This window comes from Ochlerotatus camptorhynchus, unplaced genomic scaffold (assembly GCF_037179485.1).
Source record: "Ochlerotatus camptorhynchus isolate MF236.1 unplaced genomic scaffold, CSIRO-AGI_Acam_v1.1 ptg000085l, whole genome shotgun sequence".
Classification (NCBI taxonomy): domain Eukaryota; kingdom Metazoa; phylum Arthropoda; class Insecta; order Diptera; family Culicidae; genus Ochlerotatus; species Ochlerotatus camptorhynchus.
The window spans coordinates 3,715,316-4,003,673 of NW_027040575.1; positions in this window are offsets into that span (position 1 = coordinate 3,715,316).

Consider the following 288,358-nt stretch of genomic DNA (forward strand, 5'->3'; position numbering starts at 1 on the left):
ATGCAGCGAGTGGCGGACGAGAACTGCACACATTGTGACAATCAAACGGCGGAAACTCTCCTCCATAAATTGTGCACCTGCACTCGTGTTGGCCCGGCTTGGACGGTCCTGCAGCAGAGGATAACAGGCATTTTGGATGGATGGAGACGACTCACATTTGAAGACCTGGTGAGACCTGCCTTAATAGGAATAGGAAATACGAAACGTGTGGAAATTCTTAAACTTTTTATTAATTACATCTGCTTTGTTAATGGAAGTAACGGTAGAATTGATGTAGCTGAGTTGAATTTTCATCTAGATATAGAAAACTAATTGTAAAAACACTGACAATAAAAACTAAACTTTTTATATAAATAAAAAAAACAATACCATAAACGAACGGTACCCCGAATGGTAGAATTATCCCCCAAATGGTTTGGATGATACCCCGATTACGTCGTTAAGCTAATTCTTATGGTTATTTTAGTAGGGCATGGACTTCAAATTATTTAAAATGATAAACGGTGTGATTTTCTGAGTAAACAGTAAACTGACGCACAGAAACACAAAGATTTTTTTTTAGATTAAAGTATTTCGAGGTAAAATGGGCTTTATTTTGAATAACCTCACATGTTCAAATGGATCTACTTCTTTCCATCTTCCAAGCATTTTTGTTTTGTTTTGGCTATATGCATGCAACTTAAGTCTACTTGGACAATCTTTATCATTGAACCCATAATAGAGAATTTTTGTCTCAAGTTTTGTCCCCCAAAAATTTGTCTCAAATTTCAGGTCAATTTTTGTCTCACAATTTCCCACTAGGGAACAATATGTAACAAAGAATCTTGAACATTGAGACACATGTTTCAATATGGTTCAAATCATAAAAATGTTGTTCGACTACAGCTTAACTGATATTTGATAGGTCGTATGGTTTATCGAGTATGAAAACGATCATAAATTATGTCACGTTATTAGGGGGAGGGGGTTAACTCCAGTTTAAATTTAAAAAATGTATAGTAACGTCTATATTACTCAGCAATTCTTTAGAAAAGTTTTGTAATTGTAAATGGAAATGTCAACAATGCAGCGTCAATATAAGAATTCATGTAGGGTTCAGAACGAATTCCCTGCCTACTTAGCACAATCCGCACTTTACTTCTATGTATCGAATCTAGCTATAGGTACGGAAATTTGTTCAACTGACAGCAATCTATTTGATTACTCAAAACATTTATTAATTTGGTATTGTAATACATTAAAAAGTCCATGACACATTTCACCCCATATTCTCCTATATTTTCAGCTTAAAATTCTCTATTATATATGCATGGGTTCAATGAGAAAGATTGTCCAGCAATTTTAATGTGTAAGTAGATTTCAGCTGCATGCATTTAGCCAAAACAAAACGAAATTGCTTGGAAGATGGTAGAAGTCGATCCATTTGAACATGAGAGGTTATTGAAAAAAAGGCCCATTTTACCTGAATATACCTTAATCTTTAAAAAACTCTTTGTGTTTCTGTGCGTCTATCTACTTGTTTACTCAGAAAATCATACCATTCAGCAATGTTATACATTATTTACCCAATTTTGTCAGCCCCCTTTTTGAAAATCTTATCTAATGTTTAACGAAATCCATACGCTTTTCCAGTGGTCTTATTGTATAAAAGTATACCTTGAACATCCATCTTGAAGATGACAGAGGAAGATTTGTAATAACGATTATGTGAAATTATAGAAAAACAAAAGTCTGATGCGCGGAGGGGCTAATAAAATCGGGTCATTACTGTATCAATATTGTTCTGAAATTATAATGTGAATTAAAGGTCACTAAATATACAGAAATCAGAACTATTTAGTAGTAAAATTAAAGCTAATTAAACCCCAATTTTGAAAAAAAAATCTTATTATTGCAGGCAACCTTTGGGGTCATTAAAAAAATCACATCACTCAACATTTTTAAGAATTAAATTAAATATAGCTCCACTTTTACCCCATACTTTCCTATATAGTATACCTCGTATTCCCCTCATATCTCATGAACTGTTGTTTAAAGACATACTATTCTAAAACCATACATAAAGTGCTTATGTTTTACGAAAAATAGAGCTGTGAAAAAACATTTCCTCCAAAAAGTAGGGGAAAATGGGGTAAAATGGTCCAAAACACATACCTACAAGGCTCTCATACTTACTTGCTTTCATTATATAAAGTTCATCAATACTTTCATTATATAAAGTTGAAAAAGTAATTGGACCAAGTTTTGGATATTTGATTTGAAATTAAAAAAAAAAAGTTGGGTAAGGTTTTTTAGAGTGCATATTTTTTTCGAATAGTCTCATCCATTATCTGCAATATTGCTCAAGACACCAAACCAATCGGGCAAACAGTTTTCGAGTAACAATTTTTTGAAGATAAGCTTGATATTTTTATATTTTATATAATATGTTTCTATAGGCCCTTTTCAAAAATAAGGCTGGATTCAAATTGCCGATATGAAGATGCAACATGGCAAAGTTGGTCATAAGAAACGTTTCAGAAAATTTTCAACCAAATCAAAAAATACAAAAATAAACCGATTTGCGAATTCGTAGGGAATTGCTCATTAGTAAACATTGCCCCGCTCTCCTGTCATATTTTCATTAGTGCATGAACTTAAATCCATCGGTGCCCTCGTCCATATTCTCCGGAGGGGCTAACTTTTTGATTCCACACATTAGCACACACAAAATCCACTTACTTGTAATTAACGCAGTGATCTCACGAAAACTAGCCTTTCACGAAAACAAAATGAAAATAAAGAAACAAATGATAAAAATAAACTCCAATTTTCACAATTTTACCCACGCAAACTAAAATAACATTTCTCACAATCACACAATCATGACCTATCAGCTGGGTGGCATGCCGCCATGTTATTGAAACCAACATCTGAAACGTCACAATTCCAGTGTGAACTGCAAAAATGGCGTGACTGAATTGTCTTATTTTTATCAAATGAAATTATTTTCCCTTTTATGCCATATAAATGGTTGACTTCGTGGTAGAAAATCAGAAAATAATATTTTATGAGTCCTAAGTTTATTTTTCACAAAATGTAAGCAAAAATATTAAGAATATCCATAATATCAGTTACGCCTTTTTTGAAATTCTGGATTGAATCTTCTATTTGTTTACAAATTATGAGCTGTCAGTGGGGCCCACGATTCGCGGGCCCGCAGCGATGTTAGCTCTTTTCAAGGCAAGGCAAACAAGATAGGGATGCCATCCAGTTGTGACCTATACGTTACCAGTTTATTGGAATGAATCAATGAATCAGGTTTGTGCTATGATATCCCTAATAGCGAATTCGTTTATTATTCAGTTCCAACCTGAATTGAGTATCAAGATTGGGTCGGCTTGTTTTCTGACAAACGTCAGTTAGGTCGTTTGCTTATAAAACATACCTCAGGTTGAGGTTCGACCTGACAAAAAGTTCGGGTTCACACGGGTTGGAACTGGTTCCAACCCCGATAATAAAAGAATGCGCGTGAAGAAGAGTGATATCAAGCTGAACATTGCATTAAGTCCTAAGTAACATTGATCGATTCTCTTCGTCGACTTTCTCTATCGTTAATAACTTGTGCACATTATCGTTTCTTGTTGTGTTTGTAGTATTAGATGCTAGATAATAGCTTCTTTTATCGATCTGTGTGCCGAAAATACCTGAGAATGTCTTTTCATGACCATGGGGATACAAAGAGAAAGTCGACGAAGATAATCTGTCAATGTTACTTAGGACCTAATGCAATGTTCAGCTTGAGTTTTTACAGCGAACACAAAATTTCTCGCAGCTAACAAAAAAATTCATCTCACTAACACAAGCAACACCTACACTGAACCAAAAATACATATTCCTGTTATGTGGAAGACTGATAAATTTGAGTTATAAGAAAATCCAATGAAAAAGCTATGCTTGAAAATGTACATCTAGTTTTCACTGGAAATCCTATCTATGAGTGCTCGTTGCAAGGCAGCCTATAATACATGAAATAGGTTGTAGTGTGAACGGGGTATAAGCTTTACTTTTCACTTCAATATCATATACATGTCATAAATAATCTAATTAAAATTTATATCAAAATCACATGAAATTTAATTCTTCGATCGATTCTAAAAATAAACCGAAAAATAAACATTAAGCAGTGGAAGCTTTCACAGTTGCGTCGTTTTTTTATTATAGCTGATTTGCGATTCGATCCAGGATTGTTGAGGTGTGATGCTGTCGGTGTCTTCGCTCGGTTCCACTGGGCCACGGCTGACTTCGAGATTGAGCTCGTTCAATTACCATGAAGTAATAACAGCTCTCCCGACATGGAATATAGTGCAACGTTATGCTCGTTTTCCTAGAGTGAAGAAAAAAGCACTGACAAATTTATGTTCCGCTTCTGTGGTGTACTGTGTGTAAATCTTTCATGATGCCCCTGTGTTCAATAAAACAACCTTTACATTATACCAATTCATGAAACTGGTTCATGAAATTCCAGTACTAGTGCTGGAATCTGGATAAGCCGTGAAGAAGGCTTTCAATTATTATTTTAGCAAAGTAAATATTACAGTAGAATCATTATTTTTTTAATCTCAATACATGTTTTTCGGGAACCCCTTATCTTATGGGACAGTAACAAATAAAGATCATTCAATACATTTTGATTAATTTTTGCGATATTTAGTTGGACTAGCAATCACGTTCAATGAGTTTACGATAGTATAATTTAAAATTTAAAATGCACTGGAATTTTTTTTCTGAAAGACTCATTATTTTCTCAAAGTTATATCGGTTACGTATTGAAAAAAAAAAATGTTCAGAACATGAAAACATCTCCCTACCAAACTTTCAGCATTATGAATCCAACTACTGAGGATGATGTTGGCATACTTGATATGTTCCAATACCCCGGCAATAATGCACTGGATGTTTTTTTCTGAAAGACTCATTATTTTCTCAAAGTTATTTGGACGCTGAAAGTTCGGTGAGATCATGCTTTGAGAAGTCAATAGTGTATGTTGGTTACAATTTAAAACATAACAATTCAGTTGGACCTGCTCGCCTAGTCTGTGCGCCAGCTGCTTGTCCGCGTACTACGCTCGTAATGTGCGGGCAAGCAGCTGACGCGCAGGTTCAACTGGGAAACCGCTGTAAACAGTCATTTTGCTCGCGCGATACAGCGGTACCTTTTTCATTATCCGCTGTAAGTAAATATTCTGCTCGCGCGATACAGCGGTACCTCTGTATCTTTTCGTCAACCGCTGTAATACAATATTTTGCTCGCGCGATACAGCGGTACCACATCGTGAATGTGCCCTATCGGCTGCTCGCGCAAAACATTGCTCGCGCATTTAATTGCAGTGTGAAATTAATCATATACTTTGTTTTATTGGTGAAGTTTTCGGTGATATATGTGAAGAAAAATTTTGAAAGCATTCATCATGAGACTCCAAAGCTTGCCTTGATTAGTTTCTTATACACTCCCGGAAATAAATATAAAGACACATAAAAAAGCATGGCGCCTACCAAATATAAGAATCAGAGGAATTCTAAACCATGTATTTTTGGAAGCCACATTATCATGCTACAATATCACCCATAGAAATAACCAATTGCATCATGTACGCAGGGGAAATAAATGGAAATGTGATTTTCTCCTTCGGAAATAAATATAAGGACGCCATACAAAAATGTATGGGAAATTGGTCATTTTCGAAACATTACTAAGCATGTCAACAATTCTTGTAGCACCAAAATTACCAAAGAGTTAGTTAAAGTAATAATCAAACTTAATTCCTGAAACGTTTTAAGCAGATCCAATCGCTAGAAGATATCGAAAATTACAAAAAATCATTGGTTGATCAGCGATGATTAATTATGTATGTATCACACATTTAGGCGTTTTCCGAGTTAGAATGTGTCTTGAGATTTTCAAACAAATTAATAGGAAGATGACCTGTGTTTATTTAGTTACACTAAAACTGATATCTAGTAAAAGTGAGGGGGTGACGGGCCTACGCGCTCTTCCCATCTTCCTATTAATTTGTTTGAAAATCTCAAGACACATTCTAACTCGGAAAACGCCTAAATGTATGTAGCTCCTAATTAATCATCGCTGATCAACCAATGATTTTTTGTAATTTTCGATAACTTCTAGCGATTGGATCTGCTTAAAACGTTTCAGAAATTAAGTTTAATTATTACTTTAACTAACTCTTTGATTATTTTGGTGCTACAAGAATTGTTGACATGCTTAGTAATGTTTCGAAAATGACCAATTTCCCATACATTTTTGTATGGCGTCCTTATATTTATTTCCGAAGGAGAAAATCACATTTCCATTTATTTCCCCTGCGTACATGATGCAATTGGTTATTTCTATGGGTGATATTGTAGCATGATAATGTGGCTTCCAAAAATACATGGTTTAGAATTCCTCTGATTCTTATATTTGGTAGGCGCCATGCTTTTTTATGTGTCTTTATATTTATTTCCGGGAGTTGGTAAGCATGTCAACAATTCTTGTAGCACCAAAATAACCAAAGAGTTAGTTAAAATAATAATTAAACTTAATTTCTGAAACATTCGAAGCAGATCCAATCGCTAGAAGTTCTCGAAAATCACAAAAATCATTGGTTGATCAGCGATGATCAATTAGGAGCTACATACATTTAGGCGTTTTCCGAGTTAGAATTTGTCTTGAAATGTTCAAACAAATTAATAGGAAGATGGGAAGAGCGCGTAGGCCCGTCACCCCCTCACTTTTACTAGATATCAGTTTTAGTGTAACTAAATAAACACAGGTCATCTTCCTATTAATTTGTTTGAACATCTCAAGACACATTCTAACTCGGAAAACGCCTAAATGTATGTATCACCTAATTAATCATCGCTGATCAACCAATGATTTTGACGTAGGACTACGTCTTTAGTTTCTATACTGGGGGACACATTAAAAAAATCAAACCTCAGAAATGTAACGAAAAATCCCAAACACGGACGCAACGATAGAGCACAAATCGAACACACGACACATTGACCATGCTCACATGAGCGAGCTTAATGCTCGGTTGATCGCTCATATTTTCACCGATGAAATGAAGGGAGGAGAAAAGCAGCGATAATAAAAACGCTTGCCAGTTTTTTCTTCTTTCGTCACTTGCTTTCGAGCAACGGACGGATAAGCGTCGAACATGACGTATGAGTGTAACAGCACGCATCGCACCAATACGAAGACGACGGACGACGACGAAAACACCCACATCGACCGGAGGAAAGGCTTCCCGCAAAAGGCAGCATGACATGACCGCCGTCATCAGGTCGGCATCGACTTGCGCTGGTGTGGCCACCATTTGTAAAGCAACCGGCATTTTTCAGGGTCACCAATTCAAAAACGGAAAGAGTTAAGAGTTAAATGATCAACATATTTGTTCCGTCCACTAGCGGTCCTACGTCAACCTTCCGTTCGTGCCCCTAGGCACAGACCCTTCTACTTTTTTGAAATTTTCGATAACTTCTAGCGATTGGATCTGCTTAAAACGTTTCAGAAATTAAGTTTAATTATTACTTCAACTAACTCTTTGGTTATTTTGGTGCTACATTTATTTCCGAAGGAGAAAATCACATTTCCATTTATTTCCCCTGCGTACATGATGCAATTGGTAATTTCTATGGGTGATATTGTAGCATGGTAATGTGGCTTCCAAAAATACATCGTTTAAAATTCCTCTGATTCTTATAGTTGGTAGGCGCCATGCTTTTTTATGTGTCTTTATATTTATTTCCACTAGTGTATATAGTAATTAAATTATTTTTAGGAAATTTTTGAAATCTCAATTTTGAAAACATGGGTTAAAACTGATCAAACCCTCAAATCAATGGCAACTAAATTTATAGTTACTATTCTTACTAAATTTGGGTTCCCTGGATCCAAATCGGATGTTAAAATCCATGTGCGAAGTCTAATGTTAGCAGAAATTACATAAATATGTTCTTAAAATGCTTAGTTACGCCTAAATGTAGGCAATATCATTACGTCTAAATGTAGGCAATATCAATGTTAATTTCACAGAAAATCATTGACTTCTCCATGTTGAAAACATTTTATGTGCCCCCGGATTACGGTAGCCATATAAATATATATTTCTAACACGGATTTTTGCATCTTATTTGAAATCAGAACCCAGGAATGTTTGAGAGGGTACCCAATTTGAAAAATTACCTAAGCGAGGGTTAAAACATCGAGATAGCCAAGTAATGAAATTGGGTTGTTAGCAGAATGCTTAAATAAAACAGCAAAAAAGGTTATTTTCCATTTAATGCTTAATACATTTTGGTATCCATCCACGAATTTCGACTACAATTTGCAGTCTTCATCAGTGTTATTCCCAATAAGGACTTATGAAAATCGAAACCCCTTAAGTACCATTCTCTAGGTAAAAATGTCGACATTACAGGTATGAAATGGAACTACAACCTGTAGAAACGGAACCTATCGAACTAACAATAATTAAAAGATTTAAGTAAAGTGAAGAAGAAAAATCTATACAACTCTCTTATTTGAAAAATCTCCAAAGGCATGGTAGCCATAATAATGAAGTAATGAAATTAGGTTGTTTGGATGGAATGTTAAGATAAAAAAGTAAAAAAGGTTAATCGAGATAGTGTTAAGAAGTGTTCTTGAATAAAAAAAATTTAAAAATTTTTAATTTGTGCAAATAACAATTATCATTATAGCATCTCATAATTCCAATATGGTTTTGTCTGTAATGAGCAATTGCAAGCCTGGTTCTAAGAAAACGATCCTACAATCATCTCATCAATAGTAACAACGCCATGGTTCGGCAGTTCGTATACACTAGTGGAAATTAATATAAAGACACTTTAAAAAGCATGACTCCTCCTTAATTTTTAATAATTAAGAATCAGATAAATTCTAAATCATGTACGTTTGGAAACCACATTATGATATTATACAATATGAGTCTAAGAAATAACCAATTGTATCATGCACGTAAGAGAAATAAATAGATTTGTAATGTTCTACGTCGGAAATAAATATAAGGACACCATACAAAATTGTATGGGGAATTGGTCATTGTCGAAACATTATTTAGCATATCAACAATTATTGTGCCTCCAAAATAATCAAAGAGTTAGTTCAAATAATCATTAAACCTAATTTCTGAAAAGTTTTAGGCAGATTCAATTGCTAGAAGTTTTCAAAAATCACAACAACTATTGCATGATCAGCGATGATCACATAAGACATACATACATTTTGGCGTTTTGCGAACTATTTTCTTTATATTCATGTCGATTGCAAACTATTTTCTTTATATTCATGTCGATTAAATTCGAATGTTCTTTGTTATGTCGGTTGGAACTCCATATACCTTTTCAAAAGTCGTGTTCAATGATTATTTGAACTACGTTATTGGTTATTTCGATGCCACAATAAGCTTAGACATGTTTAAACATGACTCCGAATGACTGATCCATATATGGGTTATTTTCTAATAATGATTAAGCTTGTCTATATTTATTCGGGCACCAAAATAGCCAATAACCAAAAAAATAATTATTGAATTTGATTTTTACAAAGTTTGGCGGGAATCCAACCAGCTGAAATTATTTGATAATTGTTTTTTAACTGACATTGATACACAGAAGCTAACTCGGAAAACCCCTAAATGTATGTATCTCATATTTGATCAACGCTGATCAACGAATGATTTTTGTGAAGTTCGAGAACTTCTAGCGATTGGATCTGCTTATAACTTTTCGGAAATTAAGTTTAATGATTACTTGAACTAACTCTTTGATTATTTTGGTGTCACAATAATTGTTGACATGCTGAATAATTTTTCTAAAATGAATAATTTCCCATACATTTTTGTATGGCGTCCTTATATTTAAATCCGAAGGAGATAATCACAATTCCATTTATTTCTCCTACGTGCAATTGTTTCTTTCGTAGGCTCATATTGTAGCATTGTAATGTGGCTCACAGTGTAACCAGTCTCACATACTAAGTTTGCTTGGGGCATCTGGGGCTGTATCATTTTCTGAAAATTAAATCGAATGTTAAAAGTATAATTTAAGTGAATTACTTTTACGAACCCACTTTTGCGAAAGGCTCAATAAATAGTTCATTATTAGATCAACCTTAATCCAATAGAACACCGTATAAGGCATCCCCTTTTCAACTGTGCTCCACGCGCACATTTTCGGCAGCCAGAGTAATTAACTGTAATGCCTATGTAAACGACACGAAAAAGTAGGCGTCCACTCCCCAGTTTATGTACAGATGTATGCCGAAGTTGGATGTTGCGCAACACATAATTCTTTCCCATTGCTTTACTGTCGCTTGTGGCTGCCGTCGGTCGTTTACTCGTTCGTACACCACCCAATGGTGATGGATGCTTTTTTTCTGTACAGGGTTGGGGATTGGTTGGAGGGTTGTTTGTCCCGCTCGGCCTCGATGGAGACTGCAGAACAGGAACAACAACAAGTAGCGATACATAATAAAATGTGGGCTCCAAAACGAGATGCGTGCAGTATAGGGAATATTTTACTCGTTTTTCTCACTCTCGCTTTTCGAATTCTAACGTTACTACTGGCAACGACCGTCAGCTTCCGTTAGGCTCCCCTGCGTAAATGGGACCGACAATCCAATGACAGGTCACGTGGAGCAAGCGTCGATGGAAATTGATGTGTGTTGAAATGATTATTCTCGAATTTGGGAAAGTGATTTCGTTTGCACGAGTCTTGTTGGAAGATGTGAGGCCAAGAAAGAGACGAATCTAATTCACGAATGAAAAATACAGATATTCCTCGTTATAACGAAACTGACACGTTTCTCATCCACCGTTGATTTCTTGCAAAGGATAATTCAATCACACAAATCCAAATTACCAAAACACGGAGGAATTGTCTGCTCTGTCAAATGCTGTTGTTACTTTGTGTGATTGAATGATCGTTTGCGAGAAATCAGCGATGGAAGTGAGTTGTGTCCTGTACAGTAACGATATATCGAGGAATGCCTGTAATATATTTTGTATTTTCAATTCGTTCTCCGATGTAATATAAATGCAAAGCCACAAATTCCTTCTTGATTAGTTGTATTATATGTTATTCAATGCCATCGAATGTGCTTTATCACCATGCAGTTATGTTAAGGCTTGGGGGATTGCCGGGAAACTGGTTCAACTTTTTGTGTGTAGAAGCCACGCTAAACATACAATTCACTAAAAATGACCACGCTACACAGAATCTTCAGGGGGGTAAAATTGATGGTTGCGGTTTTAGTTGACACGTAGAAAATTTTCGGTGATAGATATCAAGAGAAATCGTGATAGCATTTCATCATGAGACTTCAATGATTGCTTTGACAAGTTTCGCACACCAAAAAGTAGATTTTACTGCATAAATTTAGATTTTATTTTACTGCAGTCCAATATCATTCAATGTCAGTATTCAAACAAACGGTCTTAGGATTGTAACGACTGAATGTGAAAGTGATTTTTTGCTATTGCAAACTTCGTTTGCACGGAATATTGTACATTTTTACAACTTTTCTATGTACATCGTTAGCATGTAATGCTGCATATGAAATGTAGGCTATCTTCTACATCGTTCATTAATTGGCTACAGGCACAGCATAATGAGTAACCTAAGAAACTACTCTTTAGCTAGCCAATATAATTTTTGGGTTAAACAGTTCCGTTAATTCTACTGATTTTGACGTAGAACTACGTCTTTGTCGACTATACTGGGGTGCAAGTCAAAAAATATGTGTGGTGAAGGAGTGTTAGGTTTTGAACGCTTGTAACTTTGTCATTTATAGATGAAATTAAAATCCAAATACGCCAATCGATAGGATATTACATTACGAACCTGTTGAAATAAATATTTTTCAATTTTTCTGTAATTAAACGTTTGAAAATGTACAAATGATAATTTTATCACTGATTTCATGAAATAAGCCTTTTTCCCAAACCCAGTCATCATAAACGAATACCACTTGGTTGCACATCATTCTGCTTGAACCTGAAAAGATATAAATCAGCGCTGCTCTCATGCCACTGCTCATTACCGCTTCGGACGGCGTGGCGCTAGGTCCTGCATCAAGCAGGACTAGGTTAGCGGCTAAAGGTGGATCACGGCGTGTCCACCACAATGATGAATGATACTTGTAAAAACGTGCATGAAAAACTCCCTCCCGCTTAACAACCCCCTCCCCTCCCCCTTAACAATAACCCGAAAAAGACATGGACTATGTATGACTATCATTTTTTTCGAGAAATAAATTTTAAGCAAAACCCCAATAATGTATGAACAATCAATTTTTTACATGCAGAGCCAACATTTTCAAAAAAAAAAAAAAAAAATGCTTAATAGGAGACATACACTCGATGAATTACCAACAACTGACTGTAAAACATATCTGGTACCTCTATATATGCAATTATATTAACATACAAAGTCCATCCTTTATTACATATTCTGCACAAAAGAAACTTTTTGCTCCGCCCCATTCATAAAAAACTGCGGGAAATCCTATCAGGTTCTGAACCTGAAAAGATATAAAACAGCGCTGCTGACATGCTTTTGCTAATTGTCGCTTCGGACGGCGTGGCACTTGGTCCTAGCAGCAGTAAGCAGGTCTTAATCAGCGGCTTAAGGTGGATCACGACGTGACCACAATGAGGAAAAGCAATACATGTACCCCCTCCTCCCTTCATAACAATCCCTCGCCCCCCCCTCAACAACCTCTCGCCTCTCACTCAACAATCGCTCACCCCCCCCTCCCCTCAACAACCTCTCCCCCCCACCATCAACCTCTCCTACCCCCCCACCTTCAAATGTGTAAATTGTTTTGAGTCAACCATAACCGAAACATTGAAATACTTGAAAATTTTAAGATAAAGTATAATAGTCAAAAATGCATGAAAAACATCAATTTTGTGTGGTTCTACGTCATACTGCGGTCGTGTCTAGGACACAACCCTTTAATTTTTTTTTTTTTTGTGTTCTCTTTTCAGTATTGTCACAGGTGTGGAGCATTGCAGTTTGAGAGCTTTGTGCCAGGGATGTACCAGTCCCCGCTTCATCCGACCCCTCCCCGTCGAAAAAACCGGTGGTATCGTCCTAGAGGAAGAGGTGTTGCTGCAGGAGTAGCCGGTGGCACTGGAGCGGCTGGAGGCATGACCACATTGATCACACTCGGACATTTTCCAGATACCTCCGGGGAAGTGGCCAAAATCTGACTTGGATTAAAACCCAACATAAAATTACATTAGAATGCGATAATAAGGTCATTGGAAACCTCACTGCCTTACTAACACACCCGGATATGTTCCGGCTACCCCAGAGGAAGTGTCGTGCGGAGGCCAGGAAGGCGCGCACGGTGACAAGGAAAGGCAATGACGTGGAGCAACAGAACGGCGAGCGGGGCCACCAAGACAGAGAGGTCCAAAAGGCTGAGGAAAAGGAGCAGCATAGTGGCGAGGGGGGGCACCAAGTCGAGGAGACCCATCAGGCCAACGTGGAGACCATGAAGCGTCACACGGAGGCCTTGGAAGGGCAACGACGAGGTGCAACAGAGCGGTATCGAAGAGGTCCAGCAGATCAGGAATGAGGGCGGCGAGGATGAGGTGCTGCAGAGTGGCGAGGAGACCGAAAAGGTCAAGAAGGGTAACCACGCGACCCAGCAGGGTGCCGAAGAGACCTAGCAGGATGATACTGCGGTAAGTATGTCACCGGAGGTGGAGGTAATTGAGAAGATGTCCTTGGACTGCGAAAGTGGTTCCTTGGAGACATCAGATGCCATGTTGAACATGGCATGGGATCTGGAGGAGGGTAATTTGAAGGTAACAGGAAAAAAACCTGCTTCACTTAAGTCCACTAATTTGGACATGTATCGGAACCTAGCCAATAATGAGTTCTTCAAGATACCGTGCAACGATAAAGAGCTTGAAATCTGCGGTCTCGATTTCAAATTTCTTTATGATCGCGAGTTGTTATATGCGAGTGCTGTTGAAATTAGCCTTAAAATCTTTTTGTGAGAGTTTATCGATATCAATTACGTAGTTCTCACCGAATTTGAAACGAAAACGCTGTTTAGAGAAATATTTGGTGAAGATGCTAAAAACATTGTTTCTAGCATCTTAAAGCATGATGTAATTTTTTGTCCCATCCATACACCGAACCATTGTTTTCTGCTTATAATTTACAGCCGTGCTCATTATTTGGATTCCCAAAATTTGAGCGGCAACCAGTTAAAGAATCTGAAAACGGACTACTTGAGTTGTTTCCTAAAATCGCTGAAACATTTTGGTAGCATGGGGGTTGATTGGTAATCTCAATAGCGAGAAGCAAACAGATGGATACAATTGTGGTGTAATTGTTGCTTTCAACGCTCAACGGTTCATGAAACTGCTTAAGAGTGAGGGAGATCAAGACATTATAAGCGCAGATTTCTGGAGACGCTCAATTCAAAAAGTAATTGTTGAACACATGATTTTTGAAAATCGTGTTAATAGAATTTGTTCGTTTTATGACAAAACAGTGCACGTTTTGGACAATGGCGAAATTGATCTGGCTGAGTTTAAGTGCGATGAGTGTTTGAAAGCCTGGAAACCAAACATTCAAAATGCAGACATAAAGTACGAAGAATTTGAAAACGAGCTCCCTACCGATATGATAAAGAAGAAGTATCCAAAGTCATATATGGGTGGAGTTAGTTGGGATTCGATTTCCAATAACTGGACACGCTTCACTACAATACATTTTAGTGAAGAAGATATCAAAATGTGTTTTATTGATCAACATGCGCACAGCATCAAAAAGAAGAAGCCTCAAAGAGGTGGTCTTTTTGATAAACTGATACACCCAGTTCTGTCGAGAGATAAAATGAACGTATTTGAGAGGAACTGCATTTACTGTGTGGCAAATCAATCCCACAGTAAAGGGTCGATCATTATTTATGGTTACTGCAAGCATCATACCATGTAAAGCCATGCAGGCTCTTTAAGTAAGTTTCCACTCTTCCGCAAGCAAATGGCCTTACTTTTGATGTACTGTTTAATCAGAACCAAATAAACCATGAGAAAAAAAAATGACTCCACCTTGCAAAGGATTGGCCATGAAGCGTTTGAAAAAACAAACACTCCAAGAGCTTCCGAAACAAATTCGTCAACAACAGGTAGTTAAAGTTGATGATTCAGTGGAAGATACAAAAAATTGCACCGAAACCCAATCTTCCAACATCATTAAATATGCCAGACATAAGGCATTAACTGAAATTGATGACCATGAAGACCTCATTAAAGCCCTTGAAACTAAATATGACGAATCAATCCAAGATTCGTCCCTTTGGAGTCAGAATGTATTCCGATGCAGGACATTACGTTGTGCACAGAGATAAAACGAAACAAACGAAAACCTCTGGCACACATGGATGAAACTGCAAGCGTGTTCAAGTATTTGAAGCATGCGCCAAACACTGACCTACAATTACTGTTGCTAGTAATTAGAGCTAAAAATTGCTCCCAGGATAGTATGAAGAGTTCTGTTATTCCGCTGTACTACCACATAACATCTGATACTCATGCTATTACTTTACAAGCTGGGCTAGGGTATTATTTGGCCTCATACATGAAGCGCCATAAACATGACGGACTACCGTTTAGTGGAATTGTTACCAACAACTCGAGAGAAAATTCATGCTCTGTGTATGAAAAGTTCAATAAAATGAACTTGCCAGAATACATTAAAAAATGTTATGAATGGTTATCTTTCACCCTAGAGGAACAACGCAACACTCTAAAAGACGTCGGTGTAATTTATCTTTACGATGCTCATCTAACCAAAAAGCAATATAAATTGGTAGATGAATCATTTGTTGGTGTAGAGTGTAAGTTGAGGACAACAGCCAAAATTATTGCTGCAATACAAACAAATTCCATTCTACCAGGATGATTTGACAATATTGCATAAAGTTATTGATGAAGTTCAAATAAAATGTCAGAACTTCTCTGACCGCATGACATTTTTAGAGACTTTCATGAAAAGATACTTGGATCTCCTTCCATTTTGGATACTCATTTTCACCGAAGCTGTTGGTATTGATCCTGAGCTAGAAAAAAAACAGTCAGGAAAAGCAATGCCGCCATTGAGGGAAAATTTTCGGAGATTAAGCTATAACTTGAAACAATGAGCTTGAAACTAGGCCACGGTAGAAAAAGTAAGAAGTTGTATACAAGATGCGACCGTAGATTTGACGTAGGATTACGTAAGGTAGTTATGATGTCGTAGCCAAAGTATAGTAAACATTAAATTGATTTCTGAATTCGATTTCAGTGAAAAATTTCGATCGGTTGAAATTCGGAAGCAATTTGACAGTTCTGTCTGTGAGGTGCTCTGTCGATGTTCATTATTATTATATTAGTCATTTGTGGTCTTGAAAATTACCGATGGGTTGAGAGCTAGTTAAGAACAATAATGTGGAAATTTTTCCTCGATGTTTTAGGAAATGATAGCAGTGCGGAAATATTATGTGTAGGGGAAAATGAATGTAATGTCGGCCTAAATGGCCATACATAAATTCAGCAATCGACTAGATTTTCAATGGCGACCAAAAATATCCATAAGTACCGTCCCACGTTTATCTAGATACAATTGAAAATAGCAGATTTTTAGTGATGGGTCTTAGATCCGTAGGCCAACATTAGAACTATTTCCCCTCTAATAGGGAAAACACATCAATCACAGAATATGAGCCTACCGGACTATACGCCTACGTTTATGCTTTTTGATTATTATTAAGAGGCAAGGTTATTTATTGGCATGATGCTCTTATTAGAAGGGGCTTTAAATTTGCATCAATAGGCTTAAAGATCGGTACCATCTGGCATGCTCAGTGCTAGGTATTAATATTCGGCGACTGTGTTAGGGAAACATCTTTTCCCATCCCGGAAACGCCTCGTTTTCTGATGACAAAATTACGCATTTACGTGCCAAAACGCAAATATTTTTTGCTTTATTCAATAGATAATAAAAAAGCGATTATGATAGGAGGAATTTCTTCCGATTCTGAGTAATTTGCAGATAGTTGTAGCAATTGCCATCAATTGTGGCCTTTTAATTATTTCGTTGTTGATTTGTTGGCCAACTTACTAAGTCATTGCGAGGACTGCTTATTACAAAAAAAAAATAGTTGTATTTCAATCTCCGATCAGTGTTAATTCAATAATACATGCCAAAGTGTGTATGGATGTACTATGCAGAACGCTGACAATTTATTTGGTAGAGGTTTACAATAATAAGCAGCAATTTAGTAACAGAAGGCCACTTCATATATCTTGTTCGTATGTATGTATTTCTACCTGTAAGTCGAGTAGTCACAATCAATTCTAACGCATTAAGAATAGTGTCAAATTGTTTGCTTATTTATTATATGCCATACAAATTATCATAATAGATAACCATTTAACACGCGATACACTCATTTTTGTAGGTTCATGTACAGCTAAACACAATTGTATTAAATCATAAATGTGCAACAAAAGTACAGTTTCTTCCAGCAGAAGGTATAATTCTCAACATATCTGATTTGTCATCGATCTACAATCGGAAATGTGTACATATCACTAATACAGCTTCTTCGAATTCTTTGCAGTATATGAACAACTATTAATTTTAGTACCGACACTTTTATCAAGGCTATCAATAGTTTACCGCTGTGATTAAAGTTACAGACAGCTTCAAATTCTATGCAACCCACTTAAAATTTTGTTAGAAGAGCATGGCATTTGAATCAGCTATGACTAAAAGTCCAGTTCATTTGAGTAAAAGTTAAGCTTTGAGCAGCAATTTAATAAAGTGGGAATTCTGCCGTTAACTTTCATGTAAAATGTCACCGTTAAAAATTGTATAATTCTCACATAACATGATCACAAAAAAGCGCTTTATTTCGCTTTTCTTTTTTGAAAAAAATTAGTAGACAAATTTACCATAAAGAAGAAAAATATAATGGTCATATTTGTTACAAAAGTTACGCTGGTCACAAGCCCGGATTAAGGAAGAGTGACACTATATTTGACAGGGGGTAGGTCATTCCGCACACCAATCTTGCCGATTGTACCGGCAGTGCCTGCCATAGCAAGCAAGCTGGGATTTTTTGAAAAAAAAAAACTACAAGGGACAGCAGATCGGTTTAGTTACCCGGCGCCATACCACCCTTCAGGGCATTCCAAGCAACATTGCATATATTCAGGCGTGAAGGAATGTACCGCTGTAAAAAGACACTATTTTGCAAATTAAAACGCAAAAAGTCATGCCAAATAACAAAACGAATCAAGATTAAAGGTAACTAACTTTAATTTGAACTCAGCATCCCATTCTTCATTTATCATCTAAACAAGGAAGACACAAAACGTTCCTTCAAGTTCTAGGAAATAAAAAATTCCAATGAACTTAAATGCAAACCCTGGTGGAAAATACCATTTCTTTCGACTCAAACGCAAAGGGTGGTAGTTTTGAAGTATCCTTTGACCTGAATATCATTCAGGATCATTCTCAAGGACCCATTTGATAATTCCTGTAACATGGAAGTGATGCCATGAATATTTGAAGCTGACTATGGGAGATGGAAAATATGAAAATTGCAATTCCTAAGAAAATTCAATTTCTTTCGACTCAAACGCAAAGGGTGGTAGTTTTGAAGTATCCTTTGACCTGCATATCATTCAGGATCATTCTCAAGGACCCAATTGATAATTCCTGTAACATGGAAGTGATGCCATGAATATTTGAAGCTGACTATGGGAGATGGAAAATATGAAAATTGAAAGTCCTAACAAAATTCCATTTCTTTCAACTCAAACGCAAAGGGTGGTAGTTTTGACGTATCCTTTGACCTGAATATCATTCAGGATCATTTTCAAGAATCCATTGGACAATTCCTGGAACATGGAAGTGATGCCATGAATATTTGAAGCTGACTATGGGAGATGGAAAATATGAAAATTACAATTCCTAAGAAAATTCAATTTCTTTCGACTCAAACGCAAAGGGTGGTAGTTTTGAAGTATCCTTTGACATGAATATCGTTCGGATTCATTCTCAAGGACCCATTAGGCAATTCCTGGAACATGGAAGTGATGCCATGAATATTTGAAGCTGACTATGGGAGATGGAAAATATGAAAATTGAAATTCATAAGAAAATTCCATTTTTTTCGACTCAAACGTAAACGTTGGTAGTTTTGAAGTATCCTTTGACCTGATTAACATTGAGAATGATTCTTAAGGCCCCATTCGACAATTCCTGTAACATGGAAGTGATGCCATGAATATTTGAAGCTGACTTTGACATGAATATCGTTCAGATTCATTCTCAAGGACTCATTTCATGTAACATGGAAGTGATGCCATGAATATTTAAAGTTGACTTCGTTATATAAAAACCCGAATTTATCCACCTATGGTGTGATCAGACCCTTCTTACTTATTCAAGTTTATTTATTTTATTGTGATTATCAGTGACCAAGCCCCCCACCCCCGTGTCATCCAGTGACGCTACGCCACTGCCTGGGGGTACCCGGAATATATCCGGGTGTAGTCTATTTGGTGAGGCTACCAATCACCTTATCATCGTATTTTAATGTGATTTAATGGGTTTTCATTCAATTCATATTCAAGCAACTTCCCCGGGGTACCCGGAACATGTCCAAGTGTGTCCAATGTGGTCTGGAACACTTAACACGACTTGCATTGATCTTATTTTTGAATTCTGTAGTAATTTGATGTGTCGCTTGATGGTTTTGATACGTTTTCCGTTAAATCCAGCGTGAAGGCCCATATTCACCGGATCTTATTCCGGCCATATCTCCGGAACCGGTTCACCGATTCTATAACCTTTCAATAGCGTTCAATGGGACCCCAAGACCTATCATTTGGCGCCGAGTTTGTCCAAATCGGTTGAGCGGTTGCTGAGAAACGCGAGCGCATTCATTTCGTTAAATACACACACACATACACACATACACACACACACAGACATGTTCCGATCTCGTCGAGCTGAGTCGAATGGTATATGACACTCGGCCCTCCGGGCCTCGGATCGATAGTCGGTTTTTCAAGTGATATCTATACCCTTCTTTGTAAGAAGGGTAAAAATATGAAATTTGAAATTCATTAAAAATAATAATTTATTTCGAATGCATCATTTCAGACCTCGTTACAGGCAATGCACCGAAGAGCTATTTCACCATGGATGTAATATTTTTCACCACAGTTATTGTTTGTAAAACAGGAAATATGAACACATCCGTTGCACGTTATGCACGTTTCTTTTTCGTCATCTTCATTTATCTCCATGCCACAATTGTAGCATACTTCACCATTTTTGTAGCTTAGAAGCGCTTTTAATGATTCGTTACGTTTGCGGTCCGCGTTAAACTTTACCGTGAATGTATTCCGACCTGTAAATATAAAATAGTATGAATTATTGAGTTTTGTTTTAAAGTTTTTTCGTGCTTTCGTGTTGTCGCACTTTTTCTCGTTTGAATATTCATAATTTTTTAGTTTCAATTTTTTTTTTTGTTAACCTTACCGTTGAAGATTTTCTCCGCAAAACTTTGTGCAAATAAAGAACAGTTGTAGCCGTCGCTTTGTTGGCAACATGGTTTGTCGACCAGAAACCATTTTTTTTTTTGGCTGGCTTGCTTACACCTCTTCCTATAGTTTTAGCAATCAGCTTGAACTGGTTGGAAAACATTTTAAAAAAATCTGCAGTGCTCATCGTTGTATGTTTGCGAAAAGAATCGTTGTTTGCGTCAGATTTATCGTTGTATTCCGCAAAATTAGTGACGAGAAACTCATCATGCGTTTTAGGCGTCATAGTTGAGGAATCCTTTAGCGCCTCATTTCTGGCCTCACCTCTTATTTGTGGGACTCGGTAGATTTTCTCACAATGTCGTCAAGGCATGTTCGTGGCCTTCGCGACAAACAGTTTTCGCCCATCTCCAGGGTTACATTTTGGGAGTTCAGGGAAATATTCGAGGAGCATTAAATTACACGGATGATCATTAGACTGATGCAAAATTTGAAATTTTCGCTCCACAGTGTTCAAATGGTTTCAAATCGGGTCCTGATTAGCCTCCAAAAGTTTAAACTCAGTATCGGCGAATTCCGGTCCATAACCGACTTCTTTGACAATGTTCGCATTGGCATTGCTCTGTATCACATTTATCGTTTATTTCACCAATTTCTTCAACTTTGTCCGTACCTTTCAATAATGCATTCCACTGTTGATGATTAACCCGGTAGTTAGCCAGCAGTAAGTTTAAATTTATTATATTTACAAACTTTCGCTTTTTCACTGCTCGTGGAGCGATTTTCAATAATCCGCACAACTCTTTGTACTCAACCATATCCAGGGTGAACCCTTGGATTTCTTCATGGTCTACCATGAATTTTGCAAAAACAATTTTTTCATTCTGTGAATTTCCTGCTCATGGTTGGATGATTCAGTATTAAATATAAAGTCATGTGTTATGTAAAAACGAAGCCAACATATTAAAATAAATATGCATAATATACATTGCATTTAAGATACGATTAATGATATGTTCATCTTTCTTACAAAGAAAGGTATCGATATTGCTTGGAAAACCGATTTTCGATCCGAGTCGGCACGATATTACCAATCTGGAGGCAGCGGGTTTGATTCCCGGTCCGGGCGAGGGAATCTTTCGAGTTGGAAATTTTCTCTACTTCTCTGGGCATAGTTTATCATTGTGCTTGCCACACAATGATCTAACTAACAAGTTCATGTATTGGTTGGCATGGATAGCACTCAATAAACAATTGTAGAAGTGCATGTACAACACTAAGTTGAGTGCATACGAAAGCTTCTTTAAAGAACGTCAAAGCCAGATAGTAGTAGATAATAGAAAAAAATATGCTGAAACTAATGCTGCTAGAAAATGAAAGTGTTTGTTTTAAAACTTGATTTACAGTGGTTTTTCTCTCACTGTACTGTTCATTATGTTCTCAAAGATCTTTTTTTTTACCTTCAACTTCTTCTCATACCTCATAATTAGGGACAGTGGAATATTGGGATTGGAAGTTTCCTTGAAAATCCTGACATGGCTGATCATTATAATAGCATCTGGCATTATAATAGCATTTGTTGGATTGTGCTTGGACCCTTGATAGCTGGGTATATTTGTGAATATTTCAGGTGGACGCCTATAACTTTTTCACTCTTATATCGCTGTTAAGCAACTGTAACCTTAGAGGGAATTTATATCTTTTGTAGAAACCAGTTTGATTTTGTTAGCTAATCTGGTTAAATTGTATAGATACTCAGTTCTTTTTTTAATCGGTTATTATTTATACAGCTTCACAATCATCTTGAAATGTTAGGTTACTTCAAAACTACCACCCTTTGCGTTTGAATCGAAAGAAACTGATTTTTATTAGGAATTGAAATTTTCATATTTTCCATCTCCCATAGTCAGCTTCAAATATTCATGGCATCGCTTGCATGTTCCAGGAATTGCCAAATGGGGCCTTGAGAATGAATCCGAACGATATTCATGTCAAAGGATACTTCAAAACTACCACCCTTTGCGTTTGAGTCGAAAGAAATTGAATTTTCTTAGGAATTGTAATTTTCATATTTTCCATCTCCCATAGTCAGCTTCAAATATTCATGGCATCACTTCCATGTTCCAGGAATTGTCCAATGGGTTCTTGAAAATGATCCTGAATGATATTCAGGTCAAAGGATACGTCAAAACTACCACCCTTTGCGTTTGAGTTGAAAGAAATGGAATTTTGTTAGGACTTTCAATTTTCATATTTTCCATCTCCCATAGTCAGCTTCAAATATTCATGGCATCACTTCACATCACGTTTTTGGGTTCGCTAACCGCATCCACCGAGTTGACGCAGCAGGACATTCATGTTTCTCGACGAATTGAACCATAAACGAACCAAACTCAAATTGGTTTTCTCACCACACTCGTACATTTTCCTGGTCAATGGAGTTTTTTTCCGAAATTGTCTGTTCCTGCTGCTGTGATGTTGTTGATAGTTACACAGTTTAACGAGTCGCTTTTGTTTTTCTCGGTTGGTTCATACTAAGTTTTGTGATAGTCTCACAATAGATTAATATTCAGCATGATCGTAAGACTGTTGGTATTGGAGAAAATCATCCGAAATATGCAGGTTCAGGTAATCCGGATCGATAAAAATCCTGGAATGAACAAAACAAAATCCTAAATTAAGTATTGGAAACTGAAAATGTCAAACAAGCAAGCTATACAGTTTCAATAGACCTTTACAAGCAGACTGTTGAAAACTGTTTAAATTAATAAGAAATGTTTGTCTAAAATCTAAAACAAAGTTCGAAAATTACTGCGAGCTTACTAATGGGCCGATACTTTATGCTACACAAAAAAGGCTAATCATAAATGCATAATGCATTTCGGAAGCAGCCGTAATTTCAGCAAGTAGAAACTCGATCGATGATTAACATAGTTAAGCTTTGATTGGTTATCAGAGTCTTACAAAAACATCCCCCCTTTGAATAAATATAAAAAATCGAAAACGAAATTTATGAAATAGGTGACGGTTGCCTGATGATTGGTGACGGTGACGGTGACCGGTTCCGGCGGCGTATGACAAGTTGACGGGACGACCCAGGCTGCGGGGTTGATTCCCGGCTAGGCGACGGCTGCCTGATGCTTGGCGACGATGACGATGACGGTGACGGTGATCAGTTCCGGCGGCGTCGTTTCGCGGTCCTAATCGGAACAGGTGATGGACCCTGAGCTTTCCATTGAGAGCGTGTTGTCGGTATCTCGTTCGGGCTGGACTGTCAAAAAAAAATAGAGGTTACTTTGATTAGCAACGCATACTGCTGCACTGAATCAAATATACCTCATATAAAAATGAAGCAGTGGTGAAGCTCCACTCACTCTCAATACCACCACTATTACACATGCTAGCTTACTTTCGTTTACTGACATGTATCTAGTTTTAGCTATATGCCCAGTAAACGAAAGTCAGTGTCCGATTTGACTTTAATGCGATTTGACTTTAACGAAGCATGTAATAGTAATAGTGGTGGTCGAGGCAGAAGGCTTCGGCTAGATACCAGTTGACTTATGTCCCCAACCCCGAGCCCGATCCCGTTGAGCACAAGACGACCACGGTGATTATTAACATAGTTAAGCTTTGATTGGTTATCAGAGTCTTACAGAAACATCCCCCCTTTGAATAAATATAAAAAATCGAAAACGAAATTTATGAAATATTTTTTTTAATTTTGACATTGCTCAATAGTGCAAACATTATCACGCATACGGTTTCTACGATTTTACGGATAATACGGTTTATTTTCATCGTTTTTTTTCGGGAGGGCTACCCAAAATTCACAATGGACACAAGGGCGTAGCCAAGTTTCGAGCAAGGAGGAGCGAAAAAAAAATTAATAGGAAAATTTGGCCTAATGCCATTTCACCGAACGCCATTTCACCGAACGCCATTTCACCGAAAGCCTTTGTGCTGCTGAGGTTTGGGGCCCTCCCCTGCGCCCCTCTGGCTACGCCTATGAATTGACAACATCTACTATTTCATTACTTCATTATGATAGCTACCAAGCCTTCGGGAATTTTCTTTATTAAAGATTGGTATAGATTTTTTTCCTTTAGCTTACTTAAATCATTGGTTTTTTGGTAAGGTAGGTTCCGATTCTACACATTTTAGTATTTTTATACATGTGATCTTGACATTTCTACCTAGGGCTGACTACTTAAGGGGGTAAGATTTTGATAAGTTCTTTAGAGAGAATGACACTGATGAAGACTGCACATTGTAGTTGAAATACGTATCCGTCATGGATACCAAAATTAATTAAGTGTAATTAAATGGAAGATAACATTTTTTATTCTGAATAATGATAATTGATCCTTTGTTGATTTTGAAGTTAAATGTTTAAGTAATTAATTATATAATTATTATTGAATTGAGCAACAAAAACAGCCCTACGTCAATATATTGTGGACGTGATTAGGACAGAGCCCTTAAATTCAACAAATCCAAAAAGTGCATGCTTATTCATGCATCAATTGGATTTTTGTTTGCCTCCTTATTTTCTGTACTTTCAGCCGAAGGCTGATTTGACTCCCTCAATAGGAAAATTACCCAACTATTTCCCATTTCATACCAAAACCAAACGCTTTTCCTCTACCAATGTCCATAAGCATTTGCGATCCCACGCCGATACATAGGGGCTTGTCATGTCATCAATAATCCAACTGTTCCTCAGTTCTCAGCCTATTAATTGCTCTAGTGATAAATCCAATTATGACCAGCCTTGCCACTTGATTTAAGACCTAAACACCATCCTGCCACTCTGGGATTAATGTCGCTTAGTTAAGACTGCAACACAGCCAGCGAGTGGACCAAGATCTCAGAGTATAGTTCATCTTTATAGAGAGCCAGCTAAATTGATTAGTGACACCGACCGAAGCACAACGCATAAATCAAATCCCATACATGTAACACATACATAAGAAGCTAATTTAAGAAGATGTTCGTCGTCCACGTCCGAAGAAAAGCACTCGATCAAATGCTTCCGTCTGGAGGACAGCTCTATCATTTCGACCTCCTTCTTTCGGTTGTGTGTTCAAACTTACCGAATGTTCGAGGTTTTTCCTCATCGGCAAACTGACAAACAGCTTAATTGAACGTTTCTGAACCGCAACTGGGAAAAACGCAACGACAAAGTTCCTGCTGATTACGATGCTGGCGCTACTACTGAGAAAAGATACCTACCTACCTACATACTTCCCATGTCTCATACCGTATTGTTGGCTGCCAGTGCCTACGCTTCTCCAGTTCGGTCTAAAGGAATGGAGCAACACGTTTTTCATCTGACGAACATCACGAACCGGACGGATAGCGCCAAACTGGTGGAAGCATGTAATTTAATAAGTTACGCAATTTGTTTTCCCTGCAAACGTTTCGATGAGGGGGAAGCTGGAAGAAAGTCCTGTATTATCGAAAATTCTGATGGTGCATCTGGTTGGAGGGATTCTTTATGTTTGATTTAGAAATATGATACAGTTTTTTAAAATATGATTTCAAATTTTCAACCGCACATCTTCATTTGATTGGAATTTTAAAATACAAAGTTGGGGACTCACTAATTACTGATCATCACAGTGGCGCCGGTGGTGTAGCGGTAAGCGTTATTGCCTCTCATCCCAAAGGGCCTGGGTTCAATCCTAGTCGGCGCCGCCGGGATTTTCTGAGGCATAAAATCTCTGATTACGTCTTCCTTCGGAAGGGAAGTGAAGCCGTTAGTCCATGAGTCGATAGGTAGGGTCCAGGGGTGGCTTTGCGTATCTCGATTCGCCCATCATTTTGTTCTTCCGCTTCCATGGGTTCGCCGTCTAAATCTTCAAGGTACTCACGAAAACTTCATTTCCTTCTTCAGCCAAGGTTTCCATGGGCGGTTCGAACGTTCCATCATCCGGAGAGTGGCTTCTCTAGGAGGGCTTCCGGCAACCATACGATTTTTCCGAAGCTATGCTAAAAACGGCGGCATTCAACCCGGCAGATCTCACCACACTTTCTTCATACGAATTTAAATGTTTGGTCATTTTGGGACCTCCTCCCGTTTTTTTCATGCTGTTGATGTTATGGCGTAATTTATTTTAACATTATGTTTATAGTCCGCCCACACCTAAAATTAATGATAAATAAAAAATAAAAATTCTAAACAACTATTCTTAATTGAACTTACGTTTTTCCACTCTGGAACATTCCACAAAGGAGGACCTCGCTCGTTAAGTGCATGTTTCAAACTGTCCCATAATCTGTGGGAATTTCTCTTGGCAACGGGGGTTTTTAATAGACCCCGAGCGAGATCTGGATTATCCTCCATGAATCCCGTTAGAAATGCCACTTGCGAGGAGTTAATGCTCAATGCATGTCGTGGCAATTCTGTAATCCTAAAATAAAACGTGATTAATTATTGAGTTTATTAAAAAAAAAAACTTTATGTTTATACTTACATATTGGTTCGTCCACGGTAGAAATGAAATAAAAGCAATTAAATTCGTTTTACGTATTTCACGTTTATCTCGCACTCGCGGCGAACAACTCCAACTTGTCGAGATATTTGTTTTCGATTCGTGCTCAAAATTGCTCGAACATAATGTTACGCAATACCGAATTATGCTCGAAGATCTAGTACTACCTTGTGCATTTCACTCGTTTCGAGCTCGATTCGAAATCGGTAATGTCAAATGTGGTCGAAACGAAAAACAAATACTCGAATCGAGATGCGCAATGCCACCCCAGGTGTGGGAGCTGCTTCCCTGACGCCGGTAGCATTGGTACTAAGTACGGAAAACAAATCAAGGAAAAAAAAACTACTGATCATATTGCAGATTGCAAAAAGCTATCGTCATATTGGAGTCATTGTGCGGAGTATCGTGGAGTCAGATCACATTTTTATGATTCCCTTCGGGCTCGAGGTAGACAACCTAATGTTCCAGTTCGGGATATTTTGGCTAGACGCGATCTGGAGTTTATGAAACTCATATATGTTTACTTTAAGGATATTAACCTTAAATTGAAAGTTTGATTAACCTTGTGTTTAGTTTGTATTTTGTACATGTGGGGGGTTTTTTCAATGTTTGTTTTCAAGATGAATAGAAATAATTTCATGCTTTAGGATTAATTAAATAGTTGTATCGTAAACCACATTTCAAACCTCCTTCTTCCCTTTTCCCATCCAAAAAATTGTAAGTCTCCACTAACCTCGAGACAACCACGAGTAGTCGGTCCAGTTCCTTTAATTTTAAATTTAAGACAGTAATAATGTATAACGCAAAGGATAACTCGGCTCTGTAAAGTTTATTCGATTGAGCCTGTACAAATAAAGTAATTATAAAAAATATATATTGGAGTCTGTTCATAAAGCATGTAGACACCTTTAAGGAGAGATAGGGATTTGGCGTAGGGAAGTGGCACGCCTATCCCTACTAATAAAAAGTATTCATAGCGAAAACGCTACGCTTGGGCCTAGCTTTGATTGGTTTTTCACTTTGTTATGCTGCTTATGAAAAGATCAGTGTCATCCTGATTTGGCGAGTGTCAAAAATTTCCAAAAACTTGGTTTGGCGATTGCCTACACTAGGGAGAAGGGGATCTATAAGGTGTATTCCGTCTTGAGCAATATTTCACGCGCGGGGCTAGATTGTGCGAAGGTACGAGAGAGAGAGAGAGAGAGAGAGAGAAAAAAAATGCTAGCTGTCTCTCTCATGCCAACGCAAATTTTGCTCCGCTCCGCTAATGCACGCTCTGATGTGAATACCCCAATAAACTCTCAAAAATTGTATACGTAGTATATTTGTTTATTTGTCGTCAATCAGTGTAGACCGTTTTACAATAGTGCTGTGCCTTACATCGAAGACAACAAATCAAGAAGACTGGCAACTTTGCCAGAATCCAAGCGACAGATACAGTGGCGCTGCGCTTGAGTGAAGATGGAAGCAACGCATAGACAAATTAGCAAATACACAAACCCTTCTTCTGAGGATGTAATCTTTGCTATCAAATTCGTTCGAAGCATTTACCTTTGAGCGGCAGATGACGCGATTGTACCTGTCTCATAGCGTTCGTATGAGAAAATGGTAGAGTTGCCAGTCTTCTTGATTTGTTGTCTTCGCTGACATGCTATTTAAAAAAAATCCGTTTTATTTGAAATTGTCAATAAATGTAGACCACATATACAAATATCTCAGAAATAAAAATTGTTTTAAACTCTACGAGATGAAAGCCTAGCAGTTAGTGTTCTCCTTACTGTACCTTTAGACATCGTTAGATCTATACGCTTACAATAATTATTATAATCTCCCATCATTCTATTGATTACACCATTTTTACCATAATTCGTTCTGTGAGGTGACAGTGAGAGTGCGCAGTAGGCTCTGCCCGCAAACGGTTGGTTTTAATTTCGCTGTCACAAATTCCGTGTTTTCCGCGTGCTGTTTGGCTTGTACCAATGAAAAAAGTAATTCGTTTTCATTATTATCATGTGAGTATAGATTCATCATGATTAATTTATCGGTGTTTTAATATTGTAAATTATTGTGAAAATTCCCGGGTTAGAATTTTTTTGAATAGTTGTGTTGCTGTAGCGTCGTGCTAGTGTGTTTCGGTGCTACGCCTCCACTCCCGGAAGCAACGTTTGCCGTGTCTTTTTTACGTATTTGGTATTGGCGTTCTTTTTTTTTTTAATTCTTTATTAAAGAGATTTTTAGCCTTAGGCTAGTTCATCTCTAGTATTGGCGTTCTGCCCCCTGGACAATAACCGGGAAAGATGATTTTGCAGATTAGACTACGATCCTTCCACGTCGAGGACACAATACATAAGCGGTGAGATCTAACTGATTACAACTAGATATAAAAATATGAAATGCATCCTACTAAATACGTGCCATCTACAAAGCAGGAATTGCTTTGATGATGGAAGTGTACACGCAGTACCAATATACATTTTATATCGGTACTACGTGTATGCGGGGCTTGTTGTAAGTGAAAGTAACCTCGGAATGGACGTGAGTGACCAGGCATTCTGAAATGGGTTACTGAATCTCAACAGAGCTATCGCCTTTCAACTTCCGGGCTAAAATTGTTTGCAATGAGACCAGTATAATAATAATAGATTATATTGCAAACATTTTTCTTCCATAAAAACACTGCCGGACAGTGGAAGTTGGATTGTATATACATACATACATACAATTCGTTCTGTGAGGTGACAGTTGATATAAATTTCGAGTTCTTAACATGCGTGATGGTACGTACAAATTTAAGCTTGATAATATTTTTTTTCTGAATTAACGCGTTGTGAGATAATATCATTAACAAAGGAAATCATGGAAATTTCTCTTCGTTTCTTAAGTTTTTATCAACATGCAGCGGGACTCATAAGAAGGAAGGGTAAAAGAGGTCCAGCCTAGTTTCCTAAGAGCAAATAACAAAACCTGTTTTCAACTGATTCTATACGATTTATATAAGGTTCATAGTATAGAGCCCAAATCACACTGCAATACTCAAGAATTGATCTCACGTAAGCTATATAAAGTATTTTGGGTATATATATATGGGTCTTTAAAATAATAACTAAATCTTTTTATAAATCCCAACATATTATTTGATTTGTGAATTGTGGTTTTGACATGATCCACAAACGTCAACTTCGAGTCAATAATTACTCCTAAGTCCCTAATTTTATCGTACCTTACTACCAGCTGGTTTTCTAGAGTACATGTAAAATCTAGAGTAGTGTGTTTTCTGGAATAAGATATCATATTGCATTTCTTAACATTAATATCCAGCAGACTTTTAACGCACCAATTGTAGAAAACATCCATTTCATTTTTTAAATGCAGCAAATCAGAATTGTTAAAGATTTCCATGTACAGTTTCATATCGTCAGCATATATGAGCACATTTATGCGATTTGACACAAATTTCACGTCATCTACAAATAAAATAAATAATAAAGGACCTAAATGAGATCCCTGTGGAACTCCCGAGGTAACATTAACTGGCGATGACAATTTTTCTTTAAAGCGGACCATCTGTATTTTTTTGTGTCAAGTATGCATTACGAGAACATTACTGGATTTCTTATACATATATGCTTAAGAAAAAGCGAGCAAATTGGTTACAAATATCCTCACTATCAGTGCTATCAAACTCTTCAAACTGCATGCGTGATGCGAATGTACATGACTTCATTTTTTCAATCCTTTAAATATGTCGAACCTCTTAACGGAATCCCTTTATGAAGAGCTTTGAGTGGGTTGGTTTATTTCGTTTAAATTCCGTTGTAATTGCTTATCTTTTGACAGATACGCGTATTTCGTCTACTACTTGCAGACTTCATCAGTTCCAAGTACTCAACGGAAGCCCTAAGTATGCACCTTTAGTAATGATAAAACGATCCATAAAATATTGAAAAAACGTTCCATTAAAAAGTAGAAGGGTCTGTGTCTAGGGGCACGAACGGAAGCTTGACGTAGGACCGCTAGTGGGCGGAACAAATGCGAACATTTAGTTCTTTTAATTGATCAATCATCAATTATCTTAACTCTTTCCGTTTTTTATTTGTAAGCGTATCTAATTTGTAGTATTTATTTCAAAGAGAAAGTTGATGAAGAGAATCCAAGGGACTGTCAACTTGAGTATTTTTGATTCATGTACCCGACTTTAAAAGGTGTATTTTTTTTTTGTTATTTATGAATTTTTAAGTTTTGTGCATTTTGGTATTAAAGTGTATTCAATTCACCCCTCACAGGATTTCCTTCCGAATTATATGAATGGGGCGGGGCGGAAAGTATCGTTTGTGCAGAATATATAAAAAAGGAGGGACTTCGAGAGATTGAACTCGTGACAGCTAATTTTCTCACAAATTTGATTTTATTGGCTTTCTGGGGACTGAATATACACCCACAGCGAATTATTCCCACTTCTCTAAAATTCTATATGGATTTTTAATACTTCCTACCAGCGTGTTCTGGAAAATGGTCGGACGATGATTAATCTCACCAATACGTTCGGGCCTACAATTCCACACCTTATATACAGACCAGGTTGAGTCTTGATAGCTAGCTGCTTACGGGAACTAATGACCTTGACAAATGTCCAAATAATACTCTTAACAAATTTATGGTGGTCCTGAAAAGGAACATTTTGTAGTGATGGTTGAGTAATTCTGAGCTGGGTGTTCAACACGAATGACCGACCCGCAGCGACTCACGAAGAGCTACTGATTCCGATCCATAGCATAGCGGTGCAGCTTCTTCCTCCTTTGATGGTTGCTTATGTGGGCTCTGCAGCTTGTTGTTACTGGAGAACAATTTTCAACGCCACACATCGAAAACACTGCTACTGCTGCTACTAATTAAGACGACCGAACACCACCACACAGTGGTGTGGTCGTTGGGAGCGTGTGGTTCTGAGTATGGCAATGAGTGTGCAAAATAGTACGCAATTCCATCCTCCCCATTCGCACGCGCCCGAGGATCGGAGGCGAATGCCACTTCGACTTGTTTCGTCTACTTACTACTCTCTGACGACTGTGCTGGTGAAGCAGCATATGCATGTAGGTAATTGGTGGATTTGTTAGTTAATTCGATGCTTTTGGACAATGCTGGACATTTAACAATTTTTCAATAGCTTCTTGTTAAAAACCAACATTCGGAAGTATTTATATCAATGCGTAGCCTTATTTCTGATCGATTGTTGATAAAATTTTTGAAATTGCACCAGGGGCAGCTGAGTTATTAACGTTCAAAATCTTTCTTAATTTGTTACATGTTCCATTTTCGGTTTTCACAAAGTGTACCCCCATATAGAAATCAAAGACGTAGTCCTACGTCAAAACATTCAATTGATCCATAAAACATCGGAGAAAATCCCTTAAAAAGTGTGGATGATCCATAAAAAATATCAATATTATCAATATTTTATGTGAAATTTAGCAACACAATTGTAAAAATGTTATGCTAAATTTCTAAATAGTGAGCTACGCATAAACATATTGCAATTGATCCATAAAACATTGAGCAATGAACCTTAAACTAAAGAAAGTGATCCATAAAAAACAAGTTTGCTCACTTAAAAATATAGGTATGAGCCATAAATTAGACGTATATTATTCATGTTTATTACATTATTTATTGATCCATAAACCTTAAAAAATTGCACTGCTTATCTGCTTAAATTTACTGTCCTGTCTGTGTATTTTACGAGGTATTTTAGGTAAAGGTGCGAAGCGACGGGCAAGCGTCTAGAATTAGCTTCCAAAAGAAGATTCTATAATAATATTCTTAAGAAGAAACCTATGGAAGCTTTCTTTAGAAACTTCTTTAAGCTTATTATAGACGCTCGACCATCGTTCCACTCTTCGGACAAAAAAAAACACGGGCAGAAGAGTAACCCTGAGTAGCTTCGCAGTAATGTAGCAATTTTCCAAGGTTTATTGATCAAATTAAAAAAGGGTCCAAAACACGAAAAACAAAGGTATATCTCATAGAATATAATTGGAACACACCATAATAAGAACGTAGATTCGGAGAGCTACGGTAACGGTCGCTGTCAGAAATGGCAGACGTCAGGTTTGTTTCAACGGACTGTGAGTTTAGATAGGTTGGAGTAAGAACAAGAAAAAAGGGGCTGAACAGCGCCGGTGGTGTAGTGGTAAGCGTGATTACCTCTCACCCCAGCAGGCCTGGGTTCAATCCCAGTCGGCGCCGTCGGGATGTTCTGAGGCATAACATCTCTGATCACGCCTTCCTTCGGATGGAAAGTAAAGCCGTTGGTCCCCGGTTCATGAGTTGATGGGTCCATAGGTAGGGTCCAGGTGTGGGAGCTGTCTTCCTGGCACGTCGGTAGCATTGGTGCTCGACGGAAAAAACAAACCAAAGGAAAAAAAAAGAAAAAAGAGGATAAGAAAGTACAATTCCAAACCATCTACAACACGTTTTACAGCTAAATTAAGATAATTGCCTAAGTCGAGTACAAGACACTGAAGAAGTCTGCACATTGTAGACGAAATACGCGTATTTGTCAAGGATAAGCAAATAAAGTAGTGGAATTAAATGGAAAATACTAATCCTTCTCTCTCTCATTATACAGGTATTCCACTAAGACGCCAACATTCATCAGGATGCCTAAATTTGACATTTTGAGATTATATCCGATGTTGTTCTTCAAGAATGTTCGGATTAATGAAAGCAACTTCCTTAGAGCAGTCTCGTTTTGGACAGCTTGAAGCTGAAATAGGTTTTATTATAAGCATTAAGATTGGTTTAGACTTCATATTAGCTTAATCCAAACATGGCTATATTTTTAAGTGTGCAAACTTTCTATGGATCAATTTCTTTAGTTTAAGGTTTACTGCTGAATGTGTTATGGATCAATTGCAATATGTTTATGGGTAATTCGTACAATTTCAATGCTCATTCTTAAGAAATTTAGCGGTACATTGTTACAATTGCGTTGCTAAATTTTACATAAAATATGGATGATATTTTTATGGCTCATTCACACTTTTTTAAGGATTTTCTCCGAAGTTTTATGGATCATTTGGATGTTTTTTATGGAACGTTTTCCAATATTTTATGGATCATTTATTGGTTTTTATATTCGAAAGTATGTTTGCCTCCTTTGATACAAAAGCTAAAGCTTAGTAAACAAACTTTTATTAAAATTCCACAAAGGTGCAGACATTATTTTATTGGCTATTAGGAATACCTACAGCCAAATTCAAACTTTCATTAATAGTAGGCTCGAATAAGGTACAAATCTGATAAGATTTAAAACTGTTGGCAAAATAACGTGGCAAATAACATAGAAATTGTAAAGTTGATTGCAACACTATTGCCTCAGTTTGAAGGTGCAGCAGACAAGTTAGAGAGCGCCATAGCCTCATTAAATGCAATAAACACTCTAATCAATGACAACAATAAGACTATCGCAATCCAAGTGATATTATCACGCTTGGAGGGGAAAGCACGTTCCGCTGTGAACGATGCCCCCGAAACAGTTAATCAAATCATTATCAGCTTAAAGGAGAGGTGTAAAAGAGTACAATCTCCTGAAGCTATTGTTGCAAAATTAAATGCAACTAAACAAACAACGACATTAATAGATTTTACAGAAAAAATCGAAAAATTGTCAGTAGAACTCGAGAAAACTTATCTAGCGGAAAATTTTCGACTAGATACCCGGAAAAAAATAACCATACAATTACCATACAATAAACTACAATTACAACGAAATCTATTGCCAACAATCGATCTTATTGTGCGTATATAGTACACGAAATTTCAACAGATTGTTATTAAAATAGATGTACAATACGTCCCATATAGTAAGAGTTTTCAGCAATAGAACAACAATACAATTAGTGGTAAACGGCTCAAGTTTGTTCGGGAAAAAGTGATATTTCGTATGGTTAAGATACATAAAGACCCCCTTGTTCTATTGTGTATTCCCCCATTTACCATATATTCTATTGTAAAATCAATACATTCTTTTGTAATTTTATCGTTGTGGAGAATACGATTTATTGTAAATACAGTAAACTCTATTGTATGGTTACAATACATTTAATTGTACCTCTACGGTTCTTTTTTTACGGGTTCGGCTTCCAGATTGTCAGCAAAAACAGCAATTAAAGCTTAAGCAAAAGGGGTAAGAAATCCAGCTGGACAGTTTGAAAACCTTGCCTCTGCAGTTAGCTACAGAACTTGAAGCTGACCAAAACCAACAAAAACAAATGTTTTGGACAAATTTAAGCCAACCTCGGTTTGCAAATCCACCCCGATTTACAACCTCAAATTATCGAGGAAGAGGATCAAATTATAGAGGCAGGAGTTATTCAGCTCACCACTTTAGCCAAAATCATTTTCATCTCGCAATGGAACATATCGTTTTCAAAATGTAACAGATCGGTTCCGAAATCAAAGCAATAGAGGAAATCAACAACAAAATAGTCGACTTCAATATCCTCATTATCGTGGACGTGGAAGTGCGAACAAAAACATGTATGTTGCTCGACAAGAAAATCATGAACAGCAACAGCAAGCCCAACAACAACTACAACAATCTCATTCATCAGACAATTCTTTTTTAGGAATGTCGTACGGGCAGCGTCTTACTCAATGAGAGTATCTGCCTCTAATTTTGTCTTGCTTAAAACTGATCTAACAGATTCACAGTGTTCTTTTATCGTAGATTGTGGGTCTGATATATCAGTAATTAAATCAAAATGTATAAAACCTAGTAAAATATATTTTCCAAATCATAAGCGTAATATAATTGGTATAGGTAAAGGTATGCTAACTACAATAGGGAGTACCAATAGTGAAATTACGATAAGTGAACATATGATTAAACAAATGTTTCGCATAGTTGAAGATGATTTTCCTTTTCCGACAGATGTAATAATAGGAAGAGATTTTTTTGTAAATTATCGTTGTACGATAGATTATGAGCTATGGTTATTAAATATAAATATAAATAATGAAATTATAACCATTCCAATAGAAGATAATATAAAGGGTGACTTCGTTTTACCAAGTCGATGCGAAGTGATTAGACGAATTAAAAACATAGATATCGAAGATGCTGAACTTCTTGTTTGTTCACAAGAAATTCAGAAGCGAGTATTTATAGGAAATGCTATTATAAATAAAAAAAATTCCTTATGTTAAATTTATTAATACTTTAAATGAATATGTAGTGGTTAAAATTTTTAAACCAATTGTAGAACCCTTAAGTTGTTACAATATTATGAAGATTACGCAACCAAGAAGTAAATATTGAATGGAAGAGTTGATTCCAAAACTTAATGTTGAAGAAGTATCAAGTGATGCTAAGAAAAATCTTTATAATTTTGTCATGATGATGTATTTCATCTCTCAAATGACAATTTAACAACTAATAATTTCTATAAACAATCGATGGAGTTGACTGATAATACGTCCGTATACATTCCAAATTATAAACAAATATATTCACAACAACCCGAAATAAATAAACCGGTTATAAAAATGCTTGAGGAAGGAATAATTAAACCATCCGTATCGCATTTCAACTCACCTTATATTATTAGTCCCGAAAAAATCTGACAATGGAAAGAAATGGCGTTTAGTCATAGACTTCCGTCAGTTAAATAAAAAAATACTACCCGACAAATTTCCGCTACCAAGAATTGATTCAATTCTTGATCAACTTGGTAGAGCACGATATTTCACTACATTAGACTTTATGTCTGGTTTTCACCAGATACCTTAGGAAAATAATTCAAAAAAAATTTACCGCATTTTCTACTCCTGATGGCCATTACCAATATACAAGATTACCTTTTGGTTTGAATATATCACCAAACAGTTTCAACGGATCGCAATGGCAGTATTATCACCGGAATGTGCATTTGTTTATGTAGATGACATTGTGGTGATGGCTGTTCAGAGAATCATCATCTCAAAAATTTTCGACGTGTTTTAGAACGACTTAGAAAATATAATTTAAAATTAAATCCCGAAAATGTGTCTTTTTAAGAAAGGAAGCCACATACTTAGGCCATAAAATATCAGATAAAGGACTAACACCAGATGATTCAAAATTTGCAACTATTGAACATTATAAAATACATCAAAATGCCGATGAAGTTAGACGATTCGTTGCATTTTGTAATTATTATACAAAGTTTTGCCTTAATAGCTCGACTACTTAACAAACTTTTACGAAAAAATGAAATATTTTCATGGACATCAGAGTGTCAGGAATCATTTGAAAATTTAAAAATTAATTTACTGTCACCGCAGATATTACAATTTCCGGATTTTTCAAAAAAAAATTTTTTTTTTGACAACTGACGCTTCATCTTTTGCATGTGGTGCAGTTTTGTCACAAAATATCAATGGAAAAGATTTACCAATAGTCTTTGCAAGCAGAACCTTCACCAAAGGTGAAGCTAACAAAGCCGTCATTTAAAAGGAATTGGCCGCAATACATTGGTCAATACATTATTTTAAACCTTATTTATATGGACAGAAATTTCAAATTAGAACAGATCACAGACCACTAGTTTACTTGTTTGGGATGAAAAATCCGACATCCAAGTTAACGAGAATGCGAGTAGATCTGGAAGAATTTGATTTTGAAGTTGAATATATGGCAGGTAAAGAAAATGTAGTTGCAGGCGCTTTATCACGTATAACGCTTAACTCTGATGGTTTAAAATCCATGTTCGTTTTAACAAGAAACATGGTAAAACAAAACAAGCCTTCAAACACCAATCCCCTTGCAGGCTGATCAACTCAAGATGTATGACAGCATATCGAACGAAGAAGTAAGAAATATTCCAAAACTTGAAATTGATATCATAAAAATTACAAAGAAAAAGGAAATACTATGCGCAATATATATTATGAGAAAATATTACAGAATTAACCCACAAGAAACTGTAGCTTTAGAGCACATGTTTCGGGATATAGAAATGGCAACCAGAAAAATCCAGATAAAAATAATAGGCCTTGATATGAATACGCAGCTCATAAAACAATTGGACCTCAACAAATTAAAGAAAATCGCGAAAAAATGGGACATCTCTGATTTGGGTGTGATTGTTTTGATAAAAATGAGCGCAAAATGTCATCTCTACCGAGGGGGCACACGCTAACTTCTGCTTACTCACCAGGTGAGTCGACCGTACTCACTTTCGTCCGATGTATCGAGTTGTCAAAAATTGAGTAAACGAGAAATGTCAAACTGAGTAAAAACCACTCAGTCAGCAAAATCCTGGATTTGGAAAAAAAATGCCAGTCATTTCGGAGGTAACCTCAGAGAAAATGTTACTTAAAACCGCCTGAAATGCCTTCAGGTAAGTACGATTTGTTTAGGGAAACGGTGTTGAACCATTTTCTGCTCCGGTAGAATGAATCCGTAGCAGGCAATTTCCATTTCCTTGAATAAAAATCAAAACAAAAACCCAAACAAGAACGTCGTTTACTCAAAAGTGAGTCAACATAAGGCAACTCAATTTTGAGTAGCTCTACTTGCCATTGAGATGAGTACATTCGCCTCAATTTTGAGTTGACCAGAATAAGCGTGCAGCAAAACCACAAAAAAACCTTGAATACGGGGGGTATTCATTGGATGAAAGAGACCTTGAAAGAGGACACTAAAATAAAAAGTTTTTCTTCCGACAGTTTCATATTAGTATTCATCTTTGACTTAGATGCCTTCTACCATATTCCTTCATTTTTTGAGTACTTTATTTGAAATCGTGTGTGGCGTGTAATTCAGTAAGACATAGTGGATCCCAATGGTTGGGATAAATCGTAGTGGATCCCAATGGTTGGGACAAAACATGGCGACCGTTATTTAAATCTGCAATCTACGGGAAGTTGCAAGTAACATCGCAGTGAGTAACAATTGCGCGACAGACACCCAAACGCCACGGGTAGTGTAGAGTACAGTACAGTGCAGTATGAAAAATCAGCAGTAAAAAAAAACAAAAAAAAACGTCAATACAGCGCTAATAAAAAGGTTGTTCTGCAGTGGTAAAGAACAGTATCCCTTAAATCCAGTGTGATAACGAACGATACAAAATGGGTTCGTCCGAATCTAAAGAACAAGTTCAAGACGTCGAACAATTGGAGGACCAACAAGTGACAGTGATAGAAAATCAGCAAATCCATACAGAATACGTAGGAACGTTGCTAATTATGAAAATTTTAAAATTAGCAGTTGAAGACCCGAATAAACCATAATAAAAAAAACGAAAAAAAAAAATAGCAGTTGCGCATTGCAAAAAGCAAGCGCTGAAAACGGCACGTTCCATAGCCGTCATTCAGAATTTGTGAGAGGAGACGAAACATTTGAAAGCGAAACAGTTGTGAAGAAAAATGAAGAAACAACGTGTGTCAAATGTACAGGTGTATCACAGTGTCATCTTAAATGACCTTAAACAAAAACAAATAAAATTTAAGTCCCAATTTTGTACACAAAGTCTCAACGATGTACCGGCGCCGGTGGTGTAGTGGTAAGCGTGACTGCTTTCTAACACCCCAATGGGTCTGGGTTCAATCCCCAGCCGAGGTAGGTGAGATTTTTCTGAGGCATAAAAATCTCTGGTCACGTCTTCCTTCGGAAGGGAAGTAAAGCCGTTGGTCCCGGCCCATGTGTATGTGTGTTGAATGGGTGCGATATCCTACGCAGGTGTGGAAGCTGCCTTCCTGCACATTCGATTGCCGTCAATGGATGGCAATCGATGTCCGTCGGTGATTGGCACTAGATTGCGGAACAGAGACCGACGTTAAAATAAAGGAAAGGAAAAGTCTCAACGATAAACAGACAGAGAAGAAAGCAGTCGTGACAATTAAAAATTCAAAAACACAGAAAACGGTAGCGATTTAACAAAATCAGTGCATCGTAACCTATGCAGCACCAAGAAATAAAATAGAAGATCACCAATGTCTGGAAGAACGCGCCAAGGAGAACGTGAGGCAGTGGGGAGTACGTTGCAAATTTGACGTTGAGAAAATCCAAGCCTTGGCCGCTCGACTTAAAGTGGAATGCGGAATGAAAACACCTAGGAAACATTAAACCCAGCAATGCAGAGGGAGCAACGCCAACAGGAACGGTGACGCGAGACAACGAGAACGACAACGCGGCGAAAACCATACCAGCTAATTAGGACGACAAAAAAAAAAGGCTCAGCAAACCAGCTGATAGAGTAAGTGATTATATATTTCGTATTTAATGGACACAGAAGTAGATGCGTTAGTTCACAGTCTCACCAATATATCTTGAAACATACTTTAATGGCAGCCCTAAGTATGCACCTTTAGTAATGATAAAACGATCCATAAAATATTGAAAAACGTTCCATTAAAAACATTCAATTGATCCATAAAACATCGGAGAAAATCCCTTAAAAAGTGTGGATGATCCATAAAAAATATCAATATTATCAATATTTTATGTGAAATTTAGCAACACAATTGTAAAAATGTTATGCTAAATTTCTAAATAGTGAGCTACGCATAAACATATTGCAATTGATCCATAAAACATTGAGCAATGCACCTTAAACTAAAGAAAGTGATCCATAAAAAATCAAGTTTGTACACTTAAAATTATAAGTATGAGCCATAAATTAGACGTATATTATTCATGTTTATTACATTATTTATTGATCCATAAACCTTGAAAAATTGCACTGCTTATCTGCTTAGATTTACTGTCCTGTCTGTGTATTTTACGAGGTATTTTAGGTAAAGGTGCGAAGCGACGGGCAAGCGTCTAGAATTAGCTTCCAAAAGAAGATTCTATAATAATATTCTTAAGAAGAAACCTATGGAAGCTTCCTTTAGAAACTTCTTTATGCTTATTATAGACGCTCGACCATCGTTCCACTCTTCGGACAAAAAAAAACACGGGGAGAAGAGTAAACCTGAGTAGCTTCGCAGTAATGTAGCAATTTTCCAAGGTTTATTGATCAAATTAAAAAAAGGGTCCAAAACATGAAAAACATAGGTATATCCCATAGAATATAATTGGAACACACCATAATAAGAACGTAGATTCGGAGAGCTACGGTAACGGTCGCTGTCAGAAATGGCAGACGTCAGGTTTGTTTCAACGGACTGTGAGTTTAGATAGGTTGGAGTAAGAACAAGAAAAAAGAGGATAAGAAAGTACAATTCCAAACCATCTACAACACGTTTTACAGCTAAATTAAGATAATTGCCTAAGTCGAGTACAAGACACTGTAGAAGTCTGCACATTGTAGACGGAATACGCGTATCTGTCAAGGATAAGCAAATAAAGTAGTTGAATTAAATGGAAAATACTAATCCTTCTCTCTTTCATTATACAGGTATTCCACTAAGACGCCAACATTCATCAGGATGCCTAAATTTGTTACTATACCTATAGTTTAATTTAATTGTAGTGATTTGTAGTGAACAAGCTACTGAAGTAGGTTCGTTGGAAAGAGAATTCGTGAAAATATTAAATTAATAACCCTTTATTTGCTTAATCTTGATACTATAATATGATACTAAAATCTGGTAACCTACAATTTGTTCCTAAACGCTATATTTATACTTGATTTACCCTAAGTAACTTGTAAATAGCTCATTCTACATCGTTTGCGAGCTTAACTAAAATAATAAATGAATTCATCAATCCAAAAGCTAGCTAAATCTTTGTTGAAACAGTGACGGAAAATAACTCTCGGTTTGAAATATCTCCCGCTCAGCCGCCTATCGCTTTCCATTGAGGATTCTCTTCCTCCAGCGCTTTTCTCCTGCTTTAACTGGTCTAGGGATTCCTCCAGGCTGACCTCATTGGTACTTCCTTTTCCAGATTCAGATCCGGCATCACTCCTCGCACTATTCTTTCTTCTAGGTGGTTTCTTTGGAGCACGTCTACGGAACCTCTTTTACAGCTGTTGTCTTATCAGCACAACTATAATGGGTCCAAAAATCGCACACATCACACTGGATCATATCATCTACGTGGTCATGGCCTTCAAAAAGCGTACAGTTTCGATCGCTGTTCTGTTCTTCACTCAACGATGGTGTTGATCCCTCTGACATTTTGAGATTATATCCGATGTTGTTCTTCAAGAATGTTCGGATTAATGAAAGCAACTTCCTTAGAGCAGTTTCGTTTTGGACAGCTTGAAGCTGAAATAGGTTTTATTATAAGCATTAAGATTGGTTTAGACTTTATATTAGCTTAATCCAAACATGGCTATATTTTTAAGTGTGCAAACTTTCTATGGATCACTTTCTTTAGTTTAAGGTTTACTGCTGAATGTGTTATGGATCAATTGCAATATGTTTATGGGTAATTTGTACAATTTCAATGCTCATTCTTAAGAAATTTAGCGGTACATTTTTACAATTGCGTTGCTAAATTTTACATAAAATATGGATCATATTGATATTTTTTGGCTCATTCACACTTTTTTAAGGATTTTCTCCGAAGTTTTATGGATCATTTGGATGTTTTTTAAGGAACGTTTTCCAATATTTTATGGATCATTTATTGGTTTTTATATTCGAAAGTATGTTTGCCGTACTCAACACCACTTGGCACTGATGAAGTCTGCAATGACATAATTGAGGAAAAAGATAAAGTCTTATGTAATTTGAAGCATCGCATGATGGGTTTTGATCCAAGTCTGAAAGTGGCCACTTCCCTGGGGTTTCCCGAAAATTGACTGATTTAAAGCATAAAGACACTGAATGAACTGATGCATTGAACGCCAAGGGATTCTCCATATTTGCGATTGCTTCCCTCTGCGAGGATCAGCATTGAAGGGAAAAGGCATGTTAAAACGTTTCCTGTCAAACTTCTACAGGTAAGCAACGCAAAACATCATGACCACCAAACCGGGAAGTTCTGCACGGTGACGATTACAGCACTTGAGGAGGTTAAATCAGTCGCTTTTCTAAGTCAGGACGATAAAGCGCGGGTGGCTATTAGCTTAGCAACTGCCACTAAACAAGAACCAACATTAATACATGTGGAATATAAAGTAACACTCCCTGACCACTACGGCGTGGTAACAAAATAATGTTTTTTTTCCTTTACGCAGGAATTGATATAAGGAGAAACGGTCTCGGAAAACCAGATACAGATGAATATTCTGGTCCAACATACGTCGCCCATAGATCAGGAAGGCATGCTTCTTCAGACATCAGCCGTTTTGATGGAAATAAATGCGTTTGAAGAAATTTTGAGGTGTGGGGGATTCATCAAATCCATTGTGATTATTATTGCGCATTAAACTGATGCAAAATTTGAAATTTTCGCTCCACAGTGTTCAAACGGTTTCAAATCGGGTCCTGATTAGCCTCCGAAAGTTAAAACTCATTTGATAAGAAGCTTACTTGGCACAAACCATTTGAAGTTTATATGGAAATTACTATGGGAAAATAAAACTTTTTGTCCATTGTCTTCTAGCCTTTTTGCATATTATACTGTTAACATGTTCTATTGCTATTTTTATGGAAATTTTTATCAGCTACAACTTTGCAGCAAATCATTTTTCATCCAAACGTCAAATTAAATAGTTATTAATTGTTTAAGAGATTGATAGTCTTATGGCAAGATTAAGCAACTGTATTGTGGGCAACACTGTATTCTGCAGTGTGACATAGTAGCCATGATTAGAGTCGGTGTATAATGAGTCACGCCAAGAGTGAAGCCAAGTCTACCTATTGAACTGTCAAACCGGCTACCTATCCTGCAAAGTAAACAAGCATTACGATGCTATGAAAGGTCCACGAAAGGTATTGCAATTAAATATTAAATATAACCGAAGAAATGATCATATACATGCAGTGAGCATTACATTTGTCATGCGATACGTTTTGTAATGATCAGTAATGACAATTTCTACTATTTTTCCTTAAGATAATTCGACAAAATCACTGATATAATGATTTACTACTGCCGTTAATTTTTTTCCTCGCTAGAAGTCATTTGAAGTTGATGCAGAAGTCCTCTGTTGCCAAGTTAAAAGAAAGGGAATCCTTCGAAAACCGTGATGCGAGTTCAACTGTTTTTCTCTTGGCGTGACTCATTATACACCGACTCTAGCCATGATTTTTGTCCTCTATTCTACGCGCCATAAACACCAATGTTGCCTGCTGAACAGTTGATTGAGCATAATCATAAGACATCAGTGACTTGAATCATTAATAATTTTTGTTGCTTACTTTTGATCGAAAAGTGGTCTTCAACAAAGTTATAGCTGAAAAAAATTCAACAAGCTTAGCTATCGTTTTCTAAAGTAGAGTGAACTGATGATTTTTGAGATAGAAATGAACCGAAATTATGGTTTTTCCATAGTAATTCCCATATAAACTTCAAATGGTTTGTGTCAAGTCAGTTTCTAACTAAATGAGTTCAAATTTTGGGAGGCTAATCAGGGCCCAATTTGGAACCGTTTGAGCACTGTGGAGCGAAAATTTCAAATGTTGCATCAGTCTATTGCGCATGCTGAGAATCCACGACACATGAAGTTAATCAATTGCATGCTGTCTTTCTAATAAAGCGATTATTTGCAGTCGAAATCAATCAATATAACGATTAATTGTGTTGACGGTCAATCAAAAAGTGGTCTCCAGTAAAGTTGTAGCTAAAAAAATATCTTATGAATACAGATAGCATCGCAACCAAATGAGTTTAACTGTGGGGGAATTCGATCGGAACCAGATTTGGAATCAATTAAGCTGTGTGGAGCAAAGCCATAATTTTAACCTTTTTAACAACCCTTCTATGCATAGGTACTATTTTAATACAATTTTGTTTTGTCATGATTTTTCAGTCAATTGATTAGGACTGTCATCCCGCGTGACTACCTTGTTCATTGTTAAAAAAAAAGCGAAAAATCTCCAACACTTCCATTGAGTTATTCCGCTGATTTGTTGGAGGAAAGCTTCTTCGCAAACTAGCTCACACAAATTGTGAAACTTTGTCAGTTTGGATCCATTTCTTGAAGGTATAATTTCATGTCTCCAAGCAGAAGACACTTTACTCGAACCGGACATGCAAAACATGACACGCTCTGCATACACAGCGATTGCGACAACGACGACCACTGTAAAAGTTTTCCAAAGTCCTCGGAAATGTGCGAACCAATAAACCCTCTTAATTTATTCCAAGCACATTTGTAGCAATAGTGCGGTTTTCTGACACCCACCCCGGTGAGTGTCGGTCTTGGCAGAAATTTGCATGCAGGACATGTGTTCTAATGTTGATGGCGTTTCTAGGTGTATAGAATGCACTGCATGTGTGAACAAAGTTGGAGAGTCCGCTGCTCAAAGTGTGAACGAGTTAGTGTAACGTCTTCACTGCCATATACATAGTTCCCCTATAAGGTTTAGAGAACTTACCTTTTGGAATTCTTCAGTGTGTGAAATTGAAGGTGCGGTTACAAATAAATACTTTGTATTTCTGTCACTTAAATACTATATGAATACATTAAATTTCTTAGTACAAAAACCTACTACACATGGAAACAACTTTAACACTATCACTGTATGAGTAAAGCAAGCAGTAATAGATGTTTTCAAATGTGAATCGTATCGCGGTGGGTTCATCTGTTTTTAGGTCATTTCAAAATTTTAAATTGTTACAGCCCGCCGCATAGTGATCAGAGATGGCAAAATTACTACCTTAATTGAATTGTGTATAAGATATTGACTTAATCAAAAAAGTGTCTTCAGTGGAATTGTTAACTAAAACAATACAATTCTACAATTTAAAAAAAATATCATACCTTCTTCGCAAAAGTTGTAAAACTACTCAAAATATGAAACTTCGTTGAAGACACATGTTTTCTATGCCTAATAGTTTTGGATAAATTGACCATTTTCTATAGTTACCCCTTTATATTGAGTTTTTAATTATTAATTTTTTTCATAATAATTTCTCAACCAAATAATGTTCCAGATAAATGTAAACCCAAGTAAAACTACATGTTTTTGCTAAAAACAGTATGTGGTAGAGTATTCCTTGAAAAGTGGGTGTCCCACATCTAATTGCATCACGGAAAAAAACGCTGTTGAAAATTACCCATTGGGTATTTTCTCTTGAAAATTTAGGTAAAAGTAGTTGAGAGTGTATTGTTTACACTGTATTTTTATCGCGAATTGATTTTGCACAAGCACCTGGAAAATCCTTAACTCTCTCATTGGGACATCGGAAAACAACTCGGAATCGGGCAGTCAACGGTGAGTCGTGTGATTAAACGTTACTACGAAACTCTGAGCATCGAACGGAAGGAGAAATGCGGTCAGAATGGATGTTCTATTAGTGATCAAGATCACAAGCGTATCGTGAAAGCGAATCCCAATGCTTCGGTCAGGGATGTGGCCAAAAAGTTGAATCTGTCCAAGTTTTTCGTTCAGAGAGTCAAGGATCGGGAGGGACTACATCCGTATAAAGTGGAGAAGGCTCCAAATCGTGACGAACGGCAAAATACGGTGGGGAAGTCACGGGCCCGGAGCCTCATTGTCTCATCATGGATGATGAGACTTACGTCAAGGCGGACTTCCGGCAGCTTTCGGGGCTACTGTTCATTACCGCCCAGCACAAGTTTAATGTGCAGAAACTTTCAAAGTTTGCCAAGAAATACATGATTTGGCAAGCGATCTGCTCATGTGGCAAATGGAGTACGCCGTTCGTGACTACCGGGACTGTAAACGGGGAAATCCACCTAAAGGAGTGTCTACAGAAGCGTCTGATTTCTCTGTTAAAGCAACACGAGAGCCCTACAATCTTCTGGCCGGATCTAGCTTCGTGCCACTATTCAAATGTTGTCCTGGAGTGGTACGAAGCCAACGGGGCTACTTTCGTACCCAAGGACATGAACCAACGCAACGCATCGGAACTAAGGCTTATCAAAAAATACTGGGCTATTATGAAGCAGGCACTACGGAAGCACCCAAGAAGGTCAAATCTGAGGAAGACATGAAGAAAAAGTGGGTTTCCGTACATAAGAAGCTGCAGCCAGATGTTGTACAGAACCTAATGTGTGGAGTTAAGCGTAAGATGCGAGCGTACGGTTATGGTATTGAAGTTGAATGAAATAGATATTCAAAAGCTTACTAATGGGTTATATTTTATTACTTGAAAGTTTTGAAAAAAATCGGCCAACTAGGTAATTTTAAGCGGTGCCGGTGGTGTAGTGGTAAGCGTGATTACCTCTCACCCCAGCAGGCCTGGGTTCAATCCCAGTCGGCGCCGCCGGGATGTTCTGAGGCATAACATCTCTGATCACGTCTTCCTTCGGATGGGAAGTAAAGCCGTTGGTCCCCGGTTCATGAGTTGATGGGTCGATAGGTAGGGTCCAGGTGTGGGAGCTGCCTTCCTGGCGTCGGTAGCATTGGTGCTCAGCACGGAAAACAAGATCGACGGAAAACAAACCAAAGAAAAAAAAAAAAAAACTAGGTAATTTTCAACAGTTTGTTTTTCGTGATGCAATTTGATGTGACACCCTGTACAAACAGTGTACCATAGCGTACCTTCAAGGATTTTGAACGTACCTAGCTAATTCCTTGTTTTAGAGTGTCCTGCTGAATAAACGTTTGATTTTTCGAAAATCTTCATAAAACCTTCTAAAACCTTCGCCAAAGTAGTGTACCAATAGCGTACCTTCCGAATCTGAGGTTCATTTTAACGTATCTCAAAATTTACTATACTTACTTAAAACCACCTTAAAACAAGTATATTGAAATACCCTTGAATACCTACATCCAGCTAAACATTCTGTTTATCCCTGAAAGAAGATAACCAACAAACATGGGAGAAGGCATTTTTAAATATATTTAAGCAAACATTATCAATCTGTATAGGTACAGGTTGAACGTACCTCAAGGCAACTCATGTTTGAATTTTTATGATTATTTTAGAAATTTCGTAGTTTTGTGAATATTTTGGGGCATCTATATTAACATGAGTTGCCTTGTTCAACCTGTATCCATGCACATTTTTTCTAGAACTTGTGAGAATATTTTTAGGAGATTTAATTCTCAGAATTCTGCGAAATATTCACAAAACTACGAATTTTCTAAAATAATCCTAAAAATTCAATTTTTCTTAGAAAAGCATCCATCCTATCCATAAAAACATGAGTTGCCTTGAGGTACGTTCAACCTGTACCCATACAGATTGATAATGTTTGTAGATATTTAAAAATGCCTTCTCTCATGTTTGTTGGCTATCTACTTTCAGGGGTAAACAGAATGTTTAGCTGGATGTAGGTATTCAAGGGTATTTCGATATAACTTGTTTTGAAATCACGTTTTTGGTCATTCAGTAGCGTATAATAAGTGTATTGACGCATTTCGCGCCAAATCGTATTCGGAGCTGGCAGCACCCTCTCAGATTTCAATGAAACTTTCTGGATGTGTGGACCTTGACTAAATATGCCACTATAACTTTTTCCGCCGATTTTTTTTTAAAAATATTATGGAAAAATGACGACTCCTACAAAAATGTGTTGTATGGATGACTTTTAGGAAATTGTCCAAGTTATCGAAAAAAATACTGAAAAAAATATGATTTGAGACCTACACTGAAAAAAATCGATTTTTTAAATTTAAAGTCGATTTAAAAAAAATGGCCATGTTTGATTTGGATGAAACTTTGCCTCAAGATAGGTAATTATGTTTACTACCATCCGTCCATACATCTCGAGATGGGCATTTATAAGGAAAAAAAGTTTTTCTAACAAAAACTTTTTCATGTATGAACTAATTTTTTTTTTATTTGCCATTTTCACACAAAATTAAACCAGTGAAGCTCAAAATCATCTCAGAATCCATGAAGCTCAATTTGCGATTCAATTTTGTCTAATCAGCACTTAAGTTCACTTTGATTAATCGAGAATTTCATATGAAAAGGGCTCATGATGCATTTCTCGCCAAATCGTATTTGGAATTGGCAGCACCCTCTCGGAGTGCAATAAAACTATTTGGACATGTAGACCTTGTCAAAAAATATCATTCCCTTATTCTGTTGTCTACTGCTGATGCAAAATTTGATAATATGTGAGAGAAAAAAGACAAGATTTTTCATATATCATTTATTTATATATTTTCAATGTTTTAAACCTATTTTCATGCTATTTTTTCCTTTTTTCCAATCAAGTTAAATATTTTTGGTCCATCTTCTGAATTAGAATACCTTTTTGCCGCTACTTTGTCACCGGTTATAGGCACAGAACTGTGGAATTTCTGGGTGCCAGATATTGTCTTTGTGCTGTTATATAGTTCTTCGAGTTCTTCTGACATTTCGATGTACTGTTCAGTGGATATGTACTCGAAACGTAGTTTTGTGATATTTTTATCAGTTTGTTCAACTGCCCAGTTATATAATTCTCGTGGAGTTGTTATGGTGTTTCCATAATCTCGAGCAAGACTAGCTCTCTTTGCCATTCGCTTGAGAGTGCCACCAATCGCATCACAGGGACCTTTTCCATGAGACGTTGCAAAAAAATGCCATTCTGCTTCTAATCCATGCTTTGACTGAAATCTACACAGACTGGCAAAGTTTTATTTTTTATTTTTGTTTTGTGACGCTGCCCATAAAAGTAATTTTAGAAAAATCTATCGATTGTTTAATAAAATCTATAATTTTTGAGATGAACAACTGAACTGCAACTGTATCGTGAGTCATTACTTCTGATATGATAATGAAGCTAACATTTTCAAGTTTATTGTCTTTCTTATAATAAACTTCAAATGGATGTATTGTTGCTTGAGAATTATTCCAGTGATATCCTTGAGCAGCGTTTTGGATAATGAATGAATAATTTTCAGAAAAATCACAAATTGCTAGAATTTCGCCTTCTTTTAATGATTCTTTTTTATTTCTTAGAAAATATGACTGTTGTTTGTAAATAGAGTCATGAGTCATAAGTTTGTTAATTTTATCAATGAGATACGGAACAAATTCATCAACAAGCTTGATAATCGTTTCCAAATTACAACGATCAGTATTTAGCCACTGTTGAAACACAACATCTTGTTTGTCATTTGATTCTAATAGCAAAGTAAGTTCCTCTTCAATAGTTCATTGGAAGCACACTTTTCGCAAGCACGGAAAAAGCAATCAGGTGTTCTAGTAGAAATACTACATAGCATTTTTTCTATTATTGCATCTAGTGACATAAACTGTTGATCATTAATTTTACATTTTCATGAATTGTACAAATACATACATTATGTATACACTATGCTGCTGCCCACTAGTTGACGGTTGGATATTTACTTCATTTCCAACCGATCGGCGTTTTTTCATAACTGGACTTCTATTATGAGATATCACGCTACGGCATGACTCACAAATGCTCATCGTTTCATCAATTTCGTGGTTATATCCCATAGAATGTATTTTTTCTACCATCGTTGACGATATGGCCCGTAACTTATTTCGGTTGCATCTCGGATTATTTATATTTGCACAACATTTCAATCCTTTGAGCCTTAATTTACTACTTTGGTCCATGATAATAATTTTACTACAACTTGTCTTGACAACTTTCGTTATCAGATTGACTGCTGCTTGTATGAAATCAACCTTAGTTTTATAGTGCTCATAGGTAGAATGAAGTGGTAGGTATATAATGTTAATGGTTTAGGTATAAATAACAGAAGGGCATATAGAATTATGATGCGATACGTTGACTTCACAAATCGTTGTTGATTCGAAAGATGATCTCAATTTAAATTTTATGCATACCTAATTCTTAATGGATAATTTGAGCTAAGAATTCTAAGATGCTATAGGAGTATCGGATTTTGCCTCAGTAGTAAACAATATAATCAATTATATTATTTTCTAATGATATAAGCCCTTTTCATATGGAATTCTCGATTAATCCAAGTGATTAGTTGCTGATTAGACAAAATTGAATCACAAATGGAGCTTCATTTGGTTCTGAGATGATTTTGAGCTTCACTGGTTTAGTTTTGTGTAAAAATGGTACGTTAAAAAAATCAGTTCAGACATGAAAAAGTTTTTGTAAGAAAAACTTTTTTTTCCTTACAAGTGCCCATCTCGCAATGTATGGACGGTTGGTAGTAAACATAATTATCTATCTTGAGGCAAAGTTTCATCCAAATCAAACATGGCCATTTTTTTTAAATCGACTTTAAATTTAAAAAATCGATTTTTTTCAGTGTAGGTCTCAAATGATATTTTTTTCAGTATTTTTTTTTTCGATAATTTGGTCAATTTCCTAAAAGTCATCCATACATCATATTTTTGTTGTAGTTGTCATTTTTCCATGATATTTTTTTGAAAAAAATCGGCTGAAAAAGTTTGGCCCTTCTCAAATGTTAGTCTAGATAAATTTTGGAAAAACTGAGTATGCAAAAGTCCTTATTTAATCAAAGTCTACACATCCAGAAAATTTTATTGAAATCTGAGAGGGTGCTGCCAGCTTCGATTCGATTTGGCGCGAAATGCGTCAACATCGCTTTAGCCTGATTGGTAAGTTAAGGTAAGTATTCAAATTGATGATGATGATGATGATGATGATGAAAACTTTTTGCGAGTTCATAACGTGCATACCGCCGTTGTAACTGAAACGCTCCTTAAACCTGACCGGTGCTGCAAAATCTCGACAATACACGGTGATAATGACAATTCTGCTCTGGTCACTCATTTGAGCTAACAGTCACAGTCAAAGCAAACCATGTAATTTGTCAATGTCTGCGACGAATATGTAGATTTTTATATTAACTAAATTTGTAATGAAATGAAATGCCTTGAGCAACACAATTACATGGCGCCGTTAATGTGAACAATCATCTACGTCCTGAACTGCTTGGATAACAATCATGTGAAACAGAATGCACGAGATTACACTTTTTCCTACCAGGCAAATCTTTGTCATTGGCAAAAAAATGAAAGAGATTTTGACAAAAAGTTTTTTTGAGGATCAAGTCTATGTGACGCACAATTTTGTCAATATCGTGCGAATGTCTGTCAATGACAATGGCAAATCTTAGCAGTAAACCTGGCCATAAGGTTAAAATGGACGCAAACTATTTCATTTATCAAAATGACCACCTTGATGGAGCCTCCTGCTCTTGGTGGAGATGTTGCCATAACAAATGACGATATACAATTTGGACAACTTACTTTTATCGCTGTTTATTTGCCATTCCAATGCGTAGGTCATCAATACACTCCCGGAAATAAATATAAAGACACATAAAAAAGCATGGCGCCTACCAAATATAAGAATCAGAGGAATTCTAAACCATGTATTTTTGGAAGCCACATTATCATGCTACAATATCACCCATAGAAATAACCAATTGCATCATGTACGCAGGGGAAATAAATGGAAATGTGATTTTCTCCTTCGGAAATAAATATAAGGACGCCATACAAAAATGTATGGGAAATTGGTCATTTTCGAAACATTACTAAGCATGTCAACAATTCTTGTAGCACCAAAATTACCAAAGAGTTAGTTAAAGTAATAATTAAACTTAATTTTTGAAACGTTTTAAGCAGATCCAATCGCTAGAAGTTATCGAAAATTACAAAAAGTCATACATACATACATTTAGGCGTTTTCCGAGTTAGAATGTGTCTTGAGATGTTCAAACAAATTAATAGGAAGATGACCTGTGTTTATTTAGTTACACTAAAACTGATATCTAGTAAAAGTGAGGGGGTGACGGGCCTACGCGCTCTTCCCATCTTCCTATTAATTTGTTTGAAAATCTCAAGACACATTCTAACTCGGAAAACGCCTAAATGTATGTATCACCTAATTAATCATCGCTGATCAACCAATGATTTTTTGTAATTTTCGATAACTTCTAGCGATTGGATCTGCTTAAAACGTTTCAGAAATTAAGTTTAATTATTACTTTAACTAACTCTTTGGTTATTTTGGTGCTACAAGAACTGTTGACATGCTTAGTAATGTTTCGAAAATGACCAATTTCCCATACATTTTTGTATGACGTCCTTATATTTATTTCCGAAGGAGAAAATCACATTTCCATTTATTTCCCCTGCGTACATGATGCAATTGGTTATTTCTATGGGTGATATTGTAGCATGATAATGTGGCTTCCAAAAATACATGGTTTAGAATTCCTCTGATTCTTATATTTGGTAGGCGCCATGCTTTTTTATGAGTCTTTATATTTATTTCCGGGAGTGTATAATTTTCTTAAGGGTGACGTACAGAAACTTTCCCTTTGTAGGTCTAAATTCTTCATTATTGGTAATTTAAATGCAAAACACCACTCATTAATAATTCTCAAAGCGATTCCAATGGCAATACTCTGTTTTATGATCCTTTTTTTCCTTTTGGTTTGTTTTTTCCGTCGATCTTGTTTTCCGTGCTGAGCACCAATGCTACCGACGTGCCAGGAAGGCAGCTCCCACACCTGGACCCTACCTATCGACCCATCAACTCATGAACCGGGGACCAACGGCTTTACTTCCCATCCGAAGGAAAGCGTGATCAGAGATGTTATGCCTCAGAACATCCCGGCGGCGCCGACTGGGATTGAACCCAGGCCGGTTGGGGTGAGAGGAAATCACGCTTACCACTACACCACCGGCGCCGTTAGCTGTTTTATGATGGTTATGCAGGTTATTACACTATTCAATATCCAAACAGCCCAACATGCTTTTCTTCAGCAAGAAATCTCTCAACTATTGATTTGGTCTTAACTGATTCATGTCACCCTTGTAGCCAATGCTGACTTCGGTTCTGATCACCTTCCAGTAACTTTCTAAATATCCCAAGAAATAATTTTTAATCCCAACAGCTCTACTTTCAATTACCATAGAGCTCATTGGGAGCAATATCGAACATTTATGGAATATACTGCCGTTATACGCATAAGAGTCCCACTGTGCATTAGGATTGCATAGAACATGGGACAGTTATGCGTATAACGGCAGCATAGCTTTGATCCAAATATTCCTTTGCAAACCAAAGATGATGTTAATTATGCTCTTGAATCTTTGACTACTTCTAAAGTTGTAGCAAGACCTGCCTCAGTACCAAAATGCGAGGTTTAATATGATTCAATTATAATAGACGACGATCTTTAGCTCTTTATCCGTCTTAAAAACGTCCGTAGGAGGTAATATCAAAGTAAACACAATCCTGGCATGAAATTCATGTGGAGGGATTTGCAAAAACAAATTAAAAAGTGATCTCCGCCCTGAGGAACAAAAATTTTGAAAATAATGTGTCGAAATTAGACCCAAGTTCCAAACACTTTTGAAAACTCCCAAATTTTTTGAAAAAAACCTTTAAAACCTATTCCAGCGCTAATACTAAGATTTTGTTTCTTTAGTTTTCTACTGTACGTTATAAGATTACATTTTTTTAATATTTAAATTCAATAAACTTTTATTACACCATCTGTGAAACATATGTATTTCATAGTTGAATATGGTAATTTCAAATAACAGACTAGAGTGATCATTTTTATATGATAAATAAGGAGATGATAGTATAGATTTGATCAACTCTATTCTATTATCTCCCCATCTATCGTATACAAATGACCACTCTTGTCTGTTATTTGAAATTAGCATCTTCAACTATGTAAACCGTTAACTTCACGCAGAAGTAATACAAACAAAATATTTAAAGGGTGTCCACGATGAAATTGCCACACACAAAATTGATTCGCAAAATTCGAGTTTTCATCCGATTGCCATCAAATGTTCAGGGATTGAGAAATAACTATTAAACTTCATTTTACCATTTTACTCGTATTTTATTTACAGTCCATACGCAAATGCCCGCACCTTGGCCTTAACCCCGGCCATAAGATTCTGCACAACCTGTGAATCAACCGTTTTTTGCATGTAAACCCATACTTTCTTCAGTTCCTCGACTGTCTTCACTACCTTAGGTCGTTTAAGAAGGTGCTGCTTCATAATCGCCCAGTACTTCTCGATGGGGCGGAGCTCCGGAGTGTTGGGAGGGTTGAACATTTTCGGCACGAAATTGACCTTATTGTCCGCATACCACTTCAGCACGTCCTTGGAGTAGTGGCATGAGGCCAAATCCGGCCAGAGGATTGTTGGGACGTTGTGGGCCTTCAGGAGAGGAAGCAGCCGCTTCTGGAGGCACTCTTTTATGTACACCTGTTCCTTCATCGTGTCACGAAAGGTGCACTCCGCTTCCCGCACGTGCAGATGGCTTGCCAAACCAGGAATTTCTTCGCAAATTTGGACATCTTCTGAGTGCGGACATGCTCCGGAACGCTGAACTTATCCTTGGCCGTGAAAAACAGGTTGCCGGGGATCTGTTTGAAGTCGGCCTTCACATATGTTTCGTCGTCCATGATGCAGCATTCAACTTTCGTCAGCATGTTGAGGTACAACTTCCTGGCACGGGTTTTGGCGGACTTGTTCTGCTTCTCGTCGCGATTAGGGGCCTTTTGTACCTTGAACGTTCGAAGCCCAGCCTTAGTTTTGGCCTTCTGGACAAAACTTCGGCTTAGGTGCAGCTTCTTAGCCACATCCCTAACGGAGGCGTTCGGATTTCGGTTGAAGGCCCCAACTACGCGGTTGTGATTTTTGGTGTTGTACGGAATACTTTTTCCTTCACTTCTGGGCTTCCGATCGGTGGTCAACCGTTCCTCGAACCGCTTAATCACTCGCGACACCGTGGAATTCGCGATTCCCAACGTTTTAGCGATGGAACGATGCGAGAGATCCTTGTTCTCCTGATGAATGCGCAAGATTTTATCACGCACGAGCTGTTCTTTCGACTCCATTTCCGCGAGTTTTGATCACAGGACTTTAAAACTTGCAGGATGTAAATAATGCACTATGAACTAAATCCACCCAAATTTTCATTAAATTCTACCCAACGGTTAAAAAGTTAGAGCAATTTCATAGTGTGGCAATTTCATCGTGGACACCCTTTAAAGTAGGGAAAATGGATGAAATGTCAGCCTAAATGCTCCTAATTTGGGCCCATACATAAATTCAGCAATCGACTAAAATTTCAATAGTAACCAAAAATATCCATTAGTACCGTCCCAATGACGCGTCCATCACAATTGATAAATAGCAGATTTTTAGCGATGGGCCCAATCTTAGATCCATAGACCAACATTAGAGCCATTTCCCCTATGTATTTCATTCTGAACCACATTCATGTCGTTATCGCTTCCTATTTCTAAAGATAGCTTCATGTCATCAGCGTATATAAGTACTCTGATATTTTTTAAAATAAGATAGATGTCATTAATGTACAAAATTAAAAGAAGAGAACCTAGGTGTGAGCCCTGGGGAACCCCTGACGTGACTTGTCCAGAATTGACTTAGATGTTTTCTCGTTGAATCTTGCAATTTGCTGGCGATCAACTAAATACGACTTAATCATTTTCCAGCATGCTTTCTCGTACTGAAATTCGATATTCGATTATTTCTACCAATCGAACGATTTACCGACATCCCTATTTGTTTGGTTAAATTAACTTAGGCTCGATTTTTAGATTCAATAGAAGTTTCTTCTACCTGCCTAGGAGTCACTTGACTAACACTTTTCAGGAAAGACGTAGACATTTGTCCTTCGCCAATAGTGGAGCGCACCCTTTAGTGCTGTCTCAGCTGCAAAATTGCTGCCGGTTATGGGATTTTTTATATCCTCCATATAGCATACACGCGGTCCAAAATACAGAAAGAGCCACAGGAATAAATGTGAGAAGACGGCCACGTAAATTCACCTTTACTACCGTCGTCCCTCGAAGAGAAGCCCCACATTCGAAGTTGGGACATGATGTCCTGGCTGGGTTGACTCCTGTACCAGCAGCAGCAGCAGAGCCTTTCACTTCATTTCGCTGTGAACCTGATGTGGCACGGGCCGTCTCTTTGTCGTTCGTCCGTCCATCACGTTGGAATATCCACCTACTCACATTGTGCTCTGGGCACAGTCAGGAATAAACTCACAAATTCTTCGACTTTAGTATCGAGGACCAGGCACTGGAAGAAGCGCTATATTCTGGTGAATTTTATATCCCAACAACAACCAAAGGGAATGGGTTCGCTTTCTGAAGCACATTTTTGTTTCACGATATTATTTATGCCCCGACTGTCACACGCCGCCTGTTTCCTTCTCCGTCGTGGACACCGGAAAGGGGAAGTTTAGATTTGCATATATTGCATGTTTATTAATTCAAAGCGGGTTTTTCTTCCTGTTTAGGTGTGTTGGTGTGTTTTGCGATGTCAGAGTGGGAACGGCATGAATTATAGCTGTTCAGAATTTAGGAATGTGTTTAGCTGGTCGTGTGGTTATTATAATATTTTACTAGAAACCACAGTCTTATATACAACTCTGGGTCCTCTTTCGATTGTAGGCACGCATCCTGAAGTATAGCATCTTTTGCATTAATTGCATGGTCAAATAATTGGAAGAAAAATAGTAGGAAACTGCTGAATCCTCGAGGGAAGCATTTGCCCGGTTTGTCTTACGAACATTAAAATCTAATTAACTCTTTTCGTTTCCCAAGCACGTTTCCGTTCTATAGAAAGCAGTGCAGAAAATTAAGACAATTGTTGAATCGGACGGAACTACCCCGCGGACTGGTTGTTGAAACTTGTTTGGCATTATTCAATGGGTAGTTCTGGAAGCTAAAGAAGCTATAAATTCCATTTTAAATTTAATCATACACTCGTAAACTTTATTATATCTTATTCTGTAAACGAAGATGTCAGTCAAAATGTAATCATATAAACTTTTCCTTTAAAACGTCCTATGATTAATAAAAAAAAAATTATGTCATAAGAACCTAACAAGAAGCACTCCTCCTTCGCCGCTTTATTAATCCATAAACCCAATAACAATCATTTGTGAATAGAAGATTTTTATGATACACAACCTATTATTCATACCGTTTCTTTTGTGACGTCTAACCATTCAGTTGCGTTTGGGAGGAGGGTTATTTGACTTTACGATCGCCGCGTCAATGGAAACGTTTCCTCTTCCAAGGATCACTGTCTATTTAGATGATGAAAGTAATTTCACCAGCGATTTATGATATGATGGGTGCTTTGCTCGTCTGGTTGTTTCGTCATATGTTGCGAAGGTAAAATAATTCTTGAGTACCTATTCATAAAGTTGTGATGACCATCATCATTAATATTTTCCGATAATTATGAATTACGGGCGTGTCGTTTAGGAGAAAATAGCCATTTATAACACCCTTGGTCATCTCAACTGCATGATGGTCGATATGCATTAAAAAACAGAAAAGCTATAAATGAATTGTGGATGATGCAGTTACGAAAATAAACTAAATATACCGCTTATAAAACATGAGTGGCAAAAAACACATTACAAACATTTAAAGATACACGATGCAGAGTCCAAATGTATGACCGTCATGTCATGATGGTTGACTTGACTGAAAATATCTCTTGAAATTTTCTTTAGAGCACATTCCGAACGCTATTACGACCTCGGGCATGAAATTACACTGTGAGTTTTCTGGTGGCTGATATTTATGCCTTGGAAGTTGAGAAGAACTTAAATGCATTCTACTAGAAAGTGACGATGATGACAAAGACGTGTTTTACACGCAGCCGGAACGAGTATGCGACAGCTGCCCAAACCATGGCGTCAAAATCGATAGCGGAGATCTAAACGCTCAGGTTGGCCAAGAGAAGGAATTTAGATCGGTTATCAGAAAGTTCAGCGCTCACCAGTTTACGAACGACAACGGCCTCAGACTCGTAGATTTCGCCGCCTCCAAGAATATGGCCATACGTAGTATTTATTTCTAGTACAGCCTCCCATATCGGTACACCTGGAGATCACTACTACAGATAGAATCGAGAAATCGACCACGTTCTGATTGATGGAAGACCTTTCTCGGATATCATCGACACACTTAGAAAAAATGATGTAAATTTAGGTGCTCTGAAACTGACATATACGAGCGTCAATTTTGACATAAAATTGAGTCATAATAGACGCGAAATTCAACTCAATCAAACATATTTTCGAACTTTTCAGTTTCGGAGCACTTAATGTTACATGACATGTTTGTTTTCGTCTCATTCTTTATGTCAAATATGGATTCCGTCACGTGTAAGATTACGTATTTCTAAGTGTGTAGTGTCAAAGCAGCCATTAACAGCGCAGCAAAAGGTGCCATTGGGTTTGTCGAATGGAATCACGAACCGATTGGTTTGACGAGGAGTGACAGACGATTTTAGACGAGAAGAATGCAGCGCGGGTGGTGATGCTGCAGCAAGGTACCCGTCAAAATGTGGAGCGATATAAACAGAAGCGAAGACAGCAAACTCACCTTTTCCGGGAAAAGAAGTGTCGCTTGGAAGAGGCAGACCCGCAAGTTCTACACGAAACTCAACGGATCCCGCAAAGGCTTTGTGCAACGAGCCGAAATGTGATAAAGATGGAGGTATCTTGACGGACGACCGTGAGGTGATCGAAAAGTGGATGCAGCACTACGATGAACACCTTAATGGTACAGAGGCGGAGAACCAAGACAGCAGGAGGAACGGCTTTGTTACAAGTTGTTACAAGACAAGTAACAAGTCTCACGATAAGTTAAAGAACAACAAGCCAGCTGGGAAGGATGGTATCGGATCGGAACTTATCAAAATGGGCCCGAAAAAGTTGGCAACTTGTCTACAGCGACTGATAGTCAGGATTTGGGATACAGAACAGCTACCGGAGGAGTTGAAATGGGGAGTAATATGGCCAATATTCAAGAGAGTTCGAGGTGGTGGATGAATTTGTGTACCTCGGATCATTGGTGACGTCAAATAACAAGTGCAGTAGACAAATTCAGAGACGCATTACTGCTAAGGTCGCGTAAATTTCATCTCCACACTAAGTGTTCCATGTACAAGACGCTGATAAGACCGGTAGTGCACTACGGGCATCTATGGTGAACCCAGTATCCAGAAGGCCGATAAAGCTGGAAGGGTACAATGGGCGGGACACGTTGTAAGAATGCCGGATAATAATCCCGTAGAAATGGTGTTTACCTCAAATCCGGTTGGAACAAGACGCAGAGGAGCGCAGCGTGCTAGGTGGTTGAACCAAGTGGAGCAAGATCTAAGAAGTGTGGTACGCTCGAGGAATTGAAGACAAGCAGCCAGGGATTGAGTTGGTTGGCGCAACATTGTTATGCTGGTCAAATCCTGAGGGACATCGGATCAGCAAAAGTATGTAAGTATTGGATCCTCTTTCGTTACGTGGGGACCCGAAAAAAAAATTACAACGTCTTCTACAGTAGAAACGATGATCTAACCATAATTTTTGTTGTCTCCCATGAAAAACATTGTTTAATTTCTGTAAGATAAATTAGACAAAAAAACAAGTTTTTTATAGTACAGCATTTTTACAATGTTTTGTGTTGTTAAAGGCGAGTTAAAGGTTTAACATAGTTTTATTTTCTTTATTTGAAGCGAAATTCCCTATGAGAATATTGTGGTAATGAAAGTTGAACTTTTTTTTTCGTAGAATCTTTATTACTTACAAGAAGTTTCAATTATAATGTTATAATGGTACAATATAACAAACACATAGCATATTTTATTACTCTTTTCATTTAATTCAAAACATTTGTTAATCGTTGTTAATCTACCCAAAGAATAAAATCTATTGAACAAACGTACATTTTGTCCAGAACAGAAATTCTTAAGCATTTTTGCAATGAGCTATCAACTTTTATGAGCTTAAGTTCTTTGTTATTCAATCTTCCGTACAAAGGATATTTGTTTGAATCACATATCTCTATTGGAAAATACAAAAAGAAATAATCTCTCTCATTACATAAAATAGTTTTAATAATACCAAACTGGTTTGTTTCTTTAACCATCATACTAAATGTGGAATCGCAACAAGTTTGTCGATTGTAATTTTTGATTTCTGTTTCTTTCGATGTTTCTTTATCAGCTTTGAAAATGTACCGGTTAAATCTCAATATTTTGACTGCTTCAAAAGAAGTTATTGAGTATGAATTAATCACAGAAGCAGGAATTTGAAACATTTCCTTGCACTCTGGTTGATGTTTGTTAGAATCACAAAATTGTATTACGTTTTCTTGACAAGATTCTAAATAATGAGTGTTGTATCGTGCGTGAGACAGAACATATTTAGTAGCAATTTGTAAAACAGGTTCTTTGGGCCCTTTCATATACTTTTTTAACATTCCATTGATATCTTCATATGAAAATAATGAGAAGGCCCATAATGGACCGTAATTTCGTACGCATTCTGAAATATGAAGCATCAAGTGAACATTGTACGTCATCTGTTCAGAACCATAGAGTATTTCAAATTTCTTCACAAAATAAGTCAAACTTATTTCACATTCATTAATTATATTTTCGGTTAGTCCATCGCACAACAACCTATTAATTGTTCTTGAAAATGATACGAAATGGTCATAATAATTTACGGGAAGAACATCATTTAAGCACACTGGACCATAAATGAGCAGCCAGTTTTGCCACTCGTTGGCTTTCCAAGATTTCCTTTCCGAAATTTTTCTAGGATATCTTGAGATCTCAGCAAATGGATGTATTGATTCAAGTAAGCTGTCTATGTCCTCCATCCTATCTTTTATGTAGCACTTCAATTTAGGATGTTCAAACCAAAGCTTGCAAAGTTGTTTCGATACTCCAAGGAGCACTGCGTGCATGTAGTCCACTGGACAATAATTGACTATATTAAAGTTTGGTATGGAAATCAAAGGTGATATACCCTTAACACCTTGGACAGTCTCTCCTCTTCTGTGAAAAAGAGCCATTGCATTAAGCACGTCAACATTTTGACGTGCAGGAGTGTTGGCCTCAAATGTGTACCTTATTTGTCTTTCCACTAAGCTTCCCGGATGTATGCAAAAGCTGCAAGCATCATAACCGTTAAACTGTCTTATTTGCTGGAGCTTGCAACGGGCAACACTACCTACACAGCAACAAATAGCTCGTACTTTGCACAACATATTATTCTTTAAAGTCACACCGTATTCTGTTAGATAACTTAGCTGATCAAAAAATGGTTTAAGAAAGACACCTAAATCAGGTTCTCCGTGCGATAACCATAGACCGGCCACAATTATATTCTTGCGAATAAAACGGAGTTCAGGAGGTAAATTGTTTATGGTTACAATTATAGGCCAAAGGGACTTTTTTGCGTTGGAATTAAACATAGCAACACCATCTGTGTTGAAAGATATGAATATATCAGTCAGTCTGGAAAGGCTCTGGATTATTTTTCCATCCATAATATCATTGATAATACCATCGTTGCGAAGACCATGTATATAGCTTTGAATAGAGGTCCAGTTTCTCTGCAAAATGTCTCGTAAGTTTGATATAAAGTCAAACATCACGAATGTACATTTTCTATCGCTTTGGCAAATACGGCAAACGTCACTGGAACTGGTTCCTAAGTAGAATCCACAGCTTTTACAGGCAAAATGTCGATTGAACTTTTTACCATCGAAAAACTGTGAGAACTTGTAGAATGATGACGGCATTGAATCAAAGCCCACAATCACATTGATCAATCGTAGAACATCTTCCAGTGCAGCATTGGACAGGTTATGCTTAATGTAAACATGGAGCAGCATAATCATTACTTCAACTTTGGTTACGGTTAAGTCCTTGTGCAGCAGATCTTCGGAGAACATTGAATCCTATAATAAATAAATAAATTTCAATCATGTGAGCCTAATGATGCAAACACTCTACCTCTTCATCTTCCGATTCATCAAATTGATGAAGATCTGGTTCACTGTCATTATATTGACTGCTGATGCAAGAAGCAGTGTAGTTGTCTTCTTCATCATCTGTGTTATATGATTCATCATCAATGTGGTGCGAATCATTTTGGTCCTTTTCATTTTTCGTTTGTGAAATGCAGTTGTAGGTGCTAGCACCTTTCTCGTCTGAGCCGGCATCTATCTTCAAACGACCCGATCCATCCTGCTTATATGCATCTAAGTTATTCGAACCATCCGACAGCAGGACCGGAGATGCAGGAGCAGGATCCTTTAACAAAAAGAAAACATAATATTGTATTGATTAACCAATTTGTTTATAAATACAATTACGCCCAAATCTCAAATCACTCCGGATATGTGGTACAAAGATTTATTATTTACCTGTGATTTTGATCCAATTTGGACCACCGGAGGAATGCTTATGGAATGCTCAGAGGTAGGAGCATCGACAACAGGAAATTGTGCAGTAGGACCCTGCAACAACTCATCTATCGGAAGAATCCTGACGAATAGCTCATTTTTTTTCACAACGACTGCTGCAGTACGGATCCGTTTGTTTACCTAAAATAAAAATGAATGTTCCTACATATGGATCGATTTGTGATATGTATATGTATGTAATTCCAGGATTAATTCTACTTACTTGAGATCGACGAGCGTATGGGGTTGATTGATTTATAAAAAACAACTTGTTCATCCGTGAATTTCTCATGTTTTTCAAAATAAACTTCGTATAAACATGAAAGGAAAGAAATTAAAGTGCGGCACAATGCATTCACAAAACATTTCAGGGGAAACAAGTTAGAAGGGTCTAACTCGAAACGTAAATAATAACTTCAAATATCGATTTCGCTTGACTACGAACACGCAAACTAACTTCACCATATATGTTAAATCAAATTTTGTTCTATCAGATTGTATAGTTAGCTTGTATGGGTGTTTTTATTCGCGAACAATCGCCGTTAAATTCATTGTTTACGTTTCGAGTTAAGGCCCTTCTGACATGTTTTCCCTGATTTAAAAGTTAGCGAATTTGTTTAATTCCCAGGTTGAAACCAGTTCCAACCCAGTGCAAACCCGAACTTTTTGTCAGTGCGAACCTCGACCCGTACCAGGATATAAAAACAAACGATCAAACTGACATTTGCTAGAAAACAAGCAGAGCCTATCTTGATACCCGATCCAGATTGGAGCTGGATAGTAAACACATTCGCGTGTTGTTCTGATATTATTCAATGTCGTACAACGCAGATCTGGAAAAGTTAATTTGTTATCTTTTCTATCCCTGCGATATAGCTTGTGTGACGTCAAATGTGAAGGAAAAATGCAACTAACTATAGTTTATCATTGCCAGACCTGTTGTATTGAACGTGGGATTGGTTGACGTTGACGAGATTTTTCATATCGACAAAAAATCGCCATTTTGAAGCTCAATTCAGTGTGGTCCAAGTTTTTTTTTTATAAAATGCATCCGAAAACTCGAAAAAAATGTAATCGGAGTGGCAGCGATAATACAGGTAAGTTACAATCAAAGCCGTATGTAAGTCGACAATAAAAATAATGCTTGTATTTATTGAATAGCACTTTCTACAAAAAATAAACGTGTTCGTATTCGGAAGGAGCTAGCTGATCGAAAAAAAGCTGCCGAGGAAAACCAAGCGTACTTACAACCAATGGTAAGATTATTTGTTTTTAGCTTTAGAGATACCTTTCCATGTTGACTCCTATGCATAACATTAACATGAGTTTGTTTGCTCATACTTGTGTGTTTGATTCTGATCGTCCTAATCTCATAAACATAACCTCGCACAAGCGGCGAACCAACACTTGAAACATAAATAGAGTGCTAATGCTTCCCTAATTTTCCTACATTATCGTTTCAGTTAACATCAGCTCTGTCACAAAATGCTGTGGCAAACTATAGCAAGAGTGGCCATGAATTCATCAACGTTGATATGCAGAATTCAATGAGCGAGTTGGATCAATCGTTCAGCAATCCTTTGTACATATCAGGCACGAGTTCTACCTTTGGTATGGTCATCACCACTACACGTAATGCTGCAATTAATGGACAAGATACACAGTCGGATAACGGACAGGATACACAGCCTACCATTGAAAAGGATGTTCACAATAACGATGGTCCGTGCTCTTATGCTAGAGACAAAGATGCGTCAGTTAAACATAAGAATCCAGGAGACAATACCGAACAGATGGACGACGCCGTGGATAATGTTGAGCTTGTATCCAAAAGTTCACATAAGCAAATGCCAGCAAGCCAAGAAGTGGAAGAAGGGTGCCCAGTATCGAATTCTGAACTCGCTGTAGGTTCAGATTCTGAAATCGAACTCGAATGCTCGAATGACCATAACACACGTTTATTGCAACGGTGCAATAAGCAGACAGAGACCCTAAGAAAATACAAAAAGAAGATTGATGCCAAGGACGTACAAATTGCTCAACTGAAAGATTTAGTTGTGCATGCGGTATCAGAAACAAAAGCGGCAAAACAGGATCCGAACGCAAAACTCGTAAGTTGTTATGATTTCCAAAAAATCTTTAAACTTAAGGAGTTTTGGAATTTATTTACATATTTTTTGAACGAAAAATTAATTTAGTATGCTTTTTCATAGTTTATTTAAATATTCAACATTTAATCTACAAACCAGACTCGTACTAAACATCGTATTGGTAAATAAACTGTTTGTAAACCCACGTATTAGGTACATGCTGTGAATTTTGTAAACTAAATTTTATATCAAATGTTGAATATTTAGTCAATCTTTAAGAACAGCACAAAACTTATGCCAAATTTCTTTATTATTATTTTTTTTCTGACACCCAAAGTTTGTCAAAACGTGTAATATTACCTCTGAATGCTAAAAGCTGTTTTCTCCTACTTAAAACTTTTTTTTTATTATTTGCAGACCTTCACTTCTGATGAAAATCTGAACATCACGACTGCTGATATTGAACACATCAACGCCTTATCAAAGAGCGTTGCAGCTTTTGCACAAAACTTGGCCATTCATTTTTACGGAGCTGATGAACTCAGCAAGAGGTCCGTCACTGGAAGGAATTATAAAGGAAAAAGTAGTGGTTATCAGCCCCCGCCTGCGATTTCTCCCACCAAATTAAACTTTATTTACAGTGAGTATCACAAAACATTGCTTTTTTATTAGTCGTTCATTAATGATTATTCTTTCAAATGATATTTATTTGTAGCCAAGGCCAGTGAGAGGGTCGCGCTCCAAGTGGGAAATCGGAATCACGAGCAAATTGCATCACTTAGTCACAAGTCAATGATAAATCGAGCGCTCGCGGAGAAGATAGCAAACCTTAATAAAGCACGGAAAAATGCTACACATCGCAATGCTCCTGGGGAATCCACCAACCAGGAACATGACTGAAGGATACTGTTTGAGATACAACCGTATCTTTTTGTTTCACTCCATTTTCTTAACTATTATTTGAAATGAATTCATATTGTTTTGATTATTCCTTGGTTTACTGCATTCAAACCATGTAACGATTTTAACTCATCATTTTTTGTTGTTGTTTTATTACCAGTTGTATTTTATAAACTATGAACAAACTATCAATAAACAAAGATCAACACAGACAAAATAAAACAAAATCTCTTATTCAAATAAATAGAAGAATAGAAATACTATACCATACAATTATTAAAAAATAAAAAATATCTTTCCGTCAAAACAACAATTAAACCACAATTTTTGTTGTTTCATAGACGCTTTTTTGGAAGTAATTCAACAATAAAAATTACTGTTATTCAATCCAAAATGTATGAGAAAATTCCTAAAATTTTATTGTTAAGATACTTAACAACCCCCCTTTTTTATTGAAAAATTGCAAAAACAATGTTTTTTACTGTCCTCGACCATAATTTTTAATGTTTAATTAATGTTAATTATACTACGAAAACCATTGTAAAATTACTGTTAATTTAAATACTGTTACAATATTTATTATTGTTTTAACACTGTAATTTTTTTTCGGGGACTCTACCGTTTTTTTTTTGCATTCGATTACCCTCTTCTGGTCCACAATTTTCTGCGTTAGAACTCCAGCTACGGCATCATCGCTTGCATCGGTGTGTATGAGAAATTCCCGATCCAAGTGTGGGTAAAATTGAAGCCGTTATTAACTTCTATTTAATTGCCTGAAACGCTTCATCCGCCTCAGGAGTCCATCTCACATTTTACTTTTGCGATTTGAGAACTTCTGAGAGGGCCGCGGTCGTCTTACTATATTCGGCGATAAACCGCCGATAATTGTTAGAAACTCCTAAAAAGCGATAGTTGATGGTGATAGTTGTACGACGTTCGTACTCTACAACAGGCCTTATCATCTCAGGATCGATTCTCAACCCCTGAGAGGAAAGTATGTAACCCAAAAATGGAATTTCGCTTCAGCAGAAATGGGGTTTTTCTAACTTAATGGAGAGATTAGCTTCTCGAAGGCATTTGACACCCCTTTTAGAAGCCGTACGTGCTCCTCGAATGACTCCGATACTATGACGATATCGTCTAAGTATACGCAGACAAACAGTTCCAGTGCACTATGACCTAACACTTAGTTCATCAAACGAGACAGCGCCGCTGAACTGTTGACTAAACTGAATGGAAGGTGGATCAACTGGAACATCCACTTCCCCTGAACACTAAACGATCAATACTTACGTGATCCCTGTGCCAGAGGGATCTATGAGAAAATCTATTTAAGATCAATTGTTGTTGAATAGTTCGCTCGAGGCAAGCTACCTAGAGTACGTCCAGGGTGATGATAGGGATAGGCGTAACGTACGGTTCTTCCATTAAGTTTACGTGCATCGAGAAACATTCGAATTGACCCGGAAGTTTTTCGAATTGGAACTAATTTTAAGGACCGATCCGAAATGGACTCTTCAATCATTCCACGTTCCAGCAGTCGCTCGATTTCGGCAAATAATCCGGCCTGTATTTTTGGGGCAATGGGATACGGGTATTTGGTTTGCTAGACTTGCACTCCTCTTTAAGAAAAAATTGAGTTCGTGTAATGAAGTGGTCTCGATAGTGTTAAAGCCTTGAAAACATTTATAACATCTTTCCAGTGTTTCCCGTTAGCGGTGCCGGTGGTGTAGTGGTAAGCGTGATTGCCTTTCACCCCAGCAGGCCTGGGTTCAATCCCAGTCGGCATCGCCGGGATGTTCTGAGGCATAACATCTCTGATCACGCCTTCCTTCGGAACGGAAGTAAAACCGTTGGTCCTCGGTTCATGAGTTGATGGGTCGATAGGTTAGGGTCCAGGTGTGGGAGCTGCCATCCTGGCGCGTCGGTAGCATTGGTGCTCAGCACGGAAAACAAATCAAGGAAAAAAAAAGTGTTTCACGTTGCATTTCGGTTAATCTATGTTCTGGGCTCTCTCGATTGGGTGTTGCCTCTGAACTTGCCTCTGAAATCGTAGAAATAGCTGGGTAGATTCCAAATGTTCTCCAGCAATCAATTCCGCAAATACAATCTTTAGTCAGATTGGGTGCTACCAAAGTTGGCAAGACTCTAGTTTGAAGGTAAATGGAACCATGATTTCTAGTGGGGAGCCATCTGCCGTTTGCAGTTCCAGCGTTAGAATAACTTTAAAACGGGAATGTTAGAATAACTTTAAAACGGGAATGAATGGAAAAGTTCCCTTTTTCAAATGGTGCAGGTTTATGTAATAACGTTTTTTTTTATTTTAAAGTTATTCTAACAAATACACCGTGCGAATATTTTTTCGAATCAGGGCGATGAATTACTTGAGCTTGAATGGCCGCACATATGGTAGTTGATACTCCAAGATTGTCAAAGCTAGTAACATTGCACAATGAACTAAGTGCATGTGGCTTGGGTTGAGCTGTACTTGTTGTGAAAACTCTATTCTTTATTCTGCCAATAATGGCACCGGCCACGTCCTTGCAGTCATTGAGGAAAGGAAGGAATGTTATGTCGACCACCGGTGTTACTAGAGACTGAGTTTACCTCTGCATGTCCACGGTTGACACTGGAAGAATTTTGGTTAGTAGGAAGGGTAAATATGATCGGGAATTCACCATGGTAAGTGATGTGATCGTTTGTTGGCATCGCTACGTTTAGAATCCTTAATACGAAGGAGCTTGGGATTGGGGATTGGGGCCTCCCTTAGCTCAGTCAGTTAAGGCGTAGCTACAAAGCAAGACCATGCTGAAGGTAGCTGGGTTCGATTTCCGGTTCGGTCTAGGAATTTTTCGGGTTGGAAAATATCTCGACTTCTCTGGACATAGAGTTATGATTGTACTTGCCACACAATTATACTAAAGACTGGACTCGGAAACAATGCGACACTTTGTTTTGGATGTAACTTTTTATCGCGTGGGTAAAAATTAATGAAATTTTGGGTAATACTAGTTTATAGTGTTATGTATATGTGTGCAAAGTAGTAGTTGTGTCAAGTAGTTTTCAAGATGCATTCGAAACAAGAAGAGCTACGCCAGCAAATCTTGGGCGCGGTGATCGATAATCCTGGTCAGTCGCACAGATGGATCGGCAAAAGGCTTGGAATCCACCATTCCACCGTGTCCCGCGTTGTGAAGATGTTCCAGGAGACGAAGCCCATCGAGCAGTGCGCTGGAAGCGGCCGAAAACCGAAAACAGAATACCCAGAGAAGGCGCGGAAGATAAGGCAATACTTTAAGAATAACCCGAACCTTTCCACCCGAGACGTGGCCAAAAAGGCTGGGCTACGTGTTTTTAAGGTCAGGAAGGCGCCAAACCGGACTGACAAGCAAAACACGGTGGCCAAATTGCGTGCGCGGAAGCTGTACCGTGAGTGGCTGGTCAAGCCAGGCTGTCTCGTCATGGACGACGAGACATACATCAAGGCGGACACCAAACAAATCCCCGGCCTCGAGTTTTTTGTCGGCACGTCCCGCATGGAGGCTACGGAAAAGTTCCGGAAGAGAAATATGGACAAATTCGCGAAGAAGTACCTGTTGTGGCAGGCGATCTGCGAGTGCGGACGGTACAGCAAGCCGTTCGTTACAACCGGCACCATAAACGGGCAGATTTATCGAGAGGAATGCTTGCAGAAGCGCTTGCTGCCCTTCCTCCGCTCTCACCGTGGTCCCACGCTGTTCTGGCCGGATCTCGCTTCGTGCCATTACGCCAAGCCTGTAATGGATTGGTACGAAGCGAAGGGCGTTAATGTGTCCCGAATGAGGCGAACCCGCCAAATACACCAGAACTTCGTCCGATCGAAAAGTTTTGGGCGATAATGAAGAAGAAGTTGAAGAAAAGCGGAAAAACATTCAAAATCGATGAAGCTTTGAAGAAAAACTGGGAGAAATTGTGTAAGGAAGATGGGCAAAGCCTCGCCCAAGATCTCATGAGCAGTGTTAAGAGAAATGTACGAGCATTCAGCTTGGGGGAGGAAATTCAATAAATACATTATGCCAAAACATAGCTAATATATAGTTATTAAATCCCTGATAATTTGAGAAGTATCCGATTTAAAATGAATTTTTGGTGATCATTTTTGTGTGTCTCATTTTTTCCGAGTCCAGTCTTTAATGCAAAAATGGTACAGGCATCGAAAGCCCTCAATTAATAACTGTGGAAGTTCATCTAGAACAGGCCTAAAAATACTCGTTACAGCTAAAATACTACTTTTCGCAATTATGTAACGATGAGATATTATAATAATTATTTTGTATACGTAAGATGCAAGTAGATGAGGTAAAGTTTGTGCATGACACATAAAATCTGTAGATTTCGCTTCCAGAGTGTCGGAAAATTCAAACAATGTTGTGAACTAAACATTACCCAATTATTGTTGGGTAATTATTGGTTCAAATCACTTCGTTTCAACGCAATTAGTCACAGAACAAATTTCATTCAAAGAATCATCAACAAATTCCATCTTCGACATCCAAGGAAGGATCACATTTACCTTCCGAAAAGTGCTTGGCTCCTACCTTCTCTCACTGGCAGTTCAGTGGTCTTATTTTAAATACCAACCCATGCATAAGAGATAAGGCTACTCCAGCAATATGTTCATCTTTTATTATAGTACTTTACCCACCACTTGCATTCACGGATATTTTCCCATACACGCTGTGGTAGCTTTTCGACTGAATAATCGAAATACTCCGATATGGTGCTGCTAGCAAGGAAGCTGGACTAAGCAGTAGAAAATTCTGTGTTGCATCCGCATCCCAAAAACATACACATCGGGGAAGAAGGGGAAGCATGCAACGAGTGGCTAGTCCAATGATGGCCAGAAAAATGCACAAAGTCATTGAGCCAAAGCCATAAATTTTCGCTAGTTTATGTTTATATCCTACAACATAAATCCGGCAGCACGGAGATCCTGAAGCTGAGGGAGATTTGGGAAGAGGCGGAGCGAAGAGTGTTGGCGAACGGGAATAGTGATGTTGTGCAGTGCATTGGCAGCTGCTTAAAGGATCGACAGTCCGACGCTTGATGTCGTCCCAAGAGTCCTGCTTCGTTTGGATAGAGTTCCAAGAAAAGTCGAGATGGGGACCAGGAAGCAAAAAAAAACGCTGGACATTCACTGCCTGCGAAGCAACCTCGTTTCGAAGAATGCAGCAGTAGTGGGTGGTAAATAAAACACAATTCAATATAATTTTACAATCTAGTTAAACTTGCATTAAGTATGTTTTATGTTGGAGAATTTTACGGCTGCTGCGGCAAAAAATAACCAATGTTTCCAAAGCCACGGAATCTAACCCTCGAAACATAACAGAATACAGACAACTATGGACCCTTTTCCAATTACCTGGATGCGTAGTAAAATTGTTTTCATGTATCTTGCTCATCTTAGTCGTTGAACCAATGTGATTTAGACAAGAAGAAAATAATCAAATATTACCCCGGTACACTATGATGACTACTACCGACCGCTCTATATTGTCATCATATAGCTCATTCTGGTTGACTCACTCAATCGAATAAACTTTACAGAGCCGAGTTACATTATTGATGTCTTATATTTAAAGTAAAAGGAGCTGGACCGGATACTCGCGGTTGTCTCGAGGTTAGTGGAGATTTACAATTTTTTTGGATGGGAAAAGGGAGAAGGAGGTTTGAAATGTGGTTTATGATACAAATATTTAATTAATCCTAAATCATGAACTTATTTCTATTCATCTTGAAAACAAACATAAAAAAACCCACATGTACAAAATACAAACTAAACACAAAATTAATCAAACTTACAATCTAAGGTTAATATTCTTAAAGTAAACATATATGAGTTTCATAAACCTCAGATCGCGTCTAGCCAAAATATTCCGAACTGGCACTCACTCATGTATCCTGCGCATATTCAGTGTAGCATACGGCCAACGTGACAGACTCTCATCCCATCCTGGGCGACTGATTTCTATTAGGTACATTTCTGTTAATTTGTCACTATGAGTAGGGCCCCTGGGTCTACATCTGCTGCGATGTTCTAATCCAACGCCAGCTTGGAGATTTCACTTTGGCCGCTTCGTAGTGTGTAGCCGACGCACCTCCACTCCCGTCCTCGTATTTCTGTTGATATCTGCTTTTGATGACATCGACTATGTATTTATTTATTTGTCATCAATCAGTGTAGACCGTTTTACAATTGTTGTAAGTGCTATTTTTACAATTTTGTCTATGTTATATATTTTTATAATATGTCTTAAGAACAAGTAGAGGATTTAAAATATTGCTTTAATTTGTCAAGTGTAAAGTCAATGTTCTCGCAATACTTATTATACACTCCCGGAAATAAATATAAAGACACATAAAAAAGCATGGCGCCTACCAAATATCAGAATCAGAGGAATTCTAAACCATGTATTTTTGGAAGCCACATTATCATGCTACAATATCACCCATAGAAATAACCAATTGCATCATGTACGCAGGGGAAATAAATGGAAATGTGATTTTCTCCTTCGGAAATAAATATAAGGACGCCATACAAAAATGTATGGGAAATTGGTCATTTTCGAAACATTACTAAGCATGTCAACAATTCTTGTAGCACCAAAATAACCAAAGAGTTAGTTAAAATAATAATTAAACTTAATTTCTGAAACATTCTAAGCAGATCCAATCGCTAGAAGTTCTCGAAAATCACAAAAATCATTGGTTGATCAGCGATGATCAATTAGGAGCTACATACATTTAGGCGTTTTCCGAGTTAGAATTTGTCTTGAAATGTTCAAACAAATTAATAGGAAGATGGGAAGAGCGCGTAAGCCCGTCACCCCCTCACTTTTACTAGATATCAGTTTTAGTGTAACTAAATAAACACAGGTCATCTTCCTATTAATTTGTTTGAACATTTCAAGACAAATTCTACCTCGGAAAACGCCTAAATGTATGTAGCTCCTAATTGATCATCGCTGATCAACCAATGATCCGAAGTGAAAATGTTATACAATATAGGCCCAAGAATGCTAACCTGAGGAACTCCTGCTCTAACAGGTAGTCGATTAGATTTGGAATTTTGATAATTTACCTGCATAGTTCTGTCAGTTAAATAATTTTGAACTAATTACATAATATAAAGTGGAAAATTAAACTTCTTCAATTTAGTAATCAAACCTTCATGCCAAACACTCTTCTGTAGAAATTGAGTTCGTATTGATGAGAAGCATCATTCTATTCAAAATTATCTTTTCAAAAATTTTACTTATTGAAGAAAGCAAACTTATTGGACGATAGCTAGAAGCTTCAGCTGAATTTGTATCTGGCTTTAAAATTGGAACAACTTTTACATTTTTCCATTTATCAGGAAAGTATGCCAAATGAAAACATCTGTTAAATATTTTTACCAAGAAAGACAAGGTACTCTCTGGGAGTTTTTTGATGAGGATAAAAAAAAATTCCATCATTACCTGGAGCTTTTATATGTTGAAACTTTTTAGTTATAGATCTTACTTCGTCCAAATCAGTCCCCCAGGAATCATCAAAAATATTTTCCCGAACAAAAATATTCAGATAATCCCGAGTAACCTGATTCTCAATAGGACTAGTAAGACCCAAACTGAAATTATGGGAGCTCTCGAATTGCTTAGCAAGTTTCTGAGCTTTTTCCGAATTTGTGATCAAAATTTTACCACCTTCTTTAAGTATGGAATAGGCTTTTGAGGTTTTTTCAAAATGTTTGTGAGCTTCCAAAAGGGTTTGGAACTCGGGTCTAATTTCGAAACATTATTTTCAAAGTTTTGTTCCTCAGGGTAGAGAATCGCTTTTTAATTTGTGTTTGCAAATCCCGCCAGATAACTGTGACAAGTCACTCCGTTCGTTCACTCAGTCACAATTCATGCATTTAGCAGACACGTAACATTGTTTAGTTCCGTGACCCAATCCCTGGCACTTACAGCACTGGGTGAGGTTTTGGAAATTTCCTCCAGTCTTCCTGAAGTGTTCCCACTTCACTTGGACGTGGATCATAAGCCTAGCTTTTCGTAATGTCTTAAGGTTGTTTAGTTCACTAGACTTGAAGTGAACTAAATAAAAATCATTAAAAATCCCGTTGCGCGAATCTCCAGGACGGGATTTCATTTTCATTTTGATTAATTGGACTGGCTCAAGTCCAAGCAAGTTTGTCAACTCATCTTTGATCTGATCCAGTGATTCACCACTGGGCAGACCTTTCATGACAACCTTGAACAGACGTTCAGTTTTGGTGTCGTATGTGAAAAATTTGTGATACTTATCAGTAAGATACTTGAGAAGGCTTTTGAATCCGTCCAAGGTTTCAGCCAATACACGACAATCACCCCGACGGAAAATTGAAGTGAAAATTTGAATTTAACGAAGTTCAAAAGTTCCATGCGCAGAGCATGGAAATCAGAAGTGGTAATTACGATAGGGGGAATTTTTTCCTTTTTGGCATTAAGCCGGGAAAGTTTAGTGAAATTTTGTCTGGATGAATGGTCATTCTCATTATCCGTGAGCATATCAAACTGATTGCTCAAATGAATTTCGTCAGAAGGGGGATCAGCAGATTGCCCTTTTCTTTTGCGTTTGGGTGCCATAGCGGCAGAAGAAAGTTTCTCCAAATCAACTTCCAAGCAGATTTCTATAAGAATTCTATAGGAATTTTCCAAATCGATATTCAAGCAGGATTACCTCGGGAACGGTCCACACAAGGATCGAAGAGGAATAAGAGACGCACATAGAAAATTTGAACTTAGCACTAAATTTGGTGTAGCTTTAGGTAGTAGTAACACTTCCTTCAGCAAAAAGCAAATAGATCCGCACGGCAAGAGAGCACAATGCGGACTGATTAGAGTATGCCTTGATTTATCTCTATAACTAAGGGCCGATTTCTTCACCTCCGCTTAAAAGTTAAGCGAGGTTTAACAACAATTTAAGCCTCGTTTAACTTTTTTCTGATTTCTTCACTACCGCTTAACGGCTAAGCCGAGTTTAAAATTTACCAGGTTTAAGATAAGTGTCGCTTAATTTAAGCGGTGGTCTGAGGTGGTTTAGGAGCGTTAAGCGAGCACTAAGCGGCGATATTCAACTTTTGATTTTCTTCACTGTACTCCGTTTTGGTGGTTACTTCATATTTCGAAATAAATCTCGAAAAATAATCTACTAGAATAATGTATGGACACCACCAACACGTTTGGGACCAGGTGCATTGGAGATTATTGGAAAGCGACGAGGAAAATGGTGAGGAAATCGATGGTTTACAATTAGCACGTAGCCAATATAAAATGCGTGCTCGCATCAGCATTGACACCTGGGACGATCAGGATTTCTTCATGAGATTCCGGCTTCAGAAAAACACCATGGCGATGGTCCTGGAAATTATTCGTCCTAATAAAGAAGTCGATGAAACAAGGTAGGTAGTCCGCATAATGGAATTGCATATTATAATATTGCGTCAATTTGAAAAGATGCATATTAATCATTATTTGGCGATTTTATTTATTGTGGTACTTGCAATTTTCAATAAAGCAAGTATTTTCGGAAGCCAAAAAATGCTATTAAATAAAGTAAAAACTCCTCCCAAAGGGGGAGTTTGGTAAAGAGAGATGAAAAAACCGATTTGTACCTTCCTTAAAAGTTGTCCTAGTTCGCTATTCTAATATCTATGTACAATCTTCACACTGCCGTACTCTAACGGAACTATCAACTCTATGCTTTCATCTACTCCATCTATCGTATAAAAATTACCACTACAGTCTGTTATTTGAAATTAGCATCTTCAACTATGTAAATCGTTGACTTCACGTAGAAGTAATACTAAAAACATATAGTCAAAGTCATTGCATTCGATTAATATAGATCACGACACATTCGTCCGCTTGTACAATTATTGGTCACTCTTCGATTTTATGTATTAGGATCGATGCAGATCGCCATTGCCGATTTTGCTGGCGTTTGTGTTTCGTCGGTGTGCCGCATTATTCGACGTGTTTCGCTTGAATCAACTCAAGTACGCCAACGCTTTATAAGGATGCCAAAAACGCAAGATGAGCTACATGCAGCAAGTCGTGATTTTTACGCCTTTGCAAAATTTCCTCGAACTATTGGTGCAATTGATTGTACCCACATCAAGATACAATCACCTGGTGGTAATCAAGCTGAGAACTACCGAAACCGAAAATCTTGGTTTTCACTGAATGTACTAACAGTCAGTTCAGCAGATTTGAAAGTTTTGAACATTGTCGCAAGATGGCCTGGAGCATCAGACGACCAACACATTTTCAATAATTCAACATTGAAGATGCAGTTCGAGCGGGGTGATTTTGGACACTTCATAATCGTTGGCGATTCCGGATACCACAACACTAAGTATTTGGCTACACCTTTTCTCCGATGTGAAACGTCAGCTGAAACACTATACAACGAAAGCCAAATCCGTACCTGGAATGTTGTAGAACGTTCTTATGGCGTATTGAAACGGCGATTTCCAGTATTGTCGTTGGGAATACGTGTAAAAATATCAAAAGTTCAGCTCATTAGTGTAGCGTGTGCAGTATTGCATAATATTGGAATTGATGCTAAGGAAGTGGAGCCGCCAGCAGAAATCGAAGGATTTGATGAAATGTTAGCTGCAACTGCTGTTCCAGATTGTCCTAATATGGAAAGAAGCGCAACGGGTTGTGTTCGTGACCATTTAGTTTAACATTTTTTCTCACAGTTATAAAAAGATAATGTTTGATACTATTTTAAAATAAACTGTGTAAACTGCAACCTTTTATTTACTATTGTAGCAAATTGGATAACAAACAAAAATTATTCACTCTCTGATCCGGAACTGTTCATTCGTCCTTCTGTGCTCTTCTCATACGTGTAGCTCAAGAGTTTCATCCGCATCGCATGCTCTTCCCTCAAGTGTTGATAGCGAAGCTGTTGCGATTGTAGCTTCATTTTCTTTGTTTGGAGAGTAATATGTGCTGACTCGAGTTCTACCTTGCGCTTCTGGACTTCGAGCCGATGGACTTCTTCTAACATTTCTTCGTCACGTTCTAACAACTTCTTTTTAAGATCCAGTTCGACTGCAGACTTTTGACGCTTCGTATGGGTTTTCAAAACACTGCTCATGGGCCTTTTTAACATTGCAGGGCTGTAATTTTCCCACTTATCTCCTCCTCGTGTTTGTGCAGAATTAATGCACCGACTAGGACCGGCAATTGCGTCTGGATCACCAACTGGTGATGGAGTGGAAGGTGATTTGAGGGAAGAATTATCAACACGTTCGTTGCCCCCAACTTTCTGTTCTATCAAGTAATTATCTTGGCTACTCAAATTAACTTCTGTCTCCTCCAAATATTCGACCACATACGCATCTTCAGTCATCACTTTGTTCGAACCATCTGGCATTGCAGCCTCCTCCATTGTGATGTCAACAGCGTTTTCGTCATAATCATCGTCATCGTCGCACATCGATCGAAGTCCATCGACCGACAGTGCAATAACCTCGCGAAGCTCAGCCAACACCTCAGATTTTGGCCGCCATTCGTCAGGGCCTCGACCGCCGCCGGTAGCCTTACGCGACATCTTCTCTTTAGAAGCAGCTTGACGGATAGTTTTTTATGTTTTCATATTTCTTCTTTAATACTGTAGAAGTTCGAACCTAAGATTTAAAAAAACAAAGCCTTTTAGATAAATTTGTACAGCGGAGAAGTGGTGATTAAATACTATGAAATATGTAACTCACCGTGTTGAGGCAATTTGCATTAAACTCGGCGGTGATTTCCTCCCACGCACTGGCTTTATCATCATTCCTCTGCGTATCGCTGGCCTTACACTCAATGACATCTTTGCGGTTTAATGCCAATCTCACCAGCAGCTCCTCTTCTGCTTCCGAAAAATTAGCCGAGCGAACTCGCTTTTTTTGTTCGATTTTTGGTGGCATTTTCTTTTCTACGCAATAAAAAAGCAAACAGGCAAACTCAGATCAAAACAAATCTCACTTGCTAAAAATGACGTTTCGGTTGGAAATATACTGGAACGATATTGGAAAATTTGCTAAACCAGATTTACGGTAAGCGGCCGCCTCAAATTGTTAAACCGACGTGAAGAAATGCAATTTTTAAGCGAGGCTTAAAACTGACGTTTAAATTTAAGCGAAGCTTACGGTAAACCAGGTTTAAAGCGTTAAGCGGGGTTGGTGAAGAAAACGGCCCTAAGAGATAGATAATTTATGTTTTTTGTATACATATCAGCTGTTCATAGACAACTGAGTGGTTACCGGATGGTCCTCTTTGATTGTAGTATGCCGTGATTCGTATCTATAACTGAAAGATAGAAAAATGCTGATTTTTGAGCTGTTCATAGATACTGAGTGGTCACCGGGTGGTCCCCTGGAAGAACCGGATCATCGAAAAAAAAATACTTCTTGTATTTCATTACAATACGCCATAATTCGTCTCTAGTAATTATAATCGGCAAAATTGGTAAATCATTTAGCGCTATTGTAGATGACATATGATTTTAGAAAACTAGCTTCGGAAGTCTCCTTTCGCTTTCATTTTACTCAACTAAGGGCACATATCATCAGGAATAACTTTATTTCACTTCACTATTTAGAAAAGCATTTCGCGTGAGATATAATTAGGAATGATTTTGAACCTTAGTTTTGCAAGAAGTAAAGGTTTTCGGAATCTTGAATCACATAAAGAGTTGGGAAAGTGCTGTAACTTTTCGGGACAGACGTGTCAGTCGGTTTTCGGAAAACTGTATCGGAAACAATTTAGGTAAAGACACTACTTGTCTATCTAACATCTAATGTAATAACATTTTCTGACGATTTCGAATCGCGAAGTTTCTTCATGTCCAAATATAAATGTTTGCAGAAGATTTTTTTTTACAATGAATATTTAGTGACTAGTAATAGCATCAACAATAGTAGAGCTCAGAAGTCTAGATTCAGTTGTGGGCCCACAAAGCACGAATTAAAAAAATAAAAACCCCTGAGGCCCTGCAGATTAGAATGGTTTTTCGCAAACAAAATGAAAAGTTGATACTGATAAAACGGATTTTGATGCGGTGATTTCAGGGATTGGACTTGTACCCCTGAACTCACTAGCAGCACACTTGTCAATGATCAATTCTAGCTACTTGTTTGTGACTTATGTCAGTCGCAATCAAGTTGCAGCTAATTCTTGCGACATACCGCACCCCCTGCACCCTGCATTTCAGCTTAGGTGCCATCCTGCAAGATTTTGTATCTGGAAGGGCTAATATGTGATGCGTTCAGTAATTTTAATCGTAGGATAGTGTGTCAAGGATGACTACTTGCACTAAATTTTAATACAAATACCTTAAGTTACTAACAAGCCCTATATTTCGCCTTTTTGCAATATAAGGTTGATATACGGCTACTATAAAGCTTGGAAGGGGCTTATTGGTTACTTGGAACGCCTGGAGTATAGTATGCACTGGATAACAAATTTGACCAGACTTTGAAATGGTTGTTCTTCCGTGTTTTAGTTTTAAATAATGTTTTGATTATTCTTTGGTCATTAATTTATTTTTATTTTTTTAAACACCAAATATCGTGCATATAATTCAAAGAATTTGTCAATTCTTAGACACATGGAGTCCCAATCTTTAGTTGATTTTTCTATGTTAATTATTAATTTATCGTCAATGCTGCATACCACCACTGAACACGATTTTGCTTGCGATATGTGCAGTGCAGCAGTGACCGTTCTCTGAAGATCGAGATTATTAAGTTTATATTGCCCTTTATCTAGAGTTACTAGCAATGTTTTGTCATATTGCACTGCTTCCTTTAAAGTTTTGTATTTTTTGTGTTGAACCGTTTCTACGTAAAGGATTGTTTCACCATTTTCAGTAATACCTGTGAATTCAAAATTTATCATTTATTATAATATGTTTCGAAAAAGAGCTGCTTCTGTTACTTACCATCCAAGCAGCAGCACAAAAACGCTCTCTGGCTATCAAATAGTACACCTACTTGATTGAAGTCACCCAATTGCTCAGATTTGAACCATTTCCGTACTTGCTCCGCCGTGCCTTCATTGCGAATTTTTTGATCGTGAAGCAACTTCATGCAGTTTTTTGTGAAAACTGTGCTCGTTACGCGTTTTTATGATATTTGGGATCTGATACGCTGCCATTCTTCCGACCATGTAAAATTCCTTATCTGCAGGTCATTCGTTTTATTTGTTCTTTTTCTGTTGATCTTTTCTTATAAACATGATGTAAGAATTCCACAAAGAAAACTATTATTAGAAAATATAAATATATTGCATCTCAACAGACTCCTGCGCTGAAAACAATTTGATTATGAATCCATTGATTAGAAAAAAAAAAGTTGAATGCAAACCACATAATAGCTAAACAGTGATCTGTTTCAAAGTTTTATTACACATATGTCATACATTCTTATTTTTATGCGACGATAAATTCTAATCATTTTTCATTTACGCAGGAGTCCAATATGGTGCAAAGTACGCAACACATACACACCTGATTGTCACCGAACTCATATTCAACTTCAACCAAAGTGATGGAACGTCTTTTTTTATAACATAATATAGGTGAATACTTGTAGAATCCAAAAATGACCGTGCTGATAAATGAATTGAACTACCACACAATTTTCTAGAGTACAAATCTAGGATTAACGTTTTCTTGTTTGTTTTTATGATTATCTTAATTTTACTGGCCTTTGGTTCACGGTCATTAGATAAAATTTTTAATAGATGCCACTCTGAAATTTTATTTTTTATTTAAAGCAATTTTTGAGCAAGAAACAATTTTTGGAAAACAAAAATAATTTCTGGAAAATTGTTTTTGCAGTTCTTTGTATGTTTCCTCCATAGTGAAAATTTGTATGGGAAATTAGACTTTTTCTATATTGCTGAAATAATTTCCTTTTCATCTGACTAAACATATTTGTTTCTTCCACACTTGGTTTGTGAGTTATGAATTTTTAAAGTATGTGAAATTGTGGCCTACCTTAACTCAGTCGGTAATGATGCAGTTATAAAGCAAGACCATGCAGGAGGCTTCTGGGTTCATTTGCCGGGCTGTTTTTGGTATGTTTCGGGTTAAAACATTTCTCGACTTCCCTGGGCAAAGAGCATGATTTTACTTGCCACACAATTATATTAATGCAAAAACGGTGCAGACTTCGAAAGCTCTCAATTAACAATTGTGGATGTGCTCAAAGAACACGGCGTAATGTCCCAGTAGGGACGCAATAAAAAAGCCAAATAAGAGAATCATAAAATCGGAAAAATTGAACTGAAAGTTTCCAAGCCGTTAGTGAGCATTTAAAATAATTTTGAAGAATTTGAATTGCTAAAAAAAAGGTTATTCCTGTTTTTCTGTGTGATCTTCGTAAAAAACTAATTGTATTTTTTTTCCGGATTGCTGCGATAAATAACTTATCATTTCACTACAACAGTTTCTTCCCACGATGTTTAGTTCCAAAGGTATTCAAAGTTCGTGTTATCCGGGAAAATCTGCAGACATGTTACGAAATAACATATAAATTTAGATCAATATTTGCCAATGAATCACATAAAATGAATAGAAGCTTCATTGATAAAATTATATTTAATGTTGAGTTACTGTATGTATGGTAGAAACAGTTTTGAAAAGTTTCCCCGTTCTATAAATTTGCAATTAATTGATTGTTAGCTGTACGTTTTATAATACGTTAAAAATTTAGCCATAAACTGCATCAAGTTTTGTATCCAGGTTGAAACCAGCCTCGTCTTGCTTTATAGTTATACTAGCTGAGTGTACCCGGCTTTGCTCGGGATTCCATATTTCCTTAAGTTCATGTTCTGACTAAAAAAAATCCTATCCTCTTAGTCGCAAGCAATACGAATCATGCATGGAAAATGAAATATTTCACGTTACGTTATACGTGAACGGCCCCCAGCACAACTGAACCGTATCTATGTCCTTACCTATACGTGATTTCAAAATTATCGACGGATACTCAAGTGTTTAATGTTATTAGGTACTTCACCGTCGGTGGCTAACCTCAAATTTTGACAGTTTGGTGGTACTGTTTACATAGACCTAGCCGATATTTTGTTGAGTGGATTTTTTTCAATAATTTTTCTTTTCATCGCCTATTTCCTCGTTATTTTTTAAATGAAAACTCGAAACATCAAAAATATTTTTTCGAAAAAAATTCTAAGTCCGGTGAATTTTACCACTGAACTGTCAAAGAGTTCATGCGTGACGTCATCTTGTAGTACTCAATTTAAAATTTGCTCGGTGGACTGAGCTGAGGAAAATCATCTTCACGGTGAATAAAAGAGCAGCCGATTTGTTTGACGTAAATAGAACAAAAATGAATAGAAAAAAAATCGAAGAGCGATCTCTCGCTGAATCAAGAAAGGCTGAACAGCACAGAAGCCTGAACAGCACAAAAAGCTGAAAAGTACGAATAGCTAAATGCTAAAAACCTGCAAAAACAGCGAATTAACGTACATCGAAGACCGAAGCTTTAAGTACCTTTTAGTAAACGAATGTTCGTTGCTATACTTCTCTGACTAAAAAAACACGGGAAGGACAATAAATCAGAGAGCAAAGCAGTAGACAAACGTTTTTCAAAGGTTAATGGAGGAAAGAAGCTTATAGTAAATGCATATCTGTCGCTACGCTCCTCTGACTAAAAAAAAACACGGGCATAACAGTAAATCTGAGGGCTACCCAGTAAAAAAGCGTTTCTCAAATGATAGTGAAGATAATATTCTTCTTAAAATGCTTTTAGTAAATGCATGCCCGTCGCTACGCTCGTCTGACTAAAAAAAACACGGGCAGGACAGTAAATCTGAGGACTACGCAGTAGAAGAGCATTTTTCAAGGATTATTAGAAAAAAGAAGCTTTAAAGAGAGGCTTTTAATAAACGCATGGCCCGTCTCTTTAACCCATTTAACCCAACAGAGAATACCGTTTACTTTTCGATTATGAGGAAAATCGAGAGAAGTATCATTAACCTAGGGCTATACCAAAAAGACTGAGTGAAACCTCTCTAGATTTAAATTTAAATCGATTTCTGGCCTGTACACGTCACCTCCTTTCCGAAAATACCCAGATTGTAGGGTATTTGAAATATTTTGGATAACGGAAAGTCTCTATCTGCCAATGATAGATTATCAAATGGCATGGATTCAGGGGCGCTTTTGACGTCACATGACCGCCGATCTTTAAATTCATTCCAGCATCTTGTATTTGGATTTGAGAAAGGACATTTTCTTTCCGACATAAATAAATAAATGATGAAAAAAAAAATTAATCTGTTTCGCTTCAAAGTGAAACATAGAAAACTCCTCTATAGAGTACAACTTTAAACTTAGCACCTTTATGGCCTCTACCTTTTGGAGGGTCACAATAAAACTACCGTCCCCTATATATAAAAAAAGTCGCACATTTTTCAATCGTTCAACATATTTTCAGTGCATTTTTCACGGTATATTATTGGTGGTGTGCAACTTTTTCGTGTCGTGCAAAATTTTTCATTTTACGCAACATTTATTGTGTCGTGCAACATTTTCCATGTCATACAACGTTTTTCGTGTCATGTGACATTTTACATGTTGAGCAATATTTCTCATTCCGAGCAACCGAGTTTTTATTATTTCACGCGAAATAAGTCGTTTCGTGCAACATTTTTCATGTCATGCAACATTTTCCATGGCGTGCAACATTCGTTTTGCCGTTCAACATACCTCGATCGCGTAACATTTTTCAACATATTCATTGTCACGCAACATTTTTGGTGCCATACAAAAAATTTCATTAAGTTTAAATTTGTTCTGTCATGCAACATTTTTACGTCGTGCAACATTTTCAATACTTCGCAACATGTTTCATGCCGTTTATTATTTTGGATGTCGTGCAACTTTTTCTTTCTCACGCAACATTTGTTGTGTCGTTAATCATTCTTATGTCGTGAAATAATTTCCATGTCGTGAAATATTTTTCATTTCACGCAACATGTTTCGTGTCGTGTAACAATTGTCATATCATGCAACATTTTTAAAGTTGCGTTATATTTTTCATGTCGTGCAACGTTTTCTATATTTTGAAAAAAACTGTCGTATCCTGCAACATTTTCATGCCTTGCACCATTTTCCATGTCGTGCATCATTTTCCATGTCGTGCAACATTTTTAGTACAACTATTAACGTAGCTTAGCATTTGTTATGCTGCGCAGCATTTTTACTTTCGTGCTACATTTTTCATATCGTGCAACATTTTTCATGTCACGCAGCATTTTTTATTTCATGCATCATTTCATGTCGGGCAACATTATATTTATTGCGCAACATTTTGAATGTTGTTTTTTTATGTCGTTCACAATTTTTCATGTATACAACGTGCAACATTCATCATTTCGTTCGAAATTTTTCATATTGTGCCACATTTTTTATGTCGCGAAGCATTTTTCAAGTCGTGTAACAGTATTCATGTCATGCAACATTTTTCATGCTGCACAACATTTTTCATAACACATAAACACCTCTATTCTGGTTTTTCAACAAATCGGATTCGACATACAAAAATTTTTTTTGTATGACGGATTCGATTCGTTCGAAAACCAGAATAGAGGTGAAAGTTTTTTTAGGTAGTGCAACATTTTTTTTATCGTACTACAATTTGCAGGTCGTGCAACATTTTTGTTTTGTAACACATTTTAAAAGTCGTGAAATTAAATATACCGTGCAACATTTTTCATGTTGCGCAACATTTGTTTCAACACCAACATTTTCTGCGTCGCACAACATTTATCATGTCACGTAAGTTTTTCATGTCATGCAAATTTTTCATGTCACCCAACATTTTCATGTCACCCAACATTTTCATGTTGTGCAACATTTTTCATGTCACGCAACATTTTTCATATCACGCAACATTTTTCATATCACGCAACATTTTTCATATCGTGCAACATTTTTCAAATCGTGCAACATTTTCCATATCATGCAACATTATTCATTTCGTGCAACATTTTCCATATCATACAACATTTTTCATGTCACACAACATTTCTCGTATCACGCAACATTTTCGTGTCTTACAAAATTTTTCGTGTCGCGCAACATTTTTCATGTGCAACATTTTTCATGTCATGCAACATTTTTCGTGTCGCGCAACATTTTTCATGTCGTGCAACATTTTTCGTGTCGCACAATATTTTTCATGTCGTGCAACATTGTTCATGTCGTGCATCAATTTTTTTGTTGCGCAACATTTTTCATGTCGTGCAACATTTTTCTTGTTGCGCAACATTTTTCAGGTCGTTCAACATTTTTCAGGTCGTGCAAAATTTTTCATGTCGTGCAACATTTTTCTTGTTGCGCAACAGTTTTCATGTCATGCATAATTTTTCATGTCGTGCAACATTTTTGATGTCGTGCAACATTTTTGATGTCGTGCAACATTTTTCATGTCATGCAACATTTTTCATGTCGTGCAACATTTTTCATGTCGTGCAACATTTTTCGTGTTGCGCAAAATTTTTTATGTGCAACATTCTTCATGTTACGCAACATTTTTCAGGTCGTTCAAAATATTTCATACTCGCAACATTTTTCATGTCGTGCAGCATTTTTCGTGTCGCGCAACAATTTGCATGTCGTGCAACATTTTTATGTCGCGCAACATTTTTATGTCGTGCAACATTTTTCGTGTCGTGCAACATTTTTCATGTCTTGTAACATTTTACATGTGGTGTAAAGGTACAAAAAATGCAAAAAAAAAATCGAAGCACGCTATACTTTTGATAGCCCCTCGGCTTAATCTTCGGACCCCCCGTCTTCCCAATCACCCTATAACCATCTTCTTAAAGTGAGGAATACGTATGCCAAGTTTGGTAGAAATCGGTCCATGCGTTCCAGAGTTATGCTGGAACATACATACAAACATACAAACATACATCCACTTTTATATATATAGATAGAAGATAGATAGATAGATTACCCAAATACCCCCATATCCCAAATAATAGAATTATTCCATAAATGGTACTCTGAAGATGTCGTTAAGCTAAATAACCATACACATTTTATTGGGGCACTTTGTATTGATCAGATTGATAATCCAGTATTAGCGTACACCCAAAATGGGGAAAACAAAAACAAAAATAGAATATAAAACAAATTACCATCCATGATCCACATCCGAACCAGAAGTTGAACCAGCCATCTTTTATTGATTCAATTCGGATGCCTTCTTCAAACATCGCAATTTCTAGCTTGTACGACTGGCATTTGCTTGGCGATTTTTTTTTCTCGGTCGCATAGCTGTTCGCACCATGATAGTAGAAAATCAGCAAACCACAGCAAGTAACACAAAAATTAACTACTATAATAATCAGATCCTTTTAGTTTGTAAATATTCAATGCAATATATGTTAACCACTCCGTGATTCGTGGGTTGGGATACAGTGCAAAAAAAAAAAACAACAACAAAGGACACACACCGAACAATTTGTTTCTCACCGTTCTCTCAAGTATAGTCCAATTTATTGCTAGCAAAAGTACCGTAAAACAGGGTAACATTGATAGTTTTTTGAAGCATATTCTAAATATTTTTTGCAGCATTGCATGTTTTCCAAATTTTATATTTTTAAAACATGTACTCAGGTTTCTAGAGTCAGTTCGTTAGTAATATGTTTAACGGAAATTATTGCATTTGCACTATTGTTTTAGTCTTGTGACCGACCTCAATATTTTGACTTGGGGTTACTTTGATAATGCTCGATGAATGTAGAAAAACATGCGTGAATCTCAAACAATTTATTTCAAGAAATATTAAACTTTGATCAGAAACACAATAAGCAACAAGAAGACAATACTTAATTTTGATGGCTATATCGGAAATACGTTTCATAAGTGATTGTTTGAATACTTTTAAAACAGGTGAAAATCAAGATTTTTTTTAATGTTTGAAAAATATGTAAAACATTTAATGTAAAAACTTTGCACGATATCATGGGCAACACACTAATCTACAATGTGGTAGTAATGTTTACAATTTGGAAAGAGTGCAGAAAGTAAATTAAATCATTATATTCTACTATCAAAGATACTCGCATTATCAAAGATACCACGTTTTACGGTACACAATTTTCTATTGAAACACGCGGCTAACGTAAATGATCTGTATTTGATCTCGATCGGTTAGCTTGACCGGTAATTTTATTTCGCTCATCTGTTTACCCCGATACCTAACATCGTGTTTGCTCCTATTATGTGTATGTGCATGTTATCAATACTATCAGTGTACGTGTTTGTATAATTTAGGGATGTTCAATTTATTTGTGTATAACTGTTTTAATTTTAAACTAAAGTTAATGTTATTCACTTACAGTTTTTAATTTTAATACTAATTCTAATTAAATAACAATATTATTGCGCACATACTGATTTCAGATCACTGAAGTCGGACAAACTTTGCCAATTTTTTTTTACTATTCATCTGTTCATTCGGTTTTTAAATGACCATTACACGTAAAACATCTAGGGAATTGTCAATTTTTATTTTTTATCATTACATGGGCCAAACTGAACGAATTAGATTTTTTTATAATTTTAAAACTTTTACTGAACAGTTCCGTAGTTCAAAACTTACCCAACAGTGGAGGCCTGGATTGGTGGATGAATTAGTGCAGAAATACACAACCTACACTACTAGCCAATTGTTAAGAATTGACTAGCTCAGGTAGTAATTTCCTCTCAAGGTCGACTAATTTAATTACTTTAGGGAGAACACACGAACAACAAAACAACTCACCAAACAGACAGACCCAATCGGGAAACCAAGGGCTATGCTCCAAAAGAAAGTGGCACAAACACAGTTAGTTAGCTTATTTATATATTTTTCCTTTTAGATACATTTAACACGGGGGGGTACGTTGCGGCCGTGCTGGAACTGGTGGGGGCTTTTCTACGGTGCATGCATGTCGGGAGAAAGAGAGGGAGATAGCTTCGGGTTCCCTTGATTGCTAGTGGTTAGGCGGTTGCTCTGGTGTCAGTGGCTCCAGACTGGGACGGGGTTCTTCGCGTCCATCGTGAATCGTCCGGCTCTCCCGTTCCTACTTGCCGCTGATTTCGCAGTTTACGGAGGGTAGATTGCTCCGACTTTTGGTCCGTTGTTTCCTAGTCTTTGTCCGGGATGCTATCCGACAATCCTCGTGTTCGCAAACGGGGCAGTAACGCATTGCATATTGGGCGCTAGCAAGCGGGAACGATCAACCGGACCTCACTAGTCCCTCACCGCACAACGTTACGCCTAAATTGATGATAAATCTGTTTCCGAAACACGGAGGGGGCCAATATGCACAATTTGAAATAAATGCTACGAAAGCATACATTTAGGCTTTATCGTAGCTAATGAATATCAAAAGTCTACGCCTGATGGTTATGCTTCCAGGATTGCATCATACCATAATTTTTTTTTTACTTTGGTTTTTTTTCCTCTGTTCGGGACCTAACACTACTGCGACCAGTAAATTGATCTATTGTAGTATATCCCGTGTCCTTAGTTTAGTGCATGTCGTATTACTCCATCACTATTGAGAAATGATGAAGTATTCGATTTGTTTACAGTTGCCACTCTTGCATTTATCGCAAGGATCCGAATCTAATTGAAAGGTCCCGCTATTTATACCCTTCGGAGTGTTGAAACACCCTCCAAAGGCGCGCCCCTTTGTCAGTCAAAATTGGATTCCTTAGCAACAAAATTAAGGAATGACACCGATAATGACCATGCATCAGAACCCTAGTCTTAACCACTTCAAACTAGGGAACAACAATTAGAAGATAAGAAATCACATAGATGAAGATAACTAACTCATTTTTTTTTCTTGTTTCAAGATCATCCTCGGTAGACAAAGCCGAGTCTTGTCACTACAAACAACGCATAAAAAGTAACAAGGACTAAGATGTGTTGCTTGGATTACTGAAAAATCCTGTTCCCCTAGTTTGAAGAAGTCAGGAACTAGGGAACAACGAATAGAAGATAAGGAATTTTGTTTTGGTTTGTTTCGATCTTGTTTTCCGTGCTGAGCACCAATGCTACCGACGCGCCAGGAAGGCAGCTCCTACACCTGGACCCTACCTATCGACCCATCAACTCATGAACCGGGGACCAACGGCTTTACTTCCCTTCCGAAGAAAGGCGTGATCAGAGATGTTATGCCTCAGAACATCCCGGCGGCGCCGACTGGGATTGAACCCAGGCCTGCTGGGGTGATAAAAATAATAAATTTAATAAAAAAAAACTTTTAAAAAAACCGAATAACTTTGAAATTTTGAGGTCAATCCGTTGCAATTAAAAAAAAAAAACCAAAATTGACCGCATTACGAAGAGTGGTCAGGTTTGGTGGTGACTGGTGGTGTTTTACAGTAATATATGTATCTGTATTACTGTAAAACACCTGTTGCATCGACTGAAAGCGATAATGCAACCGCTTTCGTCGGGGCGGATCGTGAGCTCATCGCGTCGCGTAAAGAGTTCCTGTAGCAGTTCAAGGGCGACGAATGGCGAAACCATTGCTCGGACAACGGGATCAAGTTCCGGTTTATCCCCGCCCGCTCGCCACACTTCGGTGGCATTTGGGAGGCGGGAATCAAATCATTCAAATACCATTTCCGTCGCATCATGGGACTGAAAGCATTCTCGGTGGATCAGTTCCACACCGTCGTCACGCAAGTTTGATCAGTGCTCAATTCCCGCCCCCTATCGCCGCTCACTGATTCTCCCGATGATCTGGCGGCTCTGACGCAAGGACATTTCCTGGTCGGGGAACCACTCGTCGTAATCCCGCAACCAGATCTGAACCACATTTATCCTAGACGGCTCAGTCACCTACAGGATATGAAGAAAACGCTGCAGGACCTTTGGGCTCGATGGTCACGTGACTATGTGAGCCAGCTTCACCAACGGACGAAGTGGAGGAAGCACCAAACCGATCTACAACCAGGTCAACTAGTCCTTCTGAAGGAGAATACGCCACCGCTCCACTGGCCTTTGGGGCGTATCGTCGAGACCATTCCGGGCAAGGACGGCCGAATTCGAGTGGTCGTCGTGAAGACTACTGGCGGCCGCTACAAGCGAGCCGTGACTGACGTTTTTTCATGTAATTATAGGTAATATCTATACATTTTTACCTGGTGATAAATCATTCATTTGCTGGTCACCACCGGACCTGCTGGAAGACTCTTCAATAGAGTTTGTTTCAAAGCATGATTCGTCAGATCTTGATTATTTTAAAATTAAAGCTTTAGTATATTGCCACAGATGGTTTTTATTTTTCAATGTAAAAACACTTACCTTGCTGACGGTTGACCACACGATTCGCATATTCTTAGCTTGTTTTTTTTTTGCAGCGTTACGCTCTAGAGCTCGCTTTGTACGATAATTTCGTTTTCTAGTCTTCTGCAATGATCGACCCATGGGTCAAATATAATCACTGGTGACTGTCAAATACGAACAATCGTCGCCTACCTCGCATAACTGGTTCCAAACGACAACAATGAGCGTAAACGGTGAGGCCATGAAATTAGCGGTATTTGAACCAGGCTTCCGGAAATCTCACGCGTACACAAATGCGACAGCGAGCTGTGAGACAGAGCGTCGCATGACTCTCAAATCCATGGTGTGCTACATTAATTGTACAAAAGAGAGACCAGAACGATGCGCGCGACAATCTACACGCTCTCAACAAATTCAAGCGTCTCAATTTTTTTTTGTCTCACCGCATTGCTCTCTCAATGCGACGCATGTATTCAATCACATGCGACTGTTTCATTGCAACATCTCTATGCGCTCTCTCAGGGCGCCATCGCCGTGCGCTGTTTCGCATGCCTTGACTCTCGCGGTCCCATCATATGTGATGTTGTCGGGTGACGAGAGAAGGGACTGGAAGAGTTTGTTCACAGAAGACTTGTGTGCCCTTTTCAAATGGGGTGAAGTTTTTAAATGGTTCCAGAAATATCTTCTAGTATAGATTCAAGCAGACTCAACACATGGTTCCAGAGTTATACTTAAATCACCGTAAGATCACCACTCATGATCCTAGGAAGACGCAATTGCTTGTCGAAAGGATGCTAAAGGAAGGTAAAGGAAGCGTTGGATGGCAACCTTACGGTAGTTGGGATCAGGGATGGAAAATCGTTTACATTCATTTCGTGCATTCATTTACATTCATTTGTATGTAACTTTTTCCATCAGCAGAATACCGTAAAATGATGTATGAAGCTTTTGTGGCTTTTGATATTAACTACAACTTTTGTAAATAATTAAAATCTAAATCTCTTATGCATGAAGAACGAGAGCTGGCAGAACATATTATTGTTTTTCAGTGAATGCAATTTACATTCACTGAAAAACAATGGATTCATCATGCATAAGAGATACCGCTAATAAAGAAACATACAAAAGCTTCAAACACTATTTTACGGAATTCTGTTGATGAAAAAAGTTAGCGGCAAATGAATGTAAATGAATGCACAAAATGAATGAAAATGATTTCCCATCCCTGGTTGGGATACCGTTAGCATGTTAGCACCCCAAATAATACCGGAATATCTGTGAAACTATGTGTCCTTCAACAATTCCTTATGCGGAAATCTTCTAAAATACATTTTTGGAAGCCTCTGAAGCTTTCAGCCCATTTGGTGGAAAAATAAACAAGTTATTGCGCATTTGCACCAAATTAGACTCAGAATCCCTCAGAATACTTTTACTCAGACCAGTAAAAATATAAATGGATTTTTTTGAATGTAAAATAGCACTACATTTTACTATGTATACAAGATCATATAGTCGGCGTTAAGTCAGAAGCGACTAAGTAGCAAAATAAAAACAAAAAATAAATTAATGATATCATAAGATCAAGAACTCCCTCAGCTATATTTCACTTTTTCGGCCAGATTTGAAAAATTAGAGTAGCAAGAGAAAACGGTCAAATGATTTGTCCCATTACATAAGACACAATATTGAACAGCCAACTTTAAATTCGTTTTTCTCGAAATCAAAAAAAAAAAAATCACAGTTCGGTCTGACTTGACCGATCATATCAACACGCTAGTAATGATAGAACTCTGAAGATTAATATTTGTATTTTGTCTGGCTTGAGTGAACACTTTTTTAAGGGATTATTTTCAACGCAGAAGTGTACTTTGCTGCAAAAACGTTGGTGGTGACTTCTTATTACATACACACAAGTCTACACTTAAAAATTAACCAAGTTTAACATGTTGTAAATTTGTTCTGTTATGATCAATTGAGTTGAAATTTTGACTCAAAACTTGCTTTTCCATTAACCTTTGTCCGATCAGCTATGCACAAATTTTAATTTTATTGTCGCCTTCCACCAGGTGCTTCAAAAAACACGTGAAATTCAAAATATTTGTAGTTTTGCGTCAAAATTTCGGCTCAATTGCTCATAACAGAACACATTTACAACATGTTAAACTTGGCTAGTTTGTATGAAAACGACCTTTGTCCGATTAACCTAGCACCACAGTGTACGTAGGTACGAAATGCTGGATTAAGGTTAATGTAATAAATTTAGGAAAAAGTTGTGTCATATCTGTATTACGGATTGTTGCTAAGCTTCTTGCTTCAGGAATTGTATTGAATACCTGTCACAGGATAGTTCATATCAGCCACCATGATGCTGAATTGAAACAATCAATTTGCGATGACAGATTTCTAAATAGTCCTAGTGTTAGCACCGTGGACCCTCGGTGAAATTAAAAAAAGCATATGTATTAACGAGCAAATAAACCACAACTTGATTGTACATTTCGCTTACCAAAGCCACATCTCTTCCTTCGTTCGTTATGAATGGGCTATTTTTCAAGTTAATCCTTTAATCAACGAAAATTGCCGCTAGGAAAACTTTGTTGGTCATAACCATCCGACACCTCTTCTCCATGTTCGATAAGAGTGTAGTAGCTAGGTAGCTTTCCATCGTTTTCAAAACAAAACAACACTTTTCCCACATCAAGAACACGAGTTGGTCTTCCAGTTGAGTTTGTTATTTCGATGTCGCATTGAAACGTCGCTTAGCGACGTCTCATTGAGAAAAGTGCATGAGCTTCGGCTCACGCGACGTCACATGATACTTGTTCTCATGAAACGCATACATCCGGAAATGTGCTGTGCTTACAAAACAGTGCGACACACTGACATTATGAGAATGTGAGATGCGACAAAACTGAAGAGAGAGAAACAGAGTGCTACAAATCTCTTGCGCATGAGACTGCTATGACTATGAGACTATTCGTATTGCGTCTCGCATACGGTAGCGCGCGCACTGGAAGCCTGATTTGAACTCAGACATAAGGGAAATGGCTCTAAAGAAGGACTATGGATCTAAGATTGGGCCCATCGCTAAAAATCTGCTATTTATCAATTTTATCTACATAAACGCATCATTGGGACGGTACTAATGGATATTTTTGGTCATTATTGAAAATTTAGTCGATTGCTGAAATTATTTATGTGCCCAAATTAGGGGCATTTACACACTTAGAATTTTTTACAGAAATCTGTAAAATTTTACCGAAATCTCAACAGTTTCGCAGATTTCCTGTTATTTTTCACAAATATCTGTGAATTTTTCACAGATATCTGTAAATAATTACCGGAAAACTGTAAAATTGTTTACCGAACGTTCAGCTGTTGAGATTTCGGTAAAATTTTACAGAAATCTGTAAAATAAACTTAGTGTGTAGGCCGACATTACATCCAATCCCCCTATATCATTGAAGTTTTGTGCTTGCTATTTCGAGAATCTCAGAAAAATATTTTCGGATTTCAGGGCTGGCCATGTAGGGGAGAGATTAGACATTAGAGCCATTTCCCCTATACTATTATTCAATGTACAGTATCGGGGAAGACTGCTTCGTCATAACAATGCTGAACCCATATTTAGATAAATTCTCTTGAACTGAAATAACCAGAAAAAAAATATTTCAGACCTCAGGAAGGGCCATAGACATTATAATTCAAGGTACAGTATCGGGGAAAGCCGGTTTTCCATGAAATGCAGTGCACCATACTTAGGTAAATTCCCTGCTTCTGAAATAACCGGTATTTGACCTGATATAAAATTGAAGTTGCCCAAGTAAACAAACACATATAATCATGTTGAGTGAACTTCTATACAACCAAAACAAGTCATTCAAACGTTTTTTAAACTGTTATAGAACATGCGTATTGCTTAGGCAATTCAAGAATCTATCTATTTCTGGATTTCAGGAATGGCCATAGGAACTATTCTTCAAGGTACGCTATCGGGGAAAGCTGGTTCTCTTTAAAATATGCTGAACCCACATTTAGGTTAATTTCCTCTCACTGCACTATTCATCAAGGTGTGGTATCAGGGATGGCTGGTTCATTAAAAAATGCTGGTAACCACATTTAGGTAAATTTCCTCTCACTGAAATCTCAGGTATTCGAACTCAAATATCATTGAAGTTTGTCCAGTTAATGAAACTCTGAAAAATATTTCTGGATCTCAGGAATGGCCATAGGAACTATTCTTCAAGGTTTAGTATCAGGGAAGGCCGATTATCTATAAAACCACATTTATGATAATTTCACCTTACTGAAACACAGGTATTTGAACTCAAATATCATTGAACTTGGTCCTTTGGCATTTCAAGAAACTTGAAAAATATTGCCGGTTTTCAGGAATGGACACATTAATTTTTCTTCATGGTTTAGTATCGGGGAAGGCCAGTTCTCTATGAAAGTGCTGTACCTACATTTAGGTAAATTTCCCCTCACTGAAATCAATTGTATTTGAATTCAAATATCATTAAAGTTGGTCTCTTGGCAAATCAAGGATGGTCATAGGAACTATTCTTCAAAGTGCGCTATCGGGTAAGGCAATTCTCTTCAAAAAATTCTGAACCCCCATTTAGGTTAATTTCCTCTCACTGAATCACCGGTATTTGAACTCAAATATCATTGAAGTTGGTCCCTTGGCATTTCAAGAAACTAGGGAAAATATTTCCGAATCTCAGGAATGTCCATAGAAACAATTCTTCAAGTATCGGGGAGGTCGGTTCTCCGTGAAAATACTGATCACCACATTTAGGTACATCCCCTGATACTGAAATCACCGGTTTTTACCTTACCTATCATTGAAGTTTATTTTCAAAAAGTTTTTAAAATATTTTCAGATCTCAAAAATGGCCATAGGCACAGCATTGGGGAAAGCCGGTTCAACACAAAAATGCTGATCACCATATTTCCAAATCTACGTACTCCCGACTGACATTTGTAGAGGAGCACATCATTCTGTATACTGGAACGGTCACATGCGATGCATCGGTTTATGACGCTAAAATACGAAAGTACTAAAACGCATATTCGGTTGTAGTACACATCATTGCACTGTTTATTCGCGCACTAGGAGGGTGGTTGCATTGATTGGAAAATAATTACTAAAAATTTTGATAAATCAATATCCAGATCTATTATTCTGAATATTCAAGGTTGTCTTATTCTAAAATTACAATTATATTTTGGCTAACAAACGTCTTCTAGACAAGCGAGCTCGCGCACAAGGAGGGCGGTTGCATTGATTGGAAAATAATTAAAACGATACTGGCGGTATGCGCATGTGCAGTAAAAATAAATGTATGTAATTCATGACCAACAGAATGAACAAATGAATAACACCGGTATAGAATTTCGATTGTGAGACTTTAGAACAAATGTCTAACAAAATAATTAATAATTTCAGGCAAAAATTGCAACGATTAATTCTCTTTATACTCAGATAAGATTTAGTTTTAGTTTTTAGTTTTAAGATATCAATTGTTATACTGACATGCAGGTTTAAACAAACCTGTTTAAAATACTGAATTGCCAAGACAGGAACAATGCAAAAATACTTAGATATATATCATAACAATTAAGGCTGGTAAGTTACTGTAGTAACTGGAGCACCTAGGTTAAAATGAAATGTAATTTATTTTGAATTTGAAACAAATAAAAAGTTAAAAAAAAAAAAAATAACACCGGTATGAGAAATGACTTTTATCTCTCCACAGTAGGCTTTCGAATAACTCTTGAATGCATTGGAGCAGATTGTCAGTACACATTTCTGATGGCTCAGATGGATGGACAATGGTATAACAATATAAAGGTCACGAGTTCGATGCTGTGATTAGGAGGTTATTTTTTGTGAATTCAAGTAATCGAACAGTAATAAATTTTTTTTTATAACACAAGTGAGTCTGTTTTACATTTTGAATTTGGAATTTGGTTTATTATGTTGATGAAACTATCCGAGGTTGAACCACTGATACACACCACGTTTCGATGGCTTCCATAAACGAGCACAGATTTTAAAATGAATTTGAAAACTTGAATGATGTAATATTAGTGGCTGACTACTACTTGACCTATAAATTACTGGAAAATTTGCCCACATTAAACCTGGAAACAGATCCTGCATATTTAGGCTTATCGTTACCATTCAAGCATTGAGGAACCTTCTTTTGAACATCTACAAATGCAAATTAGGAGTATAGGCAGAGATTAGATCTCGTACCCTAACCTCCGTAAGTGATACTTTGAAAATGTTGCTGGTTTTGTCCGAAATTTTAATTTTCCTACAGCTCCACCTACAGTGATGCATAGAGACAGCGTGATTTTTTACCTTTTACTGCTAGATTCGATTTGAAAATGATTAGTTGCTCTTTTATTTCATAGCGCCTCTCGAATGCTTCAAGCTCCTTGTTCCGTATATGTTGCTGAACTGGCGGCAATACACTATACGCTAGAAACGATCGCCTCACTTGACCAGATCACTATTTTATTTTTACGGATAGTCTCAGTTCTGTCGAGGCTATTCGATCCATGAGGCCGGTAAAGCACTCCTCGTATTTTCTCATGAAAATACGAGAGCTTCTGAGTGCTTTATCTTTAAGATCTTTTGTCATCACCTTTGCATGGGTCCCATCTCATTGCTCGATTCCGGGCAATGAGAAGGCGGACTCACTTGCTAAGGTGGGCGCTATGCAAGGCGATATTTACGATCGACAAATCGCCTACAGTGAATTTTTCTTCATTTATCGTCAACAGTCGCGTCAACGCTCACTTGTTTCGTGTTGGGCTGGGAGACAGCAATCTCTGTGAATGTGGACAAGGTTACCAAGACGCCGATCACATCGTTTGGTCTTGTGCTGAGCATCGTGGAGTCAGATCTGAGCTGTGCGATTCCCTTCGGGCTCGAGGTAGACAACCTAATGTTCCAGTTCGGGATATTTTGGCTAGACGTGATCTGGAGTTTATGAAACTCATATATGTTTACTTTAAGAATACTAACCTTAGATTGTAAGTTTGATTAACCTTGTGTTTAGTTTGTGTATTGTGCGTGTAATTTTTTTTTTAATGTTTGTTTTCAAGATGAATAGAAATAAGTTCATGTTTTAGGATTAATTAAATATTTGTATAATAAATCATATTTCAAACCTCCTTCTCCCTTTCCCCATCCAAAAAATTGTAAATCTCCACTAACCTCGAGACGACCGCGAGTAATCGGTTCAATTCCTTTAACTCTAGATTTAAGACATTAATCATGTATAATGTAAATGATAACTCGGCTCTGTAAAGTTTATTCGATTGAGCCTGTACAAATAAATTAATATAAAAAAAAGTTGCTCTTTTACTGGCATCTTTAGGTTCTTTCTTGTTCCACCCTCATGAGATATTGTAGAGGAGACGGACATCGTCAGGTGTAACAATTATCTACTGTTCATCCACCTACGCTCGCTTGCAAACAATAAAACAATCATATCTTATCCTTCTTCATACTTGTATGATGAAATCATTGTTTCTATAAAAAAGATCTTTCCCTCTCAGTTCGAATCCAGAACCCTTGGATCACAAAACAGGAGCTAGTCTACGGACCTAAACTATCTTGTAATGCCAGTTTGTTTGAGGGCAAACAAGTTATACTTTATGATCATTTTTTTTTTTTTTTTATTAATTTATTTGTACAGGCTCAATCGAATAAACTTTACAGAGCCGAGTTATCATCTTTATGATCATGACAAACTTTATAATTGCGCATGCGCAAAGTTCATTTTGCATTCATCGGAAGCAGTGTTCGGAAAATCATTCTCAAATCTCTCTACGAGAATAAACTCGCATGCGAATGCGGCAAACAAAATTCACGCTCGAGATTTTCATGCATATTCACGCACTCACACTCACAACGCCGAAAAATCATTCCAGCTTTAAACTCACAAAAACCACGTAAACGTCAATTGATATCATGTCTATGCATGTTGCACACTTAATTCAGATCACCGAAGTCGGTAGGAATTTACCGGGTTTTTGAACAGCAGAACAACTCGGTAAAATTTTCAAATGACCGTTACACGTGAGAAATCAAGAAAATTTATAAATTTTATTTTTCATCAATAAATGGGGTAAACTGAACAACTTCTGTACAGTTCTGTAGTTCAAAATTTACCGAATGACAGAGGCCTGGATTAGTGTGTGTGTTAGTTTTCCAACCCCTGATGCACAAACAATAGTAAGAACAACGAATAACGCCAAAATATAAAGCAATGAATTTTTGAACCTGAAAACTCATCGGTGATTATTGCGACGTTGAATTTTGCAAGGCAAAACTCATAGGCGCATAAACTCATGCATGAGATTTGAGTTTTTGAGTTTTTCCGAACACTGAATCGGAAGTGCTGCCAGTGTTATGATAATATTTTCAGTTTTCAGCTCCAGTGGTACCTTAAAGGTGTATTCAGATCTGAGCGATGTTTCACGCGCGGAGAGAGATTTTGCGAAGGTACGAGAGGGAGAAAAGTACTAGTTGGCTCTCTCATTCCAACGCAAATTTTGCTCCGCTCCGCTAATGTACGCTTAGATCTGAATACACCTTAATGGTTGAAAGTTTTGTTTCGAATGTTTATTTAGCACAATTGCTCGATTTACGCCGTGAAGTATGCAATAGTTGTTAATGATGCATGCAGGATGGTATGGTCGCCGGCGTCGGTGATGTAGTGGTAAGCGTGACTGCTTTCTCACCCCAATGGGTCTGGGTTCAATCCCAGTCGAGGTCGGTGGGATCTTTCAGAGGCATAAAAATCTCTGGTCACGTCTTCCTTCGGAAGGGAAGTAAAGCCGTTGGTCCCGGCCCATGTGTGTTGATGAATGGGTGCGATATCCTACGCAAGTGTGGTAGCTGCCTTCCTGCACATTCGTTTGCCGTCAATGGATGGCAATCGATGTCCGTCGGTGATTGGCACTAGATTACGGAACAGAGACCGACGTTAAATAAAGGAAAGAAGGATGGTATGGTACTGGATAACTTCATTGACATTGAGGTTAGAGGAACAAGTAAGCAATTAATTTTCGCTTCTTAGTTTCGAAGATGTTAAATGCAGGGCTGAGGGACGTTCCTAGCCTTCATTTTCAAATTGTAGTTATGCCTCGTAGCTTCGACCAGTGACGTGGTGTATGAATGAAGATTTCCGTTAAGCTGGGTTTACACCGTGTGAAAAAAAAAATGTAGAATTCTGCGATTTATAGCGCACAAGCTATTAACGCTAGATTTGGCGTAAATCTACGCGATATTTCATGTAAATTTAAGCGTAATATCGCATAAATAAGCAATATGATATAAAAGCTTGTAAAAATTTCGTTGTTTATGCGAACTAAAGCTCAAAATTAAACGGGAGGTGATTTTACGCGACAGTTAACATTCAGATTTTTTTTCTGTGTACACAAGCCAAGTAAATTGATCATCTCAGTTGAATTCAATTGGCTTGAAAAGTTGTGCCTTGATCAACTTTTTTTCAATTTAAGTAAGTTGATCACGTCAGTTGAATGGCATTGTTTACACGTTCAGTTCGCGTTCAAGTCAGTTGAATTCAACTGAGTTGATCAATTTACTTGCCTTTTCAAAACCCAGCTGTTATCATCCTTTCCACTGTTGTGCTGGAACTGATGGTAGGAAGCCATTTGGTAGACCCTTTTGTGGATAAAATTTCCAGTATCTTACACACTTAGAAATAACTAATTTTACACGTGACAGAATCCATCTTTGACATAAAGGATCAGACGTAAACAAATATTTCATGTAAAATTAAGTGCTCCGAGACTGAAAAGTTCGTTACTTGACGAAAAGTACGGTTGATTGAGTTGAATTTCGTGTCTGTTATGACTCAATTTTATGTCAAAATTGACGCTCGTATATGTCAGTCTCAGAGCATCTAAATTTACCTGATTTTTTCTAAGTGTGTATCTTTCTTTATTAAAGGAGACTTTCAGCCATCGGCTGGTTCATCTCTGAACATTTCCAGTGTTCTTCCTCTTTCTCTACGCCCAGTGTTGCTTGTTTTTAATATCAGGAACCTAGTGATAACAAGTTAGGATTTAGTCTAGTCTAGTCTAGTCTAGTCTACACATACACAGCCAGTACTTGAAAGAATCCTGGAAAATGATACATCTATCATTTTTCTTGTCATTATTAATGCCTGCTGCACATCAAGGATGTGAAACAAACAATAAAGCGGCCAGGCCTACTGTGTAGCGTTTAGTTAATTTTTGTGGAAGTGAATGTTTACCATGTCTACTTAATAAGTATAGACAGTGGTTAACATTTAATCCACAGGTAATCAAAGAGCGGGGACATACCGTACCAACCGCTCCGTATGCAGGATTTGAAAATAGGCTATATAAATCGTTGGGAGTGACAGAGCTAAGAAAGTTAATGTACACTCCTTGGTTGTCCGATCTCCTGGGATGGAACACAGGTATTTACCCCTTGTGTTCGAGCGTACAGTCCTCCCTCCGTACAAGCGTGGACGGCACCGCCAACCCACTGCGATCCCTCAATCGATCCAGCCGACCTCAGTCGAAGGACAACAGAGAGCGGTGTGCGGACGTAACCTATACGGAGGGAATGCTGTATTCGCCTAGGTTATAGCGCCCTTGCTCGCTACCATTTTCTTCTAGCGGTTGGGACCTGAGCACTAACTCTTGTCCTAGCCCTATATGGCATATGGTTATAGCGCCATTACTCGCTTTCTGAAAAGAGAAGTAGGGAAGGGAAGGAGAGGAAAAGGACTTGGGAAAAGGAAATGCGGAATTCCTTTCCTCATTAGTATTTGTATCGTCAACTTTTATGAAAACTATATAAATCATTTTTCCTTGGTCAGAGGTATTATTACGACATTTGAATAAGATTGTCTTATCATTTGTTATTCAAAATTTAATGTTATAATGATCAACATATTTTTTTTTTTTTCCTTTATTTAAGAGATTTTTAGCCTTAGGCTAGTTCATCTCTAAATGATCAACATAGCTTTGGATTATCCAATATAAATCGGTAACACTGTCCTGCAACCGATGATTTTTCTAATCCGAAAACTAAAAGTTACGAAAAAGCACTGATGCCTTCATTAAGTTCCACTTTCACACGACGTTCAATGGTTAAACAAGTAAACAAGTTATTAAAATGAAATCACGTTCCCGAAAGCAGTCAACAATGTATCTTAAACCGGATCAAGCGTGCGCCCTATTTTTCTAAACATTCCGACACGTTCCGCCCAATATCTATCACTTACGTTTTTCTACAATAGTAGCCTGGGATAAATCCTAATTCGACCGACACGTGTTTGTTGAAAAATTATATTCTGCCTAATATCAGTAGTCAGTAGTCATTAGGAAACCTGTTACTATATTACCACATATGTATCCTTCTTTCATGAATTTGTTTTACGAACATGATCTAACACAACCTTTTTCTATGACAAAACTATATTCTGATAAAATTGGATCATTGCCTAGACCATCTATTGAAACTAAAGAACAAAACAATTGGCCATAAAATCTACCTGTAATCATTTTTTATGACTGCAAAAAGTTTGAACTCTGGAGTTCGAAGGTGATAGCTTTACCGTATACCCATTAGCCCATTTCAAGATCGCATGCTTCCGAAGATTTTGCTTACAATAAGCCCCGCTCCGGTACAGTATCGATGCTGATAATGTACTGAAACTTTCTATAAAACAGTAGCGCAAAATTTGATTGACGCGTATTTAATGATTTAAAAAAAATATTTACGATAGAATTACCACAAAAATTAAGGAACGAGCTCACCAAATTAGTATCCAGAAAAGAACGGCACGGCTTAACAGGGTTTAACCAATGGGAATCTTTTCTTTCCATGCTGATTTCACGGTCTAAATCACTAACACTGGCACAACACGGTTACTAAATACGTAAAAACTGAACTGGACTGTACATTTGGAAATAATTCAAACGAAAATTCTTCCGGATGGCGTAGCGCCACCAGCCAAAACGCTGACAGAAGCTTATCGCAAAAAATCCCGACAATAGAAAACAAACACGTTTAATCGCGGCCAAGGCACACTGCGATCGCCCTAGTGATAACAAGTCAGGATTTAACATTAAACAGGTAACTTTTGTAAACGGCACATAAAGCTTTTGTATACAAAAATCGTAAGTACATGCGAACCAAAGTAGCCCAGATAAACCACTACCAGTATCGGAAAGAGGAGCATTTCCCCTACCCGATGATGGTTTGCGTTTTAAGAGCGTTACAACTTTTGTTTACAAATGCTTTTGTGCCGTTGTCATATTTTACGCCTGTTGTGTATTGAGGAACATTCGATACAGCCCAAAATGCACTCCGGGCAAAACGACCTAGGCGACTTTTCATAGTATTTCCTTTTTTAATTCATACATTTGGCAAGCAACGGCGCCGGTGGTGTAGTGGTAAGCGTGATTACCTCTCACCCCAGAAGGCCTGGGTTCAATCCCAGTCGGCGCCGCCGGGATGTTCTGAGGCATAACATCTCTGATCACGCCTTCCTTCGGATGGGAAGTAAAGCCGTTGGTCCCCGGTTCATGAGTTGATGGGTCGATAGGTAGGGTCCAGGTGTGGGAGCTGCCTTCCTGGCACGTCGGTAGCATTGGTGCTCAGCACGGAAAACAAGATCGACGGAAAAAACAAACCAAAGGATTTGGCAAGCCACAGTGCTAGTTTAGTACTTAAACTATCATTTCGGCACAAAAAATCTCAGAATTAAGAGTGTAATAGCTATAAAATTGATTTTGTCTTCTTGTTTGAAAACATGCCCATTTTTGTTACATGTATGCCTTATTTTTGATTTCTTAATGTGACACCCAGTATAGTTAAAAAAAAACACGTCAAAACTGCACCTAGAGAAAATTTTTGAAGACTATAACCTTTTTCGTCCATATTTTGCCTAAACACATTTCATCGCTCTATCTAACAACGCTTCCATCCCTAAAATCCTCATAATGAAGAAAGCACTTGCACGTGCAACAACAAACAGGAAATCAGCTATCCAAATAAAAAGTATGGCTTTCCCTAATGGTCTTTCGCTTGATTTGGGGGAAAAATACTGCTTACGAACCTACATACAAATACGCTGCACTAGCGGCTGCTGGCCCTAAGAAAGAAGGCAGAAACTGATGGTAATTGTTGGATTATCCATAAGTCAAGCGGAAAATGTCGTACGTGACGATGAAGGATTTGGCCGGAATTTTATTATGTGACTTTGATAAGCTTTTTTACGAGCTGATGCTGGTGCCTGGCATCACATAAACAACTCTGGTCCGATGTGAAGAGTGATGCCAGCGGTATGGTAGGTACCAAAACTATGCATGGTGTACGGGCTTGCGCTGGACCCTCCCTCCTCTCTAATATACATTACATTTTGTCATTTCAGCTAATAAGGTCATAACATTAGATGGTGTGTTCTGCGAAATGGCGTGTATCCACTACACTTTGGATATTTCTAGGTAGTGTATAAGGAAGAAATATCGGGGAATCATAAAAACTGTCTTGACGCAGAGTGGAATGTATGTGCTGGTTTGTGAAAAACCAAGGAGCTCCGTGGCGGTCCCTGTTCAAACGCGAGTTGCCATCGTAGCAAATGCGAAAATTGTGGCACTAAATGGATTGTTTATAGTTGCGACGTGGCTAACAGAGTAAGGAACTGTTTATTCCGGAAATATCCAGTCATTTCGCTTGATCTAGTCTACGTTCGTACTGTTGTGATCTAAAGTAATCCGCCTTGCTCAGCCACAGTTTACTGATGGCATCAGATTTTATAACCTGAATGGTTATACTGGTAAGCTTTTAAGTGCTAAATCATCTTTAATATCAATAGATACTTCCTATTGGAAGCGCTTTGGAACACACTTCCTCTGATGATTCGTATTTTTCATTCAAAAATATCCAGAAAAGTTTGGCATTTTGATGAGAATTCAGCAGCCAGCCTTACCTGGAACTGGAACATTATTTCAGAAATATTGCTCTCAAAAAGATCGAAAACTTTGAACGCCTGATGGACATTTGCCAAGCAATCAACAATCTTCCTCCGAGAGGGGAGCAATAATAGTAAAAGTTAAATTTAATTTCATTAGTTGAAACGAATGGAATGTAACGAACGATTCCGGAGCAAATCAAGGATCGGTGTCGCGCTGCTGCCGCCGCGAGGGGCAAAGGTGAAGGAGGGTGAAAAAGTTTTCATCGTTCCACTTTTTGTCAATTTAATTAGCACAATTAACAAGAGTGCTTTTCTATGGTTGATTTCATTATTGCTTGCACAATTGTTGCAGAAATGTGGTGTTTATCGTCTACTAAGAGGGGTGATTTAGTTTAATGGTTCTCGGTTTGGGAAGCGGTAAGTTTTGTGCAGTTTTCCGCAAATGATGACTTTTGTATTAATTTGGAAATTTGGTTTCAATTACAGCAACTAACTTGCAAGGATTTTTAATGTTGAACACCTAGGTCAATGATTGCGTTCATTTTGCAATCCAAACCTGTGAAATGGATGATAAACAATAAAAGTATTTAAAAAAAAATTATTTGCAAGAATTTCCACAAAGCTTTCTGATTTTTCTACATAATTCTCGCAACGTCAAGAGGTAAGTAGATGAATCCATTTTTATACTTGCATTCGTCCGCTGACATTTCATAGGTAATTTCCCTGAAATCTATTAAATGAGAACGTCTCTGTTGTTATCGATGATGAGACTATTGGTCGCGTTCGGGAGATTAAATATCTTGGCGTAATTATTGATGGCAACCTTAAGTTCAACTCTCACATTGACAATGTCATCAAGAAAATTTCCAAGAAGTATGGAATTCTATGTTGACTGAAAAACGATTTAACTATTACCAGTAAACTACAGAATTTCTAGTCCGCGGGGGACTGTTTAGGACCATCCTAAGGATCTTGTTCTGGATCCTTTGGAGTTTAAGGTGATGGCATTTTGCGCAACTCTCCCAGATTGGCATACTGTACTCGATTACAGGAAGGATGCTTTGTTTGTAGACAGCAAGTTTATTTTTCAGGGACAGGGTTGACTTCCTGTTGATAAGTGGATACAACGATCTCATCAAGATGTTGCACTTGGTTTTCGTTTTGTCAACGTGCTCCCTGAAAATCAGCTTGCTGTCTAGTGTTAAGCCGAAGTAGACTACCTCTTTTGACCATTCCACTACTGTGCCGATCAGGCAGATCTTATTATTCACCGACGGAACAAGTCTGGGAGATTTAGAGTGTGGAAAGATAATGACCTGGGTCTTTGCCGCGTTGATACGGATCTTCCAGCTGTTGAAATATTCAGACAGGGCGTCCAGGCCTCTCTGAAGTTTGGCAGTCAGAGCTCCGATGACCCTACCCTTGTAGACGATGGATGTGTCATCTGCGAACAGAGACAACGATCCACCATCAGGAAGAGCCGGCATGTCGGAGGTGAACAGGTTGAATAGGATGGGTCCAAGGATGCTTCCTTGTGGAACCCCGGCACCGATGTTGAAAGCATCCGATGTGAAGCCATTCAGAGAGACTCGGAACGTCCTGTCTGATAGAGAGTTGTTTATTATCTACACTAGGAAGATTGGAAGATCGTACTGCTGCAATTTGAACACCAGGCCATCATGCCAGACATTGTCGAACGCTTTTTCAACGTCCAACAACGCCATGGCAGATGTTTTCGAAACAGACTTGTCCCGTCTAAGAATGTTTGTTACTCGAGTCAGCTGGTGGACGGTCGAACGACCTTTCCGAAAACCAAACTGTTCCTCGAGTAACAAGTTGTTTTCATCGGTAGATGTTAGGAGCCGGTGGTACACTGCTCTTTCGAGCAGTTTTGATAACTCTGAGAGAAGGCTGATTGGTCGATAACTTGAAGGAGAGGACGGATCCTTCCCAGGTTTCCGGATGGGTATGACTTTAGCTGACTTCCAACACGAGGGTAAGTAGCCAAGTCTGAGGCACTGATTAAAAATCAGTGCCAGATGGTTGTAGAATCTGGAACTCAAGTGTTTGAGTTTCAGATTCAGGATGTTGTCGAAACCTGGGGCCTTCATGTTTTTAGATGATTTGATAAAGGCCAACAGTTCGTCAGCCGTAATCTTGGATTCCTCTGGAAAAATGTTAGGAATCTGATGAAGATTGGTTGCATTTTCAGCAACCTCAGACTCAAGAGGGCTGACGATGTTTTGTCCGAGATTATAGGAGCTGACGAAGTGTTGACCTATCGCGGCAGCCTTCTCTTCAGGAGTTATCAGATGAACCGCTGGGTCGCCGCGACGATCCAGTGGGGTCAGTGGTGGAATGGGCCTAGGCTTGTTTTTAAGAATTGTTGTAAGTTTCCAGAAGGGCTTAGCACAATCTGGGAGAGAGCGGATCTTACTAGCAAAATCGTTATTTCTGAGATCCACCAACCTGGCCTGAATGATCTTTGTTAATCGATTACAATTGGTCTTCAAGTTAGGCAGGCCAGTACGCTGGTACTGCCTACGAATGGTGCTACGGAGTCTAATGAGATCTTTGGTAAGGCTGTCAAGGTTTAGAGTGTTACTCATCTGTCTGGATACTGGCACGTGTTGTTCTCTGGCCCGGGAAATACCTCCTCGATGCTTTGTAGACACCGGTCAACGTCTTCGGACGTCCCCGGTTGAACATCGTAGTCGATGGTTGTGTCGACGCAGTGTTGATATTGCGCCCAGTTGACTCGATGATGTTGCGCCGGGAAGCCGAATCGGTTTACCGAGGATCCAACTTCGGCCACCACCGAGTAGTGGTCCGAGCTCAGCTCCTGGAATGCCACAGGTTGCGAGATGTTGTGTCTCATGTTGCTAACGAAGATGTCGATGGTCGCATAGACCCCAGACCGACTCAACCGGGTGGGAGAGTCCGAGGCTAAGATGTTATAGTGGCCCTCATGCAGGTCTTCATTGAGGATAATGCCGTTTCTATTGCTCCGACCGTTGCCCCAAGCTTGGTGTTTTGCGTTCAGATCGCCAGCGATGATAAAGTTCCCGCTCCTCCGGGTGAGTTTGATGATGTCTTTGCGGAGAGCCACTGACGACCCGTCTCTGATGTTGGCTTGCTTGGGGCAGTAGGCCGCGATGATGGTGATTGGGCCAAGTGATGTTCTCACCTCCACTCCGATGGCTTCAATTGTTTTCAGCTGGAAGTTTGGTAGCAGCCGGCAACTGATGTTCCGTCTTGCAGCGATGGCCACTCCTCCACCTCCAGAGCAGGAGCAATCAAGTCTGACGAGCCGGAAGTCGGGAAGCAGAGGCAGGAAAACAGCGCTGTTTTATATCTTTTCAGGTTCAAGCAGAATGATGTGCAACCAAGTGGTATTCGTTTATGATGACTGGGTTTGGGGAAAAGGTTTCGTTCATAAAAACAGTGATAAAATATCATTTGCGCATTTTTGAAAAGTTTTTGACGTAGGACTACGTCTTTGATTTCTATATGGGGGTACTCTTTGTGAAAACCGAAAATGGAACATGTAACAAATTAAGAAAGATTTGGAACGTTAATAACTCAGCTGCCCCTGGTCCAATTTCAATAATTTTATCACCAATCGATCAGAAATATGGCTACGCATTGATAAAAATGCTTCCAAATGTTGATTTTCAACAAGAAACTATTGAAAAACTGGTAAATGTTCAGCTTTGTCCAAAAGCGTCGAATTAACTAACAAATCCACCAATTACCTACATGCATATGCTGCTTCCCCAGCACAGTCGTGAGAGAGTAGTAAGTAGACGAAACAAGTCGAAGTGGCATTCGCCTCCGATCCTCGGGCGCGTGCGAATAGGGAGGATGGAATTGCGTAATACTTTACACACTCATCGCCATGTTCAGAACCAAACGCAAATTCTTCGAGATAACCACCATCCGTCGTCTGGCTCGCCGTGGCGGTGTCTGACGTATCTCCGGTTTGATTTACGAGGTGTGCTGAAGGTGTTCCTGAAAAATGAGATCCGTGATGCTGTCACCTACACTAAACACGCCAAGCGTAAGCGGCCATGGATGTCATCTTCGTTTTTGAAGTGACAGAGATGCACTCTGTTTGGTTTCGGAGGTTAAATCATCACCAACATTGGAAACAAAACGGCTCTTTTCAGGGCCACCAAGCTTATTACAGAAAAGAGTAGGAATAGAATTCATCTGCCTGTTTGTCCATATTCAGAACCACCGACCACACAAAATGCTCATGTAATCAAACTTGAAGCAGGGATACAAATTATTTTGATCAACCTTGATCAACTTTGAATCGCCACGGCCGGATATTTTCGATGGAAGAAGCAACAATCTAGCATCTAATTCGAAGAAGACGTCAGGAAACATTTCTGGATCAACAATAGAATAGGGCCCATCAGCATTTGTAAACAAACCGTTCCAAAGCCTCACAAATCGAAGGCCGTTCACACAAACCAACACCAACATCTTGTAGGTAGAAGTTTCCCCTATCCGATGATGGTGTAGGTTTGTGTGGGTGGCCTTCGCTTTGTGAGTAAAGGGCTTTGGAACGGTTTGTTTACAAATGCTGATGGGCTCTTTTTTATTGTTGATCCAGATTTGTGAAGCCTATTGAAAAGTGACGCGAGATTTGTTTTCCGTACTGAGCTCCAATGCTACCGACACCAGGGAGGCAGCTCCCAGAGATGTTATGCCTTAGAACATGCCGATGGCGCCGACTGAGATTGGACCCAGGCCTGCTAAGGTGAGAGGTAATCACGCTAACCACAGACGCCGATATCTATCACGGCGAATGAGAACGACCCAAATTTGAGTTTAGTTATCTCAGAAATAAGAAATATAGTGCAGGAACTCAGCGATGAGTAAATTTGCCTCATGTTTTCCCAGGTTTTTCCAGGATTTTTCAGGGAAAAATTCCCGAATTTGAGAAAAGTAAAGATTGGATTCACTCAGTCTATTGGCACTACTACGAGACTGAATAAAATTTTCGTCAATCTCCTCATTTTCTGGCAGATTTTTTAGGTTTTCCACACGAAATCATGACACAAATTTACTCACCGCTGAGTTCCTACACTTTTGGCGATTATGAGTGAACTAAACTCAAATTTGGGTCATTCTCATTCACCGTGTACGCAAAAAGAAAATAGCCAGTGTCGCTACTTGATAGCAAACTACTCATAATGGGAGGAGTCTTTGTAGCTTTTATACCACTTGGTTGCACATCATTCTGCTTTAACCTAAAAAATATAAAGCAGCGCTGCTGTCTGGTATCAGCTCTTAACTCTTGATTCGGCTCAGAAATGTTCGTAGACGCCAGTTTCAGCGGACTGGGGATCTGCAGCGTAAATACGAAATGGTCGATCTGAATCGGCAGATCGCTTCCAGAATGGTCTCAATCCGGAACGAGAGTTTCGGGCGGCTCGTTCAGAACCTGGACGACCGTTCCAGACCATTCTGGAAGGTTGCCAAGGTGCTGAAGTCTCACCCCAAGCCCATTCCACCACTTAGAGTCAATGACGAACGGCTTATCACCAACGAAGAGAAGGCCAATGCGATTGGGGAGCACATTGCCCAGTCGCATTTGCTTGGCTCTAAAATCCCAAGTCCACTCGAGAACCAGGTTGCGCAGTGCGTCCTGACGTTAGATGCCTCCCCTTGTGCCGTCCCTCCAGAAGAACGGATTACAGAGGAACAAATTTGCTCAGCGCTGAAATACAGTAAGAACATGAAGGCTCCCGGGTTTGACGGAATATTCAACCTAGCGTTGAAAAATCTCAGCCCGAGGGTGTACTCGCTGCTAGCTGCCACCTTCAACAGATGCTTGGAGCTGCACTACTTTCCAAGCATCTGGAAGGTGGCAAAAATCATCCCGATCCGCAAACCTGGGAAAGACCCTTCACTACCGTCAAGCTACAGACCGATTAGCCTGCTCTCAGCGCTGAGCAAGCTGTTCGAAAAATTGATCCTCAGCCGACTAAACAAGTTTGTGGAGGAACATGACATTCTTCTTCCGGAACAGTTCGGGTTCCGCAAGGGGCATTCCACCAATCATCAGCTAGTGCGGGTGATGAATAACATCCGAAGTAACAAAGCTGTATCCAAGTCCACAGCCATGGTCTTGTTAGACGTCGAAAAGGCGTTTGACAATGTCTGGCACGACGGACTTATATACAAGCTTTGTAACTCTAACTTTCCACCATACCTTGTGAAAATCACCCGTAACTATCTCCAGCAAAGGTCGTTCAGGGTGTCGTTGAATAGTTCCCTTTCGGGACAATTTCCGATCCCAGCAGGTGTTCCGCAAGGGAGTCTGCTGGGACCACTGCTTTACAGCATCTACACGTCGGACATCCCTCCTCTAGGAGACGGTTGCGTGTTCTTTCTGTTTGCAGATGACACCGCGATAGCTGTCAAGGGTAGGATGCCTCGTGAAATTACGAACAAGCTCCAACGATGCCTTGACACCTTTACTGATTATGCCACCACGTGGAAAATCAAAATCAACGCCTCAAAAACCCAAGCGATCATGTTCCTTCACAGACAATCATTAAAACTTAAACCGTCTCCCTCCTGTACCGTAATAATGGATGGTACAAGGGTCGAGTGGTCCACTGATGTTACTTATCTCGGGATGTTGTTCGATGAGAAGCTCCTGTTCCGCTCGCACATAGAGAAAACCCTAGTTAAGTGCTCCGCCTTGGTTAGGTGTTTGTATCCGCTCATTTGCCGCAGATCCCGCCTCTCAAGGCAAAACAAACTGGCTGTTTACAAACAGATCATAGCCCCCACGATCTTCTATGCCGCCCCGGTGTGGGAATCGTGCGCTCAGACCCACAGGAACAAAATCCAGGTTGCACAGAATAGAGTGTTGAGGATGATCCTAGATCGTCCATTCGACACAAGAATAGCAGACCTCCATCAAGAGGCAGAAATTCCCAAAGTAGATTCCAAAATTGATGATATGACAACTAAATTTATTCAAAAATGCAATCTTTCTGAACATGCTTTAATAAGCAATTTGTACATAGTAGGTTAAGTGTTTATAGTAGAGTAGGTTAGTTTTAAGCTGTAAATAGTAGTATTAAGTAGTTTCTCTTCAAATTCTAAAAACAAAACAAACCAATCCCACCAAGGTGGTCGACCGTGTACTAAGTCTAGGACTAATTCTGTAAAACAAATTTTGAATTTTGCCCATACCTAAAGATGAAGAAATCATTAAATCACTTAGTAAAAAATTTATATGGTAATCGTCCAAGTTAAACTAAAATAAAGATCATTTAAACTAACTAACTGGTATCAGCTCATTTTCGCTTCGGACGGTCAGCAATAGCAGCAGTAGGTCGTGGCTGGTCGTGGCAAAGGAGGTGCCAATCGTCATCGCAAATTCTTCGAGGTAACCACCATCCGTCGTCTGACTCGCCGTGGCAGTGTCTGACGTATCTCCGGTCTGATCTACGAGGTGTGCTGAAGGTGTTCGTTGAAAATTAGGTCCGTGATGCTGTCACCTACTCTAAACACGCCAAACGTAAGTGGCCATGGATGTCCTCTTCAATAAAACGGCCCTTTTCAGGGCCATCAAGCTTACATCAGTAAAGAGTTGGAATAGAATTTATCTGTGCTTGTTTGTCCATATACAGAACCACAAGCCCCCAACGACCACACAAACTTGGAAGCAGGGGTGCAATTGATTTGGATTGATTCTCGTAATCAACTTTCTTTTTGAAAAAGATTACTACAAATTTGGATCGCCTACAATTCAAAAACGGAAAGAGTTGAGATAGGGTAAATGTTGGCTTCGGCACCCATTGACTGTTTTCGGCAACCTAAATTTAAACGTTAATTTCACTATGTTTTCCCATCAACGCACTTCCCTGAATGTGTCCAAACGATTGTTTAGCCTTTCAGCTTCAATCTGATTATATTTGAACGATCGAGCAATCCAGTAATGCTACATTTTTCTTCAAATAAAGCATACGCACTACAAAATGGGGTTGATTTCGAGTTGCCGATAATAGAACAGCTGGTTAACACGCAGTTCTAATGGTAAGGTTGCCGAAGAAAAAGAGGCTGCCGACAATAGTCACACTCACCTGAGAAGTTTGGAGCGTTGTAAAAACGCTTTCAAAACGTTCTGAAAAATTCTGTCGATTGGAATGGATAGAGAAGCAAGCAGCAGATGAATGTAAACAAACAGACACATCATATATGTGCGTGACGCTGAGAAAATGCTAGTAGAAGTGCAGACGCTGCTTAGATTGACGAGAATACGTAAATTCCCCTAATAGATATTTTTGATCAATTAAAAGAACTTAATGCTCTTCACATTTATTCCGTCCACTAGCGGTCCTACGTCAAGCTTCCGTTCGTGCCCCTAGGCACAGACCCTTCTACTTTTTGATTAAAAATTTGAAAAGTATTTATTTCAGCAGATTTGTTAAATAATATCCTATCGATTGGCGTATTTGCATTTTAATTTCATCTATAAATGACAATGTTACAAGCGTTCAAAACCTAACACTACTTCACCACACATATTTTTTGATTTGTACCTCAGCATAGTCGACAAAGACCAAGTTCTACGTAAAAAAAAAAATACATTTTATGTCTTACTTCTAAACAATATTATATCCAAAAAACTAGACTAATCAGTAGATTGGTACATTGTTTAACTTTGAGTGTTGAGAATAGAATTGAAGTATTGCATCAATTTGGCTTTTGTTATTGTTGAGTCAATAGTTTCGCTATACTTATTGTAAGTTATCATCATCTGATTCAAAGGTCTAAATTTGGCATAGTTTGTACGATGCAATACAATTATTTCGATTTCGTAGTTGCTGAGTGGGTATGTAAAAATTAATTACATTGAATTAATGCTATGCTTATGTTATGTTGTAAGATAATTTGTCTAGTATGTCATTAAGTGGTTTAAAATAGTATTTTTTTAAAGTTTTCATTAACAAACGATGCATTCTACCACTCTAAATGTTCACTTTTGAGGATGTGATAAAATATGTAAATTTTAACTGGTCCTTAAAATCCTATAAGAATCAATTTATTTTGGTACTGTGTGCGGTGAAATTACTTATTCTACTTAATTTTGGGTCGCGGTATCCAAATTTGAAATCCGATTTTGTTAAAATGAACGATTTGGTATCATGGAAATGATTTTATGAGAATAATCGCTGTTAATTGCCTACATTTAGGCGTATTTTTTAAAAATTATTTTCACATATTTTGGTATCATGGAAATGATTTAATGGGAATTATCAAAGTTAATTGCCTACATTCAGGCGTATTTTTTCTAAAATTATTTTTCACATATTTTGGTATCATGTAAATGATTTTATGAGAATAATTTCAATTCATTGCCTACATTTAGGCGTATTTAAAAAAAAAAAATATTTTTCACATTATTTGGTTGCATGGAAATGATTTTATGAGAATAATCGAAGTTCATTGCCTACATTTAGGCGTATTTTTTTAAAATTATTTTTCACATAATTTGGTATCATGGAAATGATTTTATGAGAATAATCAGTGTTAATTGCTTACATTTAGGCGTATTATTTTTAAAATTATTTTTCACATAGTTTGCTGCATTTTTTTTTTGTAAACCATAACTTTTGACGTAGGACTACGTCTTTGATTTCTATATGGGGGTACACTTTGTGAAAACCGAAAAATGGAACCTGTAACAAGTTAAAAAATATTTTGAACGTTAATAACTCAGCTGCCCCTGGTCCAATTTCAATAATTTTATCACCAATCGATCAGAAATAACAATGCTTTCAAATGTTGGTTTTCAACAAGAAACTATTGAAAAACTGGTAAATGTCCAGCATTGTCCAAGAGCTTCGAATTAACTAACAAATCCACCAATTACCTACATACATATGCTGCTTCCCCAGCACAGTCGTCAGAGAGTAGCAAGTAGACGAAACAAGTCGAAGTGGCATTCGCCTCCGATCCTCGGGCGCGTGCGAATAGGGAGGATGGACTTGCGTAATATTTTGCACACTCATCGCCATACTCAGAACCACACGCTCCCAACGACCACACCACTGTGTTCGGTCGTCGAAATTAGTAGCAGTGCTTTCGGCGTGTGGCGTTGAAAATTGTTCTCCAGTAACAACGAAAGGCTGCCTGCAAGCAGCGAGCTGCAGAGCCCCCATAAGCAACCATCAAAGGAGGAAGAAGCTGCACCGCTATGCTATGGATCAGAATCAGTAGCTCTTTGTGAGTCGCTGCGGGTCAGTCATCTATGCCAAGCGTGTCACCCTCGCTCCAAACGACATACTGCTCGACAGCCTCATCTGTGTTAAACACCCAGCTCAGAATTACTCAACCATCACTACAAAACGGTCCTTTTCAGGGCCACCAAAAATTTGTTAAAGAGTATTATTTGGACATTTGTCAAGGTCATCAGTTCCCGCAAGCAGCTAGCTATCAAGGCTCAACCTGTCTATAGAAGGTGTGGAATTGTAGGCCTGAATATATTGGTGCAATTAGTTTTTCCTCGGCTTTCATTCCGCACGGTTCGTTTCTTTCGTTTAATCAATCACCCTTGTAGTGATGTCGAAAAGATTGTTTCAATCGGCGCTTACATATGAAATTTAATGTAGATTAAACATTTTTTTGTATGTTACCAAAATTTATGAATGGTTTGCCACTAAATGTTGAGATAATTTATTGATTATTTAATTATCACACTGTATACCATGAAAAAGCAGCCTGTTTGTGAGTTTTTGCCTGTTTTCAAGTAAGGAGTTATCATAAAAAACATATCGCCAGCTGGTACTTCCCGGCGACTTTACAAATAAATAAAATCAAACAAAATCATCATGCAGAACTAGCTAGGATTTGTTTTACTTCATATTTCATAAAATTGCATCGTTTCCCGCAAGGTTTAGATTTTTCCCTCTACCAACACATACATCAGGGCTATATAGATCTCCACAGCATCTATGGAATCCACACAATTTCAAAAAAACCAAAATGCACAGCATTACAAAAAGAGGTCAGGTTTCGACCAATAGCAGATAGATTTTAATTCTAAACAAGCCAAACGATTGGAAATGTATCTACCAATCTGCTAAACTGAACACTCAGTTAATTTTCAATAGTTATCAAAATTATCACCCAATCTCTGAAAACAGCGCATTCCCCAACACAGACTTAAAAATCGAATTCGATGCGGTCCCACTGAACGGTGCTCATACAATCACCGTAAGTGGTGGTGTCCAGTCAAGCAACAGCAGTAGTAGCAGCAGCTGCAGCAGCAGGAGTGCTTTCAACAACAACAACAACGAAAGGCTGCCTGCAAGCAGCGAGCTGCAGAGCTCATATGAGCAACCATACAGAAGGAGGAAGAAGTCCCACCGCTAGGCTAGGATCGGAATCAGTAGCTCGTCGTGTGAGAATCAGTAGCTCGTCGTGTGAGAAAATTAGCTCTCACGAGTTTCAATCTCTCGAAGTCCCTCCTTTTTTACATATTCTGCACATACGATACTGTCATGTATATTACTGTGGAAGCTGCTATCCTGCACATTCGTTTGCCGTCAATGGATGGCAATCGATGTCCGTCGGTGATTGGCACTAGATTGCGGAACAGAGACCGACGTTAAATAAAGGAAATGATAAGCCCAACATTAAATTAAATGTAATATTTACAGGAAAATGTTGGTTATTCTTTTATTTTATGATCAATTGCAATACATCTATTAACCTTATAAAATTTTCAGATAAAAGATTAATGGTCAATAATTGGACCACATTTTTGGACTCTTGGTCCTGGATTATTGCATATGGCGATAACGCCTGATAGTATGCAACCATTTATTTAAATAAGCTGATACGTATATTTTACTTCGATTATTGACCGCATCCATAAAATCAATAAAATAGCTGATATCGAAAACTAACGATTAAACATCTAACAGAATCACTCAATGATTATTCTGGCTGAAAATGTAATTCCAAGATGCATTCAGTCATGTTTTATGGGTGTACAATTATAGAATTTCATAGCAAATGTTGCGTGTAACAAATGAACTCTGAGGGACATTCAATCATTTAACTATACACAATGATTTTACCAATATAAATTGCTGATGAGCGCTGTAAATGCTTCATCAATCACATCACATACCATCTATCATCTTGAAGAAGTGTAGTTCTGCTATCTCGCAACCTCTAGCTACTATTTTCATCCGCTTGCTCTCATCCGGATCTTTTTCTAAAACATGGAAGATATCATTCGTTTTTTCGTGCCATAACGGCGTTAAACTTGAGGGTTTAAACTACATGTTATGTGCTACGGTTAAACTATTCGAGCTGATTGGGCTACAAATGGTGAGTCGACAAACTGGAAGGAGTGTTGTCCCAACAGCTCTGGTCCTCACAAGTTCCTACCTCACGCTTCCACGGGTCAGCCGATGACAAAGACCGCCAGCAAAAGATGCTGGTAGCGTAGCCTGGGCAATGTCACCACGATAAAAACATGGATCCGGATCGTGGTGATAGCAAAGTGAGGAGGTGCGACCCTCGAGCGTCTGTTCACCATGGAGGTGCGGCTCAAACAGCGTCTGTCTCGGAGCGAGCGGCTGAATAAGAAATGCTGTATCACGTCAGCTACACCTAAGGTGGCAGCTCCACCAACATGATGTAGGTATCGCGACCCCGGTAAGGTAGCATACTGAAACCCCCAACATTACTCAGAAAAACGAACAAAGAGAAAACAACGAACGGAATTTTCGGCAACCGACCCGGCAACGAAATAAGGACAATGAATGGAAACTCGGTACTTGGAATGTCAGAACCTTAAATGAACCTGGACGAGCGGGCCTTTTGGCTCGTGAACTGCAAAAAGTGAATGTGAGCGTAGCTGCTATTCAGGAAGTACGGTGGCCTAGATCCGGAGAACGTGAATTCCGGGCGGTGGATCCCATCGCCAACACTTCCTTCAAGTCTCATATCTATCACTGCGGTGGCGATAGGGCAGAACATGTAGTAGGGTTCATAGTGATCGGGAAGCAGATGAAGCGTGTTATGCGGTGGAGACCGGTAAGCGACCGCATCTGTGTATTAAGGATTCGGGGCAAATTCTTCAACTACAGCCTGATCAACATCTATGCGCCAACCAACGATAAATCCGATGACGTGAAGGACGCGTTTTATGACAGTCTCGATAAAACTTATGATGAGTGCCCAAAACACGACGTGAAGATTGTAATCGGAGATGCAAATGCGCAGGTCGGGAGGGAAGATTTCTTTCGTCCAATCATTGGTACAGAGAGCCTACATACAGTAACCAATGATAACGGCCTGAAACTGATAAACTTCGCCGCTGCTAGAGGTATGGCCATCAGTAGCACCTACTTTGCACGCAAGAATATCCGAAAGCACACCTGGAGACACCCAAATGGCGAAACTTGCACCCAGATCGATCACATGTTGGTGGATGGCCGGCACTTCTCAGATGTCATTGATGTAAGGACTTTTAGGGGGCCTAACATTGACTCAGATCATTATCTTGTTGTCTGCAAAATTCGGGCGCGTCTATCGACCGTTACGAATTCAACGAACCGGAGATCGATGCGTTTCAATATCCATCGCTTGTCAGTAAAAGGTGTTGCTGCAGAGTACCGCCAGAAGCTTGATGAGCGGATTAGCGAAATCAACGTGAACGAGGACCTCAACAATCTGTGGAACACAATCCACGGAGCGGTGAACACAACAGCACAAGAAGTGATAGGTACAGCTCAAAGACGCCCACGTAATGGCTGGTTTGATGAGGAGTGCCAGAGGTTGACGGATGAGAAGAACGTTGCCAGAAGCCGGATGTTAGTGTCTGGTACCCGGCTGAACAGAGAGCGGTACAAGGTAGCAAGGGCAGCTGAGAAACGAACCCACCGCAGAAAGAAAAGGCAATACGAAGAACGCGTGATTGCTGAGGCGCAAGAAAGTATGGAACAGAACGATATGCGAAGGTTCTACGCGACTGTCAATGGTGTGCGGAGTAAAACAGCGCCATCTCCCGCCATGTGCAATGACCTTGAGGGGAATTTGCTGACAGATAAAACAATGGTGGCTGCCAGGTGGAAAGAACATTTTGAGACATTGTTGAATGGAGAGAGTGAGGGAGTATCGAGGAACAGAGTAAACATCGCAGACGACGATCAAGCTGTGGAGCCTCCAACGCTAGACGAGGTTAAAAAGGCAATACGTGAGCTGAAAAACAATAAGGCTGCTGGGAAGGACGAGCTCCCGGCCGAACTTTTCAAACACGGAAGTGAGCAGCTGCATCAAGCAATCCACCGTATTCTAACGAAGATATGGGAGGACGAAGAACTGCCTGCTAGCTGGTTGGATGGCCTCATTTGCCCATTATTCAAAAAAGGGCACAGACTCGAGTGCGCCAATTATCGAGGAATAACTCTTCTGAATTCGGCGTACAAAATACTGTCACGCGTTCTGTTTAAAAGATTGAGACCGCTTGAGGAGTCCTTCGTCGGTGAATACCAGGCTGGTTTTCGTGAGGGCCGATCAACGACGGATCAAATGTTTACCCTGCGTCAAATCCTTGATAAATTCCGGGAGTACAACTTGCAGACTCACCATCTGTTTATTGATTTCAAAGCAGCATACGATTCAGTGAAGAGAAATGAGCTTTGGCAGATTATGCTAGAACATGGTTTTCCGGCGAAACTAATTAGACTGATTCGCGCAACGCTAGATGGATCGAAATCAAGTGTAAGGGTTGCAGATGAGATTTCGACCTCGTTCGTGACCTTAGATGGATTGAAGCAGGGTGATGCACTTTCAAACTTACTGTTCAACATTGCTCTTGAAGGAGCGATTAGGAGAGCTGGTGTGCAGAGGAACGGTACCATCATCACACGATCGTACATGCTCCTTGCCTTTGCGGACGACATCGATATCATCGGAATTGACCGTAGAGCAGTGGAAGAGGCGTTTGTGCCTTTTAAGAGGGAGACGGCGAGGATTGGGCTCGCGATAAGTTCTACCAAAACGAAGTACATGGTAGCCGGTAGACAGCGTGGGAGCAATAGTGGTGTTGGTAGTGTAGTGTTGTTAGATGGTGAACAATTTGAGGTAGTGGAAGAATTTGTGTATCTTGGAACACTAGTGACATGCGATAATGATGTTACCCGCGAGGTGAAGAGACGTATTGCAGCTGCAAACAGGGCTTTTTACGGATTACGTAGCCAGCTGAAGTCCCGTAGCCTGCAAACGAAAACGAAATTCGCTCTGTATAAGACGCTGATACTTCCGGTAGCCCTCTACGGCCACGAATCGTGGACGTTAAAAGAGTCTGACCGGAGAGCATTTGGTGTCTTCGAGCGTAAGGTGCTGCGAACAATACTCGGCGGTAAACAGGAGAATGGCATCTGGCGGCGTCGCATGAATCACGAGTTGTACCAAGTGTATAACGGTATGGATATAGTGAAGCTTATAAAACACGGCAGACTACGGTGGGCTGGGCATGTAGTGCGGATGCCGGAAGAACGACAAGCAAATATTATATTCAGCAGAGAACCCGGTAGAGGTCGTCGACTCCGGGGTAGACCTCGGACACGTTGGCTATTTGCAGTTGAGGAGGACATCAGGTCGCTAAACGTTCATGGCGACTGGAAGCGATTGGCTCAGGACCGAGTCCAATGGAGAAGAGTACTTCGTTCGGCGTTGAATCAACCTGGCGATTCGTAGCCCATCAAGTATCAAGTAAGTGTCCTCGACTCAACTACGTTTCCGCGACTCAACATGGTTTCATGCCAAAGAAATCCACCTGCACCAATCTGGTTCAATACACGTCCTATATCATCAAAACTATAGAAGCTCACAAGCAGGTCGATGCAATCTACATAGATTTTTCAGCTGTTTTCGATAAAATCAACCATGAAATCTTTATAACATAGCTTGAACATCTTGGTTTCTCTGGTTCGTTGCTAAATTGGCTTAATTCTTATGTGGTTGGTCGTTCAATGTTGGTTTAATTTCAAATCAGAACACACTAAAATTATTTTACCGAAATCTCAACAGCTGAACGTTCGGTAAACAGTTCGATGATTTTTCACAGATTTCCTATAATTTTTAAACGAATATCTGTGAAAAATCACCAAATTGTTTACCGAACGTTCAGATGTTGAGATTTCGGTAAAATAATCTTAGTGTGAACCATTCCATGTCATATCTGGTGTTCCACAGTGCAGTCATATTTCTTATTCTTGCTGTACCTGAATGACGTGAAACTAGTGCTCAAATGCTGTAAGTTCTCGTATGCCGATGACTTCAAACTCTATTATGTAATAACCTGTCAAGAAGATGCACATTTCCTTCAGAAATAACTTAACCTTTTTTCTAAATGGTGCGCAACGACTCGCATGAGTTGGAATGCTCAGTAATTTCCTTTAAACGTAAACGCTCTGTCATTTCACCATTGCCGGAACGACTCTAAAGAAAGAATCTACTGTTAAGGATTTGACTGTTCTGTTAGATTCGAATCCTATTTTTAAAAATCATGTAGGATATATAGTTATGTATGGACCCAGCCATCATTCCATAGCAACCCGAACCCAATCCACGCGGACAGATAGAATCAACCAACAAGTAAACAGCTTACGCAGCGCAGCGCAGCAAATTCGGCACCCAGCTCACCCGAATAATTGCATCAGCCAACCACGAGGAGAAAACCGACGAGTCAACAGTCAACGAGTAGCAACGACCAGCACGGGGACCCGTCGTCGCGACGTTCAAGAGTGCCTGGAAAAGCGGCTGCTACCATTCCTAAAGCAACATAATAGACCTGTGCTGTTCTGGCCGGACTTGGCGAGCGCCACTATGGGAAAAAGGCAATTGAGTGGTACGACGTGAACAACGTGGTTGTGGTACCCAAAGACCACAACCCTCCCAACAGTCCAGAACTCCGCCCTATCGAACGGTATTGGGCCTTGGTCAAACGGAATCTAAACAAAACTAATACATCCATGGAAAACGAGCAGCAGTTTAAATCTAACTGGCGTTCGGCGGCGAATAAGGTCGATGAGACCACTGTGCAAAATTTAATTGAAGGGGTTAAGCGGAAGGCACGGCAGTTCGGATTTGGCAAACCAAAAGAATAAACGAACATTTTTTCCTTTAAATATATGAATTGAACTACCAAAAGAAAAATTAGAAAATTTTTGTGATATGAATTTTGACTCAATGAAACGATTTTTTTGTCGACCAGGTTTTGCGCGTTCCAGTCTTTATAGCGATATGTTTATGGGTCATTCATCTATGCTAATTTATTAGTACTTTTGAGGCACATTTTAAATGTTGTTGCTATATTTTGCATATTTATTAATTCAAGTGGATCAATCAACAATTTTAGGAATTTAACTCGAATGTTGTGAGTCATTTCTACGTTTTGAAGGATAGATTTCCAATATTTTATGGATATTTTTAAGTGTTTCTACGCAAAAGTACATTTTCTGAAAAATACTCTCAACTATTGCACGGAACAATTCAAACAATTTTCTGTTACCAGTAAGTTAACTATCATAGATGCACTTTCAAAGTGGTAATTGAAGCATGCTTCAATCATCTAGATATGTCTAACACGTATTTTTTGTATCAACACGTAAGCTACTCTTCCCTCCGAACTCCCACAGGAACTCGCAGTGTCTTTGGTTTCATAATGACTCACTACCGGACGAAACCTCCTCCAAGGAACCTTTGCTTTGATTCATTCATTAAGTTTCGAGTGTGTGGAATGAAACATGAGTTTCCTCACAATATCTTCTCAGCAGCAACGCTTTTGAATGCGGGAGCAAAATGCTAGTCATGCTTTGCCTTAGAGAGCAAATTAGTCTGTACTCCTTTGGTCCCGTTTGCTAGTGTGCTTGCTTATATTGGAGGCTGCATTTCACTGCTGCTGCAGTCATGGCTGTGCTTGCAGGAGGTGTACGGATGGCTGGTCTGGTGGTGCCAGTTGTTGCTTATGGGACACTTCTTAGACTTCTGATGAGAAATATGAAATTCATCACTTCGAGCAGCCGGTCTGAATGCAGATTAGGTATGGTGTCAAAAACGTGATTGCTGCAGTGCTGCTATGGGCGAGGCTGCTGCTTAAGGTGGATTTTAGACGAACGACACGAACGGGCAGCACGTAATGGCACTTTCCAGTAGATTTTTATCATGTTAGTAGAAAAATCACCGTAATATGCATTAGCGTTTGTTGCGGATCTTTTTTTTTTTGAATGCATATGAAGGGTGACATTAGTCATAGAACCGGTCTGACATGGTTTGACTGGGCTGGTTCTGATCCCCCTTCCCTCTTCACCAATTTTAAATCAGCGAATAGCGATAATACATTATGTTCATAATTTGGAAACTTTCTGACTTACATGTTACAATTCATAGAACTTAACTGTACATAATCTTCAAACCCCAAACGTGACTTCAGCCAGACCCAAGCTAGTAGCAATAAAAAACCCGCTGAAGATGTACCATTAAGTATGCAATTAACATTATTTATGATGTAATTAAATCTTAATACTTGCCGTCAGCAAACTTGTAGCAATGGAGCATTTCTAGCTCAAATCGTTAAAAAAAATGTCAATTTTGTCTCGACCCCTTCTGATTTGAATGAAACATTGCTCACGTGTTCGCTGCTACTAATGGTTGCATTTTTCATTTAAATATGATTTTTTCCTCCAGAGTAACTTTTGAAAAGGGCGTATTAAAAAATTGATTATTTTTTATTCAAAAAATCATAACTTGAAAACTATTGATCTGATCAAAACGGCATATGAAAAGAAGTTTTAGGTAATTAAATTATCTTTGCGGAAAAAATACACTGAAAGAAAAAACTTAGTAAATTAGTATTTGAAAAACGTAAAACGATGATTATCTCAAAACACCCCCCCTTCGATCTTTATAATTTTTTTTTTCAAGAAAACTGAAAAAATGCCCTAATATTTGGTAAAAAGTGTATACTGGTACCTTTCTTAAAAAAAAAATTATAATTTTTGAAATTTTTGTTGGTCTTTACAAGTTGGTGAAATTGCATATATTTTAGTAAAATAGTAATTTATTTAGATTCTACGCATAATTTTCAAAAACATTGCATATAGAAACTTTTTTCCTAAGTCCAGCCGTTCTCAAGTTAATGCAAATTAAAAAAATATAATTATAACAATTTTCAACATTTTAGGCCATTTTCAAATGTTCGTCGAGATGTCCAGCAACGAGATTTTATTTCATGATTGTATATTAAAAACCAAACAATTCATTCTCAGATATGGTAGCTGTCAGACTTACCCGTTTCTATCTAGAGGCAGCGGAAGAGAAGCGCGTTGATGTGGTCAAATGAAGGATTTGTTGAGATAAGAAACAGTATATATTTATTATTTTATTTTACAACTCATATTATTTGAATACATTGAATTATTTCGGTGTATCGTTTGAATTAGAGAATATTTTTACTGCAATTTGGTTGTTTGAAACTGGAATATAGCAATGATATTTTCGAGTTCCAGGAATTGGTTTCACTTTCTTAAAAATTGGATCAAATTCCGTGTCAGCCTTTTTGTATTCTTCCGTAGAAACATAACAAAATGACATTTTTGTTTGAAGATCTTCTTTACGACTATTTGCCCAGTCGTACAGTTGTTAAGGGTTTGTTATAGGGTGCTCGTGTTGCTTAGCTAAACTTGCTCTGGTTGCCATTCTCTTAAGGGTACCGCCAATCGCATCACAATGACCTTTGCCGTGTGAAGTTGCAAAAAAATGCCATTCAATTTCTACATTATGCTTATCTTTAAATCCACAAATGCTAGCAAAAAATTTTATGTTTTTGTACTGTGATGCTGCTCCATCTGACATAAAAATACACTTTTGGACTGTTATTTGCAACTTTAAAAATTATAATAATTTTGAGATAAACAACTGAACTGCTACTGTGCCATGCTTTGAAATTGATTTTGGTGGAGGTTTACAACACTTGAAATTGTTATCCATCGTAAAAAACTACTTGCTTTTTAACTTGAAACGCTAAGAGAGATGAACTGAATGGTACAGGTGAAGATCGTCCCAATATATATATGTAGCAGAATAATTACAATGTTGACATTATACCTATCTTCATTAGGTACAATTGATTACAACTTTTTTAAGTGTGAGTGTAAGAAGCCTCCACGGGGTGCCTTTTTATGTAGTTGTGATATCGCGGGATGAGCTCTTAAGGCACAATATGGTATACGTCAGAGAAGTACCTAGAGAATTTTTCTCAATTACAGGTTTAATAACATATTTGTTTACCTGTTTATATTTTGAGCCTCTGTTATGACATACACAATTCTATCCAGGTATACAACTAATAGAGGACAGAAAAAAGGCACATGAGTGGGTTTGTTGATTATTTGGGTATATTTGAGAGTATTTACTTATAAACTTGTTTCTTTTCCGCTGCGTCTAAATAGAAACGGGTAAGTCTGACAGCTACCATATTTGAGAATGAATTGTCTGTTTTTTAATATATATTCATGGAAAAAAATCTCGTTGCTGGACATCACGACTAACATTTGAAAATGGCCCAAAATGTAGAAAATTATTATAATTATTTTTTTTAAATTGCATTAACTTGAGAACGGCTGGACTTAGGAAAAAAGTTTCTTTATGCAATGTTTTTGAAAATTATGCGTAGAATCTAAATAAATTACTATTTTACTAAAAAATATGCAATTTCACCAACTTGTAAAAACCAACAAAAATTTCAAAAATTATAATTTTTTTTTTAAGAAAGTTACCAGTATACACTCTTCACCAAATATTAGGGCATTTTTTCAGTTTTCTTGAAAAAAAAAATTATAAAGATCGAAGGGGGGGTGTTTTGAGATAATCATCGTTTTACGTTTTTCAAATACTAATTTACTAAGTTTTTCTTTCAGTGTATTTTTTTCCGCAAAGATAATTTAACTACCTAAAACTTCTTCTCATATGCCATTTTGATCAAATCAATAGTTTTCAAGTTATGATTTTTTGAAAAAAAAAATAATCCATTTTTTTATACGCCCTTTTCAAAAGTTACTCTGGAGGAAAAAATCATATTTAAATGAAAAATGCAACCATTAGTAGCAGCGAACACGTGAGAAATGTTTCATTCAAATCGGAAACACTCATGACCAACCGGTTTGCGTTTTGGGCTGGAAATGCTCAATGGCGACTTGCATGTGCATTCTTACTCTCTCCAGATCCTTCGTCTCTCCTTTGTAGAAAAAGTAGAAGTAGGTAGCAGTGGAACGCGAAAAAAACACTTCCGGTCTTCTTTTTCCCGGTGGAATTCACCCGCCACTTACGCCATTTAAGGACGACGAAAGTGAGATGTTGCGCCATCCAAACGAGCGAACAAACGAACTCCTTTCACCTTCATAAATTTTGGAACACTCGTTTTATTTGGCTGTCGGCAAGAATGTGTTTTCCTTTCCTCCCGTGTTGCGAAAGCATCTGTTTCATCACAAACAAGGAAATGTGATCTCAGGAGCAAGATAGCTCGTTTGCTCGGGAAGCACGATCTTCCCCAGAATAAGAAAGTCCAAAACGACGAAGATTACCGGCGAGTCATTATACATCCGGAAAACATGTTTACAAGGATGGTGAGTGTGCCGACGTCGTCGCAGTACACTTGGTTCCATAACGGAATGCGTTTCTGCTTCACGCGAAAAACACACTTTCCTCCTAAGGCAGCTTAAAGCGCTAGTTTCATGGAAGGTCACCTATTGTTCCTGCAGCTCTACCGATGGCAACGGCCGGCAAGTGGGGGAAATTAATTTATTTTTAAATTTATTACTTTTTCATCCGACAGAGCAAATAATTTCATTTCTAATATACTTTACAGGTCAACAATGACGGCTGGTAATGATGGCGTTCTAGTGACGATGAACTTCTAGTGCAATTTTTCAACTGTCTGTGAGGCTTGGTTGCGAAGTGGAAGCGTGTTGGTCTGTGCTGTCTCATAACTTTATTACCTCATAATTAATAGTGGGACCAGTCTCCGTCTATGCTTGAGAAGCTGTCCGGTAGAAAAATGTTTCAGAGATGGTTGTAGTAGAGGAGAATGGTTGATAATCCAGATAATTAAGAAGCTGAGTGAAAATCTCATTTGAAAGCGGTTAATGCATTCTCCCTATGTAATAAATACTCTTATCCTTTAAAATATGGTTTATTTTTCTTAACATAGCTTAAACATATCAATGCTTGCAACTCTGTGATTGATCAGTATCAGTTAAATTGCACAATGAATTAATTGAAAACTCGCCTGAACCGTCAAAACAGTACACTGAATGTGTACCTTCATACACCTACACACTCAGTAAAAAACCTAACCCGCCGTTTAGCTCAGTATCTATTTTTTCTGGGATCTTAGTAAAATTTCTGTTTGTTAGCTGCAGGGCTGATAGCGTGTTACTTTTCAGTGACTTTTGTCGTGCATCTCCTTATTATTGACGGATCCATTTTCTTGATTACGGATATGAGTGGAAGACACTGCACTTCTACTTCTACCAAGATTACGACCACCACCTTAACCAAAACCGCGGACACTTCTTTGTCCACCGAATCGCCAATTTCCAGAATAATTTGGACGAAAGTTGCCATGACTTGGCCAGGGTGCTCCGTATAGTTGCTGTGACACGGCCGCTACCTTTGCCACCTCAAACTTACCACGATACCTTTGAAATTCTTCTTCATTTGCGTTTTCCAGCACTCGATTACGAACAAGGTAGGGTTTATCAAGTTTCGATGGGTCAAAACACAAACTCGACTGTCCAAGGCACCCTTGGTAATAACCCTAACCACAGCCTCCATTGCTTCATCGTTGGTGTAGTTGCACAATTTGGCAGCGGTACTCACTCGCCGCACGAACTGCATACTATTTTCACTAGCATTCTGAGACGGACACATCAATTTGCCTCTCTGGGCAAGGATGTTTTTCCTGGAGCCGAAATAATCGTTAAAATGCTCCATAGCATTTGAAAATGGAGCCGTTGCCTCACACACCCTTCCCGGTCCTTATACTGTTGTATACAATATGTCTCGCAACTTTGGTTCAGCCTTGATTTTAAACAAACCAAACATAGTTTGTTCGTCCGGTGCGTTGATTATCTGGATCGATGAATGGAAAATATCATGTATGAATTTTTCAAGTGACACAGATGCGTCTTTTAAACTTTAAAATTTATAAATTATTATTTAAAGTTCTTAGTCCCATCAGGCATGTTTAGAGAATGGTGGGATTGGTTTGTTTGAAATTGGAAAAGAATACTACTTATAACTACTACATACAACTACAACTAACCTACAACACCTAGAGAGCAACGACCGCAGGTACGTCGTATTTATACCCAATGTAATTTTCCCTCTTTTTTACCAATTGATGAATCTACGCGAAACTGCACCAGTGCATGCGACACCTAGGTTTGAAATCCAAAACCACAAAAGTGATGATGTACTAAAAAATATTCCATACGATTTGACAGCTAGAAAAACGTCATTATCATTTTCACATCATTTCCATCTGCTGGCCGACCGTAACGTGGATTCATCAATCATCAATCTCCATTACTCAGGTGCTTTCGAATTTCCCTTCATTAAGCAAAAGGAATTTTCAGTGTAGATTGCATCGACCTGCTTGTGAGCTTCTATAGTTTTGATGATATAGGACGTGTATGGAACCAGATTGGTGCAGGTGGATCTCTTTGGCATGCAACCATGAAACGTAGTTGAGACAATGATGCTTGAGGAAGTCGAGGACAATCAGCTCAAATAGTTTAGACGTAGCACATAACATGTAGTTTAAACCCTCAAGTTTAACGCCGTTATGGCACGAAAAAACGAATGATATCTTCCATGTTTTAGAAAAAGATCCGGATGAGAGCGAGCGGATGAAAATAGTAGCTAGAGGTTGCGAGATAGCAGAACTACACTTCTTCAAGATGGATAGATGGTATGGTACACAGTTCGAAAAAGTAGTGTAAATTTCTGTTAAGTATGATGCACATAAATGGAGCGTCACATAGCATATAAGTTTACATCACAGACAAACAGACGTAACGCTTCATTGTGTATCTTCGTGCACGCATTTAACGGTTGATTTGAATATTATGAGTTCCGCGAACTACTCGCCGCAGCGCTGGCATCGGATCACTTTGACGTTTCTATACATTCTATACAACTTTAATGCAATATTGTTTGCAAGTTAGCGAGCAAGCTTGTTTTCCGTGAGAAGCCCGAGAGATGTCGTTACTGAGGTTCTATGTTTTGAGATACTATGTTTTCAAGGATAAATTTTTCAAAGAGTTACGTCTGTTTGTCTGTGTTTACATTATACATCTTGTAAAGTTCTGAGACATTTTATGCAATGTAGCAAATATTGTTTACAAAAGCTCATTCTTAAAAACAACACTGCTTACAAGTTGCTCGGTTGCGTGAAATGAAATACAAGTTTACATGAATGAATGTTTACATCACTATTAAAATTCAGAATTTTTATCTGTGTATAGAAGCATTTACAGCGCTCATCAGCAATTTATATTGGTAAAATCTTTCCTTTCCTTTATTTAACGTCGGTCTCTGTTCCGCAATCTGGTGCTAATCACCGACGGACATCGATTGCCATCCATTGACGGCAATCGAATGTGCAGGAAGGCAGCTTCCACACCTGCGTAGGATATCGCACCCATTCACAACACACATGGGCCGGGACCAACGGCTTTACTTCCCTTCCGAAGGAAGACGTGACCAGAGATTTTTATGCCTCAGAAAAATCCCACCGACCTCGGCTGGGATTGAACCCAGACCCATCGGGGTGTTAGAAAGCAGTCACGCTTACCACTACACCACCGGCACCGGCTATATTGGTAAAATCATTGTGTATAGTTCAATTTTTGAATGTTCATCAGAATTTACGCATCATTTGCTATGAAATTCTATAATTGTACACCCATAAAACATGGATGAATGCATCTTAGAAAGACATTTTCAGCAAGAATAATCATTGAGTGATTCTGTTAGATGATTAAACGGAAGTTTTCGATATCAGCTATTTTATTGATTTTATGGATGCGGTCAATAATCGAAGTAAAATATACGTAGCAGCTGATTTATATAAATTGTTGCATACTTTCAGGCGTTATCGCCATGGACAATAATCCAGGACCAAGAGTCCAAATCCTCCCTTAGCTCAGTCGGTAAAGGCACATCTACAAAGCAAGACCATGCTGGGCAAGACGGTGGCTGGGTTCGATTCCCGGGCTGGTCTAGGAATTTTTCGGGTTGGAAAATCACTCGACTTCCCTGTGCATAGAGTATGATTGCACTTACCACACAATTATACTAATGCAAAAATGGTACAGGCATCGAAAGCTCTCAATTAATAACTGTGGAAGTGCATCTAGAACACTAAGTTGAGAGCATGCAATAAGCTAATATGTCATACGCAATAAGCTTGAAATGCGAGGAAGAAGAAGAAGAAGACGAAGAAGAAGAAGAAGAAGAAGAAGAAGAAGAAGAAGAAGAAGAGTCCAAATCTAAATAGAGCTGGAATTAGGGCGTAACAGCTCTTGTAAACAATGAGTTCTCTCCATGATTTCTCAATAGTCATGACTCTCCCTGGCAAATCGACATAACCATCGAGTAGGGGAAGACTTCCCCTATCCGATGGATTTGTTGGTTTGTGTAGGCGTACCTTGAGTTCATAGAAATTTACGATAGAAGTCATTGTTTACAAAAGCTGTTACGCCCTCATTCCAGCTCAATCTAGAAATGTGGTCCAATTATTGACGATAATATCTATATTCTATTATCGGAAAATTTTATAAGGTTAATATTGTCGCGCTTATGTTAAATTCTCATTTGGTGACGGTTGAAACGCGCCGCTCATATGTGCGAGCAACCCCACCCATAAGAATTATACACAGGTGTGTAACTTAGATAGTGTTTTATGGCAGCGGCTTGCGGAGCGAATCCTGGATAAATACCCGCCACCGCCATGTGTTATGTGTTAATTCAATGGGCGCAATCGTACGGCCATAAACAAAAAATTAAAAAAGACTAAAAACAATTAATGAATCCAGGGTTACTTCCACTCACTTGCTATAAAAAAATGTTTTTCGGAATTATGAAATCATGAAATAGTATAATGCTAATAAGTACTTGTAAGTTACAAGAAGAGGCCACGAAGTATATGTTTGACACATAAAATCTGTCAATATTGCTTGCAGTGCGTCACAATCATCGATTTTACGACTCGTGAGCGCTCACTCTGAGTGAACGCTCACGAATCATAAGATCGCTGATTGTGACGCTCTGAAAGTGGAATTGACAGGTTTTATGAGTCAAACACATACTTTACACCCTCTTCTTGTTACTTACAAGCAGGGATGGAAAATCATTTACATTCATTTCGTGCATTCATTTACATTCATTTGCCTCTAACTTTTTTCATCAACAGAATACTGTTAAATGATGTATGAAGCTTTTGTAGATTTTGATATTAACTACAACTTTTGTTAATAACTAAAATATGCATCTCTTATGCATGATGAAATAGAGCTGGCAGAACATGTTATTGTTTTTCAGTGAATGCAATTTACATTCACTGAAAAACAATGGTGGGTTCTAATCACTCTGATTCATCATGCATAAGAGATACAGATTGGAGTTTTTTACAAAAGATGTAGCTAACATAAAAGCCTACAAAAGCTTCAAACACTATTTTACGGAATTTTGTTGATGAAAAAAGTTAGAGGAAAATGAATGTAAATGAATGCACGAAATGAATGTAAATGATTTTCCATCCCTGCTTACAAGTACAACATATCATTATAACATCTAACGATTGCATAATTCCGAAAAAATATTTTTTTATAGCAAGTGAGTGGAAGCAACCCTGAATGAATCATTACTTCAACAAAACATGTTTTTGTTTTGGCTGGAAACGTCTAATTCTATCTGCAGATAGTTTATGCCGTCCGTCAGTGAGCATCCAGAGAAGGGTCGATTTCTTAATATTTTTTATATTGCCTTTGCAATCAGAAATTTAAAATGTGTGCTTATTTCCTGTTCTACAGTTCTGCAGTTTCAGATTATCATCAAAATTTGAAAATATTCTGCTTGCTTCGTAAACTGCTTGTTCATCTCGTGCTCCGTTAGTTGTTGTGTTGTCTGATATGCCTTGTATGATAGGATCCACTTCAGCAACGCTCTCATCATTTATGTCTAGATATTGAACTGTTTGATCGTCAGTGGTTCCTGCTTCAACAAACTCTATTTCTGGTGCATATTGGGCGCTGTTGATGGAATCCACTATGTTTACTAATGAGCTGTCTATTCCAACGCTTTGTAACATTTGATGAGCAATGCTGTGAGCCTTTTCTACAGTTTGTATGATATCTTTACTTGATGGAATACTAAGTGCAACCCCGGATTCACTCTGTTGGTTTATAATGAATGGAAACTTAATCTGATGCTGATTCTTGTTCATGATATATCTCTTCATGTAGATTTTCCGTGAATTCTTTGATCGTGAAATTTACCACGGTCTGGTTGGTAGTTGTCATAGACCTCATTTCTCTAAATAACTGTTCGCATAGTTGGCTTGATAGATAAGATATGATGCATTGTTCCGGAACCTTGTTTTCACAGCATTTGTCGATGAACAAAATTATTGCATGAGCATTTAATTCGAAGCAATAATATGCATTGGCGGTAATAAAATCTGACGTTACTGTTTTGTTGCGTAGACAAATATTTCGCCAAGCACGGACTACTAAAGTAGTTATTCTAAAACAGTGAAATAAAGCCGTTATGTTCTGTTTATCATATGATTTATTACTAATCAATAATTGTTTTTATAGTTTTCATAAGTTTCACGCTAATTGAATAACACATTTTACTTACCATAAATCCTGTACACGTTCAATCAGAGGGACATGTCTTTCGATAAATGAACGGTGCATTCGATACATGAACTCTAAAAATACGACTGTTCCAATACTGTCTGGTACATTATTCTTGAGAAAAGTCATCATTTCTCGATTAATTAACTTTAATGTTAGTAAGAAACTCATTTTGTCTTTGAGCTCGATATCAGACATACACAAGCCATGCTTATCTTTGCTGTGATTTTGTATTAACGCTTTCAAGTGATATTACTAGTATACGTACCTATTTTTAAGATTATTGTTTTCGTAAGTCTAACAATCAATTAATTAGTTCTAATGTTTCTACTCACCAAGTTTTATATTCCCATTCAGCAATCGGTTTCTAAATTTGTTCAAAGTTATACCATATCTTGCACATTTATTGGCGTCGTTGCACTATAATCCACTCTGAACCAATGACCCCACGAGGATGGAACACAAGGATTATCAAACCCAGCTCTTTGTTTCATGGCCTTCATTAAACGCGAATCACCATCTGATGCATGTGACACTACTGTTATCCCTTCACGGCGTAGAAGAGCTTCTGTGTACTCCCAGCGGTTCATGACATCTTTGTATAGAAATTTATTGTTTGAGCATGTATGATACAAGACATATGGCACTGCTCCGCTAGCGAGAGGGACAGCTACTTGGACATAGGCATAATCTCCAACTGGGTAGGTTTTTAAACAATGTACGATATGATATGGTGAAATGGCTTTAAAAATGTTTTGGATGGGTAGTCCATTGGAATCCAAACCGGGTACGAGTCCTTAAATGGAATCGCTAGAGTAATCATATTCCGTTGCAGCTTTGATTCTTGTTCCGTCTTCACACAATGCAATGACTAATGGATATTTGTTTTCTATTAAATGTTTTTTTCAATCCTTCGATGTCAAGGACACTCTCGTTAATATAAATAGTGTATTGCTGCATGTGCCTTTGTATAGTCTTCTTCAACATAGTAGTTACGTTTGAGGAGATATACTGATAGTGAGCTTCTAGTAGTAAATACTCAAACGTGCATAAATCCTTTTCTAGCTCGTCGTATCTTCGAGAATGGATATTACTGTCTTTCACTCGATCGTGCATTGTAACTAGCTTTTCTAGAAACGAAGAATTGTTCAAATCAGAGGCATAAATATTATCATTGGGAATTTCGTTTAAAGCATTGTCTGCTGGCAGCTCGGCTGGAAATAAATTGGTTGGATTATAATTTTGATAAATAATTTATTCAGAACTATTACTTTCTTCATCAGACAAATTTTTGTCAGCATAATCATGATTATTCCGTTCACAGTTGATAAATTTACCAAATTCTGACTCGTACTCGAATCTTGAAATATTGAAAGGAAAATAATTTGCATCGTTGTCTTGGCTGTTATGAACGTTGAAGGAGCTGTCTTGCGTCACGTGTTGCAACGAGCGTTCGATTGTATTTTCCTCGACAGCGAGCGTTGACGAGTTATGTTGGTCGTCCTCTTCTTCCATGCCTGTCCGAGACCGTTCGTTGTCGAGACCAGTCGAATTATTCAGATGTTCAGCCAAGGAATTCAGCAAATATTCTGGATGGTACTGCGAATCAGGTTCGTTATCGTTGATTCGATGACTATCTCGTTCACTCGGTCGTTCTTGTGCAACGTTATCAAATACTGCTTTGCTGGAAGCACATCAGTTGCTAACCTAAAAGGCATAGATATTTGAGTTAATTTACAAAAATAGCAAATATATCTACATACCATACGAGGACCAATGTTTTGGTGGGCGTTGCTATTGGTTTGGCTGGAATCATAATTTTTTCTTGATTTTGTTCGCTTGTATTCCCGTTGATGTGTCCGGTAAGGTCATTGGCGGCATGATCGATAGTATTATCCTTTGTCACGAGTGTTGACAAGTGCTGTTGATAATCTTCTTCTTCCATGCTTGTCCTAGACCGTTCGTTGTCAAGATCAGTCGAATAGTTTGGATTTTCAGCCGAGGAATTAAGCAAATGCTCTGGATCGTACTGCGGATCAGGTTCGTTATTGTCGACTTTAAGATCATCTCGTCCACTTTGTCGTTCTTGATCAAGGTCATCAAATACTGCTTGGCCTGAAGGATCTTCAACAGCACAACGGTCACTAACCTAAAAGGCATTGATATTTGAGTTAACTTGCTAAAAATAGCAGATATATCTACATATATACACATATATACACATACGAGGACCAATGTTTTGATGGGCGTTGCTATTGATCTGGCTGGAATAATGCTTTTTTCGGGTTTTTGTTCGAGGGGCACTTGTAGCTTCGATCAGAGTTAGTAACGGTCAGTTTGGTCAGTTACGTTTGACGAAAACCAAAAATAAAATACCGTTATTAACATTTTTTTAAATATTGGACCACTTTTTCAAGCAGTTTGGGCTTTTCATGCAATTTTGAAACATGTAGGTCGTTAACCTTACGAATTTTTGATGGTTGATAACTTTTCTTAATAATCTAAAATAAATGAAATAAAAAAAAAATATTCTCAAAATTTAATATCTGATCGATGCTAAAATAATACCGTGGATCAATGACTGATTATATTTACCATTAAAACTAATGCAAAAACTCGTTCGTTGAAAGGACCTTTTGTAACGTATTGCAAGCATGATTTTTATTTCGCAAAACATTTCGAGGGATTTCCGGCCTTCATGTATTTTCCTGTGTCTTTAGTCATTAGGCTCATTAAATTAATTAATTATTTAAATTTCATCAAATCGAAATGCCATCTTTAGAAATAACCGAATACAAAAATGTTCGATAATATGAATATTGATTTAAAAAAGTGCCGTTACATTTGCAAACCAATTTAAGTTTGCTGAATCATACAACAATAAAAAAATCCAATATTTTTGGTCACTACATAATATTAACTAACTAATCATGAACCTTATAAAATGCTTACCATAACCGCTAACAACATTTTATTAACTATTGTTAGGGTAAACGCTCCTATAGTTGCGGTACGTTAGAAGCGTTAGGTTCCTATAGTTGTGTATGGAGACTCCATACACAACTATAGGAACCTAACGCTTCTAACGTACCGCAACTATAGGAGCGTTTCCCCTAGTAGATTTTATTTCATTTCACAAATTACTCGCTGGTTCAGTGTGGTTTATCGTATTTCCAGCATTTTTATATGACCATGTCCACCCGATGTCCGCGCATTTATGTCCTTCGGAACCAGGGGCCTCATTTTGCAAGCGTTAATACAAACAAATGCTTCGTTTCGAATTGCGCAATGAGGTCCCAGATCCTCATACAAATCGTCACGAACATGCAGTCACATACTCGTAAAAAAGAACTCAAACATCTTACCTGGTTAGCTCTTAGCTCATCCGTGCAGGTGAGAAATTGACCGGTAGTGAAGTCAGCATCCACTGGAACAAAAGCACCTTCAAGAAATGAGCAATAACACGTAAAGGTGAGTGTGAATACTTTTATTTATGTTCTTCTGCAGGACCCGGCTTTCCGGAAGTTTATGAGGAAAAGAATATTTAGAGGGTTGCTAGCTGCAGTCAGGGTATACACCTCCATTCGATGTGACGTCGTTGACGGTCGACGGAGGGCTTTTATGATCAAAGGAAGCTGTTTCCTATAATGCCGCTGTGTGACATCTTGTTCTTTTTCTTGCCTCCTATGTTGTATTCTTTGTCGTTTGACTTGACTTGAGGGGAGTGTATTGCAGTAGAATAAATGTCATCATTAATGTTTGTTTTTATTTTATTATGTGATGTGAGTGTGCCCTCGATACATTATGTTTTTGATTACCGAGGCATCGCATATAGCGTCCAAAATATGAGTTTTATAAGATTCCTGGGTGTTATTCCGAGAGCCGAAGTGACTTTTGTCACTAGTGAAGTGAGAAAAGTCACGTCGTGGTGACGTGACTCTCCATTTGATTTGCACAGAGAGTCACGTCACCACGACGTGACTTTTTTCACTTCACTAGTGACAAAAGTCACTTCGACTCTCGGAATAACCCCCCTGTGTATGCAATAATTCCCTTACGAAAGAAGACGTAGCCAGAGATTTTATCGCTTCAGAAAAATCCCAACGAACTCGGCTGGGATTGAACCCAGACGCACTACGGTGAAAATCGCGCGTTCAACACAAAACCCCATGATCGGATGCAGCATGGGACACAATAAACTGTCATAAATATCTGGAGTGACTTGCAAGCATTTGAATCTGAGTCACTTCGCTATACAAAATGTTTTTCGGAGTGATGAAATCATTGGATCCTATAATGATACTTTGTCCTTGCCAGTTAAAAAATATGCTAGTTTCGCTGTCAGAGAGTCACAATTACCGATTCAATGATTCGTGAGTGTTCACTCATAGTGTGTTCTCATCAATCATAATATCGTTGATTGTGACACTCTGATAGCAAAGTTGACAGATTTTATGTCTCAAAAACATACTTTCTCAACCTCTTCTTGCAACTTACATGTTCAAAATATCATTATGGCTTTCAATAAATCCATAATTAAAAAAAAAAAATAAAAGCTACGTGGTTAAATTGTTCCAAATGCTCATTTTGGAATATTAAAGTTTTCAAGTGTATTTTTTTTTCACCAAAATATGATTTTTCCGTGAATATTTTTTTTTCTTATAAGGATATCCAGTTTCCTATAACTTTGTCTCAGACGGAATTTCAACTATAGGATCCATTTCGAAGTACGATTTATTGGAAAACGTCAAATACGCCAATTTGAAAAATATGGCGCGAGTCCAAATAACCGACTTCTTAGTCAAACAGCGAACAATTACGTAAAGATTCATGGAATTCGGAGAGGTAAAGTCTGATATAAGGTTTTTTTTCGCTTTTGGCCTGTCTCTTCTTTTCCAATCAATTTATTAATAAAGGCTCAAATGTTCAAAAGGACGGTACGGATCCGAGAAACAGCAAATAATGTTATAATAATAAAAATCCATGAGAAAAATATTAATGAGTTATTTTTCCTTCTGATTTCTGACGTTCACGCAACTCCCTTTCTCCTTCCAAACGTGTTTCCTTCCACAGCACCTGCCGCTTGGCCTACTCTTCGTTCTTAATATACTTTCCTTCTTCATACAGTCCACAATTCCAAATTTTTTGAAGCAATATGCGTCATTCAAATTGGCCGGAGCGCGGACAAAACCTCTTAAAAAGTGTTTTTATTTTTTATTTTATATTTCTCTAGGTTTCCCCCACATTGAATACCGTTTCCGCAAAATTTCGTGATTCTTGGATAAGATTTTGATTTTTGACAACACTTTGAACGTCAACTGATTTTGATGATTTGTATGTTGCAAAACTAACTCACTTAAAATATCTGTTACACCTTCATTTTTGTCCCAAATTGATCACAATAGGTTTCATTTTGAAGGAGAGTAAAACATATTATTCCTAGTAAATAAACTTGTCAAGGTTGTGTAGTAGATGGAGTTAGTGTGGAATACAGAATTAGCAGAATCGAGTGAGCTTGTAGCGTCATAGACCGTATGTAAACGTAATCTCATTGGTTCGAGAAGTTTGATAGGTTAGCAGCTATAAATATTAGGTACATAAGCTCGTCGACGGCACACTTGCCGGGCTGAAGGACAACATCCGGGGTCTGTCCCAGTTCATCATCTCTCGTCGGTCTCTCGGCAGTCGTACAGACCTCAACACCGTGATGTAACGCAGTGCATTAACTGCCTCTCTTACGACCATGGTACGAAAAATTGCCATATGAAGCCACGCTGTAACAAGTGTGGAGGTACCCACGCGACAGCATCCTGTGGTCAAGCTGATGACAACGCGCCAAAGTGTGCCAACTGCGGTGGAAACCACCGTGCGTTCACTCGCGACTGCCCCAAGCGAGCGGAATTCATTAATATTCGCCAAAAGGCGGCAACAGGCAACCAGACCGGTCACCACCGCAATAATTCTGCGCCCCGGCCAACACTGATGCTCAGTACCCTGCAATCAAGCCCCGTCGACTGGTACCGTCTAGTACCGCTTCCCTTCAACAATCAACGAGCCCTTAGCACCCCCGCTGGGTATTCTTCAACAGAGCAAGTGGCCTCCAGCTGCGATCAGCCCAGCATCGCCTCACTACTGCAACGGCCTAGCCGAACCAAGGTTCCTCCACTGCTCCTGTTTAGCGTATGCCACTGCTGTGCTGTGTCAGGTGAGTCCGTCGACGATTCCCCATTTCCCTCGGAGAAACTTGTGACACTCGTGGCATAGGTCATCATCATTCTGCGCGCCTGCAAGACCCGATCTAAACAGTTTCATGCTGCCTTGTCCCTTGTCACTAAGCATGGACCGTGAAGTTATAAAGATTGCAAATTGAAACGCTTGTTCGCTGAAGAACATGCATATCGAACTGCTTGACTTCATTAACGCCAAGGAGATCGACATTGCCATCATCACCAAAACCCATCTAAAGCCGGAAGTCAACATCTACCTATCGAACCTCCAGCTTTTGAGACTCGACAGAACCAGTACTAGAGAAGGGGGAGTAGCCGTTGCTGTGAGGCGTAATATCAACACCTGCTACCGAACTTCCAACTCAAAATTATCGAAGCCATCGGGGTTGAAGTCAACACATCACCATCATTGCGACTTACTGCCCCAGACTAGTCAACAACAGGGATGCGTTGGCAGCGGACCTTCGACGAGATATCATCAAGCTGACTCGGCGGCGGCAAAAATCATCGCTATTACGTTTAAAGGCACGCAGTTAAGTTTCGGCCAATTTGTAATGAAAACTCAAAATCGCATAATGAGCCTTCTTGAAATAGAGGAATTTGTGAAATACGAAAATAAACTGTTTATGATATGTAGAAATTGGGCGCTAGGATATTTTGAAGAGCACCTGTTAGCATTTGAGGCAAAAGAAAGAATAGTTACAATGAGCATTCTGAATATTGATACAATCGATGGATCACCGTTTAGTGTTCATGAAGTAAAAGGTAAATACTATTTCAAAAAAATTTATTACCTTGGATAGGTTTATTATAAGAACTTATAATATAAGACACAACGAAATGAATTTCATTAGAATTAAAATTTGAAAATTTATGAGATATGTAAAATCAGTGATCGATTATTCAAAGAGTTTAATTAATTCACAGGAAGTATGAGTTCATTATTTGAAAATCGACTTTGACTTTATATTCAAAACAGGAATCATCCAACCATGAGCAGGAAATTCACCGTGAATGAAAAAATTGTTTTTGCACAGTAGACCATGAAAAAATCCAAGGGTTCACCTTGGATATGGTTGAGTACAAAGATTTGTGCGGATTTTTGAAAATAGCCCCACGAGCAGTGAAAAAGCGAAAGTTTGTAAATATAATAAATTTAAACTTACTGATGGCTAACTACCGGGTGAATCATCAAAAGTGGAATGCACTGTTAAAAGGTACCGTAAAACGGGGTAACATTGATAGTTTTTTTGAAGTATATTCTAAATATTTTTTACATCAATTAATGTTTCTCAAATTTTATTTTTTTTAACAAGTACTGAGGATCTTAGAGTCAATTCGTTAGTAATATATTTAACGAAACTTATTGCATTTGCACTATTTTTTTAGTCTTGTGACCGAACATCAATATTTTGATTTGGGGTTACTTTGATAATGGTCGATGAATGTAGAAAAAAATGCGTGAATCTCAAACAATTTAGTTAAATAAATATGAAACATTGTATGAGTATATAATCAGAAACACCATAAGCAATAATAAGACAACATTGCATTTGTGATGGCTGTATCAGAAAAACCTTTCATGAGTGATGGTTTGAGTGCTTTTTAAACAGGCAAAAAGCAAGAAATTTTTTTTTCAATATGTTTGGCAAACATGTAACACAAACTATATAAAAAGTAGAAGGGTCTGTGCCTAGGGGCACGAACGGAAGCTTGACGTAGGACTGCTAGTGGACGGAACAAATGTGAACATTTAGTTCTTTTAATTGATCAATCATTAATTATCTTAACTCTTTCCGTTTTTTATTTGTAAGCGTATCAAATTTGTAGTATTTAGTTCAAAGAGAAAGTTGATAAAGAGAATCCAAGGGACTGTTAACTTGAGTATTTTCGATTCATCTACCCGACTTTAAAAGGTGTATTTTGAATTTTTTGTTATTTATGAATTTTTAAGTTTTGTGCATTTTGATATTAAAGTGTATTTAATTGACCCCTCACAGGATTTCCTTCCGAATTATATGAATGGGGCGGGGCGGAAAGTATCGTTTGTGCAGAATATGTAAAAAAAGGAGGGACTTCGAGCGATTGAACTCGTGAGAGCTAATTTTCTCACAAATTTGATTTTATTGGCTTTCTGGGGACTGAATATACACCCAAAGCGAATTATTCCCACTTCTCTCAAATTCTACATGGATTTTTAACACTTCCTACCAGCGTGTTCTGGAAAATGGTCAGACGATGCTTAATCTCACCAATACATTCGGGCCTACAATTCCACACCTTATATAGAATCCAGGTTGAGCCTTGATAGCTAGCTGCTTGCGGGATCATGACTTTGACAAATGTCCAAATAATACTCTTAACAAATTTATGGTGGTCCTGAAAAGGACCGTTTTGTAGTGATGGTTGAGTTATGCTGAGCTGAGCACGACGAGCTACTGATTCCGATCCTAGCCTAGCGGTGGGACTTTTTCCTCCTTCTCTATGGTTTCTCATATGAGTTCTGCAGCTCGCTGCCTGCAGGCAGCCTTTCGTTGTTGTTGTTGTTGTTGGAAGTACTCCTGCTGCTGATGCTACTACTGTTGCTGCTGGACTGGACACCACCACATACGGGACCGCATCGAATTCGATTTTTAAGTCTGTGTTAGGGAATGCGCTGTTTTCAGACATTCGGTGATAATTTTGATCACCATTGCAACAGTTGGACATTTGGTATTTTTCAATAGTGACCTATTGAAAATTAACTAAGTGTTCATTTTAGCAGATTGATAAATAAATTTCCTATCGTTTGGCTTGTTTAGAATTAAAATCCATCTGCTGTTGGTCGAAACCTGACCTCTTTTCGTAATGCTGTGCATTTTGGTTTTTTGAAATTGCGTGGATTCTATAGATCCTGTAGAGATCTATCTAGCTCTGTTGGTAGAGGGAAAAATGTAAACTTTGCGGGAGACGATGTCTTAACACTCGAAAGCAATTTTTTGAAATATGAAGTAAAACAAATCCTAGCTAGTTCTGCATGATGATTTTGTTTGATTTTATTTATTTGCAAAGTCCCCGGGAAATACCAGCTGGCGATTTGTTTCTTACTTGAAAACAGGCAAAAACTCACAAACAGGCTGCTTTTTCATGGTATACAGTGTGATAATTCAATAATCAATAATCGTGCTTTTTCATGGTATACAGTGTGATAATTCAATAATCAATAAATTATCTCAACATTTAGTGGCAAACCTGTCATAAATTTTGATAAAATACAAAAAAATTCTATAATCCACATAAAATTTCATATGTAAGCGCCGATTGAAACAATCTTTTCGACGTCACTTCAAGGGCGATTGAATCGTGCGGAATGAAAGCCGAGGAAAAACTAATTGCACCAATATACCTACCCCTACCTTTGATAGCTAGCTGCTTGTGGGAACTGATGACCTTGACCAATGTCCAAATAATACTCTTTAACGCAATTTTTTTGTGGCCCTGAAAAGGACCGTTTTGTAGTGATGGTTGAGTAATTCTGAGCTGGGTGTTCAACACGGATGAGGCTGTCGAGCTGTATGTCGTTTGGAGCGAGGGTGACACGCTTGGCATAGATGACCGACCCGCAGTGACTCACGAAGAGCTACTGATTCCGATCCATAGCATAGCGGTGCAGCTTCTTCCTCCTTTGATGGTTGCTTATCAAGAGCCACATGTGAAAATGACATACAAGCTTTTTGTAAACAAACCTTTGTAGGCCCTTTTTTCGCCAACCGAGGGTCGCTTACGCAAACCAGCAATTTCATCGGGAAGGGGAAAGTTTCCCCTACCCGGTGATGTTAAAGGTTTGCGTTGGTGTCATATGGGTGGCGAGAAAAGGGGATAAGAAGGTTTGTTTACAAACAACTTGTATGCCCTTTTTAAATGTTGTTCTTGTTATGTGGGCTTTGCAGCTCGCTGCTTGCAGGCAGTCTTTCGTTGTTACTGGAGAACAATTTTCAACGCCACACTGCTGCTACTAATTTCGACGACCGAACACCACTACACAGTGGTGTGGTCGTTGGGAGCGTATGGTTCTGAGCATGGCGATGATTGTGCAAAATATTACGCAATTCCATCCTCCCTATTCGCACGCGCCCGAGGATCGGAGGCGAATGCCACTTCGACTTGTTTCGGCTCCTTACTACTCTCTGACGACAGTGCTGGGGAAGCAGCATATGCATGTAGGTAATTAGTGGATTTGTTAGTTAATTCGACGCTTTTGGATAATGCTGGACATTTACCAGTTTTTCAATAGTTTCTTATTGAAAATCAGCATTCGGAAACATTGTTATTAATGCGTAGCCATATTTCTGATCGATTGGTGATAAAATTATTGAAATTGGACCAGGGGCAGCTGAGTTATTAACGTTCAAAATATTTCTTAATTTCGTTACATGTTTTCGGTTTTCACAAAGTGTACCCCCATATAGAAATCAAAGATGTAGTCCTACGTCAAAATTATATGCGATATCAAGGGGAATGCTCTAAGCTACAATATGGAACCAATGTTTCTCATTCGGAAAAAAGGTAGATAGTAAATTAAATCATTATATTCTAGTATCAAAGTTAACCGCATTATCAAAGATTCCTCGTTTTACGGTACGGACAAAGTTGAATAAATTGTTTTTTTTTTTTTTATTTTTATTTTATAAGGCTCAACCGAATTACTTTTACAGAGCCGAGGATTTTCGTTCACTATAAAATACATCTTAAAACTATAGTCAAAAGGTACAACACAATAAACATTTTATCTTCCGCTGTCCAATAAGCTTCCTCCACCGCTTCCAATGGTTTCATTCTATGGCAGATTTGCCAACGAGGGTCAGAGCGCTTCCAAGCAATAGACGCAAAACGTGGTCCGTACTCACACATTCATCACGAAACGGTTGCTTTCCAAAGTCGATGACGCATCGACTGAAAGAACTGCTGATGAAGAACAATGAGGAGGACCACGCAATGGTTGCTGCCGAGTAAACAGACGATCGCGTGACACACATTGAGAGTGGTCTGCTTCTGTCGACAGCCGAGTGAACACTGAAGTTGAAGAAATTGGTGAAATAAACGATAAACGTGGTACAGAGCAATGCCAATGAAACTGTCAAAGAAGTCGATTATGGACCGGTATTCGCCGATATAAGTTTACGGCTTTCAGATATGAAGATTTGCAGTTTACTGTTGAGTTCAGTGCTGAAAAATGGAGAGAGTATAAGTGAAACTTATGTGCCACTAGTGGCGAGAAGCGGTACTAGTCGATGGTGATAAATTTATGACAGCCGGTTCAAATTTTAGTGTTCGAATTATAAAGTACTCAAAAAAGTTCAAAACTTCAAGGGACAGCCCTATGGGGTTGTACTTAATGGTGACGTAGGACTACGTGGTCTTATATAATAAATCTTGTTTGTTAACTGCAGCAGAAGCTTGTGTTTTGTGTAGGAATAGGAATTTCAGCGGGGTGCTCTCTGTTTATACTCTTTAGTATTCCGATAAATAGCGGTGCGGCTTCTTCTTCCTTCTATGCATAGCAACAGTTACACATTCGTGCAATTTTCAACAATGACTTCTCTCGATGATTTTTAGGAAGCCTTACTCTACTGATTGCGTGAGCGAGCCTTGACTTTCAAGACATCATCGAAAGAAGTCATTGTTTACAATAGCTGTTACGTCCTAATTCCAGCCTAATATCTTGATACGGGAACTGACATCCGATTGATTACCTTGACAAATATCAGAAAAAATTATCTTTTACAAATTTATGATGGTCCTGAAATGGACCGTTTTGTCGTAATGGTTGAGTAATGATGAGCTATTAGGGTGTTAAACACAGATGAGGCTGGTGAGCTGTATGTTGTTTGGAATGAGGGTGACACGCTTGACATAGATGACCCACAGAGACTCACGAAGAGCTACTGATCCCGATCAATAGCGATGCGGCTTCTTCCTCCTTCTATGGATGCTCATGTGGACTGCAGCTTACTGTTTGCAAGCAGCCTTTCGTTTTGTACTGGAGAACACCACCACTCACCACGCGGTGATTGAATAAACACTGTTTGGTGAGACCGGATGAAATTCAACTTTGAAATCTATGTTAGGGCAATCGCTTTTCCAGGCAATCGGTGATAATTTTAATTATCATAGCAACAGTTGCACATTTGTAAAATTTTCAATAGGACATTTTGAAAAATGATAAAGTCTTAATTTTAGCAGATGCGTAGGAATATTTCTTATCGATTGATGATAAAATTATTGAAATTGGTCCAGGGCCAGCTGAGTTATTAACGTTCAAAATCTTTCATAAATTTGTTACATGTTCCATTCTCGGTTTTCACAAAGTGTACCCCGATATAGAAATTACAGACGTAGTCCTACGTCAAAATTGTAAGCTACGACCATCTGAAAGCATACAAAACATAACCTTAATAATATCGAAGCATCAAAAAACGCATTTTCATCAACTTGCCATGGCATTGCAATGAAAATTCATATAACATTATATATTTTGAAAAATTTCCTGTCTGTATCATCCATGATGGATGATACAGGTAGACATTTTTTTCAGAATATATAATGTTATATGAATTTGCATTGCAATGCCATGGCAAGTTGATGAAAATGCGTTTTTTGATGCTTCGATATTATTAAGGTTATGTTTTGTATGCTTTTAGATTCTCATCCCGAAATCGACGTCCAAGTCAGTCTAGTCGATATACTGGATTACGTTGGGGATTCCGTGCGACCTATACGAGAGGGACTAGCTGTCTTAGAGGCCCAGCATATTGTGTGCCTAGGCTACACCAGTAGATCAGCGAGAATCGAGGCGAAAGGGTTTGTCCTACAAAGTTCCCATCCCGGGGAGCGGCCACATGAAATTAATCTAAAATTTCCCTACGACAACACACTTTGGGACTTGACCTGTACTTGTAAAGCTGGAACCAAAAGGTGCAAGCATATAATTGCCTGCCTTTCGCAAATAAGCCAGTGAGTATAGTGTATTAAAAATATATATATATATATATTTTTTTTTTGTTATAGTCACTTTAACGCCCTTGGGTCATTCGTGACTTGTCCGGGGGTGAGATTTGAACTCGTGACTTTGGCGTGAGAGGTGTATGGATGCTAACCACTATGCTGGGGTCGCCCCTATTAAAAATATTATTTATATGCTGTATTTATGCTATCGTTTCAAGTTTAAAACCTTGGAATACATATCCTGCACAGATGCAAACGCAGGCTTGGGGCCACTCAAAAGTTGAAAAAAAAAACAACCTTTGGGGTGCTCGTCTGGTTCAGGAAATGTGCTGCGTACGGAAAGCAAAGCCACTGACCAGCGTCGACGACACATTCAGGGTAAACTTGTTGTCTGATGCATTCGCGAAGCTGGTGGCAGGTAATATTTGTTTTGATATTTTGAATTTAGATGCACCATATATCAGTCTCAGTTTAATTTTTATAATTTATATAGCTTTCATATTTTAAACTGCAGTTTTTGTTTTTCAGCTACTCCAGATTCTTCTATTTCGAAGCATATTTCTGGGCGTCATTACAATCCAATACAGTTTAGATCCGGCATAAGTACTGTTGGTGTTCTTCAATCTCGAGTGTGTTGTTCGGTTGAAGATCTGCAGCAGCTGCTATTCAGGTGATACGGTCAAAATTTGGTCAAGGGAAAACGCGTGTAAATCGGTGAAATCGTTTATTTAAAAAATCAAATTAAATTTCTTTTTCAAGTTCAATTAGTATAAAATTCAGGAAAAATATTCAGTTAGGCTTCCGCTTTTCCAAATCCGAATTGCCGGGCCTTACGCTTGACCCCTGCCATCAGATTTTGTACAGCCACCTTGTCCACCTTCTTCGCCGCAGAAAGCCAGTTTGCCTTGAACTGCTGCTCGCCCTTAGCAGTTTTTTTGGTCTTCTTTAGGTTCCGCTTGACAATAGCCCAGTATTTCTCAATTGGGCGGAGCTCTGGCGTGTTGGGAGGGTTCTTGTCCTTGGGAACCACCTGCACGTTGTTGGCGGCGTACCACTCCATGGCCTTTTTACCGTAATGGCAAGATGCCAAATCCGGCCAAAACAGTACGGAACAACCGTGTTTCTTCAGGAAAGGCAGCAGACGTTTATTCAAACACTCTTTCACGTAAATTTCTTGGTTGACAGTCCCGGAAGCTATGAAAATGCTGCTTTTCAAGCCACAGGTACAGATGGCTTGCCAAACCAGATATTTCTTTGCGAACTTTGACAGTTTCATGTGCTTGAAAACATCTGCTACCTTTCCCCTTCCTTTTGCCGTATAAAACTCCTGTCCCGGAAGCTGCTTGTAGTCGGCTTTGACGTAGGTTTCGTCGTCCATTACCACGCAGTCAAACTTCGTCAGCATCGTCGTGTACAGCCTCCGGGATCGCGCTTTGGCCATCGTATTTTGTTTATCATCGCGATTTGGAGTCACTACCTTCTTGTAAGTCGATAGTCCGGCTCGTTTTTTGGCTCGATGCACGGTTGTAGACGATACACCCAGCTTATTTGCAGCATCTCGGAGAGAGAGGTTAGGGTTTCGCTTGAAACTACCGGCAACTCTCTTTGTCGTCTCAGCGGCTTCCGGTTTTCGATTTCCCCCCGATCCAGACTTCCTGGCTGTCGACAAACGTTCCCCAAACACTTTAATTACATTTGTAACGGTTGATTTGGCAACTTTTAGCGATTTTGCCAACTTTGCGTGCGAGTAGCTCGGATTTTCGCGATGCGCGAGCAAAATTTTGATACGCTGCTCTTCTTGCTTGGACGGCATTTTGACAACTGAAGAGTGAATTCCAAAATCAAAATAGGAGCAACATTCTACACACACACCTTCAAAATGAGGGGTGTTCAGGTTTTTTAAATGCAAAATTGAAAGAAATACGTCAAGTTGATATTGACCAAATTTTGACCGTATAACCCTTTAGTGATGACATCACAACAACAGTAGGGATTGGTCCCACGCTTCTATCTCAAGAGGATCAAGAGTTTTACGAAAAGGTTGTGTCCGTAACCCAGGGGGATGTCGTAGTGAATTTGCTATGATTTCTTTCGTAAACGATATCGTATCACATCGAATTGATTCAATAGAACTATTGTCATCCTTAAATTTATGTACACCATCTGGCATAAATGCATCCAAATTCAAAGCCCTGTTTTTCCTTGATTTGAACTTCGATGAAATTCTTCAAACTTTCTTGATGTTATTTGAACGTATCTGAGTTTGTCATTTTTACCTGAAATTCTCAGATATGTCTTAAACTTCATAGTACTTTCCTAATTTTATTTAATTTTGCCTGTCACATACCACCCTAAAGTTTACCCAAATATCTTCACGTTTAAAGAACTTTTTGAAGAGCATCATTGAAATTCATATAATGTTGCTACAGTTCACAAAACTCTCTTGAAGTTCGTAGAACTTACCAGAACGACATTGAACTCCCCAGAAGCTCACAAAACGTCCCTGAAGTTGGCATAATTTTCCTGAAGTTTAAAGAGCTTCTCTGAAGATCGAAGCACATCTTTTTGAATAATTTTCCTGAAGTTTGTAGAACTTCCCTGAAGTTCACTGAACTTATCTGAAAGTTGTTGAATTTTTCTACTTCATTGGAGGAAATTATTTAAAGTTTGCAGTACTTTCCTAAAATTCACACCAGTTCCCTATAGTTCGCAGAATTTCCTAGAAGGTCGCCGAACCTTCCTGAAAATTTCTATAGACAAAATATGGGAACTGCAATGAAGCTCTAGCAACTCTGTATTAGTTCAAGGTGAGGGCTACCTAAACTCACTGGGCAAGAGTAACTAACTTCATGTGAGTTTCATTCCTGTATTATCGAGTCAAACATATCTATTAATTTTTAAAAATCCAAGCTAATTTTTCGTCCCTCAGGATGATTTAGTGGTAGGTATTATCTTCGCCAGCTGCTGAGTACAAGACACAAAACTTTCGGATATCTACTATCTCCTTTATTGAATTCCGGTAAAAATCTTTCAACGATCGTCGCTCCTAAAGTGGCTTCATTTTTTCACAGAGTCACTTTTCGAAGCACAACACGCGAGCTCTCTATTTTCTTCATGAGATTTACGTGGCTGTCTCGGACTGTCCTGCTCGCTTCTTTCTCTTTTATTTTTATGAGGGAAGAGAAATTAAGCAAGATATTATGCTACGAACAAATATTAATTGATTTATCACAATGTTCAAAATCAATATGGATCTTACTTGGGAGTCAAAGAAAACTTCTTTAATGCCATTTGGATTATTGCAATCAACTTTTGAACCTTATTTGACTGCATTTGTACAATTCGTAATAGTTGTATGGTCAATAGTCCATATACGTCTTCATAATCGGCTTTGTAAACTTCAAAATACTTGTTCTCAAAAAACCCAAGATGAAATATTTTAAAACCATCACAGATTTGATTGTTAGGATCAATACTAACATCCTGTGAAGAAAAATCTGAGGTACATGAATGTTGCAAAAAAAGTGCCTTCAGACATAGCGTGTGACTCCTGTAAAAAAATCTTAGTGTGAATGAACACTGAAATTTAACGAATTACCCATAACAATATTGAAAATGATCCACAAAACGTTCAACAATGAACCATAAACTAACGAAATTGATCCATACAAAATCAAGTTTGAGGAGTAAAAATATTGGTATGATCCATGAATTAGACATATATATTAAAGTCCTACACTGATGTTTGAACCTTAATCCATAAACCTTACAAAATTGCTCCTCTGAGAGTGACATATACGAGCGTTGATTTTGACATACATTTAAGTCATAACAGACGCGAAATATAATTCAATCGAACGTACTTTTTGTCGAGCAACGAACTTTTCAGTCTCGGAGCAGTTAATATTACATGACATGTTTGTTTACGTCGCATCTTTTATGTGAAATATGGATTCCGTCATGTGTAAAATTAGTTATTTATAAGTGTGTACTCAGATTTCCCGTGCCAGAGGAGCGGAGTGATGGGAAAGCATCTAGAATAAGCTTCTAAAAGAATCTTCTAAAATAAACTTCTGTCAAACGCGAACCAGCTCGTGATTGGTCGATTTGAAGTGCGTAATATAGAGATAGATACTCACCAAAAAATTCTGAATTTTACTGATGATGTAAACATCCATGCATGCAAACATTCATACATGTAAACTTCCTTTTCACGTAAACTAGCAGCTTGCAAGAAATGTTGCAAACAAAAGTGGACAGTTGCATACAATATATGGAATATTGCATTACATGTCTCATAAATTTACACGATTTATAACGTAAATTTGTATGATTTATGACGCTCCATTTATGTGCATCATAGTAACGGAAATTTACACTACTTTTTTTTAGCTGTGTATAGATAGAGATAGAGATAAGAGATAGAGAAAAAAAGAATAAGAAGCCAGTTGTCTCCTCTTCCTCTTAGGTGTTTCCTGAGACCATTATTGACTCAATTCTGATAATTAGCAGAAAATTTGAAGACATTGAAGACTACGATAACACATGCACATGCTTTGTTGTTTCGCAGCGTAGTAAAAACAATCAAGTAATTGCTACCATGTAGAACACGCAGTACTTTGTATTGTGTACTCAGTATTTTTTTTTATACCACACACAAGGAATGTTGCATGAAATTTGAGAAACGAGAGACATTGGCCGCGTATAACAGTTATCGCCCTATTGTTGAATATTCTGTTGTATGCACTAAACTTGGATATTAAAAAACACTTTTGCTGAAAACCTCTTAAATAAAGAAACAAAAATAAACACTTTTTTTTAGAAACCTGCTAATTTTTACCTCTTTAATACACTTTTCGTGATCTTTGACACTTTCAATTTATGTACTTCTCCAATGAGAATATTGAAAATAATCGTGAGACAATGTGGAATCGCTTCTGTATGTCAGCAGTGTTGCAAAAAAAAAGATAATATACTCTCGGATGTAAACATTAAGTTCAAACGTCGACTAATGACGTTAAATTGCTATCGTTCAATAGTGTGAAGTAGAATAACGTGAATTTTTTATTTTGTTCAGAAAAAGGTTCTCAGTATTGAAATAGTGCATGAAAGATTAAACTAAAAATTTCGACTTTGTTCATTGTTATCAAAAATAGGATCCCTTCAATATCAAGAAATGGAAAGTTAACTGTATACCCAAGAAACAATTCCATTTCTCTCATGGTCGTGTAGGTCATGATTTCAACTTAAAGAATGCCTTAAACCCTGAATAAAACTTGGAATGTTACATGGGTAGTGTCCTTTTGAAGCTCTCTGAAGGAGCTATGGTGATTCGGTATATTTTTTAGCACAGCAACCTATAATACAATTCGTTAATTTCGAAGGTAAACCTTCTAAAATGCATACATGCATGACTTCAAAACATTACAGAGAGCTTATTATTGATATTTTGGATTTTTACAGTACAAAAAAGTAAAAAAAAATCAGAATAATATAATAGAATTTCATACTTTGGTTCCGTATTTCTCCACTGTCCTATTTTTTTTTTTAAATAAGAACTACATTGCCGCGTTGTAGTGAAATAAAGTAATATGTGTTTCTCAGCAACCACAGCACCAAATTTGACACATCAAACGCCAAATTAAAGGTATCGTGGTCTCATTGAACGCAATTGAATATGTTTAGATTTCGGTATACTTGGTTCTTACCATGACCTCAGCAAAAGGAAGAAGACATTTCCACCAAATTATTTAATTAATGAGATCTCGAACTACCAACACTTATGAAGTAAAATACAATCTGCCGGATAATAAAAACAGTGCTTCTGACATGGATTCCTCCCGTTCTAATACTGGCATCCAACAGTTAAATTGAATCGTAGACTTTTGAGATAAATGGTTTAACGTTACTGAATTTGATACACTTCTTACCATCCGCTGGTCGGCTCTTTCTTATAACACTGTCTCATTCCATTTTCCCACCACAAGAAACAAATGGTCACAAAATAACTAGAGCATCAAGTAAATGATCCATTTAACTATCCCGAAAACCAACTCTCCAAGAAAAATCACTGTTTAACGAGCCATTGCCGGACGCTCTCTAGAAGTGCTCGTTGGATAAGAATTATTTTGCATGCGGCGGAAGCTCGGCTCCGGGAAAACAAAAACCCATGGCGTCGGTCGCCGCCATCCTGGGTCCGGCTGAACTTGTGTGTTGTAAGTCCTGCTCGAGGAGAAACCATGGTTTTTGACAGGAAATGGAGCAAATGGTACTCTCATGTAAACTGGAACGTCGTATTTAATATTGCCGTTCTCATAAATCATCTGCCGGGTTGGAGTCGAGCGTGTGTTGTTTTACGGTCGAACATAGAAGGTATGGGGGAGATATGGGTGAGATTATCATTAAGTGGAAGCAACGAACGTATGAACTATTGTGCCGTGCTTGACTTTTGACCGAGCGAGTAATTAATTACTGTACAACTGGTGGATTACCCTATCTGAGATCTAGAGGAACGTTTATTCAAGATTTGAAATGTGATCTGATGTACAATTGAATTATGTTTTCGGTGGTTCTTCTAACCAAAGACTTGTGTAAGAAAGCATCGAATATTGCGCTATTCCAGCCATAAATTCTGAACTTCTCTGAAAAACTTCCTCGCATCAAATGAAAGCAAAACTAAACGATACAGCTTTCCACCCGTTTTATGTAAGATAAGAGGTAGCAATTAGTGAAACCAATGCAATTTAAAAAGTTTTTAGCACATCTGTTTTGAAATATGCAGCTCAGCTGCGATTTATTGCATCGAGCGAAAAATACATCCTGAAAGTATGGTCTTCCAACTTGCCACTTCTAGCGAATGTACTTTCAGTTATGTAGGTATATTGATTAAAATTTCTCTCATCATTCCTTGCACAAAGTTTACCATTAAATCTTCTACCACCCAAGCCGCAATTGAAAACAGAAGAACAACCTTATGGTTTAATGCTTACTTCCTTCCTCGATCCTTCATTCTGAGGCCGATGAAAATCCAATGAAATTAAATATTTACAAGCCACCGTTTAAATTTCGTTTGCCAGGTTTTATTTTCCTCTAAGGCGTTTGGGTTAAGATTTTTCCTGGTAAATAAAATGTAATTCCGTCCCGGCAAAAACGGTCTCGAAGCCAAAACACAAAAACCCCAAGTGCTGTCGGTTCACCATGATGTGTTTGTGCTTAGCTAACAGAATTTCATCTCAATTTGTTATGAGTGAGAAGAGCAAAGGGTACCCTATGCAATGTGCGCTACTGTTTTTCTTCTCCACTCCTGCCCTGACTCTCCACGGTTCCAATCATCACCAGTTCCGGTCCGTTCATTCGGCGACAGTAGAAGGAATTGCATTTCGCTGGAACATTCCGAGAACGAGATCCTTATTCCTGAGGTGAGTCCATCTCTTTCTTGTCTAGCTTTTACGATCGACCAAACTCAGCAAAACTCATCACGTTGAAGCAATTCGGGAAGCAGAATACGAATGAGCATAAATTTCGCCTTCTTGGAGATGCTTTTCCCCTAAGCTGCTGGGCGAGCGACGTCGTTCATGCAGTATGTGCCGGGTTGGGGAAATGTTGCACTTTATGAGTTGTAATAATTTATTTATACATCATGGGTCGGAGAGCTTTTTATGCACCTTTGTTCATTCCGGGGGGAAATGGTTATGTTGGGATGATTTCCCGCATTTACGTCTTCAGTACCGAGCTGCATGCGGTTGGGTTATTCGCATGCTGTAGTGGCTGTTGCAAAACCGTGTTTAGCTGTCCGGCGATTTCTAGAAAACTTTTCAATTCGCATCGATGCGTAAATATAACAACACACACGATCAAAAGTTTGAACTATTGAATAGGTTAAGCATACACTGTTGAACTGTAGTGTACAATACGGTTCGATCACCAAATTTGAAACACTGAGTTCTATTAGATAGTGTTGTGGATTCTTAGATTAATGACATAAGAACCGTATTGCAAAAATAGAAATCTCACTGCTTTTCCAACACGAAATAATATGATCACCAATAATATAAGTCTGCCATTCATAGGTACAAGGTGGCAGTAATAGTGGTTTTAGAAGTGAAACTCTGCTCGACGGTGTACTGGTTTAATATATGTATATTTGACACATGAGCCATGAAAGTAGACCTAGAGATCCGTGATTTTTTCTAACTTGCATATAATCATTAGTATATAGGAAATACGACATTAACATATCGATTCTGATACCGAGTGGCCAGAATACAGTCCCTGGATATCTTATTCTTCATTTATCATCTAAACAAGAAAGACTCAAAAGGTTCCTTCAAGTTCCATGGAATAAAATATTCCAATGAACTTAAACGCTAACTCTGGTAGTAAATTCCATTTCTTTCGACTAAAACGCAAAGGGTGGTACTTTTGACGTATCTTTTGACCTAAATTCCAATCAGGATCATTATCAAGGACCCATTCGACAATTCCAGGAACATGAAAGTGATGCCATGAATATTGAAAGCTGACTATGGGACATGGAAAATATGAAAATTGAAATTCCTAAGAAAATTCCATTTCCTTCGACTCAAACGCAAAGGGTGGTACTTTTGAAGTATCCTTTGACCTGAATATCGTTTAGAATCATTTTTAAGGACCCATTTGACAAATCATGGAACATGAAAATGATGCCATGAATATTTGAAGCTGACTATTGGTGATTTTTCTAATTGCTGATCGAACAAAACATTTTGTTTTAGAACTGAATATCCAATTTACTTTCAAAATACTTTCAGCCTTATTGAGACGTTTTAACCTTTCTATTGTGATGGAGTTTTCCTTGTTTGGAAGCATAAAACCCAATGAACTGAAATGTCTCATTCTTATCGAGATATTCCATGATGTCAATTAAGCTATCCAGTATCATACCATCCAGCATGTACCAATATCTAGTACAGGAAGCCATCCAGTACCATACCATCCAGCATGCATCATTAATTTACAATTGCATACTTCACGGCGTAAATCTAGCAATTGTGATAAACATTCAAATCAAAACTTTCAACCATTAATGATATTACATGTAATTTAACCATGTCTGATGGGAAAACCAAGTGAAATATCATTCCAGTTTTTCACCAAGAATATTCTAGAATACCAAAACAAGACATTTAAACATTAAGACATCATGCTAATTGTTTTAAAATTGTCTGATAGATTTTTTAATTCAGAGAGGAATTCTTCAAAGAAATTTTAATATTCGGGATGGAAATACTGAGAAAAATATTATTAAAGTGATTAACCCAAAGCATTCATATCCACACTCCATCAGGAAAAGTATACGACATAAAAAAGTAAAAGGGTCTGTGCCTAGGGGCACGAACGGAAGCTTGACGTAGGACCGCTAGTGGACGGAACAAATGTGAACATCAATCATCAATTATCTTAACTATTTCCGCTTTTTATTTGTAAGCGTATCAAATTTGTAGTATTTATTTCAAAGAGAAAGTTGATGAAAATCCAAGGGACTGTTAACTTGAGTATTTTCGATTCATCTACCCGACTTTAAAAGGTGTATTTTGATTTTTTTGTTATTTATGAATTTTTAAGGTTTGTGCATTTTGGTATTAAAGTGTATTCAATTACCCCTCACAGGATTTCCTTCCGAATTATAAGAATGGGGCGGCGGAAAGTATCGTTTGTGCAGAATATGTAAAAAAGGAGAGACTTCGAGAGATTGAACTCGTGAGAGCTAATTTTCTCACAAATTTGATTTTATTGACTTTCTGGGGACTGAATATCACCCCCCGAGCATCTAGACAGCTCCAGTGTAATGCTAATGTACCCCGAAAATTCTGGTACTCTGGTTCTGTCAAATCGAATAATGGTGGAGTTAATTTACAATTGGTCTTATTTTTTTATCAACTTTTTTTTTCCCGGTTTTAAGTTTTTTGTTTTTGTTTTTAACTTTTTATAAAAACATTGATATTTTTTCTAATAGTCTTCCAATCGACTCAGCATGACGGGATCGGAAAATGCCTGTCTATTTATGTGTGTGAGAGAGCGCGTAAGACAATTTTCTTATATGTATTTCTCGGCAACCACTCTACCGAATTGAACGCAACAACAACCAAATGAAAGCTACCATGATTCTATAGAATGTTAATTAATAGACTTTCAATCGATTAACTGGTCCCGGACATATGGACGGAACAAGACCCTAAAATCCGGGAACTAAGTGATGTTTGTCGGCAACCACATAACCGAAATAAACGAAACCCTTTAATCGGGTTACTGCCCAGTGCCCACATAGGAAATAACCATAAAAGTGCTTAAAAACCTGTGCAGGTTCCGAACTATGTGTCATATGGTTAAACCATTTGGGTTATGGTTCGTGTATGGAACATTTTTATTAGGGTGGTGCTTTCGGGGTAATTTTTAAAAAGAATATCAGAATTTACAGAAATAAGAAGTGCCAGATCACACCACTGGTGGATTAATAAAGTAATACGACTCACTCAAAATTTATTCTTGGTTTGCTTTCGAAGTCCACATGAAGTGAAACAAAAACATGTTTTCTGATGTGAAAAAAGTTGTGCCACCAACTTTGGCTGACCCCATTGTTTACGTACGGTGGAGACATCTACAATTTGCAAGTGGGTACGTGAAACTAAGGTTTTCTGTCTAGATGCTCGGGGGGTGCTGAATATTCACCCAAAGCGAATTATTCCCACTTCTCTCAAATTCTATATGGATTTTTAACACTTCCTACCAGCGTGTTTGGAAAATGGTCGGACGATGATTAATCTCACCAATACATTCGGGCCTACAATTCCACACCTTTTATAGAGACCAGGTTGAGCCTTGATAGCTAGCTGCTTGCGGGAACTGATGACCTTGACAAATGTCCAAATAATACTTTTAACAAATTTATGGTGGTCCTGAAAAGGACCGTTTTGTAGTGATGGTTGAATAATGCTGAGCTGAGCACGACGAGCTACTGATTCCGATTCTAGCCTAGCAGTGGGACTTCTTCCTCCTTCTCTATGGTTGCTCATATGAGCTCTGCAGCTCGCTGCTTGCAGGCAGCCTTTCGTTGTTGTTGTTGTAGCTGTTGTTGTTGAAAGCACTCCTGCTGCTGCTGCTGCTACTACTGCTGCTGCTGGACTGGACACCACCACTTACGGTGATTGAATGAGCACCGTTCAGTGGGACCGCATCGAATTCGATTTTTAAGTCTGTGTTGGGGAATGCGCTGTTTTCAGACATTCGGTGATAATTTTGATCACCATTGCAACAGTTGGACATTTGGTTTTTTTCAATTGTGACCTATTGAAAATTAACAAAGTGTTCATTTTAGCAGATTGGTAGATAAATTTCCAATCGTTTGGCCTGTTTAGAATTAAAATCTATCTGCTATCGGTCGAAACCTGTCCTCTTTTTGTAATGCTGTGCATTTTGGTTTTTTGAAATTGCGTGGATTCTATAGATCCTGTGGAGATCTATCTAGCCCTGATGTATGTGTCGGTACAAAGAAAAAATGTAAACTTTGCGGGAGACGATGTCTTAACACTCGAAAGCAATTTTGTGAAATATGAAGTAAAACAAATCCTAGCTAGTTCTGCATGATGATTTTGTGTGATTTTATCTATTTGTAAAGTCGCCGGAAAATACCAGCTGGCGATTTGTGTTTTTATGATAACTCCTTACTTGAAAACAAGCAAAAACTCACAAACAGGCTGCTTTTTCATGGTATACAGTGTGATAATTCAATAATCAATAAATTATCTCAACATTTAGTGGCAAACCATTCATAAATTTTGGTAACATACAACATAGCTGCTTGCGGGAACTGATAACCTTGACCAATGTCCAAATAATACTCTTTAACAAATTTTTGGTGGTCCTGAAAAGGACCGTTTTGTAGTGATGGTTGAGTCATTCTGAGCTGTTTGTTCAACACGGATGAGACTGTCGAGCTGTACGTCGTTTGGAGCGAGGGTGACACGCTTGGCATAGATGACCGACCCGCAGCGACTCACGAAGAGCTACTGATTCCGATCCATAGCATAGCGGTGCAGCTTCTTCCCCCTTTGATGGTTGCTTATGTGGGCTCTGCAGCTCGCTGCTTGCAGGCAGCCTTTCGTTGTTACTGGAGAACAATTTTCAACGCCACACGCCGAAAGCACTGCTACTGCTGCTACTAATTTCGACGAACGAACAACACCACACAGTGGTGTGATCGTTGGGAGCGTGTGGTTCTGAGTATGGCGATGAGTGTGCAAAATATTACGCAATTCCATCCTCCCTATTCGCACGCGCCCGAGGATCGGGGGCGAATGCCACTTCGAGTTGTTTCGTCTACTTACTACTCTCTGACGGCTGTGCTGGGGAAGCAGCATATGCATGTAGGTAATTGGTGGATTTGTTAGTTAATTCGACGCTTTTGGACAATGCTGGACATTTATCAGTTTTTCAATAGTTTCTTGTTGAAAATCAACATTCGGAACCATTTTTATCGATGCGTAACCATATTTCTGGTCGATTGGTGATAAAATTATTGAAATTGGACCAGGGGCAGCTGAGTTATTAACGTTCAAAATCTTTCTTAATTTGTTACATGTTCCATTTTCGGTTTTCACAAAGTGTACCCCCATATAGGAATCAAAGACGTAGTCCTTCGTCAAAACCAGCGGCAAAAAATTTAAACAAAAATGAGCATGGGATTCGAACACAGGTCCTTGGCGTGAAAGATTTATTACTTCCTAACTAGACCAACTCCGCTTGAAAAAAGGTTAATAAGAAACCTCCGAAAACCTCATAAAAAACTGTCAATGACTGCGTGAAGGACAGTCCGGCTCAATGGCGCCGTCAATGTCCACGTCGATCTGGAAAGTGCAGAATCTCTTCAAGAGCTTTAGAAAACATCTTTAAATCTCATATAAAACATGGGATGTTTTATGCATCACTTTAATACAACAAGTCGTTCTAATTATTTTTCAGAGTGGAGGCGAACCAGCCCAAGGCTGAAAGCCACCATAATAAAGATTAATTAATTAATTATTTTTCAGAAAGATGTTTTGTTTATTTCTTGGGTAGGTAGGGTCCAGGTGTGCCTCTCTGGCATCGGTAGCGTTGGTATTCAGTACGGAAAACAAATCAAGGAAAAAAAAAGAATTAGAATGCTTCAACTATTGAAACTTACAATTGTTGGTGAACCTTTGAACATTGGGATCCTATCAGGGATGGTCCATTAATTATGTCACGCGAATTTGGCCCATTTTCAACCCCCCCTCCCCCCTTTGTCACATTTTTTGAAGGTACCTTAATTTTTTTTGTATGGCTCGTCACAGTTTTCAAAAACCTCCCTCCCCCCTAAATGTGTGACATAATTAATGGACGACCCCTCACGAATCAATGGGCGATATACAGTGGGGGAAATTCGTTTAAACGCAATGTCATTTTTGCGTTTATTTTCAAATATAGTTTGTCATAGCCCATCAGAAGTCTCGTATTTGAGAACACAATTTGATTGGAAGTTCATAATGACTTTTGAAAAAATCCCAAAAAAGGTGATTTTGGGGGGGAAATTCGTTTAAACGCACTTTTAGTTTTATTAATCAAATCGAGTTCACAGTTCAAAAATCAACAATAAACAATAGTTAATACTTCGTTTGCTTTCCGTTTTTCTGAATAGTTTCGAAAATTCTGTTCGGCATTGATTTCACCAGCTTCTGCAGAGTTGTATCAGGTATCAAGCTCCAGGCTTCTCTTACGGCTGACTCAAGTTCACGAACTGTTTTAAACTGCCTTCAGCCTTTGTAAACCTGTCGTGCCAGGATGCCCCACAAGTTCTCGATAGGATTTAGATCCGGACTACGAGCTGGCCAATCCAAAAGACTGATGTCTCGTTCAGAAAACCATTTCAAAGATTGCTTGCTGACATGAATTGCTGCATTATCCTGTTGAAATACGAAATTTTCCGGCATAACGTCTTCAGTAAATGGGATCAAAACATCTTCCAGAAGCTCCAAGTACTTTCCCGAATTCATCCTGGTTGAAATGGTGGCAATAGGGGTCTTTCCATGGATCGAAAAAGCGGCCCAACACATTAGAGTACCACCTCCAAAGTTCCTGCTCAACTTAACCTGCGGAGATTTCCTCAAATCGTGCCAATAATATGCGGTGCAGTCTGGGCCGTCCAAATTGAATTTCTTCTCGTCAGAAAAATGTATTTTTTAGCGAAATTCAATCTGGCGCTAATGTGGGCCGGTTGAAGATTGGGTTTTTTTGCTTTTTTGGTGTACTTTAAGTGGCCACTTCCATGTAGAATCTGCCGTACACGCCTCTTAGAAATGGAAAGCCCCATTTCTTGCTTGATTTGCGCAGCAGAGAAGTTTCCAGAGTCTCCCATTTGTATGATTTGGTTTCGGACACGGTTGGTGATCTTCGAATTTCCCTTTGTTTTCTTTTTTACGCCATACGTCTTGCCTTTTTTCAGCAGGTTCCTGATTGCTGCTTCCGATCTGTGGATCACACGTGCAATTTTGCGATTGCTCTCACCGCGACTTTTGAGTTCTCGAACCAGTATTTGCTCCGACTGGCTTAAATACTTTCCTTTACCCATTTTGCCGAAAACAAGCAACAACTACCGCGCAACGCAAATTTAAACTCGTGTTAATGGCGAACGAGGGCTATACAGTGTAAATATGACAGATGCGCAAGATAACAGGAGCATAGGTACGCTCAATGCGGCTTTACGTTAGTGTGCGTTTAAACGAATTTCCCCTCTAAAATCACCTTTATTGGATTTTTTCAGAGACCACAATGAACTTCCGTTCAAATTGTGTTCTCAAATACGAGACTTCTGATGGGCTATGACAAACTATATTTGATTTTTTGTCTCGATCTTTTGTGTTGAAAATAAACGCAAAAATGACATTGCGTTTAAACGAATTTCCCCCACTGTATTGTGGTAAGCACTGTAGTAAATAATGGTCCTATAGAAAAGGTGCACCATTCAATAATTTCAACGGACTTACGCTTTAATTTACCGTTTACTAATATGTTTAAGAAACTTCTAATTTCGCCAAGTAGGTTTAGGCTATGTAGAATTTATCCTATCTTTAGAAATAGTTAGTATTAGATTATGAATTCATCCTCATCAGTTTACGTAATGCATGTGTTACCTTTATGTGCGAACAAATAGCATGATCTCGCGAGAATATATTACAAATCACCAGAATAATCACTTAACCTACTAATAGCTGGCGTAACTTTTATTTGCGTTATCTACTTTTAAGCTTATTTGTCTAATTTTCACCGTTAGATATAAGTTCAGTACTGTAATTACTAGATTAAGCTAATTCACGTATCACTGTTTATCATTGATCATTGTTCTGAACTCCAATGTCGTTTTCTACCTCTCTTTCCCTCTTCTTTCATGGTTGATCGGCCACTGTGGGGATCGTAGCTCGTCCGACCACAGTTGAATTGTGACGGGGGGTCTCGTCGTGATAGAAGTTTTAAAACATTTTTGGAATTTTATGTATATTTTTTCCAGAGAGACTTTATTTTTCTCTACGCCTTTGTCTGAGACGTCATTTCGATCAGAAGTGACATTTTCGTGTTACAATTTATTGAAAAAAAATACAAAGACGCCAATTTGAAAAAAAAAACAAACACATCATCCAAAATGGCCTAATTTTTGTAACAAGGTGAATGATTGCCCATAAAACAAGATTATGCAAAATTTTTCCGAATCGCCATTTGGCGTAGAGCTGCTCTATATGTACTCCAGTCTAATAAACCAAATAACAATTTTGTAGACCGTGACTTAGATTTATAGAATGCTATAAAACCTCTATAAAGCTTGCAATGTTACTTGGGAACGTGTCTATTTAGACATCAGCAGTCTAAAACAATTCCCTATGAAAACGTCATTCTGAAATAACATTTCTTGAGCATGGTGACAGTAATGTCTGGTTGCGCTTGGCACTTTTGCCACAACTTTCCTACCAGAAAATACGAAGGAAAAGTTGAATAAAACAGGAAATCCCTCCAGGCCGCTCGGTGCGGGTGATAAATAAAAATGTTACAAACTGCTGTTGCTTCCGGAGGACATTCCGTCCCCTGTTGCTTGTTGCCGGTGCCTTGGCTGAAGCAAAAAAAAATCGGAAAATGGCTCATCATACCTCTATTTAAGCAGCATACCTCGTAAAGAAGCGAGCGTCCAGAAGCATGCTGTGATAATTTCCAGTTGCCTTTGGGGATTGTAGAAGACGTTGAATGAAAATGCAGTTACAATTTACATAAGCTATTTAGAGACAATTTATGATTGTTATTTCAGGCAGCACATTTGAATAAAATTAGACAAATCACAAACCTCGCTCCTTATTATTATTTAAACTGATGGATTTATGAATGTTTATATTGTTGATCTGCAATAATATAAACATTTAAAGCAAGCAATTCCCCTACAGAATATCACCAACACGCATAAACATATTGCAGAAAGCAGACATAAACGGGCAAAGAGAGCATTCGCAGAAGTAGCCACCAGCAAGAAATGGGCGAAAATATACATGAAAGGAGAACGAGAGAAAATTGAAAAAGAGAACGCAAAGAAACGAAGGATTGAGAACGACAAAAGAAAAAGGTTGAGTGACAAGAAGAGGAGGAAAGAAAGTTGTAAGCAAGAAAGTACATGAAAGCATTACAACTTGAAAAGGCAATGGCAACAAAAGAGAAGAAACAGAAGAAAGTTGTGGAAAAGAAGCAATGAAAGATCTACATTTTTATGATTATTACTCTTTTTTTTTGTTGGTTTCTTATATGGTTGTAATTTTCTTTCACTTATCCGCCATTAAGGAACCGCTTGATGCCAGTGGGTCGGTGGAGTGTTTCCATTATCGATGTATTATAGATGATTCGGCAGTCTTCTCTTCAGTTTGCTAGTATCTATTCGACAACATTGGCCAAGGTACACCGCCCAGTTTAGTCCCGTTTTGTTTCGTCTACTACTTGCAGACTTCATCAGTGCCAAGTACTCAACACCACTTGGCACTGATGAAGTCTGAAAGTAGTAGACGAAATACGCGTATCTGTCAAAAGATAAGCAATTACAACGGAATTTAAAGGAAATAAACCAACCCACTCAAAGCTCTTCATGAAGGGATTCCGTTAAGAGGTTCGACAAATTTAAAGGATTAAAAAAAAAATCAATTATCAATCCTTTGAAGCAATTGGAGCATCAATCAATCTAACGCTGATATGTAAACGAGTATAGATATTTTTTTTATATCTGTTTATTAGTTTTTGTTTGTCTTGTCCCCCGTCTCGATGAGTCGCCCGTTGGTCACCATAGCCAGTCGAACTCCAAACAAATCTTGAACCACACTAAATACCCAAGTAACATTACAAGTTTTATGAAGATTTTAAAGCATTCTACAAGACTAAATCATGGGTTACAGAACCCTCATAAAACGCAAATTTTTGCTTGGGTACCGTTCATACTGGCGACATCGCTCTGATGAAACAACGAAACCCTGCCCCCAAGCTCGTCCTCTTTTCCTATCCTTCGACAATGTACCCCTCTAACCTCGGGTAAGTCGCGAGTATTCGGCTCAACTCCTACTAGACATAGAATTGAGTGAACAAAGAACAATGAATTATCGGCTCCGTTAGCTAACGCGATTGAGCCTTACAAATAAACGAACTAGGTAAAAAAGTATTGATTTTGTGGACTCGCAGCCAAACAACTTCTAAAAAATAGTTCATTCTAGCTTGCAACATGTTTTTTTCATAGGTTTGGATCGATTCATGAATGTACGGATGTGGATTCAAAACATGTGCAATTTAAATACTTTTTTCTAACAATTAAAGGTAATTTTAAGACCTGGTGTTTGCAAATAATTGTAAAATAAAGATTAATGTATAGGAAAAAGATGTGAGCATAATTTGATAGCATTATTTTATATTGACCGTTAATGATTCTTTCGTGCTTAGGTGTATGGATTTCGGCTCCACACTGTATGTAGTTACACTTCTTTAAAATAGTTCCAGTGCACCAACATTGATTAAGTTTTGGATCCATTTTTAATGCTAAACAACCTAATTGCAGTACACAGTTGGATTTTTTTTTATTATCGTGATGGAAGTATTAATGATTGTTATACCTATAACAAACACCACAAGAAATGGTTCTGTAATTAAGTTATTTCGCAATAGAAAATTGATGAAGGGAATCGATCAATGGTACTTAGGATTATATGCATTGTTCGGTTGACTGAGTTCAAACAACTTTTTTTTATATATTTTTTTTTTTCAAATACCTATAAGTGGAAATGATGTCAACCATAAATTAAAAGTAACGTTATCAATGGTAGTTTAACTTCCTGTGATATTAAAATAGGTATTACTCGTTACAAAACTGATGCCTCCCTCTCCATTTGGTTAACAATTACATGAAAAAAATATTAACAAAAATTAATTCAGCACAGATTACTTGGCCTTAATTTTGGCCATTTTTGTACAGTCTTTTTCAAATTCTTCGATTGAATTCGCTACTTTAAAGTGTTTCCGTAGATATCCCTTGGAAAGTGCCCAATAAGTTTCGATTGATCCGGCGTTTGTTGTTTGCTTTGTACCAAGCTACCGTGTCTTTCGAGTAGTGCACTGACACCAAATCGGGCCATCATGTTGACGGATCATGGGTTGCAGACACCGCTTGCCAAACCATGGCCTTTTAATTCAAAGTGCACTTGGAATACCAATATTCCGTATTTGAAGCAAAAACGTCAACAGAGGATCAACTTTCTCCGTTCAATTTACGGCACATGGTGGGGTGCTCATCCGGTACACTTCATAAAGCTTTATAAAACAATTATTCTCTCTGTTCTAGAGTACGGCTCTTTCTGCTTTCTCTCGGCAAGAAAAAGTCACCTAATAAAATTGAAACGAATTCAATATCGTTGTCTGCGTATTACTCTCGGCTGTATGCACTCAACGCATAACATGAGTCTCGAGGTTCTGGCAGGAGTAACACCCCTCCAGAACCGTTTCTGGGAACTCTCTCTCAGAATACTAATCAAATGCGGGGTGACAAACACACTTATAATTGCAAATTTTGAAAAAATTCTTGGGCTGATGAACACACAATCTCGATTTTTGAGAATCTACCACCACTACATATCGTCAGATATGTGTCTTCCTTGTTACACTCCAGAACGTGCTCACTTCACCAATCGCTGTTCCTCAATTGAATATGATCTGACCATGAAACAAGCTACTCATGGGATTCCCCATCAACCTCGACCTATTATTATCCCATGTATTTCTATTGAAAAGTACAAGTCAATTGCATGAAAAGATATTTTACAGACGAGACCCGTCTCTTCGCTGGCTTCGGTGTCTTCAATGAAAACTCTAGCGCCTTCCGCAAACTTCAGGAACCTTGTTCCGTATTTGTTGCTGAGCTGGCAGTAATTAACTTCGCATTGGGGATGATGTCCAATATGCCCACAGACTATTACTTCATCTTCTCGGATAGTCTCAGTTCGATCGAGGCTATTCGGTCGATGAAACAAGGTAGGCACTCATCTTATTTCCTTTCAAAGGTAAGGGAGCTGGTCGAAAGATCATATATAATTATATCAGGCATAACATTTGATAACGGCACAAAAGCATTTGTAAACAAACTTTCTAAGGCCCTTTACACGCGAACCAAAGTACGCCCACGCAAACCAATACCACTTTCGGAAAGGTGATAGTTGCCCCTATGCGATGATGTTGTTGGTTTGCGTAGGTGTATTTGGGTTCGCGTGTAAAGGGCCTTAGAAAGTTTGTTTACAAATGCTTTTGTGCCGTTATCAAATGTTATGCCTGATATGATCTTCATTACGGATAATGACGTAACCAGATAGCAACTTTTGAATACCCTCGAGGCCCAAGGAAGACAACCCTATGTTCCTATCAGAAACGTGATGGGAACTCGCGATATCTGCTAAATGCAGACGGTTTATGTGTTTCTTCAAATGTTTAGTATAAGAATTTAATTACTTTGTCTTTAGTATCTCTTTATTAGATTTTTTTGTCTTGTCCCACCGTCTCGATAAGTCTCATCGTCGCCCACTGTTCACCCACTATAACCGGAACTCCAGACGAATCTAGAACCGAACTACCATTCATACTGGCGACAACGCTCTGATGAGACAACGAAAACCCACCCCTAAGCTCCGCCCCTGATTCTATCCTTCGACAATGTACTCTTCTAGACATAGAATTAAGTGAATTTTGTTACAAACCGTGAACAATGATTTATCTGCTTCGTAAAGCTAACGAGATTGAGCCTTTCAAAAAAAAACGAACTGGATAAAAAAAAAACCATGGCCATCTTACCAAATTTTTGGTCAAAATTGATTCATCGGGATCGTCAACTTCCTGACCATCACGGACTGTGTAGTATTGGCTTCCTGGAAGCGTCTTACAGTCAAATTTGACGTCCATGATAACACACGCCAATTTTCCGCACAGCAGGTAATAATATAGTTTCCGAGCCCTCAGTTTGACGGATGCGGCTTGTTTCTGACTCAATTTCGGCTTCTTCTGCTTTTTGGACGTTTTAAGCCCTTTTCTTGTCTTAGCACGTTGGACGTTACTCTTCGATGCTCTGAGTTTTTTGGCCAAATCTCGAACAGAGGCACTTTTCTTATTGACGAAAGCTTGGTTATCTTCTGCTTTACTTTTCGGTCCACCGGTCCCGGTTTACGGCCAAATTTCGATGTGTCCTCGAAGGTAATTTTTTCACCGAACTTCCGGATGGCGGTTTGGACTGCTCCGATACTTACTTCCTCCATTTTCGCCAATTTCCTTGCTGATAGGTTGGGAATAGTTCACCATTTGTGCACGATCTGTTTACACTTTTCCGGGAAATGTCTCGCATTTTCATGATTATGTTAAAAATGCACGTTACGCACACAAACTTGTTGAGCAATAAGTAAACAACAATACACATCGATGAACTTCATCGGGGTAGAAGGGTTAGATAGGGGAAATTGATGTAATGTCGGTCTAAATTCCCCATGATTTGGGCCCATACATAAATTCAGCAATCGACTAAATTTTCAATAACGACCAACAATATCCATTAGTACCGTCTCAATGACGCGTTCATCTAGATAATATTGATAAATAGCAGCGATTAGCCCAATCTTGCATCCATAGGCCAACATTAGAGCCATGTCCCCTATATGAGTTATAAATTTATTTGTTTGACAACGTCGATAGGCTCAAGGTTGCTTTAGAGATGGTTTGAAAACGTAAACCATCATTATCGTCACAAATCGACTAATCGCCTTTAATGAATTTTTCTCGTTAACTGGCAACAAAAGTTAAATGATGGTGATTTAGGAGGAAAATGGCTACATTCTCTTCTCCCACAGGTGTCGAACAAACCATGGTTTAATTGGTTGGGTATGGACCGTGACTTTATCTGCGTCTAGACATGACGCTCATGTTCAATCACTTTTCGTTAGACTCACATCTCTATCGGATGGACTCTCAGACAACAATCTATGCGTCAGCATGTTGCTTGGTCTTGTACTTTATACTGTGTTGGCAGATCTGAGTTCTGTAAATCCCTTAGGACGCGAGGAAAACAACCTGTTGCACCCTTTAAAGACGTTCTGGCTAGCCACGATCTCGAATATATGAAGTTGATTTACAATTTTCTAAAGCGGATTGATTTGAGGATTTAGGAATCTTTAGTAGTTTTTTTTTCAATTGATCACAGCAAAAAATAAATTTAATGTTACATCCAAGAGGATGAACTTCAATCATGTCGAAAATCTGATATAATTTTTATGGCCACAACAAATTAGTTAGTAAAAGTAATGATAATTTTGTCCTTTTTGGCAAGTAATATTACGCCATATTTTTGTTACGAATGAAGTGCATCACTGTGATGTGATAGGGGAAATGGCTTTAATGTTGGCCTTTGGATCTAAGATTGGGCCCATAACTAAAAATCTGCTATTTATCAATTTAATCTACATGAACGCGTCATTGGGACGTACTAATGGACATTTTTGGTCGCTATTGAAAATTTAGTCGATTGCTGAATTTTTTTATGGACCCAAATTACACAGTAAAAAATAAAAATTAATATCACATCTTAATGGATGCACTTCAACCAAGTTGAAAAGAATGTGTAACATTACATCTCTAATATGATGCAAAAAAAGACGTAACCGGAAATTTCTCAAGGTGTTATACAATGCACGTACGGTTATTCAACCTAAAGCAAACCAACGTAATCCAAACGTACGTAATCCAAACGAACGTCTTCCAAAAGAACGTAAAAAAGCAGTCATACAAATAAATAATGGATTTGGCAATTCTAGCGAGTTCATTTTTTTAAAGAAAATATAAATAAGTAGTTTGAAATTGTGGTCCTTTCTTTATTGTCAACTAAAATATCACGTTTTTATACGTACAGAGCCAGATGGCACTAAAATGCAGTCAAATGATCTTAACTTAGCTTAATATTATTCGGAAGTTTACTTATAGTACGTTCAGACTACAGAGTTATAACATGTTATAGTGCTATCTTGATGGTGGTTTCTGTGTAGCAATTATTTGACAATCGTTATAACATGTTATAACTCTCCAGTCTGCACAGCGTTTTAGACTTGTACTTCTTCATTTACTTTCATTTACTGCCTGTACTTAGGAAATCTCGTAAGCAACGCGCAAACTTGTCGCTGCTGTTTTCCCACAATCGTTGCTGTTGAACGAGTTTCCTTGTCTGGGATTATTTAAAAAAATGTACATTTGCAGGAATTCCAGCATTTTTGATACCCGTTTTGGATACTGGAAAAATACACGTAATAAATAGTTAGCAGTTGTTGAACTGCCATAACTATGTCTGTGCAGCCGTTTGTGAGAACGGTGTTCTCCGCATGCATGTAAAAAAACGGTTGAATCACCTCGATCTAGAATAACAGAAAAGAAAAAGAAAACATGAAATACACCATAGATTATGTAGCTACGGATCTAGCATAAATTAAACGATAAGTATTAAGGTTCAGTTTACTTGACGTTATTTTTTCTTCAAAATTCAAGAGCAGCCTTTTTCAGCAGATTACAAAAAGCTCACGTCATTTTATGAAAAACAACAAAAGAAATAGAGTGACGAGAGCTTTTTACATTCTGAAACGATACATAGAAAAACCAAAATGCTCTTATATTTAAAACTTTTGTAAATAATTTTGTAAATAATTAATAATAATTTTGTAATTTTCTAAGCGATTCCATTCTAACGACTGACATATTTGAAAACACATACACCCTTTTGAAAGAAACATAGTCTTGTGTTGAAATGGTATATTGACTTGAGCAAAACACATAATCTCCCATATAACGACGACGCAAAAAACCTAAAAAACACAACAAGCAACATACGTTTATAATGAACATCAGCATTAGAATGATACAAACTACATAAATTTATAGGCAATCATTTGTCTTTTTGATGAAAAATGTATATCCTTCAATAATCGAGACCGCCTTGGATACGTCCATGTAAATGATTTGTAGAAATTTTATTTAATAAAGATGTAGAAAACACTGATTGCTCATTCACGGGAGACTTGTTTGTAGAATGAAGCCGAAACTCTAATCGAAGCTTGGTGTGATATCCAGAAAATTAATTGGAAATCTATCTTGAAGATGCTCTATTTTGCGATAAATCATGCTGCAGAAAATGAGCATTAAAGTTAAGAATAGGGCCTCTATGGGTAGAGAAAAGGTGAGCTGTGGGGGGCTGAATCCAATGAGGTACAGAGAGAGGTGAAGCAGATCGTGAAATATTGTTGTATTAGTAAACCAAAAAATCAACGTAAACGCAAGTAGTGACGTCACTCATTTCTTGTATCGTACAGGGGTTTTACTCACACAACTTAACCGATTGCTTCACCTCGGTAATCCAGCTCATTGGGCTGAATCTCCACCGCTGTCACTTCATCCACTTCCAGAAAGAATGTTATATCATGTCTTCATTCTGGAAGCGGAGGAGGTGGCGGCGACGACGACTTAAATCACAGAATTCTCCCGGGAAAAGTGACGCAAATGGATGCCCCACAAAATTATATGTGTTATTTACCTGTGATGAAGACCAGGGCGGCTCAGGACACAGCATTCACGCACTGCGGCGACGGTGACTCCTCGGCACCGATGGTGGTTCCTTCGACGACAGCGACGGTGTTTCAACCACAGCCAGAAACGTGTGACGAACACGGAACAAAAACTGGAGTTCCCTCCTGCTTCTCCTCCTCTTCCTTACGATGACGGCAACTGCGATCGACGGAACTATGATTAGCTGCAAATAAAAACAAACAATTTAATTTTCGCACTGCGAAAGTGGACTTGTATTGTGATAATTTACCTGTGATGAATACCAGGACGACTCGGCACACACAATTGACTCACTGCGGCGATGGTGATTCCTCAAATGGCGTCGACACTGAAATGGCGAATTCCTCCTCCTCCTGAAATGGCGATTCCTCCTCCTCCTGACGGCGTCGGCAACCGTGATCGACAAAACAAAGTCAGCTGCAAAAAAAATATACATAATTTAATTTTCACAATAGTACAATAGCACCGTCTTTACTTACCCGTTTCGTTTTGACACTACGAACACAAACCAAAATTTCTGGTTGAAGCGAAAGTGAGAATAACAAATTTCGCGCTTGAAAATGGAATTACGCAAGACTTTGTGTACATGTTGTAAACGTCAGAAGGGTGATTAAAGCAGTGATGGCACTACCCGTTTCACTGCGATGCGTTAGCACCAGTGTTGCTGTACAATTTTATGCTGAGCGTGCGTAAATATAACGCTACCGGGGGGTAATATTACGAAAAGTTTCGCACCTTCATGGAGTGCATTTCTTTGAATGTGAGTTAATCCGCAAGATAAATGTAATTTTATGTAGACTGGTGAAATAGAGATTCAGATATCAGATTTGAAAAGTGCAGTGAAATTAAATCAAGTTAGGGTAAAATCAACTACGTTTTGTATTTACATGAGTATTTGAAGTACGTTATAGACAATTGCGCAGCACCATTTTAATATTTTTTTTCGCTGTGTAGGAGCATTTAGGCCAACATTACATCCATTTTTAGTTTAAGGTTGATTGTTGAACGTTGTATGGATGATTTGAAATATGTTTATGGGAATTTAAATGCTCATTATTTGTAAATTTAGCGGTAAATTTTTACAATATGATGCTAAATTTTACATAAAATTTGGATCATATTGATAATTTTTATGAATTTTTTTTCTTAGGTTTGTTTTCCGTCGATCTTGCTTTCCGTGCTGAGCACCAATGTTACCGACACCAGGGAGGCAGCTCCCACACCCTACCTATCGACCCATCAACTCGTGAACCGGGGACCAACGGTTTTACTTCCCTTCCGAAGGAAGGCGTGATCAGAGATGTTATGCCTCAGAATATCCCGGCGGTGCCAACTAGGATTGAACCTAGGCTTGCTGGGGTGAGAGGTAATCATAATTTTTATGGACCATTCACACGATGTTAGGGATTTTCTTCGGGGTTTTTCATTTTTTATGGATCATTTATTAGTTTCTATATTGTTTGTTGCCGCCTGGAACTGGTCTAGATGTACCGGATGGTACTTCGATTAATTTAGCGTATTTTAAAGGGTTAGAAAGCAATTCAGTGATTTTGAGATTTTGATTGAGATCGTTCCGTTAATATAAACTACCGTTCCGGACCAAGATCAGTACACCATTTCATTTCTTAAATGTACGGATTTCGGTACCCACGCGATACCCTTCCTATTTCTTAGATATTTTGAACAATAGTGAAACCTTAACTTCGGTAACATGCAGGGTATGAAAACACAGAGAACAAACAACATTATAGAATTCTCTGAATGCCCAAGTATAAAAGCAAATTTTCAGTTCGCGGTTGATGATCGTAAAAAAACCATCCTCGCTCTGATCAAATTTTGCACGTTACGGTTTCAAAATCAAGGGATGGTTATCCATTAGTAATTTCTGCGTTGACAAACGTTGCTCGAGTGAGCCACGTAAGATTCAAGGAAAGACAATATATCTATGAGTTTTTCTACTCACAAGTTATAAGTTTATCCATAATAAATTAAACTAGTTAAAAGTGATCCCGTTTACTATTAGCATAGAAAATCCTAGCAGTGCCTCACATCATCAAAAGTAATAGGTAGAACTTGATGGTCCAAACTGCATTGAGGAAAAAAGATTTCACAACATGCGAAAGGTGGTAAGAATCATAAAACTTGTGCTAAAATATTTTAATTACTCCTGAATGAAGTTTTCTCGGTAAGAACTTTCTTCCTTTCTTTAGCTCCTTTTTTATATCACCAGACGGGTCGGTACTTAAATTGGTCGAATTGCATTGCAGCCACTGCACTGTCTGTCGGTCTACGTCTGGATGGCCCCTGGAGCCATTTCTTAGCAAGAAAGGTCTATGCCGCCAACGCTGCATCCGTGGGAGAAGTTCAAGGGTGTTCGTTAAATGAGCTCTAGTCTAATGAGTAGTAAGAGATTGGTCGTTTTGAGGAATTTTAGTGTTTCCAGACTGGAACATGAACAGAATGAGGCAAGTTTACTGAAGATTTTTGAGATTCATTCCTCTTTCGTTATTTGATTGTTGTTGGGATCGTGCTTGGATTTCCTAATGGATGAAACTGAATATAACAACAGCCAATCCTATATGTATATCTTCAAAAATGAAGCATTTCCAATTAACTTCTAGCAAGAAGCCATCGATGATGGGAAATGAGGGAGCAACTTGGGGAGGTTGTTTTTATAACCTGAATATTTGTTCAACCAAATAAAAATACTAGTGAACATATGCATTTCTAATATATGATTTAGTTTTTAAACTGCATATTTCATTAATTTTCATAGATGAAAATGTAAATAAACATAAATATTTAATCTGGCGTGAAGCTGATTATGCCTTTTTTTTCAAACAAGGCAATATGCAGAAGTTAGCATTTATAGTTAATCTTCCTCAGGTGTTAACTTTTTGTAACGAACAAGGCCATATTGACCTGAGTTTCAAACTAAATTTTAAATGCATAATATTGAAACAGATAGTTTCGACTCATTCTGTGATCAATCGCGATCTCAGGGAAAACTAGGGCAAAGAACGATTTACTTGCACTTACCGTTTTACCATACTCCTACTTAAAAACAGTTTACTGTAATTAAATTTTAGCTGCAAGCTTGTGTGTGACTGTAAATTATCAACTCCCTTATTTCTGCATAATTTTAACATCTTTGCGTATGAGTGGAAAGTATTAATTTTTATATGTTAATTCCATTTAATAGACATAACATATATGCCGTATTAAGCCAAAAATCAGCTAAATTCTATGAGACATACATTTAGGTCGCAGGTCTTGTCTGTTTCTTTGTGTGAAAATGTTGTTGCTGGCAGAAAACAGTTCAGAAATGTCTCGACTTTTTCCGTTTGCTAGTTAGTTTTTGTGTGCCTTCACTATGGTCATTGCGAAAAGTATAAAATTTTAAGGAGAAAGTGTTAAAAAGCAGTACTTGTGCCGCCACTGCTCTTGACTGCATAATGAAAGCACAATATGATATCAGACTTATGTCGTGACATTTGAAATCAAAATGAGTTTTCATTATGATAGGATCTAGGGATTTCTTTTAAAAAAATCTGCAAACACAATCAATTTAGGAATTTATTTCTTTAAAGCTCGAGTCATTTAATATCTGGACGCAAAAAAAACGGATTTATCTCACAACCATCACAATGAAATAAAAATTTTAAGTACTCAAAATGAAGGCTATTTATTGCACTTTAAAGGAAAAATAGCGAAAAAATCCCGCATTTTTTTTAAATCCACATCATATTTTGGAAACTCTGTTGGCTAATCTGACCGGCCGTTTTGTTGCACCATTTCGTCATCTCTGTCGCTTCCCGAGTCACCTTTCCACTCTTCTGCAACTTCTGTTTGACAATTGCCCAATATTTCTCATTTGGGCGGAATTGAGGGCAGTTTGGTTTCTTCGAAGAAATCTACTCCGTTGTCTCGATACAACTGTAGAACTTCTCCGCTGTAGTGGCAGCTTGCCAAGTCAGGCCAAAACTTTACAGATCCATTGTAAGCCTTAATGTACGGAAGAATACGTTTTTTGTCCGCAGCTGCAAATACTTTCCCAGATCATAAGCTTTCTTGCAAATTTACTGGGAAAAACGAATTTGAACTTGCTAGGGACATCATCTCGACCAGTGGCTTAATAGAACTTTTGTCCGGGAAGCTGCCCATAAACCTTCACGTACGTTTCGTCGTCCATAAGGATGCCTTCTTCGTACTTTGTAAGAACCTCATTGTACAACTTCCTGGCACATCTTTTGACCACTAGGTTTTGCTTCAGTGTCCGGTTCAGTCGCTTTCTGGTCCGAAAAGATCAAAATCCTTCTCGCTGACCTTTTGACGATGCTTTGGCTGGCATTGAATTTCCTGACGATCGTTCTCAACACCTTCAAATGCAGCTGCTGATTCTTAGTTCCAATTCTTGGTTTTACGATATTTGCTATGATCTTGCCGATCAATAATATGCCGCTCACGGAAACGTTTGAGAACACTACCCACGGTCGATTTAGCCAATTTCAACGACTTCGCGATTTTTGAACCTGACCACACCGGATTTTCCAAGTGGATGTAATAAATAAATTTTCGGTTCGCAGCTTACATCAAGTAGGGGAAATGGCTCTAATGTTGGCCTATGGATCTAAGATTGGGCTCATCGCTATAAATCTGCAGCTTATCAATTTTATCTAGATTTACGCGTCATTGGGACGGTCCCAATGGATATTCTTGGTCGCTATTGAAAATTTAGTCGATTGCTGAATTTATGTATGGTCCCAAATTGGGGGAATTTAGGCCGACATTGCATTTATTTTCCCTATTTTTTTCTTGATTTGTTTTCCATCATTCTTGTTTTCCGTGCTGAGCACCAATGCTACCGACGTCAGGGAGGCAGCTTTCACACCTGAACCCTACCTATCGACCCATCAACTCATGAACCGGGGACCAACGGCTTTACTTCCCTTCCGAAGGAAGGCGTGATCAGAGATGCTAAGCCTCAGAACATCCCGGCGCACAGTGGTTTGAATGCTCAATATCTCGAACTTTTTATTTGCGCCTTCAGCAAAATTGTAGATAATTTTAATACAAAAATCTTTGCTGAACACATCAATCCATCAAACACATGGTTATCGATGTACTCATTTTCGAACAACGTAACTTCAGTCGTTTCAGAAACATACTGGATTCGCAGCAGTCGACAGTACCGAGTTGAGGAGGGACGTGTGCTCTGGAAAAAAAATGTTCCCATTTGATTCCAGTTTGATCGGCACAATGGATGTAACAAAAATATTTGCATCGGATTTAGTTCCATCTTCATCGCCAAATGCTTGCTTGTGTTCGCTTAATCCAGTTGTGCCATTAAATCCCCACTTAATCGTTAATGTCATTTTCTCCAATTCGTCATCCCTAAACTTTTCCACCATGCACGCATTTGCATCAACAATCCTCATTGCCGTGTGCTCCAAGAGATCCTTTAGTTTCACTTCTGCAGACGTTTCCCAAAACTACTAACCCTGTATTGGGATAACAGCACTTTGTAGTAGGACGGATAAAAAGGCACATTCCGATCCAGAGCTCCATTACAAAGCTTTTCGTACTGCTCTTTCGATAAATTAAGATCCAATATTAACGCAAGAGCTTCCGTCTCCGAATAGGGTACAAAGACATTTTTGGATGATTGCATAGCCGAAACCATTTTCACGGCTCTTGTCGGAGTTGTTTGCGTTGCCTGTTTTACAATGAACGCTGCATCTTCTTTACCATCCTCACGTAATTTCATTTGGGTTGCAAATGCAAGTCCATCTGTTGGGTAGTTAGACCGCATTGCAGAAGTCTTGCGGCTCTTAAAAACCTAGCTACTTTCTTCGAACGCCAAAGATTTTCTTCAACGACGGGAAGATCCAGAAGTACAAGGAAAACGATCAACAACTTTCTGTGGTAGTTTGAAGGGGCTATCGAAATAACCACGACTACTTTCAAGCATGTATGACATGGTCTGGTTGTGGTTCTCCCACAGTTTTTTTTTTTAAATATTTACATGTTACCTTCACAAAATTGTTGACTTCAGCTGCCACTTCTGGCATTGAAACATAATCAATGCCGTAACAGTCAAAAACTTCTCTGGACACAACGTTTGATTTATCAATGTCGTTTCCCTTAAATTCTTTCCACAGTTTAAAAAGCTGATGCCTGTCGATTTCAACAGAAATTTTATTTGATAACTTATAATTTAAACTATTTTTGAAATTGTCACAAACAAATATCTTCCATAGATAACTCATTTATATCATGAATTGGAAATTAACACTGAATACCTTATTAACTACATGGTTGCACTTACCTTGATTGTTGAAAGACATGCTTTTCTCACTTTTCGGATCCATGCTGAAAAAATAACCTCCACTTCACTATAAAAGGATTATTTTCTAAGTAATATGCGTTTAATGAAGCAAAATTGATCCATGTGTGACCAAACTTTGTTATATTATCTCTGAGCCTACTTTGATTCAGTCTTTGACAAATGCTCGCTGTCACTGAACTATGGAACGGCCTTTTAAAAATACAAAACAATCAACGAGGATACTAAAAGTGACAAATGTTTCAACGGAATTTGAGATCACTTTTGAACAAGCTTTCATCCTATTCAAGATTCACCTGCCGGATTTTGCCGAATTTTTGTCTGTGAGGGTACAAAATATGTAATTTTTTTACTAAATTTGTGAATAACTCAGTCTGTGCAATCGATATCTTTTGATTGTCTTGAACAAAGTTTTGTATTTTGATAAAATAGAAATATTTGTAGAACTTTATAGTCTTATAAAACCTATAGTTTTTAAAATATGTTATAAAAACTAAATTTTGTTGAACAGTCATATAAAACGCTACGTATCTCAAAAACTAAGGCATATAGAGGATTGATGTGTTGAGCAAAGATTTTTGTAGTAAAATTATCTACAGTTTTGCTGAAGACACCACGTACCTATATTGTAAATGTAAAACGTTAGATTTTGCAGCGCCGCCTGTCGTGGAGTTCCGAACTAAAACCTATCACTAGTCTTTGCGCCTTATTTTAAACAAAAACTCTTTTAAAGACATCATAATGAAAACACCGACATTGAAGGCGCAAATAAAAAGTTCGTGATATTGAGCATTCAAACCACTGTGCTGCGGCGCCGAACGAGAATTAAACCCAGTCCTGCTGGGGTGAGAGGCAATCTTGCTTACCACTGCACCACCGGCGCCGCTAGGCACGCCAACAAAATAAACCGATCGCAGCGGTTATTGATTGACTCAATCTTTATTTTAGGAAAACTAATAGGTCGGAATTCAATGAACTGGCATTTATAAAGTTTTGCATTGAACTACATTGTGCACAATATGTTATGTAATACCATTCCATTTTTCGTATGATATATACACAGAATGTAAAAAGTAAACATTTATATTTGATACATATACCAGTTGGTTTGCATACACGCCCAGAAATGTCCCCTTTTCAAATGTTAAGCTTGAAATAGCATGGATAAATATAAAAACTTTTATTAAATTTTAAACTTTTAAATGTTTTTTCATAAAGATTTGTATTGATACTTTTTTTCTTACTGTATATGTAAAGTGATAAATTTCGCATTCCTTATGAAAAAAAAAAACAGTTCTTCACCTTCCTGGACTTGCTTCATATCTAGATTATTATTTGCAAATCAGTTGTCTTCCTTCATGCTGAACAGAAGAAAAACCCCACCGTGCTTTGTCAGCGTGATTTTTCTCATTGTAACAAATCTACAACATTTCATCGCCATCACCCAATCACTAGCTCTCCGTATTTGATGTGACTTAGAATGAAATTGTTTGCACAAATAAGCCTGATAATTTGAAACAACAATAACAAAAAAATGGGAAGCAAGGTTGAATGTGAACGTTTGCAGCTTTGGACGACGACGACGTGGCAGAAAAAAAAACACCTCAGTGAATCACTCGGCGACATCGTCCTCGGCGTCATCATCTTAGCTAACAGAGTAGGGGTAAACGCCGTTTGGTCGAATAACAACTGAACTACACGGTCGCGACGAGGAGGGGTGAATAAATATCAAGGTGTGAGTTTCCCGCCACTCATCAGTTGTTCTTCTCAACGAGAAATCTTTTGCTCTGATGAGGGTGGGAATTGCGATGCAAGGATGATGGTTTTGGTCTGGAAATGAATTATTTATCAAGAAAATATAGGATGGGTTTTTATTTTCAGGCTTCCTCTTCTTGTTTCAGTCAATTAAGTTTGTAACGAGATTTTTTCCGGATGAAGCGTTGATGAATCCACAGGAAATTGGTTTGACGGACGGATTATGAAACGAGTGTTAATTAACTTGTGCTATTTATTCAAAATGACACGGCTTATCCAAATTGGCAGAAAGTAGAACAGATCGAACAATAATAAATTTGCTTCATAGACAATGTTACGTAATCACGGCATCTGGAGACTAATTATTCACATTTCAGTAGAATCTACTTCAATTCGAGAGCACAATCTCTCGTTGCACCTTTGGGTAAGCAGTGCTCAAAATTTAATCAATTTATTATGCTAATTCTGCACTTCATCACAAACGCCTCAGAGAGCTTCTACAGCACCGGCAGCAAAGCAGTGGAAAAAGCTCCGGCACTGACTGACTATCACTTGCCAAGAGTAGTTCAGGTGTTGATACTGATCCGTCATCAGGAGTATAATGTCTGTCTGAACTCCGGGGCACGTCATCATGATAGAAGGGCAATTTCATCTGATACCTACGAACGTGTATCCGTTTTGGCTCTGTGTCTTCATATTGTACTGCCACACATACACACAAAGCATGAGCAGTCTCGTAATCTCAATGCTAATGATGATGAATTTTCAAACCATCCCCATCCGGAGAAAGACGACGGCCACCGACAAGAGGACGACATCAATCTCAATTTCGACTGAATGGTTAGTTATTCCTGCGGCGTGATTGGATTGAATAAGGAAAACTGATCCTGTGTATTACAACTGTTTAATTCGGTCAAGCCAAATGATTTATGCAGTTTTTGACGTTCTCTATGAAATCCGGGTTAATCGATGCATGATCGGTAATTGGGTAAGTGGGGCATTGATTCCAAAATATGACATCATTTTCAGTGTCCGTTAACCCCCTCTACGACCATGGATATTTTGTATTCAATAAACCAATTCGATCCATGGTCAAAGCACAACAATGGCTTCAAAAATTCAGACATGACAATCGCCAAAAATGTTTTGCATTTGCATGTAGTCATGAATAATAGGGTAAGGCTACCGTTAAATTATTCGCCTATGTTAAAAACTACAAGGGACAGCCCAATGGGACGAACTGTTGCCGTAGGGGTACACACCCATTTTAATTCGTTGGAAACCAGCAAAATGTTTCCGAGCTGGAAATCCAGCATTCCTTCCAGCAAGATATGTTTGCTGATCCAGAACTAATTAAGCATTCCTTCCAGCAAGATATGTTTGCTGATCCAGAACTAATTAACTGACATTTTCTTCATACTTAAGAACATTAAAGTACTTGAGCATGTATATGACATGAAGCTCTTCATATAAATAAGAAATGCCTCCGACGCAGAAATATTCCAGAATCAAATAAATCCATTCTACACTTGGTGTAGCAAAAGTCTACTCTAACGCAAAATGTAACGCAATAAAATTTAGTAGGACAATTTGAACCCCTTGCATAAACATTCATTTAGGAAACCCAATAATTGTTGATAAATGAAAAATGGTAAGGGCGTAAAACTGGGCACCAAACTTACATTTGTAGAACATTATAACACTATCATACACGCAGAAAAATTGATTTTTGTTTCAGGGCCTAACGTATTATATCACTATTACACCAAAATATATTTTTGCATCAACAAAACGGTTTTTAGAATTAACAAACAAATTATTTACTCTACAACCGGTTTGTTGATTCAAAAATATTTTTTATTTGAATTAACCGAATAATATATTTAAATCAATACTAAAAATATATTAGGCCCTGAGCCAAAAATATATCCATTTGAATTTAAAAATCATTTATCTGCGTGTAAGCAAATCAAATAGAATGCTGGGCTTCATTAAGAGGTTCAGTTACAATTTTCAGGACCCATACATTATAAGATTACTGTACACTACATATGTAAGACCTATTCTGGAATACTGCCACATAGTATGGAGCCCATACCCTGCCATACACGAAGAACGCATTGAATATGTCCAAAAGCAATTTCTTTTTTATGCTCTTCGACGACTTATTGAACTGCATTTCCTCTATCATCATATGAAGCACGCGATATGCTCATTAATCTACAAACACTAAAGGAACGGCATGAATTTGCAATGTTTTTCCTTATCAATGACATTATTTCTCATTACATAGGATCTGCAGCAATACTCTCTCAACTAAATTTTAATGTGCCCGTTAGACCTCTTAGAACTCAAATTGTATTCAATCAAAACACATGCAGAACAAATTACGTAAAAAATGGTTCCATCAATCGAATGATGCACCCGTATAACATAAATTGCAAAGAAATTGACATCACTATGTCCAAAAACACAATAAAAATTCGATTTCCTGTCGCTACATGTCACCACAATTCGATAAATACCTATTTTGTGTGTTTTTTTTTTTGCAGGGAGGAAACCTTTAAAAAGGCCATCGTGCCACCGTTTGACGACTGGGCGCACAGTCGCGGTGACACGGTGTGTGGGATTCTTACCGCACTAAAACCTCCTTGGACGCCTTGCCCTTTTCCCCCGGAACCACTTGTCGTATTACTTCGGAGGGGGCCGTGCATTACGCACCTCATTTTATCTCAGCTAATTGGCGCTTCCAGTTCGCTGATCGTCTGTCCAATTTGTGAGCTATTTAGCTCCCAGCGTCACGTTCTACTCGGTTATCCCCGGTGGGGATTCAGCCTACTCTGACGGAGAGTTCTCCCGGCTTCGGTTTTCAGTTCGCACTTGTGTGAGCACATTACTACTTTCTAGTTGGCCTTCTCGCCATTTTTGCTGCAGCGCTGACATGATCTGCGTTACTGCTCTGCTGACGGCGTTAAAGATGCCCTACTCTCGACACATTTCTTCGACAACATTCTCCGTGCTAAGGGCGAGCATATCCTCTCGCACAGCATCAAATCTAGGACATTCGAAGACCAAGTGCTCCGGTGATTCTTCCACATTCCCACACTCCGGACAGAAGGTGACGTTGTGTGTCCGAACCGATACAGGTACTTCCTGAAGCAGCCATGACCAGACAGGAACTGCGTCAAGTGGAAGTTGACTTCTCCATGCTTCCTGTTCACCCAGGTCGAAAGAATCGGTATTAGCCTGTGTGTCCATCTACCGTTCTCTGCTGCATCCCACTCCTGCTGCCACTTAGCCATCGACACCGTTCTCACCATTTTTCGTACTCCTCTGATTTCTCTCGTCGTATAGCACTCGTAGTCATCCGCCACGGTGATTCCGATTGGGATCATACCGGCGATAACGCATACTGTCTCCATCGAAATGGTTCTGTACGCACTCACGACTCGCATGACCATGAGGCGGAACGTAGTGCTCAGTTTCCTTTGGTTCTGCTTCGTTTTCAGCGCATCAATCCAGGCTGGACCTCCATACCTTAGTATCGATGAGGACACACTAGCCAGAAGACGCCTCTTGCTGCTGCTTGGACCAGAATTCTTCGGCATGATTCTCGATATTGCGTTGATGACCTTCGCCGCCTTCTCGCAAGCATATTCGATGTGGCTGTTAAAGTTTAGCCGGTCGTCGATCATCACTCCCAGATACTTCAGCACGCACTTCGAAACAATGGTGTGCTCTCCAACGGTGATTTCTGCCCGCTGCACTGCTTTGCAGCTACTGACCTACATCACTTCTGTTTTGTGGTGGGTTATCTGCAGCTTCGCTCCTTGCATCCAGTTACCAATCGTATCTATCGCCTCGGCCGCCAGCATTTCCACTTCTTCCAGCGTCTCACCGGTTACCGTCAAGACGACATCGTCCGCAAAGCCAACGATCTCAACTCGTCAGCACGCCATTGTACATTCCGTTCCACAGCGTGGGACCTAGAATGGAGCCTTGTGGAACTCCCGCCGTGATTCTATGCGATTTCTGACCCGTGCCTGTCGGGTAGAACAGGACCCAGTTCTGGAAGTAACTACTTAGAATCCTGCAGAGGTAGTCTGGAACCCTCATTCTATGGAGCGCCCTGGCGATGGTCTCCCAGCTGGCGCTATTGAATGCATTCTTCACATCAATCGTAATCACGGCGCAGTATCGATTTCCTCTCAGCATCTGTTTGGAAGCTTCCTCGGCTCTGTTAATCACTGTCCGAATTGCATCCACCGTCGATCTCCCTTTACGGAATCCAAACTGCCTCTCCGACAATCCGTGTTCACTCTCTGTGCATTTCGTCAGCCTGTTCAGCATGATCTTCTTCAATAGCTTTCCAACTGTATCCAGCAAACATATAGGCCCATACGATGCTGGATCCCCCGGCGGTTTTCCGGGTTTCGGCAGCAGCACTAGCTTCTGTTTCTTCCATCGGTCCGGGAAGTGACCTTCATCCAGACACTTCTGCAGCACTATCCTAAACATGTCCGGGAACGCCTGGATCGCCGCCTTCAACGCCACGTTGGGGATTCCGTCCGGACCGGGAGCTTTCTTCGTCTTCAGCCCTTTCGCCACTGCTACGAGTTCCTCGTTGGAGACTTGTCTACCTTCGGTGTTGTCTGCCTCTGCCTCGCTGTACGGTGTAGGTGGCCAGGTCATTTGGTCATGCGTCGGGAAAAGTCCCTCCACGATGACTTTCAGCTTTTCTGGGCACATTTCAACGGGCGTCGTTGGACCTCTAATCTTCGCCATCGCGACTCGGTATGCGTCACCCCAGGGGTTGGCATCAGCGTCTCGGCACAGCTCCTTGAAGCAGTTTGACTTGCTCAGCTTTATCTCCCGTTTTAGAGCGGCCTTTGCTGCTCGAAACACCACCTTTCGCTCTGCTCTGTCTGCATCAGTTCTTGCCCGCTGCACGCGCCTTCTGGTTCGGAGACAACTAGCGCGGAGGGTGCTAAGTGCCTCGTTCCACCAGTAAGCTGGGCGCCGTCTGTTCCTTGGCTCCGATTTCCTCGGCATGGTTGTGTCGCATGCCCTCGTTAACGATTAGGTCAACTCGTCCGCGCTTTGGTCTGGGACGCTGCTGTCTACCCGGAGAGCTTCTACAAAGAAATCCTTGTCGAATGCCTTCGTCTTCCACCTCCGCTTGCTTACTTTCGTTTTCCACATTGCCGTAGGTATCCGTTGGCCAAAGCTGTACCTTATCGCCTGATGGTACCATCTTTGCGGAAGGTGCTGATGGTTCCTTCGTTGGCCAGACTGACGTCCAACTTTGCCAGAGCTTCCAGCAGGCTATACCCTCTTGCGTTGGTACATCTGCTTCCCCAGTCCACTGCCCAAGCATTGAAATCTCCACCAATGACGATTGGTCTCCGTCCGGTGAGCTCCCCGGTGAGTCTATCTAGCATCTGGTGGAACTGCTCCATTGTCCATCTCGAGGGTGCATAGCAACTACATACGAAGGTTCCATTAATTTTGGCGATCACAAAACCTTCGTAAGACCTCGTCACCACTTCTTGTATGGGATACCTGCCCATAACTTGTATTGCCGCCATCCCTGCTCTATCGGCCACCCAGTTATCGTTATCGGGAGGGACTCGATATGGCTCCGCAATCATTGCAACGTCGCACTTTGTTTCCGTTGTCGACTGCCACAACAGTTGCTGTGCTGTGTCGCAATGATTGAGATTTATTTGGGTTATCTCCATTACTATTGGCCTGCTTTCGCCTTTTTGTAAGCTGGGCACCTGAAACTTCCCGTCATATGACCGTTTCCGTCCTCCTTTCTGCAGAGCATGCACCTCGGTTGCTTCATACAGTCTTTAGCAACGTGCCCCTTCTCTCCGCATTTCCTGCACAGCTCCGATTTATCAGGGCCTTTGCAGTTTCTCGCCTGGTGACCAAAGTTTATGCACTTAAAGCATCTCTCCATTTGCTTGGTAACCCGAGGGATAGCTTTCAGGGGGCATACTGACCACCCAACCTAGACTCGTCCTGCCTTCAGCAACTCGTTAGCTGCGTCCGTCGCAAGTCGTATCGACGCCGTTTGTGTACCACCGTACGCCTTCCTCAACCGGATTGTCATAGGTACATCTCCCAGATTGCATTGCACCTTCAGCGCACATCGTACCTCGTCTTCCGTTGTGATCTCATCCAGATCCTTGCACTCGACCACTGACTCCTGCGATAAGGCTCTTACGTTCGCGTTCTCGCAAAGAGATGTTTCGACGAGTTCCTTGAAGGCTGAACTCCTCACCGACGGGTCCTTCTTCAGCTCGAAGAGCATCTCGTCTTTCTGGGTGCGCCTGGTTTTCACCACGTTCTCGCCTAGTTGCTTCAACTCCGGATCCTCCCTCACTTTCCGGAGGAGTGCTGCGTATGTCGTTTTGTCTTTCGCCTCGATAACCAGAGCGGCGCCCTTACTTCTCTCCCTACGATGCCTGGGGTTTTCTTTCTTCTTGACTTCCTTCTTCCTCTCTTCCGTCTTCTTCTTCTCTTCATCTTCATTCTTCTTTTCATTCTCCTTCTTCTTCTTCTGTTCCTTCTTCCTTTGTTCCTCTTCCTTTAGATTTTTCCTCTTCTCCTTCTGGTTTTCGACTTTACGCCAATCACTGTCTTCTCCATCTTCTTGCTCATTGCCCCCGTATTCGTCGTCCTTATGTTTTTGGGGTCCTCTTCGTCTCCTGGCGTTTCCCTATTTCTTTTCTCCGGACGTGGATTCGTTGGTCCCTTCGGTATCTCCTGCGCTTCAGCCAGCATTGCATTCTCCTTGGCCTCAAGCAGAGCCTTTTCAGAGGCTCTTCTTCTCCATTCTTGCAGTTCCCGATCTGCCACAGCTATGCCGGATTTGATGACCGTCGCTAGTAGCTTGACCTCCTTGTGTATGTTGTTCTTATCCTTCACGAACACATAGAGTTCATCCATCATTTTGGTTCTCCCAAGCTGCGATTCTTGCTGTTTGCCACTGCTGGATTTCGGTGTGAATATTTGGCATGGCACCGCACCTAGCTGCTCTCCTTGGGATCCATCTCCGTTTAATACAAGATCGCAAGTGTTTATTTCAGGAGCTTATCGCAGAAGGTGTGAACAATCGGAAGAAACTGTTGCCTGCTGTTATGAAACAAAATTTTCATGAGAAATACCGGAGCTGGCTCGATGAAACGTTAATGGTAAGATATATTATTATGTTAAAACTACATTCTATTATTTTTATTAAATTGAAAATTTCATTTGCCTATTCTATGATTGTTGACTATGAAGGTAGAGTGTTTCTAGTAGAATGGTTTAACCGGTTGAAGGTTTGTTGCGTTAAGTGTGGCATTATCAATGATGCCATGTACGATCTTACTTTTGAAATAGATCTTTATTGAATCGAATTATCATCAGATCATTAGGCATACTGGGTGACATGCGGAGTCGGTGTTGTTCCAGTAGAAGATTTATTCCAGAGAAACACCGCTCTACCGACACCTCTGTTGCTGATGCGGATAAAGCGAGGTCGTATATCGGTTCATCGTCATAACGCCGAGACTCCCAGTTCTTCAATATATCGGTGCTGGATGGGAGCCGCATTTTAGAATTTTCCAGATCTAGAAGGATTCAACTTGGATCTTGACGCACGCTGACATTCTTCTTCAATCATGGTTTCAACATCGTCATCGCTTGACTTGGTAGCGCGAGACATTCTGACAGTTCTCATTGTTGTTGAATTGAAATTTTTTTTAAAGTTTTCAATATGTTCGCAACTTTCAACATATGTAAATTTCTTAAATTTAATTACTTTGTTATACAAAAAAGTTCAATCTTTTTTGGAAAATAAAGCATACAATGTACACAATATATAACAACATAATTAATTGAATTCATTAATTATTTGCACGTATTCTGCGGCTCTACATACACTAATGCAAGCCTTCAATGTTCGGTCATTTTAAAACTACGGAACTGTTCGGTTAAAGTTTAAAAACTAGTGAAAAATTCAAAATAAGAAAATTTAATCCAAACTTGTTCAAATTTTATTCAGTTACCAAAAAAAAAAAATCGTTGATTTCATTGATTTCTAGGCTTTTTTTATTATCCCGGTGATCAAAGACATTTCGGTTCACATTGCATCATATGTAGTCAAAAATATAAATTATCGATCGTTTAAAAAAACTGCATAAATATTTGATTATACTTACGATCGCCTTCAGCCTTTCTTCCATTGTAACATATGGCGAGTCGATAAAGCACCAGCGTTGGTCGAATACCAAAGCCGCACGGAAGGCATCATTATCCATCATACGTATAGCTCCACCCTGTAGTACTTGTTTAAGACTTTCTGGAAATCTATTGGCAGCATGAATCTTACTGAGCTTTAGTTGACATATTTTCAGGAGCTTGAAAACGTCTCCTAGAATCAAATCATTCACTTGCAGAGCTTTTGTTAGAGCAAAAACCGGTTCAAATGCTGCGGTGAACTCTTCAATGTAGGTCCAATCATCCACTGTTACGTGCAATTCTTCAAACTTTTGACCAATATCCTCGAAAAATGCTTTCCTGCTATGTAACGAGTTGGTCATTTCATATAGAGAGCCCCATCTCGTTTTCACATCTATTTTGGGCAGCGAAACCTTCTCAACTTCAAAAATGGGTTGTATCCAACTTTCCGGCACGCTTTAACCATTTTTCGGACTTTTTTTTAAGAATGTCGCATTCTTTATCCACAGCATCATTTACAACCATATTGATAGTATGGGCTGCGCATTTTAGTGTAGCAATACAGGATTCTTTTCAGGTTCTGAGCAGTTTGCTCATCGGTTATCTCCATCATCGATAGTGTGCGAGTGGAGACTTTTCCACATGAAGTATTCGAGCGTTAATCCTGAAAAACTTTCGGTTCGGCACGCACAGCTTCATCGATTTCCAAACAAAAAAATGTCTTCAACTCATTTGCAATCATGCCCCTAATGATATTAGCGATAGCAGGGATACTTGAAGCGATAGCTACACTATGGACGGGAATGTTTAAGCTCTTAGCTAGCGTTCCAAATGTAGCGCGACAAGCGTGCGAGTTGAAGAAATTGAAACAAATCGAATTAATAGTCGCCATTTCAATTAATCCACAATGGAACTCAACAGGATCCACCTGAACAGATACCCGAGCAGGAACGAATATCCCGATACCTTAAATGGGTATGGATGAGCATGACATAAGAGGTAAAATACCAAAAAATAATACCAAAAAAATGTTCCCACAATACCATTCCAATACCAAGTTATGATAATGCAATACCAAAACAATACCACACAGGTAGTCTTTTGGTATCCAAATATAATTTTTTGTTATTTATAAAGTATTTTGCATGCAAGTTTTAGGTATTGTTCTTTGGTATTTTACCTCTTATGTCATGCTGATCAATACCAAATTTTGGTATCAGATCAAAATTAGGTATTCATTAGTCTTACCTCTCACCCCAGCAGGCCTGGGTTCAATCCCAGTCGGCGCCGCCGGGATGTTCTGAGGCATAACATCTCTGATCACGCCTTCCTTCGGATGGGAAGTAAAGCCGTTGGTCCCCGGTTCATGAGTTGATGGGTCCATAGATAGGGTCCAGGTGTGGGAGCTACCTTCCTGGCACGTCGGTAGCATAGGTGCTCAGCACGGAAAACAAGATCGACGGAAAAAACAAACCAAAGGAGAAAAAAAAGGTATTCATTAGTTCCCAAGCGGCACACTTCGTTCGAAACAAGTTGCTGCAACTTAATTGTGATCGGAATCAGTTGTACTCAAGTAACCACAATTGTTCAGTGACAAGTGTGCTGCTAGGGTTATTTTCTCCTGCTCAGGTACGGTTTTCTAACTCTTTGCTGAAGATGGCAAGGAGATCGATTGTTCGGTTTTTATGCGTTTGTAACCTGTGGTTCCAATTTTTGCAGCGGTTTCTGGGTGTATTTTAGCCATATGCATTTTAAAACTACTCAATACACTTTTGAGTCTACCGGTGCATCTAGGAAATTTGAATATACACACATTATCTTTCTCATTGTAATAAAAAAAATGTGTTCTGAGATTAACATTAGGCGTTTTACTTAGTTTACAAGGAATAAACAAACGATTGCAATAACTTGCTTTAATACACATGCATTGGTAGAAAACCTCAGGATGATAAGTTCTCTGGCATTGTCATCCAAATATCTTGACGCTAAAAAAGTCAGACAATTATATGCGCAGCTTAAACAGCAGATCTGGACACAGTTTCCATTCCTCAATTAGAAAATACCGCCATCAATGCATAAACAATGAACCATTTGTTGTGGTAGTGAAAAAAAACTAATTTTATAATTGCATCATTTCAGCCATATCCTATAAGTTTTGCAGATGAGCAAGCCGGTGAGAGGTACCATACACGGTCAATATGGTCAAATGCATCTTACTCGGAAAACGTCGCTAGAGAACAACTTGAAAAATATGATGCACCTCTCATTTACTTGGTCAGAACCGAAACACGCTGATCAAGATGTGCGAGCAGGACGAACATGGAAAGGAATAAAGGATGGGCTGTTTGAGCGACAGATGACATTTTACTATTCCGAGAAAGATTGTTCGGATCAATATTTGATTCACACTAATTTGTTGCAGCAACTTTTCAAGCAGCTCAACTGTAATATATATTTTAATAAACAATTATTTCACTTTGAATAAATTACTAAATTACTCACAAGAAATAATCCCCTCTAATCCCTCATGCTCCGAAACTGGTTATGCTGCTGTTTTGCGTTCCAATACTAGTCCTAAATAGGTAAGTTTATAGTTTCTAATTGTTTTGCATTTAACATTATTCTGTATAGGTACTCACAAATCAATCAATTAATTTTACTTGTTTATGGAACTACACAGATAAAAATTCTGAACTCACGTTAACTTGTATTTCATTTCACGCAACCGAGCAACCTGTAAACAATGTTCTTTACAACAATGGGCTTTTGTATACAATATTTGCTACATTGCATGAAATGTCTCAGAACTTTACATGATATATAATATAAACTTATATGATATGTGACGCTCCATTTATGTGTATCATACTGAACAGAAATTTACACTACTTTTTCGAACTGTATAGGTAGGGTAGTGCAAGCCAAAATGTACCCCTGGGGTATAAAAGCCGCATGGTTTTTCGTAGTTTTCTCACAATCAATTCGCGAATCAAACGTGCAGCATTGCTAGTTCATTACAAAAAAAGTAACGAAAAACCGTACGGGGCCATTTAATCCCAGGGGTGCATTATGGACTGTACTCCCCTATTGCCAGGCATTCTCGCTCCGTTGCACAATGCCTCTCTAAGTAGGGGAGAACAGTTCATAATGCAGCCCTGAGGTAAAATGGCCCCTCGTGGATTTTATTTACTTTCCCATCACTATTTCTGGAATTGTTTCTGCTAAAATTCTAGTTTGAGTACTGCATGTTGAAATCACGAACTGATTATGGGAACGTTATGAGAAACCACGTTGGCCATTTTACCCTAGGGGTGCATTTTGAGGTGATGGATAATTCAAGATTGGTTGGATTTTGGCGGCATCCATGACAGTCTGTCTTTCATTGGCGTAGCTACTGGGTTTGCCAAGGGGGCCAGGCCTCCTATAGAATTATCTAGCACCCCCCCCCCCCCAAATGTTTTGTGTTTTTTTTTATTCACCGGTATTTTGTCAAGCTTGCAAGTTCGATGTTACTAATCTTTTTTTAAAGTCCTTTATGTTTACGTTCTGGACTAGCAGAAGCAATTTTTATAAATTATATTATATCAATATTTAATCGATGGCATAAAAAGACGGCTGCAGGCTCTGCAAAATGGTAATGAGCCCAGCGATTTTTCTTTAACTTCTGGGAACTTTGTAAACTGCAAGGATTTCTAATAAGTTCAGGGAACATGGTAAAAATTAAGGAAATTTTGGGAATTTCATAGTTATACAAAAAAAATCGAAGAAACAAGAAACTTGGAAATGTTCTGAAAAGTGCGCAGAAGTGGAAAATTTATTTAAGTTTGAGAAGCTTCGTAGAAGTTAAGGGACATTATTTTATTTTAGGAAAGCTCATACATATTTTCAGGGCACTTTTTTGGATCCTCATGGTCTTGGAATAGTTGTGGAAATTACGTACATATGCAAGAGATTTCGTTCGTGGAACTCATCGAGAAATATAGAAGTACAACAAAGTTTGTCGAAGTTTAGTGAATTTCGTAGCATTTTGAGGAGCTGCGTAAAATTTCATATAAGTGTAAGGAATTTTTTAAAAGGTTCAGGGAATTTTGTAGAAGATCTAAAGATAGTTCAACAAACTTCTAGGAGATCTTAATTCGAAAAAGCTCCACGAGCTTCTTGGGGGTTTTGAGATCTTCGTTAAATTTCAAAGGAACTTTTCAGATGTTCAAGACTATTTTTAGATCATAGGTGCCTTTCCAGAAATACAAAGATGTTCAAAGATCTCCGTAGAATTAAGAGAGATTGACAAAATATGGAATTTGGAATAAATTCAGGGAACTTCGTAGAAGTTTGGGAAATTTAGTAAACCTTAAGGTTCAATTTACTTTGATACTTTTTGGAAAATTTCAAAAGCAGTTTTTTCCTACGCACTATTTCAGATTGCAAAAAGCTCGCACTATTCGATTCCTTTTGATATTTTACACAAAATTACGCGAGCTTTTTGCAATCTGAAATAATGCGTCGGAAAAAACTGCTTTTGAAATTTTCCAAAAAGCATCAAAGTAAATTGAACCTTAAGGGAGTTTTGTAGACGTTCAGGAAACGTTGCATAAGCTACAGGATATTCTTTCAGACATCCTTCCTAGTTAGCAGGAAATATTCAAAAGATCTCCATATAGACAAAGATATTAGTAAAGTTCTCTGAATATTATTCCAACACCTCAGGTTGATCAAGTTCTGAGGATCTCCAACTGTTTAAAATTCAATGTTCTTTCAAGACTGTAGGTTGTTCAGGAAGTACCGTAATCCGGAGGAAAATTGATCATAATGCGTTGCACTTTTAATTGTCTCGTATAACATGGTCGGTGATAGATATCAAGAGAAATATTAAAAGTATATCATCATGAGACTCCAATTAGCCGGTGCCGGTGGTGTAGTGGTAAGCGTGACTGCTTTCTAACACCCCGATGGGTCTGGGTTCAATCCCAGCCGAGGTCGGTGGGATTTTTCTGAGGCATAAAAATCTCTGGTCACGTCTTCCTTCGGAAGGGAAGTAAAGCCGTTGGTCCCGGCCCATGTCATGTGTGTTGTTGAATGGGTGCGATATCCTACGCAGGTGTGGAAGCTGCCTTCCTGCACATCCGGTTGCCGTCAATGGATGGCAATCGATGTCCGTCGGTGATTGGCACTAGATTGAGGATCAGAGACCGACGTTAAATAAAGGGAAAAAAGAAGATGAGACTCCAATGATTGGCTTGATGTGTTTTCCTAACAAAAAGAAAAATTTATTGCATAAATTTCAATTTTAAAGAGCTGACGTTAAGTAGCATACAATGTCAACATCCAAATAAACGATCATAGGACTGTAACTATTGATGTCATTACCATTCAAGTATCATTAGTATTAACTAAGCTAAGTGTCAATGAATCCGAATTATTTTAAAAATTGAGGTAGAATATCAAATTCAAATATCAAGAAATCCGGGGTTTTTTGCATAATTTTGAATGAAATTGCCTACATTTAGATGATTTGATTTCTTTATTATAGAGACTTTCAGCCGTTGGGTGGTTCGTCTCTGCACTGCCTACATTTAGGCGCGACTTGCATTTAAGACATCTTTTTAGCGTTTCTGCTGAAAAAAAAAAACTTTTCACACAAGGGTTTTAGCGAAGACAACAAATCAAGAAGACTGGCAACTTTGCCAGAATCCAAGCGACAGATACAATGGCGCTGCGCTTGACTGAAGGTGGAAACAACGCATAGAAACACAAACCCTTCTTCTGAGGATGTAATCTTTGCTATCAAATTCGTTCGAAGCATTTACCTTTGAGCGGCAGATGACGCGATTGTACCTGTCTCATAGCGTTCGTATGAGCATATGGAAGAGTTGCAAGTCTTCTTGATTTGTTGTCTTCGGTTTTAGCATCTGAATCGGATTCAGGGAACCCAAGAACAATTAATAGAAATGCACTGGGAAGCCATTTGAGGGGTTGATCAATTTTACTAGTTATTTATTTATTTATTTCGTGAAGCAAAGTAGACTACATACAATGGTTACAATGTTTTACTTACATACTATGCATTATTTCTTTTATGTTTTAGTTGGGTTTTAATTTCTTCTTTTGACATAGTGATGCTAATGACTTCACTGTTAAGATTATACTGCCGCATCATGCGATTAAAGGGGCCATTTTTTGCGTAATTTGTTCTGTGTGATTTTTCTGAGAATAATTTTCGTGTTCTTAGATGCCGACAGGGCCAGGGTGTGTAGAAGTTTAATTGTGAAAGTATTTCTGATGATTCTATGCGATGTGAAATAATGTCATTGATGAAGAAAAGCATTACAAATTCGCGGCGTTCTTTGAGTGTTTATAAGTTGATGAGCATACAGCGTGCTTCATATGATGGAAGAGGAAATGCGGTCCAATTCAATTTCCGAAGGGCATATAAAAGGAATTGTTTTTGGACGGATTCTATGCGTTCCTCGTGTATGGAAATGTACGGATTCCATACCAGGTTGCAGTATTCAAGAATAGGTCTTACATATGTAATATATAATAATTTGGTAGTGTATGGGTCTTGAAAATAATAGCTGAACCTCTTAATGAAACCCAACATACTATTTGCTTTCGTTATGATTGTATTATAATGTTCTACAAAAGTGAGTTTGGAGTCTAGGATCACACCTAGGTTCCTTACTATTTTACATTTTTCTACTTTTTGGTTGCCTAAAAATATTTCAAAATGAGGTGTGGAATTCTTCTGTGTCGCTAGAATTACTTATTTCCATGAAGAGCTTCATGTTACCTGCATATATAAGAACTTTTATTTTTTTAAGTATGTAGGAAATTGGGCCTAAATGAGAGCCCTGGGGCACCCCAGAGGTGACCGAAATAGGTTCTGAAAGTTTATTCTGAAAACGAACTATTTGTTTGCGTTGCGTTAAGTGTGATTGGAGCCAATTCAGAAGTCTAGATTCCATTCCTATTTTTTGCAATTTAAAGAGTAATAATGGTATGTCGATTCGGTCAAATGCTTTACTGAAGTCAGTATAAAGAGCTTCCACGTGCTTGCCATTGTCCATTGCGTTAAGAATGAAGGTTACAAATTCAAGAAGATTAGAGGTAGCTGAACGACCTTTAAAGAAGCCGTGCTGTTTGTTTGTAATTGGATTTTTTACTTACTGAAAATTTTTATCGTTTACGATTGATTCAAAAAGTTTTGGGATGCAAGAGATAATGACAATTCCACGATAATTACGGATGTCAGATTTCTTGCCTGATTTGAAAATAGGCACCAAATGAGACGATTTCCAAATTTCAGGGAATTTCCCATTTTTCAGAGACATATTGAAAAGGCGTTCTAAAGGAAGGGTAAGTTGTTCTGAACGATTCTTCAAGAATACAGGTGCAATTCCGTCAGGTCCTGGTCCTTTAGATGCGTCCAAACTTTTTAGTGCATTGAGGACTTCATGTTGACATATTTGATGTTTTAGTTGTGGATTGAACCACACTGGCAGTTTGTTGTTTTGTGTTAGCCTTCTTCTTTTTATTGGTACGGTTTCTGAAATTATGTTACGAATAATTGAATGAAATCTGCCAACTTCATTGTCGACATTTCCTTCAATTCTTATTATATTTTGCCAATTTATTGTACATAGTCTACGTTTGGCTTATTCGTAATTTGCTTTATGATATTCCTGCACTTCCTCGTACTCCCAGTCGCTGGGACAGTGTTCACTGTTTTCTCGACAGCAACCATTGTGTGGTCCTCCTCATTGTTCTTCATCAGCAGTTCTTTCGGTCGATGCGTCGTCGACTTTGGAAAGCAACCGTTTCGTGATGAGTGTGTGAGTGCTGACCACGTTTTGTGTCCATTGCTGCAATGGACGCGCTCTGACCCTTGTTGGCATACAACAATTTGCCATACAATGAAACTACTGGAAGCGGCTCCAGTTCTGATGGAGGAGGCTTTTTGGATAGCGGAAGATAAAGTGTTTATTGTGTTGTACTTTTTGACTATAGTTTTAAGATGTATTATATAGTGACCAAGAATCCTCGGCTCTGTAGAGTTAGTTCGGTTGAGCCTTATCAAATAAATTAATAAACAGTCGCTGGGAGAAGAAGTATTTCGTATGAAGATTGAATATTCAATTGCTGAGCGAAACACTTAATTTTTCCATAAAGGTGATAATGATGCATGCACACAGAGATCTTCAGTACAGTTTGTAAATAAAAGGTCTAAATATGCATTTTGCTGATTTTTCACGTGGTTAATTTGATGTAGACCTAAATATGAGATTTTGTCAAAAAAAAAAAAAAAAATGTGATGTTTCGACTTCACCTACGATTGGAAGTAAAAATGATTCGTTTTCAATGTCAGTGATAAAGTCTGCGTTGCGTTGGTTGAAGTCACCATAAATATGCAGTTTTACTTCTGGTTCCATATTTGACATGACAGTTTCGACAATTTGGAAAAATAATTCAATAGAATGTTTATTCGCATGTTCAGGTGGGAAATACACAGAAGTAAAAATGTGTGTTTCACCAGCAATAAGTGCTTTGGTCCATACATGTTCAAATTTTGTGTTTTTATTTGTTTGTATTTCTTCGGAAGCAAAGTCTGCATTGATGGCAATGAGAACACCACCTCCAGACTTTTGACGTAGCACTACGTCTTTGATTTCTATACACTAGTGGAAATAAATATAAAGACACATAAAAAAGCATGGCGCCTACCAAATATAAGAATCAGAGGAATTCTAAACCATGTATTTTTGGAAGCCACATTATCATGCTACAATATCACCCATAGAAATAACCAATTGCATCATGTACGCAGGGAAAATAAATGGAAATGTGATTTTCTCCTTCGGAAATAAATATAAGGACGCCATACAAAAATGTATGGGAAATTGGTCATTTTCGAAACATTACTAAGCATGTCAACAATTCTTGTAGCACCAAAATAACCAAAGAGTTAGTTAAAGTAATAATTAAACTTAATTTCTGAAACGTTTTAAGCAGATCCAATCGCTAGAAGTTATCGAAAATTACAAAAAATCATTGGTTGATCAGCGATGATTAATTAGGTGATACATACATTTAGGCGTTTCCCGAGTTAGAAATTGTCTTGAAATGTTCAAACAAATTAATAGGAAGATGGGAAGAGCGCGTAGGCCCGTCACCCCCTCACTTTTACTAGATATCAGTTTTAGTGTAACTAAATAAACACAGGTCATCTTCCTATTAATTTGTTTGAACATCTCAAGACACATTCTAACTCGGAAAACGCCTAAATGTATGTATCACCTAATTAATCATCGCTGATCAACCAATGATTTTTTGTAATTTTCGATAACTTCTAGCGATTGGATCTGCTTAAAACGTTTCAGAAATTAAGTTTAATTATTACTTTAACTAACTCTTTGGTTATTTTGGTGCTACAAGAATTGTTGACATGCTTAGTAATGTTTCGAAAATGACCAATTACACAGACACAGACTTCAAAATCGAATTCAATGCGGTCCCTCTGAACGGTATGTGGTGGTGTCCAGTCCAGCAGCAGCAGTAGTAGCAGGAGTGCTTCAACAACAACAACGAAAGGCTGCCTGCAAGTAGCGAGCTGCAGAGCTCATATGAGCAACCATAGAGAAGGAGGAAGAAGTCCCACCGCTAGGCTAGGATCGGAATCAGTAGCTCGTCGTGCTCAGCTCAGCATTACTCAACCATCACTACAAAACGGTCCTTTTCAGGACCACCATAAATTTGTTAAGAGTACTATTTGGACATTTGTCAAAGTCATGTTCCCACAAGCAGCTAGCTATCAAGGCTCAACCTGGTCTCTATAGAAGGTGTGGAATTGTAGGCCCGAATGTATTGGTGAGATTAATCATCGTCCGACCATTTTCCAGAACACGCTGGTAGGAAGTGTTAAAAATCCATATAGAATTTAAGAGAAGTGGGAATAATTCGCTTTGGGTGTATATTCAGTCCCCAGAAAGCCAATGAAATCAAATTTGTGAGAAAATTAGCGCTCACGAGTTCAATCTCTCGAAGTCCCTCCTTTTTTACATATTCTGCACAAACGATACTTTCCGCCCCGCCCCATACATATAATTCGGAAGGAAATCCTGTGAGGGGTGAATTGAATACACTTTAATACCAAAATGCACAAAACTTAAAAATTCATAAATAACAAAAAATTCAAGATACACCTTTTGAAGTCGGGTAGATGAATCGAAAATACTCAAGTTGACAGTCCCTTCGATTTTCTTCATCAACTTTCTCTATGAAATAAATACTACAAATTTGATACGCTTACAAATAAAAAACGGAGATAATTGATGATTGATCAATCAAAAGAACTAAATGTTCAAATTTGTTCCGTCCACTAGCGGTCCTACGTCAAGCTTCCGTTCGTGCCCCTAGGCACAGACCCTTCTACTTTTTTTTTTTCTAGAAAGTGGTTAAATTTTATTCATGGATGCATAGCCGTTTTTTTTTCGACTTTCTCATTTTAATGCAAATAAATGAAGCTAGGAAGGTTGAATTGGATCCATAAATATGGGATATATTCTAATCCATAACATTTACATTTAAGTAAAACATTCGCTAAATGAGTAGACACATACAATACTTTACCTTTGAGAATCTTATAAGAGATTCCTCCAAAACTTTCTCAAGATCTTCCATTTTGATCGGCTCATCCAAAACGGTAGTATGCAACCAATCCGGCCTGTTTCCTGTCACGCTACAGGTTTGGTTTGTCTCCTGATAAATCAACATAGAATGTCATAATTAATTAAACTTCGTGATAACAACAAACTGTTTCACAAACATTTCCACAAACATAAAAATAAACTAAAAGTAAAAACATAACACTTAAAATGTCCAAGTTTTTCTTACAAAGATGTAGATTTCAGTCGTGCCGGAATACATTAAAATTGTTTCCAAAAATTTCTTCGCTTCTTACGCTTTCGTCCCAGCTAGTTTCAGTTCCAAGAATTACATTGAAAGATGAAGATAAATTTTTTTTTGTTGAATTTCTTTCATTTTGGCTTAGCTTTTCATGCGGTTGAAATTTTGGCGATACACCAGGATTTCAGTCGCATTCTGTTGAGAAGGCGAAAAAGTTTTTGGAAGATTATTTATACTTACATTTCTTTTTTCTTCTGAAAGTGTCCGAAGAGTGTTGTCGTTTGATGAAAAGGTTCCTTCCGAAGTGTGCGTCAATGTCGATGAAAATTTTGGGTGCTGTAGAATGTATATGCGGCTTCCCGTGTGTGCTGCAGTCGTTGTGTGCGTTCACTAGATAAGAACGCACGGTGTGATTCCAGGTCTGCCAGGGCGTCAATGCGTGGGATTCCAAGTTCTTCGTGGACGTCCAGGAAAATTTCGCGCAAAAGTTGTGTGTCCGTTGGTAATCCTTCGGCTGGTAGCATTAAAGTTGAACTTGTTTTCGTTATTCCGCGGACACATACTGAAGGCGGTTGGTTATGCAGGAAAGACAGATAGGTTCGCACAGTATCCATGATTTTAGGGTCCCGCAGGCGTGCCTTCAAAAAGCGTCTGTCGCCGGCTGCAGATTGTTCCGTAAGCCTTGCGACAGGCGGGCGCATTGGGTCAAGGAGTGGTGGGTCAGGCTTTTCGGTGTGGTAAGGGTTAATAGTTTCCCCTTTTTGAAAATTTATAAATTTCGGTGTATAGTCTTTACTTGGTGTGGTCCAGAAAATTGTATGTGTGCTGTGGCTAATAATTCTTTGTCCAGGGGTAATGAAGTTCATGTGATATTTCCATTTCCGTTGTTGTTGTTGTTGATGTTGTTACTGTTGTTGTTGTTATTTTTGATGGTGTTGTTGTCAGTGGTGGCGTTGTTGTAGCTGTTGACTTTGTTCATGTTGTTATGGTTATGATTGAATACTTTCTGGTGGTGTCTTTTCCGTTGCTTGCGACTTCTTATGGCTTTTTCTTGCTTTTTTTCCTGAAGTCGACGGGAATGTTGTCTTGCGTCAAATTCTGTCCAGTCCCGTCTCCATATTTTTTTTGCTTCCTACGATACGTCAGCTGGACGTGGGTTCTTTGGTGTCCAAATGTGATGAAATTTAAAATTTAAGATTTCAAAAATTTCCTAAAATTTAACAAAACACCCAATATTATAAGAAATGGAGGACGATGGAGCCCTCATAGCTACTGTTTTAAATACCATTAGCTTTGCAATTTAGTTTATTATACAAATTTAATTGTTTACGTTGAATAGTGATCAATTTATCCCCGGATCAAGGTATTCAAAATTTTCCAGCTAATTGAATCTGATTGATTCTTGAACGATGAATCTAGATTTTATGAACATGTTTGTACATTTTCTACAGGGATGATCCGTGCCTTGGTGATTTAGCTATATTTTCACGAATTAGCACTCCAGCAACTGAATTCCGGGCATACATTTAAATGAAAAATTGAAATTCACAAACTGATATATTGATATATGTATATATCTAATGTGTATAAATTTCTTTCTTTTCGATGAAATGTATGCCTGGAATTCAGCAGCAGGATAGTTTGAACGCCTTAGCACATACAAAAATTCGTGCCTTTTGTGTGTATTTTATGATTAAAAAATCTCGTGTAAATAACTTCATTAAAAAAATCCCAATGCTTTTGTAAAAATAAATTCAATTATTATCTAGTCACAAACAGGGACACAATCATTCAAGTTACGAGTTCATTCTTTTCGATTAGAATTAATGTTAAATCTTGATTGACTCCAAATGTTAGTAAGTCCGATGTATCGAATAAAAAAATGTTCTGAATAAGTGGTTTATTACTTAATCTTGAACATAGTTCAGTCCTAAATGTATGAAATTTACCATGTTTCAAATTAAAACTCCTAGAATTTAATTTTGGTTCCTGTCTGAGATTTAACTGATGATGAAATATTCAGAATCTTAAAAAAGGATAGTTACAAAATTCATGGAATTATATAACTCTGCGCATTTTCTTAAGTTTGAGATGGTTAAATTTTTGACATCCGGTCGCTATGTGATTTCATTACAAAAAGCATAAGCAAAGGATCATTGCTTGTTCAAATTCAGTAAGTTTTAAGGCTCCCCCAATCGAGGTCCCAATTATTGCTATGAAATAAATATAATTTATTGTTTCACCATTAAAATAAAAGTAAGCTTCAATGTCATATTATTGGTCACTGAAAAAATGTACCCAAAAACGAGCATCTTCGCGAGTCTTTATTTAACCGTAGTTTAGCAAAATAAAAATAAATCGACAGGCCCCCTCCAGATAAATTTTCTAGCTACGCCAATGCTGTTTTCCAAATACACATAGCCGAGGTATTGGATACTGATCCTACAAAACTTTGACTTCTGGATGTTGATCATCAACCCTGCTCTAGCCAACCGTTGTCCGACAATATTGATCAAGTAAAGGTGCTCGATTCTGAAGTTAATAAAATATCTTCCAAACGTACACGAACGGTTCTTGGTCGTGTCAGAGTCAAGTCTTCTTTTACTTCCTCAAACATAATCGATGATTCGAATTGAAAACGAGGGTCATAGATTGAGAAATGGAAAATACGACACCCTATCAATAAAATATCATCACCAATTCATATTAGATGAAGCTCGAAACGACGAAGGCGAGGATGATGCGACATTTACCATTTCTGGACCGATAAAAGTATATGTTGCAGTAATAAAATTGGAAATAAAAATGGGCAAATTTACTTCCATAGGCGCTAAGAGTAGAACTGTTCGTAAGACGAGGTCACGTTTTCAAAGTGTTGTAATTGTCGATGATGAATATTTTATCAATATTTTGCTGCTCTGTCAGTTTCCTTGGAGCTGAAGGATTGTGCTAAACGAAGAGGAAACGATGAACGATGTTCGAATTCCAATTTTGGGATTGTCAAAATACGTCATGAAACAAGAATTTAAAAGCAATTAAAATAAAATTCAGACGGTTTAGGAGTACTAAAGCTATAGTAGGAAAAGCTTCTATGCAGACAAACGACCGTCGTGGGAACGGGGAATTAGATTTATTTACTTCTGTCGGATGCTTCTACCTTTAGGGGTCCCTCGTGAGTTTGTGAATGGCACAATCGAATGCAACAATAAAGACAGTCGTTTTAAGGAATGTACATTTATCTGAAATCGAATATTGTACTGCAAATGTGGTTGTTAGAGAGAATTGGTAAGCAAATGCAGCAAATAGTAGATGCAACCGTTGAATAATTGTTGTGTCCGAGTGCTTTAAAACTCATTATCACAGCATTTAATATTCCAACGTGCTCCAGTGGAAACATTTTCCAACGTACGGAGTTTCACAATTTTCCTACACTCAATTTGCTTCGTACGACTATTTTTGCAATCCCTCATCCCTGAAATCGCCCCAACCCCATTTCGTGGTGATGCTCATTCATATGTGACCAGAGAGGAAAATTCGTTCTTAAAAAGATCGTTTCACCTTGAACCTGGTTGGCCCCAGTTGCCAAGAGAAACAATATCGTTCACACATAAATCAACCTGGGGACAGAGAAAAGATAACTGAATTCCTCCGACAGCCGAAAGAAGGCATGACTGCAGAGTATACACATACAGGAAAGACGACAGAAGGTAAGAACCTTCCCATGTCTTCCAGAGCACATCCAGTAATGGCCTAAGGGTTGCTAATTTTCCGATGCTACAGGCAATATTCCTGCTGCATCCGATGAGAAGTGGAATGTGTGAAAATTAACAGAAAAACTTGCCACCAACCAGTCCGGGGAGGGATCAAAGAAGCATGTAAACTAGATTTATGAGATGCTTTCTTCGCCGTCCATAGAGTGGACCTGTTCTATGTAGCACATTTCTACGTGGGATTTGTTGCAGAAGCAATGTGTTATGAAAAATTGGATTTTTGATATATTACCCCGGAGAAAAGGTGTTGCTTATGTCTTTATTAGTAGGGTAGGTGTACCATTTATGGCTATACATTCCTAATATGGGATGTTCCAATTATGATGTATGGAATTACCATAAACCATGATAGGAGCACTCCATAATAAGAACGTCATAGCCATAACTGGTACATCTATCTTGTGTAGAAATAGAATAAAAATTGCTTTTAGTTTAAAATAGTTTTTTTCTCTGTTCGGGACCTAACACCACTGCAACCAGTAATTTGATCTATTGTAGTATATCCCGTGTCCTTAGTTTAGTGCATGTCGTATTACTCCATCACCATTGAGAAATGTTGAAGTATTCGGTTTTGATACAGTTGTCATTCTTGCCTTATTCGCAAGAAATCGATTCTAATTGAAAGGTCCCACTATTTATACCTTTCGGTGTTTTGGAACACCCTCCGAAGGCGCGCCTCTTTGTCAGTCAAAATTGAATTCCAACAAAAATAAGCAATGACACCGATAATGAACATGCATCAGAACCCTAGTCTTAACCACTTCAAACTATAGGGAACAACGAATAGCAGATTAGGAATCACATAGTTGAAGACTAACTAACTCATTTTTTCCTTGTTTCAAGATCATCTTCGGTCCAGGCCACCCGAGGACTTTTCACTATCAACATGGCATAAAAAGTAACAAGAACTAAGATGTGTTCCTTTGATTACTAAAACTTAAAATAGTATTAACCACATCATCACATGATCAGCTGTTTTCTGAGCGGATGTGGGATAAAAAGTCGAAGGGCATCTTTATCTTTATCTTTCTTTATTAAAGAGACTTTCAGCCATCAGCTGGTTCATCTCTGTCTAAGGGCATAAGGTTGAAGGACAAAAGGTAAAAGGACAAAAGGTCGAATAGACAAAAGTTTGAAATGGACAAATGGTCGAATTGATCTTAGAGAGACAATATATCTAATAGGTGGAATAGAAAAAAGGTAGAAATGGATAAACTGGTCCAAATGTTGGAGTATAAAATGGGTGGCTAACTCTATTTTTCCTTACTTTGTAGCATGGTCACTTTTATGTAAACATAAAAAAAATCCAGCTGAAATGACTATTGAAATATGGATGGGCTATTGTAGTTCTGTTGTTAGGCAATCCTCACATACGCATATAAAAAATGACGTAAACAAAAAATTCACTTGCATCTGAAGTAATACTCAAACTCCAGAGAAGTAAAACATGAACTAGGACACTGTCTTCTACTCCAGCAATCAATTAGCCGAAAAACCAAGACAGTTGACCGTAATTTTTTTTCGCAAGAAAAATCCTGTGAATCATGAACAACTATCTACTCCAGAATTATATTCCGAAAACACGATTGAGTTCACTTTCCACAATAAATTACCTGTGTATCCCGAAAAACTATCTCCCCAGATATAAAACCCGAGATCGGTGATAGAATTCGCTTTCCCCAATAAATGTGTTGCAAAAAACACTCCAGATTTAAATCCTAATCAAGTTTTCCACACCACGACATAAACATTAAAATCATCAATAACAATTCATATGAAATGTTATGAGAGTGTACAATACCACAACACTTATGAATCACCCCTTGTATCGGTCACCCTGGGAGAGAGTCGTCACTCACTCCTTTGGAACTCACACACTCAAAGCGCTGCCAACGTGACGGAATGGACGGAGCAACGAATGTCAAAAAGTGATAGTGAAAAAAAAATGTGAAAACTAATGTGAGCTGAATGTTGCTGATAAAACTAAGGAAATAAGGACCAAAACTAGTGAAACTACTAAAGTGTTGCCAGGGAAGTCATAAATTACTGTATCGTTTGATGTTTTTCATCTAATAGAATTGTTCTGGGGATTACGGGGGCCTTTTGTTTCTCGTTTTAGGAACATCCTTCCTGATGATGGATGTAAACAAGAACCTGCAAAGACTGATGTGTAGAACTACTGAGGTTAAACTAACAGAACTTCGAAAAGATGATTGGATTAATAACAAATGATGGTCATTTTGGAAATTTTTACCGATGCAAAGCTGCAATGGAATATACAACTACCTTATGCTATGAATGCTACTGATGCCACTAACTGGAACTCGCAGCACTAAAACGCAACTAAATTGATTAAAATATGAAGACAAAATACTGGACAACAATCTAATAAGAAAATTAAGTCAGAAATTATAAGTGAATTCATTGTGTACGTCATTTTTTATATGCGTATGTGAGGATTACCTGCCAACAGGATAACAATAGCCCAACCATATTTCAATAGTCATTTCAGCTGGATTTTTTTTTATGTTTACATAAAAGTGACCATGCTACAACTTAAATCATGAGCAGTTCTTTGTAAAATTAAGATAACACACAGTTACTGTGCGTGCTACTGCAGTTTAAGAAATAAATAGCTGCCTTTCTCTAGAATATATTCCTTCTTTATATCATGAGCAGTTATTGGTAGCATTTGCATAGCATTTTTTACAAGTTCTTTTAAATTTTGACCGAAAATTGTTTAAATTATATTTTGTCAATTTTAATCTTGCTTTCTTAAACTTATGCACTTCGACTTTTTCCCATTCGTCCTTTTGTCCATTCGATTTTTTGTCCATTTCGACCTTGCGTTCATTTGATCTTCAGACCTTTTGTCCATTCGTTCTTTTGTTTCTCTAAGTTCATTTCGACATTTTGTCAATTTGACAATTTGCCCATTCGACCTTTTGTCCCTCTTAGAGAGGGTCTAGTATGAGAGAGCAGCGGATTCAAAACAAACTGCCTTGGCAACCTATGTCTAGGTGATTTCTAGCAACACTGCCATTGCAATCAAGATAGGCACTGCTTGATTGGCTCTGGCTTTGACAGTTCGTTTGGCTCAAAACCAGCCAGTCCGCTCCTCTCTTATACTAGATCCTCTCTAGTCCCTCTAAGCTCATTTCGACCTTTTGTCCATTCAACCTTTTGTTGCTTCGACCTTTTGTCCTTTCGTCATTTTGTTTTTCGACCTTTTGTCATAGATTCTTCCTGAGTACAGCTCTTGATTGATTATTAAATATGCACTCCATGCTAAACCTACCCTGATCCTTCTGAAGTGTAATTTCCTCGCCAAATACATGTGCGATTGGTAATAGTCATTCTTGCGTAACGCACATTCTTCGGTATGACGCAAAGAAATTGTTGAACATGCTCAATTTCGCTTTTATGACACTTTAAAATGACTCCCCTGCTTTTACATGATGAGGACGTGAGTGCGTGGAAAACGGCACGCAAAATTTCCCAGCAGGCATAAGGAGGCAAACACCCCTTTTGAGCGAACACAGAGGACATTAAATAAACATCGCACGCGTCGCAACACGACGAGTATCGAATTGGCAATGTGCTGCGTTTCTAGTGCGTGTGACTGTCGATTAACGACGAACTGACGCCTGCCATTTGAGCCTACAGCAGCAGTGCGATAGTCGCGCAATATGTGTGTAGTTACATAGCAAGTGAACAAGCCATATTCCTAAGCAAACAACAGCCCCAAAACGCACTGATACTGCTATTAAGATGTTAATTTCCCATCACGTAACTCAGCCTTCGCAGAAAAGTTTTCCAGAAGCATCAGTTTGGTCTTAGGATACGGTCACATAACAGAAGTGGAACTTCGGATCCAAAAGTTTCTACATATTATTTTTGTGAACACTAGCGCACCTAGCGGTAGAAGGCAAGCTTTGCTCGCAGTTTATATGGTGTGAATATGCATTGAAAACCCGTGTGAAGTGCATCCACAAGCATCGCTTGGTAAACGAAAATGTTTTACCTTTTTTGTTACACTGATTCATTTACACTTCCATTTCTGTTCTGTGATACGGTGCAGGAATGTTTAGGGGCCGTCCATAAACTACGATGACAGTCATTATTATTATAATTTATTAATGACACTTTATCACTTCTGTGACAATCGTGTCGTTCGATGACAGTTTGAGACATTTCCTTCCTCGACGTCAGCAATCATTCATACAAATTGAACCTTTGACTTATTTCTTTATCAAATATCAAAAATATATCTGGTACTATCGTAGACAAACCAATCATACTTTAGATTAAAATCTTACAACAAACTAAGATTATTTTACAGATTTCTGTAAAATTTTACCGAAATCTCAACAGCTGAACGTTCGGTAAACAATTTTACAGTTTTCCTGTAATTATTTACAGATATCTGTGAAAAATTCTCAGATATTTGTGAAAATTTACAGGAAATCTGCGAAACTGTTTACCGAACGTTCAGCTGTTGAGATTTTGGTAAAATTTTACAGATTTCTGTAAAAATTTCTAAGTGTGAATGCTAAATTTTTACGAATGCGTCCCAACTAACAATTTTAGCGGCAGATTACCTTGTATATGCAAAAATTGGCATTTACAGCTAAATTTTGACTGTATAAGCTAGTCTGCAGCAAACATTGTTTGATGGGATGGAAAATTGCAGAAAATAGGAATAGAGCCTGGACTTTTGAACTGGCTTCAATCATACCTTACACATCGGACCAGGGTTCTCATTTAGGCCCACTTATTTTTATTTTGTACATAAACGACATTTTCTAAATAGGGGAAATTGCTCTAATGTTGGCTTATGGATCTAAGATTGGGCCCATCGCTAAATATCTACTATTTATCAATTTTATCTAGATCTACGTCATTGGGACGGTACAATAGGCTATTTTTGGTCGCTATTGAAAATTTAGTCGATTGCTGAATTTATGTATGGCCACAAATTAGGGGCATTTAGGCCGACATTACATCCATTTCCCCTACTTAAACAAATAAAACTGCTTGTATATGCAGACGACATGAAGCTTTCCATGAACATAAGTAATTCTAGCGATGCAGAAAAACTCCAGAATGAAATCAATATATTCAACACCTGGTGTAGTAAAAGTCTACTTCAACTGATCGTAAAAAAATGTACCGCGCAATAGCATTTAGCAGAAAAATAGAAACACCACATATTGAAATATCACTAGGCAACCAAATAATAGAAAAATGCAAAATTTTAAGAGATCTAGGTGTAATCCTTGAATCCAAACTAACTTTTATAGAACATTATAATACTATCAATAGTAAAGCAAACAGAATGCTAGGCTTCATTAAAAGGTTTAGTCATAATTTCGAAGACCCATACACTATTAAGCTATCATATACCACATATGGAATATGCAATGCTTTTCTTGATCAACGACATTACTATATTTCATTGCGCACAGATTCGGCAGAAATCCTCGCACAATTAAACTTTTACACGCCTTTTCGACATCTTAGAACACGGAATTTATTTTCTGAAAAATCTTGCAGAACAAACTATGTAAAAAATAGCCCAATCAATCCCTAAAACAGTCTAGAAATAATGCATAGTATGTAAGTAAACATTGTAAAAATCATTGTATGTAGTCTACATTGGCTTGACGAAATGAATAAAATAATCGAAATATTAAAACATTATGGCTAATTAGGATGTCATCTTTAGGTTGTGTTCTTTTTCAGGGGAATAAGTCAGAAGGGCCTACCTCGAAACGTAAACAATGAATTGGATCGTCGTTTTTTCCCATAGGGTTGCTTCCGCTCACTTGCTATAAAAAATGATTTTCGGAATATTGGAATCATTAGATGTTATAATGGAATTTTGTACTTGTTAGATACAAGAAGAGGTTGAAATTATAGTGTTTGACACATGAAACCTGTGAAATTTGCTTTCAGATAGTCACAATCAGCGGTTTTACGACTCGCGAGCGCTCACTCTGAGTGAACGCTCACGAAATATAAAATCGCTGATTATGACACTCTGAAAGCGAAATTGACAAGTTGCATCTGTCAAATACATGCTTTGCCACCTTTTCTTTAAACTTACAAGTACAAAATATCATAATAACATCTAACGATTTTATAATTCCGAAAAACATTGTTTCATAGCAAGTGAAACCGTTGGATTGAAACCGGACCGTGGCACGCTTTTGGCGACGCACTCACACGGTCCAAGCTCTCGGAAACAATGCTCCACGGGGGTTGTAGTGGAAGGGACCTCGTCGACAAATTCCTAACGACCTTTTCCTATTCAAATAGGTTATCTTTTAAAAACTCCCTCTTTATTCGAGAGTTGCGCCAAGCCTTTCGAATGGCGACGGGTTATTAATGTCTTAAATATAAAATTTAAGGAATTGAACCAATTACTCGCGGTATTATCGAGATTAGTGGATGACAATTGTATGGATCGGGAGAGGGAGAAGGAGATTTTAAATATGATTTATGATTAAAAAATAACGGCGCCGGTGGTGTAGTGGTAAGCGTGATTACCTCTCACCCCAGCAGGCCTGGGTTCAATCCCAGTCGGCGCCACCGGGATGTTCTGAGGCATAACATCTCTGATCACGCCTTCCTTCGGATGGGAAGTAAAGCCGTTGGTCCCCGGTTCATGAGTTGATGGGTCGATAGGTAGGGTCCAGGTGTGGGAGCTGCCTTCCTGGCACGTCGGTAGCATTGGTGCTCAGCACGGAAAACATCGACAGAAAAAACAAACCAAAGGAAAAAAAAATGTTTTAAAAATTTCACTATTTCTAAAACATGCACTTAATCCTATCAACATTATATCAACTCTGTAATTAAACAATTATTACAGAAACAAATATACAAAAAAACAAAATACAAACACACACAGACACACAAAATACAAACTTAACACAATGTTATTCAAACTTACAATGCATGGTTAATATTCTTCAAGAAAACATAGGGGAAATAACGGCTTCGGCATGCCAGACTATTTTCGGCAACCCAAATTGAAACACTATTTTCACTGGATTTTCTTACGAAAACACTTCGCTGAATGCATGCAAACGATTCTTTATGCTTTCAGCTTCAATTTGACTATACTTTTACCACTGAGAAAAAGCAATCTAGCAAGGTTTTCTTGAAATGAAACACACGCACTACAAATTGTAGCTGATTTCGAGTTGCCGATAATAGAACAGCAGATTTACATGCAGTTCAAATGGAACGGTTGCCGAAGAAAATTTGGTTGCCGACAATAATCGCTCTCAATAGAGAAGATTGGAGCATTGTAAAAGCGTTTCAAAATAGTTTTTGACAATTCTTTCGACTGAAATTGTTAGAGCAGCTGGCAGCAAAAGATTGTAAACAAACCAATACTGCATATGTGTGCATTCCTTAGAGAAAAGGGCTATAGAAAGAAGGTCGCTGCTTAGGTTGCCGAGAATACGTAAATTCCCCTATATGAGTTACAAAAACACCAGATTGCGTCCAGCCAAAACATCCCGAACTAGAGCATTAAGTTGTCTACCTCTAGCCCGAAGGGAATCATATAGCTCAGATCTGACTCCACGATGCTCAGCACAAGACCAAATTATGTGATCTGCGTCCTCGTAACCTTGTCCACATTCACAGAGATTGCTGTCCCCCAGCCCATCACGGAACAAGTGAGCGTTTAACGAGTAGTGATTGGACGTGAGGCGAGACATCAGACGTATGAAGTCTCGACTCACCTCCAACCCCTTGAACTCTTCGACACATTAGGGATGATCAAGTATAGCCATCATCCCAAACTCCCTCCACTCCATTTATTCTGCCAGCTGGCGAGTGACTGTTGGCGATAAATGAAGAAAAAATCATCGTTGGCGATTTGTCGATCGTAACTATCGCCTTCCATAGCGCCCACATTAGCAAGTGAGTATGCCATCTCATTGCCCGGAATCGAGCAATGAGATAGGACCCATGCATAGGTGATGACAAAAGATCTTAAAGATGATGCAAGTCGATTTGATACTCCACATAAAATAAATTGGCTTTCGGAACTCAGATTGCAGATAAACCTTGATTTGAGCAGAAAAGCAGGTATGCTGATACGGCTTATATCATAGTATGCTTTGCCAGATTTTTTTTTAATCTCAATGTTGATAAACATATTGTGCTGCCATCTCTGGATACAATAGTGCCATGGAGTTGAGAAGTGATACGAAGAAGTGGTTGATCGGTCAGCCCATTACCAGGTTCACCGGTGGAAAACTTCCGAGTAACCGAGAAGTACTGCAGCTCTTCTTTTTTGATCGCGCACAATCTCGCTCCACGATACGACAATGCTGCTAGAAGGTGGTTCAATCGGCAGAACATGTTTGGGTCAGAGCTCGTATTTCAATGAGGAAAACCAAGACTTTGGAAAAACTTCACGGTCGGTGGACAAGCATAAAAAAGTTTCGCATTGACGAAAAATTTGTTCAGCAAAGAAAAGCCTTCAACGTACGATTGGCCAACCTTTTCGATATGGCTCATTCGAATGCCTTGGAGATGATTACGGAAGCAGGGGATCGCGAATTTCTCTTAGCGTAGAGAGAAATAGGAAGACCAGGATTCATGTTGGGCTAATGCAGCGACGCATGTGATGACGGTAAGAGTCTGAAGGAACCGGAAATCAAGGAGAGGGCCGGAAAATGCATCAATCAAACAGCTGCTATCAATATATACTCTAAAGTGTACACCGAAAAGGTAAAGGTTTGTTGAATGTGTAGGATACACTTTATCAAGTGTTTTAAACACAGGCGCCGATCGAAGATCATGAAGAAAATTCAGATGTTGGTTCTGATGGTTCTTCCAACTAAACCGAAGCAGCGTAAAGTGGTGTCGCCAGAGCTTTGCAAAGTATTGGATCGATGTGGAATTTCGGATCGCAAAGCAATGATAGTTGTTGCAACGGTGGTGAAAAGTAAGGGCCACAATCTTCAAGATTAATCTGTATCGATTCTATGACTTCCCCCAATATCACTACCCCGAACACCATAACCCCGAACGCCGTTACCTCGAATGCCACTACCCCGAATTTCCTACTACCCCAAATGGCCATTACTCCGAATACCCTACTACCCCGAATAGCCATAAACCCGAAATTAAGACAAATGGAAGAACAGCATGTGATCAAAAGAAGGGTAAATTTTTAAGAAGAAAATTTTCTTTTGTAGTTTAAACTGAATACAAATGATAAAAATAACAATTTAAAATTGATTTATGTTAATCAGTGAAGCACAAGTTCACTATGATTCGCGAACTTTTTCCTAGGTGAACTTCGTGAAAATTCGCGAACCCTTCCAATGCTGTATTTTGTATTTTTCAGAATGACACTCTCTAAATTCTAATAAAATAAATTATTAGATTCTATAACATTCCCCAGAAAAGCATTCCCCAGAATGTACCATACCCCAGAAAAGATGATGAAATTAGTAATTTATCACTTTTTTTGTTGGTCATTTGATATGATATTTCAGTTTTATATTACAGAAGAGGCGTCCATAAATAAACAGGTCCGCAAGTATCTTGCAAACTGATTAATACCTTCTGAATACCAATTTTCTCGATACATACGTACGGGTTAGGCAAAAATGTGCGTATATCTTTAAAAACTGTCGCATTAATAGCCCTTCGCTCATTTTCAACTTCTATGCAGTTTTCATAATGCCGTACTCTAACGGAACTATCCACCTACCCTCTTCTAAAGATCATTCTCTAGCTAATAAATCATCACACTAAAGCTTCATGTTAGCATTTCCAACCAACTCTATTGATTATATATTTTCCTTATATATTAAAAGAAGGGAAAAAACAAATTTAGGATCTCACTTATAGGGGGATAAATTGTGTCAAAAGAAGGTAAACTTTCCCAAAGACCACATAAATGGATGAATTTCTCAATACCGATGCCGCAACTATGGAGGGTTATCTGTATCATATTCTCTCAATGTAAGATGAACAGGCGGAAAAAAGAAGACATTATTAGAAATCAATTCACCGCCATATGTGCCACACAAAGTTGCTGCTTGAGTATTCTACAGTTTCTGCACATGCAAAAGGTAGCCCCATTCTATGTTTCGTTATGCAGCGAGCAGTATGATCGTTTTTCGCAACAAATAATAATAAACAACAGATACGAGAGGGTCTACCAAATGCACTTGCTCTAGTTCAATACTGTCATGATTTCAATTGGGATCTAGAAACAATCCGATGAGTCATACAGACATCATTCCACGCGATGAAATCATCACAAAACACATCTGGCTCCACTGTACTAGTGGGTGGAGAAAGCCTCATGACGATAGTGCCTTCATCATCCAGGCAAAGCAGCAACATCGGCAACCGCTGCGCTCTGTCCTGTTTGCTCGCATATATTTCCGATCTTCATTGATGCTTGCTCATCGATATCAGCGCACCACAAGAGCTGAAATCATCAATTCAAGATAGCTGTATGTTCCTACCAAGATCCTTGCCTTCTGCTGCTCGAGAGGCAATATTTCGCACAACCTAATACGTGCCTTGGATGTTGTTTCGTTTCTAGACGTACGCGCACGCATCTAAGACCTTACCTTGGTGCCCAACGGCGGAGGCGGCACATTTTGCTTTCGTTATCATTATTCTTTTTCCCGGTGCTAAATTTATTTCGTGTTTTCTTATATTTCGCGAGCCGTAGGGGAGGGGATGGAGCTGCGAACAAAAAAAAATGATAAACTTGGATCCAAACCAAACCGCACCCTATAGGCAGGCGCTAGGAGGTGGGATCAGGGAGTTAACGAAATGGAAGGAAAACTACCCCACAAGGAGCGTGGCGATACGTAATTTAAAATGATTGTAAATTTATGCAAATCTAATCGATAGGCTTTTGGATGAAAGTTTGGTTGGTTAGGTTTGGTAATAAGCTGGATTTGAAAGGAAGCCCTCTGAAAGATCGGTTCAGTAGGATTGCGATTATAAAGAAAATTATCGATAATAACAATAAATGATAGGTGCTGGGATAAAAAAGTAGCTTCATGATTTGTTTCGCAGAAAATGCATGGTGGAAACGATGAAGTTAATCTAAGAACCTTTCGAATAATTGCTTTTTTTTTTTTTTTTATATTAATTTATTTGTACAGGCTCAATCGAATAAACTTTACAGAGCCGAGTTATCATTTGCATTATACATGAATAATGTCTTAAATCTAGAGTTAAAGGAATTGAACTGATTGCTCGCGGTCGTCTCGAGGTTAGTGGAGATTTACAATTTTTTGGATGGGGAAAGGGAGAAGGAGGTTTGAAATATGATTTATCATACAAATATTTAATTAATCCTAAAACATGAACTTATTTCTATTCATCTTGAAAACAAACATAAAAAAAAAAACTACACGCACAATACACAAACTAAACACAAGGTTAATCAAACTTACAATCTAAGGTTAGTATTCTTAAAGTAAACATATATGAGTTTCATAAACTCCAGATCACGTCTAGCCAAAATATCCCGAACTGGAACATTAGGTTGTCTACCTCGAGCCCGAAGGGAATCGCACAGCTCAGATCTGACTCCACGATGCTCAGCACAAGACCAAAGGATGTGATCGGCGTCTTGGTAACCTTGCCCACATTCACAGAGATTGCTGTCTCCCAGCCCAACACGAAACAAGTGAGCGTTTAACGAATAGTGATTGGACATGAGGCGAGACATCAGACGAATGAAGTCTCGACCCACATCCAACCCCTTGAACCAAGGACTCTTCAACACCTTAGGGATGATCGAGAATAGCCATCGTCCCAAACTTCCTTCACTCCATTTATTTTGCCAGCTGGCGAGCGACTGTTGACGATAAATGAAGAAAAATTCATTGTAGGCGATTTGTCGATCGTAAATATCGCCTTGCATAGCGCCCACCTTAGCAAGTGAGTCCGCCTTCTCATTGCCCGGAATCGAGCAATGAGATGGGACCCATGCAAAGGTGATGACAAAAGATCTTAAAGATAAAGCACTCAGAAGCTCTCGTATTTTCATGAGAAAATACGAGGAGTGCTTTACCGGCCTCATGGATCGAATAGCCTCGACAGAACTGAGACTATCCGTAAAAATAAAATAGTGATCTGGTGCAAGTGAGGCGATCGTTTCTAGCGTATAGTATATTGCCGCCAGTTCAGCAACATATACGGAACAAGGAGCTTGAAGCATTCGAGAAGCGCTATGAAATTCGTTAAAAATACCAAAACCAGCGGACGACTCTATTAGTGATCCATCTGTGAAGAACGATCTTGCGGAATCAACTTGGCCAAACTTTGCAGCGTAAATTGACGGAACAATCATGGAACGATGATGTTCTGGGATTCCACGAATCTCCCGCGTCATAGATAAATCAAAACTAACTGAATTGCCGAAGTCGGAGAAGCATACACGATGGGGATTATGCTGTGAAGGGCTGACATCCTGAGTTATGTACACGTAGTACAATGACATAAAATGAGTTTGAGGGTTTAGCTCAAGAAGCTTCTCAAAGTTTTCGATTACCAGTGGGTTCATAACTTCACAACGGGTGAGGAGCCTGTGGGACAATTCCGAAAACCGATCCGATAGTGGCAACATGCCCGCCAACACTTCGAGACTCATCGTATGAGTCGAGTGCATGCATCCTAACGCGATACGAAGACAACGATACTGGATACGTTCCAGTTTGATGATGTGAGTTTTAGCCGCCGACTGGAAACAAAAACTACCGTACTCTAAAACCGATAAAATCGTTGTCCGGTACAACGTTAGAAGATCTTGCGGATGAGCTCCCCACCACGTTCCGGTAATTGTTCGGAGAAAATTGATCCTTTGTTGGCATTTTCGTCTCAGATACTCAATGTGGGATCTCCAGGTGCATTTGGAATCGAACCAGACCCCAAGATATTTGAAAGACATGGAATGAGTGATCGGCTTACCCAAAAGTTGAAGCTTCGGTTGTGCTGGGCTATGCTTCCTAGAAAAAACGACCAACTCAGTTTTCTCCGTGGAGAATTCGATACCTAGCTGGATAGCCCAAGTAGACAAATTGTCTAAGGTATCCTGTAAGGGTCCTTGCAGGTTGACCCCTGTGGGCCCTGTCATAGACACTACGCCATCATCTGCAAGTTGTCTCAACGTGCAGTTGTCACTTAGACAATTGTCAATTTCTCTGACATAGAAATTGTACAAAAGGGGGCTTAAACATGAGCCCTGGGGGAGACCCATGTAGCTAAATCGAGAAGCTGTAGAGTTTCCATGAGAAAAGCTCATATGTTTCTCTGACAGCAAATTGTACAAAAAGTTATTAATTAATGGGGAAAGGCCACAAGCGTGGAGTTTGTCTGAAAGGACTTCAACCGATACTGAATCAAAAGCCCCCTTAATATCCAAGAACACAGAAGCCATTTGCTCTTTTTTAGCAAAAGCCAACTGGATTTCTGTGGAAAGCAACGCGAGACAGTCGTTCGTTCCCTTACCCCTACGGAAACCAAATTGAGTATCTGAGAGTAGGTGCACGATAACATCGCGATGGGACGATACGAGTTATGATCTGACGCGGGTTTTCCAGGTTTTTTAATGGCTATAACCCTCACTCGCCTCCAATCATCTGGAACAATATTGAACTCCAGGAACTGACAAAACAAGTTCAACATGCGCCTCTTAGCGACGTCTGGGAGGTTCTTCAACAAGTCGAACTTGATCCTATCAGCCCCCGGAGCCGAATTGCGACACGAAAGGAGCGCGAGTGAGAGCTCCAGCATTGAAAAAGGCTGGCTGATCTCGTCTACCGAATTCGTCGTTTCGCGAGGAATCATCTGTGCCGGCACGGAATCAGGACATACTTTTCGCGCGAACTTGAGAATCCACCGATCCGAGTACTCCTCGCTCTCGTTGTTTGAAGACCGGTTACGCATCCTTCGCGCCGTGTTCCAAAGCGTATTCATCGACGTTTCGCGTGATAAACCGTCCACGAATTGCCGCCAGTATCCGCGTTTCTTGGCTTTGATGAGGCTCTTGAGTTCGTGTTCAAGAGTCGAGTACGCTTCGAAATACTCGGGTGTTCCGCGTTTCCGGAAAAGCTTAAACGCGTCGGACTTTTTACGATAAACCTCAGTGCATTGCTGGTCCCACCAAGGGGTAGGAGGTTTCCTACGAAAAGACGTTCCTGGAACCGGCCGAGTTTGAGCTCGAAGCGCGCTGTCCAAGATCAGATTGGAGAGGAAGTTATATTCCTCCAACGGTGGAAGCCCTTCTACCGACGACACGGCTTCCTCTATCGCGGTCTTGAACGTTGTCCAATCGATATTACGGGTGAGGTCGTACGCGACGTTAACGGATTCCGACGGATTGAACCCACTGGCAATCGAAATTTTGATCGGCAAGTGATCACTACCGTGGGGATCCTGGATCACATTCCACGTGCAATCCAACGCTAATGAATTAGAGCAAAGTGTGAGGTCTAATCTACTTCCATTTGAGGATGGACCAGCCAAACGTGTTACTTCTCCATTGTTAAGAATTGTCATATTGAAGTTATCACAGAGGTCATATATCAAAGTAGAGCGGTTGTCATCATACACTTCCCCCCAGCCTGTACCGTGGGAATTAAAATCTCCCATAATCAACCGTGGAGTAGGAAGAACTGAACAGATATCTGAAAGTTGTTTTTGACTAATCGAAACTCGGGGAGGAATATACACAGAAGCAATACAAAGGCTCTTGCCTTTAACAAAAGCCTGACATGCGACAACTTCAATACCTGGAAATTGTGGAAGATTCACTCTATAGAAGGAATGGCACTTTTTGATCCCCAAAAGTACTCCTCCTCCACGCGAATCCTCACGATCCAGTCGAATAATGTTAAAATCATGAAAAGGAAGATCGATATCTGAAGAGAGCCAAGTTTCACACAGAGCAAATGCATCACAATCGTTATTGTGAACCAAAAACTTAAACGATTCTATCTTAGGAATAAGACTTCGACAATTCCACTGTAGAACAGTGATCAAATCCCCGACCTCGTTTGGAAAATTATCCATCGAAGGAGATGATTGCTGCAAGGAGGGGCCACTTTAATGTCAACTGCTTCAAGAGGGTTTTCACAGTAGGAAGCATTGCCAGAACAATGCTTTTCAGAGGATCAGAAATATCGAGGTAATTGAGGATACTGTCCACAATGTTATCAAATGAGAACAACCCAGATGAAGAAGGGGCTTGTGTTCTGAAAATTGGGGCATCGGGGGTTTTGGATGTCCCCGGGAGAGGTGGAAAATCCTGGGTATAATCAGTTCTGCGGAATCCAGGAGGAGTAGAAGTCTCCTTTTTTCCACCACTCCTTGATTTGGGCAAACTGATTTGGGGTTCTTGATCTGCAACTTTCCGCGAACGGATGCGTTTTCGTTTCCGGGCAGAACCTTCCGGAAAACTGAAAGAAACTCCCTCCTCAGCCAAGTCAGAGCCAGACTCGTCATCTGACAAAAGAGCGAAGGGATTAGTTTCGTTGGTCGATGGCTTGGCTGTCTTAAGCATTTCTGCAAAAGACCGCCTGGAACGTTCTTTAAGAGAGCGCTCTAGTTTTTCCCCGCGTTGGTTGTACACCGGACACGACGAGAGACCATGAGGAAGAGATCCTTTGCAGTACACGCATTTTGGTGCCGTGACTGTGCAGGCGCCATCCTCGTGCTTCTCCCCGCATTTGGAACAGCGTGCCTTGCTGCCACAGTGAGAGGCCGTATGTCCCAACTGTTTGCAGTTTTGGCAGATCATGACCCGAGGAACAAACAAGCGCACAGGTAGCCGAAGTTTTCCCAACTCGATGTACTGAGGAAGGGCTGAACCAGAAAAGGTCACGCGAAACGAGTCTGTGGGGGTAAAACTCTTTTTACCCTCGCTGACAGATACTGAGCCCAGTTTTTGGACATCCAGTATCTTCACCGGGGGGAGCAAGGGGTTCTTGAAACGGCCAACCGCCTGCTTCTCCAAGATCTCGGGGGTCAGACTCGCTTCGGTGACCACACCTTCGATCTCCACATCACGAGCTGGTATGTAAACCCTGTACTCAATCGTAAAGAGCTGGGAGGCAGCAATCTCGTTAGCCTGCTTCAGGTTAGAAACGACAACACGAAGTTTATTATGCCTAACCTTCGTGATTTCGGTCACGGCCGAGTATCGCTTCGTCAGATCAGTGGAAATTTGCATCAAGTTCAAAGGTTTGTTTTTGGGCTGAAAGTAGACAACCCATGGCCCAGTCGAGTCATCTGGATAGGCTCGCGATCGGGGGCTTTTCTGAGACGAACCATGAATGACAGGACGTTTTCGTCTTTTCTTGCCATCGAGTGGCAAACTGGTTTCATCTTCCGACAAAATGTCCATATCGTCTTCTGACGAGACGTCCATTTTGCCGTACTAGTGGGAGCGGTAAACGCTCTACCACTGAAACGATGCTTAAAACCACACAGACACAATAAACAGAAAAAAACTACAAACACAGAAACACAAAATTAAATTTAACTGATGGGCGAGAGAAAGAAACAGGAAAAAAAAACTTATCTGCTATACTACTACCACCGAGTGATTACACAGCAGCAGCGGAGCGACGCGCAGCGTGGGTGACCTTCGATGCGCGTGTGCGGGCGATCTTTGTAGTGGTGTGCTTGTATTAGGCTCGGCACTCAGCTGGACACACGATGATGGATGACCGGTATAAATGCGGAGGCAGATGGTGACACTCGATGACGATGATCTGTGTATGCGGTATGCGTGATCACGCACCGATGGCAAAATGGTTGGCGAATTGGCAATCGCAAAAACAATTTTCCTTCCGATGATGCCGAAAACACACTTTCTTCTCAGAAAAAAACTCACTTTCAGATAATTGTTTAGCCGGGTACTATGCCAGTAATCACTAAGCGAGAAAAAACTGATAACTTAAACCAACCGAATACCGAGAAAACTTCCGAAATACCGGAGCGCGAAACAAGTCGACTGTACTTCTTGCTAGGTCGCAGTGGGATGGAATAATTGCTACTATCTTACAATTTATGAAATAATCAAATGTAATTATTTTGAATCAATAAAATGATTAAACAATGTAAAATGTTTCTCGAGCAATAATGGTGTTATTAAAAAGGTATAAACCTACCTTGCAGTTGGGGCGAGTCATATATGAGGCTGTCATTGCTCCCGCTATGTTATATGGTACTCAATTCGCCGTCCTCACCAAATATAATAGGAAATCACTGAGAGGATACGAGAGACAAATAGTGAGAGGTATGGCAAATTTGTCGTGGGGCCTCATAGCCTAGTCAGTAAAGGCACGATATTGCCAAGCCGGAGGCGGCGGGTTCGATTCCCGGACCGGTCGAGGGAATCTTTCGGGTTGGAAATTTTTTCGACTTCTCTGGGCATAGAGTATCATTGTGCTTGCCACACAATATACAAATTCATGCATTGGTATTGGTATCGAAAGCTCTCAATTAATAACTGTAGAAAGTGCATTTAGAACACTAAGTTGAGAGCACGCAATAAGCTAATATGCGCTAAGCAATAAGCTTGAAATGCGAATAAGAAGATGACAAATGGCAAGTTTGTGTCGCAGGGATGAAGACGCGGCTCTGCCCGTGACAGTGAACATGTTGTTGCAGAAGCGTAGGATCACCAAAAAGGTTAGGATGTATCAGATGAGATGGTAGGGTCATGTGCAGGGCTTCTGTCTGTCCTTTTTTTCATGCGCAGTCAACATAACCATTCATTCAATTTCATATACCTAGTCTTTTGTGTGCGGTACTTCGTATACCATCCGTTGTTCCACGCTACTTTCCGCATTCATACTTCCAAATGCACAGCTTTACGAATAGGTAGAAAAATCAGCTTTTGTTCCCTCTCGTAAAAAATCCTCTCTCGTTTAGTCACTCTGCTTCGTTTTGATTTTTTTCACATTTTCATTTCGGTCAAGTTCCCTTTGTCGTTTGCTGCAGTGAATGACTGCAAAAAAAATCAGTTCTACGGCAGTCACCTCTAGCGCAGCTAGCGTTTGAAAACTAAGCAGTGTTGTTTTTAATAAGAAACTGGTTGAAATTGGAAAGAAAAATCGCAGGCAAGAGGAAGTTTCGTGATTTGGCGAAGGATTTCGTTGTGCAAAATTACGTGGGTGTGTGGTGTAGGTTGAGTGGTAATGAAAGTTGTTAATATTTCCAGAAGAATTTTGATGCGGGAAATTTTGTGCGTAATTTTCGCAGTACACATTTTGCGTTGGCCAAGGAAAAGGTTTTTTTAAGGAGGGTGAGGAAGTGGAAGCAAAATCGAAGAAAATGAAAAAAACGTCCGTGGCTATTAATGAAAAAATCATTGTCGATTCATTGAGGAATATGCCTTTGTCTTCGATTGACTGGCCCGAAATGCGTGCGATTCTTGACACGCTAGCTAGTGCGTTAGGTAGCAGTTTTTCGTCGGGGAAAACCAAGAAATACATTAACAAAAAATTCAGAAAAACATTCCACATGAGATGAGAGGAAAGTTAATTTCACTGAAGATCGACTCTGCATCGCGACATAGTCGTCATATTTTTGGATCAACGTGCAATTTGAGAATGAAGACCAAATCGTCATAAGAACCCTTGGTAAGATATATATTTTTGTTCAACCGTAGTGCCTCAACAAATTGGATGGTGTTGTGCTAGTGGTCACCACTATTTCATCGCTGTTTTTCAATTGATTGAAGGAAAGCGCAGAAAAAGCGGTGAGCAGATAGTATCACTCCTAATTTATTTATCATTTCAATCTTAGGTGCGGTTCCATTGCAGCATACCTCACTTCGGCAAACCCCCAAAAATCAGTCTTCCGACAGCGCCATACACACAGCTTTTTTAATTAAACTTCTGAGCAAATCATTTCTTACATTTACATATTTTGGACATCGCTGTTTGTTTTCATTATTTTTGACGCGTATAACGGAAACTTTTCCAATATTCCGAAGTAGTGCTTCACCTTACACCCTTGTTTCTAAGAGCATTCGTTCTTAAGCTATGTACTCTTATAGCAAGTGATGTTCTGAAAACTTCGAAAAGTTGAACTGAAATTCGCTGAGATAAACTCTATTTTTTTCCTTCCATCTAATATAAACTCTACCCAAGGGCAACATTTTATTAAATTTTGATACTCTGATACCCTTTAGCCCACTCGTAAATAAAATAAACGTAACATTTCCCTAACCACCCTTTATTAGGACAAACCTTGTTTATTAATTTATTTGATAAGGCTCAACCGAATTAACTTTACAGAGCCGAGGATTCTTGGTCACTATACAATACATCTTAAAACTATAGTCAAAAGGTACAACACAATAAATACTTTATCTTCCGCTATCCAAAAAGCCTCCTCCATCATAATTGGAGCCGCTCCTAGTAGTTTCATTGTATGGCAAATTGTTGTACGCCAACGAGGGTCAGAGCGCGTCCATTGCAGCAATGGACGCAAAACGTGGTCAGCACTCACACACTCATCACGAAACGGTTGTTTTCCAAAGTCGACGACGCATCGACCGAAAGAACTGCTGATGAAGAACAATGACCACACAATGGTTGCTGCCGCGAAAACAGACGATCGCGTGGCACACATCGAGAGTGGCCTGCTTTTGTCGACAGCCGAGTGAACACTTAGGACAAACATGTAAGATACTAAAGAAATGACCCCAGTTCGATTGCTTTACCGTTTATTTCCTCAAATTCGATACATTTTTTTACGCTAGAGATTGCTAGGTTGCTAAAACAACAGGCTGAAAATGTTCATAAATTATCTTTAGCATATCCATGACTAACCTTTATACAAGGGTGTTTAAAAATATAGATTTTGCTCTACCCTGCTCAATCGATTATAATTTCTGACTATTCTCCAGAAATTTGAACCCATTTGGTTGCAATCTTATACTGCTCTTTGATTTTTATAAGGAAATTATTACGAGAAAATTTGAGAAAGTTCTATCAAAAAGTGGTCTCCAAATTTTACATAAGAAAAGATAGTAGGCATACCCGTATATCATTTTGGAAAAAGGCTAAAACGAAGAAAATAAAACAAAATATTTTTTTTCCTTGTAATTGCCATATAAACCTCGAAGGGCTATTGTAGTATGAAATTACAAGCAAATTACAACTCAAACGCAAAAGAATAATCTGGACGGACCTGCTTTGGTGGAGGTAGAGCAAAATCTGCAAAATCATTGCAGGGGTTTCTTTCCAAACACTTCTATGGCCACTAGAGACCCTATGGGAACCAACTCCGGGACAATCCATCGGATGATCACAAAATTATGATAAACAGTCTCCTGCTGTAAATTCATAAATTTTGATACCCATATTGTAGGGGTTTCTTCCAAAACACCGGAAACCTGCTCCGGAATGGCCGTTCCGGGGAGAAACCTTAAATTGGTCCTCAAGTAAGCTGAAATTGTTTCTTGAAGGAGATTCTACTTTGATATCGATTCCTTCAAAATTCTAGCGAAAGGCAAGAAAATGCTTAGTTCTGGAACATTATACAAGAAATCCGGATTTCTGGGAACCAGACTATTCCGAATGGACATTGTTTGCAATGTCCAGAAAGAAGACAAGTTTCTGAATCGTATGGTGCCAAAAGATTCAAAATCGATCAAATTTGGCCGTAGTAGCAAGTATTTCAATTTGTGGAAGTACCTTGTCGAGCTCCTAAAGGTATTTTTTTTGTCGATCACATAACGGTTAATTACTTGGCTACAAAACCATTGCTGATAATTCCTTCTTTTATCAAACTTTGATTTGAAAATAGCTGGAAATTAATATTTGCAAAGATCAAATCGACAAAGAGAATCTGTCAATGTTACAAATGATCTGATTCATTGTTCGGCTCGGTAGGAAGAAAGAAGTCGATTTCATTTTTGTACGTAAAAAGTATTAACCAGAGATTGGTTTGAAAACAGCCGAGTTATAGCGGTGAAGATAACAAATTTCCGACCGCGTTTATCGGGAGACTCGTACAGCAAATGAAAACAAAATACGCAGCGTACTCCCGGTCATTCTACAGCTTCAACTTTCAACATGCACGATAAGCGGGAGAATGAATGAATTGAAAAATCGGCAAACACTGCACAAGCAATCGACAAAAGGCAGAACGACTGCGCCATTTTGCCAGTCAAACCGACGTGCTTGCTTCGCACATTGAATGCAGAAAACGTACGCGATCACGCAGTCACAGTCGATATGCGATCCCCTTTCAAGCCCTGCTTGTCATGTGCGCCGACGTCCATCCTCACAACCTCTCACAACTTCACGACTAAAATTTACTCGGCTTCGCCCCTGTCGTCGTAGCTTTACATGGTGGGACAGTATAATTCAGAACATGGCGCAGAATGGGGACCTCACGTATGACGAGTGGAAGGATTTGGCCTTGGATCGAGAGAAGTTCGACAAAAAATTACTCGATATATTCGAGAAAGATGAGTCAGATTGCAGTGATTGGGGTAAATTATTATTATTATTTTTCCCGGATGTTTTTTTTTGCGCTATTTTTAACGAATTATCTCTTTTTCTTACAGAATCTGTACACGATGCTTCGTAGATGCTTTGGCACTCGGATCCTTGTATAAATACTCAATAAATACGGTCGAAAGTCAATCAAAATATAACATACACACTTAAAAAAATTCATGTAAATTTAGGTGCTCTGAGACGGACATATACGAGCGTCATTTTTGACATAAAATTGAGTCGTAATAGACGCAAAACTCAGCTCAATCAAACGTACTTTTCGTCGAGTGCTGAACTTTTCAGTCTCGGAGCATTAATTTTACATGACATGTTTGTTTACGTCTCATCCTTTATGTCAAAGATGGATTCCGTCACGTGTAAAATTAGGTATTTCTAAGTGTGTAGTCTAGTGTAATATTTAGAAAAGGTGCACACTTCGAATGTAAATGATTCCAGGCCAACCTCCCACGAATAACTACACCTCCTGACAAGGTACACCCTGTATCAGAGGCTTATCTGTCCACCCCAATGAGCCCCAACCTGCGAATAATCGACGCTGCTACTCTCCTCTCACATTGCTATTTGCATAGGGACAGGTCAGGCGAAACGTGTCAGAAGGTCCAAACTAAAACGTAAGAAATGTTTAGAATGAACGTCTCCCACACAAACCAACCAGGCCATCCGGTAAATCTAGATGACTAATTCAATACGTAATATCTTGCTTTATCAAATTATGCAGCGCAAATAGCACGAAAGTTGCTTGCATGGTAGTGGTCATCGAAAGAGAAAATCGACGAAGAAAATCGATCTGCACAGATAAGCCCCATCTCCAGCCCTGTATTGAATTGGTAAGTTTGTAACGCTCCTTTCTGCTCCCACAAAGTAAACGATTTATGCGCCACCTTCAGAAGTAGGACCGTTACTCAGGTAACCCGGGATGAAAATGCCTTCTCAGGGCAGGTTACACAGTTGTCCCAGAATCAGAGGTCTCACTTTTGAGCCCAAACGTCGTACGGCAATCAAACAGAATTCACAAAAAAAAAAGACAACTCAATAATCTGTCATAGGGCAATTGTTTAGGAAAAAATAAAATTAAACCAATGTGATTGTGTGACGCGAAGTAAAGTGGAGAGCTACTATTAAACTAGACGTAATTTATCAATTCAATTAATCGATCGCGTAATTCAAAACGACAAAATTTATCAAGCTTAACCGATATTTCAAATTTTAACCACCAATCTACATTGATCGATTCTCTTCACCGACTATCTCTTTCGTTAATACCTTGGCTGAATTCATATTTCGGGCTATTTTTTTTTTTCTACATAGGCAGTTAAAAGAAAATATTACTAAGCGGATGATAAGAACACTTGAACATGTTTTTGGAGCCGGGTTATTAACGGAAGAGAGAGTCGACGAAGAGAATCGATCAATGTAGATTGGTCTGTTTGAAAAGTGATTCTCGCGTCAGGCACTGCTTGAGTCCGGTACTAGCCTCCTGGGCGAACCTCCTAAACGAACACGCACTAACCGCCCACGTTGGTTACAAATTTGGTCGTTCGAGTTTAATTAACCTTTATTACGTTTTAAATTAACACCTTTTAACAATTTTTAAACCACTTCGAAATAACTTCGACTTATATCTTCAAAGCACTCCACACAATTGAATAAGATGACCCCGGATAGATTGGGTATAGCCTAAATTTTACTGCGCAATTTCCTTCTATTGGTAGATTACAGAGAGGTTAAACGAAGCCGTTTATTGTTTTATTAATATAATAGCCAGAATCTTTTAACTCTCTACGACGCAATTGATCTAAATATGGGGTTTTAACTACCGGGTCAAAAATAGGTGGTGCAGTGGTGGTTTGTGTCTTCGAAATAGCTGAAACTGACAGTATATTTAATGAAACGCTTGGTCAGCCTGTTTTGCTGGAATTGGTGAACGGTTAGTTAAGTTCACAGTACATTGATAAAATCACGATGGGATTACATTGCGGTTACAAGTTTGTCTAGTAGTTTACAATCTATTAAGTAAAAACTGTATTTCAAATAAAGGGTGATACGGTCAAAATTTGGTCAAGGGAAAACGCGTGTAAATCGGTGAAATCGTTTATTTAAAAAATCAAATTAAATTTCTTTTTCAAGTTCGATTAGTATAAAATTCAGGAAAAATATTCAGTTAGGCTTCCGCTTTTCCAAATCCGAATTGCCGGGCCTTACGCTTGACTCCTGCCATCAGATTTTGTACAGCCACCTTGTCCACCTTCTTCGCCGCAGAAAGCCAGTTTGCCTTGAACTGCTGCTCGCCCTTAGCAGTTTGTTTGGTCTTCTTTAGGTTCCGCTTGACAATAGCCCAGTATTTCTCAATTGGGCGGAGCTCTGGCGTGTCGGGAGGGTTCTTGTCCTTGGGAACCACCTGCACGTTGTTGGCGGCGTACCACTCCATGGCCTTTTTACCGTAATGGCAAGATGCCAAATCCGGCCAAAACAGTACGGAACAACCGTGTTTCTTCAGGAAAGGCAGCAGACGTTTATTCAAACACTCTTTCACGTAAATTTCTTGGTTGACAGTCCCGGAAGCTATGAAAATGCTGCTTTTCAAGCCACAGGTACAGATGGCTTGCCAAACCAGATATTTCTTTAATAAACTTTGACAGTTTCATGTGCTTGAAAACTTCTGCTACCTTTCCCCTTCCTTTTGCCGTATAAAACTCCTGTCCCGGAAGCTGCTTGTAGTCGGCTTTGACGTAGGTTTCGTCGTCCATTACCACGCAGTCAAACTTCGTCAGCATCGTCGTGTACAGCCTCCGGGATCGCGCTTTGGCCGTCGTATTTTGTTTATCATCGCGATTTGGAGTCACTACCTTCTTGTAAGTCGATAGTCCGGCTCGTTTTTTGGCTCGATGCACGTTTGTAGACGATACACCCAGCTTATTTGCGGCATCTCGGAGAGAGAGGTTAGGGTTTCGCTTGAAACTACCGGCAACTCTCTTTGTCATCTCAGCGGCTTCCGGTTTTCGATTTCCCCCCGATTCAGACTTCCTGGCTGTCGACAAACGTTCCCCAAACACTTTAATTACATTTGTAACGGTTGATTTGGCAACTTTTAGCGATTTTGCCAACTTTGTGTGCGAGTAGCTCGGATTTTCATAATGCGCGAGCAAAATTTTGATACGCTGCTCTTCTTGCTTGGACGCCATTTTGACAACTGAAGAGTGAATTCCAAAATCAAAATAGGAGCAACACACACACACCTTCAAAATGAGGGGTGTTCAGGTTTTTTAAATGCAAAATTGAAAGAAATACGTCAAGTTGATATTGACCAAATTTTGACCGTATCACCCTTTAGTGGCCGTTTGTGTGAAAAAATACGAACTTGGATGGATACCAAGAGTTAAGATAATATTATGATTGATCTCTAAAAAACTACACAGATAAAAATTCTGAATTTTAATAGTGATGTAAACATTCATTCACGTAAACTTGTATTTCATATCACGCAACCGAGCAACTTGTAAACAATATTGTTTACAAAGATGGGCTTTTGTATACAATATTTGCTACATTGCATGAAATGTGTCAGAACTTTACATGATATAGGGGAAATGCAGGTAATGTCGGCCTAAGTGTTCCTAATTTGGGCCCATACATAAATTCAGCAATCAACAAAATTTTCAATAGCAACCAAAAATATCCATTAGTAACGTACCAATAACGCGTTCATCTAAATAACATTGATATATAGCAGACTTTTAGCGATGGGCCCAAATTAGGGACATGTAGGCCGACATTACCTACATTTCCCCTATAATGTAAACTTATATGAAATGTGACGCTCCATTTATGTGCTATGATGCACAGAAATTTACACTACTTTTTCGAACTGTGTAGAAACAAGTAGAAAATTTTGTTTCGATCATGTAACTCTCGTCTTTCGTCTAGATTAATGGTAAATTTATGCCGCGGATACACTTGTATGACCAACTATGATCATGAGCATTATTTGTGTATAGTTTTCGGATTTGCTCATAATTTATTAGGTATACAAATAATGCTAATGTTCATAGATTGACATGCAAGTGTATCCGCGGAATTAAAATGATATTCCTGTCAGATTGATCAACACATTTTTGGAAGCAGTCTCTATATGTTTACTACCTTAACCTGTATATTTGTCGGCTGAAAATTGATGGGAGAGAGAGAGGAGTTATTTATGGAAGAGATAGGGAGAGAGGAATGAAGGCTGGCCAGTGTGTAAAGACCATACAATTTTTTTCTAATTTGTATGAAAGACTGTCCACGCAGGAGGGGTCTAAAGCCTGTCAAAGACTATCTTCGTATTTTATGGTCAGACCCTATTTGCACAATGCGGCACATTATCAGCCTTATTATCAAACATTGAAATCATTTTCAATCACCATAACACGTTGAAGTCCCACAAAATACATCTAGTGGCAAAACATGCTAAAATTAATTATGAAAGTAAATTTCAAATTTATCTTGAGCGATAAACTTTCACATTTTCTTCCTGGAGCGAAATTTGTCTGCTTTCTGCTGCAGCACCATCGGGGATAACAACAGGAAGCTCTCGCCTCTAGAGTCAATAACGATGCACCCAGCAAAATCTGGACCATCCCATTGCCGGCATCTGGGCGCTTTTCTCGCTGTCAACCAGCTGCTGTAGCAGTCGCGCACACCTTCATCGAGAGAAGCGAACCCCAGCAAATAATCAGGATAATCACATCATATATATTGGATGTTTACGGTGGCGGTAATTTTATTACAGAGATTAATTGTTCCACATTTTTGGAACTTGCCAAAGTGAGTCTTACCACTGTATGTGGATGCATAATGCCCATCGTGTGTTGAAAACAACAGGACCCGGTCGTCGGTGGCGGCGATGACGCGAATTCTGGTGATCCGGAAACAATGTCAAATGCACTTCATTTGCTGCACCCTCCCTGTCTTCTTGGCCCTAGGTGCTAAATGGATCCACTGGCGTTGATAATTTTAAGCATTGAATAATCGAATTTTGGTTTTACCTGGTCCAAATGGGTCAACAGTACGCCACACAGGATGTGAGTGAGTTGAGAGATGGATAACATTTCGGTGGCTGAAGGGAAACTGCTTCCGGAAAATTTTCATTATTTTGCTGCTGGCATTTGGTTAATGGAACTATGAGAAGCGGGAAGCGTTTATAATTATAACAAACTGGTGACGCAGAGTTGATCACTATTTAGTGATTGGAATATCAGAAAATTGCCGGGCTAAGCTGTTATTTGTTGTAGAATCATGAGTTTATCATAATCAAACGATCGAATATTTTGTTTGGTGTTTTTTTTTTTTTATATCATCATCATAGGTTTTGCTCTCAAGCGGGTTCATCAGCTTTATGGTTAATCAAAATACGACCACCATATCAGCAGATTGTGCATTCTATGTCTACCACAACCGAACAAAAACGAGCAGCAATAATTAGGGAATACGAAAGCTGTTCTTTTTTCATCGAAATTTACACGTAATTCCCGACTGCAAACGTGAGTACGGTGCTTAATGAGCCTGCTACTGACATACCTACCAACAACGGAGAATCTTCGCTGCCATTGAATCACTAATTCACATCTCATCTCCCAGGCTCTTTCCAGCGCTGGTCAGCATTTTCCGTAGCCTTCGCACTCGTTCGGATGATTTTTCATCCGGACTGGCCCCCTTTTTTCTTGTTTATGCCGCGTCCACAGGAAGAAGAATGGCACTTTCGCTTGCTGCCTGAATCTCTTTTTTAGCTAGATATCTTGATTCTGTTTTGCAGACAGTGGCCATATCCGCAGCATCATCTTATCTTAATTCGAGCAAATTGTAATAATTTCCGAAGCGCACGATTTTCGCAGTTAATAAAAATGAATCCTTCTGACGTGATTCGCAAGTTTGGGGACGCTACGTCAGAAACGGGGTTGAAAGTTTGGATTGTTTGCAATGAAGGGAATGTTTGCTTTCTCGAATGTTGACGTCAAAAACGGACGGTGGACATAATTTTTTGCTCCTTTCGACTCTTGCTCGGCCATCACGTACTATGCATTAAAAAAAAGTTCGTTCTGTTGGTTAATTTTTCATGACGGTTTCGCGAGATGAGTAGAATAATGTTCTGCCGATCATAAAAAAAAATCATCAAACATTCATTCATATACTGGACAGACACGCGCATTTCGTGTAGAACGTGCAGACTACTTCAATGTCTTTTAGGTACTAATACTTAAAGTTTGGGGCGCTCAGAAACATTTTCAAACTGTGGTCAATCTGGATTTCGCTTCCATAATTTTCGGATTTTCATTATCGATTTCATCCAATCGAATATTTTTCCTTAAATAATGACAATTATGTCTGAGGTCCTGAGCGATTCTCAGCGCATCTCAGTATGCATGGTGGGCACATTATCGTTATAATTCCAGGGTCAAAGTATCATATAGTTTTCGCATTTATGAGGCATATTGACACTGAATACCCCTAGATGAACGTAAAATTCGTGACGTGCCACATCATTCAATTTGTTCCCCTATCCACTTAGTTTGTGTTCCACGGTAAATAACAAGGCAAAGAAAATTCGAACAAAAATATTCCAGGGTGTCTACTCAATCCAAGGAATCAAATTCCCTGAGTTTTCCAGGTTTTTCCAGGTGCCTACAAATTATACACATTATTATTTTATCTATTTATCCATCTTGAATCCCTTTTATGTACTTATTGATTTATGTTATTTTCGATTATTCAAACTTGGGCGTTGGTACTTATATGTCGGCACAGCAAAAAAGGTATTGAATATTACAGCAGAACAGATGCACATAGGTTGTTTGATATTAATTTGTACAATTTATGTTTAGTAAATGCACGTTAGTGCAATGTAAAAGTACCTCCACTATTGGTGCATTTATCCTACACATAATTTGCGAAAAGAAATTATATCCATGGGTGTAATATTGTATTTGGTTTTTGCAATCACATTAGTTATTCATACAGTAGCATGCATTACATCAATCAATATTACATGCTTTTTAGGTATTTGTGTAGTATTTTTTAAATTCAAGAATATAAATACAATTAAGAACCCTGTCTATACTATTTCGATAAAACGATATATCAAAATTTGATAACAATATGCTTTCAAAAACAAAATATCATTTTGATCATATGTTTGAGTCCAACTCTGTTTGGAAGATCAAGACTAGAAATACTCAGAGGGAGAGATAGGCGGAGAAAACAAAATACAATTCGGCAGCAGGGATTTGTACCTAAATTATCTTGCAACCCTTGCTAGAAGCCAGCATTTCACATGGCTTTTATTTTTGGATCGATTTACGTGCAAAATAATATTGCTGATTGCACCAAAAATGCAAAAAAATTGATAAAAGTGCACTTTTCCGTCAAATCGTTTTGATGTCTTCGGAGCACTTATTGCTTGCATCATAAGGAATAAGTGCACCGAAGACACCAAGACGATTAGACGTAAACTTGCAGTTTTATCACACTTTTTAATAAGTGAAAATGCGCTTATTAGTACAATTTGGTGTGAAACGCACACATTTCTTGATGCCATTAATTAACCAAATAAGATAAATTAAACAATAGAGTTAGAATATTGATTTTGATTCCAAAAACAAGTTGAATTTGAGAAGCACACGAAACATAAAGGTGATTGAATTTCTGTTCCATTTCAATACTCTTAAATTAAATCTAATAAGAATGAGAAATCCTCGAACAATATCTAATGGGAATGTTCGATTGGCTCAGATTTTGGCAGTTCATTTGGCTCAAAATAATCTCTCCGCTCATCTCTCCCTCTGAGTATTTCTAATCAAGACAGAATAAATCATGGTTTCACATGTCTAAAATCTCTTAAGGTCCGTTTAGACTATCTGATTTCTTGGTCTGATTTTGACCGCCGCCATAATGAAAAATCTGCTCGAATTTACTTTCGACACACTTTGTCGAACCCCCCTGTTTGCTGGTGTTCACACTGCACAAAACTGTATCAGGAATCAAAAGTAAATACTTCCATCATGAATTACAAGAAAATTGCTCTAGTTCCGGCAGACGTATTTGCTTTTATTATTTTAAATAAAATGAGAAGGAGAAGGTGAACTTTGTGGAGTAGGAAATGGTTGCCCAGGAGGAACACCGGCAGGGATCTGGCTCATCTTGTCCTTCAAGAGTTGCGATATGAAGATGAAAATGGATTTCAAAACTTCGCCACGATTTCGATACCAACTTTAGACAAGCTAGTGGGAAAAGTTCTCACTAGATATACAAGATTCCTTGAGTTCTGAAAATTTCTGTTAACAACTCAATTCTGCAAGGTCTTCAAACCTTCTGACGTTCCTGAAGTTTTATTTCTGTTCTCCGGTAAAATTTCTTTAAAGATCAACAATCTTTCCTTACAATCTGCTAATTTCTCGGTAGTTCTACAGATTTCTTTGAAGTTCTGTGTGTTCTTCAGAAGTTCTGCAAATTTTCCTAAAAATCTACAAAGTTCCTGAATCCCTGAAGATTTAAGATCCTTGAAGATCAACAATTATCTCTGATGTTCACAAAATTTCTAATAATCTACAAACTTCTTGACAGTTCTGTAATTTTCTCTGCAGATTTTCATGATTCAATGAATATCTGCAAATATCTCTGAACATCTATACAATTTTCTAAAGAATTAAAAGAAATTTTTGAGCTTTCCGGAAGTTCTAGGAAGTATTCTGAAGTTTTTCTAATTTTTCTGAAGCTGTGCAAATATCTCTAAGGATCAGCGAACTTACCTGAAGTTCTGTAAATGTCTTTCAAAATCCAAGAGCCACAGTAAAATTCTGAAAATTTATTTAAACATCTGCTAATTTTTCAGTAGATTTACGATCTATCCTCTGAACTTTTCTGAAGATCCTAAAATTTATTTCAAATTCTGTAAAGTTTTCTGAGGTACTGTATTTCTGCTCTAAAGATCTACGAACTGCCCTGAAGTTCCATAAATTTCACAGTAGATCTCCGAACTTTTCTAAAGTTCTTTAAATTTCTTTGTGGATTCTTGATCTAAAGATCGGCGAACTTTCCCGAAGATCTGTGAGTTTTGCTGAAGTTTTGCATTTTTTTTTCTAAAAACGTACGAACTTTCTGACGTTCTACAGACTTCTCTTAAGGTCTACGGACTTCTTTTAAGGTCTACGGACTTCTCTGAAGTTCTTTAGATCTACACAGCTAAAAAAAAATGGAAGTAAAAAATTTCCGCACATAAATGGAGCGTCATATATCATGCAAGTTTAGATTATCGATCGTGTAAATGTATGAGACATGTCATGTAATATCCCATATATTGTATGCAACTGTCCACTTTTGTTTGCAACATTTCTTGCAAGTTGCTAGTTTACGTGAAAAGGAAGTTTACATGCATGAATGTTTGCATGCATGGATGTTTACATCGCCAGTAAAATTCAGAATTTTTTGGTGTGTATCTATTTCCGACTTCCATGGAGTTCTACAAAATATTGTACTTTTGTACTTCCCTGCGATTTGTTTTTGGAATTGAGGTGCTTTTCTGACATTTAACGAATTTTTCTGAAGATCTCACATTGTGTGAAACTGTGAAACTTTCTATCAAATTCCTGCAAATATCTTTAAAGTTCTGTAAAGTTGTCTTAAGCTCCGTAGCTCTATTCCCAAGATCTACAAATAAAAACTTGAGGCTCAATAAATTTCTCAGTAGATCTGCAAACTTCTCTGATGTTTTGTAAATTCCTCTTGGGTTACCCTGAAGATTTGAAAATTTCGTTGAAGATTACCTCAAGTTGTCAACATTTATCTGAAAATATTTGAGCTTCTTTGAAGTTTTAAATGTCTCTCTCAAGATCTAAAATTTTTCCTGAAATCGTGTAAATATTTTTTTATTTTAACCGCCGAACTTCCCTGAAGTTATGCAATTTTTAATGAAGAGCCATTATCATATCTGAGATTCTTGTGATTTTTTTTCAGAAATCCTGTAATTGTTTTCAAAGTTCTGTAACTTTGTTCTGAAGATCTACGAACTTTTCTGATGTTGAATAATGTTTCGAGGATCTCCAAACTTCTGTGAAATACTTTATATTTCACTGTAGATTCTTGGACTCTGAAGTTATGCAAATTTCCCTGAAGATTTGCTAAATTTCGCTTATAGTTTTACAAATTGATTTGAACTTATTTTTGCTTGCTTGAAGTTTTGAAAATTTCTTTGAACATTTATCTGAAGATCTACGACCTCTCTTGTGATGTTGTTTTTATGAATTTCTGTTAATTACTTTTAATTTGTTTGTAGTTCTGTTCTCAAGATCTACGAGCTACCCTGAAGCTCAACAAATTTCTCAGTAGATCTCCGACCCTCTCTGAAGCTAAAAAAAAAATTCTATGTGGGCTCTCAGACCTGCTGTCTGGCATGCTTATTCTTATACAATACATGCTTCGTATGCTTCCTTTTGCCAGTCTCTCTTTTTCGGCTGTTTCCTTTTTACGACGATTTTGATCCTCCACATACAAATCAGCGAAGAGCGAGCGTGACAAGGCTCTCTGAATGAACTTGTCTTGTTTGCACACGTTGTCTTAGATGTCAGATGCTTGTCAAATCCAGTGTCCTTAAGAAACGTTTCGAGAAACTGAACGAAAAACTTCTTTTGAATTAAGAATGAAGTGATAATTGGAAAATTCCCTGAGTGGAACCAAAATTCCCTGAATATTCCAGGATTTTCCAGAAAAAATAAAATTCCCTGTAACTTCCCGGTTTTCCAGGTTTTTCCAGGTAGTAGACACCCTGTATTTGATCACGGAAAGGTGGCTCACACCACTTGCTTTCAGTTAAAAAGTGCACCACGCACTAGAATGGATGAGCTTTGGTGACGGACATTTTCATTTCATTTGAGAAATTGAATGGTCAGTTAGGGGAAATGGCTCTAATGTTGGCCTATGGATCTGAGATTGGGCCCATCGCTAAAAATCTGCTATCTATCAATTTTATCTAGATGAACGCGTCAACGTACTAATGGATATTTTTGGTTGCTTTTGAAAATTTAGTCGATTGCTGAATTTATGTATGGGCCCAAAATAAGGAGCTTTTAGGCTGACATTACATCCATTTCCCCTAATTACATTAAATTACAACCGAATGTCAAAAATAGATCAACTGCACAATACAACCAGGAGTGATACAAAATGGACAGGAGCATGCGTAAAATTTTATCGAAAATTCAAATTCATAGGGAATCAAGGTTAAAGACAGTCTAATTTTCGATAACGAGGACCATCCCAAATGATATTCTTAGTTTTACTATCACAGCTTTGAGGAGGTTTACAAAACTTAAAATTATCTTGTATTATCTCATAAATCCTGATAGACAGGATAGATCATTGTTGGAAATATCGGGGGAATTATCGATGCTAATTTCGCAAAACGTTATTTCCCGAGAGAACTTTCTTGTTTGAGATTGAGAGGAACTAATATCACTCCCACTATGACTCACCTGTTGAAATATATTTTTTGCTATAGCTTCCTTGCACAACTTTTCGATCCCGATATGTGATGAAATAGATCGCGAACTATTCCTCGTGAACTTTATTTATTGGTAACTCGTTAGCAGCCATTAAATTTTAAATTGCTGTTATGAGTAACGTAAAACAAGAGTTACAGAAAGTGAAAACATTTTAAATGCGTCCTAAATGTATACTTCTACCAATTATTATGTACCGGTAGCTCCAACATGTATGCAACCTAAATACCTTCATGCATAAAGCATAACACCTAATCTAGAATAAGAAAACATCAGCAGAGTGGCAGAAATTATGCGAGATAATTTCTTTCTTCTCCGCGACGAAACATAACAAACACGCAGGCAAAAGAACGTAAGAATTCAATAAGAAACACTTATGAATTTTATCCATAATAAATGAGTGTAAATTTCATTGATTTGCCTTATGAAAAATAATGTTGACAGAAAATAATAAATCGGAGCAGACTGGAACCGGAAAATGGACGATGAGGTTAGGGGGCCCGTGTGTTGACCACTCGTCTTTCAACGTTTGAGAAAATTAAATGGTTATAGGCGATATAAGAGCTACCTCATGTTATCCGAAAATCATTCATAAGTCGCCTTATGAAATTCTTAGGTCTATTTACCTAAGTGTATGAGACAAGAACCTCAGCTAGCTCGTTTCTCGATTTTTTGTGAAATAGGTTGAGAGAGCGAAATCGGAATTCTCTTTCGGAATCTTTTGCTGAGCTATTTCGCTCTTCTCGTTCGCGAGCTTTTGTTCTCATTTCGTTCGCGATTTCTGCATAGCTAGTTCTTCAGCAAAATGATTATCTGAAGAACTGCGAAAGGTATTCAAAAATAGTAATTTTAGTGACTAAAATTAACAAAAAAGTAACCATTAAGTGACTTTTAGGACAGAAGAAGTGACCAAAAGAGGAAACCGAAGTTTATAAGAAGATTTGAAGCATTTTGTCAATATTAGTTATGTTTCATCCTGTATGATGGGTATCTATTTTAAACAGACATGAGTGAGTGATTGATTTTTACACTAGCCTGCTGCTGGCTACTCTTTCATTTTGTTCAATTTTCAATATAAATCCTTTTTTTTCAGTAAACAGGTTACAATTCAAAATTGTTGTACAAAATGTGTTACATTTTAAACATTATGCTGTGAGAAATAATTATAATTATGAGCATGATCATGACTACCCAAGGTTGCTACTCTGTTATTGCCAGATCAGCTGTAATTACACATCCTCAATGTGTAAAAACTGGTGATCTAAATCTAGGCAATACCAGCGCCGACCGCGCCCTAACGTAGGCCAAGAAACGAATGGGTAGAAATGTGTTGACGTGACATTCGCTTTTATGGAAGCCGAGAACACCTCTGCACTTCCACGAGGAATCACTGGGATATTGGGTAAGAGAGTTGGGTTTGCAGCAGGATTCGTTTTGGTAAACGATAAACTGCATTGATGTTCTAGCGATCATGCAATGCGAAGGAACTTGGGATTGAACCCACGATATTCTGCTCAGTAAGAAAAAACGTTTACCACTAGAAAACGAGCTCCTTTTATAACACATCTGTTTATATGTCGTTAATCAGTGTAGACCGTTTCACAGTAGTGCTGTTGCCTTACATTCTATTTTAAAACATTTAAACGTTTTATTTGAAATTGTCAATCAATGTAGACTACTGTTGGATCGCACCATCGGTGCCGGGGTCTGCAACATTTGAATATGAAAGCGGCCACAAACAAATGCCCCCCGGCGTGATGGTAGCAAAGCGATGCATACTGAGCAACAATTAAAGCTGTGCTGCTCCTTGCTTCAGTGATAGTGTTTTTGTATGTTTAGTTGTACTTTTATAATTTTGTTTATTTAAAGTACTGAAACAATATTTTTCTTTGATTATTTTGATTGTTTGGTGTTAGTATATAACTGGAAATAATTGTTGTAATCTATCTATCTATCTATATATATAAAAGTGGATGTATGTTTGTATGTTTGTATGTATGTTCCAGCATAACTCTGGAACGCATGGACCGATTTCTACCAAACTTGGCATACGTATTCCTCACTTTAAGAAGATGGTTATAGGGTGATTGGGAAGACGGGGGGGTCCGAAGATTAAGCCGAGGGGCTATCAAAAGTATAGCGTGCTTCGATTTTTTTTGCATTTTTGGTACCTTTACACCACATGTAAAATGTTACAAGACATGAAAAATGTTGCACGACACGAAAAATGTTGCACGACATAAAAATTTTGCACGACATAAAAATGTTGCACGACATGCAAATTGTAGCGCGACACGAAAAATTCTGCACGACATGAAAAATGTTGCGAGTATGAAATATTTTGAACGACCTGAAAAATGTTGCGTAACATGAAGAATGTTGCACGACATGAAAAATGCAAATGTGGGTTGAATTCACCCTAAAGTGGGTAGTATACATGGACAAAAAATGATCCCAAAACATGAGCGCAGTTAAATTTAAAACTGCAAAAAAGGATAAACTCAAAAGTGAGTAACATTTTATTCAAATTTGAGTGAAAAGCACTAATATTCTTGCAGATGTTCAAGAAAAATAAAATTAACCCATTTTTTTTTAGCAAATCCACCTTTTCCAGTATTTGAGTAAACTATACTCCAGTTTGGTTAACATTTATTGTCCGTGAACCTAAACCAAGCAACTGGAGTGACATCTAGAAGTGAATAGGGTAACTAATATCGTTTTCATTTTTGCGGTGCAACACCAAGCGCGAACAAGCGCGAGCCATTGATAGCTCATCATCGTTCGTTTGTAAACAAACGTGCACCAGATAATTACACCCTGAAACATTTTGGTGTACTACGGTGTAGTTCTCATGTGGCTACACAGCAAAAACAAAAACGACATGCTGCCATTATCCGTCAAAATAAGAAGTAACTGGTTTACGATTCAATCGTTCGAGAAAAGTTTGTTGTGCGAAAGATAAACATAAAGTGTGTTTAATTGAAAAATTCTCCCCGCTAGAGACGGTAGTGATCTGCATCTTCGCTATGCTGTTTACGTTTTCCGATCGCATTAGTGAGAACATCGATCGTTAGTTAAAGCGCTTATTATCTGCAGTAGCTGCAACATGTTCTTCTACCTGCTGCAATCAGCTGCTGATACGTAAGCCTAGGATTGACAACTCAGGTGTTATGTGAAAAACGATTGCAAGAAGAAAATTGAGATGAAGTAGTAGTGAAAATTTCCGAAAGTAGATATCATAATTCCATAATTCGAGTGCGCTACAAATCATTATTGTCAAAGACGGTATGTGATGTTTACATTTTGAAGACAGTTTGTGATGAGATTGGCATATGCATGTTTCTGTAGATCAAGTGATTATTCATCATAAGTGAAACATATTCTGCTTTTACAGGATTCGACATCTTAATGCTTTATTCAGGTAAAACCCTAATCAACAACTGAACCGTCTCAGATCCAAAAGCGAGTGCATAGAAAAATAAGAGAAATAAGGTGAAAATTAAGAAGCTCAAACATCAATTCAAAGAAAACTCTGTAATCAAGTAAATCGATTATTTTTGTGAATTTTTTTCCGCATCAGTACCCTTGCCGATCGTTGAAAAACGTACTGCATTCCATGGTTGAATCATCGTAGCAGAAATGGTGAGTAAAATTTCACTTTTTCTTACTAACAAGCAATTTTTCACTGAATTTAATATGATTTGCTCGCAAAAAATAAGGAATCTTTTTTCTGAATGACCCGTTTTCTCAATACCCATTTTCCGTAATGTTTTTTTTTCACGGATGCCAATTTATACGATGAATAATACGAAACCATCCAATTGATACGTCACGCTCCTAGAGTGTTGGAACATTTCTGGCTACGTGACAAGGAATGTATTGAGAATAAGAAAGAAACAAACCTTGCAAAGGGGGAAGCAAGGGGAGGGCGAAAACTTGCTAATTTCACGTGACGTCAACTTTACGTAAAGACAGACAGTATGGTGATTTCCCGTATTGGTGTTTTTTAACCGTATCGTCCTGGCTGTTCCATTAATTAACACCTTCCATAATCCATAGGTTTTGTTCACCGATTTCCATTAAATTAATGTTCCTTATTAGCAGATACAGCTTGAAAAACGCTAGCTTCTTTGGCAAAGAATAAAAGTAAGGCCGTCGCAAATATTTTTCAAAGTTGTTGTCCCGTCCCCCTTCAAAATCCTCTCAAAAAATCAGGGGGAAATAAAATAATTTAGCAATTTTTTCCTTCGTATGCGTAACTTAATCTAAAATTATGTAGATCAACCTTAGTATACATTCCAAACAAAGAAGTGTAGGAATTAATATGAAAACATAAATGTTTACACGTCTTACAGATCATTCCATAGGTAGATAAATTCCAGTTTTTTAATTTTTTCAAAAAAAACCTACATTATGTGATTCTGAGATATTGCTAGACTGCAATGAAGTGAAATTCCTTTTTGCATTGAACTTGCTTAAAAATCTTTAAAAGATGTGTTCAAAAGTGCAAAAATAAATTTCTTTTCTTTTTGTTTTTTATTTGTCAAACCCCCCCTTGGGTCTTGAGTCAACCTTGGGACAAAAGCGTCGAAAGATATTTGTAATGAGATATTTGCTTGAGAAAATATTTTTTCAGTTTTTTTGGATTGAACTATTTTTTTATTTATTCATCCTGTAATATATCAAGCATCGGTATGCTTAAATTTTTTACGTTGTCATTCTATAGAATTCATAAAATTAACAGATTTATTTGAAAATTTATAGAGTCCGGACGAAAAAAGAAAGAATAATGGTAAACAGAATGGAGTATTGAAAACAGCATTCGGAAAACATTGAATGTAAGAAGACATTAGTTTCAAAGTTGATAATGTGTTTTAAAATAAAATAAATGTTAGGTTTCAGACAACACTTGAAGCACCAATATCAAACGTATATTCAATCTTAACAATAGCTCCTAATAAACGTAAGTGCGTTGGTCGAGTGCAAACAAAAGCCAAAAAAGTAGAAGGGTCTGTGCCTAGGGGCACGAACGGAAGCTTGACGTAGGACCGCTAGTAGATGGAATAAATGTGAAGAGCATTAAGTTCTTTTAATTGACCAAATATCTATTATCTCAACTCGTTCCGTTTTTGAATTGTAGGCGTACCAAATTTGTAGTGATCTTTTTCAAAAAAAAAAGTTGATTACGAGAATCTATCAAAATCACTTGCACCCCTGCTTCCAAGTTTGTGTGGTCGTTGGGGGCTTGCGGTTCTGAATATGGACAAACAAGCACAGATAAATTCTATACCAACTCATTACTGATGTAAGCTTGATGGCCATGAAAAGGGCCGTTTTATTGAAGAGGACATCCATTGCCACTTACTCTTGGCGTGTTTAGTGTAGGTGACAGCATCACGGACCTAATTTTCTACGAACACCTTCAGCACACCTTGTAGATCAGACCGGAGATACGTCAGACACTGCCTCGGCGAGCCAGACGATGGATGGTGGTTATCACGAAGAATTTGCGATGACGATTGGCACCTCCTTTGCCACGACCAGTCAAGTGTTGCTTGTTGGTTATAGAAAAGTGGACTAGCCACCTTCCTACTGCTGCTATTGCTGACCACGCCGTCCGAAGCGAAAATGAGCTGATACCAGTAGTAGTAGTAAAATTTACGTTTATTTTCTGGGTTTTATGTTTCAACATTTGATTTAACATTTCAATTGGTTAGCCTTTGGCTCTTCATCTTTGTTCTAGTTAATTGGTTATTCTAATGTGATGATTGCGTTTAGCGCTAATTTACAGGATACCCTTTGTGGGATTGTTTTGGTTTGAATTTAAAAATTTGATAACCTACCTACTTGAGCACCTAACTACTTAAACTAGGTTGCCAAATCACGAATGATCTGGTGGTTTGATCGCAGACAGGCGACTCTGAACCTTTCCAGCGTGGAAGTCTTTCGCTCCTCGAGTGTTTGAAGACCGGCCAGGTGGTGAATCTCAGAATTACGAGTTCGCGGTGGACTGTTAAGGATCATTCTGAGGATCTTGTTTTGGATCCTCTGAAGCTTTAAGTGGTGGCACTTTGCACAACTCTCCCAGATTGGCATACCATACTCAATAGCCGGCAGAATGATTTGCTTGTGGACAGCAAGCTTGTTTTTGAGGGACAGGGTGGACTTCCTGTTTATCAGAGGGTAGAGCGACCTGATCAAGATGTTACACTTGGTGGATGTCTTGTCCACATGGGATCGGAATAGCAATTTGCTATCGAGGGTGAGACCAAGGTAGACTACTTCACTCGACCATTCAATGGGAGTGCTATCAAGATGGATCTTGACGTTAGCGGGCGGAACAAGCCGAGGTGAATACGAATGTGGAAACAGAATGGTTTGTGTTTTAGCTGCATTGATACAAATCTTCCAGCTCTTAAAATAGTCGGACAAAACATCCAGGCCTGATTGTAGTTTACTCGCCAGAGCACGGATCACTCGACCCTTATAGATGATGGAGGTGTCATCTGCGAACATTGACAGGATACCACCACCCGGCAGGGGAGGAACGTCTGACGTGAAAATGTTGAATAGGATAGGCCCAAGCAGGCTACCTTGAGGGACCCCTGCATCAACGTTGAACGTATCAGAGGAGACATTGTTCAAGTAGACCTGGAATGATCTGCCCGACAAGTAGTTTTTGATGATCTTCACGAGGTAGTTCGGAAAGTTGTATCGATGCAGCTTGTACACTAGACCATCATGCCAGACATTGTCGAACGCCTTCTCGACGTCCAACAATGCCATGGCAGATGTATTGGAAACGGACTTGTTCCGCTTGATGATGTTAGTAACCCGTGCGAGTTGGTGGATGGTAGAGTGGCCTTTCCTAAAGCCGAATTGCTCTTTGAGAAAGATGTTATTATCATTTGAAAACACCAGCAGACGGCTGAGTATCAATTTTTCGAATAGCTTCGAGATGGAGGACAAGAGGCTGATGGGGCGATAGCTTTTGGCACTGGTAGGGTCTTTGCCAGGTTTGTGAATTGGAATAACTTTGGCTAACTTCCAGCATGCAGGGAAGTAGCCAAGCATTAAACACTTGTTGAAGACCACTGCAAGGTGCTTGAAGAAGTCAACACTCAAGTTTTTCAGCTCGAGGTTGACCACTCCATCGACACCAGCGGCCTTCATGTTCTTTGTTGATTTAATCGCTGCTATCACCTCATCAGCCGATATTCTACTTTCTTCAGGGACAACTACGGGGGTGGCAGCGACACTAGCCATTGCCTGTGATACTGCAGGCTCGTGGGGACTCACCATGGCGTGGCCAAGGTTATGTGAATTTACAAAGTGTTGTCCAAGAGCATTGGCCTTTTCAAATGGGGTTATTAGTAAAGATGGGTCCGAATTTTGGTTAGGAGAGGAAAGGGGAGGAATGGGCCTCGGCTTATTTTTCAAAATCTTTGCCATTTTCCAGAATGGCTTAGCACAATCTGGGAGAGAGCGAATCTTGTTTGCAAAATCGATATTTCTGAGATCCACCATCCTGGCTTGGATGATTTTGTTCAAACGGTTGCAATTGGTCTTCAGGTTAGGCAGCCCAGTACGCTGGTACTGCCTACGAATCGTGTTGCGGAGTCTAATGAGGTCTTTAGTAGGCCTGTCAAGGTTCAGAGTATTACTCACCTGTCTGGATACTGGCACATGTAACTCCCTGGCCCGGGAAATTGCTTGATCGATGGAGCGCAGACACCGGTCAACATCTTCGGACGATTCCGGTTGGACATCGTAGTCTACAGCGGTGTCGACGCAATGTTGGAACTGACCCCAGTCAACACGATGATAGTTGCGCCGGAAAGCTTCAAATCGATTTACGGAGGATCCCACCTCAGTCACCACCGGGTAGTGGTCCGAGCTGAGTTCCTGATAGGTGATAGGTTGAGCGATGTTGTTGCCCATGTTGCTGATGAAGATATCGATGGTAGCGTGAACACCGGACCGACTCAACCGGGTGGGAGTTTCCGGACTCAAGATGTTGTACTGCGCTTCCTGCAGGTCGTTGTTCAGGATGGTGCCGTTTTGATTGCGCCGATTGTTGCCCCAAGCTTGATGTTTGGCGTTCAGGTCGCCAGCGATGATAAAGTTTTCCCGTCGTCGTGTTAGCTTGATAATATCTCGTCGCAGATCTGCTGCCGATCCGTCCCTGATGTTGACTTGTTTGGGGCAGTAAGCCGCGACGATGGTGATGGGGCCGATAGGAGTAGAAACTTCCACCCCTACGGCTTCGATGATCTTCAGCTGAAAGCTGGGCATCAGTCGACAGCAGATGTTTCTCCTTATTGCAATAGCCACTCCTCCTCCTCCAGAGTTGGTTCGATCTAGCCTCACGAGCCGGAAATCGGGAAGGTAGACGTTTGTTTCAGGCTTCAGGTGGGTTTCAGTTATGATGGCAATGTCGATGCTTCGTTCATTGAGAAACTCAACAAACTCGATGTTTTTGCTCTTCAAGGAGCAAGCGTTCCAATTTACGATCTTGATGGCTTCACGGTCCATACTTAGTGACAAGGGACAGGGCAGCATGAAGCTGTTCAGATCGAGTCTTGCAGGTGCGCAAGATGATGATGACCTCGGCCACGAGCGTCACAAGTTCCTCCGAGGTGAACGGAGAATCGTCGACAGGCTCACCTGAGACAACACCAGCGTATGATAATCCAGGGGCGGTGGAGGGACCTGGCATTGGCTGGGCAGCAGCGAGACGATGCTGGACTGTTCGATTGTTAGGAATACTCACATGCTTGACTTGTTGGTTGTTGAGCGGAAGTGGTTCTAAGTTCGGAACATGTCGACGGGGCTGGAGAGCTGGGTACTGGACTTCCGTGCGTGCAGGAGGCGAACGATGATTACGGAGGCGACCGGGCTGGTTATTGATCGTAGCCTTCCGACGGATATTGATGAACTCCACTCGCTTGGGACATCCGCGATTGGAGGCTTGGTGGTTACCACCGCAGTTGACACACGTTGGCTCGATGTCATCATCTTGCTCACAGGACGCAGTGGAGTGAGTTCCAGCACACTTGCCGCAGATAGTCTTCATATGGCAGTTTTTGGTGCCATGGCCGTAGGAGAGGCAGTTCATACACTGCGTTACATCACGATGTTGGGATTTGTAATGTTCCCAACTGATGATGACCTGAAAAAGGTCCCGGATTTTGGATCTCAGAGCCGCTAGACTGGTGGATCCCTTCGTGAAGTGCACCAGGAACAACTGGTCACGGAAGCTGATGTTGTGGTTGGAACGCCGGTTTATTGGGAACACCGCCTCAGGTTTGAGCCCAAGCCGCTCCAGCTCGGATTTAACCACAGCCGCCTCGAACGACGGTAATCCACGCAATACCAGCTTCAGTGGCTTGCTCGATGGCAGATCGTGCGTGAAGAAGTCAACGTTGTTTTCCTTTAGGAAACATCCTGTTTGATTGTACTCCTCCAGGCTGGAGCACATGATTTTGGTGCCGATGCTGCAAAGCTTGAAGCGAGGCAGCAGCTTGAGTTTTGCCAGCTCGGCACGCAGCTTGGCAACATCCTTCTCCGGCGTGAAAAGCGGGGGAATCCGCTCTCTTGCAGCGATGGGAACGACGTCACCATCGCTATTTTCTTCGGGGAGCACCGCAAACTGGTTGGCTTGCAGTACCCGTTTTCCGGCGTCATCCTGCGACGCGCTGTGCTGGATTACCACCTTCTTTGAAGGGCCCGCTGCTGAATCATTGGTACGTTTACGCACCATTTGTTTCGTGTTGGCAAGTTGTAGTAAACTTGCCAGAACGCGCGAAGGTGGCGACGCTTCCACGGCGCAACGCGACAGCACAAACCGAATCGAAGTGAGAACTCGAGCGAAAAAGAAAACGAACTGAACAGCTCAACAGTCGAGCAAAGAGTGAGCTGATACCAGACAGCAGCGCTGCTTTATATCTTTTTAGGTTAAAGCAGAATGATGTGCAACGAAGTGGTATAAAAGCTACAAAGACTCCTCCCATTATGAGTAGTTTGCTATCAAGTAGCGACACTGGCTATTTTCTTTTTACGTACACGGCGAATGAGAACAACCCAAATTTGAGATTAGTTCACTCATAATCGCCAAAAGTGTAGGAACTCAGCGATGAGTAAATTTGTCTCATGGTTTCCTGTGGAAAATCTAAAAGATCTGCCAGAAAATCAGGAAATTGACGAAAATTTTAATCAGTCTCGGAGTAGTACCAATAGACTGAGTGAAACCAATCTTTACTTTTCTCAAATTCGGGAATTTTTCCCTGGAAAATCCTGGAAAAACCTGGGAAAACATGAGGCAAATTTACTCATCGCTGAGTTCCTGCACTTTATTTCTTATTTCTGAGATAACTAAACTCAAATTTGGGTCGTTCTCATTCGCCGTGATAGATATCAGCGCCGGTGGTTAGCGTGATTACCTCTCACCCCAGCAGGCCTGGGTCCAATCTCAGTCGGCGCCACCGGCATGTTCTAAGGCATAACATCTCTGGGAGCTGCCTCAATAGGTTTCAATAGGTCCTATCTACATTGATCGATTCTCTTCATCGACACTCTCTTTCGTAAATAACTCGGCTTCACAAATCTGGATCAACAATAGAAAAGAGCCCATCAGCATTTGTAAACAAACCGTTCCAAAGCCTCACAAATCGAAGGCCGTTCACACAAACCATTCCTGCCGTCTTCGTCGAATTAGATGCTAGATTGTTGCTTCTTCCATCGAAAATATCCGGCCGTGGCGATTCAAAGTTGATCAAGGTTGATCAAAATAATTTGTATCCCTGCTTCCAGTTTGATTACATGAGCATTTTGTGTGGTCGGTGGTTCTGAATATGGACAAACAGGCAGATGAATTCTATTCCTACTCTTTACTGTAAAAAGCTTGGTGGCCCTGAAAAGAGCCGTTTTGTTTCCAATGTTGGTGATGATTTAACCTCCGAAACCAAACAGAGTGCGTCTATGTCACTTCAAAAACGTAGATGACATCCATGGCCGCTTACGCTTGGCGTGTTTAGTGTAGGTGACAGCATCACGGATCTCATTTTTCAGGAACAATTTCAGCACAGACCGGAGATACGTCATACACCGTCACGGCGAGCTAGACGACGGATGGTGGTTATCTCGAAGAATTTGCGTTTGGTTCTGAATATGGCGATGAGTGTGCAAAATATTACGCAATTCCATCCTCCCTATTCGCACGCGCCCGAGGATCGGAGGCGAATGCCACTTCGACTTGTTTCGTCTACTTACTACTCTCTGACGACTGTGCTGGGGAAGCAGCATATGCATGTAGGTAATTGGTGGATTTGTTAGTTAATTCGACGCTTTTGGACAATGCTGGACATTTACCAGTTTTTCAATAATTTCTTGTTGAAAATCAACATTCGGAAGCATTGTTATCAATGCGTAGCTATATTTCTGAACGATTGGTGATAAAATTATTGAAATTGGACCCGGGTCAGCTGAGTTATAAACGTTCAAAATCTTTCTTAATTTGTTACATGTTCCATTTTCGGTTTTCACAAAGTGTACCCCCATATAGAAATCAAAGACGTAGTCCTACGTCAAAAATGAAAAAGCAACGTGAACATGAAACTTCCTTGGCAAGGAATAAACGTCTTGCTGCGTTGCGTAAAAAAGCTAGGGCATCTAGAGCTTCAGAATCTGAAGCACAGCGTGAGGTCAGATTACAGACTATGGCATACAGAGCTGCAGAATCCAGAGCGGCAGAGTCACATCAACAACGTGCGGCTCGACTACATAATATAGCAGAGAGAGCCTCGGTATCCAGAGCTGCGGAGACAGTTCAACAGCACGACGATCGAGTTCAACATATGGCAGAGAGAGCAGTGGCATCCAGAGCGGCAGAGTCACATCAACAACGTGCGGCTCGACTACAGGTAATGATTGTGATCGACGAGATATTGTAATTCAACGACGAGGTGAATCATTGCAGCGTATTTCAGAAACTCATCGGTCTTATGATGCTTTGCAATACCCGGTGATGTTTCCCCATGGTGAAGATGGATATCATTTCAATCTGAGACAAGTCGATCCTACAACAGGTGAATCGACGAACAAGAAAATTTCAGCAATGGATTTTTATGCATATCGACTAATGATTCGAGATGATGAATGCAATCACATAATGAACTGTAGACAACTTTTTCAACAATTTGTCGTTGATATGTATGTGAAAATAGAAAGCGAGCGTCTTCTTTACATACGTTTGAATCAACGTAAATTGCGAGTTGATGATTATGTTCACCTGAAGGATGCTGTAGCAAATGATGGAAACATTGACAACCTTGGTGCGTTAGTCATATTACCAGCTACGTTTACAGGCAGCCCCAGACATATGCATGAATACACGCAAGATGCAATGACGTATGTCAGGATGTATGGTAGACCAGATCTCTTCATCACCTTTACTTGCAACCCAGCTTGGACTGAGATCACGGAGATCCTTACCAATGGTCAATCAACTAATGAACGTCACGATTTGGTGGCGAGAGTGTTCAGACAGAAGCAACTGAAACTGATTGAAGTCATAACCAAGGGCCATATTTTTGGAGTACCAAGGTGTTGGATGTACACAATTGAATGGCAAAAGCGAGGATTGCCACACTCGCATAATCTAATCTGGCTGGTGAACAAACTTCAGCCAACACAAATCGACGACGTCATATCTGCTGAGCTACCTGACCCAACCGAAGATCCAGAGCTGCATGCAGTGATAACGAAAAACATGATCCATGGACCATGTGGCAATATCAATTCAAGCTCACCATGTATGAAGGACGGAAGGTGTACAAAGAAATACCCACGAAATTTTATCAAAGAAACGCAGACTGGCAATGATGGTTATCCAATGTACAGAAGGCGAGGTCCAGAAGATGGAGGACTAAAAACGAAACTTAAGATACGCAATACAGAAATAGAAATCGATAATAGATGGGTCGTGCCATATTCTCCGGTGCTATCGAAAATGTTTCAGGCACACATCAACGTGGAGTACTGTAACAGCGTAAAATCGATAAAGTACGTTTGCAAGTATGTGAACAAGGGAAGTGATATGGCTGTTTATGGTATAAGCAACGAGCGAACAAAGGACGAAGTGATGCAGTATCAGCTGGGAAGATACGTCAGTAGTAACGAGGCAGTTTGGCGTATTTTCGGATTCCCGATTCACGAGAGGCATCCTACTGTTGTTCATCTTAGCGTCCACTTGGAAAATGGTCAAAGAGTTTATTTCACTCCGGAGAGTGTCTCTAGGTTGGTTGATCATCCACCTAATACGACATTGACTGCATTTTTTCAGCTGTGTCACGAAGATCCTTTTGCAAAAACTTTGTTGTATCCTGAAGTACCTCGATACTATACATGGGACGCATCGAAGAAAATTTTCCACAGAAGGAAAGTTGGACAACCCGTCCCTGGTTATGATATTTTTGCGAGTGACGCCTTGGGTCGAGTGTACACGGTTCATCCTAACAACGCTGAATGCTATTTCCTAAGGATGCTTCTTCATTCAGTTCGCGGACCAACGTCTTTCGTGGAGCTGAGAACCGTGAACCAAGAAGTATGCCAGACATTTCGGGAAGCCTGTCAGAAATTAGGTTTATTGGAAGGAGACCAGCACTGGGATGACGCTTTGCGAGAAGCTGAACTGATATCTCTTCCAGAGCAAATTAGATCATTATTTGCTATAATATTGACTTCATGTGCTCCATCGAACCCAAAAACGTTATGGGAAAAATATAAAGAGGCCCTAAGTGAGGATATACTTACTAATCTCCGGAGAAACAATCCAGAATTACAAATCACGTATGATCAGGACATTTTCAACCAGGCTTTGATTATTCTGGAGGATAAATGTCTGGCCATGATCAATAAAACGTTACCGCTACTCGGCCTGCCTGCACCGATACGAGATAGGCAGAACGTACTTGATGCAGATTACATACGGGAAAAGAGCTACAATGTCGAGGAGTTACAAGCATACGTTGCGGAAAAGAAATTACTCCTTAACCAAGACCAGAAAAACGCATTTGAACTGATTATGGATCAAGTAGCAAAACAACAAGGTGGTGTCATTTTCCTGGATGCTTCTGGAGGCACGGGGAAAACTTTTTTGACTAATTTGATCCTGGCAGAAATAAGAGCTCAAGGAGAAATTGCTCTTGCCGTAGCCTCTTCTGGAATAGCGGCAACGTTAATGGAAGGAGGTAGAACAGCTCATTCTGCACTAAAGTTACCATTTGACATCGCCAGACAGGAAAACCCTACCTGCAACATAAGCAAGACAAGTGGTAAGGCACAGGTGCTCAAGATGTGCAAGTTGATTATCTGGGATGAATGCACAATGGCCCACAGAAAATCTCTTGAAGCCCTTGACACAACACTGAAAGATTTGAGAGGAAACAATAACTTGATGGGAGGAGCTCTGGTATTGCTCTGTGGAGACTTTCGTCAAACGCTGCCCATCATTCCGAAATCAACACCGGCAGATGAGATCCATGCATGCTTGAAATATTCATTGATATGGAAGCATGTCACCAAGGTAGGATTAACTGTTAAATTGGCAACAATCCAACAAAAATAATAATCAAACTTTCTTCCAGGTTACTTTGAAACAAAACATGAGAGTCCATTTGGGGGACGATCATGCACAAGTTTTTGCCAACAGCCTTCTGGAAATTGGAGAAGGAAAAGTAGCAGTTGGCTCCTCAGGCTACATTAAATTGCCACCTGATTTTTGCAATATGGTGTCATCTGTAGCAGAGTTGATAGATGTGATCTATCCAGCGATTGTTGAAAATTATCAAGACGTTAACTGGTTGAGAGAAAGGGCAATCCTTGCAGCTAAAAATGAAGACGTCAACGATATAAACAACCAGATACTTGCTATGGTTCCAGGTGAGCAGCTATAATAACCTATCATACAAAACGACGAAATGCTCCTTAAGCCTGTATAAAATGCTCCTAAACTACGTAGCTACTCAGGTTTACTGTCCTGCCCGTGTTTTTTTTTTAGTTTGAGGACCCTGCTATGGGCAAGAAGTTTCTGAAAGAAGTTTCTGAAAGAAGTATTAAAGAAGCATCTACAAGGAGCTTCTAGAAGAAGCTTTTAAAAGATGTTTCCAAAACGTTTAATGAAAAAGCTCTTCGCTGCGCTCCTCTGCATCAAAACACGTACGTGACAGCAAATCTGAGAAGATCCGCAGTAAAGAAGCATTTTTAAAAGACTGAGGAGGATTTTTCAGAAGTTAAAGTAGCATTTCATCGTTATACAATAAATAAATTTTCTTCTCCTAGGTATGGTTATTGAGTACAAGTCCATCGATACCGTAGATGATGCTGATGAGGCCATAAATTTTCCACCAGAATTCTTAAACTCACTCGACCCAGCTGGAATGCCTCCGCATCGCCTTTTAATCAAAGAAGGATCGCCTATCATTCTCCTACGGAATCTTGACCCGCCAAAACTTTGCAATGGCACAAGACTGTGCGTGAAAAAGATGCTCGGCAACGTAATGGAAGCAACTATCTTAGCAGGAAAGGGAGAAGGTGAATCAGTTTTTATTCCAAGGATACCACTCGTGCCATCGGATCTTCCTTTTACGTTTAAGAGGTTGCAATTTCCCGTAAGACTTGCGTTTTCTATCACGATCAATAAGTCACAGGGGCAGTCAATCAAGCACTGTGGAGTGGATTTGAGGTCACCATGTTTTTCCCACGGTCAACTTTATGTTGCTTGCTCAAGGGTTGGTTCACCAAAGAATTTGTGCATTCTTGCTCCGGGTGGTGAAACGAAAAATGTTGTTTACCATCAAGTTTTGTATTGAAGTTGAATGCAAAACTCGATATTCACATGTTTGGTGAAGAACCAAGAAGAAATGCGTTGTAGAAGAAGAAAGATATAAGAAACAGTGAGTTGAAAAGGTAAAATATACAAAAATATCATAAAATTTGAATTAAAAACCGAAAGAGAAAATGAGATGAGTTTTTCTGTGTTATTATTTCCTGCACGTAAAATGTTTTTTTTTTTTCATTTTGAAGGAACTCAGTAATATCACGAAAACAGCACAGCTTCCGTAAGTATTGAAACTACGTTTAAAATATTTAAAGCACTTACAACACAGACAAAAAAATTAATCCAAAAATTAACTTACTCACTTTGGCAAAAAGTGAATCTGCTTACTTTTGAGTAAGAATTTACCCGGCTTTTCTAGGAAAAACTTCTCGAATTTGTGGAAAATCTAGAGAGGTTTCACTCAGTCTTTTAGTATAGCCCTAGGTTAATGATACTTCTCTCGATTTTCCTCATATTCGAAAAGTAAACGGTATTCTCTGTTGGGTTAAATGGGTTAAAGAGACGGGCATGCGTTTATTAAAAGCCTCTCTTTAAAGCTTCTTTTTTCTAATAATCCTTGAAAAATGCTCTTCTACTGCGTAGTCCTCAGATTTACTGTCCTGCCCGTGTTTTTTTTAGTCAGAGGAGCGTAGCGACGGGCATGCATTTACTAAAAGCATTTTAAGAAGAATATTATCTTCACTATCATTTGAGAAACGCTTTTTTACTGGGTAGCCCTCAGATTTACTGTTATGCCCGTGTTTTTTTTAGTCAGAGGAGCGTAGCGACAGATATGCATTTACTATAAGCTTCTTTCGTCCATTAGCCTTTGAAAAACGTTTGTCTACTGCCTTGCTCTCTGATTTATTGTCCTTCCCGTGTTTTTTTAGTCAGAGAAGTATAGCAACGAACATTCGTTTACTAAAAGGTACTTAAAGCTTCGGTCTTCGATGTACGTTAATTCGCTGTTTTTTGCAGGTTTTTAGCATTTAGCTATTCGTACTTTTCAGCTTTTTGTGCTGTTCAGGCTTCTGTGCTGTTCAGCCTTTCTTGATTCAGCGAGAGAACCCTCTTCGATTTGATGTGTTCATTTTTGTTCTATTTACGTCAAACAAATCGGCTGCTCTTTTATTCACCGTGAAGATGATTTTCCTCAGCTCAGTCCACCGAGCAAATTTTAAATTGAGTACTACAAGATGACGTCACGCATGAAGTCTTTGACAGTTCAGTGGTAAAATTCACCAGACTTAGAATTTTTTTCGAAAAAATATTTTTGATGTTTCGAGTTTTCATTTAAAAAATAACGAGGAAATAGGCGATGAAAAGAAAAATTATTGAAAAAATCCACTCAACAAAATGTGTAAACAGTACCACCAAACTGTCAAAATTTGAGGTTAGCCGCCGACGGTGCAGTACCTAATAACATGAAACACTTGAGTATCCGTCGATAATTTTGAAATCACGTATAGGTAAGGACATAGACACGGTTCAGTTATGTTGGGGGCCGTTCACGTATAACGTAACGTGAAATATTTCATTTTCCATACAAAATGAAATGTTTCACCATACAAAATGAAATATTTCGCGTTACGTAATATTTGAACGGGTCCTTGTGTGTGAATCCGATAATTAGCTTATTTGATATTTGATGCGTTTGCTTATAGAGAACTAATAACAGCAAGATTCGTAATAACAGCAAGCTACAAAAGATACTAGAAGCATGTTAATTTATTGATTCCTTTACAATTAACAAAGATGATAAAGTCTCGCAGTTGCTAATTAATTTAACTAGCATGATTCGTATTGCTTGCGACTAAGAGGATAGGATTTTTTTTAGTCAGAACATGAACTTAAGGAAATATGGAATCCCGAGCAAAGCCGGGTACACTCAGCTAGTTATATATATAAGTAACGTTGTTCCCTCCGGCCAGGCCTGATGCCTGGCGGAGGTAATACAAAGTGAATAAAAGCACATTTCTAGTGTTTTCTACGGAACAAAATAGAATTGTCCGCCGAAAAATAATCGGCCTATAGCTAATCTCCTCCAGTCATCATAAACACAACTTAGGGCCTAGTCGCATCCTGGCCAAACAACTACATACAAAAATATCTAAGAAATAAAAATTGTTTTAAACTTACCGAGATGAAAGTTTCCTAAGAGCAAATAACAGAAACTGTTTTTAAACTGATTCTATATGACTTAATATTAATATTAAACTTAATTTCTGAAACGTTTTAAGCAGATCCAATCGCTAGAAGTTATCGAGAATTACAAAAAATCATTGGTTGATCAGCGATGATTAATTAGGTGATACATACATTTAGGCGTTTTCCGAGTTAGAATGTGTCTTGAGATGTTCAAACAAATTAATAGGAAGATGACCTGTGTTTATTTAGTTACACTAAAACTGATATCTAGTAAAAGTGAGGGGGTGACGGGCCTACGCGCTCTTCCCATCTTCATATTAATTTGTTTGAACATCTCAAGACACATTCTTACTCGGAAAACGCCTAAATGTATGTATCACCTAATTAATCATCGCTGATCAACCAATGATTTTTTGTAATTTTCGATAACTTCTAGCGATTGGATCTGCTTAAAACGTTTCAGAAATTAAGTTTAATTATTACTTTAACTAACTCTTTGGTTATTTTGGTGCTACAAGAATTGTTGACATGCTTAGTAATGTTTCGAAAATGACCAATTTCCCATACATTTTTTTATGTGTCTTTATATTTATTTCCGAAGGAGAAAATCACATTTCCATTTATTTCCCCTGCGTACATGATGCAATTGGTTATTTCTATGGGTGATATTGTAGCATGATAATGTGGCTTCCAAAAATACATGGTTTAGAATTCCTCTGATTCTTATATTTGGTAGGCGCCATGCTTTTTTATGTGTCTTTATATTTATTTCCGGGAGTGTATAAGTTCCATGGTATGGAGCACAAATCACACTGCAATATTCGAGAATTGATTTCACGTAAACTATATAAAATGTTTTGATGGTATATGGGTCTTTAAAAACTAAATCTTTTTTATGAATCCCAACATATTATTTGCCTTGTGAATTGTGATCTACAAATGTCAACTTCGAGTCAAGAATTACTCCTAAGCCCCTAATTTTATCGGACCTTACAACCAGCTGGTTTCCTAGAGTACATGTAAAATCTAGAGTAGTGTGTTTTCTTGAATAAGATACCTATAATATTGCATTTTTTAACATTAATATCCAGCAGACTTTTAACGCACCAATTGTAGAACACATCAATTTCATTTTTTAAATGTAGCAAATCAGAATTGTTAACGATTTCCATGTACAGTTTCATATCGTCAGCATATATGAGCACATTTAAGCGATTTAACACAAACTTCACGTCATCCACAAATAAAATAAATAATAAAGGACCTAAATGAGATCCCTGTGGAACTCCCGTGGTAACATTAACTGGTAAGGACATTTTTCCTTTAAAGCGGACCATCTGTGTTCTTTCCGTCAAGTATGATCCAATCCATTTTAAAAGTGTACTTGTCATACCTAAACATTTTAGTTTAAAAAGAAGTAAGGGAATGTCTACTCTGTCAAAGGCCTTACTAAAGTCAGTGTATAAGGTTTCAACGGTATAACCTCTATCCATTGCTTCAATAGAAAAGTTTACAAATTCCAAATGATTAGTAGACGTTGACCGACCTTTAAAAAAAAATCATGTTGATTATTTGAAATGCGATGCTTAACCTGGAGAGCCAGGTCTATTTATGTCATATCCTTGTTTTTAATGGCGATTTTTAATCTGTCCTTTGCTTCAGTAAATAATCTGAAATTGGATTATAGTGTATTAGTTTTTCAATCACCACCGTTACAATTATATGAGCTTACTTATCTGCAGTACGTCACTTTTCATTCTCTTCCTTTCGCATTGACTGTAGCTCTTCTTCCGTTTTCTTTATGGACAGTTCCAGTTTGTCTTTAGCTTTTGCATCTTCCTCAATATTTCGTTTTTTCTCAGCATCTTCAATCTCTTGTTGTTTACTTATCGCCTCCTTCCTCCTTTCTTCATCTAAGAACAACATTGTAGCGTTGATGAGCACCATGTACCATTTGCAGAAGTTCTTTGGTTACAGGAACCAAACGAGAATGATTGTTGAATTGTTTGAGAACAGCTTTAACAGTCATTAAAGCGTTCAGGCAATGTTGCTGATTGATGAGCGAAACCGACAAAAATTTCCACGCGAGGGAACTACAAACCAAAACTGTCTCTGTTCATCAGTCACACACCGCTTCAAGAGAAGAGCGAAAGAGTGTGAAATGAACAAATCCCAGCCGGTACCGAGGAAACTCGGGCACTAAGTGAGTGCCGCTCGAGTTTCAGGCCGCGGTGATATTCTAAGGAAGCCTTAGCGTGAAACTTTATAGGCACAAATGTCAGCTACAAACTTGAAACTGCTACTCCTTGTTTGCTGTGCTACTACAAACAGAGAGTAGCAATTCCAAATTTGTATGTTTTGTGGAAGCTGACATTTGTGCTTTTGAAGTTTCACGCTAAGGCTTCCTTAGAGTATCACCTTAAATCACTGAGTGACTGAGGCAATTATTGAGCAAGATTTTACTGGTTATTCTGTATGAATACGGAGACATGACAAAGAGAGGGAAAGAGATTTTTTTTTCTCTCTGCCTGCCGCAGTCAGCGTCCTGTTTCATTGGTGAAGGTGATTGTTGTTATTCTTACTGATGCAGATTTGTTGTCTTCACCTCGGTCTTCACCCACTGAGCAATGCTCACCTAAATTTTGCTGTGGGGCAGGCGAAATAGACGAGTGCACGGATGGATTTGAGTTCACTCACTGGACAAAAAGTGACACAACAGCGGGGCCCTTTTTACTAAAAATGAACACATGAATAATACTCGCGTAACATTTGCAACAGGCCTATCATCTTTTGTACACAAAACTTGTTGAGCCCTTTTCGTGCGAACCGAATACGCCTACGCAAACTAAAAACATCATCGGGTAGGTGAAATTCTCCCCTTCCCGATAGTGCTCTTGGCTTGCGCGGGTGTACTTCGGTTCTCGTGAAAAGGACCTAGCAAGTTGTTTTCAACAGTTGATAGGACCTTTTCAAATAATACGTGAGCATTAATCATGTGTTCATTTTTCGTAAACAGGGCCTCGCTGTTGTGTCACTTTTTGTCGAGTGAGTGAACTAAAATCCATCCGTGCACTCATCTATGGTTTGCAACAAATGGACGGTTTTGCGCTAACGAGGTATTTTGAGGGCAGTGAGGGAAATATGGACACTTTCTGTTTTAATCCATAAAATAGTGTCGCATAAATTATAATGTACTAAATTTATTGCTTTAGCTCACGAATCACGAATCGATATCAGACAATAGTTGCATACTTTATTTAACTGGCTTAAAATCCGCTTCTTGAAATGCAACCTTACATAGAACAAGAAAGTCACTCCTACATTTAATACGTGTTTTTACAAAAATGTCCAACAACCGGCATAATTTTGGAATTTCAATCTCCGAAAGTTTATTTATAAATAGTTTTCATTTCGGAGATACTCTTCTCCCATCTGACCTTATATTCACCGCCCCCTATGTAATAATAAGTAACGAAAAATCACACTCTCCCCACATACGTTACGTAATTTGTAATTCAAATCGCAAAAGATTATGTTATATTTCTTTTTCAGTTTTAAAATTGTCTCGTTCTCATCCATGCACTGTGCGTTTATAGCAAAAATGTGACGACCTTGGCGTGACGCCGAATCAATCTTCAGGTTCATCAGTCGCCCATTTGCACGCATAAGTTGTTTAATTTCACTTGCCCCTTTCTCAACCAGGCTTGAAATATAAGCTCTTGAAAGGGTACCCCGGCTGGTTTAAGAAGAGTTTTGGTACTATTATAGTCCGGGAATCTTTGTGGCAAGCTGCAACGTTCCCAGAACAACGTTTGTTTTGTTTGTGTAACACTCGCGCTTGCACGGGATTTCTTCGTGGATGGCTCTTCTCCAGCGTCTTCACTTTTGCAAAACCCAAACTTTTGGCCACCACAGCGTGGTGTGACACCATGTGCCACTTGAAGTGCCCCGCTATGATTTTGTTTCACTCATATGTGCACTTGGCGTCGGGATCAGCATTGCACCGGAAAACTGATCCTCCTTCCGCCGGTTCTTCCTTCACGACACTCAAAACACTGGCTCTTTTAGCGGCTTACGCTTTGTCATCATCACACGCGCACGAATACAGTCGAAGATAAAAAAAACACACCCAGAGACAACTGGTTCACTGAACAGGTACACTCACTCTGAGCCAATGTGTCTCAATCAACACACTCTGACTCAGATCACGAGCTAGATTCATGGTGAATCAGAACGACTAAGCTCTATGACTGAGATAGAGAGAGTCTGGTTAGATGAACACATTTCAGCATTTCAAGCTGAACATTGCATTCCTAAGTAACATTGATCGATTCTCTTCGTCGACTTACTCCTTCGTTAATAACTTGAGCACATAATCGTTTCATGTTGTGTTTCTCGTATTAGATGCTAGATAAAAACTTCTTTTATCGATCTGTATGCTGAAAATACCTGGGAATGTCTCTACATGACCGTAGAGATACAAAGAGAAAGTCGACGAAGAGAATCTGTCAATGTTACTTAGGACCTAATGCAATGTTCAGCTTGATTTGTCTGTTCTCTCGCTGCGTTGAGTTGGAATATTTTTGTTATTGCCTCTATCCTATACGTAGTGAGAGCCTGGTAGGAAAATGAACATAGAGAATTGCATCTTTCAAATACTGGTACTGAGTGTTCATTGATGCAAATATTTGCAACATGGACGAGTGCACCGATGAATTTTTAGTTCACTCACTTGAGAAAAAGTGACACAAGCTGCGGGAAATGTTTACAGAAGATGAACTTTTCCTTAATCGGCTCAATCGGAAGTTTCTCTTACTCTTCGATAGTTCAAGTTCGTTGTTCTGTGCAATCCGTGACCTTTTCCTCTGTCCCGATTCCGTCCCCTTGAGGAGTATTCAGTTCCTATCTGAATCAGGGTTCTTTCATTCATGGTCTAATGTTAATTTCAAGTTGAACATTGCATTAGGTCCTAAGTAACATTGGCAGATTCTCTTCGTCGAGTTTCGCTTTGTATCTCCACGGTCATGTAGAGACATTCCGAGGTATTTCAGCACACAGATCGATAAAAGAAGTTTTATCTAGCATCTAATACGACAAACACAACATTTATTTATTTAACCACCATCTTTGACATTTTAGCCTTACAGACTGTTTAAAGTGACTTAATCCTATTCTTAAAAACTGGTCTACTTATATTAAAATCAAAAACATCACACACATCATTAAACAGTCTGCAACATCTATCGAGAGGATTGTTATAACCGTAAGCAGTACGATGTCCGGAAGTCCACAGAAAGTAATAGTTGCGGAGACGGCGAGCTGGAGTGTGGAAATTGATGTTCCCGAGCAAACAACTGCAGTCAATATGATTACTAATCATGTCAAATATGAACATCCTCTGGAGAAAGACTCGGCGATTTGTTAGTGTTTGCAGTCCAATAAGCGCACATCTATGCTCGTACGGAGGTAAGCTATCTGGATTTGTCCATGGCAGACGTCGTAATTCAAACTTTATAAACTGTTTCTGGATTCTCTCGATGCGCAGTACATGAACTGCATGATATGGAGCCCAAATTTGTACTCCATATTCAAGAACACTGCGGACCATAGAGCAGTACAGTGCTTTCAGGGCGTACACGTCGTCGAATTGTGCAGTATTGCGGTGCAAAAATCCTATCATGGAGTTGGTCTTTGCAACTGTCATGGATATGTGCTCGTTAAACCGTAGTTTGCTGTCCAAGATGAGTCCAGATGAACCTTTCCAGCGGCGATTGATTCATAAAGTAATCAAAAATGATCGGAGAGTGAGAGCGGGTAAGGGTAATCACTTGGCATTTAGCAGCATTGGCTTGCATTCCATTCATCTGACACCAAGATGACAATCGCTCTATATCAGCTTGTAATGCGCAACAATCCACGATCGATTTGATCACACGGTACAGCTTAAGTTCATCCGCATATAACAACATGAAACGATTATGTGCTCAAGTTATAAACGAAAGAGAAAGTCGACGAAGAGAATCGATCAATGTTACTTAGGACCTAATGCAATGTTCAGCTTGATTTGTTTAGAGGCGGAATAGCAAATATCAAGAGCAAATTTTCATTATGTCGTAAGTAACATTCGCACCAATCCGAGAAAAATAAAGTTTTGTTTTGATGACCGAAAAGTTATTCCTATTTCCAAGTAAACACAATCTCATAGTGATAGCAATGTTTAACATATTTAGCAGGGTTTTAATCATACAAATGCAAATCGCTAGCTTTCATGCTAAAAAATACTGGTTTTTGAGTCAAAAGTTATTATACGTCGTTTGGTGGCCCCTATTGTTACTTAAGTCAAAGTGTATTTACCAGGATATTCGGGAGAATTATCAATTACGTCTCCTTACGTGCAGCCCATTCATCTTTTTAGGACCACCGAAATCATCTTAGCAACAAACAGTTCGATTTATTCACTTTAATAATGAGAAAGCGAAACGACGAACGTACACTTTTCACGGGTTTCTCAGCACTGTTACTTAAGTCAAACGGCATCTCCATAGAAATTGGGTGACTTAAGTAACATCGAAAACTATTTTGATCGGAAGGTGATTACGTCAAAAAGCAATTTGGCTGGCAAATAAATTTAAAAATGGGATGTGATCCTATATTCGGACAGTATATAGTGTAATAGCAGGAGAATCGATTGACACTGATAGCTCGACTTTGTTTACCTTTGTTACATTCGACGTAATGAAAATTTGCTCTTGATATACTGTTTAAACTAATCCTGCGCTTCAGTCCAGCTTAAGCGCTCAACACTTCAGCGAGGTTCGGCCTTCTGGTTGCTTTTTTGGAGTGCCAGATTGCGTGCCTAAGTGGAGCTCTACTACACACAATTGAAAGTTTTTGCTTCAAAGTCAATGGAACATTTGGAAGTCGATACAGGAGTGCAGAAACTGCTAAATTCCGTGAATGTTTCTGCACTCCTGCGTTGAATTTCAGTCGTTTCATTAATTTTCACAAACATGTTCCTTTTTTCTCACAAACATTTCTGAAGTCAAGTGCTCGAGGTAAAACGGAGAAGGATGATGACGTAAAGAATCAAATTTACTGGTGCGATCAGTAATTTTGGAATTTCGTTTGATGACTGTTTCAGTAAACCATAATTAGTACTGAAAACTCGGTGTTCTATTTTACTGAGTTTTCATCATTTCTCGGTAAATTCAGTACATACAATTACCGCATTTAGTAGTTTGTATCAAAAGCTAGTGATCATGAGTAGTTTTATTAAACATAACTGAATGTTCGGTAATTTTTGTGATTTACAGTTCGATTTGATTCGACTCGATTTTATCAGATTGATTCACGATTAAGTGTGTACACAGTGTTGATCGTGTCGAAAGTAACAACCTGACAAAATTTATAAATAACTACATTTTTGGAACTTTTATTGGTTCACCATTGAATTGATATCACTATACATCGATTTTTTGATTTGTTATTGTTCACCTAACCTCACTTTTTGTATAACGGTTAGCATAAGTTGTATGCAAAATGGGATTTATTTATTCCACGCACTGCAAAAATTTATTGTTTCTCCCGACAGTAAAAAGCCACTCCCGAACAGGAGGAAATAACTTTGACTATATGTTTTTAGTATTACTTCTACGTGAAGTCAACGATTTACATAGTTGAAGATGCTAATCTCAAATAACAGACTGTAGTGGTAATTTTTATACGATAGATGGAGTAGATGAAAGCATAGAGTTAATAGTTCCGTTAGAGTACGGCAGTGTGAAGATTGTATATAGATATTAGAATAGCAAGCTAGGACAACTTTTAAGGAAGGTACAAATCGGTTTTTTCATCTCTCTTTACCAAACTCCCCCTTTGGAGAGGGATGGTGAGGGGTGTCCCCCCCCCCCCTAACGGAACTATCAACTCTATGCTTTCATCTACTCCATCTATCGTATAAAAATTACCACTACAGTCTGTTATTTGAAATTAGCATCTTCAACTATGGAAATAACTAATTAATACCAAATTCAGGTATGAAAATAGCATATCTGGCAACCTAAATCAAGAACAACATGTGAAAAGGGCAGACAAACTTTTTGTAAACAAACATTCTTATGCTCTTTTCTCGCCACCCATATGACACGAATGCAAACCATCAACATCGCCGCATAGGGGAAGGTTTCCCCGTCCGAAGATGTTGTTAGTTTGCGTGGGCGACCCTCGGTTGGCGCGAAGAGGGCCTTCAAAGGTTTGTTTACAAAAAGATTTTATGCTCTTTTTACATGTGGCTCTTGAAATATGGTATTGACAAAGCTGACATAAGAGGCAAAAAAAATCAAAATGTGCAACAAATAGCGAACTAATAAATAATTTAGTTATTATAATAACTTATAGATAACAGAAGCTTATTTTGATGCCAGAATAACATGATTTGTTATTCAAAAGGTCTTCTAATACCAATCCAATAGCTCTTTAAGGTGGTATTAACTAAAAACTGAAAGATCACATTTTGTTATTTTGGAATTTATTTGATATTTTACAAAATGTTTCGATAACTGAATAATATCAAAACAAGGTGTTATACCACAAGCATACCAAAATAAAGTACCATACCACATTAAGATATTCATATATTGTCGGTTAGTTATCGGTTCCTGCTCGGGCTGGGAGTGAAAAAAAAACTACTTATTTAAGTAGATATTTTGCAAACTCTGTCTACTCACGTACAAAATTATAATTTTTAGCACTTTCTTGATTACTCACAAATATATGAGGCACTTTTACAGTGAATTTCCGATAAATTTGAGAGCGTACAGAGTTGCCATGAGTGCAAGACAAAAAATCATAAATTCGGGTGGTTGATTTCCCCGGAAATTTATAGTTGAAGATTTCGGATTTTCCTGAATATCATGTACTATGCAAATTCATAACTCATGAAACAAGCAGAAAATTTTCAAATGATTTTTTTCATGGTCAATACTCCTTTTCTTTCACTGGTGAAAATTTTGTTGTGTCTCTAACCGGGTTTGAAACATGAACAAAAAACTAAAGGCTTGAAAAATGTTAGTTCAACTTCCCTGATTTTTCTGAAATTCACATGCTTTTACAATTCATAACTCATGAACCATCGCAGAAAAAAATCCGTTTTAGTGAAATTATATAGAAATTATCCCAGCAATTAATAAAAAAAACTATAAGCTAAAAAATGATATCCATGAAAATAATCACGGTGGAAAAAAATTGCAAAGAAGTACAGGGAAAACCATTGTCCGAGTGAAATAATGAAATTGGGTTGTTAGCGGAATGCTTAAATAAAACATCAAAAAAAGGTTATCTTCCATTAAATTCCACTCAATTAATTTTGGTATCCATGACAGATACGTATTTCGACTACAATGTGCAGTCTTCATCAGTGTCATTCCCACTAAAGACTTATCAAAAGCCTAGCCCCCTTAAGTACTCATCCCCTAGGTAGGTTGCAGGTTGTTTTTTTTTGGCTGTTTTATTTCATTTTCCAAGGTATGCATTTATGTTCAATAACTTTTCTCTTACTTGAAAATTAACGTTCTTTCACTAGCGATAATTTCAAAGAGACAGTTTTTGAGTACTTCAACTATTTGTTAGTTGAAGATTCTAATTTCAAATTACAGACCACATCCACATCTATTTTTGCCAGTGGCGGTGGGGGTGCGATACCTCTCACTATCCCTCTCCAACGAAGGGGTTTGATAAAGAGAAATGATCAACCCGATTAAATCCGAATTGTACCTTTCTCAAAGTTGTCTTTGCTCATTCAAAGTGTTTTTATGTTACTTCATACGCGAAGTTAGCGATTTTCAGAGTTGGTTGGAAATGCTAACATGAAGCTTTTTTAGTGTGATAATTTATTAGCTCCATGATCTTTAGAAGAAGGTAGGTGGATAGTTCCGTTAGAGTACGGCAGTATGAAATTTAAATAGAAGTTGAAAATGGGCGAAGGGCCATTAATGCGACAGTTTTTGAAGTCAGACGCACATCTTTTGCCTAACCCGTACGATGTACGCGGAGACTTGAAGTATGTCTTCAAGTCTACAGGCAAAAAATATACGTCCTCCTTCTGCTCATAACTGACATTGCTCGCTTTCTACTCTCTATATAAAATTTTCGCATTGCCGTACTATCAACTATCAACTCTATACTTTCATCTCCTCCCCACTTTAGTCTGTTATTTGAAATTTGCATCTTAAACTAAGCTTTTGAGTATTTACTGAAAAAGTAATCAAGAAAACGAGAATTTTCATAGAATTCCTACACACTACTTAAAAGTCATGTAAATTTCGGTTCCCTGAGACCGACACATGTAAACGAGCCTTTTGACATAAGAATCAGTTGAAACGTGAAAATAAATTCAATCAAACGTTTTCTTCGTCGACTAGCTAATATTTCGGTTTGAGAACATTTAATTTTACATGAAATGTTTGTTTACTTTCTATGATTTACGTCCAATATGGATTACGTCTCGTGTAAAAGTAGTTTTTTCTAAGTGTGTAGGACTGGTCGATAGTTTATCGGTCATATCTCGAAACAGTTAGAGAGAGTCCGCTTTGACAAGCGTTCGAGAACGGTTGTGTGTTTACGCTCCGATGGGCGTGTTGACATGCGTGGGCGGGATGCCGGTTGCGCCTGATTGGGGATCGGATGCATCTGAGTAATCGAGATTTGTTTTCATCGTTCCGATTTGTCAGAGGGATGACCTCAATCGCATGAAATTTTTGCTCCACAGTGCTTAAAGGATTCCAAATTGAGTCCCGTTTAGCCTCGCAAAATTTGAACTACTTTACTAAGAAACTGACTTGGCACAAACCATTTCAAGTTTATATGGGAATTACTATGAGAAAACTTATGTTTTTGTTCATATCTATCTAACAATTCACCACACCACTATGCTTTTAAAAATGATAGCTATGATTGTTAAAAATTTTCTCTGCTACAATTTTGTTCAATACTGCTTTTCAATCAAATGTAAGAAACAAAAGTTATTAATGATTCAAGTCACTGATGTCTTATGATTATGCTCAATCAACTGTTCAGCAGGCAACATTGGTGTTTCTGGTGCAAAGAATAGAGCACAAGTATCATGGCTACTATGTCACACTGCAGAATACAATGTCACCCACAGAACAGCTGCTTGATCATACCATAGGATTATCAACCTCTTAAACAAAATAACATTTTAATTTGACATTTGGCTGAAAAACTGTAAGAATAGTTATAGAAATTTTCGAAAAAGCAATATGGAAAATGGGTAGAAGACAATGAACAAAAAGTTTGGTTTTCCCATAGTAATTTCCATACAAACTTCGAATAGTTTGTGCCAAATCAGTTTCTTACCAAGGAGTTTAAATTTTTGGAGGCTAATCAGGACCTGGTTTGAAACCGTTTGAGCACTGTGGAGCAAAAATTTCAAATTTTGCATCAGTCTAATGAAGCATGTTCCTCGGGTTTTTACGGTTAGGTGTTTACGAATAATCCATTATTTGTTAGGTGTGTCCTTAAGGTGAATCGCTGTATCCTTATTCTCGGAACCACTTTAAGTGCACAAGTATCTGCTTCAACGACACGTGCAACATTCAAATTGTTACTCCTCGTTTGCTGCATTGCACTATACATACATGAAGTAACAATTTCAGGTGAAATGGGGCACCGATCTCCGAGATTTGTACAAATCATCATCAACAAATCATTTCTACTAAAAAACTGAGAAAGCCACCCCATAAAGTAATCCCAATAAACCAGTCGAAACCACCATTTATTATTATATAATGGTTTTCAGAATTTGGATTACCCAGAAAAACAATATGATATCATCATACATTCGATCAATGTTCTTAAATTGTGTTACCTTAGCACAGTTTTGCTATTTCAAAAAATATTCATGGATACTTGTTTTTTATAACTCTTGTATGCTCAAACAACCTCTATTATTGATCAAATTGATTCTTTGCTTAAATTGCTGATTTATTAAATAGGCAAAGTTGACTTCATCATACCATGCAATTAAAATATTTATATTTAGCATGAGTTTAAAGAAATTAAGTGACGAAGATCGAGTTATATTTTATTAATTAAAAATCGACTGGATGGATCCGGAATTTTGACGTCTGTGTATGAAGAAGATACCTGCGATGAGTCGAAGAAAGTCTACGAAGTGGCCGGTTGCTGTTGGTGCAGCTCCACTTGGTTATTTGGGTGCGATCATTCCTTTTTATTTATTTATGTATTTATACAGTAACTCTCCCTATCAATAAGACATCAATTCAGCATATCGTTTACCAAAACGAACCCTGCTACAAACCCTACCCTCCTACTCAACATCCCAGTAATTCATCGTACAAGTACAGATTTCTCGGCTTCCATCAAAGCGAGTGTCACGTCAACCCATTCCTACCCGCGGCCGGCGCAGGTATTGCCTAGTTTGAGATCACCAGGATGATTTCTAGTCCCAAGCATCGTCTATTGGTTATCTGTGTAATTACAGCTGATCTGGCAATAACAGAGTAGCAACCGTGGACGGTCAATCATGCTCATGCTCATATCTCGAAACAGTTAGAGACACCATTCTGAAATTTTTATCCGATGAAAAATTAGAAATTTTCTAGAATTCAAAAATTGGTCGAATTTTTTTCATTATTCTCGAAATTACATTCACTTCATAGAAACATTTTCCGGGAAAAGTTGTATGTAGTCACCCCGAGGCTTATGATTTTTGACGTAGGACTACGTCTTTGATTGCTATATGGGGGTACACTTTGCGAAAACCGAAAATGGAACATGTAACAAATTAAAAAAGATTTCGAACGTTAATAACTCTGCTGCCCGTGGTCCAATTTCAATAATGTTATCACCAATCGATCAGAAATATGGCTACGCATCCAATGCTTCCGAATGTTGATTTTCAACAAGAAACTATAGAAAAACTGGTATATGTCCAGCATTGTCCAAAACCGTCGAATTAACTAACAAATCCACCAATTACCTACATGCATATGCTGCTTCCCCAGCACAGTCGTCAGAGAGTAGTAAGTAGACGAAACAAGTCGAAGTGGCATTCGCCTCCGATCCTCGGGCGCGTGCGAATAGGGAGGATGGAATTGCGTAATATTTTGCACACTCATCTCCATACTCAGAACCACACGCTCCAAACGACCACACCACTGTGTGGTGGTGTTCAGTCGTCGAAATTAGTAGCAGCAGTAGCAGCAGTAGCAGTGATTTCGGCGTGTGGCGTTGAAAATTGTTCTCCAGTAACAACGAAAGGCTGCCTGCAAGCAGCGAGCTGCAGAGCCCACATAAGCATCTATGCCAAGCGTGCCACCCACGCTCCAAACGACATACAGCTCGACAGCCTCATCCGTGTAGAACACCCACCTCAGATTTTATAAACCATCACTACAAAACGGTCCTTTTCAGGGCACCAAATTTTTTTAAAGAGTATTATTTGGACACTGGTCAAGGTCATCAGTTCCCACAAGCAGCTAGCTATCAAAGCTCAACCTGTCTATAGAAGGTGGGGAATTGTAGGCCTGAATATATTGGTGCAATTAGTTTTTCCTCGGCTTTCATGCCGCACGATTCGTTTCATTCATTTAATCAATCACCCTTGTAGTGACGTCGAAAAGATTGTTTCAATCGGTGCTTACATATGAAATTTAATGTGGATTATAGATTTTTTTGTATGTTACCAAAATTTACGAATGGTTTGCCACTAAATGTTGAGGTAATTTATTGATTATTGAATTATCACACTGTATACCATGAAAAAGCAGCCTGTTTGCGTGCCTGTTTTCAAGTAAGGATTTATCATAAAAAAAAACAAATCTCCAGCTGGTATTTCCCGGTCACTTTACAAATAAATAAAATCAAACAAAATTATCATGCAGAACTAGCTAGGATTTGTTTTACTTTATTTTTTAACAAAATAGCTTTCGAGTGTTAAGACATCGTCTCCCGCAAAGTTTACATCTTTCCCTCTACCAACACATGCATCAGGGCTTGATAGATCTCCACAGGATCTATAGAATCCACGCAATTTCAAAAAACCAAAATGCACAGCATTACGAAAAGAGGTCAGGCTTCGACCAATAGCAGATAGATTTTAATACTAAACAAGCCAAACGATTGGAAATTTATCTACCAATCTGCTTAAAATGAACACTAAGTTAATTTTCAATAGGTCACTATTGAAAAATACCAAATGTCCAACTGTTGCAATAGTAATCAAAATTATCACCGAATGTCTGAAAACAGTGCATTCCCTAACACAGAGTTAAAAATCGGATTTAATGCGGTCCCACTGAACGGTGCTCATTCAATCGCCGTAAGTGGTGGTGTCCAGTCCAGCAGCAGCAGCAGGAGTGCTTTCAACAACAACAACAACAACGAAATGCTGCCTGCAAGCAGCGAGCTGCAGAGCTCATATGAGCAACCATACACTCAAAAAATTTATCACATATCTAATGGATGAAAACCATGTGAATTTCACATAGCTTTCATGTGATCACATAGCTACGCATCTCACCACAAAATCACATGAATATTATGAGGCCGATGAAATTCGTATGAAAAATCATATAAAATTAAAATGATCGCATAAATGTTATGTGAAATTCAGATGAATTCCATTAATTTTGTTTATGGATGAAAATTTGCAATTCCAATGGAAGCTACATGAAAACTATTTTCGGTGTAGAGAAGGAGGAAGAAGTCCCACCGCTAGGCTAGGATCGGAATCAGTAGCTCGTCGTGCTCAGCTCAGCATTACTCAACCATTACTTCAAAACGGTCCTTTTCAGGACCACCATAAATTTGTTAACAGTATTATTTGGACATTTTTCAAGGTCATCAGTTCCCGCAAACAGCTAGCTATCAAGGCTCAACCTGGTCTCTATAGAAGGTGTGGAATTGTAGGCCCGAATGTATTGGTGAGATTAATCATCGTCCGACCATTTTCCAGAACACGCTGGAAGAAAGTGTTAAAAATCCATATAGAATTTGAGAGAAGTGGGAATAATTCGCTTTGGGTGTATATTCAGTCCCCAGAAAGCCAATAAAATCAAATTTGTGAGAAAATTAGCTCTCACGAGTTCAATCTCTCGAAGTCCCTCCTTTTTTACATATTCTGCACAAAAGATACTTTCCGCCCCGCCCCTACATATAATTCGGAAGTAAATCCTGTGAGGGGTGAATTGAATACACTTTAATACCAAAATTCACAAAACTTAAAAATTCATAAATAACAAACAAATTAAAATACACCTTTTAAAGTCGGGTAGATGCATCGAAAATACTCAAGTTGACAGTCCCTTGGATTCTCTTCATAAACTTTCTCTTTGAAATAATTACTACAAATTTGATACGCTTACAAATAAAAAACGGAACGAGTTAAGATAATTGATGATTGATCAATTGAAAGAACTAAATGTTCACATTTGTTCCGTCCAGGGTTACTTCCACTCACTTGCTGTAAAAATTGTTTTTCCGAATTATGAAAACATTAGATGTTATAGTGATAATTAGTACTTGTCAGCTACAAGAAGGCGTCGTGAAGTATGTGTTTCATACATAAAACCTATCAATATTGCTTTCAGTGCGTTACAATCAGTGATTAAACGATTCGTGAGCGCTCACTCTGAGTGAACGCTCGCGAATCATAAGATCGCTGATTGTGACGCTTTGAAAGCGAAATTGACAGGTTTTATGAGTCGAACACATACTTCACGACCTCTTCTTGTAACTTACAAGTTCTAATTATTACTATAACATCAATTGTTTTCATAATTCAAAAAAACAACTTTTTATAGCAAGTGAGTGGAAGTAACCCTGGTTCCGTCCACTAGCGGTCCTACGTCAAGCTTTCGTTCGTGCCCCTAGGCACAGGCCCTTCTACTTTTTTTTCTGACCCATCGGACTAAACCTGTCAAATAATAAAAAAAATCCCCAAGTAATTCTGCAGTTCAATCAAAAATTCGACTGTTGAACATTCTATTATATTTTTTATAAGCTCTCAGATAAAATATGAAAGATAACATCAGTTTCAACTTGCAAAAGTAACTTGTATTCCGATTCGATATAAAAAATTCTAAAACCAAAGAAATTAATTATCAATCGAACACCGAACCGAAAAATGTAAGATGCTATTACAGAGTTGCATGAAAAGTTTGCAGAATTTGTAATGAATGACCGCATTAACAGATTTTGTAATGTAGTTACCGGAATTTTTTTAAATAATTTTGTAATGTTTATGATAGCTTATTTTCGAACAATGTTTGTTTTCCCAAATGCATTGCGTCTGTTATTACATGTGCTGTATGAAACATATGCGAAATCCTACATTGGATGTAAGAAAAATTTGTTTTTGCATGTACTCTCCACCATGTGACATGACCAATTAATATTCTTTTTTTTGGTTTAAAACATCAAAAATTCATTTAAAATTACAGATGACATTACAACAAATAGAGAAAAATTAGATTTTTGTTTGGTACTCAAATATTCAATTTCAATCTTTTAAAACTGAAGACATTGTGAAAATGCTATGGATCATCCTGTGTGACAGATAAAAAATACCGTTTACCAACAGGACATAAATTCAAACTTTATATCCCTGCACAAGGTAGAAACAAACTTCCGAATTTTAATTTCGCTAATTGCCCAGGTATTAGCCCCGAACGAAATTGCATGCTGCGTTTTCCCGCATTCGCTCATTTGATTATAGCTTCCCGTGCACTGCCACCCTACCGACCGTTTTGACCATTATCACCGAGTTCAAGTAGAGCACCAGTTGCAATTTCCCCAACAATCCGTCATGGCGCCCACCAAGCTGGAGCAATTTTTAATTTTCTGAAAACTTAATCACGCCACACGTTGGCTGAACTATCGCTCTCTCTCTCTTTCTCTGAAGGTAGCCTGAACGTTAGCTGGCGACGATACGGCCAGCCTCGGCGGCGACTAAACAATTTAATTGGCAAGCTTGAATCGGATGAAAAAGGTGAAATCATCACCGTCGTTGGTGGAATAATTTCAGGACAAGTGTCCGGCGATGCAATATAAACGTTTGACCATGTTCCAAAATTTATCACTCTTCCACGCGCTACCCACACAGCAGGCAGAGCGAAATGATTCACCATCCTCCTACATAAGCAATTAATGGCAACGCCTTCTCACTCATCCGGCTCAAAACAAGAGCAAAAAGTAGGCGGAAACAGAAAGCGTTGGATGGTACGATGTTTTATGTGCGGCGAAAAACCGACCCACGCACAGGAGAGGTGCGGAAAGGACGAGCGGAGGAAGGATCTCCTATTTGATTAGTACCTACTGTACATAGCGAAATGCGTGCCATTTCGCACGTCACATAAAGTTCCAACCGCACCATCCGACATCAATCCGTCTTAAAATCTACCGTGGAAGCTGACGCGGGTGTTAAGAGCATTTCTGTCGCTCGTGCAACACCTCTCAGGAATACATAAAACCGTACATCAGCTGTGTACGTCTGACGGATGTATAACTTCCGTAGCTGGGGATGATTAGGTAAACCATGTTTTCCTCAGATAGCCTAGTTAGTAAAGACATGGTATAACCAAGCTGGAGGCGGAGGGTTCGATTCCCAGTCCGTTCGAGGAAATCTTTCTGGTTGAAAATTTTGGCAATTTTCCTGAGCATAAAGTATTATTGTGATTGCCACACGATATACAAATTCATACATTGGTTGGCTTAGAAAGCTCTGTGTGGAAGTGCATCTAGAACACTAAGTTAAGAGCCGACCAAACGATCGGTACAGAAGCGTAGAAAACCTAGGATACGAAGAAGCAGAAGAAGAAGTTTTCCTTTCACATGGTTTCCAAATGATTAAAAGCCAGCTGAAAATGTCAAATTGCAAATGTGGAAAATTCACGAAAGAGTTATTTAACCATGTCTCTCGCATCCGCATCAACCATGTTGCCTATTTTCGTAGGTCGTACAAGTAATAGATTATTATACGAGGGATGTGGAAGGCCATCCGTGGGAGGGGTGAAATTCTGTTATTAAGGAGGGTAAGCCATATGATAAGTTTGATAAAACGTGGAATTGAATTGACAACCTTCTGCTTCCTGAGCAAAAACTTAGCGCACTGCGCCAACCCCCGATTTTAATATTATCATATGAACCTTATTGAGCTTGAAATACGAAGACTTGAGCATCCCCAGCCACCAGTCGTGGAGCGAGCCTGCGGTACCAGCCCACAGTCCATTTTTTGTCATGTTCTAACGTTTTCCCTTTTTAACGGTCGTCTGTTTCGTTGCCATGGAAAATCCATACCAATACATACAACAGCCGCTAGACAAAGTGATAAGAAAAACAATTTCACTTTTCATGTGCCCAATATACAGCTTTCCCATCACATTGAATTGCGTTTTTACTTCGAAGTTGGAATAGAAATATCGTGGGTTCGGAAACCGCTCTAGTATGAATGATTTTCAAACAACACTACAAATCAATCAGTAATTTAAAATGGACTCATAAATGAAAACCAATTCAGGGGTCATGCTTACATGAAAAGTTTTTTATTGGCATTCATCGACAGTTTATACCGTTCCGATTCAAATTTCGGACGATTCAAATTTCGGACGATTCAAATTTCGGACACTTTCATTTTTAATTAAATATTACATCCAGTTAGAAACAAAGTAATAATGTTAGATGATCGTGGAGGGCACTAGTCAAAAAAATTTAAAATTTACAAGACATGTGGATCATATTCGACCGAGATAATCAACTTTTAAAAGTGTCCGAAATTCGAGTTTAAGTGTCCGAAATTTGAATCGGCACGGTATATCTAGATAGAGCTAGAATTAGGGCGTAACAGCTTTTGTAAAAAATTACTTCTCTCGATGATTTCTAGATAGTCAAGGCTCGCCCACGCAAATCAACATCACCATCGGGTAGAGGAATACTTCCCATATCTGATAGTTATGTTGGATTGCGTAAGCGTGTCTTGAATTCCTAGAAATCATCGAGAGAAATCATTGTCTACAAAAGTTGTTACGCTATAATTCCAGCGTATTATATTCCATATGATTTATTTTCAAACATATTTAAAACTATAAGTCAAGAGAATGATTCCATGTATTAAGGTTCAATTTACTTTGATGTATTTTCGAAAAATTCAAATGCATTTTTTTCGACGCAAAAATTACAAATTACAAAAAGCTCGCGTCATTCTATTCTTTTTGCTATTTTAACGCGAGTTTTTTGCAATCTGAAATGATGCGTCGTAAAAAACTGCATTTGAATTTTCCGAAAACGTATCAAAGTAAATTGAACCTTAAGGTGGTACGATACGTCAGGCTTTTTTAGATTTTTTTCTCTCCTTTATATGTGCTAGTGAATGGATTATCATTGATGCTGTAGTGGTGTGATTGTACCTCAGCTACCTTAAGGTGATACGGCACGTCATGCAACAATGGCTGTCCCTACAATCATTAAATAAACGTGTTTACAAAACAATAAATTACCTAAATGGGCCTGAATTGTATAAATAAGATCTGGATACATATTTAAATACTTTTCCACCAAAATATTTCCAATTCATTCACGCATTGGTAATATTTGCATTAAAAAGTACGATCAGCCGATTTTGTTCTGCTCAGGGTATGAAATTTCAATAACTGTTTTTCACTAGCTTTCACTTCTCAGAACCACACTAAAATCAATTACGATGCGTGCTTCTACAAGCACTTTCAAGTTAATTCACTTTTAAAGACGACATTTACTTAAATAATATCATTTCCATCGTTAAAAACGCGAGCCGCGAATAATTTTGCAAGCTGAAATTGTGTTGTTTACCTTTTTTCTACACACCGCATTACTAAGGTGTGTGTACGAATCATCTATCATCGTATCCAGTGTTGTCGATTTAATGAAACAAAGTGTGTAAAAACAATGCTTTTATTGCTTTTTATGGTGCTTAAACTGTGCTCAATTTAGAAACCATCACTAATAAATGTTTAAAACCTGGGAGGGAGAAGCAGATAGCACACACGGAATTCATTGTACACTGAAGTCTTTTTTTACACGGTTTTTTTTACGCGGTTTTTTTTTACACGGTTTTCCACGATTTACACGGTACGTTTTTAACGATTTCTCGACAACGATACAACCTATCGACTTGATTCCAATCACATTATCCGTTTCAAGCTATTTGTAATCGAATGGCATACTTACAAAAAAAAAACACAATTTTTGGTGTAAATACAGAAATTTTTAAAATATGTCTATATGGACCATATCATGCTTTAATTACAAATGGCATCAAAATCCGATTTTTTAAAAACATTTAAGCATGCGAAAAATCAAAATTTCGTAGGTTTTTTTTTACACGGTTTTTTTTTACACGGACCGTATCCCCCGTGTAAAAAAGACCTGAGTGTATACTTGTTCTTCTTGTCATGAAAATTTGTGCCGTTGAAATCAAATCAAAACAGGCGTAGCAAAATAGCGTGTTTTGCTTTGATCGTGTAGTGATTGTTTGAGATTGTTTAGTGTGCAGTGAGAAACCGTACTTTTCTGTTTGGTATTTTACTATGCCACTAGATGTTTTGATAAAACCTTGGCTAATGGTATCTTTCAACGTTTATTGGTGTGTATGTTGAATGAATTAAAAAGAAACAGTTTCCCATTGAATAAAATAGCTGGAAACGACAGTTTGTCACAAATTACTTTACGCAAGATTTCAATACCGCCTGTACTGTAAGAAAAGCATCATAAAATTGCTTGGCTCCAAATGACAGTTCGTGACAGCAGCCGTCTGGCTGCATTTGACGTTCAATTTTTCTCTCTTTGCGACTCTCCCTAAGTTTAAAACAATTTCATATTTTGTTTCTCAAGACAAACAATGAAAGTAAATGAACCTGGAAATCTTCTATAGAAAACACATGTGTCGTTTTAGTTGCACTGCTCGAAGCCATGAGCTGATATGCAAAAGGCGGCAAAAGGATGATTTGAAAACAAAAACATACACGAAAAGAAAAAAGTATCCAGAGGCATATTTACCTACTATTGACTTGGAGTATAATCACGTTGAGTATAATCATATGCACCTACTTTTGGGAACAACTTACTTATTTTTGGGGAGAAGTGAATTGTCAATTCCACACTAATTGAACACAAGTAAATGAAAACTACTTTGACCCACATTACCTACTTTTGGCTTCTGCAATATAGTGCCGAGATTTGTGAAAATGAGCCACTTTGGGTTCTTTTTTCTTACTGTGTACCTGGGGGTTTGAGCTCTTGAATCACTTTTGGATAGGTCGTATGTAACCAAAGTGTACAAAGTGTGATGTTGAATCAATTAACTACTATGATGACTTGACATGTTGGTCTTGATGGCTAGGTGCATAATTATTTTCTGTATATGAAGGGGTGTCCTGGGAGGTGGTAGGTTGATAATATTGGCAAATTGAATAGACATGTAGTGATAGTCTCAATGATGGATGATAAAGTGATATCTTTATTTTTTTTCAAAATGACGAAGGCTGAAATTTACAGTAAAATGGACATAACTTATTCTTTATCTTTCTTATTTTTTTATAAACTGTTACACATTCGACCTAATAATAACGAACTCTAGCTGCTATGTTTATGGTAGTTGCGGTAGTGCATGATGTACACTTACACCACTACAGCATCAATGATCATCAATTCACTGACACATAGAAAGGAGAGAGAAAAATAAAAAAAAAAGCGTGACGTATCGTATCACTTTAAACATAGCTGCTAGAGTGCGTTATTATTAGGTCGAATGTGTAACAGCTAATGACAAAATAAGAAAGTTAAAAACAAAATTGATATCTATATGGTATCCCAGAATGTCTACACAAGACTTTGGAACACAATTCGTGAGCAATCGAAATTTAAGTCATTGTTTACATTTGGTACATTGGCCTTTTTCACATGTTTCTCAGTCCTGATTATTTGCGAGAAATCGTTTGCGTTTAAAGTCGTTGTTTACATTTACACATAGGGCCTTTGCACATGATTTTAGCTAGCAAATAGTTTATACATTGGTCGTTTTTGACTTACATGTTGGTGCCAGGGTTGCCACATATACAGATTATTCTGTATTTTACAAAAAAATAAATTTTAAAATTACATCCAATCATGTCGAAAATCGCAGGTATTTTTTATGACCATAAAAATAAATAAATGCAGTAAAAGCAGCTGCGTAACGTCAGTTCATGCACTGTATTAATGATAATTTTGTCCTTTTTGGAAATTACACCATATTTTGGACACGGTTGAAATGCATCCTCTTTGATGTGATATTAAAATTCCCGGAAAATTTACTCTATGATTTATGATTATCAATAAATTTAAAGAAATTTCAAAGAGATGCTGACGAAAACATTTTGGAGAGCTTCCAGAGCAGTCAGAAAAAATCTTCATGAGGAAGTTAGAAGAAACTTTCAGAGGAAGTCGGTAGACATTTCCGGGACATGTCAGGCTCAGAAGAAGTTTTCAAACTAAATCGTTAGAATTGGCCACAAGACGCTTCCAGATCAAGACTACTAAAAGCTGAACTATCTTCCGGGAGAAGATGAAGGACTCTTCCGTTGTAAGTCGTAGAAACCATAATAATAAAACTGTAACAAGTTTACGTGGAATGATGGAAGAAAGTTAAGGTAAACTAAGAAAGTTTGAAAATACTGAGAGCTAAGCACATATCATCGGTAAGAGACATGTGTGTATCAGTATCTTCTAACTTTCTCAAAAAACAGATAATATTGACTGAAAAGTCGTTAACCATAATAAAAAAGTAAAATATTTGATGATAATCATCACTACTGGATGAAGGTGAGGCCGGCAGCTCATTGCTTAATGCATTCTGCACTGGAAACCCTAATCCAGCATGTGTGTTGTAGAACGAGTGTTTTTTCACGTCGACTGATACTGAGTGGTTGCGGTACAAACACGTATCGTCGGTAATAGACGATTGTTGTGTACAGGGGTTGAAAGAGTTGACGTTTTTTACTACACTCGCTTCGTTGTCGTGCTCGAAAGTCTGTTTGTATTCGTACTCTCATGCTCTACCGTCGTCTCTCTTACACAACACAAACGGTAGAACAACATTCGAGCAAAAATAAAATTACACTAGTTTACAGCATTTTTGAACTCGGTAAGGTGATGATCATTTCCAATGCAAAATCCTACGCTGAATGCAATGCCGTGGTCAGAAAAAATTAAAGTAGAGCCATTTTTGAGATATACAAAAAATTTGATTTTTTGAATTTTGGACAAAAGTACGATTACTAAAATGTCAATATCTTTGGAACTAGTGCACCAATTTTAAATCTTTTTTTATGAAAATAAAGCTAAATAAATTTGCTATCGTTCATTTGAATATAAAGTCTTAAATAAAAATTTAATTTTGAAGTCATTTAAAAATTTACAGCATTTTTTTTTTATTTTTCCTGCGAATTTTCCATAAAAATCTTGTTTTAATCAACATTTTTAATGGGATAAAAAGATTCAAAAAAAAATTCCATAATTTATTCTTAAAGTCCATTCAAAACCGGAGAAAATGAGCCTTTAATGGATGAAATCGGTTGGAAATTGTCGAAGTTATGAGCATTTTTGTAAAACACTTAAAAATGTTGCTGAAATACAACAGCTTTAGAGTTCCTTTTCTAGGTGTCGTTGTAAGCATCCAAATCGAATGTAAAGTTTTCATGGGAGATTCTTTTCTCTACATATCAATTTGATTAAGGCATATCAGGATTTAAAACCGAGTTGATACAAAAGAAATTTATTTAGGTTTTATTAAAAATGATTGAGAATCGAATGACTTTGTCTTCGATGTTTTGAACTTGTTTCTCGAATCAGAAACCAACAATAGTCACCCATCATTGCTTCATCCCAAAACCCTTGGTAACGACGTTCCATCATCTTCATTTGTTGGTGAAAACGTTCGCCGTGCTCATCACTCTCGTCACCAAAATTTTCCGCGAAAAAATCCATGTGAGAATGTAGGAAATGTATGTTCAAAGACATATTCACACCTGTGTTCAGTGAAATAAAAGGATTTGAAATTAATTATATGTAACAAACACAATATTTTTGATTTATACCTATTTTCTCATAATTTTTGAGCAATTCATCGACGGCTTCCTCATAATCTGGGCTTCTGAAATTTCCTAAAAAGGTTGTGACAACACGCTGGAACGATTTCCACGCTTCTTCCTCATCTGGTGTCAAAACTGTATTGAATGCGGAATCATTGAGCAGTTTTTTCATCTGTGGGCCAACAAATACACCTTCCTTTATCTTTGCGTCAGATAAATTTGGAAATACTGATTTCAAGTACTGGAATGCCGGCCCTTCTTTTTGCAATGCTTTGACGAAATTTTTGAATAGCCCAAGTTTTATATGTAGTGGTGGAAGTATTATGCGTTCTTTTACCACAAGAGGATCATTTTTTACGTTGTCTTAACCAATTGTGAAATTATCCCGTTTTGGCCAATTTTTTCGGACGTAGTGTTCCTTACGAGCTCGACTGTCCCATTTACACAAAAAACACAAATATTTTGTGTATCCCTGTTGCAATCCAGTCAACATGGCAACCACTTTAAGATCGGAACAAATTTTCCAATTGTGTTGATTGTAATTTATCAAATTGAGCAATAGAGCCATTGATTCATACGTTTCCTTCATATTAACGGCATGAGCTAATGGAATAGAAGGTTTCTCATTCCCTTGATGCAGTAAAACGGCTTTCAAGCTCAACTTGCTGCTATCGATGAATAAACGCCATTCAGCTGGATCATATGGCTCACCAAACTCTTCAAACAAGCCGTTTACGTCATGGCAAAAACATGCCTTGTCCTTTGTAGAATAATATTTGTCAAATTTCTTGTGACGATTCCTGTGACAAGAAATTTTGACCTCCTTGCTCAGCATGTTGTGTTCTTTCAAGCGTGATGCCAGCAATTCGGATTTCTCCTTCGATAAGTCGAGATCTCGCACCAAATCATTAAATTCGGATTGTGTAAACAGTTTTGGGTTTCTTTCCAATTCCACCTCGAAGTCTTCCTCGCATTCCTCCTTGAATTCCTCCTCACTTTTTATAACGGTCGATTCAACAGAGGGCGCTCGTTTCCGCTTTGGATAAACAGGATACGGGACCGAACTTGAATGTGGAACAGGTTTTGTCATAGAAGCCACTTGGGGATACTCAACTGTTTTGTGACGTCCTTGTTGCTTAACTTTTGTCAAGCAGAAATAACAATCCGTTGCATGACAAAACGGTCGACGCCATATGGTGGGCATGTCAAAGGACAAATAGCGACTGACAGATAACAAATAAGTGAGTTAGTAAGTAAGACATTAACACTTATCAAAAATAGATGAAGTGAGATAATGTCGATCAGGAAAGAACAAAGCACTACCATGCTGTACATAAATTGTTTATATGAAAGTTATTCAAAAAATCAATTTACCTTGCGCCTGACATCCACCTAGCCAAGCACGTTTTGCACGAACTACATAATACTTTTGGAATCCACGGTTCGTCAAAGTTTCCAGGATCAATTTTAAAATAAAGCCTGTATGCAGTTTGCAACGAAGCAGTGAAATTGACCGATTTTGTAAATATATAGTTGCCACACGCCTAACAAAACTTTTGAGGATCATTTTTACACTTGAATTCACGTTTTGTCGTATACATCGTTAAGCAATGTTATAGAAAGAAAGCTGTCAAATTGAGTTGGTTGCGTTAGGTTCTCGCCGAGCGGTCTCACAAACACTAGCGTAAATTATATTGTTGAAAATATCCCATTTAATTTTGCGTGTCAGCTGGTAGTGTTAGTGAAATGCACCGTATGCGTACACGTCCGCAGAAAGGCTTACTGAAGGTGGTGCATGAACCGAGGAGCGGAACAACGGCCAATCTTGGAACATTCAATTTCCATGATTTTACAAAAAATTTCATAACTTCGACCATTTCCAACCGATTTCATCAATTTAAGGCTCATTTTCTCCAGTTTTTAATGGACTTTAAGAATAAATTATGGAATGATTTTTTGAATCTTTTTATCCCATTAAAAATGTTGATTAAAACAAGATTTTTATGGAAAATTCGCAGGAAAAATAAAAAAAAAATGCTGTAAATTTTTAAATGACTTCAAAATTAAATTTTTAATTAAGACTTTATATTCAAATGAACGATAGCAAATTTATTTAGCTTCACTTTCATAAAAAAAGATTTAAAATTAGTGCACTAGTTTCAAAGATATTGACATTTTAGTAATCGTACTTTTGTCCAAAATTCAAAAAATCAAAATTTTTGTATATCCCAAAAATGGCTCTACTTAAATTTTTTCTGACCACGGCATTGAATTCAGCGTAGGATTTTGCATTAGAAACGTTGGTCAACCACTAAAGTTCACACTTTTTATGTTGTTTTGTAAACTAGTGTTATCAAATAACTATCACATGACATGTGTGACTTCGTTCTAATTCCTCAATTTGGTGTAAAGAAATCATTTCTGATCAGAAAAGTTATTACTAGGACATCGATGCTTGCTATTTTCAGAATTCATACAACCACACCATCAGAAGCTCTTTTTATGAGAAAAAATAAAATACATACATTCGTGACGGTCTTCGGCGACTGTGTCGTATGAAAGAGCCTGTCATATGACATTTTAGTTTGGTACTGTAATTTGATAGCTTGTTTTGCAAATGTCGGAAGCAAAGCCAGTCGATCATCACAGAAATTGCGTCGACTACGGTGACCGCTTACAAAACTGAAGTTGTGTATTGGAGAACACTTGCGCAAAAAAAGGGAGGGAAACGGATAAGAAACGCAAATGCAATTTGCCAACTACATCCGTAGATCATAGGTCCACCGTTGTATAATTTGTAATGTAAATTGTGGATTCGAATCCAGCCGGTGCCCGTAGATTTTTTCGCAAATTTACTCTCAAACACGTCTGTTACCGATGATATCCCAGACAACCAGAATGCACATATATTGAAACATGTATACAAGCAAACAAGTCGTATAGAATGCAAAAAAATGCAATATACGATCAAAAGTGGAGGCCATATACAGTGTATCTCAAAATTGATCGTACAGATGTATTTAAATACAAAAAACGGCTCTAAAACACAAGTCTCTCAATTTTTGACAGCAAACATTTATCAATAATAGGCTCAGTGTTGGGCATATTTGGTTGAGTTTACAAAAAGTTAGAACATTTGAAAAAAAAATACATTTTTCTGAAAAAGTTTTTTTTTCTTGAAATAAAATCAACATAACTTCTTGAAATTTTGCTCATTTTTAGTCTTAATAAAGATCAATCTTTTGCTACTACTTTTACTAAAATTCGTCCACTGGATAAACAGTTGAAAATCGAGCGTTTTACTAAAATAAATCTAACTGCATACAGGCTCTTCCATTAAAGACCAAAACTATATCAATAAATCAATAAACATCTGTTCTGGTGCACCAGCCACGATTTAAAAAAAAATATACGTAAATTACTTTTTGCTGATAAGGGGGGAACAAGGTGGTGCTGTCAGAGTGGAAATCTAAATATACTCATTCTGAGAAAATTCCGTTTTAAGTTTTTAAACGCAAATTTAAAAATATTTGGCAACACTGCACAAAGTAATGTTATATTTAGATTCCTTGTCTAAATTTACCATAAAAACGCTCTATAATATTAGTTGTAGGTTTATTTTTTCCTAAGATATTGATAAAAGAAAGTAGTGCTTTCTTGAAAATCACGAAAAATAGGTGCTACGATCGGCACAAAAATTTGGATTCATAAAAGTTCCACCAAAATAAACACCTCCTCCAAATTTGGTCAAAATCGAAAGCGGTCACTTTCACGTGCCTCGGACACTTGGCGCGGAATGATCCTATGCTATTGAACAACTACCATATAATTTTATTTTTGTATAGTTATAATCAAAATCCAAAATAAGTTTCACTTGCTCGGAGTACGGGGAAAGTGATACCTATTGCAGATTTTTTAATATGTGATTTCCAATTGATTAATAATTGGCTTTTTATTTATCAAATCTTGTACAGTAGTGATACTAGATAATTACTGTGCATTATAAAGCTTAAAAAAAATATTTTTTTTCCTGCATTTGTTATCCGTTGAACTTGTTTTTCGTACTGAGTACCAATGCTACCGACGCCAGGGAGACCTATCGACCCATCAACTCATAGACCGGGGACCAATGAGATTTTATGCCTCAGAACATCCCGGCGACATCCTGGGTAACATAATTATTAATGTAGATTGCACAATCGCATAAAGCTGAACTATATATTTTTATCAATTACACTTGCCCTGGTGTACGGTACATTAAATCTGTAGGGAATCACTATTGATTTCATGTTCATAGGGGTTCATAGTTATTTTCAGTATGTATTAATCACCCGTAACACACATCTGACTTCACCATTTTATACTATACTGCTCATTCGTGCATTGCATCTTGGTCTCCGTATTACGGAACGAAAACTCATATGATTCAACATTAGACTGGTTCAAATTTATGTGCGAAAATTGTTTATATCATTTATTCAACCTCCATATTTGTGTCAGTGGTGAGATAATCACTCTCTGACAATTTCAGTTCATTTTGATGTAGCACAAACTGGCGCTTTTGGTTTAAAATTTATATGAATTTAATGAAGAAATAACATTCCTTCACTCTTTCGTCCATCGAACCGGTTAAACTAACTTGATTAAGCTCATAATTTCAGCACATGTAGCTTAAGGGGGGAAATACAAGTAAAAACATTTTTTTTTATCGATTTTTTAAATTTTACTTTATTTTTTTAAATGCTACGAGCACGAGGAAGGAGTGATCTATGGCTCCGGTATCGCCGATCAACCGTAAGTTCCAGAAATCATGTTTTTACATAACCCAAAACTTTAAACGCGTTTTTCTCGAAACGGTGTTTTCATAATTGGCGGGAAAGATAACTCAAAAAGTACTTATTCAAATGACCTGGTGCATCTTAAAGGAAATAAATTTTTACTCTATGTGAACCACAAACATCATGAAAAAATTAACAATAAATAATGTTTAGGTCTGCCTAAAGTGAAAAAAAAAACAGTGAAAATTCAACTTTTTTTTCAGATATTTTTTTCTAAATTTTTAAATCGTTTTTTTTTTTGGTTTTAGAGATTCACATAGAACAAAAATCTTTTCTGAATAAGGTCCAATTGATAAAAGTAAGTTTTGTCCATTTTTTAGGTCTCTAGAATGCTCGCCAATTACCAATCCCCACCGGAGACGACCTCCTTCCGATGTGACCCCAAGGAGCCACAGAGGTCACACACCAATGAAAAAAATCTCAAATGTAGAAGAAAATTTAAGAAATTTAATGCAAAAAACCCCAAACGTTTGCGTTGTTTCATTTGCTCCCAAAACAAAATTCCGAAAATCGTCGAGTTTTTGACGTGTTACTTGTATTTCCCCTCTAAGCTATAAGGAGCAATTTTGCTGAAGACAGCATCACGATTCAAGCTAGTATTATGGAGATATTTATTCTTGAATTTATATGCATTTTGTTTGTATATTGCATTAACATTACATAGATTACCACTAAAAAATAAAAGTTCATGTTTTCCACAGATCAACATCCAGACTCGTATCTTTCCTTTTTTATCCCCTCTCTGAATGTTTCAGCTATAACACGCGCTGGTGCATCTGGTTTTATGTTTACATAGATGATTTGGTTGAAATGTTTTTTTTTTATACAAAATGCTCATATACATTTAATAGCAAATATCTCAATAAAATTAACTGAATTTATTATGCAGTCTTCAGTATAGATCTTAAACTTGTAGTTCAAAAGTTTTGAAAATTTGAATCAAATCGAACTTAAGAAAACTTTTTCATTATCAAAAGAGTGTAGGGGTATCATTTTTCATGTATTTTATCGAAATTCCCCATACAAAATTCAAACTAAAAGCACCAGCTCACCTTGCAATCAAATGAGTTGAAACTTTCAGAGACTGATCTTCTCACCAAATGAAACAAATCTAGGATTTGGGCCGTGGAAAATAAGAACTTTTTTGTTTGTGGGCTAGTCTAATCGAATATGTACAGAAAAGTTCATACGGATTGCACTAAAGCAACTTCCTTGGAACAGTTCATTAAATATTTCTCCTAATTCCGAACGATGTCAAATTATTACGTCACAAATGTGCATAACCCATAAAGAGCATCATAGGAAGGTAAAATTCTAAATTCCAAATACTCGCAAAAGGAATAAAAATCATTATTTTCATGATCAAGCTCAAGTTAGGAATCTTCAAAGAAAGTTTTTCAGACGATATCGGCCAAAACCCGGTTCTTACAGTAAGTCATCTCCACCTCTCAAGGGAGTCATAACAAATTGGTCGGCTTATTGATAGTTCAAGGACTTGGAATCCAAAGCACGCACCTAGGAAGTGTGATATAATTTCTCGAAATAAATTATCTCAATTATCTCCAAGCTTCTGCATCCGCTGAGAAAGGCATTTTCCTTTCCAGCTCTATGGATAATCGACTGTTATGTCTAGAGCATCACATCACATTTTGTGACCGGAGAAGGCCTGTGGTTAAATAAATGTCTATCATTACCTCTTGCCATGTTTTCTTTGGCGGAAGTTTTAGTTAATAAAGCCAATTTCTCACATGCCGATAGTTTATCGTTTTCAGGAGCCTAGCATAGTGATGCCTTTCAAAATGCGCAGAAGTTTCGCAATTACAGGTTACGTGAAATGCTGTTTCGGCACGAATGATGAGGAAGGGAGTCTTATGATTGCTACGATTTAGTTTTGTTCTTCGACATTTGTGCAAATGTGTGCTTTCAGTTTAACATGAATTGAATCGTCGAAAAGATCAATATTTCAGAAGGAAATAAATTCTAGGCGATTATTGCAAGCCATCATTTTTGAACCGCAAATATTCCACGATCCACATCGCACTGCAATTCCCTTGCCTAATAAAATAATCATAAGATAGTAGCCACAGCAGCTTCCTTCCTTCCTAGAAAGGGAAACAAACCACAAGTTATTCCTTCAACCCTTTCCGTTCTCTGGTGGCAAGCAACCTGAGAGGGGACCAACATCTCCTAGAGCTCAGTGCAAACTTTAATTACCCCTTCTGGTGAGAAGATAAACCTTGTTGTATGTAGCCGAAATGTGATTGGAATAAGAAAATAAATTAATTTGAAAGAAATGAACAAGCACTTCAGGGCGAGCAGGAAGAACTTTTCGTGTGTTGGGTAGAGTGGTCACTTTTCTCCGCTTGCCGTGAGATGTCTGATGGACGACGCATTTTAAGAGAAGGGTTATGTACTGACTATCACTGCGTAGTGTGCGTAATCCTTTTAGTTGAATAATTAAGCTCCGATTTGTTTCTTATGGGATTACGTTTGGGGCAGGGCACTGATTTAGTTTTAATGGAGTCTTAATTGAAATTCTGATCGTCTCTTTACGAACAAGAGGGAGGATTATTCGAGAAGATTCTTCATTAGCACGCACCTAGTGAGGATGATAATTTCTGGTGTCCTTCCACCGTTGTTATCCCGTTCGCAATGCATATGTTTCTATACGATCGTGGAGGCGAACCAGCCCAAGGCTGAAAGCCTCATTAATAAAGTTAAATAATAATAATAATCTATACGATCTGTTTTAATTTAATGTTGATTATATCTTGTCCCTAAGCCAATATTGTGAGTTAGACCAAATAAATATGTGTGAAATCAAAAGATTTATTTCGGCAACCATACTTTTGCACAAAGAAACTAATAAATGAAATATAACAAAATTAAAAACACTGATGCATACAAAATATCAATATGACCTTCATTTCATGCACATTTTATCAACACAACTTTAAAAATGTACCGCTAAATTTCATATGAATCATAATTAAAATTGTACGAATTACCCATAAATATTTTACAAATGATTCGTGAAACGTTCAACAATGAAACATAAACTAACGAAATTTATCCAACGGCACCGCCGGGATGTTCTGAGGCATAAAATCTCTAATCACGCCTTCCTTCGGAAGGGAAGTAAAGCCGTTGGTCCCCGGTTCATGAGTTGATGGGTCGATAGGTAGGGTTCAGGTGTGGGAGCTGTCTCCTGGCGTCGGTAGCATTGGTGCTCAACACGGAAAACAAATCAAGGAAAAAAGAAGAAAAAAAAAGAAAAAAAAGAAATCGATCTATAGTAAATCAACCAGTGCACAGTGGTCCAGAATGCAGATTTAGGTGGAATGATATGTTGTGAGCCTGAAATTGAAACTTTAGACTAAAAGTCTCTTCTACAAAGTTGTTCCTTATAGTTAGGCCCTCATTTTTATGACAATGAGTTCTAGGGTGGTTACTATTATCATTAATATCGAAAATCTATCTTTTTTGTTTGAATAAATTAAGGTATACATTCTTCGGCAATTCAAGCAACTTTGTTCGAAACAACTTTTTTGTATCTCTTAAATTGGCCGATTTAGAGCTATTTTCTTGAATTAAGTTAGAGTGGCTCTTAAAAAACAGTTGTTTTGCTCTTGTTTTCTTATTTCGAATTTCTCAGCAAAGGTGTATTGAAATTACTTTAAGATCTTAAGAAGGCGCAAATTTGTGCTGCACAAAGCTTGTCAATATCTTTCGCCGATCTTTTGTCGATTTTCTTCTTCTACTCATCGAGCACATTCCGTAGATACCCATATTTCATTGATTTAGATGCATATTCGCTGTCTGAAGGCCAGCATATTGGATTTTGGTCCGCCATTTTGGATTCCTTCTGTGTTTTTCGTTTTTGAGTTATATTTTTATAAGTTATAAAGTTTTTGGTTTTCGCTCAATACTCCTATGCGACTAGACTACCAAGCGTCTCCATTGATTTATAGCGACTGTAACATTGTCATCATTGAATTTGATCCAAGATCCCCACGGTAGTGATCACTTGCCCATCAAAGTTTCAGTTGCCAGGGGGTCGGAACCCGTTATATCGATTGGGAAAAGTTCAAGACTGTAATAGATTAAGCACTAACGTCGGTACAAGAGCTTCCACCGTTGGAGGAATATAACTTCCTCTCCAATCTGATCTTGGACAACGCGCTTCAAGCTCAAACTCGACCGGTTCCAGGTACATCTTTCCGTACACGGGAAAAAATCCGATCTCCGAACTGAGAAATATGACACATGATTTAATGAACACAGCGTATTTTCATGTTATGAAAATATACCATTAATAATATTCATGATATCTTGAGCAACTTTTGCGTAACTCAGCAAACATTCCCAAAATCATGAATCATCCGAGTTGAAATCATGAGCTAAATTCATGGGTTCAACTTTTAACCAAAAAAATGTAAAAAAAAATAAAATAAAGCATCAGACTAGATTCGAACCAAGAACCTTATGATCATTAAACCCATACTTTGACCACTAGATTATCAGTACTTGGAAGACAACAGGCGTATAAGAGATACATATGTAGTGTGGTTTATGAACATGGTTTGCCAAGTACGTGTAACGCTTGTAGCGGTCTTGATTCCACTTCATTATGAAATCATGAATTTCCATGACGAAATCATGAATTATTGTTACGATTTCATGGGATGGCAAGTTTTTTCATTTCATGATTTTTTATTCATGAAAATGGAATCGGATTTGTTTCCGTGTAGGACAAGTCCGACGCGTTTAAGCTTTTTCGGAAACGTGGAACACCCGTACATTTAGGAGTGTACTCGGCTCTTGAACGGGAACTCAAAAGCCTCATCAAAGCCAAGAAACGCGGATACTGGCGGCAATTCGTGGACGGACTATCGTGCAAAACATCGATGAATACGCTGTGAAACGACGTAACCGGTCTTCAAACAACGAGAGCGATGAGTAAAGGGCGAACATGAAATTATTGCGACACCTAAAATGTCATGCCAATTTTCTTATAATGTTTAGAATCAAACCAAAATTTTAGGGTAGTTTTATACATATATTTACTTCAAAAATCAAAAGAAAAGTTAATCAATGGAGCCTTGAGTGTAAAATTGAACGCATTTTCGCTTGATGCCCTCCATCAAAGTCTTTACAGTGTCATCGGGTACCAGTTTCTCAGTTTTTTTTCCATTTTCTTAACATGTCCTTCTCGTCTTTGACTGTCTTCTTGTACTGTACTGCTCCACCGGGCGGACTGCTCCGGACAGTTTGGCGGATTCATGTCCTTTGGAACAAAATGGACAGAATTGGCCTCATACCACTTCAGGACACTTTTAGAATAGTGGCATGATGCCAAATCTGGCCAAAATAGCGGAGCTTTGTCGTGCTGCTGCAAGAACGGCAAAAGGCGCTTCTTGAGGCACTCAGATTTGTAAATCTCGCCATTTACTGTGCCCTTTGTCACGAAAGGCTCACTCCTCAGTCCGCAAGAGCAGATGGCCTGCCAAATGAGATATTTGGAGGCGAAGGCGAGTCCCGGTTTTCTTCCAGCTCCTTTGCCGTGGTCCAACGTCAACCGGTCCTGGAACCGCTTCAACACTCTGGAGACGGTTGAATGGTGAATGTTCAACATTTTTCCCAACTGCCGGTGCGACAGGTCAGAAAATTCCAGGTGTTTGGAAAGAATTTGTTCTCTCAACTCGCGTTGGTTCACCTCCATTTTTATTGAATCGAAAAACACGACTTCGAGTTTGGCAGCATGTACACAATACACATCAATGAGAAAGTGTGCAAAATTTGGTTGATTTTTACCCAATGGTAAAAAAGTTATGCCCTGTTGAATGTGTCGCAATAATTTCGTGTTCGCCCTTTACTCGGATAGTTGGATTCTCAAGTTCGCGCAAAATGCGTGTCCTGCTTCCGTTCCGGCACGGAGGATTCCTCGTGAAACCTTGCAATCTTCAGACGAGATCAGCCAGCCTTTTTCAATGCTAGAGCTCTCACTCGCGCTCCTTCCGTGTGGCAATTCGGCTCCGGGGGCTGATAGGTTCAACTTGAACTTGTTGCAGAACCTTCCAGTCGTCTCTAAGAGACGCATGTTGAACTTGCCTGGTCAGTTCCTGGAGCTTAATATTGTTCCGGATGATTGGAGGCGGGTGAGAGTTATAGCCATTTAAAAGCCTGACCGGCCCATCGCGATGTTGTCGTGCATACGAAAATTGTTGGAGAAAATGATCCATTTTCGCCTGGACAAATGGGTTGAGATGAACCATCTACTCTCAGATACTCAATTCGGTTTCCGTAGCGGTAAGGGAGCGAACGACTGTCTCACATTGCTTTCCACAGAAATTCAGTTGACTTTTGCTAAAAAAGTGTGTTCTTGGATATCAAGGGGGCTTTTGATTCAGTTTCAGTTGAAGTCCTTTCAGACAAACTCTTGTGGTCTTTCTCCATTAATCACTAAATTTTTGTGCAATTTGATGTCAGAGCATCATATGAGCTTTTTCTCATGGAAACTCTACAGTTTCACGATTTAGCTACATGGGTCTCCTCCAGGGCTCATGTTTAAGCCCCCTTTTGTATAATTTCTACATCAGAGAAATTGATAATTATCTTAACGACAACTGCACGTTGAGGCAGCTTGCAGATTATGGCGTAGGGTCTATCACAGGGCCCACAGAGGTCGATCTGGAAGGAACCTTACAGGATACCTTAGACAGTTTGTCTACTTAGGCTTTTCAGCTAGGTATTGAATTCTCTACGGAGAAAACTAGATTGGTTGTTATTTCTAGGAAGCATAGCCCAGCACAACCGAAACTTCATCTTTTGTGTAAACTGATCACTCATTCTATGTCCTTCAAATATCAGGGGGTCTGGTTCGATTCCAAATGCACCTGGAGATCCCACATTGAGTATCTGAAACAGAAATGCCAAAAAAGGATCAATTTTCTCCCACCAGAACGTGGTGGGGAGCTCATCCGCAAGATTTTCTAACGTTGTACCGGACAACGATTTTATGAGGTTTAGAGTACGGTAGTTTTTGTTTCCAGTCGGCGGCTTAAACTCACATCACTAAACTGGAACGTATCTCTTAACCGGTGTGAAATTATGAACCCACCGGAGATTGCCAACTTTGAAAAGCTTCTTGAACTAAGCCCT